This window comes from Delphinus delphis, chromosome 5 (assembly GCF_949987515.2).
Source record: "Delphinus delphis chromosome 5, mDelDel1.2, whole genome shotgun sequence".
In the NCBI taxonomy this organism is placed as follows: Eukaryota; Metazoa; Chordata; class Mammalia; order Artiodactyla; family Delphinidae; genus Delphinus; species Delphinus delphis.
The window spans coordinates 118,617,624-118,873,892 of NC_082687.1; the positions used below are offsets into that span (position 1 = coordinate 118,617,624).

A 256,269-nucleotide genomic window follows, 5' to 3' on the forward strand; every position below is an offset into this window, starting at 1 on the left:
GGCTGGCTTCCCCCAGAGCTGAGGATCCAAAAGACCAAGGTGGAAGTTACGATGCCCCTTTCACTAGAATCCCTTCTTGGTGAAACATTGGCCTGGGTCCTGTAGTTTCTCAGTTGGTCTCTAGAGTTCTCACAAGCATATTTTGGTCCTTATATTGTTGTTATCTCATTGTCTTGGTCAGGGAACAAGGGCCTGAAACTTCCTAGTTCGTCATCATCTTTCCAGTGTCATTTTTTTTTTTCTTTTTGCCCCTATTTTATTTTTATTCATTTATTTTTTATTGAAGTATAATTGCTTTACAATGTTGTGTTAGTTTCTGCTGTACAATGAAGTGAATCAGCTCTATGTATACACATCCCCTCCCTCCTGGACATCCCTCCCCCACCCCATCCCATCCATCTAGATCATCACAGAGCACTGAGCTGAGCTCCCTGTTCTATATAGCACGTTACCACAAGCTATCTATTTTACACATGGTAGTGTATTTATGTCAGACCTAATCTCCCAATTCATCCCACGGTCCCCTTCCCCCCTCCCCATGTCCACATGTCCATTCTCTACACCTGCGTTTCTATTCTGCCCTGAAAATAGGTTCATCTGTACCAATTTTCTAGATTCCAGATATGTGAGTTAATATACAATATTTGTTTTCCTCTTTCAGACTTATTTCACTCTGTATGACAGACTCTAGGTCCATCCACATCTCTACAAATGACCCAGTTTTGTTCCTTTTTATGGCTGAGTAATATTCCATTATATATGTGCCACATCGTCTTTATCCATTCATGCGCCGATGGATGCTTAGGTTGCTTCCATGTCCTGGCTATTGTAAACAGTACCGCAGTGAACATTGGGATACATGTGTCTTTTTGAATTATGGTTTCCTCAGGGTATATGCCCAGGAGTGGGATTGCTGAGTCGTATGGTAGTTCTATTTTTAGTTTTTTAAGGAACCTCCATACTGTTCTCCACAGTGGCTGTACCAATTTACATTCCTACCAGCAGTGCAAGAGGGTTCCCTTTTCTCTGCACCCTCTCCAGCATTTATTGTTTGTAGATTTTTTGATGATGGCCATTCTGACCAGTGTGAGGTGATACCTCATTGTAGTTTTGATTTGCATTTGTCTAATAATTAGTAATGTTGAGCATCTTTTCATGTGCCTCTTGGCCATCGATATGTCTTCTTTGGAGAAATGTCTATTTAGGTCTCTGCCCATTTTTTGATTGGGTTGTTTGACTTTTTGATATTGAGCTGCATGAGCTGCTTGTATATTTTGGAGATTAATCCTTTCTCTGTTGCTTCATTTGCAAATATTATCTCCCATTCCGTGGGTTTTTTCATCTTGCTTATGGTTTCCTTTGTTGTGCAAAAGTTTTTAAGTTTCATTAGGTCCCATTTGCTTATTTTTGTTTTTATTTCCACTACTCTAGAAGGTGGGTCACAAAAGATCTTGCTGTGATTTATGTCAAAGTGTGTTTTTCCTATGTTTTCCTCTAAGAGTTTTATAGTGTCCAGTCTTACATTTAGGTCTTTAATCCCTTTTGAGTTTATTTTTGTGTATGGTGTTAGGCAGTGTTCTAATTTCTGCAGTGTCAGTTGTAATTTCTCCTTTTTCATTTCTCATTTTATTGATTTGAGTCCTCTCCCTTTTTTTTTGATGAGTTTGGCTAAAGGTTTATCAATTTTGTTTACCCTCTCAAAGAACCAACTTTTCATTTTATTGATCTTTGCTATTATCTTCTTCGTTTCTACTTCATTTATTTCTTCTCTAATCTTTATGGTTTCTTTCCTACTAACTGAGTTTTCTTTGTTCTTATTTTTCTAGTTGCTTTAGGTATAAAGTTAGATTGTTTATTTGAGAATTTTCTTCTTTCTTGAGGTAAGATTGAAGTGCTACAAACTTCTGTCTTAGAACTGCTTTTGCTGCATCCCATAGGGTTTGGATCATCATGTTTTCATTGTCGTTTGTTTCTAGGTATTTTCTGATTTCTTCTTTGATTTCTTCAGTGATTTCATGGTTATTTAGTAGCATATTGCTTAGCCTCCATGTGTTTGTTTGTTTTTTTTTCCTGCAATTGATTTCTCATCTCATAGCATCGTGGTCAGAAAAGATGCTTGACACGATTTCAGTTTTCTTAAATTTTCTGAGGCTTGATTTGTGGCCCAAGGTGTGATCTGTGCTGGAGAACGCTCTGTGTGCACTTGAGAAGAAAGTGTATCCTTCCGCTTTCAGGTGGAATGTCCTATAAATATCAATTAAGTCTATCTGGTCTGTTGTGTCATTTAAAGCTTGTGTTTCCTTATTTATTTTCTGTCTGGATGATCTGTCCATTGGTGTAGTTGGGGTGTTAAAGTCCCCACTATTGTTGTGTTACTGTCGATTTCCCCTTTTATGGCTGTTAGCATTTGCCTTATGTATTGAGGTGTTCCTATGTTGGGTGCATAAGTATAATTTTTAAGTTTTCTTCTTCAATTGATCCCTTGATCATTATGTAGTGTCCTTCCTTATCTCTTTTAACAGTCTTTATTTGTCTCATATGAGTACCACTACTCCAGCTTTCATTTGATTCCCATTTGCATGGAATATCTTTTTCCACCCCCCCCCCCCCACTTTCAGTCTGTATGCATCCCTAGGTCTGAAGTGGGTCTCTTGTAGACAGCATATATACGGGTCTTGTTTTTGTATCCATTCAGCCAGTCTGTGTCTTTTGGTTGGAGCATTTAATCCATTTACATTCAAGGTGATTATCGATATGTATGTTTCTATTACCATTTTCTTAATTGTTTTGGGGGTCTTTTCCTTCTCTTGTGTTTCACGTCTAGAGAAGTTCCTTTAGCATTTCTTGTAAAGCTGGTTTGTTGGTGCTGAATTCTCTTAGCTTTTGCTTGTGTGTAAAGCTTTTGATTTCTCTGTCAAATCTGAATGAGACCCTTGCTGGGTAGAGTAATCTTGGTTGTAGGTTTTTCCCTTTCATCACTTTAAATATATCCTGCCACTCCCTTCTGGCCTGCAGAGTTTCTGCTGAAAGATCAGCTGATCACCTTATGGGGATTCCCTTGCATGTTATTTGTTGCTTTTCCCTTGCTGCTTTTAATATTTTTTCTTTGAATTTAATTTTTGTTAGTTTGATTAATACATGTCTTGGTCTGTTTCTCCTAGGGTTTATCCTATATGGGACTCTCTGCACTTCCTGGACTTGGGTGGCTATTTCCTTTCCCACGTTTGGGAAGTTTTTGACTATAATGTCTTCAAATATTTTCTCAGACCCTTTCTCTTTCTCTTCTTCTTCTGGGACCCCTATAATTTGAATATTGATGTGTTTAGTGTTGTCCCAGAGGTCTCTGAGACTGTCCTCAATTCTTTTCATTCTTTTTTCTTTATTCTGCTCCTCGGCAGTTATTTCCACCATTTTATCTTCCAGCTCACTTACTCTTTGTACCTCAGTTATTCTACTACTGATTCCTTTTAGTGTATTTTTCATTTCAATTATTGTGTTGTTTATCACTGTTTGCTCTTTAGTTCTTCTACGTCTTTGTTAAACATTTCTTGTATTTTCTCCATCCATGCCTCTGTTCTATTTCTGAGGTTTTTTTAATCATCTTTAATATCAGTACTCTGAATTCTTTTTCAGGTAGGTTGCCTATTTCCTCTTCATTTATTTGGTGTTGTAGGTTTTTACCTTGCTCCCTCGTCTGTAACATATTTTTTTGTCATTTCATTTTTTTTTGATGTATGGGGCTCTATTCCTGTTACTGGTTGTTTAGCCTGAGGGGTCCAACACAGGAGTTTTCAGGCAGTTGGGTAGAGCCAGATCTTGGTGCTGAGATGAGGACCTCTGGGAGGCCTCACTCCAGTGACTATTCCCTGGGGTCTGAGGTTCTGTTAGTCCAGCGGATTTGACTCGGAGCTCCCACCACAGGATCTCAGGCCCAATCCCTGGCCTGGGAACCAAGAATCCTGCAAGCCACACGGCACAGCAAAAGAAAAGAAAAAAAAGAGAAAGGAGCAGTACAATAACGAAGAATAAAAACTAAAATTAGAAAGATAAAAAATATATTAGGAAAAATTAAAATATAAGTGAAACAGCTACTAGAAGGCAAAACAGAACCACAACAGAAAAAAGAAAAAAAGGTGGGGGGAACAAGCCAAAAGTAGCAGAACAATAACAAAGTATAAAGAATAAAATAAAATTAGAAAAATAAGAAATTTATTAGAAAAAATAAAAAGATAAATGAATCAACAACAATAAGGTAAAACAGAACCACAACCTAAAAAAAAAAAAAGACTGGAAAAGCCCTCGGCTCTGGGGAGGCAGAGCTTAGGCAGGAGCTGAGCTTAGGCAGGGACAGGGTTTAGGGCGGGGATGGGGTCTAGGCTCAGGACCCATGCAGCAGCCGGGAAAGTCAGTACCGCAGGAGGGGGGCCTCAAGAGTGCGGAGTTAGGAGGTAAGGTCCTGGGTGGGGGTGTTTGGGTGGGGCTTAGGCCCAGCACGGTCAGAGGAGTCTTGCAGTGTTGTGTGTAGAGGTAACGCCCTGGGGAGGGGTGCCTGGGCAGGGCTTAGGCTCAGCGCTGCCTGAGGGACCTCAGCAGGCTCCCCGGGGCCCAAGTGGGCAGGGGAACTGCTGGCCGCATTCCTTTCTGATCCTCCACTTTTCCGAGGGTCTCCCCCGTCCTTGTGGATCCCCTAACCATGGGTGGGCCCCTCCAGGTGTGGGAATCCTTCCCCTCCCCCAGCTGCCCCTCAGGGGCCCCGTCCAGTCAGTCTGGCCTTTACTTTTCTTCCCGCCTCCCTCCTCCCCACTCCCTCAGGACCCACGTGGCTGGAGGGGGCCTAGGTGGGTAGAGGATCAGGCCCCAGACCTCAGCAGGCTCCCCGGGGCCCAGTGGGCAGGGGAAACGCTGGCAGCCATCCCTTCCAATCCTCTGCTCTCCCGAGGGTCTCCCCCTGTGTCCATTGATCCCCTTACCGTGGGTGAGCCCCTCTGGGCGTGGGAATCTCTCCCCTCTCCCAGCCGCCCCTCAGGGCTGCCAATCGTGTCCCACCTCCACTTCTCCCCCTCCCTCCCCCCCACGTCCTACCTTGTGGATGGGGGATTCCTCCAGTCCCCTTAGGTGTCCGTGGTCCCCCACCAGTGCCGGGTTGGTGCCCTAGTTGTGCGGAGCTGCGAGTTCCACATCCTCCTAGTCTGCCATCTTGACTCCACCCCCACAGTGTCACTTTTATAACCTGGCTACAGATATGTTCTTGGTAAGTACTTCCTAAATTGAATTTAATTTCCTTGGAGGCCCTTTCCTTAAAAACATTTGTAAAGAACTATGTAGGAAAAATTCATACTGGAATTAGGATATTGCAGCCAAATAAACTTTATAAAATTCAATATAAAAGAAAATATGAGTGCTGGTGGTCGTGTCAGGGGGTAACCTGCAGTTCTTTATAGACGATTTCAACTTGGTGTTATTACTACTGAACACTTTCTGATGGATCTCACGAATAAGGGTAAGAAACTAGAGATAATGTATGTTTTTACTCAATAAAAATAAAATTACATCAGTACTATCACCTAATTAAGTCTGATTCCACGTTCAAACATCATGTGTAGCCAAAGCAAGCTGTCCCTGCAATGTCATAAATGTAGACAGTGTTCGGCATTCATCTTAAACAGTAAAACTTAAGCCCAAGGGTATTCCTTTATGACTTTGGGCTTTGGAAAGATTCATAGTTCAGCCCGAAGGGGGTACTGTTGATTGATTTATTACTGCAAAGAGATTTTCTTATTTCTCAAATCCACTAATAGAATATTAGAATTAAATGTCTAACTTTTCAAATTATTTCCATAAGTTGTCCTAGGCAAGATTCACGTCCATAGCCAGGTGCGTCAACTTTGTATTACTTAGAATAATGGAATGAATAGACACATGGATAATATAAAACCACAGGCAGTCATCGCTTGTAGTGTCTGTAAGTAAAATATAAATAGGCAGTCTTGGATACTTATCAACTGTGATCCTCGCCCTGAAAGAATTTACAAATAAGAGGAGAAGTGAGAGAGGGAAGAAATCAGGAATGAAGACAGAGAAGGAGGGAGAAAGAGAGTAAAAGAGGGTGTGAAGCTAGGGAGTGATGGAAGAGTGAATGAAAAAGCAAATAAGGAAATAAAGGGGAAGAAAGGAAGACGATGAGGCAAAGTGATGTAGGAATATAAATATTTAAACCACCAAGAAGCGAAATTGGAGGAAGTTCCAGAGAAATGTTTCATATTACGATATGTTATATGTAGCACAGTAGTAGGATATTAACCATTATTCTGGATCCTCATTCATTGATTCATCATTTGAACACTGACTTAGTGCAAGGCATTGAAACATGTATGGCTGTAGAATTTTTAAAAGTACATAGAAAAAATATTTCCCATTTTGATTCAGCTGTACCAGTTTTAGGTGAAGAATGTGTTAATAAATTTGACAACAGACCTTTTGACTATATCTTCAGAGGTGATTATTGAAGAAATATTAATATTGTAAAACAGATGATATCATTCATGTCTTATTTTACTTCATATTTACCTTCATTATTTGACAAAATGAATCAAATATAACATTCAGAATAAAATGATGGAATACATTTTCATGCCACATAACATATGTAGGATATTGTACTCAGTTAATCGGAACCATCTTCCAAATAAGCCTGCATTGACACACTTGAATCACATTTCTCTTATTAATGCATCTTTCGAAAACATGTCCAGTAAGCTGTATCTAAGCATATTTTTCCACTTGGGAATTTAAAATAAAATACAAACAACAGTAATTGTTCAAACAAAGGCATATTTTAAAGAGGAAGGCTGCGTGGGACTATAAAAGAGGAGTTTACAAACTCCACTCACCCAGTGAAGAGCTGGAAGTGGGTCTGTGTTCAGAGAGAAGGGCCTGTGTTGATGAAATAAACCACAGTACTTGACGCTGTTTAGTTTATACTGTAAATGTGGGCAGATAATGTGGGCTAGAGACATTATTTCATCCGTGGGGCATATGGTAATTATATCCACATTAAAGCGTTTTTGCTAATCACACACATACATGCACACATCTTTGCTGCTGATGGGGTACAGCTGACACCAAGGGACACCTCATGGATTTCGGTTCCTCAGCACATTTCTCTCTGTGCATATCTCGTACCTCAGGGGCTACCACAGCTCCTCTCAAATGACTTCTCCTCCCCGCACTCACTACACAGACGATTACAACATAAACACAGCACTATAAGAGAAGTTTATAGTTTCAGGAGAGGAAGTGACTCTGGCAGTTTTTGTCAACTATTGTTTTCCCTGAGCTTAGTCTAAGTTGGGCAATCTGAGTATTTAGTTGGCATGGCCACTGACATAAAAGCCTATAGCTCCACAGAATTAGTGGCCCAAATTCAAACAAAAGGCAGGCTTTGGGTATCGGGCCACCCCATAAGGCTATCTCAAGTATTGGTTATGTGTTATACTCGATACTGTTTTTTTAATCAACATGAATATTTGTAATAATTTCTCCATATTAAAAAAACCCAGTGTCAAATATTCTTAATTATCTCATAAATTTGTTTTTACAGTATTTTTTTGAATCAAGATTCAAACAGCATCCACACATTACATTTTATGTTTCTCAGATCTTTTTTAAACTATAGCTTCTCCTCCCTTTTTGTTTTCCTTACAATTTATTTGTAAAGAAACAGAGTCACTAGTGATGTTCTGTAGTATTTCTCACATTCTGGATTTTGTTGATTGCCAACTCTATGGTAATATTTAACATGTTCTTCTAACACTGTATTTCCCATAAACTGAGTTATATGCAGAATCTTGATTTGACTTAGGGCGATGCTTTGGCAAAAAATACTTCATAGAATGTATCTCATAATTCCAACAGGAGGCACGTAGTGTCCACTTTTCTCTCTTTGTGTGATGTTAATAGCCATTGATTATTTACCTACCTAGATCCATTATTTTACTGGAGGTTTGCAAATGGTGATCTTCTAATTCTTTCTCTGTTGTTAGCTGGGATAATTTTATAAAAATAAACCTCAGGATATTTGGTTATCCTGAGGTTGTATAGGAAAAGCAGGTGGAATACTTGATTCTTTCTCTATTTACCGTTTTCAGAAAAAAATTAGAACTAGTTCTTTAGCATACTTCAAGTTTGTCACTGACTTTTTTTCCCTTGTTTATTGAAGTATAGTTGGTTTAAAACATTATTAATATATTAGTTTTAGGTGTGCAACATACCAATTCAATATTCTTATAGATTATACTCCATTTAAAGTTATTACAAAATAATGGGTATATTTCCCTGTGCTGTACAATATATCTTTGATGATTATCTTTTTTTTTTAATTTCTTTTTATTACTTTTTTTTTTTTTTCTGCCGTACGCGGGCCTCTCACTGTTGCGGCCTCTCCCGTTGTGGAGCACAGGCTCCAGACACGCAGGCTCAGTGGCCATGGCTCACGGGCCTAGCCGCTCTGTGGCATGTGGGATCTTCCTGGACCAGGGCACAAACTCGCGTCCGCTGCATCGGCAGGCGGACTCTCAACCACTGCGCCACCAGGGAAGCCCGATGACTATCTATTTTATACATAGTAGTTTGTACCTCTTAATTCCATAGTCCCTCATGCCTCTTCCTACTAGCAACCACTAGTTTGTTCCTATATCTGTGAGTCTGTTTCTGTTTTGTTATATACATTTGTTTTTATTATACTGAGTGTTTTAAATGTGCTTTTTCTTTAAATCTTCACAACAGTCCTATATGAATAAGTAATTATTCGTACGTATCAGTGAGGAAACTGAAGGATAAGTAACTTGCCTAGAATCAGGATGCAAATCCTAGACAGTTCAGAACTTATGCTCCCTCCACAGGACTCTGGGCCATATTCAGAGGCCATAAGAATTGAAAAAAAACTAAAAAATTATGCCCTGCAGCCCCTAACCACCACCATAATATGTAACTCGAGTAAAAGAGTATTTTAAAAAATATCACAAGAGTACAATGAAAGCCAAAATTGAAAATACTTAATTCTAGATCTCTGTAAATTCGTGGATAAATTCACTGAATGTGGGCTTTTCAACTAAATGTTTCAACTAAATGTTTCCATTTACTTCCCATTTGCTGGTGCCCCGAGGGAGCGCATGGCAGCCTGCTGGGGAGTCTGGCACTGACTTTTCCATGTTGCTGCCTTAGAGGAAGATGTCTTAATATGCCATTTATAAGACAAACACTCCTGAGCCTCGGATGCTCTCACTGCTGTTTTAGCCTAAAGAGTCAGTGGAAGTCACATTTGGTGTGCTTATTTTGATGCTCGCCCAGATCCCTGTGGAGCTTAAAAAGATTAAGCCCTTCTGATACCCAGATTGTTGGTATTTAATGCTCCACTACTCACCATTCTGCGGGGGCTCAGAAGGCAGGCTGACAGCAAGTTATGCAGACACAAGTCCAGTTGTGATGCTCTCCAGTGTCAAGTGTGTCAGAGTGACTCCTGAATAGGAAACGTGCTTTCCAGCAAATGTGATGTGGCAAAGTCCATACATTCGCTTTGTCTTGATGTTATGTTTGGCCATTACTGGATCAAAGGCCAGATGATTTTCAGAAGCACTGTGCCATGTACCCTTTCTCAAACCAAATGCTGGCAGTAAGTATTTCTGGTGGTGTTGGCAGACAATTCTCCATGCGTCTCCTGCATTTCCACATGTCTTATGAACAGAGGCACTGACTCCCTTTGTTCTGGAATATCTCTTCAAGGATATTAGTGTAGCAAACAGCCTTGGAAGAGAGAAATTGTGCTCCCTCCTGAGGAAAGGGCAGGGTTTTGATGACTGTCCAGGACAATAAAAACAATGTTACTGCCTGTTGTGAAAGATTTGGTTCCCCTAAACTCAGGGATCCTCTTTCCTAATACAGCTTAGTGCACATGCAGAAGAAGGTGTCATCTGGCCTTCTTCGCATTGTCCCATATGACTTGGGGGTCAGGAATTGGTGCAAAAATTGTGATACTTTGGTTATCGCTATTACTATGAGTAATAAACTATCTTTTGTTTCTGACCCAGGAGTCTTGGATCTTCTGCCAGCATCCATGAAACTGGTAGGTTAATTTGTTACCTTGCAAGTAGAGTAAAATTTTAGACCCCTCGAAGTTCTTGACAGATAGTTTTTAGTCCTTATGATTTTATAAAGGCATATGTGTTATATGTTTGAATGTGTGTATATATTATGTATTAACCTACCTGTATGTATGTGTAATAAACCTATACTGTTATGTATAAATGTGTATAGAAAAATCTTGTTGTATAATTTTTAATATGACGACTGCATCCTCATAACTTGAAAAAAAGTGCCTACTTTTTTAGAGCTATTTATAAAGGCAGAACACAGAATCACATTCAGTCCTTTAACAAATGTCTTTACCTGCTCTAGGTGCCTTTATTCCTAATTATCATGGCAATAACTAGTTCCTGAGCTTCAAAGAGAAGGAAACAATGAACTTCTTTGTCAAAGCTACATAGCAAATGAATACCCTTTTAAATTGTGAATTAGCCAATCCATTATCATTTTGTCTTAGGCTATTTTTGTATATTGGTGTGAGTGGTTATAATAATAAATATAATAATAAACATAATCCCCCTTAGCTCCAGAAAACTTTGAAGCTTCAAAGAAGGTTTTGTGGGATAAAATTATAGTATCATAGAGTGAGCACAGTGAAAAACAACATCTATTCCTAAGCCCCATCCAACATCTGAATCCCCCTCTAGAAAAATCACTAAATAGAAATTATCCATCACATCCAACTCTAGAAAGAAAAAAGTCATTCTCTGGGAGCACCCCCATTCGAATATTAGACAAAGTTCTTTTGAACTCTGTCATATTGAAGGAATATTTGTTTCCCTGAATTTCACATCTGCTTCTGCTTCTGATGGAACGAAATTTCTAATGATGGATTCCAATATTTTGCTGACATTTATTGGCTTGTGAAATCTATCACTTTAAACATCAGTTTCTTCATCTGTATAATGCACCCAGTAGTGGCCACTTCCTTGTCTAATGTGAGGGTAAAATGAGCTTTAACATTAGAAAGTGCCCAGGAGGTAGAGGTTACAGCTACCACTCACCTTCATTTTATGGCATGCTTGCAGGTGACAGCATTGTTATTTCCCAGTGATGAAGTTAGGGTGATAGTTTGGTCCAGTGGACACCACGTTACAATGTATTTCACTCCATTCCTAGATCACATCCACCCAAGTTCACATTAAAAGGCTTGGTTTTAATATTCTGTTGATTATAGATTTTGGTTTGAAGATAGTATGAAGTTTCTGTGTGGAAAATGGGGTCCTTCCTCTACTCTTAGATAAGTTATTAAGTTAATGTTAAGACCCTCCACTAGTGATTACCTGTGTTCAATCTGACTATCCTTATAAAGTATCTTAGGTTTCCAAGCTTGAAAAAAAGAAAAACCACTTAATTGTAATTAGGTTTAAATTTTTACTAAAAAAAAAATATAACTTTAGAACTATACATCTTGAGTAATTAGAATCTCACCAATTTTTCATACTTGACTACACTTTATTTTGAATATGAAAAAAGTCTATACTGAATGTGCCCTCAATCTCTTAAACTTTTTTTTTTTTTTTTTTTTTGCGGTTCGCGGGCCTCTCACTGTTGTGGCCTCTCCCGTTGTCGAGCACAGGCTCCGGACGCGCAGGCTCAGCGGCCATGGCTCACGGGCCCCGCCGCTCTGCGGCATGTGGGATCTTCCTGGACTGGGGCACGAAACCGTGTCCCCTGCATCGGCAGGTGGACTCTCAACCACTGTGCCACCAGGGAAGCCCCCTCTCTTAAACATTTTTAATATGTATACTCAATACATTTTCATTCATTCACAAAACACATACATATCCTACCATATTAATATATACATTATAAAACATATGAAAATATGAATCTTAAAGAGTTACGTTTGAAATATAGTAAACTTTAATTTATTAACTATAGTTAATGACAGTAGATGTAAATCCTGATTTCAAATAGTCTTCTTGAATATTTCAAATTGCTGTGGCCACTATCTCAGATCTGATTAGATAATCATTGTTCTTATCTTGTTATGTGGTTGACAAAGGTAATAGTAGAAATAGGCATTAGCATTCCTGTTTCCTTGTTGGTTGTTTCTACTTGCATTATTGATATTATTGTTAATCCGTGATTTATTTATAGAACTTTTTTAAGGCACGTGTTTATTTTGTGAAGTACGGTAATCAAAACTAGGTAATCCATTGATCTGTTTAACTACAATGCCTGGCAATATGCTAAAAGCAAAGAATCCAAGGATAATCTCTCCAGGATGTGGAACTCTCACCTTACCTACTTTATGTGATGGGACTTGCCGATATATGAACAGAGTAAGGAGGCTAGTGTCAGCCTCTGTACTGAAAATGAATTAGGCTTTTTCTTTTTTACAGTTAAGATCAGCTGTCAATAGAAATCGTAATATTTTCTTGCAACCCCAGTGAATCATGTTTCTTACATTTGTGCTTGCTCTGGAGATCTTGTACTGCATTACACAGGGATCTCTGCCTTACTGAGGTAAGGAACGTGGAGGTGTACTGTCTATGTACTGTCCCACCTTTTATGGCAAGGAAAATGCCTGACCAATAGTTACATCATCATTCGAGGGGAGGCCACACGTCAAAGAGCAGAGGCTTCCAGTCCTATGGCTGCAGAGCCAGTGAAAGGAATACATACGCCATCAAATTTTTCCAAGACAGGCAACTAGTTTAGACATTTCAACCTAACAAATAAACCTCCTAGAGATCCAATTGATTTATGAAGGCTGTCTACATTGGCAAAATGCACTGCATTGGCACGATCATCTTTTATTTGGGGACCGTGCTTATTACAGTAGGTGATACAACCCTGCATGTGGTGAGAAGCCAGAATAATGGATTTGGGGGATGTCTTATGGTATGGGATTTGTCCTGGAAACTCTGACTGTGAAGTGCCCTTCTGAGTAGCAATTTATAACATACATTAATTCAGTAGTAGCTGGGCAAAAATGAAAAAGATTTCCCAGGGCGCTGAAGTTCCAGATTGTTTCTCTAAGGGTCACATAAATTATTGTCATTTTTTGTCAGCTGTGAACCATGATTAATTAGAGCAATCCAAATTTCTGCATGTCTTATGTTACACACTTCTTTGCTTTCCCGTCTGTTTTGTCCAAAGTGTTGACCGACCAACAAGCCTCACTGGCTGTACCTCATCAAAGCTAGAGTAAACGTCTCACCATGGGCTGGAAAGAAACACTGAAGATGGCAGAAGTATGACATATAAGCAAGTGGCAAAAACAGTGATTTAGTAAAGAGACAAGCTGTGAAGCATGCGAAAGGGAGACCTAATTAAGTTCTGTTCTCTTCAGTAGTATATAAAATGCAAAGATCTACTAGCTCGAACCTATTTACATGTCAATGCTGAATCCTGTACCCACCAGAATCAGAAGAATGTAGATTGCTTTACCTTTAAAAGAAACTGACAACTAATAGACAAAATAAGATAAAAACATCAGTGGAAATTAAAAATTGATGTATGGAGGAAAATAATGGGAGTTTATTCACTGACGGGAAGCCTCTTAGAATGGAACCTTTTTATTTGCATCTTTTTGAAACAAGAAAAGCCCACATTATCCAGCAGATGTTGCATGCAGAATTATTGTCCATCCCAGGCTTTTTGAGGTTTCAAGTCACTTAATACTCTTAACTAACTTCCGTCAAACATTTCCACAGATAAAATCCTTTCTAAGCCACCTAAATTCTTGTTGGAAAATGGAAGGTTTATAAAAAATAGATAAAGATCTTATACTTTGCAGCCCTGTGCAGATGTTTACTGTTGCCAACGTGTGTATCCAGAGCCCTCCAAGACCACCCCATGCCCTAGGCATGGGTGACTTCACGCTATAGGGAACCTTTGTGTTTTGCTAGGTGTTTGTGCTATTTTCAGAATTGGTGGTGCCCCCTTAAGATGCAACAAATGTCCTTCTCAGCAATAAAACTTATTTCTCAGGATTTTTGTGGATTTGGTTTGATTGAATCTGGTTATTGTACTGAAATGACAAAGAAATAGTGAAAATGGTTCTCAAAGATTTTTCAGGATGGAAAATAAGGTAATCAGAATAATTATAGTTGATATTCAAGCTGATACAGTTGCTATTCTAGGGGAAAATTTTATTTGAAACACACTGAAGTTTGTTAATGATTCTGACTTCCTGCAGCAGGCAGCTGGACGAATTGCAACTGACCATGGGCTTGTAGCAGGAAGAGGCTGAGGACAAACTCTCCACAACATGTGAGTAGATGAATTACAATGAAAGCTAGTAAATCAAATTTAATAAGGCTCTACATCTTAGTCGTACGAAGCCTTCCCGTTATTTTGAAATGTGCTGTCTTTAGTGGAAGAGAGAAATACTGTCTCCCTGCAGTTTTCCTGCAGGGAGATTAACCCAGAGCTATGGCTCAGGATCAGCAATAATTTCTCCTACAGCTTATGTTTTAGAGGAGAGGTAAGTTTGGGGAGTCTTGGATATTTAGTTGAATCTCCCAGAGCAAAATATACCCCTGAATAAATGGATGAGATTTGAAGCATTTCACCCTTTCCTTTGAGAAAGTTTAAAATTAAAAATGGAAAGGGTGTGACAAGAGGTTAAAATTCAAAAGCAGCCCTTATTTAGTTCATTCAATAACTCTTTATTGAATGTACACTATGGACCAGACACTATTCTAACTGAGCCTAATTTCATCTCATATATAAATATAAATCGTTTTGCATAGTTTTAATACATACCGAATTTTCCAGGAACACAGCTGCTACCATTTGAGATATGATTGTTTCATTTTGTTCGTTGTTCTGAAGTTTTCGAGGAGTTGCTCACCATTTCTCAAAGTCAGATTGAAGATGGCAGTGCTGTTCATGGCCTTTCAGTCACCAGCACAGCACATCTCTGGCCCGGGCTGCATTTGTGCTCCCACTCAACATGAGTCTATGTGGGTATCCAATTGTTCTAGTGCTATTTGATGAAAAGACAACCCTTTCTTCGCTGAATTTCCTTTTCACAATTATTGGAAAGCAATTGTCCATATATTTGTGCCCTCTCTTTTTTCTGTTGATCTAACACGTCAAAACTGTATTGTCTTAACTACTATAGCTTGAAATTAGAGTAAGTCTTCCATTTTTTAACTCTTTTTTCAAGAATATTGCAACTATTCTTGATCATTTGCATTTCTATATGAATTTTAGAATCACCTTATTGACTTCTAAAAAAAAAACCCTACTGAAACTTTTGTCTGGATTGTGTTGAATCTATAGATCAGTTTAGGAAGAACTGCCATTTTAGCAATGTTGAGCCTTCCAACTCATGAACAAAGCATATTTCTTCATTTATTGGGGTATTTAAGATTTCTCTAGCAGTGTTTCAGTTTTCAGATCTTGCACATCTTTTATTAGGTTTATCCCAGAGTACTTTGTATTTTTGATACAGTTTTAAATGATTTTGTTTAGTTTTATTTCAGTTTCTGGTTATTCGTTCTTAGTGTGTGGAAACAGAATTGATTTTTGTATAATGATCTTGTATCCTACAACCTTGCTAAGCGCACTTATTAGTGAGTTGTTTTTTTGTAGATTCTATCAGATTTTCTATATAGATGACCATACTGTCCGCGAATAACACTGACTAGAACCTCCAATACAGTGTTGACTAGAAGTGTTTAGACATTCTATCTTCTTGCTAACCTCAGGGGAAAGCATTCTGTCTTTCACCATGAAGTATGATGCTAGCTGTTGATTTTTGCTTATGATCTGTAACAGGATGAGGAACTCTCCTTCTCTTTCTAGTTTGCCAAGAATTTTATCAGATATTGATGTTGAATTTTGTCAGATGCTTTGCTGTGTCTACTGAAATGATCATGTCATTTCTTTTTACTTGTTAATATTGTGAATTTCACTGATTTTCGGATGTTAAGCCGAACTTGCATCCCTTGGCACCAGTCCCACCTACTGACTCTGAGGTCTGAGAGACATAAGAGAAAAAGCATCCATCATTTGAGACATGTTTCAGCAAAACTGGAAGGTGAAGTAAACACTCAGAGAAAACTGGATGCTACAGGAGAGCATGCTGAAAACAAAGAGGCAGTGTCAGAAGATATAGGAGAAAGGTTAGGGCAGTACACGGCAGAGCCTAGGGGTGGTTGTTGGTGAGTGACATGGACTGTATTAGGAAAAAGAAAATCGAGAGCACCTTAGGGATGAAAATATCGTAGAGTATTTAGTTGTTTGGAAAACTTGCACCAGGGGCATTGTCTAAAAATGCATGACACGGATGCTCTGAGGGTCCATGACCAAAAGAATCATCCCTCGGAAGGTGTCAGTTGCAGCAACTGCAGTATCTACAACATTTGACAGCTGAATGTTCTGAACAACAGTTCAGACACTGGTCTCCACGTGTGCAAGTTCTTAGGATGTAGCAGGTCCCAGAGACTGTGATATCTGGCATGTCCTAGGCTAGAGATTAGCACAGAGTCTCAAGCCTGATATGATATCTGTTGAATCTAAAGTACTGAACTCCTGTTCTTGTCTCATTTTAGCAGGACATTGTCTACAGGACCTTACCAGTCCTTGCTACCTTAGCTGCTGATAGCCCATCCCTGAACCTTAACTCAGCATCTGGGGATCTGCTCCTTCCATTCCCACCGAAGTTAATTTTGCTGTATCCAATTGCATCCAAAGATAGAAATTTACATTGCAAAATGTAAAGGTCTTTTCTTGGTTGAATTTTTTTTTTAACATCTTTATTGGGGTATAATTGCTTTACAATGGTGTGTTTGTTAGTTTCTGCTTTATAACAAAGTGAATCAGTTATACATATACATATGTTCCCATATCTCTTCCCTCTTGCGTCTCCCTCCCTCCCACCCTCCCTATCCCACCCCTCCAGGCGGTCACAAAGCACCTAGCTGATCTCCCTGTGCTATGCGGCTGCTTCCCACTACCTATCTACCTTACGTTTGGTAGTGTATATATGTCCATGCCTCTCTCTCGCTTTGTCACAGCTCACCCTTCCCCCTCCCCATATCCTCAAGTCCGTTCTCCACTAGGTCTGTGTCTTTATTCCTGTCTTACCCCTAGGTTCTTCATGACATTTTTTTCCCTTAAATTCCATATATATGTGTTAGCATACGGTATTTGTCTTTCTCTTTCTGACTTACTTCACTCTGTATGACAGACTCTAGGTCTATCCACCTCATTACAAATAGCTCAATTTCGTCTCTTTTTATGGCTGAGTAATATTCCATTGTATATATGTGCCACATCTTCTTTATTCATTCATCCGATGATGGGCACTTAGGTTGTTTCCATCTCCGGGCTATTGTGAATAGAGCTGCAATGAACGTTTTGGTACATGACTCTTTTTGAATTATGGTTTCCTCAGGGTATATGCCCAGTAGTGGGATCGCTGGGTCATATGGTAGTTCTATTTGTAGTTTTTTAAGGAACTTCCGTATTGTTCTCCATAGTGGCTGTACCAATTCACATTCCCACTAGCAGTGCAGGAGTGTTCCCTTTTCTCCACACCCTCTCCAGCATTTATTGTTTCTAGATTTTTTGATGATGGCCATTCTGACTGGTGTGAGATGATATCTCATTGTAGTTTTGATTTGCATTTCCCTAATGATTAATGATGTTGAGCCTTCCTTCATGTGTTTGTTGGCAGTCTGTATGTCTTCTTTGGAGAAATGTCTATTTAGGTCTTCTGCCCATTTTTGGATTGGGTTGTTTGTTTTTTTTGTTATTGAGCTGCATGAACTGCTTGTAAATTAATCCTTTGTCAGCTGCTTCATTTGCAAATATTTTCTCCCAATCATCTGAAGGTTGTCTTTTGGTCTTGTTTATGGTTTCCTTTGCTGTGCAAAAGCTTTGAAGTTTCATTAGGTCCCATTTGTTTATTTTTGTTTTTATTTCCGTTTCTCTAGGAGGTGGGTCAAAAAGGATCTTGCTGTGATTTATGTCATAGAGTGTTCTGCCTATGTTTTCCTCTAAGAGTTTGATAGTTTCTGGCCTTACATCTTGGTTAAATTTTTATTGGAGTATAGTTGCTTTACAATGTTGTGTTAGTTTCTACTGTACAGCAAAGTGAATCAGCTATACATATACCTATATCCCTCTTTTTTGGATTTTCTTCCCATTTGGGTCACCACAGAGCACTGAGTAAAGTTCCCTGTGCTATATGGTAGGTTCTCATTAGTTATCTGTTTTATACATAGTATCAATAGTGTATATATGTCTATCCCAATCTCCCAATTCATCCCACCCTGCCTTTCCCCCTTGGTATCCATACGTTTGTTCTCTACATCTGCATCTCTATTTCTGCTTTGTAAATAAGGTCACCTATAACAATTTTTTTCAGATTCCATATATATGTGTTAGCATACGGTATTTGTTCTTTCTCTTTCTTACTTCACTCTGTATGACTCTCTCTAGGTCCACCCACATCTCTACAAATGACCCAATTTTGTTCCTTTTTATGGCTGAGTAATATTCCATTGTATATATGTACCACATCTTCTTTATCCATTCCTCTGTTCATGGACATTTAGATTGTTTCCATGTCCTTGCTATTGTAAATAGTGCTGCAGTGAACATTAGGGTGCATTTATCTTTTTTGAATTATGGTTTTCTCTGGGTATATGCCCAGGAGTGGGATTGCTGGGTCATATGGTAGTTCTATTTTTAGTTTTTTAAGGAACCTCCATGCTGTTCTCTATAGTGGCTGTATCAATCAACATTCCCACCAACAGTGCAAGAGGGTTCCCATTTCTCCACACCCTCTCCAGCATTTATTGTTTGTAGATTTTTGGATGATGGCCATTCTGACCATTGTGAGGTGATATCTCATTATAGTTTTGATTTGCATTTCTCTAATAATTAGTGATGTTGAGCATTTTTTCATGTGGCAAAATGTAAAGGTCTTTTTGAATTTATTATATTTTGGAAATCTCTGCCACTGCTCTCTCCCATTGTTAACACTGCATACCTATATGATAATAACATTATACTCATTCACACGTATATCTAAATAGATATATTTAAGTCACACTTGAGGAATTAAGGTTAGTCCAGAGTAAAATGGAACTAGTTTAACTTCCATTTTGGTCACAACCAGGTCTTTGGCACATAAAGGAAAGTAGAGAAAGAGAAATATAAGCACTAATGAGTATGATCCATTTCAGCATCAAATGCCAAGTCCAGATGGGACACAACTGGAGCACTACACACTATAGCTCTGCACTAGGCAAAACCTCCGCGGCTAACAGACCATTTGGGATTTCTTGACTTCTTCAAACTGCAGGTTATCCCCCAAATTGCCAGTCATACTTGCAAGGATCTCTTAGTCACTAATTAAATAGTTATTGTTTAAAAACTATAAAACTTACAAATGGAATATCACAGAAGTTTGTAATTTGTGTATATTCAGGTTGACAGGTCAGCAGGAAGTCTTGGACAAGTCTGTGCTGAAGATTATCCTGTGGACATGGGGATAAAGCAATTGCTCAACTCACAGGCAAGGTGAGCTGCATGGCGCTAGTTGCTCTAGAACTTAGTATGTCTTCTCTGGAACCTCCATATTAGAAGTCAATGATTCCCTGAAGATCTCTTTCTCTCTACTAATTAATTGGTAAATTAAGTAAAAAAATTTGACTTTAGCATTTGGAATTTTCTTAGTGAGAAACAGTTAAGGGCTTCCTCTTTTAAACATCGCAAGATAAATTTTCCTTACCCAAATTCTCACAAGCTGTAAAATCTACTGTCATATAGCACATGGAAAGGATATTAAAAATAGTTTGAGCCAGCCTCTTTAGGCTGGGTCTCATCAGTTGTTTTAAAAGATACTTTTAAACCTTCAGTTCTCTGAAATAACAGTAAGTGAAATTCATTTTGAGAATATTATGATTTTTCCAGGGATACGAACCTAAGAAAATGGTTATACTTATTTAAAACTCTCTTAGGACATGTCTGTATAAAACTTTCCAAGTGCACACACACATACACATACAGTCACACATATGCACAGCTAGAGGACATACCTCCAGACTGAAGTCCAGCTGTGGAGTCACCTTTGTAAATTTTAAATAAAATAATAAAGAGTTAAACACTCACTGGAGGATAAAAATTTTGGAAAACCCGTAATACGTTTTGTTCTTACTTTATATTTGTGGTTCTTCTCAGTGTTGTCAAGGGGACAGTGTTGGTCATCTATTGCTGCATAACACACCACCCAAAACAGAATATCTTAAAAAAAAGAAACTGTTTATTATTTCTGACAATTTTGTGGTTAGTCTGAGGTGTTTCTGCCGCTGGACTTGTGTGGGCTCAACCATGTGACCACCAGTAGCTGACAGGTTGGCTAGGGGTTGGATTCATTTGAGTCAGGTGGGTCTCTCTACATGTTTTCATTTTTTAATTTTATATTATAGTTGATTTACAATTTTGTGTTAATTTCAGTTGTACAGCAAAGTGATTTAGTTATACATATACACATATCCGTTCTTTTCCCATAGATTATAACAGAATATTGAGTAGAGTTCCCTGTGCTACATGGTAGTCCCTTGTTGATTATCTATTTTATATAAAGTAGTGTGTACATGTTAATACCAAACTCCTAATTTATCCCTCCCTATCACATTTCCCTTTGGTAACCATAAGTTTGTTTTCAATGTCCGTGAGTCTGTTTCTGTTTTGTAAATAAGTTCATTTGTATCATTTTTTTTTCTTGGCCATGCCATGTGGCCTGTGGGATCTTAGTTCCCCAACCAGAGACTGAACCCAGGCCCTCAGCACTGGAAGCGCAGAGTCCTAACCACTAGACAGCCAGGGAATTCCCATTTGTGTCATTTTTCTAGATTCCACGTATAAGAGGTATCACATGAAATTTCCTTTCTCTGTCTGACTTCCACTTAGTATGATAATCTCTAGGTCCATCCATGTTGCTGCAAACGGCATTATTTCATTCTTTTTTATGGCTGAGTAATATTCCATTGTATATATGTACCATATCTTCTTTATTCATTCACCTGTTGATGGCCATTTAGGTTGTATCCATGTCTTCACTATTGTAAATAGTGCTGCAGTGAACATTGGGGTGCATGTATTTTTCCGAATTATGGTTTTTCTCCACAGATATGCCCAGGAATGGGATTGCTGAATCATATGGTAGTTCTGTTTTTAGTTTCTTGAGAAACCTCCATACTGTTTTCCAAAATGGTCGTATCAATTTACATTCCCACCAACAATGTAGTAGGGTTCCCTATTCTACACACCCTCTCCAGAATTTATTGTTTGTAGACTTTTTCATGATGACCATTCTGACCAGTGTGAGGTGATACCTCATTGTGGTTTTGGTTTGCATTTCTCTAATAATTAGCGATCTTGAGCGTCTTTTCATGGGCATTTTGGCCATCTGTATGTCTTCTTTGTAGAAATGTGTATTTAGAACTTCTGCCCATTTTTTGATTGAGTTGTTTTGTTGATATTAAGCTGCATGAACTGTTAGTATATTTTGGAGATTAATCCCTTGGTTGCTTCATTTGCAAATACTTTCTCCCATTCGGTGGGCTGTCTTTTCATTTATTTTATGGTTTCCTTTGCTGTGCGAAAGCTTTTAAATATAATTAGGTCCCATTTGTTTATTTTTGTTTTTATTTCCATTACTCTAGGAGACTGATCAAAAAAGATAATGCTGTGATTTATGTCAAAGAGTGTTCTGCCTATGTTTTCCTCTAAGAGTTTTATAGTACCTCGTCTTAGATTTAGGTCTTTAATCTATTTTGAGTTTATGTTTGTGTATGGTGTTAGGGAGTGTTCTAATGTCATTCTACATGTGGCTGTCTAGTTTTCCTAGCACCACTTATTGAAGAGACTGTCTTCTCCATTGTGTATTCTTGCTTCCTTTGTCATAGATTAATTGACCATAGGTGCTTGGGTTATTTCTGGGCTTTCTATCCTGTTCTATTAATTTATATTTGTTTTTGTGCCACTACCATACTGTTTTGATGACTGTAGTTTGTGGTACAGTCTGAAGTCAGGGAGCCTAATTCCTCCAGCTCCATTGTTCATCCTCAGGATTGCTTTGGCTATTCAGGGTCTTTTGTGTTTCCATACAAATATAACAATTTTTTGTTCTAGTCCTGTGAAAAATGCCCTTGGTAATTTAATAGGGATTGCACTGAATCTGTAGATTGCCTTGGGTAGTGTAGTCATTTTGACAATACTGATTCTTCCAATACAAAAACATGGTATATCTTTCCATCTATTTATGTCATCTTTGATTTTTTTCATCAGCATCTTATAGTTTTCAGAGTACAGGTCTTTTGCCTCCTTAGGTAGGTTTATACCTAGGTATTTTATTCTTTTTGATGTGATGGTAAATGAGATTGTTTCCTAAATTTCTCTTTCTGATCTTTCATTGTTAGTGTATAGAAATGCAAGAGATTTCTGTGTATTTATTTTCTATCCTGCAGCATTACTGAGTTTATTGATGAGCTCTAGTAGTTTTCTGGTGGCAGCTTTAGGATTTTCAATGTATAGGATCATGTCATCTGCAAACAGTGACAGTTTTACTTCTTTTCCAATTTGAATTCCTTTTATTTCTTTTTCTTCTCTGATTGCTGTGGCTAGGACTTCCAAAACTATGTTGAATAATAGTGGCAAGGGTGCACATCCTTGTCTTGTTCCTGGTCTTGGAGGAAATGCTTTCAGGCTTTCACCATTGAGTATGATGTTAGCTGTGGGTTTGTCATGTATGGCCTTTATTATGTTGATGTATGTTCCCGCTATGCCAACTTTCTGGAGAGTTTTTATCATAAATAAATGGTGTTGAATTTTGTCAAAAGCTTTTTCTGTATCTATTGAGATGATCATATGGTTTTAATTCTTCAATTTGTTAATGTGGTATATCACACTGATGGATTTGCAGTTATTGAAAAATCCTTGCATTTCTAGGATAAATCCCACTTGATCATGTTGTATGAGCATTTTAATATATTGTTGGATTCCGTTTGCTAGTATTTTGTTCAGGATTTTTGCAACTATGTTCATCAGTGATACTGGCCTGTAATTTTCTTTTGTGTGATATCTTGTCTAGTTTTGGTATCAGGGTGATGGTGGCCTCACAGAATGAGTTTGGGAGTTTTATTTCCCCTGCAATTTTTTGGAACTGTTTCAGAAGGATAGGCGTTAGCTATTCTCTAAATATTTGATAAAAATTCACCTGTGAAGCCATCTGGTCCTGGACTTTTGTTTATTGGGAGTTTTTAAATCACAGTTTCAATCTCATACTTGTGATTGGTTTGTTCATATTTTCTGTTTCTTTCTGATTCAGTCTTAGGAGATTGTACCTAAGAATTTGTCCGTTTCTTCCAGGTTGTCCATTTTATTGGCATATAGTTGCTTGTAGTAATCTCTTATGATCCTTTGTGTTGTCAATTGTAAGTTCTTTTTTCATTTCTAATTTTATTGATTTGAGTCGTCTCCCTTTTTTTCTTGATTGAGTCTGCCTGAAGGTTTATCAATTTTGCTTATCTTCTCAAAGAACCAGTTTTTAGTTTCGTTGATCTTTTCTATTATTTGTTTCATTTATTTCTGCTCTGATCTTTATGATTTCTTTCCTTCTGCTAAGTTTGGGTTTTGCTTGTACTTCTTTCTCTAGGTGCTTTAGGTGTAGTAAGGTTGTTTGAGATTTTTCTTTCCTGAGGGAAGAAAGACTGTATTGCTGTAAACTTCCCTCTTAGAACTGCTTTTGCTGCATCCTGTAGGTTTGGGATCATCGTGTTTTCGTTTTCATTTGTCTCTAGGTATTTTTTGATTTCCTCTTTGATTTCTTTGGTGATCCATTGGTTGTTTAGTAACGTATTGTTTGTTTATCCTCCACGTGTTTGTGTTTTTTACAGTTATTTTTTCCTTGTAGTTGATTTCCAACCTCATAGGGTTGTGGTCAGAAAAGATGTTTGATTTACTTTAAGAGTAAATTTACTTTACTCTTAAATTTACTGAGGCTCGATTTGTGGCCCAGTGTGTGAGCAATCCTGGAGAATGTTCCATGTGCACTTGAGAAGAATGTGTACTCTGCTGCTTTTGGTCTATAAATATCAGTGAAGTCCATCTGGTCTAAGGTGTCATTTAAGGCCTGTGTTTCCTTATTGATTTTTCTGTTTGGATGATCTGTCCTTTGAGGATAGTGGGGTGTTAAATTCCCCAACCATTATTGTGTTACTGTCAACTTTTCCTTTTAATTTCCACCTGCATGGAATAGCTTTTTCCATCCCCTCACTTTCCATCTGTATCTGTCCCTAGATCTGAAGTGGGTCTCTTGTAGACAGCATATATGCATGGAAATCAAAAGATAGCTGAAGTAACAATACTCATATCAGACAAAATAATAGAGTTTAAAATAAAGACTGTTACAACAAAGAAGGACACTACATAATGATCGAGGGATTAATCCAAAAAGAAGGTACAACTGTAAATACATATGGACCCAACATAGAAGCACCTCAATATATGAGGCAAATACTATAACAGGCTAACAAGGAGAAAGAGACAGTAACGCAATAATAGTTGGGGAATTTAACACCCCACTATCATCAATGGACAGATCGTCCAGACAGAAAAATTGATAAGGAAACACAGGCCTTAAACGACACATTAGACTAGATGGACTTCACTGCTATTTATAGAGCATTCCATCCCAAAGCAGCAGAGTACACATTCTTCTCAAGTGCACATGGAACATTCTACAGAATTGCTCACATGCTGGGCCACAAATCAAGCCTCGGTAATTTAAGAAAACTGAAATCATATGAAGCATCTTTTTTTTTTTTTTTTGGCGGTACACGGGTCTCTCACTGTTGTGGCCTCTACCATTGCGGAGCACAGGCTCTGAACGCGCAGGCTCAGCAGCCATGGCTCACAGGCCCAGCCGCTCCGCGGCATGTGGGATCCTCCCGAACCAGGGCACGAGCCTGTGTCCCCTGCATCGGCAGGCGGACTCTCAACAACTGCGCCACCAGGGAAGCCCTGAAGCATCTTTTTTGACCACAACCCTATGAGGTTAGGAATCAACTGCAAGAAAAAAAAAACTGTAAAAAACACAAACACATGGAGGGTAAACAATATGTTACTAAACTAAACAACCAATGGATCACCAAAGAAATCAAAGAGGCAATCAAAAAATACCTAGAGACAAATGAAAACGAAAACACGAAGATCCTAAACCTATAGGATGCAGCAAAAGCAGTTCTAAGAGGGAAGTATATAACAATACATTTTTAACCTCAGGAAACAAACAAGAATAATCTCAAATAATCAACCTAACCTTACAGCTAAAGCAACTAGAGAAAGAAGAACAAACAAAACCCAAAGTTAATAGAAGGAAAGAAATCATAAGATCAGAGCAGAAATAAATGAAATAGAAATAAAACAATAGAAAAGATCAATGAAACTAAAAGCTGGTTCATTGAAAAGATAAACAAAATTGATAACCCTTTAGCCAGACTCAAAACCTTCTGCACAGCAAAGCAAACCATAAATAAAATGAAAAGACAACCCACAGAATGGGAGAAAATATTTGCAAACAATGTAACCAACAAGGGATTAATCTCCAAAATTAAAAAGAAAAAAACAGCTCATGTGGCTCAATATAAAAAAAAGAAAAAAACCCAATCAAAAAACGGGCAGAAGACCTGTATAGCCATTTTATCCAAAGAAGACATACAGATGGCCAACAGGCACATGAAAAGAGGCTCAACATCACTAACTAACTTTTAGAGAAATGCAACTCAAAACTACACACCAGTCAGATGGCTATCATCAAAAAGTCTACAAACAAACAGTAAATGTTAGAGAGGGTGTGGAGAAAAAGGAAACCTCCTACACTGTTGGTGGTAATGTAAATTGGTATAGTCACTATGGAGTAGTTCGGAGGTTCCTTAAGAAACTAAAAATAAAGCTACCATATGATCCAGCAATCCCACTGTTGGGCATATATACAGAGAAAAAGATAGTTGGAAAGGATACATGCACCCTAATATTCATTGCAGCACTGTTTACAGTAGCCAAGACATGGAAGCAACCTAAATGTCCATCAATGGATGAATGGATAAAGAAGATGTGGTACATATATACAACGGAATATTACTCAGCCATTTTTTAAAAAATGAAATAATGCCATTTGCAGCAACATGGATGGACCTGGAGATTATCATACTAAGTGAAATAAGTCTGACAGAGAAAGATAAATATCATATATTATTTATATGCAGAATCTTAAAAAAATGATACAAATGAACTTATTTATAAAACAGAAAGAGACTCAACAGATACAGAGGATGAACTTTTAGTTACCTGGGGGGAAGGGTGGGGGGAGGGACAGATTTGGAATTTGGGATTGACATGTACACACTGCTATATTTAAAACAGATAACCAACAGGGAACTAGTGTATAGCACAGGGAACTTTGCTCAATACTCTGTTATAACCTAAATGGGAAAGAATTTGAAAAAGAATAGATAAATGTGTATGTATAACTGAATCACTTTAGTGTACACCTGTAAGTTACATATTGTTAATCAACTATACTCCATTATAACATAAAAATAAAAAATACACAGAGTGGCAGATTGCATTAAAAAACAAGAGCATATGATATGCTGCCTACAAGAGACACACTTTAGGGTGAAGGACACAGGTTGAAAGTGACAGGTTGGAAAAAGACAGTTCATGCAAATGGAAATGACAAGAAAGCAGGGCACAATACTCAGACAAAACAGACTTTGAAACAAAGGCCATAACGAAGGACACTACATAATGATAAACGGATCAACACAAGAGGAGGATCTTACAATCATCAACATATATGCACCTAATATTGCAGAGCACAGGCTCCAGACACGCAGGCTCAGCGGCCATGGCTCACAGGCCCAGCCGCTCCGCGGCTTGTGGGATCTTCCTGGACCGGGGCACGAACCGTGTCCCCTGCATCGGCAGGTGGACTCTCAACCACTGCACCACCTGGGAAGCCCCAGATACAGATATTTTGAACAGACCAATCACTAGAAGTGAAACAGAATCTGTAATTTAAAAATTCTCTACAAACAAAACTCCAGGACCAGATGGCTTCACAGATGAATTCTACCAAACATAGAAAGAACTTATACCAATCCTTCTCAGACTCTTCCAAAAAACTGAAGAGGAGGGAACACTCCCAAAGACATTCTATGAAGCCACCATCACCCTGATACCAAAACCAAAGACACCACCAAAAAAATTAGAGGCCAATATCTTTGATGAATATAGATGCAAAAATTCTCAGCAAAATATTAGGAAACCGAATCCAACAACACATAAAAAATATCATACACCATGATCAAGTGGGATTCATCCCACATTCACAAGGATGGTTCAACATCTGCAAATCAGTCAGTGTGATACACCACATAAACAAAAGACAAAAATCACATGTTCATCTCAATAGGTGCAGAAAAGGCATTTGATAGAACTCAACATCTATTCATGATAAAAATTCTTACCAAAGGAAGTATAGAGAGACCATATCTCAACATAATAAAAGCTATTTATGACAAACCCACAGCTAACATCACAGTCAATGGTGAAAAGCTGACAGCCTTCTTACTAAAATCTGGAACAAGACAAGGATGCCCAGTCTCATCACTTCCATTCAACATAGTATTGGAAGTCCTAGCCACAGCAATCAGACAAGAGAAAGAAATAAATGGTATTCAAATTGGAAGGGAAGAGATAAAATTGTCATTTTATACAGATGACATGATACTATAGAGAGAGAACCCTAAAAACTCCACACAAAAACTACTAGAACTGATAAATTCAACAGGGTAGCAGGACACAAGATTAACATGCAGAAATCGGTTGACTTTCTTTACACTAACAATGAGATATCAGAAAGGGAATGTAAAAAACAATACCTTTTAAAATCCCACCCCTGTAAGTAAAATACTTAGGAATAAAGCTGACTAAGGAGGTGAAAGACTTATACACTGAGAACTATAAAACATTAATAAAGGAAATTGAAGATGGCTCAAAGAAATGGAAAGATATCCCATGCTCTTGGACTGGAAGAATATTGTTAAAATGGCCATACTACCGAAAGCAATCTACAGATTTAATGTGATTCTTATCAAATTACTCATGGTATTTTTCACAGAACTAGAACAAATAATCCTAAAATTTATATGGAATCACCCAGTTTTTGTCACTTGATATTATAGCAGAGTTTCATTTTGATGTGCGCTATGGCATTTAAAATATGAACAATATAATAGAGTTGTTCCCCTTTGAACACTTGGGTACTACTACTTTGTTAGTGGAGAGGTAGGTAGCTCAAGTATAAAATCAAAATTATTGATTAGATTGTGCTTTAAGGCAATAGTAAAATGTAGTTTAAGCAGAATAAAAAAAACCCTGATAATCCAGGAATTAACAAAAACCTTATTTTTATGCTTAAGTTAAAAGAACAGGTCACTTCTAAAAGTATGATATTCTAAACTGGCATAGTATTTAAGAATTTTCGAAAACATTCCTAAATGAAATGCTTCTGTCACCATAATTATGTCAGTGATACACAATTTAAAACTTGTCTAATTTGGCTCGTGACAAGTTTGCTTCAAGGTATGAGCTGGAATGTTGGGGAGTAGTGGAAGTTTCTGAATAGCATATATATAAGGGATTTACCTGGAGGAATACTAGGGTAATATTATTTATTTGAACTCCAGTTAGGATGCCAGGCACCCTTTGCAGAAATATATGCATTTTCTGACTGACTTCTCACAACAAAACCAACAAGCAGATACTAATAAAGCCATTTTACTGTTAAGGAAACTGACATAATTCAGCTGATAAATGTTAGTTTATCATCTTTCCAAATTTATGATCCTTCAACCCTTTTTCTTATGTCCATCCTTCCCTTTCAAATGGGAAAACAGTTGTTTTCACCTCTTGATTTTTTTCCTTGTCTAAAATAGGTTTAATCCCTTTCTTTCTATCCTTTCTCCCTTCCCTTCTCCTTTCCTCTTTCCTTCCCTCTTTTTAAGTATGAGAGAATTATGGATTTATATAACTTCGAATTTCAGGTAAAATATATTTTGTAACTAAATTCTCAGTGATTTGTTACACCATACCTTTGTTAAAGTACTTCCTCACTCAAAGCAGGAGTGTATAGGGTATTTTGTGGCTGTAACTTATCTTATTGTCTGATGAAAACATGAAATTTGGTTATGTACTGTTCATTTCAATTTCATATGTGTATTTTAAGTTCCCATGATATGTGTGTGCATTTGCAATAGACCATCCAGGAAACAAGCTAAAAATATTACTGATAAAGAAGGTGAAATATACATGAAATGTGGAAATATGCTATTAATTTAATACTTAAATAAGCTGTGGAAAATTTGTCTCTAATTATTAACTATATGTAACACTCATCTCAAATTCAATGACTTTTGTCCCCCTCCCCAAAATATATTTTCCTTATTTTTCTGACTCAGCTAATTTTGGTCTAACTGAACATTGGTTTTAACTTACTCATTGAATATCAATATAAATATGCACCATCATAGGTATGTACATAAGTTATAAATAACTCCTTTAAAGGAGTACTTAATGTGTCAGGCGTTTAGAAGATCCCATCTTTTTCTACATATGTGTAAAACTCAGACTCAGAGTGGTGTTGTGTAAGTGTGATGTGATTGATCTCCAGTAAGAGAAGAAAGAGAAGGCATGACATGGAGGGTTGATCTAAACTTTATCATATATAAGCCTTAGGAAAGACATTTGAGTTCTTACATTGCAATACTCTTACCTGAAATTTTATTTCGAACCTACCCATTTTTAGAAGGGGATTGTTGTACTCCCGTCTGTAGGACATACATGTGGAATTCCTCTTTTATCCTCATGACTCTCTCTCAGTATCTGTAGTCGAAACAAGACGCATGCCCTTTACAGAGCCGGCACAATTAGGAGTAACATCTGCAACTTAGCAAACTATGGAATAGTGTTTCTCAGTATAAAGCCAATTGGCTCAATTCACATACTTAGTCTAATAATACCTTAATCAACTAAATTCGTCTGCCCCAATTTCATATTTTATAGTCAGGACAGAAAGGATACAACTTAATATCCTAAATATCATAATTTGAGTCTGGGAACAATACCAACTTGTCACTCTCAGGACCCAGCTGACGGTGAAACTGGAGACTACACGAAGTTATGCAGCAGCTGAAACTGCACAAGAAATGGATTCCACGTGAGAAGAGCAGAAAAGGCTGAAAGTGACACTGAAGGGTGTTGCACTGGACACTGCTTTACTTTGTTACATTCTGGAGAAAGTGGTGTATTTACCAGGTAGAACGTGACCTGCGAACAGTTATTATGTGCTAAACCTGACTACTAGAAAGTAACGTCAGAAGATTTCCTACATTTCAATAATAAAACTAGATTTAAGACAGTCAAAAGTAGTGACTGGTTAATTTCCACAAAATTTAATTTTTCAGAATTTCTAATTACTATATGTAATATTCCATAAAAGACTCATCAATTTGCCAATTTAAATAAAAGTTTTAGAATCAATTAAGTGTGATTTTGTTCCCCATGCTTTTATGTTCCTACTTAGCATAGGAAACTGTACGGTTTGCTTCAATTTCATAAAAATTAGTTTCAGACTTTCTTTTGTTCATCAAAGACAGTTTCAGCTCTCCAGGTGCTAATACTTACTTTAGAAAGGAAAAACAAATATCGAGTTGGAGGTCAACGTACTTCCCTTTTGATGGGTAGCTTTATCAAATATTAAAAAATGAACAAAGGATGTATTGTTTCAACAACTAAATCCCAATAATGGTGGTGTATTCATTCAGATTTCAGCAGTTATACTTGCGTCCATGGTATCAAAGCCCCAGGAATACTTTTTCAGGAATCTCTTTTGTTGCAAGTTGTGCATCAGCAGCTACCATGGGTCAGCAAGAACCATACAAAGGAGGGTCTTGAATTATGTCTACAATGTCAGGCTTTTATCAGATTTACACATTGGTGATGATGAATTTCATATGTTAGGTGTAAAGAACAAACTTCTCCCTAAGTACAGACTCCAATACAAGCCCAGTGTGCCATATGAAGGCTAGATGAGACTAGAAAAGGCAGGACAGATTCATCATCACAGAATGAAAAGCACACAGCAATTTCAGAGGATAAAAATGTGAAATCTTACCGTAAGTCCTTTATTAGAAACACATCCAAAATGTACATATACTCTAAGAATAGTCTGTAGTAGAAGAATGGGGGGAAAAGGTATGCCAGTCAAAACATTATGTAAAAGATGTCACATGAAATTAACTTTAAGGAATAGAGCATTATTTGATGTTCTCCAAGAAGACAAAATTTTAAAATGAGGTGTCCACGACAAGCTGGAATTCTTTTCATTTCTATATTATTTTGCAGAGGCAAATGCGTGTTGTGTGTGTGTGCTTACTACGTAATTAATTCCTAGTAAGTCTACAGTGTTTCTTGTCAGAAACAGTGATATTCTATATAAACTCCTTTACGTTAATTTAGATCAAGTTTCAGTGGTCCCATGTCCCTTCTCAATTTTCAGCACAAGAATGGTCAATATTACCTAAAATCTTAGTTTCCTTTTGCTATGGAATATGCCAAGGTGGCATAAAAACTTACTCTAAGTGTCTAAATGTTTGCAGGGTTAGGAAGTTAAATATACCAAGTATTTAGGAAGCCTATTTTGTAACAAATATAAACATTTTTATATATGCTGTTTTACAGTATTGTGTTAAGCATTTTTTTTTAAAAACGTAGAAAGTAAACTTTGACACTGGAACAGCAGCACCATTCTGGGATAAGATCCCCTTTGCATTCTGTACTAGTCCATGGGCCTAGGAAATCTAGAATATTCTCACATGGCCCAGACTGAAGGCTCCAAAGTTAGTTTTTTATTCTGTCATACAACAAATTAACAACCAGCAGTGATAACACAGTTTTGAGCCCAAGATAGTTAAGGCTATGAAAATTCCAAAGAACTAGTACCTCAGCTAGTTAAATGAATTCTGACAGATCGAAGTTAAATGAATGTATCATTTCTAAATCTGCTACTTGGAGAATCACCATGATGATGATGATTTTTTTTGTATCAGGGAAACCTCACAAGATTGAGACAACACCAAAATGATGAAACACCACTTTTAAAAAAAGGAACACCTAAAACATTAGCCATAACTTTAATCATCCTTAAATTATATTTGTGAATATCAGAAATAATATTATAAGTCAAGTTTCTTTTATTAGTAGTAATGTTGCTTTTCACACGGTGTTTACGTTTGACCAAGAATAAGATGAGAATTAAAGACAGTGTTCTCTCTTGTGGCCCTGAAATCAACTCGGCTTAACTGTAGAGATACTTTCCAGATCTAGAAATGCTTAGAAATAAACTATAAAACAGGAGGTCTGGGAGTAATGGAAATTATGTTTTCTTCCTCAGAAACAACTTTAAAATGTTCATTTGGATTTTACGACAGAACTCTGCTAGTTACAGTCCTGTAGTAAAAGACAATGCTAACACCAACTGTGGTAGTGATTATATAGCTTACAGACATAATAAAATAAAAGTGCTATTGAAGTTCTGCTATATTCACAAATACTGCATTTATATATGTACATGCAAATAAACCTCATCATTAATGATAAAATCTTAGGGTTTTAAATAGACACATTTCCTCCTACCCACCCATCTCCATATATTCACAACCCCAAGATGAGTTTCACAAGCAACATTTAGATTTGTGAAGGAAAAAGTGAATATTTCCAGTACCTATCCTCTTTTCCTCCCTCCCTTTCAGCTTTGGGAGAGGCAGCAGCACATAAAATTGAATGCAAAACCTAAGGTTATAAGACCTTCTGTGATCCATATTCACACTTATCCAATGAGTTGGCTGCCAAATAGGTCAGAAGAGTTTTGAACAAAGTAATGTATTTGCATATAAGCATTTCATAAAAGTGGTCCTCTGCATACACACACACACACACAACGGATATAGAAAATGTTTCTTAGAAGTAGCATTTTAACTATCCTGTGTAAACCCAAGAATGAATCACCAATGAATACATTTATGCTGCAACTGTTAATCACGATTAATCAACAAAGTGTTCGGTATAGCCAACAACTACCTCCCCCTACCAAAAAAAAAAAAAAAAAGGGAATGGAAAAAAATATAATAGAAGCCAGTGATTGTAAAGCAAAAAGAAATTCTAGATATACAAATATCTTGAATGTTAATATACAAAGATATAAAAGCATATCTGAACCTACCTGTATTATTGAATACCTTTCAAAATTATTTAGGCCTGACTTCAGGGTAAGAGTTTGGCCTTTTCCCAGGATAGTACAGGAGCCATAACCTTCCACAGCAGAAAAGAAGAGAAAGATACTTCCAAGTGAGTACCTGCACTCCAGCTTGCCTCTAAGTCTTTCCCTCTATGATTGTCTTATTCATGCTCTTAATTTCTCAATTAAACCAAATCACTTCTTATCTGTTATTGCTAAGGGATTTAAAAGTTCCAGGATACAAATACTAATATATCTGAAATGCTTATAAATAATCAATCATCTTTTGGATAAAAGGTGACAGCACGCAAAGAGTCTTTTAAGGACCTGTTTTGGTTTCAGTGCTTTCAAAAGAAAGGATGATGTACCAGTAGGTCTCTCCACACCATTTTCTAAAGTTTCGCTTGACTACAAACCTTCAGCCTGATCAGGTCCAGCACCTCATCGTCATCGGCTCACTCCGCAGCATGGACATGACATGGTTTTGAGGGTAATTTCCTCAGCAGCCCTGTAAATTGTGAGTCACTGAGATTATACAAAATTGGTATTTGGCTTCCTTTCAAGTTTCACATTCATCACATAATCGGGCTATGAAGCATCCCATACAGAGAAGGCGGCACCCAAAGCAATGAGCAGATCGTGTTTAAATAATACACACTACTAAATTTTACAGCTGTCCTTTTATATTCAAATGATATTAAGCACACTGTCATGTTAAATTGAAAACACTTTAGATCTAAAAATATACTACTGAAACAAATGACACAGTGAGAAGAAACAAGACCAAAATCTATTTGTATAAAATACAGTCTATAATTTCAGAACAGATGCTACATATAGCCATACTTATTAGATATCTTCTAAATTATCATCTGGGCATTTATATCTTTTAAAATTGTCTCTGGCGAGTCTCAAATTTAGTATTTTCACAGAGTTTAAAACATCTATAACGAATCTTTATGTTTCTTTTTAAAACTGCAACTGAGCATAAATATAATTCTAAAACAAGATTCCTGACTTCAAAGAACTGTCTTCAGGTAACCTTTCTCCAGAAATCAGTAAAACTAAAAATCTTCCTTAAAATTATACTTCCTCTCTCTTCTGAATGGTCTCCAAATAGGCAAGTTCATGAATTGGGCTTCATTTTAATTTTTTTCTGGTTTTTGGATTCTTCTACACTGCTTTGACAACACTATTACATTTTATCTTCTCTTCTCCCAAAACAAGCTGTTCATTGTATGTTGCTCTCAAGTATTTAATTGAAATATAACCTAAAGGAAGAAATTACGCTTCTTGCTTCAGTTCCCCTTAAGCATCAGTGATAATTTCAATCATAACAATTGCCAGGTTTATGTTTTTTATTCTGGATTCCTAATTATATAGGATTGAGAGTAATTCAGAAGTGTTTCAGAATCATCTACTGCCAAGATTCTGAAAAATGTCTTTTGTGAAACAGAATGTTAATGCTCTGAGGACTCTGTTATGTCTGCACTAATATGTTCTGCGCACTCTGATGAAATGAGAGGGTAAAGGTCCAGGTGTATCATGACTAATATTGTAATACACCTACTGTCCTGTTTACCCTGTCAGTCAACAGATAATGAGGACCTATTTTGTTTCCATTTTTCGTTATATATATTTATATATTGTTAATTTCTAAAGCTCGCTAGTATAAATTCAGGAGGATCAGCCTGATAAATATTTAAGTGTTATGGTCATTTTTTGTGTTGATCTTATCTAGACCATGAATGTCAGCATATGACTGATGAGAGGAAATAATGTTTCCTGAGAATTGTCTAAAATGCGCAACATTTCAGTCAATGTTTCAGTCCTTAAATACCTCTTTATTTTAAACTGATCTGTTATAAGGAGCTATTTATTAACTAAGATCAACTTTTGGCCTGTTTTAGCAAGTTTTATCCCGTTATCATGCTTGAGACTTTGCAAACTCTTGCCCCTTATCCTTTATCTGCAATGAAATATCTTGGAAATCTTAATCTCTTTCTGGCTAAACTAGTAATAACCAGTTGCAATAACCAGCATCACAAATGCACACACACACACACACACACACACACACACAAGGATAACAATAAAATAAAAAATGCCTAATACGGAGCATGTTAATAAACTTCACTATAGAGAGATGGCCAAGCAGAGCCATGGCTCCTTTTTCCACTTTTATAAGACACAACACAAGTAGTATTTTGGGAGGCTACAAAGTTATTTTTTTCCATTTGTACCACTTCTTGACAGAAGTAGGATTTTTTTTTTTTTTTTGCATATGTATCTACAGACTCTAAAGGTAGGCAAATAAGAACTATGAGACCAGTGAATTACTTTAAGTCGCTACTTCTGCTATGCTAATCAGCTGAGAGAAATCTGGGTTTCGTATTAGGAGCGCTTCTGAATGGCTTAATTCCTTTACAGCTACCATTAGCTGTCAGCCTCTCCGTGGATATTGTCCATGTGCACTTTGAGGTAGTCATTCCTTGTAAACTTCTTATGGCAAAACTGGCATTCTGCCAGTGGACGATTAGGATTATGAGTCATCTTGTGTCGGATCAGCATTTTCTTCAGGCTAAAAGCCAAGTCACAAACCTAGAGAAGACCCAAAGATACCAATCACATTATATTGAAAAATCTGAAGATACACCAAGTTATCACTTACACAAAATACAATATGCAATTCCTATTATCAAGTATATACTGACAGGCTTAAGAACAAAAGTGCTCTGGAAATAAATGGAACTTAACATCCAAGGTAAAAGGTAAAGAAAATTAATTATAGTTCCAAGAGTTGTTTGCATTTAATGTGTGTCCTCTGCATCCCAACCACTCTCCCTTCCCGCAGCTACTATATTTTTAAACATCTCTAAAGACACAACTCCCTGGAAACAGTATCTTTCTCCCCATAATTCAGCGTATTAACAATTTCACGTTAAACCTCTTCAACAAAATGCCTGGATCTAGAGGCATCTTTTTAGTATTGGCATAAATAGCACAAGACATGTCTCACCAGTGATCCCTGCAATCTGGACCCATGTACGAAGTAAAAGGTTAACACTGCTTTAAGCATCCTAAGCAGAAGTTCGTTATCCACTAGTCCAGTTCTTTATTTCCAATTAAAAATACTTCACATTTTCTTCATGTAAGCTCTGCGACCTTGCCACCTGACTCAACAGACATTAAACAGCCCAATAATTTAAAATATTAAATTAACCCAGAAGATGTGAGGCATAGTTATTCAAAAGTAAAAATGAAATGGAATTCTTTTATAATACCAAATTTTCATTCAAAGTTTGCTGTTATTCACAAAAATTCCATTTACATGAAATTCTTCAAAAGCACATGCACGATAAAATAAAATACTTAAATAATGTGAAAATTCCCTGAAAAACATAGTGAATATAATGGGAGAGGTAAAGCCTTGTAAAAATACTGGAAAGACAGCTGAAGTTCTGAATGAGGTGAAGCATGTGAAAATACAAAAGCAAATAAAAAATTCACTCTGTCTTTATGAGAGAAGCAGGATTTTACATGCTCAGCAACAAGAAACACAGAAGGGCAAGCCCCCAGTTTGGTGACGAGAGGGAGTAATCCAATAATAATGTATTTTGAATTACACATTAGTAGCATAGTGTGACATAAAATAAGTTTTAGAGTTTGCTACGGACTGAATGTTTGTGTCCTTTGCTATGGACTGAATGTTTGTGTCCCCTCAAAATTCATGAGTTAAAGCCCTAATCCTTAATGTGATGGTGTTTGAGGTGCAGCCACTGTGAGATAATTAGGGTTAGATGAGCTCATGAGGATGGAGTGATGGGATTAATGCCCTTATAAAAACGGGAAGAGACACAGATTCTCTCTCTCTCTCTGCATGCACACACCAAGGAAGGCCATGTGAGGCATAACCAGGAAGAAGGCCCTCACTAAAGACCCAACTACTCTGGCACCCTGACCTCAGATCCATGAAGGCAGAGAATCTTCATATATTTTATTCACTCATATATCCTAAGGGATAAGACAGTGCCTATAGAGTAGCACTAAATAAGTATTTGTTGAATTAACTAACCAAGTTTCAACCTGATTCTATCACCTCCTAAGGAAGTTTAAATGAACAAACCATGCCTTTTAACTTCAGTTCCCTCACCTATAAGATGATCACAATGATCATTATCTCACAGAATTAATACTAAGATTAAATGAGGTAATCTATGCAAATGGATGTTGTACTGAAGACGCTCAATAAATGTTAGTGCCTAGTTTTTCTCTTTCATCTTCTCTAGCAAAAAGAATCATCAGCAGGTTGGAAAGAAGAGACTACAACAGCTACCACATGTGGGGTCCGAGAGAGAACACAGCTACTATAAAGAGTAGCAGCTCCCTGCAATATACAAATGATTTTAAAGCAAACAATAATTTTCCATGACAAACATAATGCTTCCAATCAATCTGAGGAAAGGACGTTCTTCTTATGAAATACCTTTGTAAACGTAAGTTTTACAACCACAATTTAAAACAGACTATATACCTTTAAAGTCACTGAAAAACAAAGCCAGGTAAGTTCATGTCATGCAGTAAAAATCGGGATAAAAAGGAAAGACCCAGGAACATGAAAGAGCATAAAATACAATGACAGACTATATAATACATGAGTTATGATAAGTGATATAAAATACTGAGTACCCTTAAAGGCTCTGAAATTAGGGTAAAATGGAAAATGCAAACACATGCTATTTTCAAGAAATGTACTTAAAACAACACACACACCCAAACATAATTTTACAAGGGGGATTGGAATGTGCCTAAGTGTAGAAAATGGTGCTGATGACAGTGCAACCGTACTGAGTAGCCCTTCCTCAAAAGCACCTTGGACGGACAGAGATTATTAGTATTTTCACAAGCCTTAAAAGAGCCAGGAGTACTACCAGTATGATAGCTCCTAGTCAAAGATGTATATATAAGATGTTCATCCCAGAATTATTTATAAAAGTGGAGTATTACAAATAACTTATTTGCCCAAAGTTAATGAGTATATTCATTTTGATATAACGAGAAGAAGAGATACTTCTCAGCTGTTAAAAAAAAGATCATACTTCAAAAAATATGTAAAAAAAAGGCAAGGAAAAATGTAAAGGGAAGAAAACAGAATAAAATTAATGCATAATTTACAATACTGAAATAAAGATGGTAACTGTATCTGTATAAATAAGTATTGGAAGAAAATATCAAGAGATTAATGTTAATATTAGTTGACATCAGTTGAGAAATTTGGAATCATTTCATTTGTCTTTATTCCCTTCTGTATTTCCTAATTTTTCTAGAACAAAAAAGGAAACAAACTTCCAAATGTTACTTTGGAATGCAAAAAATACCACTGGCTGAGTGAAGGTTCTACGTCCTCATCTTCCACGCGTGCCTCAAGCCCACTGCCATCACACTGATACGTCAAGTGCTGTAACTCCCTAAACAGCTTCGATAGGTCACCAACCACCTCCACATGGCTAAATGGAATGGGGACTCCTGAATCCTCATTTAACATGAAGTTTCAGTATCATTTGACATACCTGGCCACTTCCCTCCTGCCTTTCATTTAGTTTCCATTAGGACATGTTCTCCTTGTTTTCCTTCTATTTTTCTGGCCTTTCCCCACCCCACCCCCCATTTTCCTGTACAGGCTCCTCCTCCACCCTGACCTTGAAGTCTGGATCTCAGTACCCGTTCCTTAGCCCACTTCTTCATTCATTAGGTGTTTTCTCCCCTGGTGACCTTAATCATAGTCATGCTCTTTGTTACTGTTTATATGGAGATACTCGCCAATATCTTATCTCTGATCCAAGTCCTCTCTCCTGATCTGCACAGTGGAGGATCTAAATGCCTGCTGGATAGCTCACTGGTGCTGCAAACTCAGTAAGTCTAAAGTTGAACTGGAATTGAAAAAATACAACAAACTAGTGAATATGACGAAAGAGAAGCAGACTCACAGAGAACAAACTACTGGTTACCAGTGGGGAGAGGGAAGGAGAGAGGGTCAATATAGTGGTAAGGGATTAAGAGGTACAAATTATAGGGTATAAATTAAACTACAGGGCTTCCCTGGTGGCGCAGTGGCTGAGAGTCCGCCTGCCGATGCGGGGGACGCGGGTTTGTGCCCCGGTCCGGGAAGATCCCACATGTCGTGGAGCGGCTGGGCCCGTGAGCCATGGCCGCTGAGCCTGCACATCCGGAGCCTGTGCTTCGCAACGGGAGGGGCCACAACAGTGAGAGGGCCGCGTACCGCAAAAAAAAAAAAAAAAAAAAAAGCTACAAAGATATACTATACAACACAGGAAATATCGCAAATATTTTATAATAACTACAAATGGAATATAAGCTTTAAAAATTGTGAATCACTGTATTGTACACCTGTAACTTATATAACATTGTATATCAACTATACTTCAATTAAAAAAAAGACTGTCTCCCAAATCTAATTCTCAAAACAAAAATGTGCCATCCATCTGACACTTGCTGGAAATCTGGCAGTCAGCCTTGATCCAATGTCTCCCTCATCCCCACCTCATTTAGTCAATTACCACTTCTTCCCTGTACACATTTCTAGAGGACATTTAATTGTCGCCATCTGTGCTGCCACAACCCGAGTGAAAACCATTACCTGCCTAGACCAGTGATTCTCCAGCAGTAAGAAAACGTTTCCGCATGCACCTATTATCTGTATTTTTAAATAAAATATACCAAGTGTACTAACGTATTTATAAATTATTATTAGAGACAAACTTTTAAGAGAATTTGAAAAAAGATGAAATAAACGTTTTTGTATCAATAATTATGACTTCATATTTTCATTAGGCAACATCGAAGATATGATATTTAGGGTCAGTCATTTTTAAGAAAAATGTAGACAAAAACATATTTCAAATGTCTTCTGGATAATTTCAGTGTTTTGGTTTACTTTTTTCCAGATATGATGTTTAATCTAAATTTGCTGCTGACTGGTAATATTAACTCTGTTGTTTTCTTTTTGTTGCCTTGTATTATTATTATTGTTATATTATAACAATTGTTATAATATATATAATATTGTTATATTATATATATTATAATAACAATAATATTATTATTATTGTCTGTATTATTAATATTATTTTCAATCTGTAGTTTCTATAAAGGACTCTTTTGTACAAGATTATTTTGTTTAAAAACAGATAACAGAATCCATATCGCCACTTAACTGGGAACACATAAATCGCAATCCTTGCAAGCACGGAAAACAAACAAGCGACAACCTGCATCGCCACGGAATTGCCACTCTTCCCTCAGATCACATTTAGTACTGTACATCGCAAGAAACCAGCTGTTAACAAGGGCACCAAAGTCAAGCCCCGCTATTCAATGATAATAAAGTGTAATTTCTTGTTTTAAGTTCTTTGAAGTTTAAGTTCTTTGTTTTAAAATACACAATAAGCAGGGATCACAACTGTAACCTTTCCTTCCCGTTTCCCAGTGGATGTCTCCTAGGCCTCCTGGGATATGCAGCTCCTCACTCTGGAAACCAAAGCCTAGATTATTGCAATAGCCAGTGTCAGTGGTTCTCAAAGAGGTGGTACAGCTTCCCCTCCCCTCAGGAAATGTTTGGAACTAAAGGAGGTGTGTAACTGTCCTGAAGAATGGGGGTTGCTCCATGCATTTTATATAGGAGAGGAGATGCAAATTCCCTGTAATGTATGGACAATTTTACACTGTCAAAAGGACCCAGGTGATAAATACTATCTGAATCTCTCTGCATCCATCCTTATCCCCTTCTGTCCATGCTCCACCCAGCAGGTGGAGGGATTTTTAAAAACATAAATATCATTTTACTACATAAAACTGTTCCATGGGTCCTTACTGGATCCTTACTTACTTTAAGGGAAACTCCTAAACTCTAGCCCAACTAACCAGCTTTAGTGTAGGCTGTTGAAGACACCACAGCCTTCCTGCCTCAGTACTTTCTCACTTCTCTTTTTCTAGCTGCCTCCTATGCATTCCTCAGGGAGGCCTGTATGATCTTTCTGACAGAAGTCTTCTGTTAAATGCTCTCATAGTAGCCTTTACTTTTCCTTTTTAACACTTACCTCGAGTGTAATTAATTATTTGTGTGCTTTTTAATGTCTCTCCTTACTAGTCCTAAGGAACAGGAAGGCAAGAGTAGTCATTCCATTAATATTTGTTGAACTAAAGAAAGAAAGAAAGGGAAAGGTAGATAGGTGATTGATAGACACAACCCCTGTGAGCAACGTAAGTAACCCAAAGGCTGTGGAATAATTCTGGAGAAACCAAAGAAGGTGTCTTTAGAAATTATTTTCAAGTAAAAGAAACTCTAAATTGTTTTTATAAGTATAAATGAACATTTGTGATCGTACGTAAGACAGAATTAAAACTGATTCCCTATTTTCTATTTCCCTGGCTCCTTCTCTAAACCTCACGTCAAAAGAACAATAGATACCACTCTTCAATGGCTTCCTGTTGAAATCAGATTCAAAATAAATTCCTTAACGTGGCTGAAAGGCTACCAGTTTGCTCTCCAACTTCACCTTGCACCCCCCTCTTCCTCTCTCCCCAGGCTCCAGCTCCCCCTGCCTTTTTACTTCCCCTAACACTGCATGCTCTTTCCCACTTACAAGCCTTGACTTATTCTGTTCCCTGAGCCTAGAATGCTCTTTCCCCCATGGCTACTCTTCATCTTCTAGGTTACTCAGAGTCACTTTCTCAGAGAATTCTTCCCTAACTACTCTTTCACAGCCCACCCCATTTTTTCCTTTCCCAACCTTTTTCATAAAATGCAATGAGACATCTATTCAGGCTTATTTGTTTAAGTCTGTACTCCACAAGAATGTGAGTTCTATGAGGGCAGGGGACATGGCGTCTTGTTCACTGTTTTATTACAGTCATTTATTTCTGGCACAGGGACTAGGTTTAAGGGCTGACATCCGCTTTCACCATGGGCCGGGAATGACCCTTGGCAATTTCTAACCATTAGCTGGTTCAAACTTCACAAACCACTCTTTTAGGTATCATCCCCATTTCACAGAAGGAAACTGACACACACACTTCTGTCTCAAGCAGGTTACCCAAGGTCACAGAATGAGGAAGTGGTTTCCAGCATTTAAACCCAGACAGTCTGGGTTCAGAGTCTATACCACCCCCCAAGGGCCAACTATTAAAAAAGTCTCTCACTTCAAATAGAGATATGTGAGCCCACTGTACTTTCTTCCATTTGCCTGGCTGACCCCATTTTTAAGAAATAAACATCTCTTTGAAAAAATAAAGGAGGTTCTCAGACAGTTCAGCTCACCAGTGTGTTGTGAGGGATACGAAGTTCAAGTCCATTTACATAGTCACCATGGGAAAATTACGGCAGCGGCAAGCTGGAGAAATGGAAAGGAAGTTGGGCAGGATGCCGAAGTCATTGATGACGGCTCAGAATTAAGGAGTTCGAGAAGCTCCAATAGGACACGGGATTGGAACAATCCAACAGACTGCTGAACGAGGGCCAAGGCAGAGGATTAAATGTCAGCAGAGAGTAGCTGATGTCACGCTTGTGAAACTGACTACCTAGACATTAAAAGCTGTGTTCTCATGAACTTAAATGCAGTCATTAAGAGACTTCAAACTGATGCTCTGTATAAATCAGCCAAATGTAAGGTCTTTTATAGTCATTTTAAAAATAGGGAAGAGCAAGGAGTTCCAACAGTGCAACAGAGATGCTTCCTTTTCTTTCTTTCCACATGTGATTCTCATACAACCCTTCAGCCTACTCCAACTTAGTATTAATTCACATTCCCCAAAAATGGGAAAATATTTTATTCCTTCTCTAGGCTAGAGGTAAACTGATTTTGTCTTAAGATAAAGGGAAACAGCATGTTTAATAGAAAGTCCTTGGAGATAATGTTAGAACTGTATACAGACATCTTCAGTTAACAAATATTTATCGCATACAATGTGTCTACCACTTCAGTAAGGAGAACAGTGACAAAGAGCGCTCTGCCCTGCCTCAGTGGAGTCCACAGCACTAGGAGAAATACTTGCAATGCCATGAACATAATGCCAAGAGAGGCACACGGGAGGGTGCGATGACTCTTCCTGGATGCACAGGGGTTATCACGTCCTAAGCTGGGGAGTGACGTTCCAGGGAGAAGGAAGGAGATGTACAAAGGCACAGAGGAGTGAACAGCAAGGCTCAGGTGGGGAACGAAAACTGTTCACTAAGGCTGAAGATGAGACACTGTTAGGGGAACAACTTGAAAAGGAAGTTAGAAGGCTGGAACCAAATCCTAGAGACCCTGATAATCATAAGAAACTGGAAGGATGTATATTCTGCAAGCGGTGGGACTTGAAGAAGAGACTAAAACTGAAGTATAATTTAGTTAGCAAGCTAGAGAGTACACAACTGGAATCAGGGAGGCCAAAACAATGTTCCACACCAAGCCAGAAAGGATTTGGACATAAACTAAGACAGTGGTCATTGATTCATTTGTTCATTCCTTTAAAATATTCTTTGACTGCTTCTCACACGCCAAGCATTGTTCTAGGGCTGGGAATACAGCAATAAACAATAACGAAAAACTCTGTTGTCATGAAGCTTATAATAAATGATAAATAATTAAACAAACAAATACGTAATACTTCAGGTGGATGTAAGTACAGTGAAGGAGAAGGTGACTATGGGGTGAGGGTTAAGAAAGTAATGGAAGTAAGAAAGAAAGAAATTTGAGCCGAGAACTGACAGAAGCACAGGAACAGATCATAAAGACACCTGAGAAGGGCGTTCCAGGCTGGGGAAACGGCAAATACAAAGACCTATTCACAGGAGTGAGCTCAGTGTGTCTGAAAGAACAGCAAAGAAGCCATGTGGCTGGAGTGAGGCAGAGGGTGCGGTGAAGCCAGAGAGGCTGGGGCACAAGGGCGGGGGGTGCAGGTCCCGTGGCCACTTCCAGACTCTGGTACAGCTCTGGTTTTCACTCTAAATGAGATGTACGGTCGTTGAGCGTCTGAGCCAATGAGAGTAATGTAATACGTATGTAATCTACACACACATACGTAAAATCTGACTCGGGTTTTAGAAAGATCACTGTGGGTGGCCAGTTGAGGACAGACTGTAAAGAGCAAAGATGGAAGGAGGGAGATCAATTAAAAAGCGATTGTGTTGTTCCAGGAGACTAGGTTGTTAGTTGTGGAGGTGTAAGAAGTGTTCACATTCTCAACTTACATACAAAGCCAATCAGATTTGCTACTGCACTGGATGCAGGGGGTGACAGAAAGAGAGAAGTGAAGGTGGCAATGGAAACTTAGACAAGGTGATAGGTTTGAGAAATACAGACAAGCAAAGAGGGTCAGGAATTACTGGGGCTGAAAGGAAGCTGCATGGGTTTGATCCCTGGAATCCTGATTTGGCCAGTTATAAGCAGTGAATGATAGGCAAGTCATTCAACCCCAGGGAGCCTCAACTGCTTCCTATAAGTGGAAATAACACCTACGTATTTCTGGACTGTAGTGAAACCAGAGACTATATACAAACCATGGATCACTGTGTCTTTCTAACTACAGAAGCTCAACTAGATGACGCTATTGGTCATGGCTCAGGGAAAGAGAGGTGTCTGGCATGAGGCTCCGACCTTTGGCTTGGGCTATTTGGAGACAGTGGAGTTCTCAGAGAGATGGGTAGTTAAAGGAAACATGTTGAGAGCTTGAGAAGGCTGGGAGATCATGATTTCAGTCTGGAATACAGGGGAGATGTCTCATAGGCACCTCACAATATCTGTCCAGAGTTCAAAGAGAAATCTAGGCAGGGAAAGAAAGATTTGGAAGTCATCTACCATATGTGTAGTAGCTAAAGATATTTAAAGTTGAATAGGTATGGCATGCTGGGGGAGCTGCAGAGCACGGAGCGACTGGGCCTAAGGTGTTAGAGTGGCGTTGATGAGCGAGGTGGCATTTGAGCAAAATTGTAAAGAACTGAAGTGGATACGTATCAGTTTCTTCTTTACAATTTTGCTCAGATGCCACTCAAATGTCATATATATATGGTAGACAGTGGGAACGGGAGCAGAAAAAGACTCTAGGCAGAGGGAACAGTGTATGCAAGGTACCTGGAACAAGAGACAGATATGAAACAGTATCACTGCTTCAGGAAACTCTAAGTGTTAGTGCAAAGAAACTGCAGAATACTGACATAAGATTTTTAAGACATAAAATAGTAAGAATTGAGAAAGACCATAATAATCTTTCAGTCAAGTAGGAAGGCAGATTTTACCTTATAGGTTGTGAGACGCCATCACAGAGAAGCACATGACTGAGTTTACATTAAAAATGTCACATTTTGATATTACTACCAAACCCAAAGAAATAAAAACGATTATAAGAGAATACTATGAACTGTATGCCAACAAATTAGATAACCTAGTTGTCATGGACAAATTCCTAGAAATACACAAATTACCAAAACAGACTCAAGAAGAAACAGAAAAATTCAGAAGACCTATAACAAGTACAGGAATTGAATCAAAAAACCTCCCAACAAAGAAAAGTCCAGAACTCAATGGTTTCATTGATGAATTCTAACAAACATTTAAAGAAGAATTAACACCAATCCTCTCAAACTCTTCCCAAAAATAGAAAAGGAGGGAACACTTCCTAATTCTGTGACGCCAGCACGGCCTTGATACCAAAGCCAGACAAAGATATTACAATGAAAGAAAACTACAGACTAATACCCCTATGAATATATAGGAAAAAATCTTCAAATGAACAAACAAAAAACAACAAGACAAAACAAAACAAAAAACTCTAACAGGGGGTTCCCTGGTGGCGCAGTGATCTAGAGTCCGCCTGCCAATGCAGGGGATATGGGTTCATGTCCCGGTCCGGGAAGATCCCACATGCCGCGGAGTGGCTGGGCCCGTGAGCCATGGCCGCTGAGCCTGCGCATCCGGAGCCTGTGCTCTGCAACGGGAGAGGCCACAACAGTGAGAGGCCTGCGTACCGCAAAAAAAAAACCTCTAACAAGCTGAATCCAAGATCATGTTAAGAGGATTATAAGCCATGAACAAGTGGCTGTATCCCAGGACTGTAACAGTAGTTCAACATAAAAAGAAATCAAACAATGTACCGCACCACATTAACAGGACAAAAGGGAAAAATGATAATTTCAAGTGATTCAGAAAAGCATTTGACAAGATTCAAAACCCTGTCTTGATAAAAATATTCAGAGAACTAGAAGAGAACCTCCTCAACACAATAGAGGACATTCATAAAAATCTCACATCTACCATCATATTCAATGGTAAAAGACTGAAAAAATGCAAAAGAATGGACCTCTAACTCACACCATATACAAAAATTCAACTCAAAAAGGATCAAAGGCCTAAATGTAAGAGCTAAAACTATAAAGCTCTTAGAAAAAAATATAAGGGTAAATCTTTATGACCTCGAATTTGGCAATAGATTCTTAGATATGACACCAAATGCATGAAGAGAAGGAGAAAATGGGTAAATTAAACTTCATCGAGACTGAAAAGTTTTGTGCATCAAAGGACATTATCAAGAAAGCAAAAAGAGAACATATAGAATGAAAGAAAATATTTGCAATCATATCTGATAAGGGTCTAGTATCCAGTATCTCACACTCAACAACAGAGACAATCAACACAATTTTAAAATGGGCAAAGGACTTGAATAGACATTTCTCCAAAGCTGATACACAAACGGCTAACAAACAAGTACATGGAGAGATGTTCAACATCACTAATCCTGTGGGAAATGTAAATCAAAATGACAATGATATACCACTTCACATCCATTAAGATGACTATAATTTAAAAAAAACAGAAAATAATAAGTGTTTACAAGGATGAGGAGAAATTGGAATCCTTGTGCATTCCTGGTGGGAATATAAAATGGTACAGCTACTGTGAAAAGCAGTATGGCAGTTCCTCAAAAAGTCAAACATAGGGCTTCCCTGGTGGCACAGTGGTTGAGAGTCCACCTGTCAATGCAGAGGATACGGGTTCGTGCCCCGGTCCGGGAAGATCCCACATTCCGCGGAGCGGCTAGGCCCGTGAGCCATGGCCGCTGAGCCTGCGCGTCTGGAGCCTGTGCTCTGCCACAGGAGAGGCCACAACAGTGAGAGGCCCGCATACCGCAAAAAAAAAAAAAAAAAAAAGTCAAACATAGAATCACTATATGGGCACAGCAATTCCACTCCTAGGTATATACCCAAAAGAACTGAAAACTGGTACTTAAAACTTGTATACACACGTTTGTCTCAGCACTGTTCACAACAGCCACGAGGTAGAAACAACCCAAATGTTCATCAGCTGATGAACAGATAAACTGTGTTGTATATATAAAATGGAGTATCATTCAGCCATAAAAAGTAATGGTGCACTGATACAAGCTGCAACGTAGATTATCCTTGAAAACACTGTGCTAAGTGAAAGAAGCCAGTCACAAAAGGTCACATATTGTATGATTCATTTATATTAAATATCCAGAATAGGTAAACCTATAGAAATGAAAGCAGACTGGTGCCTGCCAGGGTCTGGGGAGAGTGAGGGGTAACTGTTTAGCAGGTATGGAACTTTATTTGGGGTGACAAAAATGTTCTGGAATCAGAGGTGATGCCTGCACATCACCGTCAATGTACTAAAGGCCACTGAATTGTTCACTTGAAAATGGTTAATTTTATGTTATGTGAATTTCATTTCGATTTTTAAAAAGTCACCTTGGTGGGGGATTATTACATTTATAGGATGTAGTAAGAAATGTAATAAGATAGGATGTAATAAGAAATAGTAAGGTGAGGGTCCAGGCTATGCATCGCTAGTGGGAATGGAAACTGAGAGTAAGGAATGGATCTGAGAACCATTTAGGAAGGAGATAGACTGGAAGTGGGGTGAGAAAGGAGGACTTCTATCTGGAATGGGTAGGTTAAGAGAATAAGATTTTGGAACAGACAGCCAGTTTCCTGACCAGGCTGCATTTCAGGGAAGTTTTGGAGGCATTAAACTTGGATCTCTCCTCAACAGACCAGTCCGGACTGCAGATAAGGCTCAGAGAGATTTGAACATCTGACAGAAGTAAATGGGATAGAAGTAGATAGAAAAAATCATGCTTGTAACATAATTTTTAAAAAATAACATCATGGTCCAGTCTGTGTAAGGAAGCAGTCCACAAAAATATTCAGCATAAATAAAAGTCAGGTAGAGCGTGATAGAAGGAAGATGTCCATACACAGTTAATATTTAATTTCTATTTCCCATCACTTATTTGTGTAGTGCAATTAAATAATCCAAAAAAAGTTTTGCTTTTATGAAAATGCTTCCAATAAAAGCACCAATGGATTGAACGTTCAATCCATTAAATTATGAAACTGGCTGTACCTCCAGTCCAGGATAGAGCTCTCCATGTGTACATTTCTTTCTCTACAAGTAGTTCTCTCCTTAAAGAAGTTCACTGTTGATAAAGGTATTTTTATGAGTAGGTACACTGGGAGTACGTTGTTGCCTTAACCTTACAACCAAAGTTTCATGGAAAGACAAGGAAAACATCTTATGTTTGTGAGTTTCCTTTCATATGGACTGCTTACTCCATCCTTTATCCTTTGGGATATGCCAAGGGGACTGAGTACTCAAGTTTCCCTCAACATTTAAAGAGAACTATGTACTGTGCAATTTCACAGATTACTGTGCAATTTCACAGATTACAACTTTAATGTTTCTTCTTACATTGAGCTACATTAATACTTTTTTTTTCTTTGCTATTTTTGTGTTAGAAATAAGAACAAGAAGTGAGTGCTTTCCCTAACACCTGTGTCAATTTTCTGTCAACTGTCAATCTTACACAGAATGGTGATGCTGTTCATCGATGAACCATTTTTCTCTAGATTAATCATGATCCAATTAATTTTACTGACAATGGTAGTATTTCTGTCCTTTCATTAATAATGTGAACTATGTCGATAATTTCATTTCACTTCAAATGTCATAAGCAGAAAATCTAAACAATTGGCAGTGGCGTTTTTTAAACAAAGGAGTTTATGCATGTTTTAGAAATTGTTTGGCTTTAACAAAATAAATAATATCTATAACCAGTTAAATCTCTGGTTTAACTATCATTAACCTGTCAAAGACTTGGACAGACACATGAAAGCTGTCTTGAATCATCATGTATTTATACCTTGGAAGAACAACTCAATTGCATTAAAACAGGGTACAGGCATCTCTTAAAGAAAATCAGAGTTCATTTGCTGCCAGTAAACTAGGATAAAAAACATTGCTACAACGTGGTTACATGGATTATGCAATCAAAAGGTATAAAGAGCACAAGACATTAACAGACACAGATCAGCACTGTAAAGCGCGCACACACACACACACACTCTCTCTCTCTCTCTCTCTCTCTCTCATACATGCACAAATAGATGCATGGATACACCCACACACACATACATATCTCCTGTTACCGGAGGTTACTGGAGGACACTGGGGAAAGAAAAGGGAAGCCAAACTCACATCACACTGAAAAGGCTTTTCTCCGGTGTGCGTCCTCTTGTGCTCATCCAGGCCTCGCTTCTGGCTGAAGGCCTTGCTGCAGTCTGAGCACTTGTATGGTTTCTCCTGCAGTCAGTGAAAAGAGACCATGAATTTGAGTGAATGCAGAGCCCTCCTTTTGAAGGTGTACGTGGGAGGGTGTTTCATCTAGTTCTGCAAGGTGCTGGCAGCACATTCATAGTGGTGTCATGAATTATTTTAAATTTTCAGGGGAAAACAGGAGTACTCAAAATCTCTTGGGCAGTCTTAAAACTGCCAGGTGGTTCACAGTTCAACACTAGATCGCACAACATTTCTTTCGATGCAGTCCTATCTGTGCAAAGGGAGATTCTGCATGATTGCTGTGATCTAACTACTTACTGAACTGAACTTAACGTTTTCTTTTGGTTTCGGAGTGCATGCCACAAAGGTTTCGTGGAGCAAGACAGTTTGGGACCCCTGGTTTACATGGTGCAAACTGTTCACTGTCTCAAAGGGATTCCTGGGAATGAAAGCTCAGAACCAAATGTTCAACAGGTTTTGGGGGTAAATTTAAGAAGTTAGAGCTCAATTGTGCTTTAAGTATTTTCATTTCCTTTTTTTTTTAACATCTTTATTGGAGTATAATTGCTTTACAATGGTGTGTGAGTTTCTGCTTTATAACAAAGTGAATCAGCTATACATATACATATATCCCTATACCTCCTCCCTCTTGCGTCTCCCTCCCACCCTCCCTATCCCACCCCTCTAGGTGGTCACAAAGCTGATCTCCCTGTGCTATGCGGCTGCTTCCCACTAGCTATCTAATTTACATTTGGTAGTGTATATAAGTCCATGCCACTCTCTCACTTCGTCCCAGCTTGCCCTTCCTCCTCCCCGTGTCCTCAAGTCCATTCTCTACCTCTGCGTCTTTATTCCTGTCCTGCCCCTAGGTTCTTCAGAACCTTTTTTTTTTTTTTTAGATTCCATATATATGTGTTAGCATTTCTATCGTCCAATCTTTTTTCCTAGGTAGGAGATGTTCTTTTATAAAATCGAAATTACTTTTTAAAATGAGGCATTTTTTTACAGCTGGTCATAGACTCTTAAGGAAAAGAAATATATCCATAGACAAAGGAAAAAATGATCCACATTCCTTAGCCATCTTTGATACCAGGAACTTACATCACCATCTTTTTAGCTTGGAATAAATTGCAAAATAAATTAATTAACATTGTTTCATCAAAACAGCAGGCCACTAATTACTAAATAGTGCACGGATAAACAGATTCGTTTAAAGTAAAATTGCAGTGTTTTTTCAAATATAGCTTCAAAAATACTGTTACAGACACTTTTTGAATTGAGGTAGTGTGTATATATGTTTCATATTTCATGTTAACGTAGACAAGTTCTATTTATATTTTCTCCCTGGTATTTAAAAGACATTATGAAAATTTTCAGGCCTACAAAACGGTATGTAAACAATCGCACACACAAATGTGTACCCATCGGCCAGCTTAAGACATGGAACATTCTTGTGAACATGAGCGCCGGTTCATTCATTCTTAGTGAGTACAGTATTACATTCAATGGCTACATTCTCCAGTGATGGACAGTTAAGTTTTTCCCAAGTTTTCACTCTTACAAATAATGTTGTTCTGAATATTCTTGTAAATGTATACTTGAACACAGATGAGCATAATTCCCTACGGCATGTATATCTAGAAGTGGAACTGCACCTTCAACTTTTCTAGGAATGGCCAAGTAGCTCTACAAAGTGAATAAACCATTTTACACTCCAATATCCAGTATATCCTTATAATTTTATCACTGTAGTTTACAAATTTTGACACTCTCATTAGGTACACGGTGAGTATATGTAAGTTTAAAACTATTCTACTCCTGGAAAATAGGACCTTTTATCATTTTGAAATGACCTTCTTCTTCTGTAATCATCCTTTTTACCTTAAAATTAATTTGGTATTAATATAGCTATAAAAGCTTCTTAAAATTAGTATCTGCTGGAGTTTGGGAGACTTGTTGAGATGTTGGTCAAAGGGTACAAATTTGCAGTTAGAAGATGAGTGAGTTCTGGAGATCTAATGCACGGCATTGTGAATATAGTCAACTGCACTGTAGTATGCAGTTGCTAAAAGTTGCTAAAAGCCTAGATCCTAAATGTTCTCACTGCAAAAAAAGAAATAATTACATGACATGATGAAGGTGTTAGCTAACACTATGATGTAATCATACTCTAATATACAAATGTATCAAATCAACAGGTTGCATGCCTTAAACTTATACAATGTTATATGTCAACTATATCTCAGTTTAAAAAAAGAGGCAAAAAATAAAATTAGGATTTGCCTGTTATATTCATCTTTTTACTTTCAAACAGTCTATATATCCTTAGGTATGATAAGCGTCTGTTGTAAACAGCATACGACTCAATTTTTTTAACCCAAACCAACGGCACTTTTCTTAAGATAGTGAACTTTGCTTTTTAATATTTATTATCATTTAAAAATTATATTGTTATAATATAATTTAATTGCCATTATAATAAATAAAATACAATAGTATATTTATCATTATTAATAATATATTTAAATATATTTCTAACATTTTATTTTGTGTACTGCTTTTATCTTGTTTGTTTTCTAAGGTTTTCTCCCCTATATTTTCTTTCATGTTTTGGATTTCCTTTCCCCCCTGCATTATTATAGAACTTACAAACTCTATTTCTATCCTTTTACTGGTTATCCTTAAAATTTTTTTTACCATGTGCATTTAACACAATTAAAGTTATTTATTTTACCTCGTATTAATTAACATGCCCTGTAGAATGCTCTGTCTTACATGTTATATGTAGCAGTATTTCATTTGTATCTTGATTTTTAATGCCCGGTATGGAATCATTATGATTTTATACAATCAGTGTGGTTTAGCCCAACACACTTTAACAATTTCTTTACTTTTCATGCTTTCTGACATATTTGAATTTCCAAGGATCTGTTGATAGTAAATTCTGATTTTGATTGAAAGTGGCTTTGCTTCTCATTTGTCATTGAATGAAAGCCTACAACCCCAATTAGATCTTTCTATTTTTCATGTCTCTTAACCTGCCTTTGCCATTTCCATCTCTTTGTATTGCACTCTATGTAATTTCTTTAGGATCAGTTGATCAATTCAATTCAGGTATGAATAACTTGCTACCTAATAGGATCACTTTGAGTTTTTAATTTCCTATACTGTAGTTTTAATTTCTAGAACTTTTTATTTGGTTCAATTATGCTTAAATTTTTGATACGATCTTACTTTCTATTCATGCTGCTTATGCCTATTTAAAAATATTCCAGGCATTTTTACAACTTTCTTCATCTGATAAATCATTATCTTATGTGCTCTGTGGAAGTCTAGTTCTGCTATTTGTGGTTTCTCCTGTCTCGTGCTCATGGCTCTTGTTTCCTTGGGTGTTTCTGGAATTTGAAATCATGAACTCATGTTTGGTGGTCTTTATCTGTTAAACTCCTGTGACCCCCAGGTTGAGGGTAAGTCCCTCCAGACAGCATTTGTGTTTGCTTCTGCCAGGCACTCCAGGATGCTATCAATCAGAGACCATTTTAGGTTTACTTCTTGCCCGAGGGTTTTCTGGTCAGGGAAGCATTTTAAGGCTGAACTCCAAACACACTTGAGGGAAGGACTGTGGTTACAAACTCTAAGGAGAACTCTTTCTCTAGCCAGCAATTACTTCAAGACAGTTAAACATCCCGAGCATTTCTGTTTGCCAAAAGTAGATTATTTCTAGCCTCTGATTTCATTTTGAGCATAGTCTTTTGGGGTCCCAGAATTATGGGGGGATGTGGTTCCATCTTGCCCTTTAACCTGAACCCAGAGCTTGTCCCTTTTCCATCACCACTAAAAACCAAGTCTTGAGTTCACCGAAACTGCAAACACCCTGCAAGGTGCTGCACCCTCAACTTGACCTCACCACCCTGGAGTTGGGTTTCAGTTTTGTTTGTTGGGTCCTGGAGATCACTTTTACTTTTTTTTTTTTACACAATCAGATATTTGCTGTTTGCTTTATTTTATCCAGCATTTGATAGCATTGTACGGGGTATCTTTTCCAGGAAATGGAGTCTACCATATTGCCAGAAATGGAAGTAACCATATGTATAATTTTCAGGACATGAAAAATGTATTTTAAGTTGACTGTTCACAATCAACAGGAAAAAAGTAATTGCGTTTTACTGGCAGTCTACGAAATACGATGTTTACGGCCTTTCCCTCTAGTCTGAATAAACACAATCTCTTTTCACATGTTGCATTATTCTTAGCCTCTATTATTTCTTCAAATACTGCCTAGTTAAAAAAAAATCTTTAAAAGGAAAATGTAGTTCTAAGTATTTAGATCAGGAATTTTCTGGGAACCCCTGTGACTGTTTATTAGCTTTTATTATATCCAAATGTTTCATGTAACTTAATGTTTTAAAGCATATAAAACATATCAATACAATGTATATGAGAAGGAAAAAAAAGGAAAGCTTTTCTCCCTGCAATTTATCTGTAAAACGAGATCTCGTAAAGAAGTGAGAGGTACATCACTGTGGCAGCTGCCAATGACAGGTAAAGGTCTGGCAGAGAACAACCTAAGACAGGACCAACTAGCTGAATGACATCCTAAGAGAAGTTTCAGGGAAGAGAAGGCAGTGAAAAGCAAGTTCTGAGCATCACTGATTAAGACCATCCCTCCCACTCATTCCTAAATTTCCTCATAGGAGATACTGTCTAGGTAAGCATCCTAGAGGCGGCCCTATGGATACTGAGAGGTTCCCAGCCAGTATATGGAGATTCTGGTGGGTCACAGGGGCTTTGCAGTTATCACCAGAGGTTTGAAGTCTCAAATATGTTATGCATTGGCTTGGATTGAATAAATAATGTCTTATACACACACATACACTCACCCACATAGTGATATTTTCAAATGTTTACAGATCCTATTGGTGATTAACTCAATATATTCATTTACGAATGCCACTGAATCATATCACTTTCACTTAATTATTTTCTCCTATAAGACACTAAAAGTGCAACAGCCATCATGTGTTTCTATGTGTATGTTGGCAGGAAAGTGGGGGGTGAAATTTATAATGTCAGAAAGGTCCCTCCACTTCAGAAAGTTTGAGAATCACCGTTGGAAGAGGGACCCGTTTGATTAAGTAGCTCTGTATTTGCCTGGACTCTCTCTTCTTTACTGAGAACCATTTGTAGCCAGGAATTCCCTGGGGTTTTTGCTCTCAGATAAGCTCACAAAGGACCCCAAAATCACATTTCCCTGTCAGTCTAGAAAGAAGCATTCTCCGAGTGCTTAGGCCATAGCAAAGAAGAAACTATGTTTATCCCTCAAAGGCCTGTCTGTCTCCTTCATCCCTCGTTCTTATTCAAAGAGTCCATACTTTTCCTGAAGATCCTGAAAGGAGGGGTATAATTCGTGACACGTATTGGTCAGACTGCCTTGCAGTGCTCCTTGGGAGGACCTTTCATGCCCACCCTGGAAGGGATTCCGATTTATAGTGAATGTTGCCAAATCAAGTATTAGAGAATTCCTGCTCCAGAAAAAGCTTTTATGCCAGAGGAAGAGCCAGGAGGTCACAGGTCACTCATCTCAAGTTTAAGAATATCAAATGAACTGAAATAGGAGGAAATACATGCATTTTCTTTCTCAGAACAGAAAATCTCATCCCCCTTCCTTACTAATTTCTTCCATTACTCCTAATCAGCCATGTTAAAGAAATAGCACCCTTCACATGGTAAACACAGTCGGGCACAGAGAGTAAGCTGAGTGGTACAGAGCATATTATTACAAAGACACCTGCACCTGTTCCTGTTCCTTTCTCTGAAAATTGTGAAAAAATCTTTGCTGCCTCTAGAACATTCCTGAGTATACTCAGTCATAACTTAGCAATCCAGAAGAATCCATGCTTGTGCACAAGGGTTCACGAGAGCTTCAGTTCTGATCTTCACTGCCTATCCTTGCATTAAGGTTCACTGAAGATGACGGTGGTTAGGTAATTAGTGACTGACACAGCAAGGGACCACGTGACAGAGAAAGCTCCGGAAGCCATATAGGCTTCTTACTGCGGCTGAGCTATCTACTACCTTCCCAAGGACACACTGGAAAACAGCCTGCAGGCCGCTGTGGCTGGACTGCAAGCATGTCTGGATACTGCTGGACTTCCAAAAGCCTCAACACCCCTCCTCCACAAAGAGCACAACAATATCGTCATCTTAACATGAATCGCATCCTAACTTCATTACTTCTCTTCTGCTATCTTTCCCTCCATTATGAAATCTTTAAACTGGGCACAAAATCTGATTCAATGAAGTATCATGGAAATTGTCTGTAACTGTTTCAGAATGGAATGCATAGTATAAATTACACATTTTAACTCATTAGCTGGATTTAACTAGAGACAAAATGATTAGGTTCTTGATGAATTCTGTTTCTGAATGATTATACAGTTTAACTGACAAATAGCTTGTCCTTTGTCATCGTAACTGGGGAGCCATTACGGAATGGAGGCAATCTATTTGTCAGTTAAACTGTGTAATCTACCAAAGGCAGAATTCATCAGCAGTCTAATCAGCCTAGCTTTAATCAAACAGCGCTTGGCAGAATTCATTCAGAAGGTAGGATTTATAGAGCTCTTACGCCCTGCACCTTGTGATGTAGCTAATAACAAGTCATATTTTTGTGCTAGCGCCCATCTATTAAAGGAACAGAAACTTCAAATGTTATATTTCTTGCCAACATAAACTGAATAACTAAATTTCAGAATCATTTCAGAGGGCTCAATAGAGAAAATCACATTGTTTATAAATCTTGGAGGGGTCTAAATGTTGAAATTCTATGAAATAGAAATGTATTGGAGGCTTTCTCGTAGTTTAGTTAAGAATTGCTTGCCAGGAGGTAAAGAAGCACGTCCCCCATTACACAGACTCCCAAAGACAAGGATGGATCATGGGCAGATTATCCACATGCTGCGGATACATGATCCTCAGATGCCCTATGAGGGTTAAAGGACATTGCCCAAAATCCTTTAAAAATATAAAAATATAATGTAGCCCTTTTAGTTACAAGTTACCCATTTCACCTCTGCCAAAGTCTATAGTATGTCCAACAGGAGAAAGTCAACCACTACTGTAGCAGCTGAGAAAATGGGAAACTGAGTGTTTTCGTGCTAGGTCACAATCAAATAGAAAAAGAAAATATCACAAATGAGCATTTTCCCGTGTAGTCAGAGGTCAGTGTAAATGGTGTCAGGAAGTCATGGAATGATGGTTAATAAATGTTCTTTCACGGCAGTGGTAGCCTGACCTCAATACAGTTAAGAAAGGAAAATTAGTAAAGCAATTAAAAGAACACAGGCAGGCTAGTGAGTACGGTAATAAAGACTGTCAGAGCCTGTGGTATTCTGAATATACATAAACACGTTTTGCTTATGAGTGGGTTCAACCTGTGAGTGAAACACTTGGCTATTATAACTTAAATGAACGTTTGTTCACTTGATGGACAAACCTCTTCTCTATTTGTCTTGCTCAAAGCTGTAACGAGACCAAGAGTGTCTGTGCTGTTAATGAAATAATTTCCATGTGAGCAACCTGGGTATCAAGTACAATTTGAGAGAAGAAACTCACTAAAGAGGAAACAGATGTAGACACAAGTGTCTCTGACACTCCCTCTCTCACACACACACAAGTGTGTTAGCATTAAAAGTTATCTTCTGGTACAAATTAATTTCACTTGATTATGTTTTCTAGATTAAGGTTATTTTATAGCTATTAATATTTACCCTATTAGAGTTCAGAAAAACAAAGCCTTTTACTAGATGATCATTTCCTATTTCTAAGTTTAAAAGAAAATCCAAAACACCTCATGAAGCAGAGGTTCATGAATTTCTTAAATACGAGCTGTGAGTTTCTTAAATGCATGAATTTCATTTTGTTAAGTTATACATTTCTTAAATATGAAATAAACAAAAATTTTGTAAGGTTTTAGTTTCCCATTTTCTCAGCTGCTACAGTAGTGGTTGACTTTCTCCTGTTGGACCTACTACAAACTTCGGCAGAGATGAAATGGGCAACTTGTAACTTAAAAGGGCTACATTATATTTTTCCGTTTTTAAAGGATTTGGGGCAATGTCCTTTAACCCTCGGACTTTTCCATCTGCAGAGTGTCTCACTAATTTCCAAAGTGGAATATGGCACGTCAAGTGCAAGGCAAGATCATATACAGACAGTTTTAGCCTCTTTCTAGTCTGCACCTCGGCAAGACTCATTTGCCAAACGTCCCTGAGACAAGGCACAGAGCTCCGCTGTGACCCGGAGCAGGGTTCCTCAGCCTCAGTACTACGATATCTAGGGCCAGATCATTCTTTGTTTGGTTGGGAGGGGGGCTATCCCATGCACCCAGTAGGCATCAATAGCACCTCCACTCAAGCTGTGACTACTCAAAGTATCTTCGCATGTTACTAAATGTATCCTGAGTGGCAAAACGGCAAAAGCACTGTACAGAAGAGTGCTTCTGGAACCATCTGTAGTGCAAGACTGTGTTTTTCTCAATGTGCTGCTGACTGATGCTTTTCTAAAATATATTTAAAATGAATTACTAAAAAAAAAACTGGTCGTGCATTTAGATGTGCAGCAAAGTCAGAATGCTATAAAAGTTCTAAACACTTCCTCACAATTTTCATACTTATTTCATCACAGACCAGAAACAAAGAGTCTGTGGGCTGGTCCTGTTTTTTCAGCCATACTTTGAATAGCACTGGTCTAGAATAAAAATGTCTGATCACAGGATGTCCATGATTCAGTTTCATCATCATCTAGGTGAACACATTCTAAAATATAATTACACCTAAACCTTGAATTAAATATCATTTTAATATTACATATAAAAATTCCAAGTTTTATGGTTGGGAGGTAGGGAGGTTATAAATGGAGGAAGAATGAATACTTGTTTGAACCTGGGTGAGGTACATGGAGATTCATTATCCTATTCTCTCTGCTTCTGTAGGTTTGAAATTTTTTTAATAAAAAGTAAAAAGATTTTTTAAAAATTGCTTTGTTATTATTATTATTTTTTTGCTTTCATGTTATTTTAAAACTTAAAACATCACCATTCTGCTTGAAAGATCCTGTCTTTTTTTTAGAGGGGCCCTTTTTGATATCAGGATGATGGACTTGGTAAAAATTAAGCCATCTCAGATGTCAGAAACACTGTCTCAGAAATGGCTTCTCAGAGGTGACCCAGTGCTCCTGGGACCGGCCCTGCTGTAAGCCCCGAGATGCGGCCTGGCCAGCAGCAGAGTCCCGAAACCCAGCTCCTCTCTCCCAGCCCAGCATGCCCAGCTTGTTCACTCAAATGTGCCTCCAGAGAAGAGGGTGTCTTGTGTAACTGGGTTAGCATCTGACCTCACGTTGGACTCCACATGACAGATCCTCTGAGAAGAAAAGAAAGCTCCAGGCAGCGTCGTGCAGTGGCCCTAACCACTGACCAGGGCTCAGCCTTGACGTGTGCTTCTCAGTGTGGCAGAGACTGTGAAGCCCATGCTGAAATTTCCAGATTTTTCCTAGGAGCCAACTAATTCTCTTGGTAACGTTGGCTTTGTGACCAAAAGATGGCAACCTGTTTCTATAAAGCATCCACTTGGCAACAGAATTACGGGTGGCATTTATAGGAGGGTGGCCCCATGGGCTGCTGTTACACACAGCCCAGCGGACAGATCTACGGCCCACAGGACGGCAGGCCATATATCTGACAGCTCCCCCTAATGGCCCCATTTCTGAAAGTGCACGTGCCACCAGCTGCACACCATCAAAAGGCACTGAGTTTCCCTCTGACAAGCAGCCTCGACTAGAAAACTTCTTTTACAGATGTTTATAGCTTTTGTGGCTTTTTATTCACCGTCTTATTTTTATAGCCGGTGTGATCTTTCAACATATGACAAAACATACCCAAGGCCTAGTAAACAACGCACCTAAAAATTCTAACTCTTAGGGAAGCCTACAGAAAGCTAGGAGAAAATTTACAGCAGGTTTCTACACAAGACGTCCATAAATGGTCTTGCATTGTAGCTAATGGAAAACACACATTGTGTAAACTAGGAAAATGTACTGCACAATTCACATTCAGAAAACTAAAAGTAAGCCCAGTAAATAGAATAGAATTTTTAAATTTAAGGGATGTATACAGACTTTAAATAGAAACAAGGAAGCACTCGGTCACTTGTTAGTTAATCCACTCTTGAGGCCCATAGAATAATGTGTGTAAGTGGCATGGCTGGAAGAAAGTCCTATCACTGAGAGCACAGAGGTGATAGAAGAGCTTGTCTGGCATAAACCAAGCAAAGAATTGCCCAAACTAGCTCAAAAACCTTGTTTTCTTGTGGCCACAGGAGTGACACAAACTGGTCCATTTGGAACAGTCAGATAAACCAACCTAACTAAAATTTTCCTCATACTTTCACTCTCCTAAGCTCTAGCCCAGTGGATTTCATACCTGCCTGCACATTCAAATCACCTGGGAATCTTTTTAAAAATATTGATGATAGGTCCCACCCCACAGAGACTGATTTATCTGGTCTAGGTGTGGCCAGGCATTGGTGTTTCTTAAAAGCTCCCAAGGTGCTTCTTCTAATGTACAACCAGAACAGATCAGTAAGAACTTATGATCTGGTCCACCATCCTCTCAAGTAATAACTGCAATAGTAATAATTACGACAATAGCAGCAATAACTTCTATCTCCCCTTCTCTTACTATTACTTATGCTTTACCACCAGGGCACTCTGGTGCATGTTTACAGACTGCCTACTTCATGGCTGGCAAAGTGCTAGGAACTTTTAAGGATTTTTTTTCCCCATTTAATTGTTAAGCAATGCTGCAAATTGGTATGGTTATTCTCACTTAGCAGACGAAGAAACATTAATTTAAACATATTTCCAAGGTTTATACAATCAGGTAGAGAGGGCAGAACTCAAAATAAGGCACTCGTACTCCAGGGCTGGGGTCTGTGGTGACCTATGGCTTCCTCCCCATGCACACCCCTCCCTTGGTCAAGCACTCTGGAACAGGTGACTCCAGAGCCCAGCCAAGAGAGGGAACCTGGATCAGGCTCAGCCTTGGCCTCCAAACCTGCCTGCCCATGGAATCACCTGGGGAGCTTCAAAAGCTGCTCATGCCGGTGACCCAGCCCCCAGAGGGTGTGACTGCACTGCTCTGGGGCGTGGCCTGGGATTCTCCAGGAGATTCTAATATGCAGATCCATTTAGAAACTGCTAGGCTAAGCCAATGACGGAAACTCCATTTCTTCTGCAGTGGTGGGTTTAGACTGGAGCACATGACACGTCTGTGGTTACTGAAGAGAAAGTAAGTCCACAGGGCATTCGGGAAAAGGCCTCCTCTGCCTGGTGAGGCCGACCACGGACAGAGGTGATGCCCGAGCGGCGGCCGAGGAGCTGACTGAGGACCGCAGGAGAGATGAAAGGACCTGGGCCACGGAAGACCCCGTTGAGCCACTGCATAACCAACCCCAGGCTGGCCCTACCTCTGAAAGTCTTGTTATGGGACTTAATAAATACCACAGTTTAAGCCCTTTTAAGTTAGGCTTTCGGTTATGGAGCGTGAAAGCATTCTGCTTTCTACATCTTCCCGACCATCACGTCATATTCCGGCAGCTCTATTCTAGTGACAGAGAGTACGTCTAGCTCAGACTGAAGCATAACACTACATAACTACATAATAAGGAACAAGAAACTCGAAGTCAGTGGCTGGCTATTAAAAATGATACTGTTCAACACAGTCTAAGAACCCCCAGCTCTAAAAATGGAAGTGAGTGTTCTTTTAGACAGCAGTGTTTTTCTTATGCACATGAAGGGAGCTCAAAAGAAGCTGAAAATATATTTGCTGATAAGAATTCTGAGAACAATATGAGATCTGTGCATTGTAAGAATCTTTAGAAGAAAAGAATGCTGGTTAAGTGAAAGAGTGTTATTGTTTAAATTATCTAAAGGGAAACTCTTTCTCTGCATAATAACTGTTTAGCTTTTTTCCCCTCAAAAATCATGTAAAAGAAGACTAATCGTATGAACAGGAAAATTTTATAATAAGGAAAAACTTATGTTCACCATCTTAAAAATTATGAAGTAAACTTTAAGATTATATGCAAATTATAATGCAAAAATAAAGGAAAGAAATAGAAGAGAAATAAATATGATAAAAAATATAGGGGATATATATACATACATACACACACACAGACAAGTCATAAATACAATGTCCAAGTCAAAAATGCTGAGTTTTAAATAACAATCCAAATGGAAGCCAATTATGAGAAACAAATTGTCAGTTATGAGAGCACAGGCTGGTAATGCAACTGCCTTACTCGTTTGTCACATATTGTCTTCAACATTTTTGTTTGTTTGTATCCCAAAAATTTGCTACTGAAAATCAAAGGAAGTCTTACAAGTCTAAGACAGCCTAATTCTGTTTTTTGCATGTTCCAGGGATCTCTATTTACCAATGTTCCTAAGAAATGTGGAGTCTCAGACACAGTAATCCACCACCAAAGGCAAATTTAGGAAGAAAAATATTCACCACTTCCTCTCAAAAGGTCCTTTCCTACATCTGAACTAGTATTTTAAGCTTACAAACCAATTAATTTAAATGTTTCAAGCTCTATTTACAAGTGAGCTGACAGCAATCAAGACAATTCCCATGATTAGATGATGATGTAATTGAGGGTGAATTTATCAGCAAAAGTCCCCATGCATATTGAGCAAGACATTGTGTTAGGAACTGTGGGAAACACAACAAGGTTTAAAATGCGGTCTTTATCCTCAAGAAGATTCCAACAGGTCGGCAAAGCAAAGACAGGGCAGATGGAGTAGATGGAGTTGAGGTGTACTTGTCCATCAACCTGAGCTTTTGTGGCTACACAACTTGAAATATGGTATTCAGCACATACCAAATATCCCTGTCGATTTAGGGGGCATAACATAGGGGTAAAGAGAATGATGTGAATGAGAACTCAATACAGTCACAGACTACATTTAAGAGGCAGATCCAATCAGTCCACAGAGAATTGATTTAATTCAACTTGCCTACTTCCAAAAATAACAAGCATGCTTTCTGATATATGTGATGGTGGCAAGTGTAATCCATCTTGAATAAAAACCATAAAGTTTATTCAGAGGTCTCTAGAAGAAAGGAATTACATAAATGCAGAGCCTTAGAAAAAGGTATCTAATTCTAAAGGAATAACATACTTATCCCATTACACAATTTTGAAAATAATAAGAACACAGCAGAAAGGTGCTATCACACATGCAACTAATTCACCCACTTCAATAGCCAACAGAGCAGTCATTTCAGCCAAGTTCATGTCAACGGGTGAAGCAAACCCAGCAAGGAGTGGGCAGAAGTCAGAGGAAATCATATCATCAATAGAAATTACATCTCTGAATCAACACACTGCACAGATGGCAAGGAGCTAGTAGCATAAACCTGCCCCTTTCAAACCTCAGAGATGCTGGAAAAAACAGCCTGTCTATTTGCACAGGTGAGAATTCCACAGTTGTCCTGGCAGAGATCTTGCTATATCTGAATGTGCTCAAGTCATAAAATGTTTTGACAAAAAGTAGGTCATCCTAAAATGTTAAAAAAGGAAGAAATTCATAAAATTAGCATCTCCACTCTTTACCCTTTTCATCTGATATAGTTTTGTTCAGTGAGTAAATCTGAGCTCAATCTTCTTTTACAAATGGGTGAGGTTTTTTGGGGGAAAACTTTTTGTCATCTCTGGTGCTACTACATAGACTCCAGCAGGCTGATGTATACTTCATAGCTTCTGCAAAATACCATTCCTACCCCTAAAAATAATAACCTACAGTCATCAACAGTAGTGAGTAACAAATCAGATTCTGCTTTTTTTTGGTAGTAATGGTGAACTTTGTAACTAATAGTAGCTTCTGATTGTTTTAGGTTCATATGTTCCTTGTGAAGAGACTTCTCAATAATTGATCTCAAGAACCCTGACTAGTATGACCAACTGTCCCCATTTACCCCTGATTAGCCTGGTTTTAGCCCTAAAAGTCCCACATTCCAGGAAATCTCTCACTGTGGGGCAAAGAGCAAGATAATGCCAAGTTGGTTTCTCTATTAACCAGCACCACCTGCATCTAGGAATAACAGCCCATTGTAATGTCCCACTTAGATACCATCTAGGCAACTATATGCATCGTCCCTGTACATTCGCTCAGCCATCACTTGAGAGAGCAACAGACTAAATAGGAAAGAGACTGCTAACACAAGCCCTGCCTAACTCCCCCTCATCCTCTCTCCTGTTCTCTCATCCCATGTACAAAGAGCCACAGTCTACACTCTCATTGGCAGGATGAACTCAGCTACCAGGAAGAGTACTGATGACCCCCACCAAGAAGAGTGGCTTCCATCCCAGCGGGCATAAGTTAAGGGTACTGGAGGCACAAGGACGAAGAAAAGCAGTACTTCAGGGTGAAGTGCCAAGTTTTTGCTCTGGCCAAACAAAATGCTCTTCCCTCAAGAAGGTGGTTTTTGTTTTATTGTTTTGTTAAAGGAAGAACATTTTGACAGAGATGAGCTGTTACTCAGAAATTGTCCAAATCATTCTCTCCGAATATATTAGGTAAAAGAAAAGACTTAATTGAGGCCATTTCCTTGTTTTTACTAAATTCCAAGACACAAGGAACCTGATGGAATCACAGATCTCAATTCTGAGCCATTCTTTTGCATATTGATCTTGTTTTACCGATTTAATTCTTTACATTTACCTCTTGATTTAGAGATACCAGTCCCTTCAGAATATACTGACATGTAAGAACAGAATTGCCAGTCCAATTTCTTAGAAATCTGTTCTCTCTCTTTTAGTGCGGTGGCAATGGTTTTTCTACAGTAGCCAGATATTGTCTAAGTCAAATCAACATAAATAACACACTTGGCAGAAGAGTCAGTTAACATAATTCTTAGTTTGCACAGAAAGGACCTAGGCCACAATGAGGTCCACATGCTCAGGGAGAGTTCAGTGAGTGCATGTGTTTCTTTCCTATCAAATAAAGTACACAACCAAAGACCTCTTTTCAGAAAGGGATGAAAACATACACTGGTCATCCCAAGACACAAAAATGAGGTTGGGGATGGGTAGTAGAGTAGATCCCTGGGGCTCTAAGCCCCGTATTGCATAAGAAGGAACAGACATCTCAGCTCTTAAAACGACAGATGTTGGAGAACTCACTTATGTCCTGCCAATGGGGAAATATAAACAGAATTTAATATTTAAAAAATTCAAAATTCAGGCATTCAGTCATATATCACTTGGTGATAAACTGTCCCGCATGTTGAAGACTGTAGCATAGATGGAATGTCATTTTTTTGGCAATGACTTGGTACACTGCTTGCATGTCTAAAAACACATGTTAATTTTAGTTCCTTCACTTCTGTTGCCTCTACAAAGCCAAATATACACATATAAGATCCAAAGCAGTCAGGCACATCCATTCTAGCAAAATGTTCATTTTAACTTATCCTGGCACAGTGAACCAAATGTGTTCCTTCACTGCATACAAGGGGTAGCTGCAACAGCAAACTACATGCATAGGAAAGGTATATGTATATGTGTACAGATACATGATATGTATACATATAGACATGATGTATACGGTAATAACAAAAGTTTGAGTTAAGTGGAATTCAAATTAATACACTGTAATGCTTACTGAGACTAGTCCTGGGAAAACCTCTAGAATTTCCCCCACTGATGTGCTGAGTTTTGGGGCTGGGATCCAGCCTGCCTCTGGTATGAATACTCTGGGATATTTGAGACCTGGGTCAAGTCCAGTACCATAGGCTTTAGGGCTCAGCGTCCAGGCACTCAGAGAGCCTCAAGGGTAGTGCTAAAGCTTAAGAAGGTTCTCAAATGTCTTCACTTTTTGCTGAGGCAGAAAGTACTTTATACTCTGAAAGTACCACTGAGGAACCTCAGACCATCGGTTTTCCATCATTCTAAGGATCCGTCCTCGGACGAGTGGTTTATGTCACTCACAACTTGCCCTAGCTCAGCCACTGACCCTGGAGTCAAAGGGTTCAGATCTGATTACCAGTCCCCAAAGCCTCTTGCCCATTCCCCCTGCTTCATGATTTCCAGACACCAAATCTCCAATCAGTAATCTACACTATGTATCTGTTACAATCCAGCATCAGGGCCCCAGGCAATCAGCACCACCATCGTCACTATGAATCAGAGCTCTACAAAAGAAAACTTAGGAACACAATCCATTTGTCTGATCTGTCTTTACAATCTTATACTATAAACATTAACAGATAAACAACATTTAGTGACAAAATTGTACTTGAGAAACTTCTCTCAATTCTGGTTCCTGTTATTTCTATTTACAATCTTGAGCATATAATTATAGAGGAACCTCAATTGAAAAAATATGATTTTTTAGGTATCTTATAGATTTCTAGAATTATAAATACCCTATATTTATTTTTATGCATTTATAAAATTATAAAAATTATGTATAATTTATATTTTTATGGATAAGTTATATATTATACAATTATGTAATTATATATTTATATCACATGTAATGTTAAATATAAATATATATATTCTTTCTGATTCTGTTTCCATACAATAAAGATTTCAGAGAACACTGAGTTACATTTAATAATGTCCAAATATTCAGAAAAATGAAACAGACCAATTGGCTTTTTTCTTTGAGTTAATGCCTGCTTTCATTTTGCAAGGACATGATATCATAGAACTTGGTAGAGTCACTTCTTTTGTACAAGTTCCTCTTTCACTTTCTCACCAAGCAAGGTCCACCACCACATACATACTCTGCTCAGTGTTGCATTATAGGCATGGCATTAACCTTTTAATATTTGTACTTAAATACTTCCTAGAAGAACTGAGGTCACAAGAAAGGGAAGCACCCACATTAGACAGATTTCCCATAACAAGGAGATCAACTAAATAGAAGACAGACACAAGAAATAAGATTTGACTGGAAAATAGCCAAATCTGTGACAAAAAATAATTTACAATTGAGAACAGAACTAAAAATGAGATGGGAATTGAAGGGAAAGAACGGAATTTTACATGTTTAAATTAATGTTAAAATGTTCAATAAACAAATGTTAAAGTAGCACATCCAAAGAGTCCTCAAAAGCAGTGGAGCAAAAGCCCACCTAGAAGCTATGCATCTAGGACCCCACAAGGAGGTGATTTTCTCTCTCATGAACCATGATTTATACAGAGCGTAAGGACTCAGTCTTGGGAAAGTGAAAAAGGAGATAGCCAGAGCCTCAATGTTTCTCAGGATAAGCAGGTTTTCACTTGAACGTAAATATGGTCTGGGTTAGTCAAATTGTAAATGATGTGTTCTTAGAACCACTAACTGCCTCTTTTAGAGGGAAAAACATCAAAGAACAAAGCTTCTTTTGGGGAGAAAAAGGGAACATCCACATGATAATTTAAACTGAATCAAAAACTAAATAGACTTCTATCCTAAATAGTGAAATCAAAGCATTTAAAAAATATTCATAACCTCCTGGAGATGAAAGCAGCATGACTGACCAGCCTGACGGGTCCTCCAAAGCCACAGTTCACATGTCCTGACCGCTGATCTTGTTATCAACTTGCTATGTGACCTTGTGAGTCGTTCTTGGCTGAGATGTATCTTCCTGGAAAAATATTATACCTAAAATAGCCATCTTCAAAGATCTGAAAGGTTCTGACATTGAAAATGCTGTTTTAATTTCCAATGATGCAGAGAAACTGCAACATGAGGGATTTACATAAGACGTGAGGAGTAAATCTCCCTACACTGAAATTTCACTTATTTAAATGGATTACGAGGCACGTGAAATATCTCTCCCTGGTGGCTTTCAAAATATTAACAATACTTTCTTGAAAATAGTTTAAAATGCAAGTGAAGGGAAAACGCCTATAGAGGTCATACTGGTACTGTTGAATAATTTTCTATGAGGGGTGCCTTTGTGACAGTCATCGTGGAGCATTCTCCAGCAAGACAGTATAGCATGAATCCTGGGGACCTTGCAAGGGGGGCTGGGAGGGGAGGAGTCCAGTGGACTTAGAAGCAGCCATGAGTTTTTTCTGAACTGGAGAAGTCAACACCACTATTCTTAGAATTTTTGTAAAAGACTGGTTCATGGAATATGGAACATAATCCTTTAGAACATCTTGGTAGCTATATACGTAGTAATAAAGAATAAGGTCTTTAGCAATAAAGAGATCTGAGTTCCAATCTTCATGCTGCCCACTATTAGTCGTATGACTCTGGACGAGCTGCCTAATCTCTCAAGCCTCACTTCCCACATTTGTAACATGAGATACTATACCTGTTTCACAGGATTTTGCTTATCATAATGCTTAGGAATTCAATGAGGGTATTTTATATATCAACCTGCTTTCTTCTATGTATTATCAAAATATGCTTATGAATAATGTAATTCAAAATTGAAAAAAGCACACAAACCATGACAATATAAATGAGGTGATTTTATAAAGAAAGGAAATTATGTACGAGCCTCAATATGGCATTGTTCTTGAACTCCATTAATGGGACCTTCATATAAATAGACAGTCCTTTATTTCAAGATTCTTATGATACTTTAGTAATTAAAACTCCCTGAATAGAGTGCAAGATGAATATAAAATTCTCTTTCACAGAGAAAACAGTATAGAAATATATTACTTTTCTAAAACTAATGGCCTCATTTCTTTTAAAAATTAATTGTATACTGTCTATCCTAAAAACAAAGAAAAATTTTCTTTACACATTTCTGACAGTATGTACTTTCCTTTAACTCCTGAAGTATGTTATTGAAGTCTAAAGATAATATAGTGGTGGCAAAGCAGCCATCAGCTTAAATGCTAAATATTTAGAGTTTTATTTTAGCTAAATCTGCAAACTGCTCTACATACACCCCTTGTTGATATACCGAGTTCATGAAGGAGTTCAGCAGACATCCCTGAAACAACTGCATTATTATTACAGAGATGAAATTCTCTGACAGCACTCTGCCCCAGCCCAGCCCTCCCAGGCACAGTTCAGGAGGATCCAGGAGCCCTTAGCCAACGTGTCGGGTTTCCACCGTGGGTGCCAGGGGAGAGGAAGAGACAGTTGGACTAAAACGCCACTGACTTAAAGCCCCATGACTTACACTTATGATTAGCTGACACGTAATGATCAGTTCAACAAGTATCTAATGAGTTCCTACTATTTAGAAAGTTTCCCTTTTTACAGAAAAGATATATAAACACCAATAAGGATAAGTAGAAAATTAAAAGACATACAGTTACATTGCTGAATTACTGAATGAATAAATGAACGGAGCGCTAAGGAAAAAAGAAGAAAAGGAAAACTATGACATGAAAGTGAAAAAAACTGATTTAATATAGTATAATTAATGTATCAGTAAAGTACGTCCATGGCAGGGGTGGCAGGGAAGGCTGTGGAGAAACTGATGCCTGATCAGGAGTTTTAAGGAGAGCTAAGATCTCCACCGGAAGGGGGGAGAGGCCAGAGGACAGGATTATTTTATTTGTACCCTCAAGAAATATTGAAGCAGATGCAGAAAAACATGGTGAGCTGAGGGAGAAGGACATGCTCTCAATACTGTGTGTCTATGTACTCAAGGAAAGTGGGGCTGGACAAAGGGCAGGGGGCGCCATGGCCAGGAGGGCACAGGACACCTCAGGCCAGTCTGGGTGCCAGTCTATAGGCAATGAGGAGCCACTGTCAGTTTGTTTTCTTTAGTAACTGAGAAACATCGAAGTTGACCTTTGTAAGTATTACTGTGGCAGCCAATCATGGGATGAATTAGACCAAGATTTCCTAAATAGTATTTTGTAGAACACAACCCTCCGTGAGATGTAACACACACACACACACACACACACACACACACACACACACACACACACACTCACTGACTCTGCTCAAATTATATTGGTAAATGCTAGGTTAAACAAACAATACATGAAATATCTTTATTGCTGGACTTTCCAACCTGTAGTATGCTTATAGGTCATGGAACTCCAAGGGGAAGATGGGACATGTGATTTCTCCCTGAAATGCTAAATCTCTTCCTCTCCTGGAGCTCTGGTGTCACCTCTTTTCCCCTGGTTCTCCTTCAGCCTCTCTGGCTGCTCCTTCTTGGTTTCCTTTCGGAGAATCTTCTATTGCTCTGCCTCTTTTTTTCATTCCATGGAGTCTTCGTGAGTGAGCTTTCTAGTCCTGCAGACTAAACTCTCATCGATGTTTCTCCTGACACCTTTCCTTGCCCGTACCCTTCTTCCCTGGTGAAGCAGGCACTCCTCCTCTGTGTGTTTATAACACCCTTGGAATACTTCTCTTACAGGGCTTCTTATGCTCTAGCTGATCATCTTTTCCCCCAGAATACTTAAGAGCTAACCCTTTTTCTTAACCCTTCCTTGAATATACAGCACATAACTTAAAAGGGCAACTAAGACTAAATGTATGCTCTTCTAAATCTTAAGAGTTACAATATGAAACATACCACATCTGTCAAAGATTTCTTATTTAATTAGAAGTTCTCTATGCAACAACTGTTTGAAGTCATTGTTAAGAAAAGTTAAATAGAAACTGTCATAGAGTGCTCTAAGATAAATTCTTTTGTTTTCAAGTTTTAAGACATTATGTGAGATAATCAAGAAAGGCCATATGTCATCGTAAGTCTTTGCAACTTAAAACGCAGAGATCTGATTTTATTCCTACTGTTCAGGATAACAGCATTATAAATCAGTTAACCAAATATTCCATAAATAATCCCTTCAGGGCTTCCCTGGTGGCTCAGTGGTTAAGAACCCACCTGCCAATGCAGGGGACATGGGTTCGAGCCCTGATCTAGGAAGATCCCACATGCCATGGAGCAACTAAGCCTGTGCACCACAACTACTGAGCCTGTGCTCTAGAGCCCGCGAGCCACAACTACTGAGCCCACGTGCCAGAACTACTGAAGCCCACGTGCCTAGAGCCTGTGCTCTGCCACTGCAAGAGAAGCCACTGCAATGAGAAGCCCGCGCACTGCAACGAAGAGCAGTCCCCGCCCGTGCGCAGCAACAAAGACCCAACACAGCTAAAGATAAAAACAAATAAATAAATTTATATATAAAAAAAATAATCCCTTCAAATGAAATTCTGCCTGAATTTTACATTACCCATAAGCTCAAATGATAATGAACTCAAAGCCTCACCAATACCTCAGTTAAAATATCATGTTGATCCTAGCTGTGTTAATAGTCCCTCAGGGTTGGTTATGTGACAGATGGGGGAAAAAAGGCACTCATGTGATATATGTATTTGTGTTACTTTACCCTACTGGAGCAGAAAAGAGTGGATCACTTAAAATGCTGAGAACAGCTCTCCTGTCAGGTTTGGAGGGGGGGGATGGGTGGTAGAGTCATTTGATTTTAGGCAGATGTTTTACTCCTTACTCTAAAGCAGTGGGAAAAAAGGAAGACCAAACGCAGACTCGAAAAAGGTCACTGGAAAAGGCTTTTACTGTTTCTCCAGGGATGGCTTGCCTGGAAGCACCCCCCTGTCCCTGCCCAAAACTCCCTGGGCAAAGTAGTCAAAAGGGATCAGCAGGCTAAGCAGAGTCCCAGGAACCATGACCATGGAACAGAGACCTCGAACATTTAAGACCAAGGGCACCTGACAGTCAGAGCAGGGCTGGTACTGGCCGGTAATCGGCTATAAACAAAGTACTTAGAAGGGCCTGAAAAAGCCAAAACTCTGAGGCCCTGACCTTTCAGGACTTCTCAACAGCCCTGAGGGTAAATTCTAAATACTTCCATCGAGCATCCAGAGAACTTTCATCATCTGTCCTCTGCTCACGCTGGAAGCCTCTTTTTTTTATGACACCCTCTCTATATACCACGATCCATCACATGAAAGGACCTGAAACTCCTAGGCACCTTGTACTAGACAGTCAACCATGTTATCCCAGGGACCTAGTACAGTCCTGGCACACAGTAGGCTTAATAAAGAGTTGCAGAATAAATGAATTATCCTGTATCCTCGGCTCTAAAAGGGACAATCTTTAGATCAACTGGCACAACCTCAAAGCCTTGGCACAGTGATATACTATAGAGAGCGGTAAAGTGATTTCTCATTAATAGTAAAGTACTACAGTTTACAAGTGATCTACTTCCTTTTCTACAAATGAGATGAATTTTAATGTCATCCCCTAATCATGTGATCATTCGTGTCCATACCAGATGCTGTCTTCAGTGAGCAAATAAGCAGCAGGGGCTCAGGCTGGAGCCTGAAGCACTGTGCGTAGCCCACACTATGGCCTGAGGTGCACAGCCCACCTGAGCTTCCTCTGCTTCCTCAGGTGTGTCAGGGCAGATAAAAAGGGTGGGAACGGCTCCATCACAGGACCACAGACCTCCAGCTTCCCTCTTCGGCAGACAGACCTCTCAGAATAAAGTCTTTAAAGCCAGATGACAAGGACAGTCCAAGAAGGCAGGCAGGGCAAAGTGGGCCCAGTATACACACAAACAAGGTTTGTCAAGCACAGAGCAAAAGGTATACAGGGGTCCATTCCTGCCTAGACAGAGAGAACTGGCTTTTACTCACTGTAATGTGAGCAAACGTGGAGATGCACATGTAACAGAAGAAAACCAACACAATGAAGGAGGACTGCCGTGAGGCAGGAAAGCGCCACACCAAAGATGCCAGGATATCAGCACCAGGCTTAGCGCCTGCTTCCACCCTTGGGACCCAGTATTTCCCTCTCCACCACTTTGCACACTTAATTTTATTAATTCCTTAAAATAAGGTTTTCAGCGTTCATCTTTCCTGATGGACACAGACAGGGCCTGTGACACAGCGGTTTCTGGCACACGATGGGCACATCACAAATATCTGCTGAAGACACTCTTGTCTTCTCGGACCTTCTGAGCATGAGAAGGCATTGCAGATTAAGTAAGAATTACTCTTATTACGATAAACAGACTTCAAGCTCCACTGAGGGTAGGGACAATGTCTAATCTGTTTATTGCTATAGTCTCAGTTTACAGCATGCTGTAGTCACTTAGTAAATATTTGTCGAGTAAATGAATGAATGGGTTCATATATATTATTTACCTATATATTTTCTGAGTTAATTTGGTAAATTTAATATAGTTTACTATTGCTATAATTTAACTGCATTCATTCAAAAAATTCGATAACCAACTAGGTGTCAGGCACACACAGATGCTAAGGAAAACGAGGTGTAAGATTCCTGTCCACATGAAAGTGAAGGTCTAGAAAGGAGAAGCGTATAAACAAGTTATAAATTCAATTTGTTAAACTCAAAAACAGAGGTTTGTGTATTTTAAACAGCTGCAACCAGAAAGTAGCCAAATCAAATAGAAAGTCCTAAACAGGAAATGACGCAAGTAACAGTCTACTCAAGATCATTACCTCTGAACGGAGACCACCCCTAATCGAGTTTGCCAGACCCCAGCCCCAAAGGCAAGAATTACACACCAAAGGCCCCGAAACACGGATCATTCCTGCTTGTAATACGGATAGATAACCTAGTTTTAGACTCTTTGGCTGTCCATTTACCTTTCTAAAAAGTATGGAGGAGAACATGTTATAATGGCAATGGGTCTCATCACTTCAGCCATCCCACTGCCACACCAATTATAAGGCCTATTAACTGAAAAGAAACCTCTGAATTTAGCTCACTTATACATATTTCAGGGTTACATAAGCAAACTTGCCACCAGACTTTGGATCTATGAATTAAATAGCCCATAAGTATCATGAGAGCCTTACAGTTCATGTTTCTAGGTCTCTCAAATCCTTTTTCAGAACAGTGTGTGCCCTTCTGAACAACTGTATCATCTTTTAAACTGAATTTTAAGAATTATATTTTTCCAATTACAAAACATGGCTCCCATTGCTAAATGATGATATTGGGATACAACAGCTAACCTCTGCAAGTGCTCATTTTAACACTTTGTCCAGAAATGTCAATGACCTTAAAATATAGAAGCATACTTCACAATTAAAATTGTACTTATTCAGCGTTATGTAATATTTAGCCCTCGCCCAGTTATCTACTGCTGCATAATAAGCTACCTCAAAACTTAAGTGACCCAAAACAAGCTATTATTTCTTATGGCTTTATGGACTGACGGGGGGTATTTTTTTTGTGGGAGTGACTGGGTTTGTGGATTGACTGTTACACAGGCAAAGTTCTCTCTTAGAATCTTTCTTGAAGTTGCGGTCAGTTGGGTGCAGCTGAAGTCACCTAGGTTTCCAAAATGGCTTACTCACATGGCTGGCAGTTCCTGTCGGCTGTTTGCGGAGCGCCCTTCTGTGGCGTCTCCACGTGACCTCGGGTCCTCACAGCATGGTGGTTGGTTCCAAGAGACGTAGGCAAAAACTGCAAGGTTTCTTACCACCTAGTCTCAGAAGTCCTAGAATATCACCTCTGCTGCATTCTATTAGTCAAGCAAGTCATTGTGGCCAACCCAGATTCAAAGGAAGGGAAGTTAGGCTCTACCTGTCGACGTAAAGAGCAGCACATACATATGGGGAGGGAAGAAACTGAGGATAACCGTCTCAGAGGCTACCTTACCACACCATTATTCCAACTGATGCACATTATGCTTTAGATGGATAGTCCCAGCTTTTTTTTTTCCTTCTAAAAATCAAGTTAGGCACAAAAATACTCAATGAAAATGTAAGCACTATTAAAAAAAACTCTGCAGAAAAATCACACTTGATGCCTAGGTCCAGTTCAATTCCACACATCAGCGGAACTCTACTCTTATAACCCTAAATACAGTGAAACAGGATTTCATTCCACATAAGACTTTTGTCTATTTTCCTATAGGATAATGTACCCATCCAATAAATGTGTCAAGCGTATGAGATCCAACTTATTTTAAGTTTTCACCTCTTACTCTCAAAACCTAGCGAAATTCAGGGAACCACTCCCCAGATCCTAGAATGCCTGGACCCGAAGTCCTACTTTTAGGACCATCATTTGGCATGCCGAAACAGTATTCCTAACCAAGAAGCTGAAAACGTTCTTTGCTGGTGATTTTAAGAGAGCTGACTAGCTCAAGAGCAGAGCTGCACAGAGAGTAAGAAGGGGAGGCACTCTGCCAAGGGAGTTGATGGCCATCAGGAAGAATTTCCACAGAGAAAAAGGGGAAAGAAAGGGCGAAAAGGACGATGTCAGTCCCTGGAAAGAAAGTTATTTTTCAAATGGTCTGATTTTCCCTTTTACAGAGAAAAGGGAGTTTACTGCGATAGAATAAGCATGTTCCATTTCATGCAGGTATGTCTTCTGAGCCAAAGAAAATACAATGGTATCTTAAAGCCATTTATCTTAAACGATTCATTTGCAGGCCATACAAAATCCCCCAAGCCATATGTGGGTTCTAAAACAATAAAAGATTTATTAATTCCAAAACAAAATTAAAGATGTTTTCAAATAATGGCAATGCGCCAGATCCTCTTGTCCCTACATCACAAAAGCTGATAAAGTTTAGAAAAACAAAAATGTAAAAAATTCAGTTTTCTCTAAAATTGTAATAAACTTAAAAATTATTGAATTTTTAAAAATCTCTTCCTCTTACCTAGATATAAAAACAGAAATAGCTGAGCATGTTCTTCACATACTTAGCCTGCCCAAGTGTGAACCGGCAACACCTTCCTCTCCTCCACTTGCTCTCTGTAAATCGACTACCTACCCTTCCTGTCTGTGGGGACTCCCCATCCCCCAAAGCGCCCCTTCTAGGATCTCAGGTTCAGCGCCCTCCCTACTTTTCACCACCTACGTGTACTACACGCCCAGACTTTGTCAAGACTCTTTCAAAGCTGTCTCTCATACAAGTTCCCTACTTTCAAATCCCAAGGCTGCCTGGTGTGGGTGCTCTGTCTCGTTCAGCCGCTTCCGGCATGCCTGCGTCGGGGCCCCCGCCTCCAGTCCTGCCTCAATTCACTCTCAAGGATGACTTCAGAGCAACCTTTCCAAAAGAGAGCCGACGATGTGACCCACCCCTCAAAGTAAGACACACCACTCAAAACAAGATATGTTTCCAGGATTCAGACCAACTCCTTGGTCCTAGCCTGTCTCAGCTGCAGTCAGACTTCAATGTGCATCCTCGGACTTGGTCCCAGGGGACAGGCCACCCTACCTGGGTCTGTACGTACTGCTCTCACTTTGTCCATGTGGTTACATGTGCCAGCATACCCTCCTCCACCATCCTCAGAGCTCAGCTCAAACGCCACCCTCTCTCTCCAGCATTTCTGGAATCAACTCGCCTACCCGCTACCTGATTCAGCAGACTTGCTTCTGCATCTGTCACCTACGTTTTTTAGGCATGCCTCATAATGTGTTCATGAGGATTCCAAGCTGGCTCTCTTCCTTAAAAGACCTCGTTCTGTTCTTAACCAAGGCTACCTTGAGAATTCTATCCCATGCTCCTGGAGCTAGGGAGCTCCTTCTTGCCTCTTCTTCCCCTTGACACCCGCTGCTCAATCCCCCTCCTCCAACATCTTCACCCATAAGAAATTAACGCTCTTCTTTTTCCTTCAACATCAAGCTTACCTTGCTCCCGCATGATTCACCAGCTGGATGCTGTGGTCTGAATTTTTGCAGACTTTACAAGTTGCTACAACGCTGTACCACCCCGAAGCCTCCAGAGAAATCCAGAACTGCCTGATGTCCAAGACACCCACTCCAGTCTGGCCTTGGAGACCCAGGGTCTCACCACAAGGCGTCTAAAGGAAGTGCAATGTGCACACATTTGTAAACCCGGCAAACATCGGAACTGCCTAAGGATCAGGGACAGGAAGCTTCACGAAGGAAAATTAACAAAATATAAAGTGACATAAGAGACTGGCCATTACTTTTGACCACTGGCAATTAATTCCATTTTAATATGCTTAATAACTAATCTGGTTGTTCCTACAAACAAGGCTGGAGACTCAGCTGTCATCCTAGAACCCTGAAACCTGTGTAAGCCAACTGGGTGTTTTCACTGGTGTTCCAAAGGCAAGGTTTCTGGAATAACTTTCTAATTGGTCCAGGTGTTTTCCATGTTGAACATCAAAAGTGATTAAACGAGACATGAAGCTTTCTGTGGTAAAAGGTTACCAAAAACAATTTCTTTGAACTTAATGTTTACAAAACGGATACTTATGAGCACTTATGTTAACTCACTGACAGCCAGTGTTTTGGCTCAATGTGTCTTAACAATATAAACCTGAGGTCCATGATTTTCAGGTGATCTATAGTTCCTAAGTATAATGTACTAAAATGGACTTGAGATATTACACATAAAGAGTTAAGAAATGACATTTATACCTCAGATATAGTTTAGGGTGGTCAAGAAGACCTTTTAGACAAAAGACAACAGAGATGGGGTGGGGGGCGGTGGTCCTGGAACTATGTCTGGAGCATCTCCAAGCCTAAAAGTCCCAGGAAAATTAATATGATCACTGAGGCTGTTTTATAAGTCTTGGTTGAAGCCACAGTGTCCAAACTAAGACAACTGTCCAACCCCAGCCTAAAGAGGCCCTACTCCTTCCCCAAAGCTGTTTCCTTTATCACCCAAGCGAGAAGGTGGATGAGGAGAGAACCTACAGAGAGAGATAAGGAAGTGCTCACAAGGCCAACGCCCTCACTGAAGCTCACCAAGCCCACCCGCTACCCCACTCGGGTCTAGTGCTGAGTAACAAGCACCAGCTGACAGGCAAAGGCAAAGACCACTTCTGTGGCAAAGACATGCAGGGTCTGCTACTGTGGAACTACTGTGGAATCCCCTGGCCCTCCAGGTCTCCCGCTAAGATCATGGAAATGGCAGACAGGGGAGGAGATGAAAGCCTACGGTAACTATAGCAACAACATAACCCAAAGCCAGTGTAACTACTTACTGGATTAGCTCAAACTCTCATATTAAGGGCCTGGCAGAAGAAGAGGTGTGCCCACTTCCAGGCATAAATAGTATTGACCTCAGTCTATACTATTCTTTCACGTGCAATAATAGGCACTCAATCAAACTTCTGTGTGACACACAAAAAGCAAACCCTCCCCCAACCCGTTACCAAGAGACAGAAGAGAGGACACAACGAGACTGGAAGATGGCCCAGATGGTGGAACCACCTGAGAATTTAAATAACTGTAATTAATACTGTCGAAGAATCCAGTGATAAGGTGAACAACGTGCATGAACAAATGGACAACTGCAACACAGACATGGAAGCTATTTTTAAAAAGCCAAATGGAAATATTAGAAATGAAAAACATGATGATATCAAAGATGAAATCCTTCAATGTGCGGACTGAGCACAGTAGAGGAAAGAATCAGTGAAACTGAAAACACTCCAAGAGAAATTAGAAATTAGAAACACAAAGATACAAAGAAACAAACAGAACAGAACTACCAAGAGCTATGGGACAATATCAAACATTCCAACGTATGTAACTGGCACCTTATTAGAAAAAGAGAAATAGAAAGGGACCAAAGAAATATTTGGGGGAAAAAGCTGAGAAGTTTCCCAAATTTAGTAATAATAAACCAGAAATATAAACAGGATGAATGAAGAAGGACATATCTAGTACATCATAGTCTAAGTGCTGGAAACCAAAAAAAAAGAGAATATATTGTAGGAAATGAATAAATTACCTGCCCTTGCCTTGAGTCCTGGCCTCTCCGTGAAAGACTAACGATTGTTTAGCCTTTGAGCAAAATTTAGATTTTAGCAAAAGCATCTCCCACGCTTGGGGCCCTTGCTGGACCCAATAAATAATTCCCAAAGTGAAGGACTTTGTGTTCCTTCCCTAAGGCGTCTGTGCGGTTTCACAGAATGCAAATCGGGGCGGGGGGCTGGCGTGGCGTGCAATTTTTGTGTTGTCTCACCAAAACTTCTCAAAGACTCAACCTGCTGAATGATACAGTTGTTGTAATGGAATTAAAAGCTTTTGATATAAGGACAAAAAAAATGTCTGGAGCTAGAGCTATCTAAATACTAAATGTAAGGTGAATAAAAGATTGAAACTGAAAAGTGTTACAATCCAAACGTAATGTTATCTTTTGAATTGAGTCTTACAAACCCAAATAATATTGGAAAAATATAAGCTTTCAGAGACTTCCTCTACAATGCTTTTTAAAAAGTCTCTTTTGGTTCTGATGTTAACTTGACTGCATTAGCTAATAACCTTAACTAGCTTTGGAAAAGTTGCTGATATGCTAAGAACATCTGTAATGCTTAGGAAATAGGATTTCAAAATGATGCAGTCTGTATAAATAATGAGTGAAAAAGAAAAATTTAAAAAGGGTTTGAAGCAAAACCCCAAAGGCCTCTTTGTCCCTCTTTACCCTCTTCCTTTGCTAGTACTCTCTACTAATTGTATGGGATTCTGTCTAAAATCGTGGGGCTTCTAGTCGAGGCCTTCTCTGGTGTTCCCTTAGTCACAGGCTGGGATTTGTTTTCTTTTTGTGAAGTCAGTGCCTGAGAGCTGCTAAAAAGATACCACCAGCACCTGGACACCCTGAGGCATTCCGGGATCCTGGACTCAAGGCCCAAATATTCAAAGGAACATGAGACTTTTAAATAAATTTTAAATGAACTTCTGGGTTCATTACTGCAGTTTGCTTAGTTTGAAAATATACAGGAAAGTATATCAGAGTCAGTGGAATGAGAAAATATTTAATTGAATAAAAGGCATTGTCGTGTGTGCACAGTAGGTGAGTGGGTGGTCTCTGAAGCCAGACTACCTGGGTTCCAATCTCGACTCTGCTCCTCACTTGCTTGTGCCTCAGTTTCTCATTTTTAAAGAAGAAATCATAATAATACCTACCTCGTAGAGGCTTAAGTGAATTTTTAAATGCATTAATGAATTGTTGTGAGGCTTACATGAATTAATAAATGTGAACTTCTAGAATACAGTACCTGGCATGTGATTAGTGGCCTTTGTATTTAACTATTAGTATTATTCTTATTAATAAACTTTATGTTAAAACAAAGTAAAAGCCAAAATAGGTGAATTGGAAATATCATATCACCCTTTCTTGAGAAAACACAAAAGGTAATTTTTTTCTCTGCAGTAATTTGAACAGCCTCTTCTGAGGTATAATTATAGAGTACCAGATTTTGGTTAACCTCATGAGTTTTGATAAGAGAAACCAGGGCTGCTTTGCCTGTTGGTTGATATCTTCAAAACACATTACTGGCACTACTGTGACAACTGCACACACATAAAACAACCTCCTAAACTCAACTAGCTTAAACCTCTTTAATAGGGCTCGCTGTGAAATAAGTATTTTGAGTATGTACATTCAAGTCATGTTGTGAACAGTAACATTTGTCTAATCCTTCATGGTCTATGAAGGAATTTTATATTTAGCCATTACTCCAGTTCCTAATATCCATATACTATAAATATGACATTTTATGTCATATGAGAAGCTCAATGTGGACTTGCTCTAATGAGCACAGAAGCCTCCTCTCTCCTCTACCACAAAGAGGAGTATTTTCTTAACAGGACCTCAGAGGTTATCTTTTACGGCCTACAGAACTGAAGTGGAAAGCTAGCATATTATTACACTGGAAAGGTATTATTATTATGTGTTTTCGCTCAAGTTTCATTTTACAGCTCAGGTAAAAAGCGAAATCCAGGAGAAGCCTAAATTAGAATTGCTCTTAAGGGGATCAGGCATGTCTCTTAAAATTTGAAAAAAATATGGCATTTACATACAGACCATAAGGACTTTTAAAAGACCAAGCTGAACAGAGCTGTGTGAAAGGTAATGCGGTGAAAAGAGGGGACAGAGCAAAATCAAGAAGAGCTGTTTAAAAACAACATCAAATTTTCAAGTGGAAAGTTCATGTAAAGTATCTAATTGTGTCCTAAACTGAACAGTGAGCTAAGCAATGTAGCTGCATGGAAGGTGAGCCGCTCATTTATTTTTATAGCATGTGAGGCAGATGCTTGAGTCTGAAAAAGCCATAAGTAACAGAACGACAAGAGTCCAGTGAGAGGTGCTGACAGCAGAGGCACAAAGGGCATCCTCGGAAAAAAAGAATGAAAGACAGCACCGGGCACGCCCTGTAGCGCAAGAAGCTGTCCTTCCTTGTTTGCCACCTCCCGTGATAATTCAAATTATTTTCAACGTCTTTCTTGCAAATATACTTGCTCATATGCATTAATTAATGGTCACATGCTGACAGGCGCACCTCTGTTCAAGAAGTGCTGGCATCTGCATTACTGGCAAACACTCTGCAGACAGCACCCTTATATTTTTCAGTATGAAAATGCTACAGTCTATTTACTTGGCAGTGTGTCCTTTATAACTCCTGTTACTCCTAAAAACTGGTTCACAATTCAAAGAATGGGGATGCTTTGGGAGTTTCAATTTCTGTTTCTTTCATTGTTGTGTCTAAAAAAATTATTCCCAAATGTTCATCATAAATATAAACGTATGATTTTGGATATACCACCTTTTCTTTTCTCAGGTAAAGTTAAACCTTTTTAAAATAAGTATGGATTGTATAATACATATTAAGGAGAGAGAATATAATCTTACCCTGGTGTGAGTACGAATGTGCATCTTCAGCCCGTCATTTTTACTGAATCCTTTTTCACAGTAAGGGCATTGATAGGGACGCTCACCTACAAGATAAAGGAAAGCTTCCCGTCAGGAAAATCGAAAGCAGCAAAGCAGGCACATACCGTCACTCCTCCCGCACCAGATCCTGCCCACCACAACCTCTCCTGCACTGCCAAGAAAAGGCTCAGGCACGGCAGGGCCAACACCTGGGGCAGTTCAGGGTGGCAGACGAGGCTTTCCCTCCTGCGGAGAGGCTGCGAGCCCAGAGCAATTCCAGCACTCAGAAACAAGCAACATTCAGGCTCACTGCATTTTCCTTTTAATATTTGAGCCCAAATTAAATCTAATTTTAAGAACCTGTTAAAAAGATTTCCTATCAGTCAATTTGTTCTGTCACTATACTGCACGTTACAGGGATCACTGTTTCACTGATACTTTGTTTTTTAAAAAAGATTTCAGAGGCTAAACGCTCTTTGGTGGGGCTAATGGCAGACTCCCAGAGGGCTCATGCCAAGGAGTATGTCCCAGAACTTCTGCTGCCAGTGTCCTTGTCCCTGCAGTGAGCCACAGCCATCCCCTGCCTCTGCAGGAGGCCTACCAACACTAGCAGATCACCACGGAGCCCCGAGAAGAGTTCCCTGTGCTATACACCATGTGGCCGACAGGGTCTTGGTGCTCCAGCCGGGTGTCAGGCCTGAGCCTCTGAGGTGGAAGAGCCGAGTTCAGGACACTGGTCCACCAGAGACCTCCCAGATCCACGTAATATAAAATGGTGAAAACTCTCCCAGAGATCTCCATCTCCATGCTAACAGCCAGCTCCACTCAACGACCAGCAAGCTACAGTACTGGATACCCTATGCCAAACAACTAGCAAGACAAGAATACAACACCACCCATTAGCAGAGAGGCTGCCTAAAATCATAATAAGGTCACAGACACCCCAAAACACATCGCCGGATGTGGTTCTGCCCACCAGAAAGACAAGATCCAGCCTCATCCTCCAGAACACAGGCATTGGTCCCCTCCACCAGGAAGCCTACACAACCTACTAAACCAACCCTAGCCACTGGGGACAGACATCAAAAACAATGGGAACTACGAACCTGCAGCCTGTGAAAAGGAGACCCCAAACACAGTATGTTAAGCAAAATTAGAAGACAGAGAAACACACAGCAGATGAAGGAGCAAGGTAAAAACCCACCAGACCAAACAAATGAAGAGGAAATAGGAAGTCTACCTGAAAAAGAATTCAGAGTAATGATACTAAAGATGATCCGAAATCTTGGAAACAGAATGGAGAAAATACAAGAAACGTTTAACAAGGACCTAGAAGAACTAAAGAGCAAACAAACAAAGATGAACAACACAATAAATGAAATTAAAAACTCTCTTGAAGGAATCAATAGCAGAATGACTGAGGCAGAAGAATGGATAAGTGACCTGGAAGATAAAATAGTGAAAATAACTATCGCAGAGCAGAATAAAGAAAAAAGAATGAAAATAACTGAGGACAGTCTCAGAGACCTCTGGGACAACATTAAATGCACCAACATTTGAATTATAAGGGTCCCAGAAGAAGAGGAAAAAAAAAAGGAACTGAGAAAATATTTGAAGAAATTATAGTTGAAAACTTCGCTATTATGGGAAATGAAATAGTCAATCAAGTCTAGGAAGCGTAGAGAGTCCCATACAGGATAAATCCAAAGAGAAACACGCCAAGACATACACTAATCAAACGATCAAAAATTAAATACAAAGAAAAAATATTACAAGCAGCAAGGGAAAAGAAACAAATAATATACAAGGGAATCCCCATTAGGTTAGAGCTGATCTTTGAGGAAAAACTCTGCAAGTCAGGAGGAAGTGGTAGGACATATTTAAAGTGATGAAAGGAGAAAACCTGCAACTAACATTACTCTACCCAGCAAGGATCTCATTCAGATCCGATGGAGAAATTAAAACCATTACAGACAAGCAAAAGCAATGAGAATTCAGCACCACCAAACCAGCTTTACACCAAATGCTAAAGGAACTACGCTAAGTGGGAAACACAAGAGAAGGAAAAGACCTACAATAACAAACCCAAAACAATTAAGAAAATGGTAATAGGAACATACATATCGATAACTAACTTAAATGTAAATGGATTAAATGTTCCAATCAAAAGACACAGACTAGCTGAATGGATACAAAAACAAGACCTGTATATATGCTGTCTACAGGAGACCCACTTCAACCTAGGGACACATACAGACAGAAAGTGAGGGGACGAAAAAAGATACTCTATGCAAATGGAACTCAAAAGAAAGCTGGAGCAGCAATTCTCATATTAGACAAAACAGACTTTAAAATAAAGACTATTACAAGAGACAAAGAAGGACACTACATAATGATCAACAGATCAATCCAAGAAGAAGATAGAACAATTGTAAATATTTATGAACCCAACATAGGAGCCCCTCAATACATAAGGCAAATGTTAACAGCCAAAAAAGGGGAAATCGACAGTAACACAATCATAGTAGGGGACTTTATCACCCCACTTTCTCCAATGGACAGATCATGCAAAATGAAAATAAATAAGGAAACACAAGATTTAAATGATACATTAAACAAGATGGACTTAATTGATAGTTATAGGATATTCCACTCAAAAACAACAGAATACACATTTTTCTCAAGTGCTCATGTAACATTCTCCAGGATACATCATATCCTGGGCCACAAATCAAGACTAGGTAAATTTAATAATATTGAAATCATATCAAGTATCTTTTCTGACCACAATGCTATGAGACTAGAGATCAATTACAGGAAAAAATCTGTAAAAAATACAAACACATGGAGGCTAAACAATACACTACTAAATAACCAAGAGATCAGTGAAGAAATCAAACATGAAATCAAAAAAATACCTAGAAAAAACTGACAATGAAAACATGACAACCCAAAATCTATGGGATGCTGCGAAAGAAGTTCTAAGAGGGAAGTTTATAGCAATACAGTCCTACCTCAAGAAACAAGAAACATCTCAAATAAACAACCTAACCTGACAGCTAAAGCAGTTAGAGAAAGAAGAATAAGAAAAAACCCCAAAGTTAGCAGAAGGAAAGAAATCATAAAGATCAGATCAGAATTAAATGAAAAATAAATGAAGGAAAGGATAGCAAAGATCAATAAAACTAAAAGCTGGGTCTTTGAGAAGATAAACAAAATTGATAACCCATTAGCCAGACTCATCAAGAAAAAGGGAGAAGACTCAAATCAATAGAATTAGAAATGAAAAAGGAGAAGTAACAACTGACACTGCAGAAATATAAAGGATCATGAGAGATTACTACAAGCAACTATATGCCAATAAAATGGACAACCTGGACGAAATGGACACATTCTTAGAAAAGCACAACCTTCCGAGACTGAACCAGGAAGAAATAGAAAATATAAACAGACCAATCACAAGCACTGAAATTGAAAATGTGACTAAAAATCTTCCAGCAAACAAAAGCGCAGGACCAGATGGCTTCACAAGCAAATTGTATCAAACATTTAGAGAAGAGTTAACACCTATCCTTCTCAAACTCTTCCAAATATAGCGGAGGGAAGAACACTCCCAAACTCATTCTACGAGGCCACCATCACCTTGATACCAAAACCAGACAAGGATGTCACAAAGAAAGAAAACTACAGGCCAATATCACTGATGAACATAGATGCAAAAGTCCTCAACAAAACACTAGCAAACAGAATCCAACAGCACATTAAAAGGATCATACACCATGATCAAGTGGGGTTTTTCCCACGAATACAAGGATTCTTCAATATATGCAAATGAACCAACGTGATACGCCATATTAACAAACTGAAGGAGACAAACCATATGATAATCTCAATAGATGCAGAAAAACATTTCGACAAAATTCAACACCCATTTATGATAAAAACTCTCCAGAGAGCAGGCATAGAGGGAACCTACCTCAACATAATAAAGGCCATATATGACAAGCCCACAGCCAACATCATTCTCAATCGTGAAAAACTGAAACCATTTCCTCTAATTTCAGGAACAAGACAAGGTTGCCCACTCTCACCACTATTATTAAACATAGTTTTGGAATTTTTAGCGACAGCAGTCAGAGAAGAACAAGAAATAAACAGAATCCAAATTGGAAAAGAAAAAGTAAAACTGTCACTGTTTTCAGATGACATGATACTATACATAGAGAATCTTAAAGATGATACCAGAAAACTACTAGAGCTACTGAATAAATTTGGACACAAAATTAATGTACAGAAATCTCTTGTATTCCTATATACTAATGATGAAAAATATGAATGAGAAATTAGGGAAACACTCCCATTTACCACTGCAACAAAAAGAATAAAATATCTAGGAATAAACCTACCTAAGGAGACAAAAGACCTGTATCCAGAAAACTCTAAGACACTGATGAAAGAAATTAAAGATGATACAAACAGATGGAGAGATATCATGTTCTTGGATTGGAAGAATCAACACTGTGAAAAAGACCAGACTTCCCAAAGCAATCTACAGATTCAGTGCAAACCCTCAAACTACCAATGGCATTTTTCACAGAACTAGAACAAAAAATTTCACACTTTGTATGGAAACACAAAAGACCCTGAAGAGCCAAAGCAATCTTGAGAACGAAAAACGGAGCTGGAGGAATCAGGCTCCCTGTCTTCAGACTATACTACAAAGCTACAGTAATCAAGACAGTATGGTACTGGCACAAAAACAGAAAGATAGATCAATGGAACAGGATAGAAAGCTCAGAGATAAACCCACACACATATGGACACCTTATCTTTGGTAAAGGAGGCAAGAATATACAATGGAGAAAAGACAGCCTCTTCAGTAAGTGGTGCTGGGAGAACTGGACAGTTACATGTAAAAGAATGAAATGAGAACACTCCCTAACACCATACACAAAAATAAACTCAAAATGGATTAAAGACCTAAATGTAAGGCCAGACACTGTAAAACTCTTAGAGGAAAACATAGGCAGAACGCTCTATGACAAAAATCACAGCAAGATCCTTTTTGACCCACCTCTTAGAGGAATGGAAATAAAAACAAATATAAACAAATGGGACCCAATGAAACTTAAAAGCTTTTGCACAGCAAAGGAAACCATGAACAAGACGCAAAGACAACCCTCAGAATGGGAGAAAATATTTGCGAAGAAAGCAACTGACAAAGGATTAACCTCCAAAATTTACAAGCAGCTCATGCAGCTCTATGTTAAAAAAACAAATAACCCAATCCAAAAATGGGCAGAGGACCTAAATAGACATTTCTCCAAAGAAGATATACAGATTGCCAACAAATATATGTAAGGATGCTCAACATCACTAATCATTAGAGAAATGCAAATCAAAACTACAATGAGGTATCACTTCACACCGGTCAGAATGGCCATCATCAAAAAATCTAGAAACAATAAATGCTGGAGAGGGTGTGGAGAAAAGGGAACCCTCTTGCACTGTTGGTGGGAGTGTAAATTGATACAGCCACTATGGAGGACAGTATGGAGGTTCCTTGATATCTAAAAACAGAACTACGATATGACCCAGCAATCCCACTACTGGGCATATACCCTGAGAAAACCATAATTCAAAAAGAGTCATGTACCACATTTTTCATTGTAGCACTAATTACAATAGCCAGGATATGGAAGCAACCTAAGTGTCCATTGACAGATGAATGGATAAAGAAGATGTGGCACATATATACAATGGAATATTACTCAGCCATAAAAAGAAACAAAATGAGTTATCTGTAGTGAGGTGGATGGACCTAGAGCCTGTCACACAGAGTGAAGTAAGTCAGAGAAAAACAAATACCATATGCTAACGCATATATATGGAATCTAAAAAAAAAAAAAAAAAAAAGGTTCTGAAGAACCTCAGGGCAGGACAGGAATAAAGACGCAGATGTAGAGAACGGACTTGAGGACACGGGGAGGGGGAAGGGTAAGCTGGGACGAAGTGAGAGAGTGGCATGGACATACATACACTACCACATGTAAAATAGCTAGCTAGTGGGAAGCAGCAGCATAGCACAGGGAGATCAGCTCGGTTCTTTGTGTCCACCTAGAGGGAGATGCAAGAGGGAGGGGATATATGGATATATGTTTACGTATAGCTGATTCACTTTGTTATACAGTAGAAACTAACACACCATTGTAAAGCAATTATACTCCAATAAAGACGTTAAAAAAAAAAAAAGCCATCATCCTAAGTGAAAGAAGCCAGACTCAAAAGGCCACATATTATATGATTCCATTCATATGGAAGTCCAGAATAGGGACAGAAAGTAGATTAGTGGTTGTCTAGGGCTGGGGGTGGAGATGGGAAACACAGGAGTGGTAGCGAACGGGTAACGTGTTTCTTTTTAGGGAGATGAAAATGTCCTAAAATTGACTGTAGGGATGGCTGCACATATCTATGAATATACTAAAAACTATATTACACACTTTAGGTAGATTGTATGATATGTGAATTATACCTCAATAAAGCTGTTTAAAAAAAAGAGATTTCATAGTCTATCTCAGTTAAGGAGATGAGTTTTAAAAGAACTTCATAAAATTGGTGTATGTTAAACAGAACCATCTTCTGTTATAACTGAGTCGAGGTTGTATCTAGAGATTCTTATTTAGAAAACAGCCAAACCATTTTTTTAAAACAAGCAAGCATACTCACACGCATCACACTTTCTAAAACATTCTACTGTAAGCTGACAAAGATATGACAAAATTTAATCTCCAGGAGGAATCTGAAGCGTCCCACTGGTCAAAGCCTAATTATTCAGAATGGACAGTACCTCAGAGTCACTCACTTCCTGACTTTCATTTATTCATTGTTTCATTTATTGATTCTTTCATTTCCTTCTCCTCAGAGACAGGCCTTTTGACAAGTAGTGTGCCGATCCTCTGCTCTCTCACATCCCATTTGATTCTCATTCTCGTTCAATCACGTATTACTTGAGTTATGCCAGCGAACGCCCCCATCAGGTCAGCAATGAGCTCCTAGTGGCTCAATCCAATGGTCACTTTTCATCATGGCCTTCCCTGACCTCTCCCCAGTTGCTTCACAAAATGTCCAGCCACGTGCCTGGGCCTGGAGGCTGCATGGCACGGGGGGCCTTGCCCTGTTCTCTGAACCCTGTGCTGTTGGCAGTAACATCACATGGAAGCAACTGGGGCAGAGCTCCCAGCTCAGCAGCTTACCCAGCTGCTCCTTGAGGAGCATCCAGGTCACTCCCTTTGAACTCTGTCTGAAGTGGGCACTGTGAGAGAATGACAACCACCCAAGACAGAAAAAACAAAAACCTAAAAATAACAATGGTAACAGTAAGGAGAACAGGACTCTAATGAATTATCCAGACTCGCCAATTTCTTCTGTGAGACAAAATCAACTTTTGCACTAAGTAAATCAACCTGGATTCTTTACCTTATGGTTGTGAACTGGGAAGGTGTGGCTTTTCACACACACGCAAAATAAAGGCTTAGAGTCCAATTTATTTGAAAAACTATGAAAATATTTTATTTTAACCTTAAGTCGATAATATGTGTTTATCTTCATTCCAGATCCCTCTGTTGAACCTCTGCCTTGAGATATCCATACACCCACCAGGTATCTTCATTTGGATATCTCACAAACAACTCAAATTCAGCATTCCTGGGCTTTAGACGCTGATCCTCTGTGTCCTGTACATCCTGTCCTGATTAGTTATACCACGATCATCCAGCTATCAAAAAAGAAACTTAAACAGCCATTCAAGATGCCCTTTTTTTTACTCACTTCTCCCTACATCTAACCTCTGAAGTCATATTAATTTCACTTCTCTTATATTTCTAGAACTTTATTCCTTGAAGGTGATGGCAAGAATGAAAATAATATTCATAGCATCAGCAGCAGGAGTAGTAGCAGGAACGGTTATTAATTGATTTCTTAATCATTAACCTTCAACCATGCACACACAGAGAAAAAGAACTGGAAGAAAACAGCAAGATGCTAATGCTCATGGGGCTAACTCCTGCATCATCGAAGTCCAGATAATGTTTTATTTTCTTCTTCATAAAGTATGAAAAGCAAAGTAATTTTTTAGATTTTCAAAGTAAGTGTTTTACATTAGTGATAAGAAGGCTAAAATGTTTAATTCCTATTTATCTATTAACAATCTAATCAATCTAGATAATAGATAAAGCATGATAAACAGTAAAGTGATGGACAGGAAAAGTCGTTTCACAAATTTTTAGCAATCATAAATTAATTTAATATTCACAGCTATTCTCTTTGTATCACAGAGCTTTATATGTGGTATTACTCTCCAAAGACCAATAGAATAGCCAGCACAAAAAAAAAAATCAAAGATTTACAGTCATCAGATTAGTTATATGTTAATTAAACCTAATGTAGTATATTGAATTATTATTTTCTTTCATGATAGCCAAAATTGATCGAGCAAGGAACGAAATATAGATAATACTAAGGAATTTTAGAGAAGGGAGCATAACAAATTCATTCCCCATTTTACCTGGTGTCGTAATACAGAAATTTCCACTACAGACATGAGCTTTTTCTCCTCTTTTAGAATCTGATTGTTCTGAGTTTGAAAAATGCTCATCCTCTCCTAGGTGTAACTCTGGGGAAGTCATGCAACCTCACTGAACCTCTGAAAAATGGGACCAAACATTCAGGTTTGTTTACAGCAGTCTCTATGCCAGTTACCACACGACAAGTAGCACTCCCTTTCACTTACACGAGTGACCCAACTGGGACAATAAAAACATATGGTCACCTACTATGGATTGAATTGTGTCCCCCAAATTCACATGTTGCAGTCCTAACCCCAGTACCTGAGCATATGACTCTATCTGGAAATAAGGTTGTTGGAAATGTTCCTAGAGTAGTCTGGGTCCCTAATCTTATATGGCTGGTGTCCTTTTAAGAACATGGCCTTGTAGAGACAGACAAACACAGGGAGAATGCCAGGTGAAGAGTGGAGTTATGCTGCCACAGCAAGGAACCACCAGAAGCCGGAAGAAAAGCCTGGAACAGATCCTTCCCTGGAGACTTCAGAGGGAGCACAGTCCTGCTCACACCCAGCCTCCAGAACCGCGGGACAACAAATTTTTGTTGTTTAAGCCACTCTGTGGTCCTTTGTTACAGTCCTAGCACACTCATACAATCACCCTGCTCATAATGGAGGCGATTATTATCTTCACTGATGTCTGTCTGTCTGTCTGCTGTCTGCGAGGCCTGTGTAGACTGCTCAGGAGAGAAACTGGTACTCTAGACGGCCAGTGTTTCCACCCCATCCCCACTCTAACCCTGAGATCCAGCGATACTGAGGTGATAGGTTTGGGAAACTTGGGTTAAGTCCCACTCCACTCATTCATTCCACTACCCCAGGATGTAACTCCAGTTTTAAAGGATGTCACTGGGTAGATGGCTTTAATAAACAGAAGTTATTTGAAAACTAGAGTATGAGGTTTGCAAATCAGCGTAGGCTACATTAAGCTGCTACCCTTTTGGCTGGAGCATGTTTAGGGCAAGCCTGCCTCTCTTAGACTCTGAGGACAAAGCTACCTGCTGTCCCACACAATCTAAAGCTGAAGGTTACGTGTATAAGTCAACATGCTGATAAACAGTAAAGTTATTTGTCTAATTTGCATATTAAAGACAAGCTGATATTCTTAGGGTTTTTTTTTTTCACATTATGCATGTGATATTTTCCCTCATTAGTGCAAGGTATTGTGATGAGTAAGTTTCCAGGAAATATTTTTGTCTACATATAAAATTATCCTGGTATGAACAGGAATTTTCTTGAGTTAACTCTAAGAACACAGATCTTTTTTCTTGCTTGAACACTGCCAGTACATAGGTTCTGATGTACAATATGGTGCAAATCCAAGTAATGATTACTTTTAAATATCTGGTAGATTTAGATACTGACCGTTTACATTTTGCATAGGCTCATAGCAATGTTCAAATTCTGACTAACATGAAAATTAATCTTAAAACTAGCTAAAAAAATTGAGCTTAAAAACCAATGTAAATGGAAATAATATAATAGCTGAAACACACAGAGCCTACTAGTAGGCTCTGTTCTACGGTTCAGAATACTTAAGGTATATTAGTAATTTTGTTTCTTGTAACAACATTATGATCTAGGAATTCATATCTCTAGATTACAAATGAGGAAAGCAGGCACAGAAAAGATAAGTGATTTGCTCAAGATGACATAGCTATTAAATAGTGGAATCAGAATTTTAACCCTTAATCTTTAACTCTTATACCATAATATAAATTAGTAATATGGCTAGTATTTTATATAAATTAGGGTAGACTTCCTAAAGTTACTGACAAAAACTCTGCTTCTTGCAATTACAGCTGACATCAACCAGATCTTTCTGACTGGTATACCGAGGCATTCTTTTAGTTACCAAAGCTCATCAGGAAAAAGTCAGGGGCAGGTTAGGAATGTATGTTATATCTCAAAGCAGATCCCAAGCGGATGCAAATACTGACATAATATTAAACTCTGCCTTGAGAACTACATACAGGTAACCACCTTCAACATTCAGAAGGGAAAAACAGTACTGCCAAATAGCCCATACTACACTATGAGATTTAGCTACCAGTAGTTAGATTCAATAAGCATAGTAACATAAATAATATTGAAGTGTACTTAACAGCAAAATATTTCTCATTTAACTAAGGAAAATAGATGAGTTCTTCGCATCTGCTTCTTTCTTTAAATTATGTTCTGACACTGAATATCATTGAAGTCCGCTTGTGTTTTCTTCAAAAACATCAAGGAACATACAGAAACATGATGACAACTGTAAAAGGTTGATTTTAAGCTGACGTTACAAGGTGCCACAAAGTAGGCAGTCCATGAAGCTAATTTACTCATTCATTAAATAGATATTTTTTGGGCACATACCATCTTCTAGTTACTGTCCTGGGCTTTGGGAATGCAGTTGCGAATAGATTCACAAAATCACAGCCTCTTCAATTTTACTAGTGTAAATGAGAAAGACAAGTAAACATTAAGAAAAAAACATAAGATAATTCCAGATACTGACATTGTAGGAAGAAAATAAAACAAGGAGATAGGTTTAAGAAAGACCTTTGGTGGGAGTGCACACAGGTTTAAGAAAGACCTCTGGTGGGAGTGCACACAGGTTTAAGAAAGACCTCTGGTGGGAGTGCACAGGAAAAGGACTTAGGAAAAGGTCATTAGGAAAGGCAAAAGAATTGAATGAATGTAGTACCTAGATGCCAATTCAAGCACACTTTTTTGTAACCCTTAATCATTGAATTGGAAGCATTTTAGCTTTACTGGACTTGAAATAGGTCCCTCCAAATTCTCACTGCGGGCACACCTGAGACAGAAGAAGCTTAGAAGTATCTGAAATATGCAAGAGGGGCTGTGTGGATATTCAGAAAAGAGCTCCAGAAAATTGCAGATGGCCTTCCAAAGGCAGCTGGTGGTAATGAAAGGGGACATCTGGGTGCCACATGTAAGACTTTACCAGAGTCTAGCCTGGTCCCCAAATAAGTTACCTTGAGTCTTTTACAAAGAAAATGCATTATGACCACAACCATCCACTGGCAAGTATGGGCAAAAACAATAGGAAAAAAATCTGATTCTAGTTTAATATATGCCATTAGTATTATAATTTATTGACTTTACCATTATTTTGTGCAATATAATTAAACACATCAGAAGAATTCCAGGCCTCACTAAAGGATTAACATACTAATATTAAAACAATATCTTAAAATGTGTGAAGGGAATTCAGGTTAGCATGAATCTTCAGGATAAAAGGAAAGATCTTAAAGCCACTAAACCACTGAACATCCATCTATTGCCATGTAACCACCCCAACGTCCATCTTGAACAAATCCTTTCTAAAGATCTATGTTTACACAACATGAAATTACTAAAGAAAATATTGCAAACTTTGATATACCTATGTTAGATATCTTGATATTCTTAAATTTAGACCATGGATTTAATTTTAGATATGAACTTGATCACTCTATTAGAAGCTCAGAAATCAAATATCATTTCATACCACTAAACACACTGAATGCAAAAAACTTAGTAATATTGACTGTAATCAATTTTTAAAAGTTTTTTTGATGTGGTCCATTTTTAAAGTCTTTATTGAATCTGTTACAATATTGCTTCTGTTTTATGTTTTGGTTTTTTGGCCATGAGGCATATGGGATCTCAGCTCCCCGACCAGGGATCGAACCCATACCCCCTGCACTGGAAAGCGAAGTCTTAACCACTGGACCGCCAGGGAAGTCCCTTTACCACAATTTTTAAAAAAGCGTATGGCCAATGAGCCCTATACTTTGAGAGATTTTTAAACAAGTGGAAAAGTTTACTACATAATGTATGTTTTAAGACATTTTGATTAAAATAAAAACAGATTATTTCCAGAAAGCATTTTAATAATTTTAACTTTTATTCTGTTAGTATATTTTTAAAAACCTATATAGATTTCAGGGAACTCCCATAAATCTCTGAAAATATGAAAAAATGTACATACAGAGAAAATGCAATTTAAGATGGAATAAGGTCAAACTCTTATTTTCGATGAATCCAAATTAAATAATGTTTAAATAGTTAAATTACATAATGTTTAAGGATTTTGGAGCCATAGTTTTAATTTTTACTTTGATTTTTCTAAAATTAAGTTTTGGACACGGCCACTTTCAAATGAAAAAGCAAACCTCAGAAGTGTATGTTTCATGAAAAATACTCTAAGATGGTTCCATATAGTTGAACTTCAAAATATATATATTATATGGGAATTGCTTAGAACTTTATATTTGATTTTCACAAATATCATGGGACTGGCTTATTCTGCTATTGTGGACTAAGGAAACTGTTATAAAACATCAAAGTCACTCATTCTAAATGAAAATTAAACCAAAACTATAATTGTGTAAGCACTACCCAATCATTTTTTCCAATTCCACCATTCCAGACCCCTCAACCTATGGAGCATCTAATAAATTAGCAGCGCACCACAGAGAGAAGTGAAATGCTATGCTGGCTAATGGGAGCAGCTCAAGTTCATTCTTGGCAACTTGCTATGAACTCAAATACTTTTCCTCTGCAGCAAAGAGAGTCACAACACCCCACTGACCTCACTGAACCCCACGTTGTTAGTCTTGGAATACTATTCATCAAATCCTGTGGCATTTCACTTGCCATCTTCAAAAAAGAAAGACAACAAAATCTGAACTTTACATTTGATATTCTACTTTTAAAAGTTTAAAGAGTTTACTACTGGAAGGAAGTGGACCATAAAATGTAAAAATCAAAAGATGACCGAGGGGACCTTTGCTTTGGCCACCTGAATCAAAACAAATTGAGTCTTTTTTAAAAAATGCAAGTTTCTATGGAGCTCCAAAACAGTAAAAGATGCATTGTTTTCCTTAAGAGTCTTCAGTTACAGTATCCCACCCTCATCTCTGAAAAGATGCCACATCAAGTGAGGTGAGGTTCCCTGGGAAGAAGAAAAATAGGAGAGCCACGTGCCCACTGACTTTCTAGTCTGAAATAATAAAGAGCCAGACCTACTTATGGGTGGAGGGCAAAACAAAAAACAGTTTTACTGATGCAGACAAAACAGGATATGAGATGCAGAATACGAAAGGACAACAGTTAACTAGGAAGAGAAAGTAAAAGTTTTCCTACTCAGGATGCCCTGGCTTGGGCCAACCAGGTATGTAAATGACACCCATTACATGTCATTTTGTCTGAAGGGAGCAAGACATCTTCCTCAGGTCCTTGATACGGGTGCTGATAGAAGCAAAGTGGATTGTTTAATAGGAGAAACCTCAGCACAATCCAGACACTGAGGAAGTTTCAAAGGTTCTGACCAGAAAGAAAAACTCCTACATGAGTTCTCCACACTGCTATGTGAAGAGACACTTTACAGTAATGTTGGGAAGTAAAATAAGGTAATCACTGATCTGTTTTTGCTGTTAGGGAGTCAGATTTTGGTGGGAAAATCATTAATCTTTTCACCCAGTAGTTTTCCGTTTTTAGGAATTTCTACCAGAAGTTTTATTTAACCCAGTATTTACGAGCACAGTTTGTGAAGAGTGGTCACGCAGTGATGAAGCAGTTAAACCTTAGGTGCCTGCACACAGAGGGGTTTTCCTGCTCACAGGGCCAGCAAGGAAGAATCAGAGTATAAAACCGGGAGCAGCAAGAAACCCAGAAAACTAGTTTCTTATCCAAAACCTAGAAAAGCTATAAAACCTTCCCCAGGCCTGAGGCACAATTCAGAACTACAGAAAAACAACACACAGAGAAGCTGTTCTTGGAGGGAAACATGGTAGCAATGGTAGGAGAAAGCACATATCAGAGGCAATCAAATCTCCTTCGGTTTTCCTAAACTAAAAAAAAAAAAATGCTGTGTTCCAGATTTAACAGAGGCAGCAATTGATAATATTAGCTAATAATTTACCAATAAAGCTGCTGAAATACAGTTTCAATAATGAAAATCATTGCACAGGCCACTTCTGTTTTTGAGGATCCCAGCAGATCAAAAAAAGAAATGATAAAAATAGTTACATAGATGATGATATATTTTAAATGATCCATCTTATCATGGTCCCTGTGACTGTACTATTAATTCACTTGATGACTGTTCATCACACTACATTCCAAGACAATGTCACTCCCTCACTCTTCCTTATGTGCCCCATATCCCAGCCTATGACTAACCTTGACATAAGCATTATAATTTTTATATTAAAAAACTAGGGCCTTTGATATTTTCGAAAAAAGTAAAAAAATAAAAAAAAAAAGATAATCACATTACCAATGAAAGTCAAAATGAATGTCTCTCCCTCTTAAGTTGTTATATATGCTTGTTACTAGCCCAAAATCAACCAGGGAAGAGATAAATACAGAAAAGAGGAAAAAATGGTTTATTCCACTGATGTGGTTGATCAGAAATTATCTGAAGTATCAAAATCACACTGAGAAAATAAGAATCATACATAGAGCTCAAGACTCTACCCACGAGGAAGACTTCTTAGGGAAAATCTGAGCTCTCAGTCTTAATCTCTGAAGTATGATGGGGGGGTAGAGGAAATCTTTTATTTCTATGCAGATTCTATACTCAACTATTCTGTTAACTCTTAGATTACCTGTGGGTAAAAGAATATGTGATTTGACCTAACGTTAGTAATTAACCACTTAGAAAATAAAGATAGCAAAATAAATTCCCTCTCAAAATATAGGGGTTATCTAATTATAAAAATGTGAAAAGACATGTTTAAATTTTCATTTGTGTTTACAATGACTGTTAATTGTTTATTTTTGTTTAGGACTAATTGTAATTGTTGCCTTATAGTTACTTAGCTGCTGTTTTTATTAACTTTGGACAAATATTCTACAAAGAATGAAAAAATTCCTTTAGAAAAACTATTAGAGAAGGAAGAAAAACAGTGGCTAAAATCCAAGTATCATCAAACCATGATATACCAATTCTTTATTTCTAAGATGATCACAGGTAGTTACCAAAAAATTAAATATTTCCTAAGACAGTGATTTATTACTACATTCAAATAACAGTGTGCAAGCAAGCCTGGAACAGAAGGGCCAACACAGCCGGTATCTATTAACACGGAAAGTTGGTTGGAACTGTAGGCAAGTAATTAACCTTCTGGCCCAGAGCTTTAAAACCCCAAAAGCAGTTCCTAGAATTTCTTTCATAATTTATGAACGACTGATGGAATTCATGTCACAGTCCATGGATTCCCTTGTGGAATTAACCCCAGCTCCCACTGACCCTAAGAAGCTATAAACCAACGGGAGAACATGCTCTACTATTTCAGCTGACCCGCAGAGTGCCATCTCTGTCATTCCAACGTAGGAAACTGGATGATAAATTACAGAGCTGCCTGCCAGGCACAGACCTAAACATTCACCTTCACTAATGATGATGGCAACATACAGTCCACGCACCCTCACTCACCCCAGACCAGCCTATTTGACAGCAAACCCTCATCAGTGTTCTAGAGATGATCTATATGCTGCTGCTAAAGGTTATAAAGAAGATGATGGTGACGACACTGGGACTAGAGGGTCAGACCTTATATTAAGGGAGTATGAATACCCGTGATTAAATACAAGTAGGAATAACAAAAACAAAACACACAGCACAGCTGGCAGCAACAGCTCACATTATAGCACGCTTACACCATGCTAGGCACCGTGCAGAGTTCTTTGCCTACACGTTCAGTTGTTCCCTGAAACAAGGCTACGAAGTTGGTGCTTTTATTCCACCTGTTTTTCAGGTGAGGAAACTAAGCCTTGAAGAGGTTAAGCAATTTATGATAGCTCATACAAGGAGGAAATCAATAAGATGGAACTTGAAAACCTGTAATCTGACTCTAGGATCTGACTCTGGATATAAACCAGGTATAAAGTAATATGGTATCATAGACGGTTGATCCTGTGGTACAGAAGTTTCTCCATACCTAGAGTTAAAGACCTCAGTTAGACCATAAGTAACAAACTACATACCCTCAAGCTTCCAAGTCGAGATTATGATCCTCAACTGGTTGTTTATCAACATGATAATATCATCTAACGTTACGCATTATGGAAGGAATTTACAAAATTCTAGGGTGAGTTCGAGAGTAACAGTAAAGGTTAGGAGGCATGGTAAAGAAGAAGAAACAAAAATACCAGCAATGTGATAAAAGTTTAAGCCTTAGTTTAGTTCTAGAAGAACCACATATAAATTATGTAACCTTAGCAAATCATTGTATTTTTCTGGGCACTAGTTCAATTAAAAGGCTTGAACTAGAAAACTTCTGAAGTTCCTTTCTTTTCTAAAAGTGAAGACTATTATATTTTAATAATCTATACAAGCAGATGTCTTGGGCACACTTGCCATGCATGTCCTTATTCTAATCACCTAATTACGAAGAATGAGTGGACTTTAGAAGGTAGATACAAGGTTTGTGACAAATAATATTTTCAATGTTAATGGAAAAACCAGAGTTTTGCCATACTTCACCCTTAGCAGTACGATATGGCAGCAATGAGAATAGAAGACAGAGAGGCAGTAGACAAAGAAGAAAGAGGGTGAACCGAGGATACAACTGGTTGGTTATTTAAAGTAGTAAAGGAAAAAAATCAATCGAAACATGAAAGAATTGGAGAGATTTTAAAAATGTAGTTTTTAAACACTATTAACAAAAAAAGACAACAGAGACATAAATAGGAAGATCCCTCCCAGCACTAAAAAATGGGTAGTAATCCAACAGCTAAGTGATCACGCCTTACAGAATGACCACAGCCATGAGCCAATAAAATAAAGCCTGCTGTAAGAAAGTTAACACGAAGAAAAGAAAAAAGTGCATTTAACACTACACAAAGCAATACTGTCACTATACCAAATAGGACATGATGAGAGATACCAAATGGCAAACTGGAAGAAAGAAACATAAACTGAAATCATATTTCTTCTTCATAAAGCTTAGTGTTATTTGATGTCACAAAAAAGAAAACTGACATCCCCAAATATTGATGTACAGTTTGAATACCATAAAAACAAAGTGAAACTGACTCCTTCAACATAATGGGAAAATGATGAAAAGACTATTTATTACCTCTATAAAAATCTCATCACATTGCAGTGTATTCAAATGTACATTCACCTCACTGAAAGGCTCAACTATCAATTAATAATCATTTCTCAGAAATAAAAGAAGTAATCTGTCCAACCATATGACATTCTGGAAAACAAAAAATTATGCAGAAAGTAAAAAGATCAGTGGTTGCCAGGGGTTGAGAATTGTGAGATGAACACACAAAGCAAAGTGGATTTTTAAAGCAGTGAAAATACTCTGGATGACATAGTAATGGTGGATACATGTCATTACACATTTGTCCAAACCCACAGAATGTGCAACACCAACACTGAACCATAAGGTAAACTATGGACTTTGGGTGATTATAATGTGTCAATGTAGGTTCATCAATTATAGCAAACATACCAGTCTGGTTAGGAATATTGATAGTAGGGGAAATTACACATGCATAGGGGGAGGAAGTAGATGGGGAAAACTCTGTACCTTCCTCTCAATTTTGCCGTGAACCTAAAACTTCCCTAAAAATAAAGTCAATTAAAAAAAAAAAAAGAATCTGGTGAAACTAAACTTAATCATCATTTTCTCTGTATTACTGCCCACTATTAAAATGAGTCAGAAGTAAATGACCAAGTAAATGCTGCTTAAAAAAAAAAAAAATCAAAACACCTTTCATTTGGCTCTAAAGCATAAAATTTTCATACTACAGAAATAATAAAATACTTTCAGAATTTCACTCATCTTTTATACTGGAAAAGTTATAAAATTTTTGTAATTTTTGTGGTACTAATAATAACTGTGTAGCAGCTATGTAACCGTGTAGCAAAATAAAAAAAAAAAAAGAAGAGAACACAAAAATAAAACAGAATTTGAAGTAAAAAGATTTGGATCTTATTACTTTGGATAGGTCATTTGCTTCTCTGAATCTCAGCTTCTTCACCTAGAAAATGAGAATGATATTGGAAACCCATCACACTGACTATGAAAGGATTAACTTAGAAAATATTTGAGAAAGGTTCCCTCCTTCGATTAACGTGATTAAAAACCTGAGCCAGATCTGCCCTGCCCTTCAGCTTAGAATCTAGTGAAGGAACAGATAAAGTAAGTATAATATCATAGCTGAGAAGAGACATTCATAGATACCAGACAATGGGAACCCTCAAAATCTCTAGTAGATGAGAGGCTACATAGCGCAAGAGACTATAATATACCACACAACTGTTTGTAGTCGTTCTAGTTCCTATAGAATTGATTCATCAGACAAAATGGATGGGCAATTTGTCAGGGCTAGTATTCCTCTCTGTTTTTTTCTAATGACAATTTAAAACACTAGGCAATTCCAAGCTAAAAGGAGTCACAAAGAATGGAAAGAAAAGCAAAAGCTTACTACATTGTGAGTAGGCCCAGCTGATAGATTGAGGAGTTTAGCAATTTTATTCTTTGATGCTAACATTTCTCGAAATGAATTCCACAAACTCTTGTGGGTATTATATGAAAAAATGGTTCTATTGTCAATTAAATTTGGATTCAGATCTGGGACTTCTCACTATGAAGCCAGTATCCTTCCCACTATCCTACAGGTACTGCAATCTACTTGTAGATACTTTTACTTATTCAAGAAACATTCACTCAGTTCTTTCTCTATGCCAGGTAGTGCTCTGAATAGGATCAGATATGGGCACAGCTCTAAGGAAGCAAGAATCTACAAACTACTGAAGAAGGGCCAGCATCTGAAGGGTGCTGTGTGGAGAGAGGTACACCATAGAGCATGCCAACCTAGTAAGAGGGGAGTGAAGCGATGGGCGGGTAACACATCAGGGAGAAAGTAACATTTAATTGGAGACTGAAGGGGAGTGAAAGAAGCCCAGTAAAGGAGCCTGGGATGTCAAGTGCGAGGGATGTTCATTTGCACAAGGTAAGGGGAAACCACTGAAAAGTTTTAAGTAGGAAAATAGCTTGACTAGGTGAGCCTCATCAATTCTTTACACCTTCTTTTATAAAATAATACATACGCTTTCCAAAGTATTTCAAAGAAAACTTCGAATAATCCATGAGAATTGCAAATTTCATGGAATTCCTTTTTCAAGATGGCTAAGCATGAAGTAACGATACTCTGCTTCTCCAAAAGAATCTGAGTTCTCTCTCAACAGTATAACTGTAAGCAAAAACCAAAACAACAAAAGTCTGTTTTGTTTAAAGAATATAGTCTTCCCTGCTGAAAGAACTAGGCTCTGAGGGAGATGTACACAAGACGTGAGCTATGAAGCTGGATGTTCAGGAGACAGATCTCAGCTGCACTTGGTTGGCATCTGTGTCCATTCCATTGTTCTTATTGAAATAATACACTCCCACTTTTAATTATGAAAAATTTCAAACATGAAGAAAAATTAGAAAAATAGTGCAATGAACACTATATACCCTCACTTGGGTTTAATATTACCATACTTGCTTTCTTATTCTCATTTCTCTCTCTTCAACATATATTTTTCTACGTACTTCTTCTTGCTGGCCCATCTGACAGTAAGATGCAAAGACATGTCACACCTAAGTAATTTAGCAGGAAGGTTCTGACAGTAACAGTTACCTGCATAATCATAATATAAGATTAATATACTTTAAATATTTTTATTGTACAAGAAAATTATTATAGAAAAATTAGAAAACAGAAAATCATGAAGAAAATTCAAACTGTCCATATTCACAATACACAGAGATAACCAGTTACTAATTTAGTATTTAACCTTTAAGACCTTAATATAACAACGTTTTACCCTTACAAAAATATACTATTTTATTTTGTAACTTATCATTCTCATTTCTTTTCATGTTTATATTTATACAATCATTTTTATTGTCTATACAATATCCCAATTTATAGATACACCATAATTTATATAACCAATCTCCTGAATGTTGGATATGCAGGCTCAATCTCCAATTTTTTGCTATTTATAAACAGTTCTTCAAGAAACAGGACAATATTTTTTAAACAAACCTTACTGCCTTTTTGGACTTAGTAATCAAGCATACTTAGGGTTTATGTCTAATAAAGAAGGTAGTAATAATTTTAAAAGCCAAGGACAAGTTTTCATGTCATATGGTCAATTAATCTGTGAAAGATTATTCTGGAGGTCATTAGGGTTTAATTTCAATAAAGAAAGTAGTGAGGCATACAATAGTTCAGATTTTAAAATACCACCAAAAATAATTTTTCCAACTGAGTTCCCCTTTATTAAATACTTATTAAAAAGAAAGGCTTAGTTAATCAGGAACATACCCCTCTACAGTGCATTTTTCCAAAGGTAATATGCTAAGAAAATTCCATGATTATGCCAGACATCATGATGTTAACTTACTTCCTTATCAACAGTTAATCCAGATTATGTTTATAAACTAAGTTATTAAAGTTCCAGCATATTCAACAATTTAAGATCTTGATAAAGTTGAAAGAAAGAAAAGGAAAGATATTGAACATAAAATTCTCAGTACGATGTCCTGTAAGAAAGCAAAACCAAAGAAAAGGAGGAAGAGATAATATAAGAAACTACATCTTTCAATAAAGCCTTGCCACCCAATGTTAATGAATACAATTCAATGATTCATTTAATTTTGGAAAAGTAGTCTTCAGTGGGAATATTACAGAAGACTTTCAGAGATTATACTTATGACAATTAACTGACCATCTATTAATACTATGAACCAGCAGCACTAAGTATTTTACAGACACGATTCAATTTATTCTCCACAAAGGACTTATGAGGTAAAGTGGATTCAGAGAGGTTAAGTAGTTTGCTCAAAACTGCACAGCTAGTAAGTGGCAGAGGCCAGGATTCGAATTCAAATTAGTTGTTTCTGAAGTGCTGCCCTTTCCATTACCCGAAGCAGACTCCCCTGGCAGAGGAAGGTAGCGTAGGAGACACATTGGGACTCGCTTCTACTGAGCAGGACAACTCTCTAGGTGGGGAAAGTTGTGCAATCTCACTATCACTCAGATTCCTCCAAACCCCAACTAAAGGATTTCACATAGCAGGAAATAGCTTACTGGTAGGATAACCTTTTAGAAAGGTTCTATCTACAGGCAAATTTGAGAGGTAAGGTCTGCAGTATTCCTATAAATATGCCCAAAGTTGGAAAGCTTTAAATGGTTTTCTGTTTACAATCATAAACATATCAACCCAACAGCAAACGGTACCTATAAAAGTGCACCGTTGGCACACCTCCTATTCATCACCTGCCCTTTTAAAATCCAGATTCCAGCAAAGGCAATGACAATGGACATTAACATGTTTCAGTAGCAGTAGCAGTAGAAGCAGCAGCAGCAGCTTAAGAATTTATCTCAAAAGACAGAGTGACAGTTGGAACCAAAACAGTCTGAGCAATCAAATGAGAGAAATGGTGTCAGTTAAATAGGATGGCCTCTGTCAGTTGGATCCTTACCTGCACAGGCAACACATTCTTCTCTGCAACTTCTACCTCACCTGACCCCAAAACACACACACACACACACACACACACACACACACACACACACACACACACACTCCTATTTTCCTAGGCATTTATCATTGGCTAGGTGGTCCTTCTAGAGCATTATTTCCCCAAATATGGTCTGTGCACTCCTGGGGATCCCCAAGATTCTTTCACGAGGTCTTCATGGTCAAAACTACTTTCACAATAATATTATTATGCTATTTTCCTTTTTCACTGTGTTGATTTTGCACTAATGGTACACAAGTAACAGTGGGTAAAACTGCTGGGCCTTGGTGCAGATCAAGACAGTGGCATCTGATGGTACTAGTCATCACTGCATCTTCACAGACACACACTCATAACAGAAATACATGCTGGTTTCATAAACAGAATGTCCTTGATGAAGTAAAAATTATTAATTTTATTAAACCCTAACTCTTGAGTAAGATATTTTAATATTCTTAGTTATAAAATGGGAAATAAGTACTTGTAATGCATATTGATATATTAAAGTTGTCTCAAGGAAAAGCACTTGTGTGACTGAGTCATGAGCTCACCTAACAGCTTTTGCTCATGGAACACCATTTTTACTTGAAACAAAATGATTGACATATAAAATATGGTTATTCAGATTTGGTATCTGGTAAACATTTGTTTTTTGAAAATAAAAGAAGCCTGTCGTTTCAAAAGAAAGAAGGAACGAAGGAAGGGAGGGAGGGAGGGAAGTGTTTCTTACCAAACATAAGCATTAGAGCAGTCAAAGCAAAATTTAGAATTTTGGAAAATCTGTACATGCTACCATGTGCTTGAAGGCTTCCGAATACTTAAGACTTGCCTAATGAGATCGGTGATGACACTAACACATGTGGAGGATCCACGTAACTCAGTGAGCCACTATTTTCCAAGTGATCTGTGCATCATGTTACAGAATCACACATGGGTAAAAGATCATTCAAAGTGCGAGACACACCAATGGATTTTAATGCGACAGAATAAGAGAAGTTCACCGAGATGATTTTAAGTTCCACAACACAAGCCTTAAAAAAAAAAGACCATTTTTTGAGTTTTACTGTAGTAACAATATCTAAAATTATTTACAAAGGCTAGTTAAGAACTCTCCTCTTCTAACTGCACACCTATGTGAGGCCAGATTTTCTTCAAATTCAGCAATCAAAAGAACATGTTGCAGCAGGATGAATGAAGAAACAGACATGAGAAACTGTCTCCCCTTGAACCAGACATTAGAGTTTCAGAAATGTAAAACAATGTCTCCCGTCTCACAGTATTATTTCTGATTAGAAAAATGTAGCTACTTTCTATAAAAATATGTTCTTTATGTTAACATGTAATGGGTTTCTTATTGTTATTTTTAACAAATTAATAAATATTGTTAAAGGTTCTCAGCTTTAATTTCTAATATAGTAAATAGCTATAGACACAACCCACACAAACGAAAGCTTCCCAGGGTCCTCAATTATTTTTGAGATGATATGGAGTGTTGAGGCCAAAACGTGAGCACCAATGATCCAGAGGGCCCTGTTCCTCAGAGGCCGCATCAGCTGTCTGTCCTGACCCTTCCCACCCCACCTTCACTCAGGGTCCTCGCCACTTCACTGTGTGCTCCCTAACAGTATATAACTAAATGTTTCCTACAGAATAGGCTGTGACCCCATACCTGTGTTACCCTATAGCACAGACACAAATCACTAAACCTAGTGTGGGAAAGGGCTGAATTAAACCACGTGATTTAGAGACGGGCGCGAGCCGCGGCTAAAATCGCGGACCCCAGAGACGGGCGGGAGACGCTAAGGCTGCTGCTGCCGCCACCAAGGGGCCTGTGTGGGAGCACAGGTCACTCTCCACACCCCTCTTCCGCGGAGCCTCTGCAGCCCGCCACTGCCAGGGTCCCGGGATCCAGGGACAACTTCCCACTGAGAACACACAGCGCGCCTCAGGCTGGTACAACGTCACGCTGGCCTCTGCTGCCGCAGGCCCGCCCCGCACGCAGTGCCCCTCCCCCTCCCCACTCCGGGCCGGATTGCGCCAGAGCCCCCGAATCAGCGGCTCCTTTAACCCCGTCCTGTCTGAGCCAAGAACGGACGCCCTCCAGCGACCTACACACAGAGGCGGGGCCAAATCCAAAGCTGAGCCCCTGGGAGCTGTGAGACCAAAGAAGAGAAAGGGAAATCTCTCCCAGCGGCCTCAGAAGCAGCGGATTAAAGCTCCACAATCAACTTGATGTACTCTGCATCTGTGGAATACATGAATAGACAACGAGTCATCCCAAATTGAGGAGGTGGGCTTCGAGAGCAAGATCTATGATTTTTTCCCCTTTTCCTCTTTTTGTGAATGTGTATGTGTATGCTTCTGTGTGAGATCTTGTCTGTATAGCTCTGCTTCCACCATTTGTCCTAAGGTTCTATCCGTCCCTTTTTTTTTTCCCCTAAATAATAATTTTTTAATTCAATAACTTTATTATACTTTATTTTACTGTATCTTCTTTTTTTCCTTCCTTCCCTCCTTCCTTCCTTCCTCCCTCCCTCCCTTCTTTCTTTCCTTCTTGCCTTCTTTCCTTCTTTGCTTCTTTCTTTCTTCCTTCCTTCCTTCCCTCCTTTCTTCCTTCCTTCCCTCCTTTCTTTCTTTCTTTCTTTCTTCATACTTCTACTAATTCTCTCTACTTTTTCTCCCTTTTATTCTGAGCCGTGTGGATGAAAGGCTCTTGGTGCTCCAGCCAGGAGTCAGGGCTCTGCCTCTGAGGTGGGAGACCCAACTTCAGGACACTGGTCAACAAGAGACCTCCAAGCTCCACATAATATCAAACGGTGAAAATCTCCCAGAGACCTCCATCTTAACACCAGCACCCAGCTTCACTCAACGACCAGCAAGCTACAGTGCTGGACAACCTATGCCAAACAACTAGCAAAACAGGAACACAACCCCATCCATTAGCAGAGAGGCTGCCTAAAATCATAATAAGGCCAGAGACACCCCAAAACACACCACCAGACATGAACCTGCCCACTAGAGAGACAAGATCCAGCCTCATCCACCACAACACAGGCACTAGTCCCCTCCACCAGGAAGCCTACACAACCCACTGAACCAACCTTAGCCACTGGAGACAGACATCAAAAACAGCGGGAACTACGAACCTGCAGCCTGCAAAAAGAGACACCAAACACAGTAAGAAAAGCAAAATGAGAAGACAGAAAAACACAGCAGATAAAGGAGCAAGATAAAAATGCACCAGACCTGACAAATGAAGAGGAAATAGGCAGTGTACCTGAAAAAGAATTCAGAATAATGATAGTAAGGATGATCCAAAATCTTGGAAATAGAATGGACAAAATGCAAGAAACAGTTAACAAGGACCTAGAAGAAATAAAGATGAAACAAGCAACGATGAACAACACAATAAATGAAATTAAAAGTACTCTAGATGGGATCAATAGCAGAATAACTGAGGCAGAAGAACGGGTAAGTGACCTGGAAGATAAAATAGTGGAAATAACTACTGCAGAGCAGAATAAAGAAAAAAGAATGAAAAGAACTGAGGACAGTCTCAGAGACATCTGGGACAACATTAAACGCACCAACATTCGAATTATAGGGGTTCCAGAAGAAGAAGAGAAAAAGAAAGGGACTGAGAAAATATTTGAAGAGATTATAGTTGAAAACTTCCCTAATATGGGAAAGGAAATAGTTAATCAAGTCCAGGAAGCACAGAGGGTCCCATACAGGATAAATCCAAGAAAAAATATGCCAAGACACATATTAATCAAACTGTCAAAAATTAAATACAAAGAAAGCATATTAAAAGCAGCAAGGGAAAAAATACAAATAACACACAAGGGAATCCCCATAAGGTTAACAGCTGATCTCTCAGCAGAAACCCTACAAGCCAGAAGGGAGTGGCAGGACATACTGAAAGTGATGAAGGAGAAAAACCTGCAACCAAGACTACTGTACCCAGCAAGGATCTCATTCAGATTTGATGGAGAAATTAAAACCTTTACAGACAAGCAAAAGCTGAGGGAGTTCAGCACCACCAAACCAGCTTTACAACAAATGCTAAAGGAACTTCTCTAGACAAGAAACACAAGAGAAGGAAAAGACCTATAATAATGAACCCAAAACAATTTAGAAAATGGGAATAGGAACTTACATATCGATAATTACCTTAAATGTAAATGGACTAAATGCTCCCACCAAAAGACACAGATTGGCTGAATGGATACAAAAACAAGACCCTTATATATGCTGTCTACAAGAGACCCACTTCAGACCTAGAGACACATACAGACTGAAAGTAAGGGGATGGAAAAAGATATTCCATGCAAATGGAAACCAAAAGAAAGCTGGAGTAGCAATTCTCATATCAGACAAAATAGACGTTAAAATAAAGACTATTAGAAGAGACAAAGAAGGACTCGATCCAAGAAGAAGATATAACAATTGTAAATATTTATGCACCCAACATAGGAGCACCTCAATACATAAGGCAAAAACCAACAGCCATAAAAGGGGAAATCAACAGTAACACATTCATAGTAGGGGACTTTAACACCCCACTTTCACCCGTGGACAGATCATCCAAAATGAAAATAAATAAGGAAACACAAGCTTTAAATGATACATTAAACAACGTGGACTTAATTGATATTTATAGGACACTCCATCCAAAAACAACAGAATACACGTTTTTCTCAAGTGCTCATGGAACATTCTCCAGGATAGATCATATCCTGGGTCACAAATCAAGCCTCGGTAAATTTAAGAAAATTGAAATTGTATCAAGTATCTTTTCTGACCACAACGCCATGAGACTAGATATCAATTACAGGAAAAGATCTGTAAAAAATACAAACACATGGAGGCTAAACAATACACTACTTAATAATGAAGTGATCACTGAAGAAATCAAAGAGGAAATTAAAAAATACCTAGAAACAAAGGACAATGGAGACACGACGACCCAAAACCTATGGGATGCAGCAAAAGCAGTTCTAAGGGGGAAGTTTATAGCAATACAAGCCCATATTAAGAAGCAGGAAACATCTTGAATAAACAACCCAACCTTGCACCTCAAGCAATTAGAGAAAGAAGAACAAGAAAACCACAAAGCTAGCAGAAGGAAAGAAATCATAAAAATCAGATCACAAATAAATGAAAAAGAAATGAAGGAAACAATAGCAAAGATCAATAAAACTAAAAGCTAGTTGTTTGAGAAGATAAAGAAAATAGATAAACCACTAGCCAGACTCATCAAGAAAAAAAGGGAGAAGACACAAATCAATAGAATTAGAAATTAAAAAGGAGAAGTAACAACTGACACTGCAGAAATACAAAAGATCATGAGAGATTACTACAAGCAACTCTGCCAATAAAATGGACAACCTGGAAGAAATGGACAAATTCTTAGAAATGCACAACCTGCCAAGACTGAATCAGGAAGAAATAGAAAATATGAACAGACCAATCACAAGCACTGAAATTGAAACTGTGATTAAAAATCTTCTAACAAACAAAAGCCCAGGACCAGATGGCTTCACAGGCGAATTCTATCAAACATTTAGAGAAGAGCTAACACCTATCCTTCTCAAACTCTTCCAAAATATAGCAGCGGGAGGAACACTCACAAACTCCTTCTACGAGGCCACCATCACCTTGATACCAAAACCAGACAAGGATGTCACAAAGAAAGAAAACTACAGGCCAATATCACTGATGAACATAGATGCAAAAATCCTCAACAAAACACTAGCAAACAGAATCCAACAGCACATTAAAAGGATCACACACCATGATCAAGTGGGGTTTATTCCAGGAATGCAAGCATTCTTCAATATACGCGAATCTATCAATGTGATAAACCATATTAACAAACTGAAGGAGAAAAACCACATGATCATCTCAATAGATGCAGAGAAAGCTTGTGACAAAATTCAACACCCATTTATGATAAAAACCCTGCAGAAAGTAGGCATAGAGGGAACTTTCCTCAACATAATAAACGCCATATATGACAAGCCCACAGCAAACATCATCCTCAATGGTGAAAAACTGAAAGCATTTCCACTAAGATCAGGAACAAGACAAGGTTGCCCACTCTCACCACTCTTATTCAACATAGTTTTGGAAGTTTTAGCCACAGCAATCAGAGAAGAAAAGGAAATAAAAGGAATCCAAATTGGAAAAGAAGAAGTAAAGCTGTCACTGTCTGCAGATGACATGATATTATACATAGAGAATCCTAAAGATGCTACCAGAAAACTACTGGAGCTAATCAGTGAATTTGGTAAAGTAGCAGGATACAAAATTAATGCACAGAAATCTCTGGCATTCCTATATACTAATGATGAAAAATCTGAAAGTGAAATCAAGAAAACACTCCCATTTACCACTGCAACAAAAAGAATAAAATATCTAGGAATAAACCTACCTAAGGAGACAAAAGACCTGTATGCAGAAAATTATAAGACACTGATGAAAGAAATTAAAGATGATACAAATAGATGGAGAGATATACCATGTTCTTGGATTGGAAGAATCAACATTGTGAAAATGACTCTACTACCCAAAGCAATCTATACATTCAATGCAATCTGTATCAAACTACCACTGGCCTTTTTCACAGAACTAGAACAAAATTTTTCACATTTTGTATGGAAACACAGAAGACCCCGAACAGCCAAAGCAATCTTGAGAAAGAAAAATGGAGCTGGAGGAATCAGGCTCCCTGACTTCAGACTGTACTACAGAGCTACAGTAATCAAGACAGTATGGTACTGGCACAAAAACAGAAATGCAGATCAATGGAACAGGATAGAAAGCCCAGAGATAAACCCACGCACATATGGACACCTTATCTTTGATAAAGGTGGCAGGAATGTACAGTGGAGAAAGGACAGCCTCTTCAATAAGTGGTGCTGGGAAAACTGGACAGTTACATGTAAAAGTATGAGATTAGATCACTCCCTAACACCATACACAAAAATAAGCTCAAAATGGATTAAAGACCTAAATGTAAGGCCAGAAACTATCAAACTCTTAGAGGAAAACATAGGCAGAACACTCTAGGACATAAATCACAGCAAGATCCTTTCTGACCCACCTCCTAGAGAAATGGAACTAAAAACAAAAATAAACAAATGGGACCTAATGAAACTTCAAAGCTTTTGCACAGCAAAGGAAACCATAAACAAGACCAAAAGACAACCCTCAGAATGGGAGAAAATATTTACGAACAAAGCAACTGACAAAGGATTATCCTCCAAAATTTACAAGCAGCTCATGCAGCTCAATAACAAAAAAACAAAAAACCCAATCCAAAAATGGGCAGGAAACCTAAATAGACATTTCTCCAAATAAGATATACAGACTGCCAACAAACACATGAAAGAATGCTCAATATCATTAATCATTAGAGAAATGCAAATCAAAACTACAATGAGATATCATCTCACACCAGTCAGAATGGCCATCATCAAAAAATCTAGAAACAATAAATGCTGGAGAGGGTGTGGAGAAAAGGGAACACTCTTGCACTGCTGTTGGGAATGTGAATTGGTTCAGCCACTATGGAGAACAGTATGGAGGTTCCTTAAAAAACTAAAAATAGAACTACCATATGACCCAGCAATCCCACTACTGGGCATATACCCTGAGAAAACCAAAATTCAAAAAGAGTCATGTACCAAAATGTTCATTGCAGCTCTATTCACAATAGCCCGGAGATGGAAACAACCTAAGTGCCCATCATCGGATGAATGGATAAAGAAGATGTGGCACATATATACAATGGAATATTACTCAGCCATAAAAAGAAACGAAATTGAGCTATTTGTAATGAGGTGGATAGACCTACAGTCTGTCATACAGAGTGAAGTAAGTCAGAAAGAAAAAGACAAATACCGTATGCTAACACATACATATGGAATCTAAGGAAAAAAAAAATGTCATGAAGAACCTAGGGGTAAGACAGGAATAAAGACACAGACCTAGTGGAGAACGGACTTGAGGATATGGGGAGGGGGAAGGGTGAGCTGTGACAGGGCGAGAGAGAGTCATGGACATATATACACTAACAAATGTAAGGTAGATAGCTAGTGGGAAGCAGCCGCATGGCACAGGGATATCGGCTCTGTACTTTGTGACCGCCTGGAGGGGTGTGATAGGGAGGGTGGGAGGGAGGGAGACGCAAGAGGGAAGAGATATGGGAACATATGTATATGTATAACTGATTCACTTTGTTATAAAGCAGAAACTAACACACCATTGTAAAGCAATTATATCCCAATAAAGATGTTAAAAAAAAAAAGAAAAATGGAACCAGACTGAACATTAAAATATTACAAAGCACAAAAAAAAACTCACGTGATTTCATAAGAAAAAATAATAAAGAGAGAAAAGTGAATGTATAGATCTCAAAATGTGAGCTTTATCATCATAGAAGCAAAATAACTACATAAACCCATCTGGTCACTGAGCCAGGTTCCAGCTTGGAAGGGAAAATGGATGCACGTGATTTGGAGGACAGGACAAAGCGAATAAAAGAGAAGCAGGGCTTCCCTGGTGGCGCAGTGGTTGAGAGTCCACCTGCCGATGCAGGGGACACGGGTTTGTGCCCCGGTCCGGGAAGATCCCACGTGCCACAGAGCGGCTGGGCCCGTGAGCCATGGCCGCTGAGCCTGCGCATCTGGAGCCTGTGCTCCGCAACGGGAGAGGCCACAACAGTGAGAGGCCCACGTACCGCAAAAAAAAAAAAAAAAAAAAAAAAAAATAGAAAAAAAAAAAGAGAGGTAAAAGCAGCATTAGTCCATGCAGGAAAAGAAATCCACGCCAGGACTGTTATGGAAGGCCAGATACTGCCAACCCGCCAGGTCTCCGCAGCCACCTCTGTTGCTTGACACCGACCACTTCAAATACAGCCCCAGCCATGCTGCCAGGCAACTGTCACCAAAAACACAGGTTTCACATCAAAATAACTCAAAGAAGAATTGTAAAATGTGAAAATGAAATGAGTCTGATTTTAAACAGAAAAATCCAGTTATAAGTAAATAATAATTGTAAATAAATAATTATACAACTATCTGTGTGGACATACATAAACACATAGGCCACCTTTATGTTTTTACTTTACTTATTTAAATGTATATGCTGGCTGACTGTGCCTTAGCACTGTTGTCTGAATTTAGGTGGCCAGTTTTCTTGATCAGAAACCAATAAACCAGAACCTGTACAACATTTAAATAACCAAATCATATAAAAAAGATTTGAATTTTTAAAAATATTCTTTAGATTACAGATACTATAGAACATGACAACAAAAAAACCCAGAAATATTTATTAATATTTTTATCACAGAGAATTCTTGGAGCTCAAAAAAATCTTATTATTATTGCAACTTTGTAGCAGATAATAATTAAAATTTTAGAAGATATTACTAGTTTAAGTTTATTCTTCTCCACTGCCCATCCTCTACAAGTAAAATAAAATGTAGGCTCATGGAATTCTCAAGGATGGAATTATTTTGAATAATCAAGTGTTCTATGATTGGATTCATCTTTTCTATGCTGAAATACATGTTTTAATGCATTCTGAACAATAATCACTGCCTTTTAAAAACACACTATATCAACCATAATTCAATTACATGATAATGTCTCAGGGCATTACTCTAAACTTATTACTATGATACACAGAAATAATACACTTTCCCCATCTCCTAGTTGCCCTCCTTCCACATACAAATTATACACACAAGCACACACATACAGACATAAAATCTGCAGAGCAAATTATAAGTTACATTTTCAGGGTGGCACAAAGACGTCTTCTAAGAACTACGGATCCAGAATGGAAGGCTGCTGATTTCACTCTCGCCTTTAACCATGTCTGCCACAATTCCGCATGGCCCCCAAAACACAGAAGAGAGTGGTGCCCACTGACGTCAAAGACTACGCTGTTAGGTTCCGGGGCTGGCCTGGGACTTCAGAGCTCTCTCTCCTCTCTCTTCATCATTTACTTGCCTCTTCTGTACAATCAGGACATGGTGCTAACAGTCTCTGGCACTATTTTAAGTCCACCTGTCCTCAGCATGATTCTCTACTGCCCTTTTCTTTTTGCTTCTCTCTACTTTTCTTTTTGTTGTGTTCTGTTTCTGCTACACATGTTGGACTGTGTCCTGAAAGCCTCACTTTCTGTAGATACTTCTAGTCAAGAAGATCTCCTTTCCTTCTTTAGGGCGCCCATTATTCCACAGCCATCATGTATAATGCTTGATCTGTTCTTGGTTATATGTTTCATTTGAAAGCATTTAAGAGGCTATTCTAAGATGACAACTACTAAGTTGACCTACGCTTTTCAGCTTTAGCCAGAAAATTTCCAAAATAAGAAATTATGCTGCATGGCTGTCCTTTTTTTTCCCCACCTTTGTATAATAATCACAGTATTATTCTTTGACCTGCTTAAACTAACATTTCTTCATTCACAACACAGTTATTGTGCTAAACACTGAGCTAGGAGCTAGGGACACAATGATAAAGAAAGTCAAATACTACGGCTCTTGAATAAAAAGCTTCAGCAATTTAATCCAGTTACACAGTTTACCAAACACAGTCCAGCTACTGAGAACCACTTAAGATTCACACACAATAATCTGGCTATCAAAATTAAGAGTATTCTTTCAAGTCTTTTCAAGAACTTCTCTACATGACAGATAAAACCCAAACAAAGTTCTTTGAAGAATATTTAGCTGTTCATTCACTAGAGCACAGCCCTCCCTCATGGGAGAAATTACACAGGAAGTTGTAAGAAATGAAGAAAACCCTTTAGGAAGCAATCCATGGCATAACAGATATTATGGTCACATCACCCTTGCATCCAATAAAATCTTATAGCATTCAAGCCACATTCCAAGGACTTTTTACATTTTAAAAGGTCACATTTGATGCGAGTTACAGGAGGGATTTTTAAGAGGAGGCCCTTAGGCTTCTGTAAAACTGCTACACCCTATTCCATCTATTAGAATAGTATATAAAGTAAATCACAGTTATTTCACAACCAAACATTAATCAGTTGCCACTTTAGATATTTAACTTAGTTTGGGAAAGTGTACTTATTCAAAATTTTTCTAGAGTAAGAAACTAGATGCTATAAAACTTTACAAGAGAGGAAATAGTCAAGATTAATTCTTAATCTTGGAGTCATTTTGTAAAACTATAAACTCCTTCTCTTGGAAGAATTTGATTTCTCTACGTTGTTTTTATCTACATACCTGTGTGGCTACGGATATGAACTCTCAGTGTACCACTGCTGGCAAACTTCTGGCCACAATATGGGCAGATTTTCTCCTTTTCTCCTGTATGTGTCTAAACGGAAAGGAATAAAAAAGGTTGAGGACAAATATAAAGAATGAGGTTAAAATGATTAAGTGCCTCTGACAACAGTAAATCCTTTTTTTCCCAGGATTATGTTCCTTTAAAATGATTTAATATCACAATGAGATTTTAAACAATTTATCATGGTTATTCCCACTGGTTCAAAAAAACCTCTTAGAATCATGTGTTAGTGTTAATTTGAAAATAACTCTGCAGTTTACATTTTAAGCCTTTATGGAGCCCCCATGTAAAGATGATTAAGTTATACAAAGCCAGTATATGTTAACAAAACCGCATAATCAAAATGGGGCTACAGCTGCCCTTGACTGCTGCCAAGAAACACTTCCTTAGAAGCACTTTTCACATTCTTTGTGTGTATTTAGTGCTTGAGGACAGAATTAATCTCAATAAAGTAATCTGTTACTTGCATTATGTTTGTCAGACTGGATTGATTTTACTGCAAAGCAAAAAGGAGTATAAATCTTATTTGATCTTTAAATTCAGCAGGTGTTAACTGAACAGTCAATTTGAAAGATCACTGCTGCCTTCAGTACCTTTAACCTGGACATAAAACCACCACACAAGAAAAGGTGAATGAGTATCACCAAAGCCAGTTTCAATACAATGTTAAGAGAGGTCAAAGAAAAAAAGAGTGACCTCTCCCAAAAAAGGAGGCAGATGAGGTGTTTTAAACTTGTCTCACAATCTCATCAGGCAAGCAGTGTTTCTACCAACATCAAAATAGGTCATTCCAATAAATGAGGCGACAGAGCTACTTTTCAAGTCCCATTGGTTTTCAAACTTAGGAGGAGGGAAAAGGAGAAGGAAGCCATTACTTCACATTCTCTCAGACCCTTTTTAGAATTGTTAGCTTCAATGATAACCTGAATATGAACAAAAGCATATAGTGGATCATCCGGGTTACCACCACCGTCACAAAACAGAACTTCCAGGGCCTGTTTCTTCTGCCTTTGTTTTTACGCAAATTACTGGCAAATATTATTATTGGAATTGCCATGAGCTAATGTAGAAAGAACAGGAAAGGTTTTTTAAAAAGGTTTTTTAAATAGAGAAATATTTTAAAATATTTTTATGGGATAGAGATGGGATAGAGAAAAAAGGGTGGGGTAATTATGTCAGAACCTGACAACCTCGAGGAACCACTAACTTAGCAAAACATTCTCATCTTCCATATGAAATCAATTGTTAACTTTAATATAATTGGTTTATAACCTTATTGGTTGATATTTAATTTATAAATTTTCATATTTGAATTATAATCTATATTTGGATATACACTATCATATTTGTAATTTTTAAAAGAGTTATAAATGAAATATCTTAGTCAACTTCAGTGTCCTCTAGATGTTTTTCCCTTGAAAAACATTTATATTACATTCAAGTTTGAGGAATACAGTCTAATCAACAGCCACACTAGCCAATGATACTGTCTACAACAAACATCTCCTTGATTCTTCAATTGGCAGCACTTAACTTTCCATTTTCATTACAAGTTCTTATACAAAACAGTTATACATTCTTTACACCTCAGTAAGAGCTGTTACTCCCATGGTCCACATTATGGTTCAATTTAAAGGAAATGGTATAACATTTTAACATATAACAGACCTGTGTTCTTCTCACTCCCTGACAGAAGGGACAAAATATGGCAATTCTTTCCTGATTAATATAACGTTGTTTGGGAATGGTATACATCTATTATTACAACATGGGATTATTCCAAACAGGAAACTACCAAGTTCTTCGTAGTACGTTTATAAAATCCACAGGATTTCTTTTGCTGCTACATAAGTATTTCATTGTTCACCTACTTATATTCAGTTACTTATAGTACTTCAGTAATGTGAGTTTCAAACTAAAGGATACTACGGCAATATTAATTAAAATACTTAAAGTATTCTTTTTGGCTTAATTCAAAAATATATATTATTATTAGGTACAGAAATTTGACTGGTTGGTATTGTAAGATATTGAAAGTATAACACTACAAAATCTTAAATATGGTTGGAAAGCATGGAAACATCACTATGAGAACAATATTGGATAAATGTATGAGACAAAAATGAACAATGCACCACAAAATATATTCTATGATAATCTGTTATTGCAGACAAACAACTATATCTTTCTGGAAAATTCACTATACTTTCCCTCATTGATTAAAACATAATAAAAGTCTATTAAATTCATGAAAAAGTAATCCAATCAAAGAAAGTTGAAAGATTATTCTATTCAGACCTTTGAAAAGAGAAGACAGTATCATTATTAATCAGCATTAAAGATACAAGAAAAGAAAGTTACTCAGTCCAGTTCTTTTGAAACAGCTGTATTAAAGACAGGTACCAAAATAAAAGTCATAATGACACAGAAGCCACTTCACATTCACTAGGCAGGACACGCCGAGCAGCAGAGACTACCACATTTCACAGTCATTTCTGAAGTCAACATTAAAACTTTCAACTGCATTAGTTATAATATGAATTTTGCTATTTAAAAAATATACTTAAAATGTATTTAATCAACAAGTAAAAATAACCTGTTGATTTGCTGGAGGTAATTAGCATAACACAAATAAGATAATCTCCAAATCACCATCAGTATGAACATCATTTTATTCAAGTTGAGCAAATACTTATCAAGTCCCTGTTCTGTACCAGGAATTTCCCTAGGTCCTAGGGATGCAAGATAAAGAAGGACCACTCTAATCCTAGAAGAAGTCAGTCTAATAACTTGTCAATAGACAGCTGAACTAGCTTTGAAAAATAAAACTATTAAAGCTCTACTCAGTATCTTTAAAAAAAGGAACCTATGTTAATCCAAAAATGTATAAAGTCGAAAAGCTCCCGTTCATCGAGTACACTGTAAGACCCACCTATCAGCATCGTTTAGGACTGTGTAGCATCCATACCTGAATCTAGGTTTGCTTTCATATGACAAATATATTCTCTTCTGATAAAATGAAGAAAACAGACATTTGCTAAAGAGCTGCTATCACTCATGGGTTTCGTATTTGTCATTTTGAGTAAATATGTTGATAAATTCATATAAAATTGATTATCACATGATAATTAACATACACGCCTGTATGGTTAAAATACGTAATCCATTCAAACTCACGGAAGGCTTCTACTTACTTTCTTATGACTTCTAAGCACTGAAGGTGTAACAAATGCCTTATTACACAGCTCACATCTGTACTTCTTGTGTCTTTCATGAACCACCTGGACATGAACATTTAAGGTGTCCTTCCTTTTAAAGGTAGCATCACAGTGATGACACTTGAAAGTCCTCTCACCTTAGAAATGAAAAAGCCAAATAAGAGAAACACAGACACAACAGCAGGGTGCTGTTAACTCCCCCTCACATGTACTAGATTTACGGCTGTTTTCTCCAAAAACCCAGCTTTACAGCTCTAACAATTTATCATAACCATAAAAGGTCACTTTTCCAACAACTGTTCAGTTCCATATTTGCTCATTCCCTGTGTGAATCATGTGGGGGGGAGGGAGAGTCCTTTAACCTTCGTAGATTCTCAGTACCTTTAACTGGAAAATGTGGGGACTGAATTCGCTAATTTTCTAAAGGTCCTATGAATTTTCTTTAAAAGTATGTATTTCTAAGGCAGGGGCTTGAGTTTGACAAAAGGTCTCTGTTCTGCAGAGTGAGTTGCCTTTGGGGCCCCTCCTGAACTCCCCTCACCCCACCATTCTCCCTCTGGCCTTCAGGGGCAGAGGCAGAACTGGCTCCCAGGCAGTAAACTGGAGGGAAGCCCCTGAAGGCGGACTGTCAGAGCAGATCCTTCACCCCGGGACAGGAGAGGGCTACAACTCCACTATCTCAGGAACTTGGCCTGGAGGCCCCCTAATGCAGTCCTTGGTCTGCTGTGAAATGGCTAGGGAAGGGCTTCAACTTCCAGGCTCTCAGACTGTTTGGGGGCTGCCTCTCAAAAAGGCAGTTGGGTTGGGGCAGGGGGACCCAGAGTGGCAACTGCCCTTGTCTACCCTAGAGCCCCTCAAAGGGCACCCCAGCTCTAGGGCTGGGGTCTAGGGCTGTACCCTAGAGTCCAGCGGGGGGCCTCCACCACCTGGCCCCTGGCAGTGCCCTCAGGCCCCTTTTCTTTCCTGGGCAGGGGACCCGTGGTGGGACACAGCGTCTTCCGAATGCGTCCTGGAGAGGGTACCTGGGAGGGTTTTCACCTTCCCATCAAAGAGCCTCGGCTTGCAGGAAAGCAACTCCAGAAGCTATGTTTAGGGAGTTTATGGGACTTTTTAAACTTTCATACCATGCTATGTCTAAAGTCCATTTTAAATACATTTTAAGTGATCAATGTACACAATTAGAAGATAGTGAATCTCCCAGAAAGATATAAAACATATGTAGCGTGTATAAAGACAGACTAGTATTGGCATATATTTTCCCTTTTTACAGAACAATTTTAATAGCACAGATTCAAAAAGTATATTCACTATGAGATAAAATATGCAGGTAACTGTCTACATCTAAAGAAGAGATTACCTCAATTTCAACCAAGCTCTTCCACCTGCCCTCCATTTAACTAACATAAATTTAGAAATGTGAAGATCCTATTATTTCGTCACACCAAATTTAAGGAAGGAATGACAAGAAGAACGAAAATAAAAAGGAAAAGGCAAATTACCCTCCCTTTGTCTTTTCAAACAGAAGTATGGCTCTTTAAATTCTCTTAAAGTCTCTAAGGAAGTTGTTGAGTTGCTGAAATTCGATACTTGAAACCAAGTCACACCAAACCATGCATGAACTGTATAGATTCTGAGAGCTGTGTTTATATGCTGCCTTTGTGCTTTTTTGTTGCAGGGTGTTATTGTTGTCACCTAGTTTGTCTTCATATATCTTTCTAGATTTATTTAAAATTTTATTGATATTTGTATAAAATGTATAACCAGTGAGAGTAAAAGGACAAGTGACATAAAATTGTAAATGTTAATAATACCAAATCTATTCAGGCACTGGAAAAAAATACTCCACGATTGCTCCTAACAAAGTATTTCCATTAAATTATTAAGTGAATCAAAGTATTGGTTCCTGTACGAAAATCTTATTCAAGCTATACCAAGGAGGTCCATACCTTTCTTCTTTCATATTTTAATTCCAGATTTTTTGTTTTAAGTTTATCAGAACTTTAAAATTCTGATACGAGGTTTTATCAGATTTCTTTACCTTAAATTTATCAGGATTTTTCCCTATCTTAAAACCAAGAAGCTAGCTAGTAACCTGCCTTTTGGTTTTCAGTGTATTAGGAAATAACAATAATTTCCAAAATAATTATGACATCTTATTTTTCATATTTGGAGCCACAGTGCTGATGTAAGTTTCTAAAACAATCCTCATGTTTTGAAGTTAAATGGGTTTTAACTTTCCTATTGTACAAGACAAGATCTAGTCTTTTGTCCTCTCTATTTTAGCCATTTTCTTTATCAAATGACAGCAAAATGGGATGGAAATTCCTGCTGTTACATGACATATTTTATTTCTTAAATGCAGACCTCTTCTTTATAAGGAAAATGGAAAATGGTGCTAACAGCTTCTCCAGAGCTGTAAGGTGAATACAGAATGACATGAGATCTCAGCACTGTCTTTCCTATAGGAAAAGACGCATTTCATCACAATCATTACCACTCAATAAATATAAAAACTTTAGTATCTTTATTATTTTTCATTTTAGATACTTTGACTTGACCAGAGAAAATTTCTTCCAAGATCTGTACAATCAAATGTCAAGACTGTTTTGCTTTTCTCAGAAATATTAAAAATTTAATAAGCATTAGAAACTTGTTAGAGGATGTTCTACTGATTAAACATGTTAGAGGATGTTAGAGGATGTTCTACTAATGTTAGAGGATGTTCTACTGATTAAACAATGTTAGAGGATGTTCTACTGAGGATGTTCTACTGATTAAACAAGTCAAGTTAAAAGGAAGTTATTACTTATGTTATACCATTTTTATTTAACTTTAGATACAGTAAAGTAGTAAATCTCTGGTGGCTTCAACATCTGAACACAGAACCCACTTTAAAACTCTGTTTAGCAATAACAATTTCTTCTCTGAATAAAGTGACACGGCTAAAAACTGTGGTATTCTAAAATCAGCTCTCAGTGTAACTGCTAGACAGACTTCACGGTACATAGGTGAATAACTTAATTCCCCCCTACCTCCACCAAAAATTCCTTTGCCAAAAGAAGTAAGAAATCAGAGGCAGTGGAGTAGGCAGGAAAAACACAGGACTAACAGGCTTGGATGCTACCCCCAGTGCTGTGCAACCCTTCTCTGAGTCTCAATTTTCTCAATTCCCCTCCAATGAAGAGGTTAAATTAGATGTTTACTCTGATCCTTTCCAATTTTAAAAGCCTGTGAGCTAATAAAATCATGCCAGATATCTGCATGTTTTAAAGAGTCAGGCATGTTTCCTTAATCATTACATTTAAAAGGGAACAAAAACGTCTGTTTCAGAACAAATTTCAAAGACACTTTACTGAACATGTTTTTATACACAGCTTTTAATAGTGGGAAAAATGATATAAAATAAAATGTCTCATAAAATGATTAATCTTACTGTGGGAAAATAAATCAAGGATAAAGGATGAAAAGGGGAAAGGCAGTTATCGGTCCTTTTTAAGTTTAAAAGCAGATTACATAACTACTTATAGGTCCGCTTCTGTGATGCCTACATTCTCAAAGGTTATAAGAACAAAATATGATATAATTCCTTTGGTCCTCAACTGCCTGGATTGTGACTTACTGTTATGTATAAGCAGGTGTCTCTGCAAAGAAAATGGGGTCCGGAACAAAGCTTTACATTCCTCACACTGGAAAGGCCTCTCTTCAGAGTGGGTCTGCAGATGAAAGAAACAGTGAGTCAGGACTCTCTAGAATCAACTAGTCATTACAATAATTGGAGCCTGGATTCACGATGGCGACCAGGAAAGACAGGAAGGTGGACAATATCCTGCTCCTTCTGGTAACATTCTTCCCCCGTAAAATTGGGAACACAAATAGGCTGTGTTCATGGGAAAAAAATGACTGTATTTTTAACTTCTCAAATTAATTAACTGTAAACTTGATAAACAGTAAAGGAAACTGCTCCTATAATCTCAAATGCTAATCTCAATACACACTGGGATTTCTCAGAATCTACTTTGCAGAGTGAAATGATACGTAATTTCTCTAAAGACTAAACCTCCTTTATCAATGGACAGACTTTATGCTGGTACAACATTTTCAACACAGGCAAAGGAAACTGTATAAGGGAGACTGTTTCCACCCTTTTCCTTCAACTTCACTGACTAACTTCAAATAATTTTCAGTCCTAGGTGCTGCTTTTCCCCTAAATTAAACTAGAACATTTACTCATGTTTTAATTAACACCAGGTATCATTAATTAAATATTTATTTTGGATCAAATGCTATGCTAAACACTTCACATGAATTATTTCACTTAATTCTAATAGCAATTTGATAAATAAAATACCACTAGTGTCTCCATTTTATAGATGAGAAAACTAAGGCTCAAAAAGTTTCAGTAACTTGCCCAATGTCAAGCAGCATAGATATAGGAAGCACTATTAATCCGTGACAGACAAAAATATATGTGTAAACAAGAAACAACAGAAATCCACCTGCTAGATCTAAAAATCAAAAACAAAAAACAACAGTAAAAACAGCTTACTCACTTGACCTGTTTTCCATTACACATCAGTATTAACGCATTGGGCACAAATCAGTAAATAAAATTCTATTCTACCAAGGATGGCGAGATAACAATGCTCATAAATGCTAACATGTAAAAAACTGAACTATGTTCTCTTATTAAAATAAAGCAAATCATATAATTGATGGGTTATGTTATGATAACTGTGGTATAAAAATAAAAGGAATTATTTAAAGAAAAGTCACTTTATTCGCAGCATACAGATTTATACATTTTCTTTGTCTAATGGACACTATAATATTAAAGATATAAATATTACCTATTAACATAATGTTAGTGAGAAAGGGATTATCATGACTGTTTTCAACTGTGAAAAATATAGAAAAAGGATGGGAGGAACAAATATATAAAACTCAGGATAAACTACAGATATTCAAATGTGCTATTTAGAGATATTAAAATGATAGGTGGGAATAAACATATCAATAAAATAGAACAAAGAGTAGGTTTCTTTTATTACCAAAGATATATGAACATTTAGTATAGGAAAATATGGCATTTCAAATTGGTATAAGAACAGTGGACTGTTTAGTAAATGGTTGTGAGGCAACTGTATAGATATTCAGGAAAAATTAAGTTGTGTCTATTCCCCACCCATTACAAGAGATAAATCCCATTTCAATTCAGCTATATTTTTTTTAATGTGAAGAATAAGACACTAAATATACAAGAAAATATGAGTAAATATTTAAATAATTTTTGAGTAGGAAAAGGCTTTCTAGGCATGGCAGAAAACCGGGTACTCAGATGAGAGAATTAAATTTAAAACTGCAAGGCAAAAATACTCGGTGACACAGAAAATATTTGCAACATACACCAAAAGTTTAAAATTACTAATATAAAGAGTTATAGCAAATTAATAATATAAAAATTCCCCCAAAAGGGCAAAAGGACTCTCCTCCAAACAGCACTCTTAAAATTTCATTGATTATTTATTTTGCGCCAAGTCTATGATATGCACTTCATGCCGCTACATGCCAGTTCTATTTTATATTCTGGGGATATAGTTGTGGGAAAAAAAAGGCAAATGTCTCTGCTACTGTGGAGCTCTTACTCTAGCAGAGAGAGAGGAACAATCAACAAATGATAAAATATCAGATACATGCTACAGAGAAAAATAAAGCAGGGAAAGAGGACAGCAAATGTTTCAGAGAATGGGGTAGCAATTTTATTTTTTATTTTTTTGCGGTACGCGGGCCTCTCACTGTTGTGGCCTCTCCCATTGCGGAGCACAGGCTCTGGATGCACAGGCTCAGCGGCCATGGCTCACCGGCCCAGCCGCTCCGCGGCATGTGGGATCTTTCCAGACCGGGGCACGAACCCGTGTCCCCTGCATCTGCAGGCGGACTCTCAACCACTGTGCCACCAGGGAAGCCCGGGTAGCAATTTTAAACAGGTGGTCAAGGAAATTCTGGCTGAGAAGGTGACAGTTGAGAGAAGATCTGATTGCACTGGGGCAACAGGGGCAGGTTTCCCTCTGGGTGATCTAGGCAGGAAACTCCACGGAGGCCAGTGTGATAGGAACTAAGTGGAAGAGTGGCACAGAAATGGGAGAAGGTGGAGAAATGGGAGAAGCAAATCATGTAGGGCTTGGTTAGCCACTGCAGGAATTTTGTCTTTTACTGAGAGAAATATAAAATCTCCCTAATGGGTTTTAAGCAGGTAAGAGGCATGATTCACTTGGCATTTAACAGGATGCTAAGGTGGCTGTGTTGAGAACAGGATATAGGGAGACAAGGGAAAGCAGAGAAACTGAGAAGTAATAGCAATAAACCAAGCAAGAGATGATTAAGACCTATACCAGGGTGGGAGCCACTAATGTGAAGGAAAGTCAGAGGCTTCTGGATCTATTATGAAAGTGAACAGGTTTTGCAGAGAGACCTGGATATGAAGCATAAGACACAGAAAGAAGGAAGCAAGCATGCCTCCAAAATTGTGACCTGAGTAACAGTAGGATGGATTAGCCATTAACTAGTATATGAAAGAGCAAGCAAGAAACAAGTCTGGGTAAAAGATAAGGGCTTCAATTTTGGGCAAGTTCAGATGACTATTAAGAGATGTCAACAGGCAGTTGAATATTTCAAGTCTGGATTACTGGCTCTAAAACTTGGGGATGTCAGATTACGTACAGTATTAATACTTCCAGCCATGAATGCAATTAAAGAATGAAAAATTTAAAATAAAATACTATCTATGGTCTATCAGACTGGCAGAAGTGAAGAAAACAGATATCATTCTGTGTTGTCTGAAGGGTAAGAACATGCAAGCTCACATCTGGTAATTGGGAATGTAAATTTTCTGAGGGGCAGTGTGGCTCTATTTACCAAACTGATAACTGTGCATAGACCTCTTGACTAACCAATTCCTTTTATAGAAATATATCGGACAAATTTTTGCACTTTTTTTTTTTGGTAGCGCTTCATGGCATGTGGGATCTTAGTTCCCCGACCAGGGACTGAACCATGCCCTTGGCAGTGAGAGCATGGAGTCCTAACCACTGGACTGCCAGGGAATTCCCTTGCACAATTTTTTTTTAAAAAGTAAAGAATTCTTTTTTAATTCCCATTGACAGTTATAAACCTAGTTAACTAAATTCTAGTGACTATTAAATATATTTTTTCTTTGATATGGAAAAGTCTCCATAACATATTTTGAGTGTCAAGAGCCGAATGCAAAGCGTTATACAGTAGAATACCATTTATGGCACATTCATACTCACACAGAACAGGGTCTAGGAAGATGTTCTACAAAACACTGAGGAGGGTTTTCACAGTAAAGTGGACAGTGGTATTTGACAGAGTTTTTGCTTTGTTCTCTAGAACTTTCTTTGATGTTTTAATTTCCTACAAGTAGTAGATAATATCATTATAAAAAGAAAGAAACTCTTTCATTTTTAGAGCATCCAAATTGGAAAACAGGGTTGCTTTAATCTTCCAAAAATATATTCCACCCTAACCCATTCTTTCTCTTTTTCCAAATCTAGGACAAAACAACTTGTGGATATGATTTAGTGGCTTGATGATTAAAGAACTTGGGACAGCATAATGCCTTAGACCTATGTTAACCAAACCAAAGCCACAACTTCTAGATACTGACCTGAAGTCAGTAGCACGTTTCAAGCAGTAAACTGTTAGTACATAGCCAGGTGAATAAATACTTTGTCAAAAAGGTTCCAACGCCCAACACCACGGAGGTGTGATGGCATGACCTGTGAAAGTCTCAGCATTCAATCTCATTTAAGTAAGGTGGTAGTGAAATACCTGCAAGTTGTGGATAGAGGACTTCTGTCTCCAAGATATATTTTACAAATACCAAATAAAATGAACCCTCTTAAAGGGTTTCTTATCCTTCAATTTTTCATCTCTACAGGGTTCCAAACTTTCCACTGACTTATTCATCACATTATCCTTGAGCTCCAGAACACCCTCCTTTTAAATGCCAGGCACTGAGACACCAATATCTGCTGACGTAACAAATGAGCTAGTCCACGAACTGGCACTATGAAATATATCATTTTATGCACCATGTCTGATTATTGTTGCAGATGTAGAAAATACATAAGAAAACGTGTTGCACTACCTGTAACACCTAGTAAAATGTCTCAAGAATGCTTCAGAAAGTTTACAACATAATTTTTATACAATAGTTAACAAATTATCACATTTCTAGCCAACCAAACCAAATACTAATTTCCTGAGAGCAGATTAGCCTTTTCCTCAGGCCCATTCACAATTAAAAATAACTTTGACTATCAGTAATGTATACAGCTCCACAGTTAGCACTATTACTTGAAATGACATTTCTTCTTTCAGTCATGTGCAAAACAAGAAAACTATGACAAATTCAGGGGAAATAAGTAGAGATTCAATAAAACTGGAAAAAATATTCCAGAGATACATGTGTTAGAACTATTCTTTAAAAAAAAAAATCTCATTATTGAAGTCTGTATAAAAGTATATTGCTATCCCACAGGGTCACATAATAAACCTAAGGTTTTAGAAAATGTGTGTCATCTGGCTGTTTACAAGGTCTGTGGATTAAATTTTTACTGTCAGACTTACAACTGGCTTCCTTAAAAGGACTCACAAAAATGAATAGAAACTGGAGAAATACCGAAGAAATCAGTTTCTTTAAGCTCAGTACAGAAAAAGGTAGCTCATGCTACACAGAGAAGTGAAGATGGAGTACAGCCCTGAGTAGCCAGTCCAACCTTTCCATTGTTTGAAAGCCACAACTCATTAGTACAAAACCATAATCTCAAGGGGCCAACTACTGAAGTCCCTGCAGCCCTAAGGACACTCCTCCTCCATATCTGTGGGAGACTGGTTTCAGGACCTCAGAGGATACCAAAATCCAAGGATGCTCTCAGCTAGTGGGAACATACTACAAAGCACACGAGGCTCAGTTCAGTGCTCTGTAACGACCTAGATGAGTGGGATAGGAGGGGGTGGGAGGGAGGTCCAAGAGGGAGGGGATATAGGTATACGTATAGCTGATTTACTTCATTATACAACAGAAAATAATACACCATTGTAAAGCAATTATACTCCAAAAACAAAAAAATGGCATAGTATTTGCATATAACCTATGCACATCCTCTCGTATATTTTAAATCACCTCTAGATTACTTATAATACCTAATACAATGTAAATGGTTGCCAGTGCACAGCAAATTCAAGTTCTGCTGTTTGGAACTTTCTGGAATTTTTCTTCCAAATACTTTGCATTCGCGGTTGGTTGAGTCTGTGGACGTGGAACCCGCAGACACAAAGGGCCAACTGTAATGCCCTGATCAAGGCAAAGGGAATTTGCTAAGAGAAGAAATAATCATAGGCTTTCAGATGAAGTCTTCCTTGGAAGGCAACTCAGGGGGCTTCCCCTCTTCTATACTGCTGAGAGACGGTATCTCATATTTGTTACCAAGGATACCTGTAGCAAACAGTGTTTTCAACACATGACTCTTCAGGCTAGCTGATTTGACCATTAATTTAAAAGTTCTGCCTCTGCATGGCCACTATTTACTACAGCTAGTCTAGAGCCATACAGAACAAGTTTATTCTCGCTTCCAAATGAAGCTCTTTGAATATCTAGAAACAGCAACCATGTCCCTTCACAAATTGTCCAGATAACAGAAACTTGTAGCTTCACTACTGAAGATAAAGTTTTCAGATGCATCATAATAATGTGAAGCAGAATTTTCTGCATAGAAGTAGGTCTCCTAATTTTTATAAGTCATATGTAACACACCATAGCAGCTATACTAGCTCCTTTAGTGGATAACTTGTTTGCTAGGCAAGATGGCGAAATAAATTGGTAATCTTGCATTGAACTTTATGTGCCATCCAAAGAGAAACAAGCGCAGATTCCTAAACTGCAAACAGACAAACAAACAACAATGGATCAATTCCAGTCCTATCCAAAAATTACTCTAAAAATTAATACCAGTCCTTCAACAGGAAATAGTTTTCTTATAGTATAAATCCCTAGTAATTAACAGATAATAGGAAATAGGATGAGAATAGGATTCCAAATATTTGGAATAGATAGATATAAAGTAAAATGTCTGTGTATGTATGTGTGTGTGTGTGTATTTAAACCACTACCCAATTATCTAAGTGTCAACATGGCCAGAGGATATTTTCTCAATTGAAACTCTTATAAAAACTAATCTATTTTCAACATAATACAGATGCAAACAAAGTCAAAAGATCAGTCTGATTCTAAACTGATTCTAGTTTCTAATTTTAAATATAAAACACTCAATATGGGATATTAGGTTCAAAGCTTATTTTTTACTGAAAATACTGCACGTCAGCATATTTTAATTATAACATACAATTCTCATTTGTACAGTTCTAGTTTTCATTGGTTCAAGTTTGTGGCATTTTCTAGTTTGATACAAATTGTTATAGAAGAGAGAAGAGTGTCTCTTTTTAAAAAAGTAATAGTTTTCCATTTATTTTAACTTAGCTTCCAAATTTATACTACCTATTCACTAAGACTGTCAACATCATTTAAAATTCATTACCCTGTCTATTGCGGGTTCACATAAGTACACTTCCTGCCCTCATGCTAAATCTCCCCCATTTGCCATGCTCTATGAGTCACAGTTTATTTCTAAAGTTTTTTGTCTTCTCTGGGTGAAACAAACCATCACCAAGTCTTCTGGCTACAGCTAACCTGAGTTTTTTTTTTTTTTTTTTTTCCCCAATCCTCTTTCACTTAGTCTTCTTCTAATAGATCCTCTGGGCTGAGAAACGAGTCAACCAAACTTGGTAGAATTTCAGGTAGAATAGAAATGAAAGGGACAAGGGAAGGATCTCCATGTTATACTAAATACTATGTTTTAATACATGAAAAAAATAAGAAATATACTGATAATGGAGAATTTAATGATAATAGAGGAAAATAAACTGTTTTTATTTCCTGCTTTTTCTATCCTGAACGTATCTGAACCAAACCATTCAGAAGAACAAGGGTATATTTGAAGAATTTTTGTGAAGAGGAGCTGTTTTTTAATATATGACACTGATTTCCAGGAAGATAAAAAGGAAGCAGCGGGGCTTCCCTGGTGGCGCAGTGGTTGAGAGTCCGCCTGCCGATGCAGGGTATGCGAGTTTGTGCCCCGGTCCGGGAAGATCCCACATGCCGCGGAGCGGCTGGGCCCGTGAGGCATGGCCGCCGAGCCTGCGTGTCCGGAGCCTGTGCTCCGCAATGAGAGAGGCCACAACAGTGAGAGGCCCGCCTACCGCAAAAAAAGGAAAAAAATAAAAAAAGGAAGCAGTGATAAGACATCTGCTTATTAACATTAATCTTCCCAAAACACCATGTGAAAGAATTTTGAAAAAGGAAAACTACAAAGGAGCCCTTGTCCAACAGATATTAAAAAACATTATAAATCGCAACTATTAAAATAGTCTGATATTGCAAGGGAATACAGATTAAATGGAACAGAATGGAGTCCAAAAATAGATTTATACAAGAGGCGTTCAATAATGTGATAGCAGTGGTATGAATCAATATTTCAATCCATACCTAAAAATAAATTATTGATGGATTAAAATACCAATTAAAAAAGAAATATAACTTTTAAAAGCATTGACGAGTATTTGCATAATCTTGGAATAAGAAAGTTTTCTAAATAAGACTTAAAACTCAGAAGCTATAAATACTCAGAAGCCATAAAACTCATAATCCATGTCATACTTGAAAACATAAAAATGTAAAACTTCTTTACTCAAAAGATGCAAGTTGATAGATGGGGACAAATATTAGAAACAAAAACAGCAAAGTATTGATATTCATAATATCTATAGAGTTCCTAGAAATCAATAAGAAAACAGCCAAATAGGCCAGCAGAAAAAGGACAAAGAGTACCTACAAGCATTTCTCAGAAGAAAAATGGAAAAAAAAAAACATAAAAAGAATTTCACCCACCATTGCTAAAATGCAATGAAACATCACCTTTCACTTCTCAGACTGAAAAAAAAAAAAAAGGCTGATAACATAGATGTTTGTGATGGCACGGAGCACTTTCATCACTACTAAGTGAAAATAAGAGCTTTTTCAGAAGGCAGTTGGGCAGGAGCAATCAAAATTTAAAGTAAACTTAATATCTGACCCATAAATTCCATACCTAAGATCTAGTTGCATAAATACTCTTGGCAAAGTCACAAAGTTTTATGTAAAAGGATGTTCACTGAAGTATCGAAATAGTAATGGTCATAAAAAATGAGTAGCTTTATATGAACCTACCTGAAATGCTCTCCAAGTCATAATGTCAAGGCACAGAAGTAAGTTCCTGAATGACATCTGTGTCATAAAACCATTTACATTTAAATATACTTTTCTCCCAGATGGGTAGCCGAGACCTTGTGTTCTTCTCCAAGCTCCACCCAAAAAGCACATCCTCTTACACACAAACATCAGTGTGGAACGTGGAAGTTCCTGACGATTTACTAGGGTGACGAAGGAGGTGCTCTGTACTTACAGCATTTGAAAGCGCCCCTCCCAACCTAACACTCTGGAGTCTCTTCTTACACTCTCTTCTCCATTCCAATGGTCACCCTTCCCACCTTCTACCCCCCCACCTTCCCAGCTCTTCCCAGAGGTGCTCTGTACTTACAGCATTTGAAAGCGCCCCTCCCAACCTAACACTCTGGAGTCTCTTCTTACACTCTCTTCTCCATTCCAATGGTCACCATTCCCACCTTCTACCCCCCACCTTCCCAGCTCTGCCACCCAACCACCTCCAGGTCGCACCTTCCCATTTCTAATCTTCCCTATTCCAGCCCATTACAGTGACTTAAAGTATGTCAACGGCATTATGCTGAGGATAAAAACTGAATTTTACTCAGTCTACAAAATATCCTCCGGTTACTAGGATCACCTGCCTTTGAATATAGTAGTAGATGTGGTAATAATGAACAAATAATTTGTACAACAACGTGTACAGTTGTTAATATACTTGGGAAAGCCCAGAGGCTATTCACTGGGAAGGGGCCTAGAAACGTGGTAGGCAGAAGGGAGGGTGGCTGGTGCCGGGGATTCTAACCTAAGCTGCATAACTAACTACCCATGCATTCATGTATGATTTTAGGGATTTGTTTTCATAAGATGTCTACTACAAAGGAAAAAAAAGGAAAACAAAATTAATTAAAAAATAAAGAACATTTCCCTTTGCGGTTTTAAGAAGGCTTATGGTGTGCACTTGATCAGGCGGGTCAAGTAAAGTGAGCTCAACCCCTGGGTTGGGCTGGGCTGGTAAAGAGCAAAGAACAAAGGCAGTATTCTGGAGGTGAGAGCCAGTCTGAACCTTTAAGTGCAAGGCAAGAGTCAGAGGCTAGAGACCTGGAAGGCAAGGCCCTGTGCCCACAGGAACCGGGGTGAAGAAAGCTCTGAAGAGCAGCAGCAATGCTGTGGTTCAGGGAAACACCAAGGCACAGTCTTTAGTTGACGGCTCTTCAATCATAATCTGGGGAAGCAGAAGCAAGCTGGGAGGCAGGTTCTTCTATTAAAGTTTCTCAGGGGACAAAGGGCCATCACTGATTTGGGAGTAAGTGAGCTACATGTGAAATATCTAACTCAGAGCCAGGAAAGGGTTCAGAAAACTAGAACTGTGCAGTGTCTTCAAATGAAAGGTTTAAAGAGTTCTTAGCTATCTCGGGCTGATAAACCCAGTGCAGAAGGAACACAACCATGATTTTTCAGTGGATCACTAGATCACTGATATGCTCATAAAGTCAAGAAAGGGAGTGCTCAGAAAGGGAAAAATGCTGCAATACATATTGCAAATAGAGATTTAGAGAAATCACTCCTCGTATCATAACTACCATTTAACTAAGAACACTAAATCATTTATTTGGGATAATTTTTTCATGAATTTTTATTCATTCGGAAAATGTCTGCCACATTCAAAGCACAATGTGGTCAACAGGTGCCGTGAATTAAAGTACAGCATCTATCTTCAAAGCTTACTGTCTAGTACGAGAAATAAGGTGCTTACATTAGAAACTGTACGATGCCGTCCCATCATCCACCAAAGAAAAATAACTGAAACAGGGTAAGCAATTTGCCATTAACTAAATGAGCTTCAGAGGAACATCTGTATCTGTTCCTTTCCTCTGTCAGGTTCAATTCCTACATGCATGCCCCCCTTAGTGTGAGCTTCTAAGAACACAAACACATTCCTTGTGAATGTGCTTCTAGAACACAAAAATAGGCAATTCTGGAGGTACAACACCTTAAATGAACCACCCACTACTTCACCTACAACCCACCTGAAGAAGAGAAATCTGATGCAAAGTTGAAGGAAAAAGTGGTTGTGATGGAATTACTGAGCCACTGTCTTTCAATCTACAACCTGGCACCTTTCTTATAGACTGCCAAAGATTTCTTTTATTACGTAAAATTTATGCCATATATTATGGTCTTAGAACCTAATCCCTGATTTCTTTATAGAGAGACCTGTCCTTTTCTTTAAGGTCTAATAAAATCTCACCTGCACAAAGTCTGACCTGCAGTGTCTTTCAAACTGTCTGATCATGACCGAAAAGATAATTTTTATATCAAAATCTAACACATACACACAGACACACACACACGTGTATTATTTCATTAAATGACCCTTACTCTCATACTTTCTATTGTATTTTTTATTCTATTCTATTCTATTCTGTTCTGTTCTATTCTATTCTATTCATGACCCAGTTAATTACTTCAAGACCCACAAAGTGGTCATGGCCCAGAATTTGGAAATCACTGGATGAGGTGTTAGTAGAGGACACCCAATGGAATTATTTTAGGAGAGGTTATGACCAGAGTTCCTCATCGGCTTCTAATGTTCATCCCTTGAAGGTCATATAAAGGTCAGGAAAACAGGTCTCTCATTTGAAGAGACACAGTTCTTTCCCCCAGGAGCTTGTCTATGACTTAATCAGGACAAAACCTCTCTGTACTCATTCCCATCATCAAGCAAGTAGTGCCAGCTCCAGGATCCAAGATGGCTCAGCCCATCTAGATACCACACCCGTCACAGGAGTAGAAAGCACTATACACATCTCAGTTTGGCTTTGCTTTAAATCTGACAGGGAGCAAAATGGAGGGTGAAGACTAATTAACTAATTTCTGTTTCCTGCGGTTCTGAAATGTCTGTCCAATTGTGATTTAAAGGATCACAGAATATAGGTGGATCCAGACGAACAATCTTTATTTAACTAGATCCTAAAAATACAACTATGAATCAGGTTAAATGACTGTCAGGAAGGATTAGGGAAAAGAAAAACTAATTTTGACCTATTGAGCTTGTATAATTGGCAGGATGACGAAACAAGTAATTAAGTTTAAGAAACAGAAATCACTCCTTCAAAATTTCACGCCCTATTGTCCATCACAATGAAAACATTTCCTTTTCAAGCAAATTTAAATGTTAAAAGAATTGACCCCAAAATAAACCAAATAAGTATAATAGAAATACGCAAGTTACATAATCAAAAACCCCAAAGAATAATTTATTTAAAATAACAACCTTTGGTCATGCTACATGATGAAGATGGGTCTGACTTTTAGTGGGGTTTTTTTCTGCTTTCCTTGCATATCCTTACTTTTTAGGTTTGGAACTGGCCACTAATGAATAACGAAGGAAGAAAAAGTTGATTTGCTTTTTTCACCATAACTCTTGGAAAATATTTTAAACATTTTCATGTAACCATACCAAATACACGCTAGGATCATAACACAGTGAGAAGCACAACTGTCCACAGCAGAAGGATTGAATGTGCTTTCCATTTTGGAAATTACAGGCATCGTTGTTTCTATCCTTCCCAGGGCATCATTATTACTTTCATATGATTTATGATTAAAGGTATGAGAGATGGTGCAAAGATCCTGTGTCAAATTCCCATATGGCATATAACATAAGTCAAACTGTGAAAAACTCGTAAATGTGGGTAGATCAGTTTCATCAAAGAAAGGAGCAAGAGGGTTCCAGAGACTTAGCAGGAAACTAGCCAGATAATTTTTTATAGGCATGTAATTCCAGTGCAGCAGTAATGAATGTGGTCCTGCCTCTGAACATATAATGCCTGAGTTAAACATAAGGGCGGTCAGCAAGAAATTAGGCAGAGATGATTTGGTACACCATCAATCAATCCTGTTTACTCTTTCGTAAATCTGCCTTTTCTTTTCTTTTTAGACTGAAGCTGAAACTGATACCGTAACTTCTTAAATGATTTAAAGAGATGAAATGATGTGTTTGTAAAGTCCCAATAAATACTGAAATAATTATAATTCCAATGGAATATTGCAAATAAAAAGGTAACAAGTTATTTGAAAATGCATTATTTATACGTTGTTTAATAGCATCCTACAATATACCAAAATCAATAAGCAAATATGTATCACATCACAAATTTAAACATACACTTCGAAGACAATGAATATCTTTGCACACATTTTCTGAATTCAATTCAAACATTATTTATTACCTACACAAAGTAGATTAGATAAAACTTTCTTTTTTTTTTTTTTTTTTTTTTTTTTTTGCGGTACGCGGGCCTCTCACTGTTGTGGCCTCTCCCGTTGTGGAGCACAGGCTCTGGACGCCCAGGCCCAGCGGCCATGGCTCACGGGCCCAGCCGCTCTGTGGCATGTGGGATCTTTCCAGACTGGGGCACGAACCCGCGTCCCTGCATCGGCAGGTGGACTCTCAACCACTGCACCACCAGGGAAGCCCAAAACTAACTTTTTGATACAAGAACTTGAGTAAAGTGTAGGAAATGCAAACAAAAATCAATAGACGAAACTAAGAGACTGTAACTTGAAGAGAGTCCTGCTAGAAAGGAGGGACGGGAGAAGTTAGAGAGGTCATGCTGAGTTGTTTTTGATATGTCTCATGCAGAAAATAGGAGGATACAAAGCTGGAAAAGGAAGCTGAGGTCATGGTGTAGAGAACTCCGAGTGACAGGGTAAAGCATCATATGTTAATAGGTGCTGGAAATCTACTTATAACGTTAGAGTACAAGAGCAATAGAGCTGTGCTTTGGGATGATTTATCTAGTCAGCTGAATAAGTGGGAAGTGATAAGTAACAAGAAGCTGATGAGATGAGTATTAAAGTGATGAAGATAAGCCATGATCGGGATGTGGAAATGGTAAAGCAATGGATGATTGTGACGGTGATAAGGCAACGTAGAGGGTACAATCTTTAAGAATTAGCTTCTAATTCTAAAAACGGGCTAATATTACAGAAGAGACAGGGATAATTAGATGCTTTTGTCCTTAACAGAAACTTCCAAAAGTGAAGTTATCTGGAGCGTGCTAAATTCTTTAGGTCAAAAGGTGCCCAGTTATGTATCACACGAGCTGTGGCAAATGTGTGTCTGAGAGCTGGGATTAACAAAATAAATCACTTGGAAATCATCAGTACAGAGTTTGTACCAGAATTCATGGATATAGCGGACGCTGAGAACATAGAAGAGGCCTACAGTCAAAGCAGCCGGGATAACCCCCTGGGGGAGGGTTCAGAGAACAAAGAAGCGCTCAGAGAAACTGGCAGAAGACCTAGCAGAGTCACTAAAATGGCGCGATAGATGAAGAGGATTTCCAAAAGGTAACAAGAGCAAGAGTGTCAAACTTTATAGAAAGAAAGAAGAGAAGACTTTGCAGTTACTGCAATGCTGGAAAACACTGGATGACACTCTGCTTGTGAGGAGAACAGTGTCAGTAGAGAATACAGATAGGAAACAAGGCCACAGGGGTTACGGCCTGAGTGAGTGGTTAGAAAACAGAAGCAAGATCTTCTCCAATTATTTCATATGTACAGCATGACTCGGATATCCAAAAACTTCTTTGAAGGTAAACAATTGGTAATTATATCAGGAAATCAGCAAAAATACATATGTTTATAACAATATTAATAAGCTTTTACCTTCTTGTGATTCTTGTAAACATTTCTGTGGGCAAATCCCTTTCCACAAAGCTTGCATTTGTAAGGTTTATCTTCACTGTGTATTACTTTGTGAGCACCCACTTGATCGAGCCTCTTGAAAGATTTATTACAAATCTCACAATTATAGGGTCGTTTTTCTGTGAAAAATGAGTGGAGACAATCTCATATCTACATAAAGGTAAAGGATAAAAAAGAAAACAGCCTTACCTTGTATTACTTCTTATGGATAAGTCAACTAAAACATGATCCAAACAACTGAAACCATCTATTACCCAATCCATCTGTTAGATAGGTGAGCCTATTCACAAAAGAAACATCAGTTTGTTCTTTTATTGATCTATTTGCAAGCTAAATGTATAAAGTAGCTTAGATATAAAGATGAAGTTTCAATTCAAGGAAGAAATCCTACTTCTAGATAAAAAATCTGCTGATCGGTATGAGTTCAAGCCAGGGTCACAACTCCGAATGCAAAGGGTGAGTGGCCTGACAGTGATGAAGGTAAAGGACAGACCTGCCTCCTGCTGGGCCAGCAGACCCCACACAGGCCGAGCTTCCAATTCTCAGCAGAAACTACACATTTAGGTTGCTGGGTAAAATCCACATTTATACAATATTCATGTAATGCTGACAACTTTTTCAAACAAAGCGTATCTGAAGGCCACCAGATCTTCTATTTTCGATCCACCATTTTTGATCTTCCATTTTCATTTGCCAAAATATCTATATCTGTCTCCAAATGAAGTAGCTATTCAAAAACATTCTGACTTAAATGGTCTCAAAGTACAGACATTCTAAACTCTAGAAAAGAGACTTCATAAAGCTATAAAGTTATTTTCAGAGCTGAATTTTTCTAAGTCTGTGTAACTGACCTGTTACTCAAACTTGCTTAAAATGAAACTATAGCTTTAAAAACTTACATTCTCAAAATGTATTTATAAATTTCTCACTAACATTTATTAGTTCCTTAGTTAGAATGTGAAAACATCTAGAAATGTCAGAACTATAATTGTTGAGTCGCTCCTAAATATGAGACACTCTGCTAGCGTGGTACATAGATGACTTCGTTTAACCTGAACAGCAATTTTGAAAGGTAGGATATCTTTTCACAGATGAAGAATATAGAAACAGAGGCTCAAGGAGGATTAGGTAACAAATTAAATGGTGAGTTTGAAGATCTTCAATTTCATTTAGTCCAACCACATATGCTTCAGAAACAAACTGAGGTCGAGAAGCTAAGTAACTTGTTCAAAATCACATGGCCGGTCAATGGCCAACCTGGAACTAATAACCAGGTCTCCTGATTACCACTCTCAGAGCTCCTGAAAATGATGAGGTGAATCTTTTGTAGAGATTTCAATACAAATGGAAAAATATGTATTTTACCTGAGTGGGTGATCATATGACGTTTTAGCTGATTAGCTGAAATGAATTTCTTCATACATTCTTGACAATCAAATACCTCATGAATCTGCAAAACGTTAAATTGACAGTTAAGTCAACTATCAAAGCCAAAAACTGTACAGAGCTCAAGTAAAAGTATAAACATGTGGACAGTTGCTACTGCAATATCCAAACTATATATTATAATTCAGCCCTAATTTGTTCACACTATCCTACATAAATTGAAAATACAATGAACATGTTACCTAGTAGAAACATATTATTAAAAAAATGTAAGACTGCACGTTATTTAAATATGTAAAACAGCTGACCTATTTTTAAAGTGCATAATAAATTTACACTCTCTGTAAAAAATTACACCTAGTATATATTAAGTCTCTGTTATGCACAAATTTAGACTTGGAAATACGTAACTTGCCAGTAAAAATATCCCCTTTACAGTAGTCAACACTCCTTTAAACTTAAATATATGTAGTACAGAACAACACATTAATTAATGTTAGAGACAAGGAGATACATGATTGTGAAAAGCATTTAGCTCACTGCAAAACTCTCACAGGATAGGATGACCACAATAAAAAACTTTATTAGTTTTATTTTTAAAAAATTATAATAAGGGGGAGGAGCATAACTTTAGCAAACAACTGGCTAAATATTACAGTTTAATATTAAATTTAGTTCTTTCCCTCCCAGAGACTTAATCAGAGAAATTGAATAGGCGGTATGAAAAGCAGAAGCTTAGTTTATTACCAGTAACAATGTACAAAGTTCTAAGAGGAATGTGTTGCAAGAAGCCTTATATTAGAAATGTTGATCACTCCAATGAATAAGAGCATCATACCATTTTGCTGAAGATTCAAAAATGGTTTTGATGAGGTCCTGTTTTTGTTTCAACCTCATTAAAGGTAGTGCTCACAAAACTAAACCCCAGACAAGCAAAGGTCCTTCTGCAGGAAGCCAAGATACTGTGGTGATCCTTGCAGGATATCTAGCGCCACTACAGAGTGAAAGCCAAGGCAGAAGACCCTGAACTGGTACAGCAATGAGTAAAGAGTGGAGGACTGGTAAACGGCTCCCCTGACCTAAGTGACCGCAGAGGAACTCAAGGCAGGAATGGTGAAAAGACGTCACCAGGAAGGAAAACGGAAGCTGGGGCAAGGCTCACAGATCCCTGGTCTGCAGTCTGTGCCTTAAGCCTATGTCCAGCCACATGACAGGTCTGAGGAAGGCAAGTACCACATAGTACAGCAGGAAAACTTTCAGCCTAAGAAATTTTAAAGGCAACATCTTCAATCATCAAAGACCCTCACAGCAATTATATAAGGTGTAATGTTTATTTAAAGATAATAAGAACAGATTTATATTCTTAAACTCTGTTTCTGTAACATATATCTTTTATAATAAGCTACTCTAAAAAATGATGATGTGCCTTCTGAGACATACATAAATGAAAACATATTTATTTTCATTTTTAATGTTAAATTTTAATTAGTATATACAAATTTTAAATTATCCATATGAAAGTGGCAGCTGTTAAATAAATTACTGCAAAATATATTTGTTCACTTAACTCTCATGGCTTCTGAAACATGAAACATTTTTATTTATTTATTTATTTTTTTTGCGGTACGCAGGCCTCTCACTGTTGTGGCCTATCCCGTTGTGGAGCACAGGCTCCGGACGCGCAGGCTCAGCGGCCATGGCTCACGGGCCCAGCTGCTCCGCGGCATGTGGGATCTTCCCCGACCGGGGCACGAAGCCGTGTCCCCTGCATTGGCAGGCGGACTCTCAACCACTGCGCCACCAGGGAAGCCCCATGAAACATTTTTAAAGGTTGAATTGAATTGATATTATCAAAATTATAAAAAAGAATATTTACTGCACATGAAAGCATTTTTGTATTGACTATCTTATAGTGGAAAATTCAATCCAAAGCTATTCTCAAAACTCCTAAAAAAGTTTTAATAGAACAATCAGATTTAAAGTGAAAATGACACTAATTAATGCCTAATGCTAAGTAAAGCACCTTTTGTAAAATGTCCAGCTTATTAAATTGACATAGATGGTAATAACTTATCATTTGAAGTCCCAAATTAAATAATTTTCAGGAGGATCATAATATATCTTATTGTAATATAGGGCAGTACACAGTAATGTAAGACACTGTTCTAGACTATAAAATAAATTTGACCTATTCATACAGCACCGTCTACTGGCAAGGTGAAATACTACAACCAAACTCTATTAGACATTAGACATACCCAACTATACGAACAGTCAAAAATGGAGTCAGTAAAAGCTGCCTGTGGCTTCAGAAAGGCTGAGTCAGAGGAGTTATGCTGTAATGAAGAGCTGCACTGAGCTACTAAGTTATTAACATTTGCAGAAACAGAATGGCTGTATTCCACCACCACCAGGTAGGATTTACATCTACCAAGATATTCCCTGGGGGAAAAGTTCTCATGTTATGAAGAAAATAAATGGAAAAGAGAACACTTTTCAGAAATATGCCCCACTACCAACTTTGTTGAAATAGTCTATTTGGGAAAATCTGAAATTTGGTAAGATATCTTAAATTTCAACTTCTTAAGATCAGAGAAGGAAATCAAAGAATTATAAAAGTATGAGGATTTTTTTTTTAATGTTTATTCAACTGGATTTAATCTTTTTGTCTCAGACTAGGTTCTGCTTCAGAAATCTTAAGGGTGATGAGAAGGGAGGAAGAGAGACGTAAAGCAGCAGCATCTGGACTGGAGTTCTGTGCAAAACTTCCCTTAAAAGGTAGCTTCAGTGCTTGCTTCAGCAGCACGTGCACTAAATTTGGGATGATACAGAGAAGATTAGCACGGTCCCTGAACAGGAATTATATGCAAGTTCTTGAAGTACTCCATATTTTTAAACAATCTGATAAAATAACCACATGGAAACTGAAAAGAAAAAAAAAGTAGTTTCATGGCACTTAAGAGAAGTAATTAAAAGACACTGATCAGTTCAAAAGTCACACTTCATAAATGAGAGAACACAGGCCCAGTGTTACATGGGGGGGTTAGGGACAGAAGAAGGTGACATCCACTGTCTTCACTCCTGTCCAGTGCTGTTGCATTATTTCTCCCTAAGGATCATAATCATTCAACATGTAGGATATAACCTTAGACATCTTAACAATTCAACTGTCTTACATGTTACAGGTTAAATCAACAGCACATGCTTGGAGCTACAGCATTGAATATCATACGAGTTTTAAGGCCTGTCAAGTTATTTTGGAATACAGACACACACAAAGAGACAAAATTCAACTTACAAACCATAACAAAAGTAAAATTTTACTTTCACTAGTATCATCTCCTCTCTTCATTAGTATTAAATGACTAAAAGACAATATTATATGCTCCTAGATATTCTGAAAAAATAATATATGAACTCAGGAAATAATCATTTATATCTTTGTTATTATAATATAACATAAAATATATTTTTGGACTCTGCCATGATATGAACAAAATCTAAATTTTAATTTAATTCTATTCTGTCGAAAATTCTATTACCTAGTGCTAATGTTGTTAGGGTTAATAACTGTCATTTACTTTTCAGGATAACTTTCACATTAAGATAGCAACTTAGTAAGTTTAATGCTTATTGCAAAATGTATTAAATTTATTTTCTCCTAACACAGTTGGCCCTTGAGCAACACGGGGGTTTGGGGGTTGGACCCACTGCACCCCACTCCCACCCCCCAACCTCTCCCTGCAGTGAAAAAATCGTGTAACTTTACAGCGAGCCCTCCGCATCTGCATAGTCAACCAACCCCTGATCGTGTAGTACTGGAGTATGTGTTTACTGGAAAAATCTGCTAAAAGTGGACCAGCACAGTTCAAACCTCTGTTGTTCAAGGGTCAACGGCATAACCGTTTCTGCTAACAACACTCTGACATTCTTCTACATTATTTTTAGCTCTTCAAAATAATAGAGCTCTTTGTCTTCGTTTTGCCACACTTAACTATAATATGCATCCATTTTAAGCTACATGTCACTGCAGAGCATATCATAAATACACAAAAATATATGGTTTCCTCAAATATATAGTATTTCCTGAGCAAACAGCAACTGGGAAAGCTTGAAACCAGTACGAGGTGTCAGTCAGACACAATACCGTGTTGGAGAAATATTTCTAGTAATTCTGAACAACAATAAACAACTCAAAGTATTCTTTTGCGAGAGTTCACTCTTCTGCATATCAGTCTTGCATTTTAGAATATGTTAGTAGTTAAACTAATGACAAAACTCTGTCTTTACCATATAAAAATCAGCTAAAAATTTTCATGGCCGACACTATAAATGACTAAAAGATCTTACACTATGATGAGCATTAGTCTTTATCTTACTGACCTTCCTATGTTCCTGCAGGCTTGATGCTGAAGAACACTTTTTATTGCACACTGAACATATGAGTTTTTTCTTAGGATCCCCTAAACAAAAACAACAAACAAAATAAAATAAAATACCACCATGATTTATATGAGAATATTAAGAGGAGTATTAGATACAGAGTTTCTAGGTGATTTATAATTTCTAAACAGGTATTTCATCTTCTTAACTTACAACTCCAAAATTTTCAGCGTTGCAGATATATCCATTAAACTCAGAAAAAGAAGAGGCTACATTTTAAACGCTTTCAAAATCTGAGAAATATTCAGCTTGGTATACCACTTTCTACATATATAAAATGGGCCTTTCACCTTTCCACGTTCTAATTTAGTATTAAAAGAGAAAAGCACACTTCCGTGAAAAATTAAAATTAATCAAATGTGTACATAAAAGAAAACCTGTATTTATTAACTCATAAGTTGATTTTGCTACTTGCTTTAAATTTTAACAGAATATTTGATTTAATCAGCTGGATTTTTAAAAATGGAATTCAGAGATTATTCTTTTCAGCACTAGACTTGATCAGCCTGCAAGATCTGAGAGTATATGATTTATCATATTAATGTTAAAAACCAGAATAAGGTAAAATCAAGAACAATGAAACATTATATTGGCATTCATATTATTTTACAAATCAAAACAAAGCTCAGCTTTGTCTTCTTATAGAGTGATTATAATTATAGTAGACCATTTCAAATTTCAAATTTCACAGTGGTTATAAAAAACAAAAGACTCAACAAAACAAGATTTTCAAATACGATATAATAGCAATATCATCTGCACGATCATAAGTAACCACAGAATGGTTTTTCAATTTTTATTTGATTGACTACAAATACTCAAAAAGTAAACAAATAATAAAAGGAACCACCATGCAGCCACTGCCTGGCCCCCAAAATGACTAATCCATGGCTATTCCTGCCAAAACCTCAACCTCATCCACGACCTCACTCCTCTATTTTCTTGAAAGAAATCTAAAATCAGTAGAAAACACGATTACAAAATGACTTGATTAAAAGACTGCGTTTACGAGACAGCAACACTTTCAGAAAAAGGAAGAGATTAATTTTTGTCTTATCATTCAAAATACGGATTTCATATAATGCACTATTTTTAGCATGCCAAACAGTACAGCCAAGAAAAATTTTCTTGGTGATTGACAAGTAATATGGCTACTAAAGGAGAAAATTCTCCCGAGGAAAATGAATATCCGACAGCATGCATTTGGTCATCAACTCTCCATCCATATCTATTATACATGAGGGGCCACTGAGAAAGAATATTCCCTCTTTTCCAGCTTGCACCAGCGGGTATGTCCCTCCTTCAACCCACAATCCTTTATTTCCCTAGCTTATCCCTCAACTCAGCTGCTCTCTGAGACTAGACCTTATTCTTTCCCAGAAGGTAGGTCAGGCTTGAGGGAGAGAAGAGAAAGAGAAGTGACATTTCCACAACCACCTGTTTCACCTTATCCCAATACTCCTGCCATGGCTCCTCCAGCTAGAATCACAGGCAATACACCAAACCCCCATCCCTACTCTCCAATCTCTTCTCTCCTCCTATAGCTTCTATTCTTCATCCTAGGACTGGAATCCTAGTTCCTCAGAGAAGAAACATGGGAAAAGTTTATGACTGTTTGCCTGAGAATGTAGATAAATGTTATTTCCCATATATACAAAATCTCTATGTCAGCATCCGCAGAATCGAAATCAAAAGAGAAAGATGGTTAAGGTGAATTAAGGAAGTTAGACCCTTCACTGTTTCCTCTTGAGTAACTGGGAAGGTCACCCTACAAGCTTCCCCAGGTTCAAGGACAAGAGCATCTACAAAGCCACTGCTAGACTTTATACCATTTTAGTTTTACTATATTCAGGTTAAGTCTGACATTTGACTTTCTGATTCAGCTTTCAAAAAGAGTCAGGAACACATTACTTACAAAGGTAGGAGATGCACTGAAAATTAATACAACTGTACTGAATACGCAGTCACTTAAGTACTGCCGAGTTTCAGCACTATGTGGGTTAAGTGTGCTTCTAGGAGCTAGTCTGAGAACCTACCCACCGTATGTTACAGTTTCTATGGAAAAATGTGATCCATATTTAAAAATTCAGCTACTCTCTTCTCAGCATCTTCAATTCATATCATCTAATGAGGAACATTTGTCATCATCGGTGGTAAAAGCTGCAAGATCTTCTCTTTCCTTGAATACCTTTGTCTTTCTACAGTAAAGTGTTCTACGACCATGTGTATGAACACTGCTTTTTTCGCTATTCTGAATATGGAATATTCTTTCCCCCAATGTCTGTGTAGCTGACAGATGCAAGGGAAGAAGCAAGAGAGGGGCTGTGAATGACCGATTGAGCACCAATTCCAGCAAAAAGTATGCATGGTGGCCTCTGGCTGAAATACAGCAAGTTTCGTATTTTATGTGATCCACAACACAGAAAAATAAAAGACTTCCTTTTACGTTATTTCCTACAAAATCACCGTAAGTTTTCAGAACCAGTAATATTTTAATATCCAAGACCAACTACAAGAAGCCTCAAAGAAATTACGCTTCCAGCACAGTCTGAAGACCACATGCCCAATAACAAGAATGCAAGTTTCCAGAGTTTCAGTGTGCATCTGTTTTTTTACTTAGTTCAGCAAAGTTAACTTTAAAAATGACATGAAAGGTTTGTTATAATACATTGCAGACAAAGATGGAGAAAATTAAGAACAGCATTTTAAACATAACAGCTTTAAAAAAACAAAAACTAGGAAGAGACAGGTCTATCAAAAAGTTATGATTGCCTTTTGCAAAGACAGGAAAGGCCCAAGTAGAAAGAATTCAGAAAAATGTCATCTTCTCTATATCCTTCAAAAGGAAAGAAAGAAATCAGAAGACTGTGAAGTCCAAGTGATGTGCACCATTCTGAAGCCACATTTCACAAGCCCATACCTTCAGCCACCCTGAGCTTTCAAATATGGCTTGTACTGAGCGTGCAGCCCAAACTGGTGGTGCGAAGTTGTAACTAGCATTAAAAGAGACACTTTTTGGACAATGAACAAGTATAGGAAACAGAAACCGAGTACCGGTTATTCTTTTCTCCTGAATGTGAGAATAAACAGGATAGGAGAAAAGAAATAACACTTTCCTCATTTGCAGAAAGACATTTCCACCCAGAAGCCAACGGCAAAAGTAAACACATGAGAAAAATGTAAGTATAGAAGGATAAGAGGAGTGCCATGAACCTCAGCCTCCTTTAAGGAAAAGACACTGAAGAAATAAAACATTAACTCTGACAATAATCATCTGTTCTATTTAGTGCAACAGATTCAATCCCTAAAGTCAAAATACATTTACCATGTGCTAAGCAGATGAAATCTAAGTGACAAATTTTCTATTTGTCTTATTGTTTAGCTAGCCATTAGAAGGAATTCAAATAGTATCTACTTTATAAATCCAAATATATTCAATTAGCATGTCAAAATGTAGCCAGTAATTTTCTCCAATATAGAAGAAATATAAGGATTTTTAAAAATGGAATTTTACTGTAAAAATATTAAGGCAGAAGGACATCACTTAACAGTTTTAAAATATATCTACTAAAAGAGAAATTTCACATGCTAAAATATTAAAATTATTATTTAAAACATTAATTCTTAATGCACCTGGCTACCAAGCACAACTAGATTCTAGCTTAGGTTTCCAGTTATGATTAATTCAGAGATAGGAAAAATGACGAATATTGCTGAAATCAAAAAGAAATAGTGCTCAGTAGAAGAAAAAAATTCCATTTCCAGAGCTCTACATCTGTGTGAAATACAATGGAAAAGCAAGCTCTCTCCTCAAGAGTGAGAATTAAAAACAGATCGCTGTGGCCTGGGGAGAGGAAGCCCCTTTAAAAACAACCCTCTGATGAGTTCTCACCGGCGTGGATGTTTTCCTGGTGTCTTCTCAGGGCATCCTTGCTCTTCAGTCTCTTTCCACAGCTGTCAGCCTTACACACAAACCTGGCATCTCCCCGGCAAGTCTCCTGGTGCTGCTCAAAACTACAAGACAACCAGGAATGGGAAACAGGGAGAAGAAATGGTGAAGACACCTACAAACTTCTAACATCCAGGCTGGCTTCTGTAATGCATGCTCCCCAGTAGAGCTTCAGGGTCATTACAAGTGTTACCTAGGCAGGTAGGAAGGAAAGCACTGAAATTCTGCAGCCATATGATACTAAATCACTAAGAAGCATGAAAGCATGCATGCCTACGATGACCCGCAACTATATAACAGCCATCTGATAACTCAGATACAAAACCTTGACGCTGAACTGAAGGAAGAATTGCAAACAGAGCACTGAAAACTTCGTGAAGAATCCTTCAGACTGCTTTTCGCTGAGCACTGAAGAACACTGAGGGGAAATGGACAAAAAACAAAAACTGGAAGTCTAAGACAAAGACTTATGAAAATATCTCTACTTTGAATGAAGTCACATTCATGATCTCTCCTTTCATTCTGCCTTTTGCCCTTTAAACTGTTAAGTAGCTCCTGCAGTTGAACTATAAGACTCAGCTCAGCAAAAGTATGTTTGGTGTAGAATATGTAATACTAAATTGAATAAAAGCTGACTAGAATGCAGTTTTAAAATCTATTCATTAAAAACTATATAGCCCTTGCTTGGTTTTTTTAAAGAGTGTATAAGAGAATTTCCAAGTTTTAAGTTTAAGTTTTGAACCGAAATTTTTCACCTCAAATTTCATAAGCAAAAGTGGATGCATATATGAAAACTGTCTTAATATGAAATACAGCATGTTTCAGAATTTTACTTTAATGAATTAAAAAATGAAACATTAAACCTATGTTAAAGATTTCTTGCTCATATGCAAGGTGACATTCTGTTAAAAATAAGTTTATAAATATATGTATCCACTTTCTCATTTTTAATAATTCACGATACTGTACAATACTTAAGTAAAAGGATAACTTAATATGCTGTTAATATATTTAAAATAATAAAGGGTGCAGAGCAATGACTGGGACCATTTAATTCATTTCATCATCATATCTTGTACATATTCATCTTTAAATTATTTCTCCAACATCGCTAGGAAATAAACAGTGCTTCCCAAAATGGTCCTGTATTCTTCATACTCTGAACTCTCTCCATTTCTTAAACTATTTTTCTTTTTTTTTTTTTTTTTACAGATTTCAGAGGGAATATCGAATGCAGACCGCTGAAACTTGATCTGCCACCTCAAAGCACTAGCTAAATTATGCATATCAGATTTCAAATTAGTACATCAATGAGCTTAATATTTAATGGCAAGTTATTAAATGGACAAAGATTGATTAGCATAAACAATGTTTACTTGTTAAACTTCATAATCAGAATGTTTCAAAAACCAATGTACTATATATAGTAAGAGAAGTTTATGACAGTGACGATAGAGAATGCTTAATTTCTACACACACACCATCACACACGCACACAGGTTAGAAACTATAAGACAAACGGAATGAAACAGTTAAACAACGTGTCAGCTTATAATTTTAGATATACTCTTGAATGTACGCACTGTCTTTGCAAAGCCTGTTTAACTGGGAATTTCTTCCCACAGCTCTTGCACTTAAATTCTTTCTCCTCTGTGGGTTTCTGGTGCAATGTCTGAAGATGCTCAGCAAGAATTTCCTCACTGGTAAAACTCGATTCACACTGGGGACAGGCATAGTCCTCTTTACAGCCAAAGCGACCTGCGAAGAGCCAAGAACTGCTCAGTTTTGCCCTCATTTTAAAATCAAAATTAATTGTGCTTAATGGTACCAGATTAGTAAATTTTTATTATCTCTAGGAGTATGAATAGGTTGCCCATGAAAAATAATAGGAAGTGTTACTAGAACACATTATTTTTTAAATCATTTAACTTGTGTTTCACCAAATTAATACAAATCAAAATCAATGTTTAATTTACCCTGTAATATTAACTTTTCACATCAAAGAGTTATAACAAATGTTGAACTGCAACGGCAAAGTCTTCCCTGAAACGGGTTATCCTGAGTTCACTTTTAGCTGCAAAAAGAGAAAAACTCAACCAAGGGGAACTATGTTGAATTACCAAGGGGAATCTCACATATATAAGAAAAAAGGCCAAGGTCATAAAAACAGCATTCATTACAGTAGGCGGAGTGAGGCTCCACTGTCTCTCTGGCTGTCAGTCCTATATGGACTCTCATGGCTCTACCCAAATTTTTCAAAGTGTGCTTCTTAAATTACATATGTTTTCTGGTTATCAAATAAGATTAATTTTTTTAAGGTTTTTTTGGATGTGGACCATTTCTAAAGTCTTTATTGAATTTGTTACCATATTGCTTCTGTTTCACGTTTTAGTTTTTTGGCTGCGAAGCAGATGGGATCTTAGCTCCCCAACCAGGGATCGAACCCGCACCCCCTGTGCTGCAAGGAGAAGTCTTAACCACTGGACCACCAGGGAAGTCCCAAGGTTAGATTTAGATAAAATGCAGAAAATATGAAGAGAATAAAAATCACCAATAACCCCACCATGAAGAGACAACTGCTGTAATCTATTTCCATGCCTGAGTTGTCTTTTGTGCATTCATATTTCATGTGCAGTCTAAGAACCTTTATGATCATACTTTTTATGCAATTTCATGTATTGCTCTTTTTTCCATTTAATATTTTCTCAAGTCAAATTTTTTTTAAACTTAAGGTACCATAATTTACTTATTTAACCAAACTCTCCATTGTTTGACATTTGAGTGGATTCTTTGTTTCTTTTGATCACTGTTTGGTTGGTTTTGCTTCTGTTTTGGGAGGTTTTTGTTTGTTTGTTTTTTGGGTTTTATATTTTGCTTTGATAAACAAAACTGAATTCTAAACTGAAAATATCAACAATATAAGCACGTGATTCATATGTTCTAAGAATCTGTGTAAGTTTCTGTTGATTCTTCTTACAAAAGTAATAGAAATTGATATTTTGTTAACTAAATAAAGAAAAATCAGGGTAGTAATAAGTAGGAGACTTATTTTTAAGGTAAAATAGTGGACACAGTAATACCGTACCCTGGGGGCAACGCTGAAAATAAATACAAAAATAAAGAAAACATAGAATAGTACAGAAATAATTCCCATCACCCCAAATCTGACATTCCAAACAGCATAATGCATATTTGGAAAGACAAAACAGATAGCCTGTCCTCATCTTCCTTTTAAATACTCCAACTAAAATAAAGAAACAGAAGCATAATCTGGCAATACTGAGAATACTCATACTTTTTCAGCCAATGACATACAGTTAGAATAGAAAATTCATATAAAAGACATTAATACCACAGTAACTAAAGAAACCAGTGTCACTTCTGAAGTGGCTTTGTTAAGCAAAATGGAAAAATTCTCTATAGTAAGTATCAACCCTTTACAAAATGTGAACACCCTTAACACCATTCAAATTTCCCTCAAAGCCCATCAGGAGTAAAACACAACAAAACAGAAACAAGCCCTAATAACAACTGATTATTCCCTGGCAGATGACAAACAAGTGACATCTATCTCCTAGATTGCAGGGCTGATTTAAGCAAGTCTACCTATGGTCATCATACATTTTTGGTTACCCTACTAGAACAACCCAGCAATGCTGTAGGCCTCTATGATCAGAACAAAGAAAGATTTCCAGATGCTCCAGATCCTCAAAGGATCTTAAGAGTGAAGCCCAGGAATAATCCCACAGGGCCCAGCAGGACCCCTGCACTCACCTTTCCCCATGTGCAGATGAGAAAGTAAAGTCTCAGAGTTAGTGACTTGCCTGGTTATAACAGGCATGAATGGCAGACTCGGGGCTGGAGTACAAAAATCCTCATTACTGGCTACCCACCAGTGAGAGCAGTGAAAGCTGGGAGCTGCCGCTGACCTTGGCAGTCCTACAGGGCACGTCCATCACCCACCCCAGCCCATCATTCCCTTCCTGCTGGAAGAGAGGCACACAACTGAATATCCTCCGAGAGTTCTGACAAAAACTAACTTTATTTTGAGAACACCCTATTATATTGCAATTATAATCAAGCACAGTTCAAACTTTATTTCTCCTACAATTTTCATTCTCTCGGACCATCAATTAGAGGTAATACCTTTTCTGCCAGCTGTTGATTGTCCTTTAGAATTTTTACCTTCCTCTTCTTTGATCATTGTCATAATTTGCTGTTCTTCTTCATCGGCCTCCATGTCACTATCCAGGTAGCCAATCAGAAGCTCTGTATCTGTTTCTATATCTTCAATTGCCAAATAGAAAATGTTTTCTCCTTCCTGAGACAAAATTAAAAACATGTGCTGTTATATGACCAATATATCTCAATAATAAAAAAAGCTAAATCATTCATTTTTGATAGTAACTAAGAAATCATTTTTAAGATACACTGAGTATCATGGGCTCATGAAAAGTTACTGCTCCGTTTTTTCTATCTCCACTTGATCTGAACACTGAAAAAGGAAACTGACAATATTTAGTCACCTGGCAAATAAACTACAAATATATATTAAAGATAGTGATATTTATACCTACCAAATGAAATAAGGATAATTATTTAAATTTCTAAAAGTTAAATTTTGCATCATTAATTGGCTTTATGCAGTAACACCTTGTGGAGGTCCATAAATGCAGGAGAAAATAAATTTGTTAAGTAATGGTGTCATTTCTGAACCCAAACAGAGAGCAATGAGATATCAATGACTTAATTATGATTAATATAAAATGCAAAACTGAAAGAAGAAAACTTTCAAGTTATAACACAAACCAGAGGAACTGCAAATGAACCCTGAAAGAATTTCCAAAAAGCTGGACCGGCAATAGAAAAAACACTTAGATACCTGGGAGGTTCAAAACATTGACTGGGTCATCACATGTACCTAAATCCCACTAAAATGACAGAAGAAGAAGAAAGCAAGTTCCACCCTTAACATACCACCATTTTTTAGAAAATTCTAGAAGAAGAAATTAGCCAGGGTTGCTAACGCAGAAGAAATCTCAACCCATAACAGACTGAGAAGAGGAATGCAGCAAAGAATAACCCAAGGAAACCCCAGAGAAACTTCATACTTGGAACCAACGATACAAAAAGCCCCTCTGGGGCTTCCCTGGTGGCGCAGTGATTGAGAGTCCGCCTGCCGATGCAGGGGACGCGGGTTTGTGCCCCGGTCCGGGAAGATCCCACATGCCGCGGAGCGGCTGGGCCCGTGAGCCATGGCCGCTGAGCCTGTGCGTCCGGAGCCTGTGCTCCGCAACGGGAGAGGCCACAACAGTGAGAGGCCCGCATACCGAAGAAAAAAAAAAAAGCCCCTCTAGGCCTGGGGCCAATTACCAGGGAAGCCAGAACTGGGGCTGCTTAGCCGGCAGTCCCCAGGAGAAACACACTGAATTGATGTCTTTTACACAGCTGAGGATTTGTTCTGGGAGGGCTCCTAGCTTGGCTGCTGAGGATAAAGAGAAGCAAAGCATAACCCGAATTGCGGTGGGCAAGTGAGGGAAAGAAGAAGGACAAGAAGCTCCACCCAGGAGTGAAATCCAATAAAGCGAAGAACACAGAACAAAGCCTCCTCTCCTCTGGCAATACCATAGCACCTAGGTGAGGGAGGGGGAGACAGAGGAGGAGGAGAAACCTGTAATGAATGTATGCGTGTATATATATGTATGTATACACAAGCAGAACCCCATGAAAAACTGGAAAATATGCATCAAACTGTTATAAAGTTATCATTTTGAGGCTGGGAGAAGTAGGAGTCTATATTGAATACTGTTTTAGTTTCTTCTTACAACAAAGATTACTTTGCAATTTAAAAATGCAATTTTAAAAACAATAAATATTAGAAAATTCCATGGATGAGGCAGAAATTATGATCACATTTATCAAATATTGTGTAAGGGGAGGACTGACTCAGAAGTTCAAAGCAATGAAGCACATTAACCATTAGCTGCAGTTGATTAAATGAAGTTCCTGTAATATATTACAGCATTCTTGGAAGTTCACGAATTTCATACCTCCAGAAACACAGAAAGTTATTTCTAATTAAGAACACAGTTAACTTCTACACAACTGTTACTTTTAATGCAACAAAAACTAATGTGGACACTCAGCAAAAGAAAGATTTCTTTTTCAATTAACTCAGAAGCGCACTTTCCAGGTTTTGGAAACTACTTGCTAAAAGAGTCACCAAAGCAACAAAGGGCTCACCTAATGAAGATTTCAGAAAATAATCATAAACCTTAGTGGTTATCTGATCAATATCCAAGAAAGTTAACTGAAATGTCTTTCCAGCATATTAGTCATTCATTTTATAATGAATGACCTTCATAGCACCAAGAGAAGATAATCATTTTTAATTGTGAAACATGATAGCATTAACTTAAACAGCAATCGTAAGACACAACATGCCTATTTAGGGGTTCTGTAATAAAAGAAAATTTTAACATACCAGTTAAAACTTCAATTTAACAAAAGTAATGGCTGCATTACAAGCTCCAAGGATCAAGTACATGTTCTATCTGTATGCCAAACATGTGATAAGAGGAATGTCATGACAGGTATTGCTCCAATCTATTTATTTAATGCAGATAGATATCTAGATATCTCTCTACATATAATTCCTACCACTACCCAGACCAAGAGCCTCTTCCTTTTCATTTGCCACCACAATAAAAGTATTGTAAGAAGTATCCTGTTAAATTGCTTCCTTACTGATTTAATCACTCAACAACCTTTCATTATATTATTCTCCTTCTTCAAAACCTCTGATTGTTAGAACCTACCAGATTTCTAATCCCTGGAGCGCTCTCAAACTCTCTGGGGTTATTTTCCCCACCTGTAGGTTCATCCCAGGCCCAATCTCCAGCCCTTTGGCAAGAAGGATTTAAACAGCGTTGACCTAACACTACGGGACTGAGCATCAACTCCCAGTGGTCATTAGGCTGGCCATGACCTCCAGCTTTGATAACTGTTTTAATATTCTGATCCTTAAATTTACTTCTCTTTATTTCAGCTATGGTTTCTGGTCATTGGGTTTGTGGCTTATTCCCCTGAACACAGTTCCTCCTAGCAGAGGCACTCCTTGCATTTACATTTTAGGGATTAAGCACCTGCCTGGGACTTTGCCTGGGGGCTGGGGTCCTGCTTATGGTTCCTGTCATGAGCTCTGGGTGACTTCGCTGAAAATTCAACTTTAATTGAAAGAAAGCTGTTCAACATCACGGTGTGTTCAGAAGCAAATATTCCTTAGTCCCTGGTTTTCACCGTATTGGTGATCCAGATACAACAGAGAGAGTGATTTTACAACTGTTATGCATCTCCTGCATTACTGTCCAGCATTATGAATTTTTTGTGTTCTTCAGTCTTGTTTCATTTTGCTTTATTTGTATAACGTCTTCAGCAAATTATGTCTACTATAAGCTGTTTGTAATATCAAAAAGTTACAACAGCCTAAACATCCAACAAAATAAGTTGAAAAAGAATAAATGTCTAACAATTGGCTTTAAAAGATTTATCAAATGTCATTTGTATAGAAAAAAACATATATCAATGTGCCCCCCAAAGAAAAAGATATGAACAAAGGTGTCAACAGACTTTGTTTCTAAACAGAGGAAATTGTATTTTGCATAGTCTCCTGCTAGCCCACATGTTTCAATTTTTCTAGAGTTAACAAGTATTACTTTTGTAGTAAAAGGAAAAAGTAAATAATAAACAAACCGGGTTCCGTGACACCAGGAATTGGTACTAAGTAGTAACTAAGAGCTTTGGGATGGCCACGGTTCAAGTCTCCTTCTATGACTAATGAGCTGTGGAACTGAGCAAACAGCTTCATCTCTCAAACCACCAGTTTCCTCATCTATAAAATGGAGAAAATAATGCTGCCTATCTCATAGGCTCGTTGTGAGGATTAAAGGTGAGAATATTTGTAAAATCTAGCAAGGTGCCTGGCACAAGTTAAGTATTCATTAATGATAAGTACTGCTATCATTATTAGTATTACTATTAAACAAAACTTGAAAGTCAGTGATTATTTATTTTTCCAAATTTGTTTCCATTAGACTGTCACATAAGCTAAGCTGCTATGACGATGCTCAATTTCATTTGGCTGAAATGGTGTCAGCCAACATATAATTCAACTCCACGGCCTGCCTACCAGAGCTCTGAACTGCTCTGGATTTCTGACTGTCATGCTCTGTTCACTTGCTAACGTGCTAATGTTTTACTCTGGTTTGGACCTCAGGTACCAATTGCTCATCTGATCTATACTATACCTTAAGTGACCAACCATCTACTTTCCCTGAGGGGTTTCCATGACATGCGGTTTTCAGTGCTGAAACTGAGAGAGTCCTGGGCAGGCCAGGACAGTGAGTCACTCTAGCTACACCCATCATGCTCTCCAAAGCACACTCTAAGCTCTCCTTAAGATTTCCTGGGGCTTCCCTGGTGGCGCAGTGGTTGGGAATCCGCCTGCCAGTGCAGGGGACATGGGTTCCTGGTCTGGGAGGATCCCACATGCCGCGGAGCAACTGAGCCCGTGCACCACAACTACTGAAGCCTGTGGCGCCTAGAGTCTGTGCTCCGCGGCGGGGGAGGCCACTGCAATGAGAAGCCTGCAACAAAGAGTGGTCCCAACTCACCACAACTAGAAAAAGCCTGTGTGCAGCAACAAAGACCCAACGCAACCAAAACAAACAAACAAATAAATAAAAACAAACAAACAGATTTCCTGGGACTTCTCTGGCGTCCAGTGGTTAAAACTCCGTGCTTCCACTGCAGGGGGCACGGGTTCAAACCCTGGTTGGGGAACTAAGATCCCACAGGGCACGTGGTGCAGCCAAAAAAAAAAAAAAAAGATTTCCTGACAATAATATTTGCTGCTCCCCCCACAGTATCCAACAGCTCAGGATTCTCAATATGTGGTACCAGTCCTGTCCCAAATACGGCTCCAATGGCTTACCAATTGGTAATCTAAACCCATACTTCATCCTCTCATCCCCAACTATCCTTCGAGTTAACCTGCCTTCTGTTCTTCAGTCCAACTGGTACACCTCCTCTCAGAAAACACTGAACTCATTCCTCCTCAGTACAACTGCAAAGATGCCACCTGGCCTCCCGGCTACGACTTCTCAGCAGCGTCTGAGCCACAGCTCACGTTCACCCTCCATGAAACCTTTTTTAATCTACTAAATTCATGTAGGTTCCAGGAGTTCTTCAACTGGACACTTACCTGTAATTTATTTCTGTGGTTTTCATCATTTAATTCATGTGATCAACGACATTCATGTGTTCCTCTTGTCTCCCCAAACAAAGATGGTTTCCTCAAGGTAGTGAACAAGAATTGCCGTGTATCCCCACAGCACAAGCTATACTCATAAGAGTTGCTCAATATGTTACAAATATGCATAGTAAAAGAGAACACTAATATGCTTGTGTCTACAGAAGAAAAGCACTTGCTAGTAAAAAGTTCAGTGATATCTGCCTTCATTTACTTTTGGTGGGAGGCTATTACAGTAGTCCAGTCACGGACAGGGGTGACATGGGAGGATTATGGCAGGGAAACAGTGGCAATGGTGAGAAGTAATCAGATTCTGAGTATGATCTGAGAAGAAGCTGACAGCATTTCCTGACAGACTGTATATGGAGTGTGGGAGGAGGAGAAGGGTCAAGGAGGAGAACAAGGTGATGAAGTTTTCCCTCAAGAGTTCACAGATGTTACTCCGTTTAATAATAATTCTTCCTAAGGATTCAAACTAAAACACCAACGACACATTTTTGCTTTAAACATGTATCTTCTCTGTATGTATAAATGTATTTTCATGTGGTCCTTCACTCAGGGGCCTAAGAATATTAGTCAATTCAGCCGTTTTAAAGCTAATTACTATTCTTTCTTTCTTTCTTTTTTTTCTTTTGTGGCCATACCGCTCAGCCTGCGGGATCCTAGCTCCCAGACCAGGGATCGAACCCAGGCCCTCGGCAGTGAAAGCGCACAGTCCCAACCACTGGACCACCAGGGAATTCCCTAAAGTTAATTTCTATTCTTCAACAAGTCTGCAAAGTAAGAGTCATTCAAAATCCCCAATGGAAAAAAATTTATTTTAGATAATAAACTACTTGCAAAGCTCTTCCTCTGGACAGCCAATGCATTCTGATAACAAAAGCATAGAATTCTGATGTTTCTTAGGAAAGCTGAAAAAAATAGTGGTGGCTTGGATTTTATTAGTCATCACTGTGATAACATCACGTATTATGGAATTCAGATTTACATGCAAATTTACACACACAAAAACGTCTCTGAGAATTCTGAGTGTCAGAGTTTCCGAAACAAACTTATGTAATGAAGACAAACAAATCCAGAAAAAAGCAATAATCTGACTGGGATGATTCAACAGGAAAGTCAGAGGTAGTGCCATGTGGTACGGCCACTACAGAGCATTCTCTTGAGGCAGGGGGCTCCACCGAAGTTTGTATGCACTGAAAGAATCATTTCTGAATTCAGAAATGATAGGAGAATAGCCCTATGAACAGACGTATTCAACTGTCATGAATTTTGAATGTGTTAACTTAGTGTAAATAAAAATACTATCATCAGGGCTTCCCTGGTGGCGCAGTGGTTGAGAGTCCGCCTGCCGATGCAGGGGGTGCGGGTTCATGTCCTGGTCCGGGAAGATCCCACATGCCGCGGAGCGGCTGGGCCTGCGCGTCCGGAGCCTGCGCTCCGCAACAGGAGAGGCCATAACAGTGAGAGGCCCGAGTAAAAAAAAAAAAAAAAAAAATACTATCATCAATACCAATATCTCATACCACACTAGGAACCTATTCTTCGCTTACCAGGGTACCTTAGCACACTGACTGGGAAGTTCCACCACAGGAATCAGTCCGTGGGCAAAGGAATCCCAGACCCCGCTCCAGAGCAAGAACCCAGGCCTAGGGAGGAGGCCGAGGATAGTGGGATCTAGGAACTGATACTATTCTGCCACTCTCCGGCTATGCGGGCATCTCCCTTATCCCTGTGGGCCTCAACTTCCTCAACCATAAAGCAGAAAAAAATAATACCCCGTCAAAAGACAGCTTTGGCCTTCACTCTTGGGCTCTTTCCCCTTAGGCAAGTCTCCTATTATGTCTGGAAAATGACTGAGGTGAACTTTATTCTCTCATTCCTTCCAGAGATGGATTCAAGCACAAGTGAAATAAACTCATCTTCATGAGAACCGAGTTAATGAATATGAAGGGAAAAGTACGCCTACGTGCTGATGTGATCACGGCTTTTCCTCTCGGGCCTCACTCTACCGGAAGGAATGAAATGGAGAGACCCATTTAACTGGGCTGTCAAGGAAAAGCTGGAATATACAACCTTGTGAGGTCAGAGGGCCCCTCCTTGGAAATTACATCAGATAATGTAAGCCATCACTTGGTAAGATTTTGTCAACGTGACTGCTTCTGTACTGTGACCACAGTTAGGACCAAATAAACTAAACATGCCTTCCAGTCTAATCCTTTCTGATTCTACCACTATTTCAAAACATTTACTCCTGGATATCTAGGAGATGTAACTAAATTTCCTATCTCCCTTCGACATCCGACATTATGTATAAACCTCAACTTTCTCTGACAATTTGCCCATTGTCCCTTCTGAAGTACCACGCCTCACTAGGATAGATTTCCTGAACTCATGCATTTGAGGTTCAGTTCTGCTATTTCTAAACAGCAAAAGTAACTGTCTCTTGTTTTGCAAAGAAATACTAATCCTCACTGTGTGCAAATAAACATAACTCCAGAAGAGGCCATGGGTGACTTGGTATTTCAGCTGCATCTGTCTGTAACTTAACTTGGTATTTGCTTATTTTTTGGCAGACTGCTGTCCACATGTGGACTATGTAAGAAAAACCACGATTTTGAAATTGGCAAAGGCCCAATTCACTGTACTGAAAAGGTAGTAAGCTGCGAAAATCCAGATTATCTAGCTAAGACGACTAATGGGTAATCAGCACAAAAGGAAGTCTCTTCAGAACAATGCTTGGTCTTACAAATTCAAACAATCTATACCAGTGTGGGGCGGGGGAAGTTTGGACTTCTACTCAATAATCAATAGAAGTAGGAGACAAGTGACGAAGGTGGAGAAAAGAAAATATAATGAAATAGTGAAAATTCCATATTTAATATCCTGTCACTTAACTCTTCCTTACTAAAATCCTGAATCAGTCTCAACATCAGGTCTAAGAGCTCCATACACAAAACTAAAACAATCAGGAAAAAAAAATCATTTCCGCAGCAAAGTTCACCGACTGTATCTATTAATTTTGAACTAACAATAAACCAAAAATCCTTAAAATGAGACATAACTATGACAGATCATAGCATTCCAGTTTATCCACCACTCCCCTCCCAGTAGGAGGACGGTGGTAAGCAGCCATGTGGCTCAGAGTGCTGCAGGTGGGGGGCATGCTGTATCAGGTTTGACCAGGTGACTTGCACTGACCCATGAGATGTGATTAGAAGCAAAGTGACCCATGTCCAAGGGAAAGCTTTCAGAGCCATCACATGTTTGGGTCACTGCTCTTTCCCCTCTGTCAGGAAAATGCATGTCCCTGATAAGGGCTGTTCCTTCAGACACCAAGTAGAATGGAGCTGTGGACAGAATCGCAGCTTCCATCAGCCCATACTTGTGTGCACAAGAAATAAATCTTCACTGCTATAAACCACTAAGAGTTTAAGGATGTTTGTTAGAGCAGTCTTCTTGGCAAAAGTTGACCAATACCATAATTTAGGCAAAATAACATTTTTAAAAATTATTTTGAGAGTAAGAAGAAAACATCTCGCAATCAAGGAAAACAGTATTTAAAACAGTGAATAGTGCAGGATAAGCTAATTTCATGTTTAAAGTGCATTCAAGTTCCTGTAAGAAAAATGAAGACAAATGCAAATAAAACTGTCTCTTTTCTAATCACAACTCATAATTAGCCACATAGCAAGAAAAAAATTTAATATGATTCCTAGGAACGGGATACCATATGAAACAAAAAATCAAATCTATAAGCAAAGAATATCAATTACAAATCACTAACACATATACGTATCTCTCTTTGAGGAGTTCAAGCAAAGATAGTAATGTCTGAAGCATCATAAGAAACAAATCTGACATCATAGAGAAAAAAGTCAAGAGGAAAAATGAGAAGAATAAAAAGAAAAATTTGCTATATAGAAAAGAAGTGATGTGATCCTAAGAAACTGGCTCTTCACAGAAAAAAAAAAAACTACTATACCTCAGCTACTTTATTTAAAGGTAAGTTATCAATATTGACAGGCCAAAAAATTCTAGAATAAGATAATGCTATGGAGAATAGGGTAGCTATTTTATATACAAGGGATTAGAAGGCATATTGTGTTCCTACAGTACAGTTGCTCTATTTTTTTATATACAATGTTTAAAGGTTGCTTTCCATTTACAGTTATTATAAAATATTGGCTATATTTCCCATGTTGTACAATACATCCTGGAGCCAATCTTATACCCAATAGTTTATACTTCCTACTCCCCCATCCCTCCCCTTCTCTCCCCGCTGGTAACCACTAGGTTTGTCGTTTATCTGTTGAGTCTGCTTCTTTTTTGTTATATTCACTGTTTGTTGTATTTTTTTTCGATTCCACATATAAGTGATAACATGCAGTATTTGTCTTTCTCTGTCTGACTTATTTCACTTAGCATAATGCCATCCAAGTTCACCCATGTTATTGCAAATGGCAACATTTCATTCCCTTTTTTGCTCTATTTTATATTGGAAATGCTTTTTTTTTTTTGCGGTACGCGGGCCTCCCACTGTTGTGGCCTCTCCCGTTGCGGAGCACAGGCTCCGGACGCACAGGCTCAGCGGCCATGGCTCACGGGCCCAGCCGCTCCGCGGCACGTGGGATCTTCCCAGACCGGGGCACGAACCCGTGTTCCCTGCATTAGCAGGTGGACTCTCAACCACTGCGCCACCAGGGAAGCCCTGGAAAGGCTTTTAACTGACATTCAATTAACTGATTCCCAGATTTACCTGACACTCTGCACATCCTAAAATCTGCCGAATGACGGCCAAGGCCACATACTCTCAGTCAGCAGCCTGCTCCCTGGTTTGCCTGCACACTCCTGTCCTCATCACTTGACTTGCTTGCTTGAGTCCCAAGGGTCAGCTGTGTTTGTTCCCACACCGGTTTATGCCACTGGTACAAGTTACTGTAATTATGTAACTTAGCTAAACACTACATAAAGCAAAAATATATGAGTCAGAAAAAATTCAATAGTTTCTAAGAAGATCAACTGAAGGTTTTGGAAAGACTTGCAAAGCAACCTGAGTTTAGAATCCTTCTCTTTTTATGACTTCCTCCCATCTTTTATAATTGCTTTCCTTTGTGTAATTTGACAGCTTTTTTAAAGCCTTACCTTTGTGTCTTTTAGTAAAACTGGATACTATACAGAGTGGTTATGAAAAAAAATACGGTAGCAAACTCTAGTGAGAGAACCTAAACACAGAATCAAAAAGAATTTGGTCACAGATCAAAAACTTGGCAAATAAATGTATATTTCTAAAACAAGTTAAAATGCAATGGTTGAAATATCAATTCTATGATAATTCTTTTTCTATTAATTGACCAAGTACTGGTCCATATCACATCAGAAAACAGGGTCTCACCCAAATTATTATATAAGCAAGCCAGAGCTATAGGTCCCCCAAACGTTCCTCCCTAACCATCTGGCTGGTCCTCTCAAAGTATTTACCCTTGATCTGTATTTATTTAGCTGTAGCCCCAACTGGGCTGTAAAGTGCACGGGGAAGGGTCTATTTACCTGTATTATATATAAATTATCATTCACCAAACAGTCATCATTCTAAACTGCATAAGCCTTAGCTAAGCACACTCCCTTCTCCTGTCTCCTCCCTTCCCCAAAGACTCCCAGCTCCCTGAGGGCAGGCACTCTAGTATATTCCTCTTTGTATGAATCTCAATACTGATGCAACACCTTGCTCACGGAAGGGTGTCAACAAAGGATCTGCTGAATTGAACTAAGTAAGAGGGAAACAAATGCAATTTCCTTTTGAATTAATAAGACAGTGAAAGCAAGATTCAGGGAAGTGAAACTCACTACAAAAAGAGTTCTAGAATCCATTTCCCAACCCTAACAAATTCTTAAGAATTCAAATGTTAGCCAACACTTGGGAATACTTCAACCAACTGGAAATAAGGGAACAAATTAGACAAGCAGATGTGCTCCCTAGAAAGAAGACCAGAGTCAGGCCAAGCACACCCCACTCAACATACCTAGAGTTAATTCAAAAACCTGTTAAAGAAACTGAATATTCATTCAACACATTTATTGTAGCACATAATGTGCACAGTACTGCAGAATACTCACATTCACAAGAATACCCATATTTGTTCCTGTCCTGAAGCACTTGAAATGCTCTCAGTGGAAACAACAAAATGGTTAAATTACAATAAAGTGCAAAAAGGGTCAAGACAGTTGCACAAAGAGTAGCAGCTGTAGAATTTTGGGAGGTAATTTCACAACAGTGTTTGAAATTCACAAGCTGGATGGGTTTTGCACAAGATAAGATCATGAGAAAATGGGTTTATTAAAGTAGGGAGAAGGACATCAGCAAAGTCACAGCATCACAGAGGGTATATTTGCCCTATGAAAAGAACAAACCTAGCTAGAACATTGGGCATTACAGAAAAGTTGCAGAAAACTAGACAGAAAAAGCAGCTTCAACACATGGAAGTACTGAAAAGTTAGGCACAGATTAACCATGCCCTGTGAATTACAGCATTTGAGGAAAATTACAAGGCAACCACAAGAGGCTGACGTGACAGAAAAAAGACTGAAAGCAGAAAACTGTAAGATATTTTTTAATTTGATCAATGTGATGGTATAGTTCATGTGTCAACTTGGCTGTACCACAGGGTTTCCAGATATGTGGTCAAACATTATGCTGGGTATGTCAGTGTGAGTGTTGCTGGATGACCTTAACATGTGAATCAGTAGACTGAGTAAAGCAGACTGCCCTGCACAGCGCGCGTGGGCCTCATCTAATCAGTTGAAGGCTTGAACAGAATAAAGGCTGACCTGTCAGGGAGTAAGAGCGATTTCCTTCTGCCTGACTGCCTTCAAAGTGGGACATTGGCTTTTTCCCGACTTTGGACTCAAGCTGAAACATCGGCTCTTCCTGTGTCTCAAGCCTAAGGGCCTTCAGACTTGAACTACACCACTGATTATCCTGGTTCTCAGACCTTCAGACTTAGACTGGAACTAGGTCTCCAGCTTGCTGACTCATCCTGCAGCTCTTGGGACTTGTCAGCCTCCACAATCACGTAAGCCAGTTCCTTATAAGGAATCTCTTTATATATATATACACACATACACACACATACATCCTATTCATTGTTTCCCTGGAGAACCCTAGCTAATAAAATCAAACTTAAAATTTAAGATGTTTGTTATACTGTCACAATAGAATCTATATGAAAAACTAAAGTACATTTGAAATACCTTCTGGTGAAAGAAAACATATTAACCTAGATATGAGTTTTTATTTTAACTAAAATGAAACTTCTGATAGAGATAAGTAATTCATTTGAAAAAAGAATTTTTTGAGCACTTTACGTACCAAGAACTATGCAAGGACTAAGTATAATGTAGTGAAATAAAACAGATACAGTGCCTACCTTCAAAGAGCTTACAGACTGGGAGTGGAGTCTGCCATGAATCAACCACCAGAGAAATGGAAAATGACTTGATAAGTTTGAGAGCAGAGAGGGACACGGTGCTACTGGAGCATGTAGCGGAGAGAGCTCACCTCCTCCAGCATTAAGGGACGGCTTCCTGGTAATGTGATAACTTAGCTTGGATTCCAAGGACACAAATAAGAAGAACCCAGCAAAGGGAAAATGCATGTGCGAAGCAATGGAAGGGACTCAGACATTTAATAGCTGGCAAAAAGTATAAGGTGCAAAAAAAAAAAGAAAGAAAGAAAGAAAAAGGCTGGCTAGGATGGTAGGTGGATTCGGAGAAGCCAAAGGAAGAGATGTTTCAGGACGGAGGCACTTGTCAGCAACACCTAATGCTGCTGCAAAGATCTAGCAAAAAGCCTTGAGTGGCTTAGTGACCTGGAGAGCAGTGGTGACCTGAGAGAGAACAACTGGAAGGCTTAGGGAGGAAGAAGCCTGGTCAGTGTGGGCACTGGTGGTGAGAAAAACGGAGCATATAGACAATTCAGGGAAGGAGAAAGGGTCCCTGCTGGAAGGGAATATGGAATCAAGAGGGAAAGACTTTGAATAGAAAGAGAAACTTGATGTTTAAAACCAATGAAAAGAATCCTGTTGAGTGTGAGAGGGTAAATATCAAACGGAAAAAAGGGATAACCTACATTGTAAGTGTTCACCAGGAGGAGATACACGGGTGGAAGGCCTGCTCTTAGGAAAGAGAAGGGACCCTTCTCTGTGTGGGAGAAAGGAGAGAGAAGAGGTGCGGCTGTAAGTAGGTGTGCATGTTTGATGTCAGAAGTTGCGGAACCTGTAAGTATTATTTTTATCACTTTTCTTAACATTCACCAAAATAAATGAAAAATGTATCTTCTTAGAACATCTTTTTAATTTTCAAGTATTTACACACATTAAAACAGGTTATTTTCTTTTATAGAAGCATACTCCTGACTACTGAACCCCCAAATCAAGTGTACAAATAACTTTTGCCTGTGATTTCTCCTGTCTCACAGTAACATATTTCACTAATTTTGGCAATAGGTCAATTGTAAACATCTCTGCAATTTCATTTATTAAAAATGTATTTAATGACTAAATGGGTAAAGGTGGTCAAAAGGTATGAACTTCCAGTTATGAAATAAGTCTTAGGGATACAATGTACAGCATGGTGAACAAAAAGAAATACTATTTGAAGTATATATTCGTCACTGCTTTAAAATGTACATGTATTCCTCTGAGTCTTCTAGATAAAAATTGGGCTCAGCATCCCTCTCTCTCTGGGAGAACCTGGATACCAAAATGGCATGTCCGACTAACTGGGTCAGAAAGCTCTGCTCTACCACTTCTAGGCTTTATAAACTTGAGCTCAGCTTTTTCATCTACAGAATGGGTAAAATACTACTACTTTTGGGGGGAACTGTTGGAATTAAATGAAATAATGCTGATGCAAAAATTCTACAAATTTTTATAATGGGCCAAAGTCGCACAGTTTGAAATCTCATTTCATAAGCATGGATAATCTGTTTTCATTTGTTTTGTTTTCACTTACTGATTGACTTTCTAGAGGTAAAAATATCGTGGGGTTTCCTATGGGTTTTAGATGATGTCAAGAGAGTATTAACATATGTGTTACCTGACAGCAAGGTGCCAAGTATTTCAAGGGATTATTATGAATCTCCCTTATGTACAACATGATATTGGTCCTACTGAATTGAAACAAAGCAGTATATATTTATAGAAGTTTAACAGAAGCATATAAATGCTTGATAATAAGCATTTTCAATCTGAAAAAGTAGAAAAATAAAAGCTACATATAAGCACACTACATTCCAAAGTCTAGAAGTGGGCACAGAATTAAGTCACATAGGGAAAGCTCTCAAAAGCCTAGCTGGCTATACATGCTATTGCTTGAAGAAAAGTAGGGTAAATGCTCAGCAAGAATGACCATGTGCCTTTTTGTTCCTGTCTCCTGTCTGAAAAACTAATAGAACAGACAGATGTGTAAACCACCATAAAGTGTACACAACTATATCTCAAAGGACTTACTTAACCACAGGAAAAGAAACCAGGAAATGCTGCTTTAATCTCTGCGCACTGAGGTGAATTTAATAAAAATGCTCATTAAATCCCAACTTAAGAAATCACAGACACATTAGTCAATTGATTACCCATTTAATTAAGTACAGTAGGCCCTCCGTATCCCACATCCATGGGTTCTGCACCTGAGGATACACAGAGCTGACTATACTACACCATTTTATACATAAGGGATTTGAGCACCCACAGATTTCAGTATATATAAGGGTCCTGGAACCAATCTCCCACGGATACTGAAGGATGACCCTGTAATAAAAAGTGTGTATAGTTTTGACATAAATCAGTCATGATAATGATACATTTAATTACTTTCTAGACTCCTGTTAAACAAAGTTCCAAGTGAAAGGAAAGGCCATACTCAAGCTCAGAACTCCTCCTCCACTGGACTCTGTTCCTTCTGGACGCAATGAAGCACCACAGACAGTGGCCTACAACCCAGTAAGCAGTCGTCCTTTCTCCTTTCCCCAACCTGTCTTTTTTGAATCCTGTGAGATTTCCAAAGAGGACTAAGACACAGTTATGGAAGATTAGATTTGGTTCTAAGGTAACATTTCTCCTAAAGCTTTGTGAGCCAGTTTCCTCAAAATCTTGAATTTAACATACTTAGCTGAATACAGTGTAACCTGGTTGTGCAGCTTACATCAATTGAAAGATACATAAATTGTAAGAGAAATTGTACACCTTCTTTTGAATATTTTATCAGTTCAATGATGGAATGTGGAACTTCACAATTTACTTTTTATTGCCTAGTAGTGGCTGAACCTTTATGAGAATCTGTTCGTGAAATGGATAGAGTCGTTTTCTCTAAATAGAAATTTCCATAGAAAACCCAACTGTCACTGATAAATAAATAAATGTGGCTAATTCTAGTGTTTTCTGTTATATGCATTACATTGATTGCACTTTGCAGTTTATTACCTATTTTAATACCAATCATTAAAAACTAAATCTAAAACGCATCATAAAATATATCTCCAATTTTGAAAAACAAAAACAAATCATTTCCTTCTTTACGTTCACACACAAAAAAATCTTGCCTGGCAACAAGTAGTATGTATACTTAATTTCAGGTGTCTAGATTTTAGTTTTAACACTTAAAAATAAATTTCATACATAATATATACGTAATATATATATAATATATATATTTATTAGTTTAATTTCTTCCTCTGATAAATGGGGTATTCATGTTGTTTGCTTCACTGCATCAATAACAACTGTCTCTTCTTTTCACTATATTTTTTAGCAACTAAAAGATTTTAAACTTTCTTCTTTTTAATTTCTACCATACCTCTTCTTAAACTTTGTAATGGCATAGGCTGGTTCCAGTGTATTTAATGCAATGTTGATTAATTCTCAAATACCAATCTTTCATTATTACATTTGTTAAATGTGATTTGAAAGAACCCTACCACTTCACAGCAAAGGCCTCCTGTCCCATTAACCTTTGCTATTTCATTCCTCTATATCCCAGGTTTCTGAGTTAGTCCAGACTGGACTGTCTAGCTATTACTCAACAGAGTATCTGAATTTAAGACTCGGATTGTCTGTGGTTATGTCTGTAAAAGGACTTGACATAATGATGAGGTGCTATTGGCCACACAGTCGTCTGGCTAAGAGATAAAAATGCCTACGCTGTAGACTGAGATGTGTACACATGTACCATACATACTCAGCAGGGACAGAGTGAAAGTGTCCCTGCCTGACCAAATACTCACATGCACGCAAACTGCAGGCCAGAGTTCAAGTGGAAGCATTTGCTCTCGGTCATTTCAAAGGAAATAGACATAAGGGTTTTCCAAGTTGACAAGGCGCATGCAACTAGGTGTACCAGTTCCGGAAAAAGTCAGCAGAGGAGTCACGTGAGCAAGCACCCACTGGGCCCCCCGAGACGCATCCATGCAGGGTGGGCAGTGTGAAAACCAACGAAACCGACACAGACTGTTCTTGAGGAACTCCGACTAGTGACAGAAATTCATAGGTGAATAAATCATTGCTCTAAGTGAGACCATCGATATATTACGTGGTTTGGGTTTCTGCTCTGGTGGTGTGGGGAATATTTTTAATTAAATATTTTTTTAAGTTTTTAATTTTAAGTTTTAAACCCAATATTAAATAGAATTTAATTCTAAATGAATAATCATAATAAATTTAAATTAAATATTAAAAGACTCAGCACCTTTTCCTCCACAAAGAATCATTTCACAGAATTTCTATTATTCAATTCTATTTCATACATTCACTATCTCTAACACCCTGTTACCAAAGGCCCCAAATCAATTAGGAAACACACACTCTTCAGCCCTCTGGCTTCCTTTCGGTTAATGCTTTGCTGGGTTACAAAATGATGAGCCTTTGAAGTGATTTCTAGGGATGCTCCCCACTAGTACCCAGCATTCACTGAAAGACAGCTGAGAGCAGGCAGAATGTAGACATGTTCTTTAGGAAACAACCAACCTGCACAAAACCTGCTTCTTTGAAAAAGCTGAAAAGTGGCTTAGCACAAACATCACAATGATCCCAAACCTATCTCTAAGGTTGCCAAACCACTGCATCTAGTAAAGGTCTCTGCACAGCACAAGACATCTTCTACGTCAGGACATTTCTTGCGTCTATAAAGTCCTAATTATCTTTCCAGAGGGAAGATAGGCCACACAGCCACAGCCAGCAAAGTCACGGTAAACAGTGGTCAAGTGCCCTTAGCAGTCGCGTGTGTCCCTGTGCATCCAACAACCGAGGTGCCCAGGGGCCGGGATCCAGGCGTCTGCAGCCACAGTCAGGGGCGGGCCCCTTATGGTTCCATCATTCCATCCAGCAGGTTGTCCTGTCAGTGGTGAATGTTTACTGAGAAGTCTTCTACATGCTTAGAATTATATTAGCTACCTTGAGAGGAATTTAGAGGAAATAAAACAGATTTCGTTCTGTTTTACGTAGAGACAAAACTATAAAGACAACAACTATGGACATGGCAGGGGTAGTGATAATGCAAATACTTGCTAACATATATTGGCACATACAGGGGTCAGGGGTTTTGCATATGTTATCTCATTTAATATAATCCTCACAAAAATCCAGTGAGGTAGGTATTATTACCACTAATTCACAAAGAGGAACAGAGTTTTAAAGATTATTTTTACTGCTATGAAAACAGGAACTAGATCATCTTTTTAACTATAATATCTCCAATGTTGAGCACAGGCCCTGGCACACAGCAGATGCTTGGGAGCTATCGGTTGACTGAACGAGTTAAATAAATTGCTCAGCCAGTGAGGTTAAGGGTCAGGAACCTACTGCTTGAAATGGCCTTCCTTAACAGTATCCGAAATGGGCTGGGTTCTGCATTCCTTCCGATTCTATATCAAGGCCTCGTTTTGTCACTGATTCTAACCTTACCCCATCCTTCTCTAAAGCGCATTCCCCCCGCTGATCACTGCTGTAGCCAGCCTTGAAGACAGCCTCCGGTGACGACCCACCTCCTGGTATCCACACTCCTGTGAAGTCTCCTCCTGCACTGTGCCATGCTGGTCTGCGTCTGTGTGACTAACAGCACGCTACAGAAATGATGGTATGGTAGGTCATTTCCAAAATTAGGTTATAAAAGACTGCTGCTTTCTCTCTCTCACATCACTCTCAGAGAAGCAAGCTGTTTCTCTCTGTCGTGAGGAGTCCTAGGGAAGGTTTACACCGTGAAGAACTGAAGCCTCCTGCTGATAGCTATGTGAGTGAACTTGGAAGTGGAATCTAATCAAGTCTTCCGAGACCAAACAGCCCCAGCTGACTACCTGACTGCAACCTCGTGACAGTCCTGGAGCCAGAACTCCAGAACCACCCAGCTAAGTTGCTCCTGAATTCCTGACCCTCAGCAAAGGTATGAATGATAAATGTTTGTTGTTTTAAGCTGTTAAAATGTGGGTGAAATTTGTTACACAGCAAATATGTAACTAATGTAACCACAAATACATAGAGATAATATAGGCTAGATAAAAATCGTTCTGAAAAATATCATATGATATCACTTATATGTGGAATCTTAAAAAAAAAGGGTACAAATGAACTTATTTACAAAACAGAAGTAGAGGCATGGATGTAGAAGACAAACTTACGGTTACCAGGGGACAGCGGGCGGGGTGGGGGAGGATAAATTGGGAGTTTGGGACTGACATAGACACATTACTATATATAAAATAGATAACTAATAAGAACCTGCTGTAGAGCACAGGGAATTCCACTCAATACTCTGTAATGGCCTATATGGGAAAAGAATCTAAAAAAAATAAAAGAGTGGATACATGTATATGTCTAACTGATTCACTTTGCTGTACATGTGAAAACTAACACAACATTGTAAATCAACTATACTCCAATAAAAATTTTTAAAATAAGAAATGAAATAAATGTTTGTCAATGCAAAAAAAAAATAGCTCAAAAGTCGAGCTCCAATAAAGCTCTAAAGTGATTCATAGAACCCTTGGATGAGTCAAAAGGCAACAACACATCCTACTTTATTGCTGGGTGACACAAGGACACTGGGAAGCAGGATGGTCTTCAATTGAGGTAGTTGAGAAAACTACCTGTATGGTTTCTGCATTGACAGACAAAGAAAATCCTACCTACTTGAAAATTTCCCCTCTACCTAACCTGACATGCTCTGATTCTGAAATTTTACTTTTTTTAATTTCAAGAGATCTAAAGGTTAACTTTATCTCATTTTTAACACATTAGCTAGCAGCTGAGACAAAAAGAAAGGAACCAAAGGGGAAAAGAGGTCAGGACAGATATTGCCTAGACATCACCTTTATATGAAAAGAAGAAAGTGCAATGCTTTGTAATGAATTATGGGTAGTTGGGGAACTTAAAAAAGATCAAGGAGTATGTGATGTAAATAACTTTAAAATATATTTTTAAAAATTAAATTGTTCTGCAAATTTTCAGCAGTTTCAAAATATGTAAATAGCAAGTTCAGACATATGGAAGTTTTTTTTTTTTTAATTGTTATTGGAGTATAGTTAGTTGATTTACAATGTTGTGTTATAGTTTCAGGTGTACAGCAAAGTGAATCAGTTATACATATACATAGACCTACTCTTTTTTAGATTCTTTTCCCATATAGGTCATTGCAGAGTATTGAGTAGCGTTCCCTGTGCTATGCAGTTGGGCCTTATTAGTTAACTATTTTATATATAGCAGTGTGTACATGTCAATCGCAATCTCCCAATTTATCCCTCCCCCGGAAGGTTTTTAAATCTGACTTTACTCCTTTATAATTTATCTCAACTCTAAGGTATTAGAGCACAGAGGTTCAGAGAGTAGACAGGGGAGATAATTCACCAGGGTTCAAATCCTATCCAGCTACCCCCAGGCTGTGTGGCTCAGACAAGTCACTTAGAGTCTCTGTGTGCTAGTATCCTCATGTGACAAAGGGAAATGATAATTATAGTGTCACAGTAAGTATTAAGGTTTTAATACATATCACCATTTACTGGCGTATAGTAAGCATGCAGAAAGGGTTAGCTGCCAACATCATCATTATTAAGGATTAACTCATCCTTCAAGGTATCACTATGTATCTTAAAGATCTCTCTATACATATTCATTTTTCCTACCAATAAACTACAACCTCATTGAAAATAATAAACTGATAAATAATAAAATTCCCCCACTCCCTGTAGGAACATACGGCAACAGTAGGGTTGGTATTTAAAACCTCATAGGACCAATTACTTGTGATTTTAATTTAGTTTAAATTTTTACCCTAGTGAAAGACAAATATGTACCTTACTGGAAGATAACCCATTAAAAGACAGACCTGCAAGTTATTTAACTGATATTTTATTGAAGGAAATCGCCAGAGAGCTGCACCTTACAATTCTGTAACATACAAAGTCTAGAAAATATTGTAGAAATACCATTTGTATAAATCTGATAGGAAAAAAATAGAAATAGGGAAGAAACAGAATTAGAGGAAACTATGTATAATTTTGGCTATAAGTGATAAATCCTTTTAATATTTCTTTTAGTTGGCTGCTTGGCTGGTACCATTCTGCATCAACACTATTTGATAAGCCTGTTGACCTTGGTGGCTTGATGACAATGGAGAAAGTACTATTTGGGCTCTAAAAACACGCAAGTTGCTGCTCTCCTTGGAGAGCCACATTTGATCTCCCACTTCTTCATACTGAAATGCCATGTGTCACCAGAAAAGACTCTGGGATAAACTGTCTAAGATTGTCCATCCTCTCACAAGGCACAGGTAGGAGAGCAAATAATATGTAATAAAATAGCTTTCCCGGTAATGGGGAAACCAAACTGACATCGGAATCAGGGTGGAGCTGTTTTGATACCACAAGCTCAGCTCAAAGCCCAGTGCCCTCTAGACTTAGTTAGACCACCCCATCCCCTGGCACCCCTCACGGAGTAGTGGACCAAGACCCAAATATTCTTCCATATGCTCCTTTTTTTTTTTTTTTTTTTTTTAGAACAACAAGCCATCTTTCATTATGTTGATAAGATAATATACTGTGAAAAGTCCCAGGAAAGGTATGTCTGGACACATGTCTTAAGAACATGAGATACAATACTCTAGCTCTGAAATGACTTAAGAATTCCAAGCTTTAACTTTAAATGACATAATTCTGTATTTAAACAAATAGCTTTCTACCAAAAGATCAGAAATTTTCAAAAGCCTGCAAAACACTAAGTAGTTCAATTACTTTTCAAATATTACATATTTTTTTCCTTTAGTATAATAAAATTAGCATTTAATAAGAATCACCCGTTCCTTACGGAGCTTAAGAATTCTCTTGGTTCATTTTAAGCCAAATCTTTCATGTTTAGAATTTTCTGGTTTAGTCAGAAATAGTTTTCATGGGTCTGAACATCCAGTTCAACTGATTATTCTGAAATGTGCGCATGTGGGAGGAACTGTTGGCCTATGAGACCCTTCTTCAGTAATTCAGATATTTAAATCATCATTTCCAAAGCAAGTCTTCCAAAATCAAATAAATTGCAAAACTAGAAGTATAACTGAGTCTCCAAAAAAGAGTTCCCATCCTCTGCCAAAACAGACCTTGAATTCTTAATCCCTTGTCCAAAAAAACTGGACCAAGTATTGACGTTTTCCACCAAGCAAGCCACATAGCCACAAATATTTCTCATTTACTTCACTCCTGGGACACACAGCTCAAATAAAAAATTTCCTGAATACCCTGAATTTCAGATGCAACTTGGAAGGCAAGTGATTCATAATGCTTTGCAGGAAACATTATGATCTTCTCTTACCAATTCAGTGTTTCTGGAACGCAGTCCTCAGGAGATAATCCCAACTAATCAGAAGGATGATATCACTGTCAGCCATGTGACCCAAATATTAAGCTCTCTGCCTCTAGCTCAAATGTGATTTTGAACCCTGAGCAATCCACTTCTCCAGCTACTGTTCAAGTAAGAAAGACGTACCTCAAGGGACCTAGCAAAGATGCATACTGTGCTCCATGGCAAGAAACATGGTAGCACCGCACTCAACCCCCCCTTAGGAAAGGCCAAAACCACGTTAAAAGGAATTAAAGGCACTGTCATCACTTCTGCACCCAAAGACTCTCACAGTGGCCTCTGAACAGTCACAGATTCTAATTAAATTCAAGTGTGAAACTTCACATAGCCTCCAGCTAGTTTATGAGTCCTACTCTACTGCCACTCCCACTTCACCCCCTATTAGCAAGTCAAACAATAACATCTTGGAGTACCAAAGTTGCAACAGTCATCTTTTGTAGATTCCTATTTGCTTTCAAGGAAAGAAACACAGTTGAAATAGAGGAAGAAAAGTACTGCACTGAATACAGCGAATTAACATGAAAACTGTGTAAGTCTTAGAAATCCTGGTTACCAAAAAGGAGAGAAGTGTAGGTGGCTACAATATGATGAAATAAACAGGGCATAGAGTAGCAAATCTGGGTAGCGAAAGATGGAGACAAACACTTACTGACAGTAATCCGTTAACTAAAGAACTCAGTATAAGCAAAATGTACAGTTGAAGGGAACTCTTCAACAAGGATAAACCTGATGAGAGATTCTGGGGCAAAACTCAAAGCTGAGCATATTACACCTTGAAGGTTTGGGCAAATGGAGAGAGCTACTGATGCTACAGAAATAACAGCCAATAGGAAGAACTGCCCAAAAAGGAATTTGAGAACAGCTTAAAATCATTATTTAAGCATAAGAAGAAAAGAATCTAGTTTAAACAGAATAATATTCTCTAAAACACAATAATGAAGAACCTACAAAACAATGGGTTTGCCTAAATTAGGTTTCATGGTTCTACAGGCAATTTTGATATTGTTAACATTTACAAAGGAACACTTAAACTGAGTCTGTAAATTAAAATTAGGATATAACTGAAGATCCTGTGAGATAAGTATGCCTCAGAAAACCATAAAAAAATATAAAATACTTGAAAAAAAATAATGTCTACAAATTAAAAAAAAGAGATCAACTTCAATGTGTGATTGGATCAACACATGTCACGAACAATCTAAAAAGTGGCTTGAATACAGCTGGCTGCCAAAACATCCTATTTTGCATCCCCCACGTGGCCCTTTGGTAAGTCATCACTCATTTATCCATACTAAAAGAAACAGTAATCACACTGGTGATCCACTTCTTTTTACTGAAGAAAGCTGGTGAGCTAATAACATCAGGAAATGAAATATTCTAAATGATTGTGTTTTCTGGTTACTTTAAAACCTAATTCTGTGCATTTTTCCCTCTTGCTCCTGTTGGTTTTAGACTTGGAATTGAGTGAAATCAGCATAAGCTCTGAGAGTTTTGAATAAATGACATAATATATATGAAGCTTCTAGAATAGTGCACATGGGTAAATACTCAAAGAACTGTTAGTTCCCTTATTCTTTCCCCTTCCCTCTTGCTTCTGCCAACCATAGCTTTGCTTCCTCTTCTGCAGTTTAGGATTCAGGAGCTGAGTTTTCACATGTGATAAGTTAATTCCCCAACAGAATGTAATGTTTCTTTATTCTCTTAATGATCTGTCCAGTGAGTTTTAATTATAGAGCCCCTCTAAAAACTCCTTGCCTTGACCTTTTCTCTTCTTCCCTTAATTTCCACCGAGGGATCACTGAAGTTCAACTCACAGTTTGTATTAGAGACTAATGTTGTGTGTAGCACTATACTAAGATATAGGGATACAGAATTCAGGAAAACATTGGTCCCACCTGGCAGAGTTAATTTTATGTGCCAGCTTGACTGGGCCACAGGGCACCCAGACAGTCTTTCAAACACTACTCTGGGTTTTTCTGTGAGGGTGCTTTTGAATGAGATTAACGTTTTAATGCATGAATTTGAGTAAAGGAGATTGCCCTCCACAATGTAGGTGGGTCTCGGCCAATCAGCTGAAGTCCTGACAAGAACAAAAGGGTCTCCTTCCCCCAAGTAAAAGAGAATTCTTTTGCCTGATGGCCTTTAAACTGGAATATCCACGCTTCGGGCCTGACAGCCTTTCAAGTGGGACACTAGCTCTTGCTGATTCTACAGCAGCCTTCCAGTCATCAGACTTGAACTAGACCATCCATCAGCTGTTCCTTGTTCTACAGCAGCCTGTTGCCTCTGGACTCAAAGTGGGACATCGGCTCTGCAGATTTTGGACTTGCCAGTCTCCAATTCCTTACAATGAGCCTCTTTCTCAGTCTCTTTCTTTCTCTCTCTGGATGGATGGATGGATGGACTGACAGATAGATAGCTATACATCATAGATATAGATATACAGATATAGATACATAGATCCTATTGGTTCTGTTTCTCTGAAAACCCTGAGTAATACAATACCCTCAAGAAGCTCAGAGTACAGTCATAGGGATATACCCAAATAAACTTTCTCCATGAAGCCTTTCCCAAACAATAACACAGAATATGGTGCTATGAGCCAAATAAACCATCAAACAGAAAAACTATCAATAAACATTCACTGAGTGAATTAAAAGTACTTGAAAGCAGAAGCCGCCAAGGACAATATCAGCCCATGTAATTCATTCCCTCAAGGATTCTCATAAAGTGAGTGATCTGGTGTCAATTTACAGCTAGGCTTGCCCTTTCCTGCACATGCTGCCTAGATAAGATTTCTCTGCTTTTATGAGTTAGTTGCTGTTATTTGAAGCAGGTCATTGGGAAATAAATTTAAAACAGGGAGTACAGTTATAAATTAGTTCATTCCCCTCGCAGTACAGAGTACAAATAAGAAGCAAATAAGCTCACCTGAATGGCAGCCAAGTTCTTCTGCTCCTGAGATGGTGCCTCATGGACAAAGCGAAGCCAGTTGGAGTGCCGTGGGTTGGTAGCATCCAATATGTACAGAACTTCTCCCTTACTCCCACGAACCTGAAACATAAAAGCTCCTGAATTTGTACTTGAAGTTAATACTAACCATACTAAATAGATTACCCATACTAAAAATAACATGATATTTTTTATAAGTATTACCTTTCTTATTAACAGGTGTTGAATAGATGCTGGATTAACATCCGTTCTTCCCTTTAAACATATGTACAAACAGAGCCTACTTTAATTTGGCAGATGTCTAGATGACTCACAATTGCAATCAACTCTCAGAAACATCCGGTGTTGATAGCTCTTTTCTGGTCGAGATTATTTATTTGTAGGTGTATTTCAATATATGTGTCACAAATGCAATTGTTCAGGGGATAACTATAATTGCAAACCATCCCCTTTCTTTCCACCCAAGACGGCAGGGCTGCTTGGTTCCCCAAGTGGGAGGGGTGGAGCTGGATAAATCCTTTCAATTTCTCTCTCCACCTGCCTACGGAATCATTTCCATATGAGGAGAATTTGCTAATCTAACCAGTGGAATCTGACATCCCCTGGGCCACAATTCACATTTTTAACTAGTGGATGAATAAAACAAGTTCAATTTTGTCCTTTCATGGCCTGCTCATGTCTTGCTGAGAACGACGGTGGGCTCTCTGTTTTTTGTTTCTTGCCATAAACCCTCCCGGTCAGATTTACTCAACTCTCAATCAGGAGAGGAGGGTAACTGCCAAAGGAGCAAGTACTCCACTGGGCATTCTTGAATCCAAGTTGCTTCGAATCTAGCTTCTCAAAACCTCTGCATTGTAGGGTACTGGGCACTTGCTCAGTTTAATAAAACATATACCAATCTCTACCCAATGTTCATTGTGTGTTTATATTCAATTGGAATTGAGGAGGGGGGGGGAAGCAATGCGTGATTAGCACTCCACATCTCTAACACCAAGTAACACAAATATAAACACTATACCTTCACTGACTTGGAGTGGGAAAAAACAAATTCCAGACCTCCAAACTTTTATAAAGTAAAGCACAACTAGCCTAATAAGGTACGTATTTTCATGATACATTTGGACAATCATTCATTCACTGAACAAATACTGACTGAGTCCCTACCATGCTGCCAAGTACTGCTAATGCACTGGGAATCTTTCAGTGAACAAGACAGATAGATGAAGCCTGACCTCACAGCACTTAAGAGCAAACAAGCACAGAATATAACTTCAGGTAAAGGTAAGTGCTACGAAGACAACTAAAGGATAAGAGGAGGATGCAGAGTGAGGGGAGAAGGGCTCTTCCAGATGAGCTGGTCAGGCAAAGCCTCTCTGATGAGATGACCTGAAAAGAGTCCTAAATGAAGGGAGGGCACAGCCCAGGGGAGAGCTCAGGAAAGTGTGGTTCCAGGCTAGAGGGAACTGCAAGTAAAGGGCAAACAGAAAGGCCCTGAGTTGGAAACAAATTAAGAACAGCAAGAAGGTCATGAGGCTGGAACAGAAGGAGCACCAAGACAATGGTGGGCGTTGAGATCAGACAGGCTGGCATAGGCCATGGTGGGCGTTGAGATCAGACAGGCTGCCATAGGCCAGATCGTGCGCTGACCTGGAAACCAAGAAGCCACCCCTACAGGTCAAGTTACCCAAAAGCTGCTGTGTAAGAACATCTGCTGCATGCACTGCAAGGACTGATATTCAAGATTCTAATACATATTGTCTGGGAAAAAATACAGTTAGCCTGCCCCTTGTATCTTATATCTGCCATGTTTCTCAAACAATCCCTGTTTTCTTAAGGGCCCAAGGATCCTCAATAATCATTTAAAAATCTCTCTAATAAATGGCAGACCCTCACTGGAAAGCAGGGATTTAATTTTCTATACTGTAATCGCTAAAAGAACGTAAGACTATAAATACATCATATTTACATCTCGTATGTTTAGGTGTGAAGCTATGGGAATTTCTCACTAAATAACGATCTCACGCTGAGATCTGCTTTGGGAGGCCCTTGAAAACTGTCCTGCCTTCCTGCTTACCCGTTAACTCAGAACCCTCACTGCCCACTGGGTGATGCCAAAAATGTCCAGCCACACTGCTGGGAAAAATAGGACACTCTACAACCCCTCTTCAAAGAGGACACCAGTTCACATGTGTTTAAGCAGAGTAAAAAGGTAATTCTAAATATCTGGGTATAAAATCTCCTTTCCAGGCTCCTCCACAGCTACAGTAACAAAACTGTTTACATTGACAAACAACTAAATTAAGCAGAACAGGTAGCATCGCCACTAGATACCTGAAAGATAAATTTTCTCAGAACTGAAATCTAAAACCTACAACTGTTGTTGAAATCCACACAGTCCAACTGATTCTATGTAGGGAAACACCAGCGTGCTCGCCCATGGCAGACCGCATTTGAGAGGAGAAAACTACCTACAGAAACCGGTTAATGGCTCTTCTTAGCTATACATTTGTTACCCAGTATTAAGTACAATATATATCAGATGTGTTTGACATTTGAAATTCTTTCTTCAAAGATGTGAAACACAACAAAGATTTCTCTGTGACTTATTATAATAAGCCCATTTTACCAGGGGCATTGTTTGTTCCTTAGTTTTTCAGCTTTTTCCCAGGCCCTTTGGCTCCAGCTATGTTGAATGACTCAGCAACTCAATTCCAGTCCATCAGATGTATGCACTTTCTGGTTGTCTATTACCTTCTCACATCATATTCTGGCTTAAGAGACATGCACAATTTAATTTTTTATTAAAATGCTTACAAGATTTGTCACATTCAATCATCTAAATTTATATATTATCGCTTATACTCTCATAACGACACTGTAATGATATACTACAGTGGCTTACACATTCATATTTGAGATAACTTGTTTTGTTCATTAACAGAGCCATTGCCCATTTGTTTCACTCTAAACATCCTTACCCAAGTGACTCTTAAGTCCCTGCACAGTCTTTGCAGGCTACCTGTTTTCTCCAGCTTTCGAGTGGCTGGTCCTTTCCTCGTTCCTCCATTCCGGTCCTCAACACGTCACTGCAAGCTGCTGGATTATCTGCTCACATGACTTTTATCTTCCTACCCTAACCCCGGCATTCTCCTCACTGAAATATCTAAGAGACATCCAAGGATAATCTAATCCATCTTTCCTCTTCCCAGAGAAACCAAATCAAAAAAACTCTAGACAGATGGCTATTATTAAAGTCTCCATTTATCTATTTTAATTTGATACTGATCCCTGAGGGAATAAATTGAACATTTTTTTAAAGACTAATGAATAAAGAAGATCCAAAATTCCTCTTAGTACCATGTTCCAGCATCGAACTGACCTTTGCAGCCAATGTGTATTGTTTTTCCTTTCAAAACTAGTCTTCCAAATGCCATCTTATTCTATTTGAATTTTCATGGAAATGAAGTGTATTGGTTACTGTCCTACTGAAGGTCATCTTCTGAATACCTGGGGCCTACAAAGAAGTCAAATTCTCATCTTGCAGTAAAAACCATCTCAATCCCAAACTCTGATCTGCACAGTCTTCCTAAGCCAGTTACACAAAAATAAGTTAGCTAAAGTAGGAAAGGGAAAGAAACCCTCATGTGAAAATGAAAACCTTCCCCCTTTAATCCAGTCATTCATATCTCTAGGACTCTCTCACTGTATATTAAATGAAAATTATCACTGCGCAGGAACTTGGCAGGTTCTCCGCTCTGTCAAATGCTACCGACGTCCTTTTGCAAGGTCCAAGACAATGTGCTACAACGGATCTGTCTTTTTTCCAGATTAAAGATCAGCAGCATTAAATATGTCACAGTTTGTCTTCCCACCCAGCAAAGGACGGAAGAAATCACAGAAAGACTCAGCTCAACAAAAGTAAACCCTAACATGTAAATGAAAGAAATGGAAATACGTAATCAAATAAAATATATAAGAATTTTTCTTTCCTTAAATTTAAATATTTTCCCTGTTAAATTGTGTCAACTATAGACAGAAAAGCTTATTTATTACTTGGATGGTTCATTTTCACAGCAGAAGGGTCGACAACGTTACTCTATTATTTTCCTTCAATTATTCTGAATGCCTGAGGAATCTTTCACTCAACACATACAGGACATCAGGGTTCCCAGAGCAAAGCTAATCAGCCAGATTGGTCCCCAGACAGGTCAAAATGTACCCAATGGAATTTTATTTAACATATGGTAAAATTTAATGGCAGTGAAATATAGTCAGTTCCAAAAATATACAAATAATATCCTTAATTAGAAGTCACAATATGTTATGTTGATTTATTAAAGAAACTATATTTTCCTTTCTGTCTTTCAACAAGACTTTTCAAAGAAGGTAGTTTTAAGAACTAAGATTTAGAGTATGGATGTCTTTAGAGGATAAAATGTCATCATATTTTTGTATTTAAATTACAGGCATTCTTTCGGCAATTGTTTTTAACTGAAGGCCAGATGCCCTGCCTTCAGTATTTAATTACCCAGGCTTCATATCTTTAGGACCACAAAAAACTAAGTGTGCTCAAATAATCAATTCTGACAGCACACTGTTGTCAGATTTAAACTAAAGAGACACACTTTCAGAAATCAGCAAAGATCATCCCTAGGAAATGCTAATGATTTACAGTTTCTAAGCAAAGGGATGGTTTTTTCCTGTTGATTTTTTTTTTTTTTTTTTTTTGCGGTACGCGGGCCTCTCACTCTTGTGGCCTCTTCCATTGCGGAGCACAGGCTCCGGACGCGCAGGTTCAGGGGCCATGGCTCACAGGCCCAGCCGCTTCGCGTCATGTGGGATCCTCCCGGACCGGGGCACGAACCCGTGTCCCCTGCATCGGCAGGCGGACTCTCAACCACTGCGCCACCAGGGATGCCCTTTCCTGTTGATTTTTCAAAGTATTCAGTCTAAAATTCTTCCCAGCTTTGGTGCCTTTAAACACACACACACGTATCACCGTAGCGTTATCTACTTATATCTCCCCCACATAGTGTCCCATGATCCTAATCCCCAGAACCCCCGTCCTCAGACGGCAAAGCACACAGAGAGAAAACACAGCCTTTTACAGATGACTCTTCACTGAATAACATCCATAATATAATACACACAAAATTAAATAACTTAAAAAGACTGATGAGAAAAATAAAGTCTCTTTTTCATTATAAATAATTAGTGCCCTAAATATTTCAAGCTGGAAGGAACCTCAAGAAGGCATTCTAGAGTGGTAAAAAATGGTAAAAATGCTGGACCAGGAATCAAAAGGCCAGATGTCATCCAAGCTCTGACTGTATCGCATAGGGTGAGTCATTTCCTCTAGCTGAGCTGAGCCATGGTCTCCCGACCTCTAAAATGGGGATGACAGTCCCTGCCCTGTGACCTCACAGACACTGCGTGAGCCTCAAAGGAATAAGATGCATGACTTCTTTATACCAATGAATATTTTGCAATCACAAAGTTATCAGTACACTGCGTAAAGTGAGGCTCACAGCAACTAACAGACATTCTCAAAGACGAACACTGCTTTCAACAGTGCAGCTGGGCACGTATGTACCATTTTTCTGCCATGTCAGCTTTTTCAAGGAACAAACATGAAGGATATCCTAAAAACCCCTATTCAAACCCAAATACATACAAGTAGCCTCTGCTTGGACACCTGAAGTAAGAACAGGTGCCATTACTAGGTAGTAGCAAACCCAGGTGTAGTTTCAGCTGAGCTGACACTCTTCCTTACGCCAAATTCAAACATGTTGCTCTGTGACCAACTGCATTCAATCCCAGCTCTGTCCTTTCAGTAGTTTTAATTTCTCTCCTACATACATACAGCCCTTCAAATTTCTGAAGGCTGGAGTCCCTCCTTCTCTACACTTTCTCTTCTACAAGAAAATAACTCTTTCCTTGTCTGATGTGATAAACGTTCCTTCACCATCCTGGTTGTCCCCATATAGATGCACACTAATCTGTCAAAACTCTCAACACGGGACAGAAGTCAGCACACAAAGGACTATTATGATCTGGGCACTGTCTCTACTGACGCAATTTAAAATCACAAAAGCTTTTTTGGTTGCCACGTCTTAGCTGAGGTTGCCTTTTTAATCACGTAAGCTGTATCAAGGAAGTTCTCCTGATACCGTCAAAGGCAAGTTTAACTGAGGAACTCGGTTAGGTTTCTGTAGGTAAGCAAATCCTGTACTTGGGCACCTGTACAGATTGTTTCAGAGATGGAAACCTTTTATTTGGTACTGTCTCAATAAATATTTTATTCACTAAAAGCTCAGCTAATGTGTCTTTTTTTTAACTGTCTTGCCTTTATTTCCTTTAAAAGTTCAAAAATAATTTATAAGAGGTAATGAGAGACTTACTTGAAAAGCACTCCATATCTTGCTTTTCAAAGTACTTTTTAAATTGGGCTAATTTTTTAACAGAAGAAATAACTGACATGACAACGTGAAAGACACAGTGAAAAGCATATCATCTTTTCCATGGTAAATTTATGAGAGCGCCTTAGCAGTGTAGCCACTGTCCCTTTCTACAGTTTTACAAGCATGTTCAGACAGTCAGATTTCAGTGAGATTTTTGGATAGACTAGTTTTTTACTGCATACAGAATAAAGTAAATTTAGCTGGCATTAGCTTATTATACCCACCGCTTTAGGGGTTTTCTGTAAAGAACATGCAAAAGATAGTGTATAGATACTGTGGCATCCATTTGGACTGCTTAGTGGCTTTTTTTTTTTTACATTTGATTTTGTCAATATCATAAGACAGGTAACTTCTCTATAAGTAAAGTATTATTTCACCAAAGAATCAGAAAACCACATTAATAAAGTCAGCATGTCTTTTGACAATTTGGTGTGATCCATCAGATCCATTAGAAATGATTCACAAAACTTTAAATCTGGTTAAAGTTTTATGAGCCTACAGCGTTGCTCAATTTTTAATACAGATTTGAGACTTAGACAAAGCCTTGAAGTCAGCTTTTGGAGAACCCTCCCTACGGTATATTAAAAGGGCACAGAAAATATGGCAAAAATATGAAAATTTTAGTAGCAAAATTCTACTTATCAGACATGAAAGCATTTCAAAGAGTTGGTCATATAAAAAAACAATGATAATCTCCAAGATCCAGAGATCATAGTTTTGATATTGTTTTTAAAAGATGATGCTTTGTATCTGAACGTTTCTGGGCAAGGGTTATAGAAACACTGAATAACAAAGAGCACTGTGCAGTCCACGGGGAGAAAAAATGAAAAGGAAAAGAAAGATCCATTTTTCCTTTGATTCTTATCTCCTAACCCAAATTCCACTGGTGTAGTCACTGTTTTTAGATTTTTCCTAAATATATAGCTTTTCTACAGCTATTAAAATTGAATCTGCCCAGCCCATTTAAATTAACTGTACTCTCTTCATTCACGTCTTCAAAATATACGCAACTTCCTCGATAAAGAAACAAATGAATTATCTTATTATAAGAATACACCTAAGGCAATCAAGTATTTCCCAATCACTAAGGTTCATCCTTTCCCTTCTTATAATCATCCAACAACCACAGTTCTGTGCTGAAGAATTCTAAAAGGTAACATTGGTTATCAGTAAGCAACATTTATTTAACAACATCTACTGCGCAGTTCTTTATCAGTTATTTTAAAACATGCCACGAGAAGCAACAAATGAAATTCTAGAATACAGTTCCTTTATTCAACATCTTCAGTATTAATAAAGAAACAAAACATGATTTAAACAAAAAACCCACAGAGCAATGCCTGGTTATTATAAAGTAGATGTACAAATAAACTTCATTCATTTCAAAAACATTTAGTACATACAGATGTAAAGTAACACACAGTTCCAAGTCCTGAGGATGGACCAAAGTGAAAATAGAATATTAGAAAAGAGTATGTTATGAAAATCTTTCAGTAGACAAGGTTTGCGAAAGGAGTAAACCCAGCAGGCCTCAGAGGCCTGCTTGTAAGATTGGCCTTTGACTGGCAATGGGAACTTGTGTTCTCAGGGTGCCCCCAGTAAATAGTTAATGGGTAAGGGTGGTTCACTGTTCCTGGACAGCGTAAACGCTACGGTTTATGCTGAACACCTGCTTTTCTTCTGGGAATCTGGAATTTGGGTGCATGCTAAGGCAGAAGGTGCCTACAAGCCCCCAGTAAAAATCTTGGGTACTGAATGTCTAATGGGTCTCCCTGTACAGAAACATCACACGTGTGTGGCTGCTTCTTCATGACTGGGAGAAGAGTGAGCTCTGTGTGACCCCTCACGGGAGGGAGAAAGCGTAAGGAAATCTATACATGGGTTCCTCCAGACTCTACCTGAGCCTTCTTCCCTTATGATCCAGCTGTACCGCCTCGCTACATCACTGAAATAAATCTTACCCATGAGTACAACTATATACTGAGTCCCAGGAGTCCTTCTAGTGAATCTCTGAATGTGGGGTAGTCTTGGGAATCCCCAACACACAAGATGAGGCTAGTTCCAGTTGCTGAATGAATGGCATACAAATTTGTCAACAGAAGAGGTAGAAAATCATTTCAAGATCAACAGTTTTATCATACTCATATTTAAATTACACAAATTAAACTACATCCATTCAATGAAAGGAAAAAATAAATAAGAAAAAATCAAAGAAAGAAAATAAATATTACAGTTAGGACCGTTCCTTTTCATGGTCCATAATTTTAATGACATGAGATTGTTGCCATATGAACTGGTTTCAGAACCTAAGCCCTGCATAAGCTGTGATTCCACTGCAGGGAACGTTATCCCAATGAAAGAATGGTAGAGCAGCTGAGGCATTTTGCGCAGAGGAAGCAAGATGAATGACACTGGTTGGGAAGACACAGCTAGTAAAGAACAAGGGGACTCAAATGTGGTGGTTCAGGCAGCAAATTCAGAGAAATAACAAGAAGTAAACGGGAAATGTGTCAATTAGGAAGTTTTGTGCCTCACCTAACAGAAAGTGCAAAGGCTAATCAGGGTGCAGCCCAGCAGGAATCATCTTCTTGGTAATAATGTGCTACTACATGGAGGAAGAGTGGAAAGCAGGAAAGAGGATTCAACTGGGAAGGATGAAGGAGAATGGATGACGGGTAGGCATCCAACAACTCTAATACACAGGATGGACTGCGTGTGGAGGGAAAATTTTATGAAAGGAAAAAGAATTAAATAGGCTATTACCATGAGCTAGATGTGAAATAATAAGGCTCTGGAAAGAGGTACGGGTAGGAAGTTTAGAAGCCTTGAAAGTTGGCACCTAATACCTGAAAAATAGAGTATAGAAGAAGGAAAATCAGACAGACCATTCCCCTAGAAGGTCTGAATCCAAAGCAGACGAAACAAGATAGACAGGCATATTTAAGGTAGCTACAGGAAGGAATACAAACACAGAATGTAAATAATATTTATGTCATATGCAAGCAGAGAAGAAAGTAGAAAATTCTTCCCAAATCCTCCTCCCACACATCTAGCCCTTCAGGTGGGTTGGCCAAGGATTCCCTACTCTCTATAGTGGTCACGATACAGTGGAAAGATGCTGGAATATGACCCTCACATACAATTCATAGAAGGCCCCTGAGTATCACAGGACAGTATCAGTAAGGGTAATTAACAGTATATCCTCCGAATTAAGGAGTGTTCAGAAAAAGAAGTCTTCTTCAAGGAGTGGATCTTCACCTGCTCCTGAAAGATTTAGGTTTCTCGCTCAAAATTTACAAAGAAAGTTCTTACTTCCTATCTTGCAAATGTGAACAGAAGGACAGCCTCAGAAGGGGCCACAACAACCATGTTGTACATAATTCTCTCTTACTATAGCTCATTTTCTAGAATTCTGCCAAAAGGCTCATGCTGCCCGGAAGCAGGGTCACTGAAACAGGAGTGTCTCCCTGCTACAGACCAAGCTGTGTCTGGCATCAATCATGCTCTGGCAACAGAAGGGCTGGCAAGGAATGCCATCCAAACCTGGAACACAAATAGCGCAGCAGAGGATGTGTTCTGATAAAGAAAGCTGGGGCTTTCCCCTTGATCTGATTTCTTTGCAGCTGGCCATATACGCCCAGGCCTAGGAAGTCAACGGAAATGAGGAATCCCCCTGGGAAAGAGCCCTTGAGAAAAAGAATCTTGGAGAATCCAAGGGACTCTTCCAGAGTGTGGTCCCTTCCAAAGACCCGGGGCTTACTGGGCTATCTTGGTGGGCCCTCTGACTCTACCACTCAGGCCACTTAACCCTCACTCTCAAATCCCTGCACCTCTGAGACCAGCTCATGGCCTGCTTGAGAAGAATATGGGCAGACACTGAGATTATTCAGTCCCTGCTATTGCTAAATCAGCCCTGCTATCAATCCTGCTCCAACTCTGGTACTACAAAATCCTAAAACTGCATTCTTGACTTGTTCTCTCATGGGATAATCTGCTCTCTCATTCCCAACCAAGTCCCTAAGTGACTGGGATCCCACCCAGCTCGCTTCACATACAACTACTCACTCTATTCACTGGATTCCTTTCCCTCAAGCCCGACTTCTTTTTAACAGGGCACAGTCATGCGCTGTTGGATTCGTCCAAGGCCAGATGAAGGCCAGCCCAGGTCCCTGCCAGTCAGTGCTCTACATGCCAGCAGTCCCATTCCTCGGGGATGGGTAACCCAGATGGCAGATTATAGTTCCTGGGCATCAGCTCAGATGCTCCTCCAAGACTGATCTCCTAGATTCTTATCTACCCTTGGACTCAAATCCCAAACCTGGACCTGCTTCTGGATCAGATGCTCTGCCTCTTTCTGACCAAGAGCATACACCAGGACTGACCACCCTCACCTCCATCAGAGCATCCTAAACTTTTCTTGTTAAGATGTCAAGGAAAACTACTGGATTTGGGGTATGTTCTGGCAATGATCTACTATCTGAACATAAAGAGCATTCTCCTAATTGAGTATTTTTCCACAGTGACTCAAAATCTATCTTCAAATCCATGCTCCACACTCTCCCCAGAGTTCTCTCTGTAATTCACTCATCTCCCCATGCTAACGCCCATTTAGAAGCTGCCTATTTTCTGCCAGAAGTCCTTGGCATGACATAGGAGGCCCTTCACATGCTGATTTGTCTTGTCTCAGCCCAGGTCACTCTACCCATCTCCCACGGCACTACACACAGGTACACACCTACACACACCTGGCCCAAGCAATGTAAGAACACACATCTTCTGCCTGGAAGAGGGGAAAAGTGCTCACACTTCCACCTGAGGGATGCTCACATGAGTCAGATCCCGTGACAAAAGGCTCTCATTTGGGTATCATGTCACTCTTACCGAAAATACGCCTTTGATTCAGTCAAATTCACTCTATGAAAACCAAAACATAAAAGAAAATGATACTGCTTTAAATAACAAATAATAATAATAGAAACAGCTGTTAGCTGAGTGTTTATTATGTATCTGGCACTTTGCTAAGCACCTTTACAGGTGTTATATACTTTACTCCTTGAAATAACCTATGAGGTAGGTGTTACGTATTAACTACATTTAGCAGATGATGAAACTGAGGCACAAAGAGAATAAATAATTTGTCCAAGCTTTCACAGTTAGTTAAGTACTAGAGCTAGAGTCTGAACCAAGACAATCTAATTCCTGAGCCCACCACATTACACTACCTCAATATACTTACAGCCTTGGTCACCAGCCGCTGACCGATATGCAGAATTCTAAGAATAACTCCTCAGGACCCTCACCCTTGTAGCATGTCCTCCTGTTGGAGTGTGAGTGGAACCTTGAGTACGATGAGATACCACTATGATTATGTTGTACTGCAGATAGAAGACTATCCTTGGGGACAGCCTAATCCAATCACACAAGATGCTTAGAAGCAGAGTTTTCTCTGGCTGATAGCAGAAAAGAAGTCAGAGAGCTAGAAAGCATCAGAGGAATTTGACATGAGGGAGATTCTCCACTCCTCAGATGGGCAAGCCACAAGACAGTCTGACAGCAACCCCAAAGAAACCTAGGGACTGAAAACAAACCCAGCAATAGAACAAAGAACTCAGTCCAACAACCTCAAGGAACTGAATTCAACCAATAACTTCAATGAGCTTGGAAGCAAACTGATTCTCAAAGCCTCCAGATAAGATTACTCAGCCCTGCCAACACCCTGATATGACCTTGTAAGACCCTTAAGCAGAGAAGCCGCCTAGACTTCTCACCAATAAAACTGTATGATTAAAAAAAGGATGTTGTTTTAAGCCACTAAGTTTGTAGTGATTTGTTATAGGCAAAAGCAGAAAACTAACAACCCTCTCCTGGTACCAAAAATCTACATTAGTTTTCTATCACTGCACAACAATTACCACAAACAGCTTGAAATGATACCCATTTCTTATCTCACAGTTCTAGAGGTAAGAAGGCTGGATGAGCTCAATGGGATTATCTGTTTAGGGTTTGTGAAGAAGGCTCTGTGCGGGAATATGCTTCCAAGTTCACTCAGGTTGTTGGACAAATTCCAGGTCCTTGAAGCTGTAGGACCAAGAGACTTGCTTCTTTCACTTTAGATGACATAACAGATGATGATTTATAATCTACAAATAATGTTAATTATGTAAAAAAGAATGTGAATGCCTTTAAATATAACATAAACTTATGTTTAATGTAAGGAATTTAGTCTTATAGCAAATGAAAGAAGAGGAGAGAAAAAATAGGAAAGGGACCTAACATGTATTCTTTTTAAATTTTAATTCTAATTCTTAGGTTACAGAAACAATCAGTTCCTCTTAAAAAAAATAAAAAGTAGATGCTGCTACATTTCCCATTTCATCAGTTCTCTCCAAATCTTAAACTTTAAATTATGGGGTTTTTTACATTTATTATGGAGCTGCCTGAGTACATTTTCACTAGTGTATATAGAGACATCAAACTTGTATCAAGAACTTCACACATAAGGAAACTACTGACCATAAATATTTTTCTATTACTTTCTCACCTCATAAAGACATATTAAACCATTAAAAATACAGATGTAGAACACACTGAAGAGAAGAAGCTGGGGAAATTGAAAATCAAAAGGTATTATATAACACTGGTTTGAGTTTTTAAAAGTGTGCTTACAAATCTAGGGCTTTCCCCAAGGGAGTGTTTTTAATTTTGCAACAAACTACCTTTTAAGATAAGTCATCTAAAATTACAAAGTGACAAAAACACCTTCTTTGCCCAGAGAGATCTCATTTTACTGCCGGCTGTTAGCTCAAAAATGAGAAAAACCTGTCTTATGCACAAACAAAAATCCTAATACTAAACTCTAATGACCAGCTCACTAGACCCAGGACCTTACCTTCCAAAAGTGTTCACAGGGTGAAACGGAAACAACATTGGAAAGTTGCCTGCAATGAACTCTTGCAAGTCAGAACAACTTAGACATGTGGGTATTATTACCATGTTCTGTAACATGAATACAAAGATTTTACTTTTATTAACAGTCCCTTACTGACTCTAAAACTGACTGCTTTACTCATCTATTATTACCCAATTATATTTACCTTTAATAGGTCTCTACTACAGAAATATCTACAGTTCTTAGGCTTTTACCTGAACAAGAATTGGCAATGACCCTAAACAACATCACAATACCATATATATTTTTTTTACATCTTTATTGGACTATCATTGCTTTACAATGTTGTGTTAGTTTCTGCTGTACAACAAAGTGAATCAGCTATATGTATACATATATCCCCATATCTCCTCCCTCTTAAGCCTCCCTCCCAGCCCCTGTCCCACCCCTCTAGGTCATCACAAAGCACCGAGTTGATCTCCCTGTGCTATGCAGTAGCTTCCCACTAGCCATCCATTTTACATTTTAACATATGTTTTTGAAAGCTGATTTTTTTAAAGTTTATTTTAGAAAAGTAATATGGTGCATACATTGTATTTATGTAATGTTTTCTACAGGGTTTGGAACACCATCCCATAGTCAAACATATTCATGTTTCTGCAACTAAAAGTATGAATAGTCTTCTAAGTAGGATAAAAACAAAAGGCTACAAATGGCCTCACATAAGTTCAAGTCAGATTCTGCTGCTAAACATGTTATTAAAAAAGAAAAAAGAAATTTGGTTTTCAGAGCTTTTTAGATTTCCGACTTCCAGGTAAAGGTCTATGGCCCTAGAGGTTAAAATGAGAAATTAACCCGTTAGATTACTTTTTCTCCACAGAGATGACATAAATGTATTAGAATGATAACAGGTGCTCTGGCAATAGTACAGCGCTACAGAATTAAAGAAAAACATGCTAATTTACCTGGGAACAGAGATCCTTATTGTGCTAAATGTGTAAAAGGTTGCATGGACAGTAGGCAGTCTATAAAAGGGCTAAAAAAACAGATTTCTTTGTGGAGAACTACCCCGACGCTGTCTTTGACCTGGAAGTGAAGCCCATAGATTAAAAACTAGGCACAGGGGCTTCCCTGGTGGCGCAGTGATTGAGAGTCCGCCTGCCGATGCAGGGGACACAGGTTCGTGCCCCGGCCCGGGAGGATCCCACATGCCGCGGAGCGGCTGGGCCCATGAGCCATGGCTGCTGAGCCTGCGCGTCCGGAGCCTGTGCTCCGCAACGGGAGAGGCCACAACAGTGAGAGGCCCGCGTACCGCAAAAAAAAAAAAAACCTAGGCACAACATGAAGATCTACAGTCTCTACGTAAGAACGCATGCCTCTTTGATCACCTGTAATCTACTTATTAATATGCAAAGTGGAGACAACATGCAAGGTGCCCTCCTTTGGGCTTTGAAAGGTCTGACATTTGTAAAATACAAAATTACCATCTTCAATACGGACAAAGGACTACGTATGCGTTTCAACTGATCTCTGGGGCCTGACAGAAGAAAAAGTGTTTTAAAAACATGATTCGGGGACTTTCCTGGTGGTGCAGTGGTTAAGAATCCGCCTGTCAATGCAGGGGACACAGGTTCAATCCCTGGTCCGGGAAGATCCCAGATGCCGCGGAGCAACTGCTACAGAGCCTGCACTCTAGAGCCCGTGAGCCACAACTACTGAGCTCGTGCGCTGCAGCTACTGAAGCCCACACACCTAGAGCCCATGCTCTGCAACAAGAGAAGCCACCGCAATGAGAAGCCCATGCACCTCAATGAAGAGTAGCCCCCGCTTGCCGCAACTAGAGAAAGCCCGCGTGCAGCAACGAAGACCCAATGCAGATTTAAAAAAAAGTGATTCGTTAATCAAAAGTTAAAAAATAACAAATATGCACATCAAAATGTTAATTATCTAAGCTGCCCTAAAAATTCTGCTAAGAACAATGTACTTTCAGAGTAGTCATTTATCATACGGTAAGGAAATTACAGGCCACATCATTAACTGGAATGTATTCAAGTCCATGAGCATTAATCTTCCTTATATAAAAAGAAAACACAAAATTTCTCAGGTAGAATTTTGTGCAAACTTTCAGTAGTGTTTGGAGAGGCTCCACTGTGTGCAGAGTAGTTACATACATGTTGGTGTTTCTGACTTACAGAAACACCATACCTATCCTTAGAAAAAATTCATTAAACCCACTTTTTTATATTCAACATAAATTAGAGCTAAAATCTGTTACTAAAACAGACCAAAAACTAAGTAACCTGGTTACACATTTTCTATACTCAGATGCAAATAAATCAAGCTGTTCATAAAGAGAATTCTAGTGACTTCCCTGGTGGTGCAGTGGTTAAAAATCCACCTGTCAACGCAGGGGACATGGGTTCGAGCCCTGGTCCAGGAAGATCCCACATGCTGTGGAGCAACTAAGCCTGTGCGCCACAACTACTGAGCCTGCGCTCTAGAGCCCGTGAGCCACAACTACTGAGCCCACGTGCCACAATCACTGAGCCTGCACTCTTAGAGCCTGTGCTCCACAACAAGAGAAGCCACCGCTTGATGCAACTAAAGAAAGCCCACGCACGGCAATGAAGACCCAACGCAGCCAAAATTAATAAATTAATTTTTTTTAAGTTTAAAAGAAAAAGAGAATTCTAGCCTGCCTGCTGTTCTCACATTTTACTACAATAATAACAGCAAAAGGTCTTGGCAAACATAAAAATGTAAACCGCACTGAATACAAACAGAGCCTGTGTTGCTATAATATTAAAGAATCCACAGACGGTTGGCATCGGGAGACTGGCACAAATACAAAAAATCTAGAAAGACAAGTAAATAAAAAGATAAACGTGTAGAAACTGAACAAAGTATGTGTGAACCTCATTTGCCATATTGGAAATAAAAACACACAGGTGATCTGGAATCTCTCTTATGATCTGTGATCTGAGGTCTTGGGAAAAACTCAGGCTCAGTTAACTGATACATGAACTACAGAGTAAAAAGCCTGCCGAACTGCATGAGAACACTGTGTAAGGAGGCTGCATGGTGTTAAGGCAGGGAGGGGTAGTAGCAGGAAAAGGGAGGAAATGGAGGAAGAAGAGGAAAAGAGGGAGGAAGGAGGGAGGAGGCTGAGGAAGGGGCGGGGAGGGGCAGGAGAAAGGAAAAGGAAGAGGGAGAGAAGCAGGAAAGAAGACGGAAGAGAAGGGCCGGCGAGATGCCCACTCTGAGATTCCGCCTACACGTCCCAACCAGATTAAGGTTTCTAGAACTATATGAAGATGTTATGACCTAAACTGAAAAAACATGTATTCAACTCTTGTATTGTTCCAAAGTGATAAGCAAGTACGGTGTGTCAAGCACTGGACGAGGCACTGGGACACACGGATAATGACTCTGCCCCTTTTCATGTCATTCAATAAACGTGGTTCCTTTGCACTACGAAATCAAAGACCGACAACATTTAATCCCTGTGAGCGAGCTCATGGCCCAGCGAGCAGGGACAGACACCCCAATGTGCAGTAAATGCCAACACAGTGACCTGCCTCACTATTCCGAGAGCAGTGAGGAGAGGCCCCCTCGCCCCCGGTCAGCCTGGCAGGAATAAGAAGGCGCGGCATGGGCAAAAAAGTAAAGGAGGGCTTCCCTGGTGGCGCTGGTTGAGAGCCCGCCTGCCGATGCAGGGGACACGGGTTCGTGCCCCGGTCCGGGAAGAGCCCACGTGCCGCGGAGCGGCTGGGCCCGTGAGCCATGGCCGCCGCTGAGCCTGCGCGTCCGGAGCCTGTGCTCCGCAACGGGAGAGGCCACAACACTGAGAGGCCCGCATACCAAAAAAAAAAAAAAAAAAAGTAAAGGGACTGGCAAAAGCAAAGGCACGTGTGCAGGCGAATGAAACGTAAAACTGAAGAGTTCTGTGTGAAGCGGGAAATATCAAGAACAAGCGCAGAGAGGTCAGCAGTGGGTCAGGGCTCCGGAAAGAGAGTATAACTCTTCACCGCCCCTGAGTGGATGTCCAGCAGTCAGGACACCTAACAGTTCCAGACTCTTCTTAAGGGGAGATTCATTCGCTCAGTCCAGGTAGGATTAACCTCGGGCAGGCAAAACTGGACACCTACTCTGTTTTAGGCTTTTGTGTATGGAACTATTTTTTGTCCAGAGTCTCACACTCTCTTGTGCATGGAAGAAGGCACAGAATCGCTTTTACACAGTCCACTGTGCCAGGTTCCCATGTGGGAGAGGAATATCCTTCCCAGCAGAGCTCCTACTTTCATGCAGCTTGACTCCAACACTTTCCACAACAGGAACTCTCTGTCCTCCTGATGCCAGAAAGGTTTTCCTCATGTTGGTTAGGAACACGTCTGTCTCTACTTCCACATTGTTTTTTTTGTTTTCTTTTGTCAGTTCTGTCCTCGAACGAGAAAGCTAAGCCCGCACAGTCTCCACACAGCAAGGCTTTAAATCGTATGAAGACAGCTATGATTCTGCCCCTCCTCTTCTCCAGGTTAAGAACCCCAGCTCCCTCCTGACTGACTGACAGCTCACAGTTTCCAAACCCTTTTTGTGTATGGCTGCTCTCTGTTGAACGTCCCCTGTTTACCAATTTCCAGATTCATATCTAATACCCAGAACTTGACATGACTCTCCTGATGTGGTCTGACCAGTAGGCAGTATAATGGCACATTTCTCTCCACGGTCACGAGATTCTATTTCTTTATTTGCAGTCTGGGTTTCTGATCTAGCCACCAAGTAATACTGCTAACCAAAATGCCCACATAAACCAAGTAAACCTTAAGACATTTGCATATGAGTCAGTATCAAGTCTGGTATGCCTCATCTTGAACTTGGAAAAGTGACTTTACATTGATCCATGTTTAATTCCGTCATGTAAGTATTTGGTCCATCACTCTACTTACTAACAGTTTTTGAATATTGACTATATATCTTAAAATATTATCTATCCTTCATATCCATTAGGATGGCTACTATGAAATAGTAATGGGGGGGCTATTCAAGATGGCAGCATAGGAAGAACCTGAACTTAGCTCTTCCCAATACAGCTACGTATGGATCAACCCCCTTGGAAAGAACCTGAGAACTAGCTGAACAGCTGCTCCACAGCAAAGGATAAAAAGGATCACATCAAGACAGGTAGGACAGGCCAAGAAGCACTACTGCCAAAATTCCCACCCCCAGCTTGAGGTCACATGATAGGGAGGCATCTCACCAGGTGGGCCTTCTCCTAGAGGACTGAGGGGTTGGTGCCCCACACAGGGCACCCTGCTCCCTGGGATATACACTGGAAGGACAAGCCCCCAAAACATCTCACTTAGAGAACCAAAAGGGTTGACATACAAGGGTCCCAAGGTGCTATAGGAAACTAAGACTCCCCTCTTGAAGGGCTCTCAAGTGGTCTCACTCGGTGGAAACACAGCAAAATAACAGCAGTTTGAAAAATGCCAAGACTCTATGCGATGGAGAGTCATTTCTGAATCTAAAAGCATCAGCTGAATGGATGGGGAATGGTGGAAATGCTCCCCCCAGACGCAGGGAGGCACTAGCAGACACTAATGTGCTCCCTACTCAGGGCGAGTGATTACTGCAGCACTGACCAGCCACTTTGCTGAAGCCAGAGAGCTCAGGCGGCTGCTCTCTGGCTGGGACTGGCAGGGGCGGGCAGTCACGGTATTCTCACACTCGTGGCTTAGGCCGACATTCTCGCACAGACTAGGCAGTCTCTGGCTGCAGTGCTGAAGCCCACAGGCTGGTGTACTCACATCATTTTCCCGCTGCCTTCCAGAAGCAAGAATGCACGCTCCGCTCTTCACTCTCCAGCTGCCTTGCCAAAGCCGGGAAAGGTACAATCCACACAGGGGACACCCCATGATCACCTGGCTCTGCTGGCATTCCTGAGCCCAAAGGACCACAACAATGGAAAACAACAGCTCTTGACAGGCCAACAGTTCTTGACCACCAGGCACACTGCACAGACAGCAGACTACAACACAACCCCCGTCTTCCTATGACAAATGTGTTTATACTTAGCCTGGAGCTTCACCCTGAGCAACAGAATTCAGGTTTCCCACATGTCTAGAGGATAGGCAGAGACCCCCAGGGAATCTAAGTAAGGAAACACCATCCTGCGCATGCCCGTGGCCTCACAACAGCACAATGAGACTCCCCAGAAAGCTACTCAAACACTTGTCAAAAGCCTTGGGGACAACTCTAGTTCTCCTGGTCTGGAGGTCAGCAGGGATTATAACTGTAGCTACACAGGACAGTATATACCTGTGTATTTTAAAAGCTGCTGCCTGGGGGTCTGGCTTCTAATCAGCCTGAAACTAGGCGTTAAATGAGATTGCGCCCTTTGGAACAGACAGGTTTTGAACAGTGGCATATCAAGAATAAATCTGGTGGAGACTCACCTTTGTGACCACCTAGAGGGGTGGGATAGGGAGGGTGGGAGGGAGACGCAAGAGGGAGGGGATGTGGGGATATACAGTATATGTGTAGCTGATTCACTTTCTTATACAGCAGAAACTAACACACCATTGTAAAGCAATTATACTCCAATAAAGATGTGAAAGAAAGAAGGAAAGAAAGAAAGAAAAAAAGAAAGAAAGAATCATAGAACCGTCTTCACTCCTCTCCCCCCCAAAAAAAGAATAAATCAGGTGGTATGTACAACCACAAAGAATCAAAAGACAACCAAGAACTAGGGCAGGATTAACAAGAAGGATGATCACTTACACGAGGACACTCATCCAACACCAAGGAAGGCAGTTTTGCCTAATACATAGAAACAATGACAGAGAGCCAAGCAAAATGAGGAAACAAAAAAATATGTTCCAAATAAATACACAAGACAAAATCTCAGAAAAAGACCTTAGTGATATGAAAATAAGTAATATACCTGATAAAGAATTCAAAGTAGTAGTCATAAAAATGCTCACCAAACTCAGGAGAGTTTGGATGAACACAGTGAGAACTTCAAAAAAGAAACAGAGGGACCTCCCTGGTGGTCCAGTGGTTAAGACTCTGCACTGCCACTGTGGGGGCACGTGTTCAATCCCAGGTCAGGGAACTAAGATCCCGCATGCCGCATGGCATGGCCAAAAAAAAGAGAGAGATAATAGAAAATATGAGAAAGAACCAATCAGGGCTGAAGAATACAATAACTGAAATGAAAAATACACTAAAGGAAATCAACAGTGAATTAGATGATACAAAAGAACAGATCACCAATATGGAAGACACGGGAATGGGAATCACCCAATCAGAACAGCAAAATAGAGAAAAGAATATTTTAAAAGGAGGACAGTTTAAGGGACCTCTAAGGCAACGTCAACCATACTAACATTTGCATTATAGAGGTCCCAGAAGAGGAAGAGAGAGAGAAATGGACAGAAAACCTATTTGAAGAAATAAAAGCTGAAAACTTCCCTAACCTGGGGAAGGAAATAGGCATTCAGGTCCAGGAAGCACAGAGAATCCCAAACAAGATGAACCCAAGGAGATTCTCACCAAGACACATTATAATTAGAATGTCAAAAGTTAAAGATAAAGACAGAATTTAAAAAAAAACAAGAGAGCACCAACTAGTTCCATATAAGGGAACACCCATAAGACTATCAGTGGATTTCTCAGCAGAAACTGTACAAACCAGAAGGGAATGACATGATATGTTCAAAGTGTGGAAAGGAAAACAACTTACAACTAAGAATACATGACAAGGTTATCATTCAGAATTGAAGGACAGAGCAAGAGATTTTTGGACAAGCAAAAACTAAATGAGTACTCACCACTAAAAGGGCCTTACAGGAAATGTTAAACAGAATTCTTTAACTGCAAAATGAAAGGCTATAACTAGAAATAAGAAAACATATGAAAGAAAAAACTCTCACTGGTAAGGGCAAATGTACAGTAAAGGTAGTGAAATCAACCACTTATAAAGCTAGTATGAAGAGTAAAAGACAAAAATAGTAAAATCAACTGTAACAATAAGTAGTTAAGGGATGAACAAAATAAAGAGATATAAAACATGACCTAAAAAACATAAAATGTGGTCTGGGGAGTTAAAATGTAGTGGTTTTAGAATGCAGTTGAACTTAAGCAAATATCAGCTTAAAACTGACTGCTTTATATGTAGATTGTTATATATGAACTTCATTGTAACATAAATCAAAAGCCTATAATGGATACACAAAAAAAAAAAAAAAAAGAGAAAGGAATCCAAACATAACACTAAAGAAAATCATCAAATCACAAGGGAAGAGACCAAGAGAAGAAGGTAACAGAAAAATACCAAAACAACCAGAAAGCAGTTAACAAAAGGGAAGTAAGTGCATACCTACCACTAATTACTTTAAGTGTAAATGGTCCAAATTCTTCAATCAAAAAACACAGGATGGCTGGATGGATTAAAAAAAAAGACCTACCTATATGCTGCCTACAAGAGACTCACCAACACAGAGGCTGAAAATGAAGGAACAGAAACAGATATTCCATGTACATGTAATGAAAAGAAACCTGGGGTAGCAATACTTATATAAAATAAACTTTAAAATAGAGACTATAACAAAAGATATTAAAACTCTTGCTCTGTCCTTCAATTCTGAATGATAAGAGCATTACACAATCATAAAGGGGTCAATCCAACAAGAAAATATAACATTTGTAAATATTTATACACCCAACATAGGAGCAACTAAGTACATAATGCAAGTATTAACAGACATAAAGAAAGAAGTCCTCAGTAATACCATAATAGTAGAGGACTTTAATACCCCACTTACATAAATGGACGGATCATCTAGACAGCCAGTCAACAAGGAAACACTGGCCTTAAATGACACACTAGATCAGATAAACTTGATATATATAAACATTCCATCCAAAATCTGCAGATTACACATTCTTTTCAAGTGCACATATAACATCCTCCAGAATAGATCATATGTTAGGCCACAAAACAAGTCTCAATAAACTTAGAAGACTGAGATCATATCAAGCGTCTTTTTTTTTTTTTTTTTTTTTTGCAGTACGCGGGCCTCCCACTGTTGTGGCCTCTCTCATTGCGGAGCACAGGCTCCAGACATGCAGGCTTAGCAGCCATGACTCACGGCCCTAGCCGCTCCGCGGCATGTGGGATCTTCCCGGACTGGGGCACGAACCCGTGTCCCCTGCAACAGCAGGCAGACTCTCAACCACTGCGCCACCAGGGAAGCCCCTCAAGCGTCTTTATGGATCACAAAAGTATGAAACAAGTAATCAATTATAATAAGAAAACTAGAAAAAAAAATGCAGACACTAAACAGCATGCTACTAAACAACCAAAGGGTCAATGAAGAAATGAGAGAAAATTTTGAAATACTTTGAAACAAACACAACTTTCCCAAATTGAGGGGATGATGCAAAAGCAGTTCTAAGAGGGAAGTTCATAGTGATACAGGCCTACCTCAAAAAAACAAGAAAAATCTCAAATAATCTAACTATATACCTAAAGGAACTAGAAAAAGAAGAACAAATGAATCCTAAAGTTAATACAAGGAGGAAGAAAGGTCAGAGTCAAAATACATAAAACAGAGATTAAAAGAATAGAAAAGATCAATGAAGCTAAGAAACAATTTTTCAAAATGATAAAATTTACAAAACTTTAGCTAGATTCATTAAGTAAAAAAGAAAAAGGGCTCAAATAAATAAAATCAGAAAAGAAAGAGAAGTCAGAACTGATACCAAAAAAATACAGTGGATCATAAGAGACTACTATGAACAGTTATACACCAACAAATTCAACAATCTAGACGAAATGGATAAATTCCTAGGAACATACACTCTCCCAAGACTGAATCATGACCAAACAGAAAATCTGAACAAATTGCTTACAGGTAAGGAGATTAAATCAGTAATCAAAAGCTTCCCAACAGGGACTTCCCTGGTAGTCCAGTGGTTGGGACTCCATGCTTCCAATGGTGGTGGGGGTGGGCAGGGCAGATTCTATCCCTGGTCAGGGAGCTAGGATCCCACATGTCTCATGGCAAAAAAAAAAAAAAAAAAAAAAAAAGCTTCCCAACAAACAACAGCCAGGGATCGGAAGCCTTCACTGATGAATTCTACCAAACATTCGAAAAATACCAATCCTTCTCAAAGTCTTCCAAAAAATTAAAGAGGAAGGAATTCTTCCAAACTCATTTTATGAGGCCAGCATTACACTGATGCCAAAACCAGACAAGGATGCCACAAGAAAAGAAAATTACAGGCCAATATCTCTGATGAATATAAATGCAAAAATCCTCAACAAAATATTAACAAACCAAGCTCAACAACACATTCAAAGGGTCATATACCATGATCAAGTGGAATTTATTCCAGGGATGCAGAGATGATTCAACATCCACAAATCAATCAATGTGATACATAACACTAACAAAATAAAGGATAAAAATCATATAATTACCTCAAAAGATGCAGAAAAAGCATTTGACAAAATTCAACACTCATTTATGATAAAAACTCTCAACAAAGTGGGTATAAACAGAACATACCAAAACATAATACAGGTCACATATGAGAAGTCCACAGCTGACATCATACTTAAAGGAGAAAAGCTGAGAGCTTTTCTTTCAAGAACAAGACAAGCATGCCCATTCTCACCACTTTTATTCAACATAGTATTGCAAGTCCCAGCCACAGCAATTAGGCAGGAAATAAGACATCCGAATTTGAAAGGAAAAAGTAAAACTGTCACTATTTGTGGATGACAGAACTTTATATATAGAAAACCCTAAAGACTCCACAAAAAGTGTTAGAATAAATAAATTCAGTAGACCTGTAGGGTACAAAATCAATATACAATATCTGTTATATTTTCATACATTAACAACAAACTATCAGAAAGAGAAATTAAGAAAAGAATCCCATTTACAATTACATAGAAAAGAATAAAATACTCAAGAATAAATTTAACCAAGGAGGTAAAAGACCTGTACACTGGAAACTATAAGACACTGATGAAATAAATCAAAGACACAAATAAATGGAAAGATATTCCACACTCATGAATTGGAAGAATTAATATTGTTAAAATGTCCATATTCCCCAAAGCAATAAATAGATTCAAGTCAATCCTTTTCAAAATTCCAATGGCATTCCTCACAGAAACAGATAATAAAATCTGTATGGAACCACAAAAGATTCCAAATAGCCAAAGCAATCTTAAGAAGAACAAAACTGGAGGCATCATGCTCCCTGATTTTAAACTATATTACAAAGATATAGTAATCAAAACAGTATGCTATTGGCATAAAAACAAAAACATAAATCAGTGGAACAGAATAGAGAGTCCAGAAGTAAACCCACACATTTGGTCAATTAATACGATAAAGGAGGCAAGAATACACATGGGGAAAGGATAGTCTATTCAATAAGTGGTGTTGGGGAAACTGGACAGCCACATGCACAAGAATGAACCTGGCCTACTCCCTTACACCATACACAGAAAGTAACTCAAAATGGATTAAAGATGTGGATGTAAGACCAGAAACCATAAAACTCCTAGAAAGAAAACACAGGTGTTACCTTGACATTGGTGTTAGAGATATTTTTTGGATCTGACTCCAAAAGCAATGGCAACAAAAGCAAAAATAAACAAATGGAACTATATCAAACTAAAAAGGTTCTGCACAGTGAAGGAAACCAGCAACAAAATAAAAATACAACCTCTGAAAGGGAGAAGGTATTTGCAAATCATATATCTGATAAGGAGTTAATATCCAAAATATAAGGAGTTGTATGAACTCATACAACTCTGTAACAAAAATACAAACAACACAATTTAAAAACGGGCAGAGGATCTGAATAAACAGCTTTCCAAAGAAGACATACACATGGCCAACAGATATGTGAAAAAATGCCCTACACCATTAATCATCAAGAAAATGCAAATCAGAACCACAATGAGATATCACCTCATAGGTGTTAGAATGGACAGCATCAAAAAGACGAGATGACAAATGCTGGCATAGATGTGGAGAAAAAGGAACCCTTGTGCAGTGTTGGTGGGAATGTAAATTGGTGCAGCCACTATGGAAAACAGTATGGAGTCTCCTCAAAAAACTGAAAAATAGAACTACCATAAGATTCAGCAATTCCACTTCTGGGCATTTATCCAAAGAAAACAAAAACACTAAATCAAAATGATATATGCACTCCTATGTTCATTGGAGCGTTATTCACAATAGTCAAGACATGGAGACAACCTAAGTGTCCACTGATTCTCTCTCTCACATGCACACACGCATGTAGACACACACACACACACACACACACACACACACACAATGGAATACTACTCAGCCATTAAAAAGAAAAAATCTTACCATTATGACAATATGGATGGACCTTGAGGGCATAATTCTAAGTTAAATAAGTCAGAAAGACAAACACCATCTGATCTCACTTACGTGTGGAATCTTATAAACAACACTCAAAGATTCAGAGAACAGACTGGTGGTTGCCAGAGGCGGGGTTGGAGGGTGGGCAAATGGGTGAAGAAAGTCAAGAGGTACAAAATTCCAGTCATGAAATAAGTCAGTCATGGGGATGTAATGTACAGCATGATGACCAGAGTCAGTAATGTTGTGTTGCACATTTTGTAACTTTGTATGGTGACTAGGGAAAACTAGACTTACCATGGTGATCACTTCACAGTATATACAAAGACCAAATAATTATTTAGTACACCTGAAGCTAATGTTATATGTCAATTAAACTCAAAAAAGAAAGAAAGAAAATGTCAATTGGTTCCAAAGTGACTAATATATTAGGGAACAATTTGAGCATAACACATTTTGCATTTGCTTGTTCACAATTCTGTCTCCCAGAAACCGTAGGTGAATAAAGAAAGCTGCACCCAGTTGAAATGAGCCACAGAAATACACAAAACACCTCCATCTCAAATATCTACCACCTTCTTCAGTTTACCATATGTGCTATGAGACACACCCATCCACTTCAGGTGTTCCAACCTTCTATCCAATTCCAGAAAACCTTCTTTCCACCACTTCACAAGAACTCAGAAGGTGCAAACCTTCTGATGTACACATCCACAAGCAAACTTCAGGTCTTTTTAAAGGTAAATTGACCTATTTATCCAGTTATTTATGTATTCCTTAGCTATTTAACATGTGTAAAACTATGCTACCATTTTTATTAGATTCCTATCTTTTATTTTGTGTCACTGACAAAGTTTTTGCATATCATGTTCCTGACCCTATTTTTCCCATAAGCCTTATGGTTTTTAATTGAACAATTTTGCATAGCACACTGATTTTTAAGAACATGCATGTCACCTTGTAGCAGAACTAACTGTATAGCCAAACAGCTGAAGAGAAACAAGGTCAAAAACATACAGACCTCACAGAGTGAAAAGAGTTGAAAACACTTAAGACCACAAAATAAATTCCAGGTCTGATATATATTCCAGGATAAGATTAATTTTTGTAAGTGTTATTTACTGGAGATACATTTGATGAAAAAATTCAAGGATTCTATTTACTACAAGTCTAGAATCCCCAGGACATGAAGGAATGCACGCAAAAATTTAGAAAAATAAAAGCCGCCTTCATTCCCTATTGCTATAGTAACTAGGAAGTATTCTGCTTTACGTAACTTAAGTAAAATACTGACAGAAACTTACAATGCCATGTGGGAGCAGTCAAATTCAGAGGAATCCTTAAAAACAAAACAAAACAAACTCTTATAGGACATTCTCTTGCAAAACTCAAAATACTTGTTATCAAGACCTATCCAGAAAAACAATCATCTGAGAAATACCACATACAATTTATTATAAACGGAAAAAAACACTTATTTTCCTGAGAAAAAGAGTAGCCTGCTGAAAATGACTCCAATGTTAACTCTGAGTCAAAGTACGTTCGTAAGAGAACATGAAGCAAGTTCAGCTTTATTTTTTAAGTCACCGAAAAAACAGAAGACTCTGTTCCTGAAACACAAGTGACCTTTACAAGTAGCAAATAGTTTCCTCCTCAATCACCCGTACTTCTGACCATGGTTACTTTCATGTACCACATCTTTCAACTTGGAATTGCCAGTGAAGTAATCAAGGTAACATTTGTTTAACCTAGCAATCATTTACTGGCCAGCTGCTGTGTTAACCGCATTCTGTCTCTGGGATAACTTTCCAATTTACCAATTCAGTTGCTTTTCCACTGCTGGTACCAATTTTTCACTCCAGGCTGTTTAAAGAACAATTTCAATTAAAACAACATTATCTTTAGACCAACTCCATGTTTACTGCCCAGGAAATCATAAAATGTGGTATGCAAAAATTTCTGGCCACATGACAAAGATGAAAGAAAAATAAAATAAGTAACTAGCTTCTGATTATTAAAAAAAAAAAAAAAAAACTAACCACCTTGTTTTCAGATTGGATGTCAATTAAGTCACTCAATTATATTTTAAATCTCTAATAAATAAATATTATGCGTCCATATGGTAACTAACAATTCCAGAGAGAATAATACAATTTTTGAGCAGCTAACTTCTGTAGACTTTCATTTCTGTGCTTTACTATAATTCCCTAAGAAACAAGCTCACTGAAGTCACCGCTTGATTAAAAAGCAATCTGCAAGAACTTTCAATAAAAAAATAAGCTGGTTAACAAAGTAAAAGCAATTTGATGTAGAAAAGACAGTCTGTTCAACAAATGGTGCTGGAAAAACTGGACACCCATGCACAAAAACTAAACCAGATATAGACCTTAAAACTCTCAAAATTAACTTCTCCAAACGCATAATAGACCTAAATGTAAAATGCAAAACTATGAAACTCCTAGAAGATAACATGGAAGAAAACCTAGACAGACCTTAGATTTGATGATGGCTTTTTCAGCTACAATACCAAAAGCACCAATCCATGAAAGGAAAGTTAGATAATTTTGACTTCATTAAAATTTAAAATTCTGCTCAGCAAAAGATACATGAGAAGAATGAAAGACAAGCACACACAGAGGGAGAAAATCTTTGCTGGTATCTAATAGATAAAAAGAACTCTTAAAAGTCCACAATAAGAAAACAAAATGGGCAGAAGGGGAAACTGGAGGAAGGTGGTCAAAAGGTACAATATACGTATCTTCTAGTTATAAGATAAACAAGTACTAGGGATGTAATGTACAATTAAAATCATCTACATATTTCTTCATTTTTAAAAATGTGTAAAGACATTTTTACTAATTTGTTTTATTAAAAGTTTTAACTTCAAAAACAAGCTAAGTTACAAAACTCTGTTCCTTTCCTTGGAGCTCCATTTAGCTAATGCAGTGTAATACTGGTCAGAAAATGTAAATCATATTGAATTTTTTTGTGTCTTTATTGAGCATTTGACAAGCATTCCTCTTTCAGGAAAACCTTGGAGTTAGCAGTACAGTGATCCTTGTAAAACTCTTCCACAACTGAGCCATTGATTATTGGCAAAGATCATTAAATTCGTTGTCTTCTACTACTTTTAATAGTTCAATAAACTGGCAATGATTAAAATCATTCACACATAAATGAATGAACTTAACAACTGAATCCATAATACTTTTCATAGAGTCTACTCAGAGAACTGAATGCAAATATTTTCAATATGTATCATGAAACAGAATTAAGCAATATTAGAGAAAGAGAATTAGGGAAACATTAGTCTCTCTTTTAAAATATTCCATAAATCTTGATTTTTTTACCTTCCATACCATGCAAACTTTTTTTAAAAAATCTACACTAAAAGTTCATTTATTTGGGCCATGTATTGACAGTTCTTTGTAAATCTGTAAGTCCTTTGAAACAAACTATGCAGAAAGTATTAATTCTGTGGTGTCTCGTGTCACATGACTCATCTAAAGCCAAAGAAACAGACTTGCAATGTTTCAAACTTTGGCTCAATTGATCTTTATTATTAGAACAGCCACGTACTCTACAGACAATTATTTGACCTTTCAGTTTATGTTTTTTCCTCATAATTTTCAATAACTAAAATAATTTCTCCTGTAATCTCTCCAACTTAAAAGGTTTTTTTTCCTTGGAGCAAGAACCAAGATGGCCAAAATTACACTCTCAGCTACTGCTGAAATCATATGCAATTCTTTAATAGTACATTTACTTCTGATTTTTGGCAACCAATTTCATACTTCTTTGAATTGTGAAAGGAAACTTATCAAATTTACTCTGTATTTGCTGAAAATCTCTCTTCATACTGTAATCTTTATTACTTTTAATTTAACGTTTTTATTTTAAAAAACAGATTTTGTTTCACTCAGCTGCAGAAAACACAATTGCCATTATTGTGAAATCTGTGGCATACGTTCTTCCATTCTCATTTTATCCTTTATTGTTCTGGTTGTGGTGCTAACTTCTGCAATCCACCCAATTCTGCATCAGTTGTATACTTTATATACTATTTTTCCATACTTTATTTTTATATTAGAAAGCTAATATAATGACATAGTAATTAAAATAACCATGTTATAATATATAAAAATATACATAAAAACACTATATATAAAGACACATATAATACTTCTATTAATTAATCATAAAGGTATCATTGCAACTCATTCTGTCTGAATAAAATATTCAAATACACATTACAATGTTACATAGGTGTACAGAAAAAATCATTTGATTTATCTTCAGAAAAATCATTTGAATCATTCCACTGACACGTGTTAAGTCAGTGGCATGTTTCTATAAAATACTGGAAACAATGCACATGGCTGACACACACCTATAATACAACAATATCTCACATGATGTAATGGAAAAGTAAAATGTTATCCTAGCAAAGAATAAAACCGTATTTAACAGAAAAAACATTTTACACTGCTTTAGCTTTTTTTAGTTAAATTTTAATAAATAAAATTAAATAAAAATTTAAATTCAGTTTCCTCAGTCATACTAGCCAGATTTCAGGTGCTCATAGCCACATGTAGCTAGCTGCTATAATACTACACAGTGGCGGTCTGTACACTTAAGGTTAAGTAAGGTTATTTTAAAGTGCTTTTTTAAATTCAGAAAGAGTCATGTACCACAATGTTCACTGCAGCTCTATTTACAATAGCCAGGATGTGGAAGCAACCTAAGCGTCCATCGACAGATGAATGGATAAAGAATTGTATATATGTGGCACATATATACAATGAAATATTACTCAGCCATAAAAAGAAACGAAATTGAGTTATTTGTAGTGAGGTGGATGGACCTAGAGTCTGTCATACAGAGTGAAGTAAGTCATAAAGAGAAAAATGAATACCGTATGCTAGTGCATATATATGGAATGTAAAAAAAAAAAAAGTGGTTCTGAAAAACCTAGGGGCAGGACAGGAATAAAGACGCAGATGTAGAGAACGGACTTGAGGACACAGGGAGGGGGAAGGGTAAGCTGGGATGAAGTGAGAGAGTGGCGTGGACTGATATATACTACGAAATGTAAAATGGATAGCTAGTGGGAAGCAGCTGCATAGCACAGGGAGATCAGCTCGGTGCTTTGTGACCACCTAGAGGGGTGGGATATGGATGGTGGGAGGGAGATGCAAGAGGGAGGAGATATGGGGATATATGTATAGCTGATTCACTTTGTTATACAGCAGAAACTAACACACCATTATAAAGCAATTATACTCCAATAAAGATGTTAAAAATTTTTTTAATTAAAAAAAGTGCTCTTTTAAAAGAGATATGAAAGATTTGATTGCAAGTAAGTTACTTAGATTTTTCCCCCCCTTGGCCCTCATTGTTTTAAGTTCTCAATGTAAAGAAAATAGAATTATTAATTATTATAGGGCTAGAAGGTAATAAAGACCAGTTACTGTAATCCTCCCAGCACTGCGCTTTAATTTTTTCTTGTTTTGCTAAATGTCTTCTTTTTCTGTTATATAATTAGAAATCTAAAAATATAAGGAAACTGATTCCACTAACTTCATGGAACTCTTTTTTATGCAATAAACACCAAAACTTATACCAATCCCCACTAAAATTTCCTGCACTGCTGGAGTGCATAATGCATACAATCACTGCTCAGAGAACTCTCTAGGGATCTGAAATCTTTTCTCTGAAACTAGTCCTAAAGCATTAACTGAACTTTCAGTGTAAGAACTTAACACCTTCAGAAAACTATTCAGAGAAACATGGCACTTTAAAATTTAATTTTACACGTGATATTGATGGGTACATAAAATATTCAAAAACAATCGCTAATAGGTACAGGGTTTCTTTAGGGGGTGATGAAAATATTCTAACTTAGAGAGTGGTGATAACTTCACATTCTATGAATATACTGAAAACTACTGATACATATTAAATGGTGACTTTTATGGTATGTGAATTGTATCTCAATAGAGCTGCTATAAAAATAGTTCACAAATGCCTCCTACATTTATGCACAAACTATCAGTGAAAAGCCAAGTCTATCTCAGTGACCACATATCAGATATGCGATATTACTGTTTCATATGTTGAAATAGGATATACATAAAAACTCATATAATTCCTGTTGGTCTTAAATATATCATGGAAATGCATACAAAATGATCTGTAAGAGTAGATACACACAAAAAAGATAATGTAAAACTTTAACTTCATGTATTTTGCTCTAATTTTTCCATCATGTTGTCATGTGTTACTTGTGTAATGAAAAATAAATGTTATGAAAACCTAATAACTTGGTTGATATACGTATCTCCCTTCATTTACACTTTCCCTCTACTGGAAATACTTTCCCCAACCTACAGAAGCACTGTTTTCTTTTGTTTTGTTTTTTTTAATAAATTTGTTTATTTATTTATTTTTGGCTGCGTTGGGTCTTCGTTGCTGTGCGCAGGCTTTCTCTAGTTGTGGAGAGCAGGGGCTACCCTTCATTGCAGTGCGCGGGCTTCTCATTGCTGTGGCTTCTCTTGCTGCGGAGCATGAGCTCTAGGCACACAGGCTTCAGTAGTTGCAGCACGCGGGCTCAGCAGTCGTGGCTCGCAGGCTCTAGGGCACAGGCTCAATAGTTGTGGCGCACGGGCTTAGCTGCTCCGTGCAGGTGGGATCTTCCCGGACCAGGGCTCGAACCCTGGTCCCCTGCAACCATCCCTGAAGCCTGCTAGACTATTGAATTTCCTCTTATTTAACATATTGTCCTTTTTATTTAAATGAATTGGAGTTGCTGCTGTTTGTTGCCAAATGCATCTATTTCATAAAATTTCTATGGAGCTGTTGTGATCAGAAGCACAAGGATGATGAAAGTACTCCAACAATACAAATATTGTCTGTTTGACTTTCTTTTTTAACCAAACTACTCAGCCTGGATTCCCAACGTTCTTCTAATCACACCTCTGGTTTGGCTGAATGGCCAGAAGTTGGCTGACATACTCAGGCAGGAGCCATCTTGTGATGAGCAGACAAACCACCACCACAAAACAAATGCAGAACTTCTGGAAGACATGTAACATTGAATCGCTGTGATTTATCCCAAACTAGAGGACTAGTGTCAGGAAGAATGTACCATGACATCTGCTCTAGGATTCCCAGCATTCTACAAGGCTTCTTAGGTGGTATTTTTCCACTAACATCTACACTAAGTGGTTCCATTTGGAATCTAAAACAAAATGTTATCATCCACAAAAGAAAAACATTTGGTAAAGAAACTTTCTTGTTCCAAACACCTAAAAGGACTTCCATAAACAATAAAGAAAAATAACAGATTTTAAACAATTGAAAACATTTCTTCCAAAAACTAAAACACATTGGAAACCTGGTGCTGAATCAAATTCCCAAACAGCAGAACAGCTGTAATCACAAAATAACTGCAGAGAAAGAGAAAAACATCTAAACAAAGTGTCCAGTTTAATATCTAACCAATCAGCTTCTTTAAAAGCTGTATTTCACTCAAATCACCATATTCATGACAAAAGAAAAAAAAAAATGTCTACAAAGTAGGCAAACCCAAGGTAGTAAAATACCAAGGGATCAACAGTTGTTTTTTTAACCCTTAAATTACATATTTTCTAAGAAGGCCAATGGTGAAAATAACTTATACACTTATTCAATATGTTCACTGAATGTGAATGATTAAATACTGACTACAAAACGAATCAAACTTTTAGCTAACTATATTTATGTTCCAGATACTCTGCTAAGACCTGGGGAATAAAGATTAATAAGACAATGCACTGTCTTTGAAAGTTTACAGTGTAGTAGACGACCCCATCCTCCCAGCCCCTTCACTCTCACTCTCCAACTGTCCTACCTCAGAAATGCTGTCCTGTCTCAGAAATGTCACCAACTTCCACCCATATGGCACAAGCCAAATATTTAAAAGTCATTCTGGACTTTTCTCTTTCAACACACAATTCATCAGAGTTAAGCCCTATCGGTGTTAGCTACCCCCAATCTCCAATAACAGACAACCAGAAGCCGACCACTTCTCACCAAATCCACTGCTAAGGCCCAAGTCCAGGTCACCATCAGATCACTCCTCCACTATAGCAACAGACTCCTGCCTGGTGTGTCTGCTCCCTCAAGCCTGTTCTCCACACAGCAGACACACTGCTCTTCTCAAGGCATGAACAGAATCACATCATTCTCCTAACTAAATCTTTTCTGTGACTTCCTACTGCTGCTGTAATAAACCTCATAATCTGACCTATAACTACCTCTCTAATGCCATGCCCTACCACTGGCCCATCATCATTAACCACTAGCTTCCCTGGCTTTGCTTTTGTCCTTTGAAATTCGCTGCCACCTCTGCTACTCCCTGGGCTCTTATCCAGGTCTTCTTCATATGGCTGCACCCTCGTTGTGTAGGTCTCGGTACAACCTGACAGCCCAGCTAGATTGCTAAAGTAGAAACTCATGGCCAAGGCATTTTATCCCACTGTTCTGTTCCATTTTTTTAAGTAAGCTTTTTGTGGAAGTATAATACAACAATAACAACAAAAAAGAGAAACTGTAAGTGCACAGCTCAATGAATTCTCACGAAGTAAACACAACAAACTCACAAACTAGCACACAAAGAAACAGCACCCCAGAAGTCTGCCCAGGTCCCTACTTCCAGTCACTAAGTAACCACAACCCTGATTTATAAATTACCTTTACCTGGTTTTGAACTTTATATAAACAAAATCATACAATACGAATTCATTTGTCTCCAGCTTCTTTCACTCAGTGTTATGTTTCTGAGATTCACCCATGTTGCTAAGCATAGCTGTAATACATTCATTATCATAAAGCTTTATAATCTTCCATTTCATGAATATGCATTTGTACAGTTTGAGACAACTTCTCATGGTGTTGCTATGAAAGTTCTTGTACAAATCTTTTAGTAAATATATGAACGCAATTCTACTAGGAATATGTCTAATGGAATTGCTGTATTGCATCATACGCAGATACTCAGCTCTAGTTTTCCAAAGTGCCTGTACCGATTTAAAAACCCAGCATTCGCATATGAGAGTTTCAGATAATTCTTGTAAATATTTGACATTATCTGTCTTTTCAATTTTAGTCATTCTGGTGACTATATCATGGTTTGCATTTGCAAGATGACTAATGAAGATGACCATCTTTTCGCAGTTACTGACCATTTAGATAACTTCTTGTGTGAAGTGCCCGTTCAAGTGTTTGGCCCATTTTTTTTTTAATCGATTTGTAGTTTTTAATATATTCTGGATACAAATTCTTTTTGAGACAAATACATTACCAATATCTTCTCCCCCTCAGTTATTTGCTTTTTCATTCCCTTTATGGTATTTACTGTTCTCCAATTTATCATTTTGCCCTTCACACAGTGCTTATTATTTCTTATTTAAGAAACCTCCACCTAACCTAAGATTATGGTATTCAACATTTTCCTCTAAAGGTTTACTGTTTTTACCTGACATATTTACATTTATAATCGTATTAAACTGACCTTTTTATATATGATGTGAGTTAGGGATAAAGTACCTTTTTTCCATAAGAAAATTATTTTGAGCTGACACTATTATTGAATATGCCATCCTTTCCCCACCATGTTGTTAATGACATTTTTGTCAAAAGTAATGTCTTTTTGTCTATCCTTGTGCCAGTATAGCAGTATTAAACTATAATTCCTTTATAATATGCCTAAGTCCTCCAGTTCTGTTCTTTCACTTTAAGGCTGCCTTGGTAATTCATGACCCCTCGGATTTTCGCATAAATTTTAGAATCAGTTTCCACCAAAAGATGAAAATAAAAATAAAAACTTGCTAGAATTTTTAATGAGATTGCACCTTTTTGTTTTTTGTGTTTTTTTGCGGTACTCGGGCCTCTCACTGTTGTGGCCTCTCCCGTCGTGGAGCACAAGTTCCGGACACGCAGGCTCAGCGGCCATGGCTCGTGGGCCCAGCCGCTCCGCGGCATGTGGGATCTTCCCCGACCGCGGCACGAACCCGTGTCCCCTGTATCGGCAGGCGGATTCTCAACCACTGCGCCACCAGGGAAGCCCGAGATTGCACCTTTTGAAATCAACTGACTTGTGCTTTATGACTCAGCATATGGTTAATTTTGGTAAGTGTTCCATGTGCATTATTTGATGAACTATCATTGGTTACTATGTTCTATATATGTCAATTAGACCATGTATGTTAATTATATTGATCAGGTTATCTTTCTATCCTTTCCAGTTTTATCTTCCTGCTTACTCCATCAGCAGTTGAGAAAGATGTGCTTAAGTCTTCCATCTGGATTGCTTTCACAGTTGGAACATGTACATCATCTAGTGTATAGACCATCTTTATTTTTAGTAATGCCTTTTCCTTAAAGTCCACTTTGTCAAATACTAGTAAGGTTACACCTGATTTCTTTCCATTTGTACTGGCACAATATATCTTTTTCCATCTTCTATTTTCAGGCTTTCTTTGTCTTTGTATTTTAAAATTGCCTGTTAAGGGACATTGGTTGGTTCGGGGATCCAATCCATTAATAACAGTGTTTTAATGGAAGCACTTAACCCACTTAAATTTTATATAAATATTAATCTAGTTGGATGTATAGATACAATTTTGGTATTTACTTTCTATATGACCCAGTTCTTTTTTCCTCACTTCTTGCCTGGCTTTTTTCACTAATAAAATTATCTTATCAATTATCTCATTTTCCTTTTCTTGTTAGTTACAACAATCTTCTACTATTATTTTAGATAATTTAGTTAGATACATTTACCTGATAATGCTAGAACCTCGAAACGCCTTAATTCCATTTGCTTCCCTCCTGCCTTTCAAATTGTTCTACCATTATGTAAATTGTGTATGTTCTTAAACTCACGAATCATTACTATAATTGTTTAGTACCATCAATATTTATGTTTACTCACCCATATATTTACCCTTTGTTGATCTTTGCCCTGTTCTGAATTTCTGCGTTTCCATCAGGATTCATTTTTCTTCTCCCAGAAGAGCTACCTTTACTTTAGTATTTCTTTTGGTGCAGGTCTGCTGGGTTTCGCTTGTCTGAAAACATCTTTAATTTTTTTTTAACAGTACGACTTATTAAACAAATTTGTAAGGTCTGAAATTTATGTTGTCAAAATACACACTTTAATGCCATTATCTTTTCAAATTTGTTTCTGCCCCATTCTCTCTCTCCTCTCCTACCAACACTCAAATGCCCTAACATCTCAAACTCATCCTCTCCTCACTCAATTCCATTTTATTAGATTTTTTTTAACAAAGTGCATGTACATGGTGATAATGTTAAATGCCCATATTACATAGAGTCACAATGTAATCTCTGAGCACTTTAAAGAAGTAAAAATCAAGAATTTTAAGCACAAGGAAGATGAAGCACTCTCCAGCTTCTGGCAGAACAAAGGGAGAAAATTTTCTTCTTCCCCACAGTGCATGGTGATGTGTTAACTCCACATCCCTACTTTCACATTTTTTGAGACAAGAAGGGATAAAAAGGAACTTGAATCAGAAATGTGCAGAGGGACTTGACTTCCCTGGAGGTCCAGTGGTTAAGACTTCGCCTTCCAATGCAGGGGGTATGGGTTCAACCAGGGATCTGGGAGCTAAGATCCCACATGCCTCGTGGCCAAAAACCAAAACATAAAACAGCAGCAATATTGTAACAAATTCAATAAAGACTTTAAAAACGGTCCTCATCAAAAAAAAAAAATCTTAAAAAAAAAAAGAAATGTGTAGAGATTTTTCCCCATTGTATTTTGCTCAAGACAGTCTCCCACAAAATAAGTGGGCAATCTCTTTATTATATGAGACAAAAAAAAATAAAGAAACCTCATTAGGACAAGAGAACTAAGCATAAGAGGGAAAAAACTGGAAATGGCACCTTGATCAAGAGAATATAAAAAATTTTTAAATAAAAGGAACATTGCAGTCTATTAGTATTCTTTTAGTCATCTTCCTCTTCAACCTTTCTTCTTCTTCCACATCATCACCATCTTCATCTTCTCTTTCACCTTCATCCTCTTCATCATCAACATGTACCAAGTCTCCTTCATCATTATGAACATCAGCTGCTTCTCCTTCTCCTTCTTTATCATCAATAGGTTCAATAGATATGGCCAAATATCATCTTTGATGAACTCTCTTAATTTGCATGCACCTGCACCCATATCCATCAGTGAACAAGGTGAAGAATGTCTGAGATTTTTTTCATGCTACCTCTTCAAGACAGCTTTATTTTGTGTCTGACATAAACATTTCATCAGGTCCTTCCCAGATTCCCATTTGATTTCAGTCAACATTGAAGATGGGTCGCCACTCTTACTGAGATAAAATGAGTTGCAAAGAAGCTTATTTTAAAGCAAGGATTTTTAGCAAAATTAAAACATGTTTGTAATATGATTTAATATCTTCAAATTCTGTCACTTCAGTTGAGAAAATAATTCAGCAACTCTTCATTCTCATCCCCAAGCCAGGGAGTCATCTGCACATGGTCAGCAAACATTGCCCATAAATTTGGGATCTGGGAGATCAATTATGACCTCCTTTGAAGAGTTTGCAGAGTTTGTTAACACTTTTGTTATATTTGAAAATTTCCTCACTGGTTGTTTGTAAAGTCTGTCAATTTCAATTTATACAATATCTGTGTATCTAAATGCTTCCTATTCTTCTTTCCCTCCCTTCAGCGACTCCAGAGTAGCAAATTTTTCTTCTGGCTGGGATCTGGACATAGTCTTTGTTTCCAAATTTGAAGAGTGAGTGAAGACACGGTTGAGGCTAATGCTGTGAAGCAAATCCAAAGCACAGTCACACAGGGAGATGATCACATTTGAAGAGGCCCAGAGAACTATACCTTCATTTTAAAATATTTTTGCTGGGTATAGAATTCTAGATTGGCAACTATTTTCTATTACCTTAAAGATATATTTCAGTTGTTGACTATCTTTACTACCTTTTTTTTTAATCTTTTCTGTTAAAAGGCAGCTATCAGTCTTTTTGTTTCATTTTTGAAGGTACTGTCTCTTTTTTCTGCCTGCTTTAAAGATTGTCTTGGTTTTCCATAGTTGTACTAAGATATACCTGAGTGTGGCTTTCTTTATAGGAGTGCTGCTTGAGGCTCACAGAGCTTCAATTCATCAGGTAATGTTTTTTAACAGTTCTGGAAAATTCTCAGCCATTATTGCATCGAATTTGCTTCTTCCCCATTTCCTCCCTCTTCTCCTTCAAATGCTAAATGATCCTAATGCTACAGATACATTAGATGTATTCACTGTCTCACATATTTATTTTTAGTCTCTGTGCTTCATTTTCAATATTTTCTATTGACTTCTTTTCCTCTTCACTAATCCTGTCTTTTGCTTGTCATATCTAGTATCTAATTCAAACACTGAGCTCTCAATTTCAGTTCATATATTTTTCTCGTCTAGAATCTCCATTTGGCATTTATACCTCCCAATTTTTTAATAAAATTCTCCATCTTTTCATCTGTTTGGTTCATTTTTTTCTTCCATTTGCTAGAACATATCAATCATGTTCATTTTAGAGTCCTCATCAGCTAACTCCAATCAATATCTGAATCCTAGGTCAGTTTCCGTTGCCCAGCTTTTCTCATGGTTTTAGTCACATGGTCCTATCTCAGCATCTAGTCAATTTCTATTAAATGCTGGACGCTGTGTAGTAAAAGAACTTTAGAGGACCCAGATATTATATTTCTCCAGGGTAGGCTCACCCCAACCTGTGCCCGGCAGAGTGGAATCTGTTCACTGCAAGCTAATCAAGCAGTGAGCTGATTCAACGCTGGCTGCAGCTGTGGCAGGCTTCGGCGGGCCTCAGTTGATCCTACTCCTACAGCGCCACCCTACAGTGCTTCCACATGGAAAGTAGGATGTGCACTGAGAGGCCCTCCACAGCAACATGAGCCTGTAGAACACTCTGCCTTTCAGAAGTTTGTGGTTTAACCTTATGGCAGCCTCTCATGCAGCTTCGTAACTCCGCAAATGTCTCGAGCAGGAGACAGCGATGTTTTTGAGTTCCTTTGGGTCTCCAGTATTGTCACTCCAACTTCTCAAGACTGCCAAAAGCTCTACCTGTTTCTCTGTGCTCAAACACTAACCTCTACTTGGGCTGAGGTCAAATGTTCAGCCTCTTGCCCGTATCCAGAATCAGCAAAGCTCTGACCACTTCCTCAAGAAAAAAAAAGGCTATAGATGATTGATTCATCTGTTCAAAGTTTTCTCCTCTCTGGAATCACAGTACTCTAGTACTCTGCTTTAACAGCTCTTTGATGGCCTTACACAAATCACTTTTATGTTTAACCTGTCTTTTGTAGCTGCTCTCAGCAGTAGTATCAACGTGTTCAAGTTCTTATCTGAGATAAGTTTTCTTGCCCTGTTTTATTTTCTTTATACCCATATCACTATCTTTATAGTACTCATTAAAGGTGTTTTATGTCTATCTTTCCCTGCTGAAACACAAACTCCAAGACAGCAAAAGCTTTACTGGATCCTCACGGCGAAATCAGACTAAAGATTGTCCGACCCTGGTATCCTTCCTCTTTCTATCATGTTTCACTTACCCTGCCTATTTCTGTTTTGTAAAGAATTCCAGGGCTTCCCTGGTGGCGCAGTGGTTGAGTCCGCCTGCTGATGCAGGGGACACGGGTTCATGCCCCGGTCCGGGAGGATCCCACATGCCACAGAGCGGCTGCGCCCGTGAGCCATGGCCACTGAGCCTGCGCGTCCGGAGCCTGTGCTCCGCAACGGGAGAGGCCACAACAGTGAGAGGCCCGTGCACCGCAAAAAAAAAAAAAAAAAGAAAAAGAAAAAAAGAATTCCAAAGAGCCTCATCATTTCTCAGTATGAGAAACGAGAAGGGCTAATTCTACACATATATATTCTCAGCAAAGAACTATTACTCCACCTTTCCATGTGTCCTCACTTTTTCCTCCATGAGAGAGAGAAATTAGAGTAAATATACTTTGGGTTTCTCTCCTTCATGGTTCCTTCTCTTTATCTAATTGTTAAGACCCTGACCGTCATTCCTTTCCATGCCCAGCTCCCTGCTGTGCATTAAGCAGACCCGCCATCAGACTCAGGGTGTGCCTTCCACAGCGGACTGCAGACCTGTCTCTCTCTCCCATGCTCTCTGAGATGCTGCAAACTGAACCTGTGAGTCAGGCCACAATTCTCCAATGGCTGATGGACAAATATACTCGGAACTCCTCTGCAGGCCCAACTCCTGCCACAAAGACCAAGATTTAAGAAGCAGAGTATCAAGTACCCACTCTGTACACTTCTGGTACAAAGGGAAAGATTCAAGAAGCGGAGTATAGGCAGCGATCCAGACGTTGGTGTAGTAGGACGTGAAGCTCAACTTCTCCCACAAATACATCAAAGATATGTCTACATGTGGAACAATTCCCACAGAATATCTAACTCAACACTGGCAGAAGACCTCAGACTACTGAAAGGGCAAGAAAATCTCCGTGTAACTGGGCAGGGGAAAAAAAAAAAAAAAAAGAGAGCGAGAAAGGAATCAGGACAGGACCTGCACCCTTGGGAGGGAGCTGTGAAAGAGGAAAGGTTCCTTCACCTTGGGAAGCCCCCTCACTGGCAGATCGGCCGGGACAGAAGGGGAGCATCAGACCCTCGGAGGAGAACTTCAGCAGCCGGTTTGCGGCAGCCAGAGCAGAGGGAGAACTGCACAGACGGTCAGTGCCGCAGTCCTGCACCCCCCAGCCTGACACGTGCTGGCAAGGGCTGGGTGTTGGAACTCGGGCTTCGGAGATCAGAACTGGGGAGAGTACTGGGGATGGCTGTGTGGAAACAGCCACGGGGGTGGGGAATCCAGTGCGACTGCAACGAAGGGTTTATGCAGAGAAAGCCTGGGTCACCTTATCGGCCAGTCGCCATGGTTTGGAGGGTGCAGGAGAGAAGCGGATGAACCCGGATTGCAGCCTTTCTCCCCGTGCACATGCTCGCAGCGGGCAGGACATTGCCGACACGGGCTCCGGGGGCAGTCGCGAGCCACCACTGCTGCCCGCCCAGATGCCAGGAGTGGTTACGAGCCCCCCGCCACCGCCCTCGCAGACTCCAGGAGTGTCGGGGAGCCGCCTCGGCTCCCATCGTGTGCTCCAGGGACACGCCCGAGCCTCCACTGCCACCCCCTGCCCACCTCCCCCCCACCCCGGACTGAAAATCAGCCGCGCGTCTGCACTTCCCCATCAAGGGGGTATCAACCAGCACACACTGAGGAAAGAGGCGACAGGCATTCACACTAAGAACAGCCCTTGGGCCAAATATATTAACCCACACAAGCTACACGGGGACGCCCAGACGTATGAACAGCCCTCCAGGACCACAGGAGACAACTGTTCCTCCTAAACTCACAGAGTAAGAGAAATATGTAAGTAAAACGAAGAAACAGAGGAACCACTCCCAGTTAAAAGACCAAGATAATTCCCCTGAAGGAACAAACAATGAAACAGACCTCTTCAGTCTAATAGACACTGATTTCCAAAAGGAGAGAATGAAAATACTGAAGGAATTAAGAAAGGCCATTCACGGAAATGCAGAGTTCTGGCAAAAGGAACTACAAACTATAAAGAGGAACCAAAAAAAATTAGAAAAGTCACTTGCAGAGACGGAAACTGAGCTAAAGGCAATGAATAGCAGAATGAATAATGCCGAAGAATGAAAAAGCGACCTGGAAGATAGAATAACAGAAAACACCCAATCAGGACAGCAGACAGAAAGCCAAATTAAAAAAAAATGAAAGCAATATAAGAGACTTATGGGATAATATAAAGTATGCCAATCTATGCAAAGTAGGGATCCAGAAGGGGAAAAAAGAGAAAAGGGGATCAAAAATGTATTGGAAGAAATTATGGCTGAAAACTTCCCAAACCTGAAGAAGGAAACAGATATCCAGGTACAGGAAGCACAGAGGGTCCCAAACAAGATAAACCCAAACAGACCTACACCAAGACATATTATAATAAAAATGATGAAGGTTAAAGATAAAGAGAAGACGCTAAAGGCAGCAAGAGAAAAACAAAGAGTTAGTTACAAAGGAACCCCCAGAAGGCTATTAGCTGATTTCTCTACAGAAATGTTGCAGGCCAGAATGGACTGGCAAGATACAGTCAAAGTCCTGAAAGAGAAAAATCTGCAACCTAGGATACTCTACCCAGTAAGATCATCATTTAGAATAGAAGGAGATATAAAGAATTTCTCAGACAAGCAAAAACCAAAAGAATACAGCAGGACTTCCCTGGTGGTCCAGTGGTTAAGACTCCGCGCTCCCAATGCAGGGGGCCTGGGTTTGATCCCTGGTCAGGGAACTAGATCCCACCTGCCGCAATGAAGATCCCGTGTGCCGCAACTAAAGATCCTGCATGCCACAACAAAGATCACACATGAGGCAATGAAGATCCTGCGTGCTGCAACTAAGACCTGGCACAGCCAAATAATAAATATTTCTTTAAACATAAAAAACATAAAGAAAAGAATATAGCGATACTAAACCTATCCTAAAGGAAATGGTGAAAGGTCTTCTCTAAACAGAGAAGAAGAATCTATAGGAAAGAGAAAATCACAATTGCAAAGTAAATCACTTAAATAAGCTAGTACACAGATTATAAAAGAAAAATAGAAATTAAAAAATTTCTGTGAAAGTTATGACAACCACAGTGAACAGCAAAAGGATGAAACTGAAGATGTAAAAAAGGACATCAAAATCATAAATGTGGGGGAGGAGAGTAAGAAAATGTAGACTTTTTTTTTTCCCTAGAATATATTTGAGCCTATATGACCACCAGTCTAAGGCAAATAGAGATAGGAAGGGGTTAAACATACTTGAAAAACAGGGTAACCACAAATCAAAAACATAAAATAGATTCACAAAAACCAAAAAGAAGAGAACATAAGTATAATACAAAAGAAAATCATCAAACCACAAAAGGAAAAACAAAGAGAAAAAGAAAGGGACAAAGAAGAAATATAAAATCAACAGGAAAACAAGGTTTAAAATGACAATAAATACATATCTATCAATAATTACTTTAAATGTCAATGGACTAAATGCTCCAATCAAAAGACACAGAGTGGCAGACTCTGTGTCTTTTGATTGGATAAAAGAACAAGATAAAGTACAAGAGGTATTTGATAGATAGATATACAAAAGTGGATTAAAAAAACAAGAGCTTACACAATATGCTGCCTACAAGAGACCCACTTTAGGGCAAAGGACACACACAGATTGAAAGTGAGGGGAGGGAAAAAGATATTTCATGCTACCGGAAATAACAAGAAAGCAGGGGTAGCAATACTCATATCAGACAAAATAGCCTTTAAAACAAAGGCCATAAAGAAAGATAAAGAAGGACACTACATAATGATAAAGGGATCAATAAAAGGATTTTACACTCAGCACCCAAATACATAAAACAAATACTAACAGACGTACAGGAAGAAATCAACAGGAATACGATAACAGTAGTAGGAGACTATAACACCCCACTCACATAGATGGACACAGCTTCCGGACAAAGAATTAATAAGGCAACAGAGATCCTAAATGATACAACAGAACAGTTAGATCTAATTTTTTCATGACATTACATCCAAAAAGAAACAGAATACATATTCTTTTCAAGTACACATGGAACATTCTCTAGGACTGATGACATACTCGGGCACAAAACAAGCCTCAACAAATTTAAGAGTATAGAAATTATCTCAAGCATCTTTTCTGACCACAACAGCATGAAACTAGAAAGGCCAAGTTCTGAGAACTTACCAGGCCAGTTTCCACACAAAAACCTCTTGCAGACAATGCAAGAGGATGCTCTGGGAAAAGAAGGGAAGAGGCACTGCCAACAGAGCAGAGCCATTTGGAGCGTTCAAGAAAACACTGGATTCATCAACAGCCCCTTTGGAATACTTGAATAATAGGCAGAGCAGGTGGCGATGAAAATGTACAATCTGTGCTGCAATCTACAGGTACCAAAACGTAAAGGTATGTGCTAGAATAAGAGCCAGTGCCTGCAGAGGTGGTATTTGAACTGTGGTTTGAAATACCGAAGAAAATATCATAGAAAGAGAAGATGTTGGAGATTTAAAAACAAAGGGTTGTTGAGAGCTTTAGCAACGTTACAGGAACGGATTTTGGTCTTAGAGCAAGTCTGAGCACGTAGACAGTGCAAGGAAATGTATCTCAAGCTCCAAACCATCCGGGAAAATACGCAAGAAGACTTCTAACTAAGGGAAGAGTAGACTACGATACAAACGACTGGGCACGTTCCATCAAATTATCAATGCGAAGCATTTACAGTGGAGCAGTGGTTTCCAAACTCAAGCTCTATAACTGGCCTGAGGCCTGAGAAATCCAGAATTCTTTTGCTAATGCAGTTTATTTTAAAATAAAAGTAAAAATCTGAAGTATCAAGAAGGCTTAAGGACAGAGGAGACTGAGTCTCTTCAGAGCCCAATCTCAAATCCTGGTGGCCAACACAGAACGAGGCTGAGGTGCTGTTTAATGCTCTGAACCAGTGGGCATCGGTGAGTGCCAAGCTGTACCTCTGGGGGGACGGGGGAGGATGCAACAGACGATGATAGCGCTCCCCAATGAAACCCTCAGGTGCCTCTATACCCCGTCCCAAACTAACAGGGGCTCACACACACCAACAGGTGCAATCCTCTCTGGTACCTCCAAGTTCTTTGGTGTTAAATGGCCACCTAGGGGCCCTTGGCCTTGTCCACCAGGACTACTGGCACCACAAGTGCAAATATAAACTGAGAAAGAGCTATGCCATGTGCTCTCTCACAGGCATCGTTTTCCAAACACTACCCCCAGTACCCGGCTTATGTTCCATAACCATAAACATAGGTAACCACTGGCTTGAGGAGAAGGACCACACATTTGAGAGCTGCCGGTAGTTCGCTCTGGAGCTATGGGGCATATTAGAAATGACTTAACTAGCCGGTCCCAATTTACCCACAGAGGAGGGAAGGCTCGTTATCTCCATTTGAGAAGGCTCAAAAGTTTCCAAGAAGAGAAGACTGTGGTAAGACCAGTCAACCTCCTTTCTCTGTGCACCTTCTGAATCCTGGCACCTCCAAAGTTAAAATAATAAAAAGGGACTTTAAGAATATAATTCAAGGCTGGGAAGCAGCTCTCCCAGTTTAACATAATAAGGAACAGGACTAAAGCCAGCAAGCGGTAAATCTTTGCCATTCGAAAGGTATTGACTGTTTTTCAAGTGCTCCCCCAGGAAGATATACCACTGAGAGTGTCTTCCCCTGCCCTGCCCGGCAGCACAACTGGACAGAGCAGAGACCGGCCGACAATCCACCCTGAAGACCAGACTCAGAGAAGGAAGAACTACAGGAGGGAGGGAAAAGGTGCATGAACTAAGGGGTCAAAGGGATCAAAGGTCTTAGGCGAAAAGAGCAGGCTTATAGGGGACAAGGAGACCTTCATCAAGACCCTTCTGAATTGTGTCAAAAGTACAACTATTACTTATTCAAAACACAAGCATAACATAAGAAGTAAAAGAAAATAAAGAATGGCAATCATTATGTGAATGTAACATTACCTGAACATAAAATGTATAAAATCAATAGCTCTTTGGGTGGTAAAGTGAGAGGACTAGGTATACCGGTATGTAAAAACAAATAATAATGTAAAGACATCAAAGAACCACAGGAATACATAATGCAAAACTGGATGAGCTACGGTAGCACTGTCAGCCTCTTTACGTTTCCTATATGCAAGTCATTTTTCCAAATTAAAAATTATAATCATCATCTGCTTAGCAATGCATCATAAGCAGCTGTGCAAGACATTAACCTGACCACTACACTAAAATTCTCAGGGATAACAAAACAAATATCAAAAGTCATTAACAACCCCTTAAAATTGTTATTTTTATCATTTTCAACTTATTTAGGTTATCTTTTTTGTCACATAAATATTTGGCTTTTGAAAACCTTCACGGTAAAAAAAAAAATAACTGCTGAGAAAATTAAGATCTTACAGAAAAATAGTAAAAGCCGTTAAAAATATTTTCAGGTTTATAAAAATAAACAAAACAGCATACTAAAAGAAGGCAAATCAATAACATTTTCCACTTAAACTGTAGTGAAGACTATATTATGAATTTCCATTTTCCATCACCTGCACTTCAGGAATCTTTCAAGAACCTCAAGCAACCCCACTCCCTACATCAAGCAGTTTCAGCAATATGGTGATGCTTAAAAATGTATTTTGCTTGCAGATAATACATTATGATATGTTTCACGTGTCAATTTGGCTCGATGGTAGTACCCAGCTATTTAATCAAATAGTAATCTAGGTGTTGCTGTGACGGTGTTTTATAGATGTGGGTAACATCTACATTCAGTTGACTTTAAATAAAGGAGATTACTGTCAAAGCTGTGTGTGGCCTTCATCCAAACAAAGGCCTTAACTGCAAAAACTGAGGTTTGCCTGAGCAGTTCTGCCTCAAGACTGAAGCATCATCAATTCCTGTCTGAGTTTCCAGCCTACAGATTCCAACCCGCCACCCACACAATCCTGTGAGCCAATTCCTTGAAAACACACACACACACACATCCACTGGTTCTGTTTCTCTGGAGATCCTAACCGATAAATGCACATTCAGAGAGACATTTTATGTGTAGTTCTCCGTTTCAGTATTCTTTATCTTTCTGTTTTTATGATCCTACTTCCCTTAGGCCCACCTATACCATCTCAGCTCCCACCCTCCTCATGGAACCCACCAAATAAAATTCTTGGGACTGAGTTTCCTTTTCCAAGTTTTTGTTTAACAATATCTACACCTCTGCTTTTCTATTTCCATCCCTCGGGCCCTTCTTTTTCTAAAGATTATGAAAGAACAGTAATGAAAACAACTGGCATAAACTAGGATGAAAATTCTCATAATATATAGATATACATTTGCATATACAAATTCCTGCAGCAAAGAGACTTCAGATTGCAAAAGACTATCTACAGTGTCACAGCTCCTTAACTATATGTTTTTAAAGGTAAGGTACATTTTAAGCTGGGATTTTCATTCCAACACAGAGCTCAGAAATGTTTCTGTGTGGGAGATCAGTTCAGTGCTTTGTGACCACCTAGACGGGTGGGATAGGGAGGGTAAGACGGAGATGCAAGAGGGAGGGGATATGGGGATATATGTATACATACAGCTGATTCACGTTGTACAGCAGCAACTAACACACCATTGTAAAGCAATTATACTCCAATAAAGGTGTTAAAAAAAAAAAAGAAATGTTTCTGGGCAATTAGCACTGCAATTGGGAAATAAAAGTTAAAGTATAATTTCATTTACAGAAATCAAATTCTAAATCCATAAAAAGAATGTGCTATTTTGAAATCCAGACATCCTTGTTCATGGATAACTTCTTTTTTAATGATGAAGTATGTAAACTTCAGACTTACAGAAGAATTGTCTAGTTAGATATTTCAACAGTATTTTAATGCTAAACTTTCAAGGTATTCAGGTTCCTTAAAATTCAAACATTTCAATGCTTTGTCAACTGGAATCAATATCTATTAACTTAGCTTTATACATGCCTTAAATAGTACAAAGAAAAACATATTTTAAATATTTAAAGCAACAATCACACGCTCACCTCCCACATCAACCTGTAATCCATATTTTCGTCCAAGTCTTCGGGCATTCTCTTCTCTCCAGCAAACGGTCCAAACTTTTCACCCTGAGTAGTAATGATTACATTGAAAAAGGATTAGTACGATAATCAATAATCAAGTTACTAAAATAAACTATTATTTCTCTTCTGGAACAATTTTTTTCTCCAAAGCCCTATGCCCAATGATTGAGATGCATTTAAAATATTAATTTACCCAACACAAGATATTTACATATTTAAAATCTAACTTAATCTATTTTAGCCGAAGAGCCTAAATCCACAACACAGGAGCCAACAAGAAAGGGTTAAATCGCTCAACATTTAAATTCGGACAAGGCTTGAACACTATACTTACATGTTCCAAACCTCTGCAGCCACTGGCAAGTGGTCTTAAAATGAGAAGCACTGAGTCTTGCCTGACTTCAGACAAGCCCACCAGGCAGAAAACCACCTGGTTTCCATAAAAATCATAAATTCGTCCCAATCATGAACAAGAAAGAAGTAGACTTGCCATCCTCAGAGGAAGACTGTTCATAAACAAAGTTTAAATTCTCCCGCCAATCTTTCAAACAACCAAGGGGGCACTCTACAAACCAGGGCTTCTCAAAGCGCGTACTTGAATCACCAGCATGAGAGTTACCAGCGTCGCTTATTACAAATTCAGAATCCTGTGCTTATTAAAATCAGAATCTCTGGGAGTGGGATGTGTGGAGCTGCATTTGGACAAGTTCCCAGGTGAGAGCTGCTGGCAGACACCAGGAGTGGCCCCGGCAGGGAGGGACCCGTGAGGCAGGGTGACAGGGTAAGCAAAACTGTTCTCACAACTAAGGCAACCAAAGCAGGACTGGAGAGACAGAGAGGGTGCGATCACGCTTGTCCAGCCAGACGATCCACAGACGTTGTGTGCAGAGAGGGTACGGGGTCACGCGTGCCCTCGTGAGCCTCCTCCAAACCTGCCTGTGACTATGCTACAGAAGAACCCTTCTCTTCGTTGGGAGGCGGACGAACTTTTTTTTTTTAATATTTTTTTTACATCTTTATTAGAGTATAATTGCTTTACAATGGTGTGTTAGTTTCTGCTTTATAACAAAGTGAATCAGTTATACATATACCTATGTTCCCATGTCTACTCCCTCTTGCGTCTCCCTCCCTCCCACCCTACTTATCCCACCCCTCTAGGTGGTCACAAAGCACCGAGCTGATCTCCCTGTGCTATGCGGCTGCTTCCCACTAGCTAGCTATTTTACGTTTGGTAGTGTATATATGTCCATGCCACTCTCTCACTTTATCACAGCTTACTCTTCCCCCTCTCCAAAACCTCAAGTCCATTCTCTAGTAGGTCTGTGTCTTTATTCCTGTCTTACCCCTAGGTTCTTCATGACCTTTTTTTTCTTAGATTCCATATATATGTGTTAGCATACGGTATTTTGATGAACATTGTTAGGGCGAAAAATAACCACCAAAACAATGTTTCAAGGCATATAAATGACTTAATGAACAACAGAAAACCCAACTCCAGACAACAGTCAAATGTTAAAACTTACAGGAATTACAACTAGCCCCTCATGTTACAGAAAAAGAAAAGAGGTTCTGAAAAGCCACAAGTAATGGCAAAGCTTTGAAGACCTATTGTTTAATGTTAACTTGGAGGCAGAAAATGCTACAGAGATCCCTGAAATCAAGACAATAATCCTAAATAAACCAAAAACAAGTACACCAAAGAGACAGGGAGACTGCTTGGCTATTTCAGGCAACCTGGAAGACAGACCAAACATTAAGGTGTGTTTTTGGTAATACATTTGAGGATTTGGTATTAATGCATATATAGTCCAACTTTCACTCCACTTTGTCATGTATTTAGCCTTTACCGAGTACTGCAGAAGGAAATCATCTGAGTACACGCTTTCCAATGCAAGAGATCTACCCATGCCAGTCAGTTCCTCTTTGCAGTACAAATTTGGAGGAAATATAAAATTGTATCAATCGATTCAGCAGCATTCAAAGGACTGAAAAGAAAGGGATGGAAACCCAAGTAAATGCACTGGGCTTGGGGAAAAAAGCCTGCTTGTATGCAGGCCTAGGAAGATTATTAAAGGACTTACAGCTTTGAAAATTCAAAACAAGAATCAGGACTGTGAGTTTAAAGCCTTGCTATTAATAGTGAGCAATCACTCTATCATAAACTCTGACTATAATAAATACGGCTTTCAGTTTTTTTTTTCCTCAGCCAAGAAATCCATTCTGCATCTCAGCCCAGCATCTTCACATCTATGCAGCTGACAACACGGTGTGAACTGTGTGGGTCCACTTAAATGCAGGTATCTTAGTTACACCATCCTGGTCGGCTGAATGCACCAGTGTGGAAGAACCACAGGTGTGGAGGGCCAACTATAAGTTCTGTGTGCATTTACCCCCATGTTGTTCAAAGGTCAAGTGTACACAGAAACACACATAAAACAAACACGTAAATTTTTAAAAATAATACTATCCTTCCTCTGTACAATGTATTCCATACCGTCTACTCTGTTTTACTTCACTTTTGAAAAAATACTAGTTTTGACCAATAAAGTTAATTTCACAACTCACCAATGGGTTGCAATCCAATTTGAAAAACACTGACATAAAAACACAGATGGAAGAGATAAATTTCTAAGTATATCTGGCTTTCTCGATTTGGTAAAATTGCCTTCAAAGTACAACTAGTGAGTATACTGGGATGATGTGGCCAAATAAACTTGAGCTTCTGTGGCTGCAAGATTACAACAATATAAATAGTCAACTCTTAGTTATACATACACTTGTGGTAAGAAACGCTGTAGATAATTAAAACAATTTATATTTGGTTTTTGATGAGGATTTTATAATTACTTGACCCACTCCAGGCCTTCCCCTAAAGATCCCAGCACTACTGCCCACCCCCTTCTCTCTTTGTTCACTGTCATTTCTACTATACAAACAGCACTTTCTTATCATCACAGTTTTAATGTATACACTGCTTTGTTCACTAACCACTTCCTATGATATTTCTAACCTAAGCGTAAGCCTCTGCTCTGCGGCCTCAGTAGGCTTCAAACCTGCTCGAATAACATACCCATGAAAGGAAGATTTAGGGCACTCACCCGTGGGTAATTGTTTTCTTTTAGATGAACCATACGATATTGCCAGTATTTGACCATTTCTGAGCTATAAAAATTAAAATTTTTCATAGGATTCATTATAATATAAGTTACATATACATGTGCATGAGCATATTAAACACCTAAAGTGAGGTTCATAATTAATGGTAGGAAGGAAACTAACGTTTCAAACTATCTTCTTGAAAATTTCAAAAATTTCTAGTTGACTTCCTATCATCATTGGTTTTCTTTTTTGTGATTTAGCTGCTGAAGATCTCATACTAGCAGCAGAAAAACTATCAACGCTACCATTTCCTTGCTGTTAATGTGCGTCCGCATCATTATTATTACCTTCAACCTGTGACTACGTTACAAAACACCTTCCAAGAATTCTTCACTTCTAACAATCTGAAGAGTCACTATCTCAAATGCTTACAAGGTGAGGCAGGAAAGCAGCACAACATTAGACAACAGACATGTGAAGGACGCATTAGGGAGTGGCCAGGAGGCGAGTTGGAGGGGCATGCCCTTTTAAAAAGCTTTTTAACTCCAACTGCCTGTTGCTGTATCACAGGGGGAGCCCAATTTTGCCAGATATCTGCAAATATTTTAGTGAGGCTGACAACTCAAAAATGTGTTTTTGAAATCACTACTATTCTACATTGGCAATGAATTTCAAGTTTTCAAAATTCTGCGCAGATCCAATAAAAGGCGATTGTAAGATAAATTCAACCTGTAGATACCAAATGTCCAAGTCAAACTCACTTCTCAGACTGGCCCAATACTGAGCCTACAGTGGTGCTTCTTTGCTGTTTCTAAAAAATGCAGATAAATATCCATTCAATTTGGGACCCACTGGACTAGACAATAACTTTTAATAAAAAATGTACGATTGCAAACATGTGGGCCATTTTCTCTCATTTTGATTAATATTATTAGCAGGAATTTGAAACCAGGAGTTACTGCAGATCTCTCTCTTAGAATAATGGGAAAAGCACTACCTGAGCACTCCAGGGATCTGGATCCTAATCCTGGCTCTGCCACTAATTATCTGTGACACATTAGGATGTCACAAACTTGTGAGCTTCAGTTTCCTCACCTATAGAACTGAGAAATTTGGATTAGCTGATTTCTAAGATTCCTTCCAGCTCTCAAATCCTATTAGAGAGAGCTTCCACAGACCAAATTTAGAACAATTTGGGGATCAAAGAGAACAAGAGTATAATTGACTGAAACACATTAACAAATTCTTAAGGCCACAATGATTGCTAGAGAGAGGGAAAAAAAGAATTTTTTAAATGTCTCATTTGCTGGCATAACAGCTTACTGAAATTAATAAAGAGAAAGAACTAAGCATCTTGTCCTATCTTTCAACAATTACGCTACTTCGGGATAAGCAGACAGCAGCAAACGATGAAGGACAGCTCTTCTTTACAGAGGAATGCTAACTTATAAATAAAGGAGGAACATTCAAGTGAAATCCCCATTTTGAAATCCCTAATAATGTAAGTGATTCAGGGAAGGATTATCAATGGATGCTAAAACCATCAGGTAAAAGGTTGATAGTAAAATAGGTATTCATACACTATCAGCTCACAGATTACCAGTTAAGCACAAATTATCTTTACAATGGAAAAGTTACGTTAACCCGGTGCTGGTATTACTCAGGGAAAAACCAGATATTATATGCCCTCTGCTAAAACGCAGTATGAAGTAAATCATGCTAGCCCTTCATTCCCCAGTGTCTGCCATAGGGAAGTGACAGGAGTGTTTGCTAAACTCTCCAGGCACCTCCAGAGGCCAAAGGGCGAGCGAACATGCACAGAACTCTTCCCGCTTGTCCTGCCTCTCACCCAGCGCCTGGGGAGATCCTGCTACCTAGAAAGAGCGCACATGGATAAAACACATTGAGAGAGGGAGGGGGAGGCTTCCTATGTTCCCTCCTGTCTCCCACTGCCAAAACTGCACTATCTTCTGCAACATAAAGGGTATCCAGAGGGTAGAGAGAAGCGTTTAATACACAATGTCAGTGTGTTTCAAAAAAAAAAAAAGTAAAATAATCTCTATCTAACTCTTCAGATGACAAGAAATACATAAGATAGAGGAACATTAAATAATGTGCCTTGGAAAACCATCAGATAAATCCAGATTGTGAGATACACCACAGACAATTAGCTTGATCTCTTCAGAAAGTAACTTATTATTTTTAAAATGGTATGGAAACAGGGAAACTGTTAAAGAGAGATTTAATAGACATAACCAAGTATAATAGGTGGTCCTTGAAGATCCTGGTTCGAAAATAAACAGCTATAAAAACATTCTGGGGCTTCCCTGGTGGCGCAGTGGTTGAGAGTCCGCCTGCCGATGCAGGGGACATGGGTTCGTGCCCCGGTCCGGGAAGATCCCACATGCCGTGGAGCGGCTGGGCCCGTGAGCCATGGCCGCTGGGCCTGCGCGTCCGGAGCCTATGCTCCGCGGCGGGGGAGGCCACGGCGGTGGGAGGCCTGCGTACCGCAAAAAAAAAAAAAAAAAAAAAAAACATTCTGGAGGCACGTGGAGTAATTTGAACATGGGCTGGAATTAAAAGACATTAGGAAATCACTATTATTTTTGTTGGATGTTAAAATGACAGTATGGCTACTTAAGAAAATGTCCTTATGCTAAAATATGGAGGAATGAATTGTCATAATATCTATAATTTACTTTGACATGGTTCAGCAAATAAAAAATATATACATATAGATGAAATAAGTTATATTCAAGTGAATCAATCTGCAGTTGAATCATTTATATGTAAAATAATGATGTTTTTCACAGAAGGAGTCTAGAGTCCTCACTTAGAACGTAATTATATTTCAGTGCTAAGGTACTATGCTTGTGTGTGCTCTTGCAATACAAGTAGGCCATCAATAAAGTACATTTCCAAAAAGTTCAATATGAAAAATATCCAATCTTCTTTCCCTACTAAGACTGCCCAGGTAGAGACAAGTTGCTTCCCTATATCCATCCTCCTTAGTACTAGAATGCTGACCTTGTTGCGGGTACTAATGTATCCAGGTAGAAAAACGACATTACCAGTTCCCCATTTAGACAGAGAAGACAGCTAACAACATGGAAGCAGAAATCACTGTATGAACTTACTACAAAAGCTCTTAAATGAGAGCTAAGTCAGGAGGTACACCCTAATGCCTTGGTTACTTCCTCTTTCTCCTCACCGGGAATCAAAGCATGATAGCTGGGGCTAAAGGATCCCTTTTGAGGCCGAGAGAACTGCAAAGACTTCCACCCTGACATTTTGAGCCACTGAACTGATAGCAGCAAATGCCCACCTTGTTACAGAGAGAACATAACCCCCAAGCTTTAGGTTACTACAGTAGCCTCTGTTACTCTGAGCTGATACAGCAAATATCAGGCAAAAGAAATGCACTAGTGCCCAGGATATAGCAGAATTATTCTTTATGAAATTCATCAGTTATAATATGAATATGACATGGGAAATGCAGGAGAGTTGTGAAGGAGAAGTGATTCTGGAATATGGTGACCTGAATGCAGCACCTTTTCCTTTAACCCCAACTCTAAGCCACTTGCTTCTCTTGAGCAAGACGACTCTACTAGCATGTATGGGTAACTGTGTATAAGCGAAGCCTTCGGTTCTGGCACAGAACTGGTGTGAGGCATTCTCTAAAGTGGGCTGAGTAATTAACTGGAAAACAGCAGAAGAGTGCTGAGGACGGGCAACTAGGGGATCCTGAGAAGAACCTGAAAGGCAGAGAAGGCTGGGGCCATAGCCCACAGTCCTTCCCATCCTTGCCGCCCAGGAAAGTGCAAGCAGACCAGAAAGCCAACAGGGAATTGACAGTCTATCTGTCACCGCAGGCCTATGACAATAGAGACCCCTTTGCCTACGGGGAAGGACTGATACCACAGAGTGTTCTTCAATAACCAGTCTTGAGCTTCAATAAAACAACCAAGGCAAATTGCCTGTAAAAGGGGGCCCAGCTGCCTATGAAGGAGACCAAGCAGAAAAATAATATCCATACTCTGTAAAACAGAACATCTGTAGGAGACAGAGTACTTTAATTAAAAGGAATTACGTCGGGAATTCCCTGGCGGTCCATTGGTTAGGACTCCGCGCTCTCACTGCCGAGGGCCCAGGTTCAATCCCTGGTCGGGGAACTAAAATCCCACAAGCCATGCAGTGTGGCCAAAAAAAATAATTAATTTATTAATTAATTGGAATATGTCAATTACATATGAGAATTTAAGGAGATTCAAGTACAGCACTAAAAAAAAAAAACCTTTTAAAAGTGAAAAAAACATAATTTCCTAGTTAAATATTTTTAGAGAATAAATTGAAAGAGAAATACAACAACCTGAGAGTCACTTACCCAGTCAGGAAATCCTTTACAGTCAGATGGGAAGGAGAGCTATTTGATGATATACACAAGATTCAGAGAGAATATTATCCACATGATTTAATGAGAAAAAGAACCATAAAAAGTCTCTAACTAAACAAATTAACCAGAACAAAGGACAAAAATTAGAAGAAAATGAATAGCTGGTGTACATACACACCTGGGTATGCAGAATATACAAGTTAAGTAACAACTCTTGGGGCCTCCCTGGTGGCACAGTGGCTGAGAGTCCGCCTGCCGATGCAGGGGACACAGGTTCGTGCCCGCGTCCGGGAGGATCCCACATGCCGCGGAGTGGCTGGGCCCGTGAGCCATGGCCACTGAGCCTGCGCGTCCAGAGCCTGTGCTCCACAATGGGAGAGGCCACATCAGTGAGAGGCCCGCGTACCGCAAAAAAAAAATAAAATAAAAAAATAACAACTCTTGAAACAAGGGATATATTTTTAAAAGAAATTCTATTAAGTAACACACCATTTCATCAAAACTTAGGAATCTGGGGGGAAGAAAGGCAGGAAGATAAAAGCATCCCCAAAGTTGCAGGGCAGGCAGAGGTTGGGGGGAGCGCTGAGTGGTGGCAGGAAGAAAGGAGAAGAGGGAACTAATAGAGAAATAAACATCTTGTGGAAGAAATCATATTTTTTGTGGAGAAAATGGTTGAGGCTCTAGCTATCAAATAAAAAAATCATGTGCATCTGATTATGAAAGAGGGGAAGAAGAAGTAAATCACTAAAGAAAAAGAAGAGTAGAACTAATAAATTAAGAAGGGGGGGGAAAAATGAACAGTGATTTGAACAGACAGCAAAAATAAGGAAAATTCAAAATAAGTTATAACAATATAAAATAAGTAATGAGTGTAAAGATGACAAAAATAAAAATCAATTATATCAGTCATTACACTACATATGAAAAGGCTAAATTCTCTTATTAAATGAGATTGTAATACTGCATTATGAAATATAACCTAGCTAACATGATTACAAAAAGATAAAACAAAATGATAAACAGTAAATTAAAATGAGTAGACAAAGATATACAGATAAAAGCAAAGAAAAGAAAGGCAATAGTGTACCACACAAGGTTAAATTAACAGCTGAATGCACTAAACAGAATAAAGCATAACGTTATGTAATGATATAAAGCATATTTATGAAGAACATAGAACAGTGAGAAACCAGTAGCACAGAAATCTTAAAAACGCAAGAAGAACTAGAGAGGGAGATTTTAAAATACCTTTCAAAATTGGACAGATAGGTTAAGTAATAAAAAATAATAAATAAAAATATATAGAAAATGCCATTAATCTTAAAACTTTCAAAGTTCAATATCCATCAAAGATTTAGAAAGACTAATAATAGATAATAAGAAGAAGAAAGTCTAATAATAAGAAAGTCTGATAAACTATAAAATCATAACTTTTCTTGAAGAGTGCACTGGCTTACCTATGGTGGATCACAGAAGGAGGAGCTGCCGGCCACCACACAAGCAAGTAAGAAATCAATTAACATTTTAATAGTTTGCTAAGGAATGCATGTGAGACAGCTTGACTGTATAGAACCACCAGAAGCCCCAGACCCAAGGGGAGTTCACACACACTTACAGACTCTTTTCTAAGGGCCTCCCCATATAAGAAAGATTGGGGGACAGAAAGAAGGACAGAGAGACTCCTTCAGTAGTGCAGAAGGAGAATAGCAGCCGCTGCAAGAATGCACAACACCCCATACCTCCTGCCCTTATCTTTCTCTCATATTAGGAGAAGCCTTTAGCTACTACAAGAACGTAGCAAACTCTGTCATCTCCAGGATACAAATAAAGATCAACTGCTGCTGAAGGAAGCAGTACAGGCTCAGGAATTTATACCACAACCTCAAAGGATTCTTACCATTGGGTGAGGGACAGGAAACACTCTCCCACAAAAAAACCAATCACTGATACAAGACACAAGTTTGGCTCCTACGGGAAAGAGAGGTAGGAATGCTATGGAAACTCAACTCCCAGAGCTCAGGCTCATAAACCCCAGATAAGAGTGAAGCTGGACCAAGACAGAGAACAGAGAGAACACAGACCTCAAATAACACAGGGGTCTACTGTGGGGGAAGGACAAGGGCGTGGCAACTTGGTGAGAGAACCCCACTATGATGCAGGCACTCAGGGGCAGGAGAAAGCTGAGAGTAGAACAGAGACACTGAGAAAAACCTGGAGCACCCCGGCCACCACCCTAATCACAAGGCAACTCCAGAAGAATCTGAAGCCTGGGGTGCACTGAAAGTAACAAAAACAACAACATAATGCAAACCCACCTCATCTCCTAACTAGGTTGACCCAAACTCCCACACTAAACAGGATGACAAAATAAAACACGTGCATATTTCCAAACATAAATACTATTTACCACACTCTGATTGTTTCACACCTGACACTGGCATTACAATACTGACATTGTATTACTGGCAATACAAAAATAAAAACATACAAGGAAACAAGGGAAAAAACAGCAAATTCTGAAGAAACAGAGCAATCAGCAGAATCAGATGCAGAAATGACACAGACATTAGAACTATCAGACAAGGACTTTAACAATAACTATGGTTAATTTGTTAAAGAATGTACTAGAAAAGGCAGATAACATGAAAGAACATAGGGGAAATATCAGCTAAGACATGGAACCTATAAGAGAGAATCCAGTGAAAATGCTAGATATAAAATCATGGTTTCAAAATTGAATTCCTTTGACAGACTCACCAGGTAACTTAACACAGCTGAGAAAAGCAGCAGTAAACTTGAAGGCAACAGAAATTACCTAAACAAACACAAAGTGGGAAAAGAAAAAAAAGAGAAAGAAAGCAGAACAAAGAATGTAAGAGCTGTGAGACAATATCACATCAACTGGTCTGACATACATGTAATTGGAGTCCCAGAAGAGAGAAAGCTTATGCCAGAAGTAATATTTGAAGAGAAAATGGCTAAGGATTTTCCAAAAATGATAAAAGACATCAAACCACATATGAAATAAAAAAGCAAGTTTTAAAAAAAATTTTAAAGACATCATATTCAAACTGTTAAAATGCAAAGAAAACGAGAAAAACCTTGAAAGTAGAGGAAAAAAGATTATGCGTGAAGAATGTAACTTACAGCAGACTTCTTGTCAGAAACTTTGTAAACTAAAAAAAACAAGTGATATCTTCAATGTAATGAGAAAAAAAAAAAACCTGTCAACCTAGAGAAGATATCTTTCAAACAATAAAGCAAAATATTTTCTTTAGAAAAACAAAAGCTGAGAAAATTCACTGCCAGCAGACTTGTGATACAAGAACTGCTCAAAGAATATGATAGCAGACAGAAATATAACTCAAAACAGAGAAATGAAGAGCTCCAGAAATGGAAACAAAGGTAAAGAACGCAATTTGCCTTATTTTTTAATTGTTCTAGAAGATAACTGATAGTATAAAGGGCAAAGAGTAAAATGTACTGTAAGGTTTATAACACACAAAATCGATGAAAATGATGGCATAAAGGATGGGAAGGAGGAATTGCCGGTATAACAACTATATCTCACTGCCTTTTTGATATCTGTTGTCTAACAGACCTGTCAAAATCAACATGCCTTAAACCAAACTGCAGATCTTCCCCATTTAGACCTGTTGCACCAAAATTTTCCCCTATCTCAGCCGCTGGCTGACAAACCAATCCTCCCAATTTCTCAGGCTGAAACCCTTGGAATCATCTTCCCTTTCTTCCACTTATCTCATCAGCATATTCTATCTTCAAACTACACTTCCAACACTGCCACTATCTTGGTCTAAGACACCATCACCTCTCACGTGGATTACTGCAAAAGAATCCTAATAAGTCTCCCAGTTTACACATTCACCCTTTGGTCAACTATTCTCCACACAGCAATTAGGGTGATCCTGATAAACTCAAGTCAGATCACGTAACTCCTCTGCTCAAAACCCTGCAGTGGCTCCCCATTTCACTCAAAGTAAAGCCAATGGCTTCACAATGCCCCAAAAGGCCCTAAGAAATGTAGGTCTGGTACCCTTCTCTTCACTATCTCTCTGACCTCCTCCCCTAGTACTCGGCCCCTCGGTTAAGTCCATTCCAGCCTCACCAGCCTCCTTACTCCTGGAACACAACAGGCAAACGCCCATCTTAGGGCCTTTACTCTAACTGCTGCCTAGAATGTTCTTGCCCTAGAAATGTTTGGCTACTTTCCTCCCATCCTTTAAGTCACTGCCCAAATTTCCCGGCTAGTGAGGATTAACTGGACCAACCACCTATGTAGGAAAACATCCTCCCACAAACACACACAGTCTGCCAAGTCAACAACACCCAGCTCTACTTTTTCTTTTCTACAGCACTTATCCCATTTTAACACAGTGTAAGACTTTTCTAATCGTTCCTTGTTAATTTTCTTCTCCTCTCACGAAAATGCAAGCTCTGCAAGAAGCAGAATTTCTATTTTGTTCACTACCGTATTCCAAACAGCTGGTACCAATCTTGGTAATAAACATTTACTTAATAACTGTGTAAAACAAGATCCAAAGAAATGAAAATAATGTCCTATCCTCCGCATAGAATATGTTCAGTTATTAAAAATAACAAATTAGAGCCAAAGCAGATTACCTAGAGGGATTTCTACGAGATACTGCTGAATGATACTCTTTTCTCCTTTTTGTAAAATCACTTTTTAAAAGTGTGTGAATAGGTATGCGTCTGTACTCATGGAAATGAGCATGGATGAAGCATTTTATCAGTATATTGAAAAATAATTTTTGGTTTTCTTTTTTAAGTGAAAGGGATGTACGGAAGCATCTGAGTTCCGATTCTGACTAATCCCCTTGTGATAGAACCTTCTTCACAGTGTCCTCATCTATAAAACAAGGACAACAACGGCCACCTCGCAGACTTGTTGTAGGGCTTAAATACAAACTGTGTAACACATCCAGTAACTATTCTGTCACTAGCAACTAGCCCAGTGCCTAACAACTGCAATTGCTCAATAAATATTTGTTGAAAGAATTAACTGTAGCTGTTATAATCACACACAAAAGCAAAATCTGAATCTGTAATAACACCAGGAAATACAAAGCTGCATTGAGTCACTCTTGTAGAGTGTAAATGTGTGAACACAGAAAAGAGAGAGCACATATGGCAGGCATCGATGGTGACTATTTTCCCTCTGATTATGTTTCCAGATTAGCTATCACCAGCCACCAGGAACCGTAAACAAACATCTACTGGCAGAATTGTAGCCAGAGCATAAAGACCCATTATTTCTCCAGGAAAGTCACCTTCTGAGTGGATCAACAAAACACCTTCTTCCACAAAAGCTAGTCTTCTTGCATTAAAATGTATGCATGGTGATTCTTCCTCCATGCTTTTACTTACTTCTTTTTGGGGGTTTTCTCTTTCCCATATGTTTTTCTAACCCTATACAACTTGCCTCATTTTTTTAGCTTCTTGTATTTTCACGAACTCAGATTCAAACCCTTATTTCAGTTATTTTTCTCTTGGGATTTCACCTCATCAAATGTCTTTGCTACAAATCCCTCAAAGAGAACCAAGGTGCCTGCCTTGGTGTGAAGGAGAGGGAGAGGGAGATGGTGCTGTGGAAGGAAGAGGAGCTTGCAATACAGCTGTGAGCAGCAAGGTTCCCAGCAAAGTTTCTCTGGGCTTCAGTGTCATCATCTGTAAGATGAGAAGGTATAAGATGAGAAGGTGCAAGCTGGATTCCCTCTGAAGTTCTTTTAAACGCCATCATTCCGAACACCATCAGAATCTATTATTTCCTATTCTACTTCTCCTGTACATATTTTCTCTTCCTCTTTATAAGGGAACCACTCACCCAGGCTTTACTGCATGAATGCCAACCTTGTTGATCTCTGCTAGAATCAACACTGAAAACAAGGCAGAAGAGTCATCAACATGGTAGATCTGCAATGCGTACATTTTATTGGGACCAGTATGTGAGGAAGGATGCACTGTAAAATGTTCCACGTAATGTAGACAAGGAAGAATTATACTTTGGAGCTGTGGTAGGATGTATAATGGCCCACGGAAAACGTTTACATCCTAACCCCTAGAATCTGTATGTTACCTTACATGGTAAAAGGGACTCTGCAGATGGGATTACATTAGGGACCTTGAGCTGGGGAGATTACTCTGCGTTATCTGGGTGGACCCAATCTAATCACAAGGGACCTTGTAAGAGGAAGCAGGAGAGTCGGAGTCAGAGAAGGAGATGTGATGACAAAAGCTGAGGTCAGATTGATGCGGGGTCATGAGCCAGGGAACGTGGGCAGCCTCTAGAAAACTATAAGCCAAGAAACTAAACTCTCTTTAGAGCCTCCTGAAGGAACCAGCCCCGCCTGCCCATCTTAGATTAATATTCTCCAGAACCATAAAATAATAAATCTGTATTGTTGTTGTTTTTCGTTTTTCTTGTTTGTTTTTGTTTGTTTTTTTTTTTTTGCGGTACGCGGGCCTCTCACTGCTGTGGCTTCTCCCGTTGCGGAGCACAGGCTCCGGACGCGCAGGCTCAGTGGCCATGGCTCACGGGCCCAGCCGCTCTGCGGCATGTGGGATGTTCCCGGACCGGGGCACGAATCCGTGTCTCCTGCATCGGTAGGCAGACTCTCAACCACTGCACTACCAGGGAAGCCCAAATCTATATTGTTTTAAGCCACTAACTGTGTGATAGTTTGGAATCAGCAATAGGAAACTAATGCCTCCATGCGGCCAATAAGTTGTGTCCTGAAAAGAAGCTGTGGATAAGATCCTAGGGTATTTGGCAAGTTTGAACTAGGAACCTGCATTTGTTCAAGAGAAGAGCAAAGTGTAATGGGAGACTGCCCTAGGGTTCAAGGGCACAGGATGCCACTCAGGAGTCCCTAAGGCAAAAAGGCACAGGGATGAGAGGGAGGGAAGCCAGGAACTGAGCTACCCCAGTGGGGTCAATTCACTTGGCTGGTGTGTATCAAGGGACCTGAGCCTCAACAATGCTCCACCAGGAGGCTCCACACCTCCATTCACTCTCTAATGCATCACCCCGTTTCTTTCTTTCACTTAACACATGCTGCAACTGTCTTGGAAATCTTCCCTTCCTTTACCTGTTTGCTACGTCTCTCCCCACACAAGAACACAAGCTCCATGTGGACAAAGACCTTGTCTGTTTTGCACCCGTCTGTATCCCCAAGGCCTAGCACGGTACTGCCACACCTGAAAGACTAAAAGTCAGAGGGAAAGAAAAACCAACAGCCTACAACAAACCTCAAGGAAACGAAGAGTGGTAGTGGTATATCTGCCACCTTAACCCTTTCCATAAAATCACAGAATCTGAGAGCTCAAAGAAATCTTATGGTTTACCTCTCCACTTTCTGAGTTCAAACACAATGTCAAACACACCACCGCCTCGTTAATCATATAAGCCGGCAATGAAAAATATGGTCATGATATAAAAAAATGTAATGTAGTGAGATGTTTACATAACTTTTCATTGTATGTATACTTCCTATATTAGCTTTGAGTACCTAACATTAATTTTAATCTGCATAGTAACCTAGAATTCCACATCTTTTTTACAACATTAAACTGTGCTCATGAGATAACACATGGCAAGCACTTAGAACAGGGTCTGGCATGCTCAAGTGTTAAATCTACTATTTTGTATTATTTTTTATCTTATCCTTAGCAAATTGCAATGCGTATAAATGTGAATGAGCTCAGGCCTCCTTTTTCTACTCTAGGGCTTTCCAGCAGACTCTCATCCATTCTTTCTCCAAGAATAATGGCTCACACAGAAATATCTACCAGATGACCCTCGCTTCGTGCAATCTCTAAATTTCCATAATGGCAAGAAAAGGAAAAGAAGTCTTTCCCATTTCTTCTTCTTGTCATTTTGTAGATTTTATACAAGGGAAAAAAAAAAAAAAAAAGCAGCGGCGGCACCAGGCCTACAAAAAAGGACAACTGCCAAGGAAACACCGAGTGGGACTAAGGTGGAGCCAGGGAATTAGGTGACTCTGCTGCAGGGACTCCACGCTAGGAGACTCCACACAAAAAGGGGTGGGTCTAGAATGGGATTAGGGATCCCATTGGTAAGGGAATCCCCAATCAATATGGTGAATGTAGCGCGGGTAGAGGGTCTAGCAAAATCCCCCAACCTCAGTACAGCTCTGGATTAGATTCTCTGAACTGAAATCAACAGATGACGTGAATTGCAACTGTTTTTGAAAAACAGAATTGTTAGACAAGCATACGTGTTATAAAAGTGTGATAAAACTTCTGTGATACATTCCAAAATTTGTTTAGAATAGAGAACATAAAAACTTTTAAGTAAGGTCCTTAATAGAGCTGCTGAAATACTTTTTCGCAGACCCTCTGATTAATGGCCAGAGTTAAAGCTAGTACAAGGTAACTTCAAAACTATTTAAGCATAGAGAAACTATATGCAAACTGGTAAGGGATGCACTGATATTCATATTAGCTTTACAGTACAGCTAAAATCTGCTGGAATAGCTAAAATCAGCTTCAGCTTTGTCCTCAGCTTCTGGAAGGCAAAGGAGCTGAAGCCTACTTCAAGGTCAGTTCTGGCATCAATGAACCTGTCAATGATCAATGACCTTATGATTATCTTGTGATCACCACTAACCTATATCACCAATAGTATGTCATTTGGATTTATTGCAAACATCTGCATATTCACTTGAACTATAGGTAAGCATTCTAGATGTGACCTGGATGAAACCATGCGTTTTACGTGTTGAAGTTACACAAACCAGGAAACGATAAGTATCTGTAAGTACTGCAATGATAAAATGCAATAATATATGATTTTGGAAGCTGTTCATTCTACACCCCAAAATAATTTAAAACTTCCAAGTAACTTATTTCATGGAAAAAGAATGTGGAATTAATAAAAATATCAAAAGAACATACATCGGCCAGCTGTTTCTAAAAACCTAAATAATATAAGGCAAAAAATAAGGATAATTTAATAATTCTAATATTTGTACCATTTTTACTATATTACTATTAAGAACATAAAACAAAATAATGTTTAAGAACTGTGTTTAACTTTTAAGTACTTATATTCAGTCCTGAGACCTTCAAGAAAAATCCATTTGGGAATTTTCATAGCTTGTGAGAAAATTAAAAGCAGAATCTCAACTTCTGCTTTGAAAGAACGTTGAATTTAACATTTACCCTTTTGGCAAAAACATCTATTCAGATCAAGTGTTTACACCTGCTTTTCTCCTTTGCGCATTCTCCCAAACTCCCATTTGAAGGAGTAAATACGGGGTTTATTGTTTCCAGTTTTACCCTGGGAGATACTTACAGACCCTGCTGTCACCTGTGCACCTTTCTTCACCTGCTCCTTAGGTGAGGGGGTGGGGAAAGACTCATACTCAGATGAAAGACATCCTGGTGTCTCCGGTGCATCTTGTGAACCTCTTGTTAGCCCACCGTAACTGAACAAGCCTGCTCCTGCCCAAACCTCACCCCTACACAGTGGGGGTGAGGGGTGCTGGGAAGCTGGCAGAAACAGATCTGGGAAGGACATGAGCTTTGGACTAAGAAGCGATGGGTCTGAAGCCTAACTCACTAACTCAGCAGGAAATTTAACCTCCAAGTACTTCTGCTTTCTCCTCTCCTACAAGAGGATTAAGACTGTTCTCACAGGAGTGCTGTGCCAGTGAAGTTACTAACAGAGGTAACGCAGCAAGCATGGGCCCTAGCACCAAGTATCTGCTCAGTAAACGCTGGCTCTCATGACCCTGGGCATTTCACCACTGCCTCCGTGATTTCTGATTTCACACATCCTTTGAAACGGCTATAACACAGGTCTCATCGAATCCAAAGACTTGGTATTGTCCAGTAATCTCTCTTCCTAGGCCTTTGCTTTCAACATCCAACATTCCCAGGCCGTTCCCTTAGGGCCACTGCCATGTGCTGGTCCTACTCACGTGTCTCTAAATCTCTGGAAGGAAAGATCCGAGGAAAATCCAGAAAAGCTGAGAAAAAAGTTCAACGATTCATGCATTATCTAGCTGGCACCTCCCAGGATTCACATTACACATTTTGGAAGGAAGGAAAGAACTGCGGGGTGTCTGAATGACATGCTAAGGCCTGCGTTGAGCTGCGCTCTGGGCAGCTCCCCGCAATCCCCACAGGGAAAGTGAGGCATTCCCTACAGGAAGAAAGGCGGCGATGGAGCTCGTGCGCGCCTGGGAAGACACCCGCCCACGCGTGCCTCTGCCCACTCCCGGAGCCGACGAAGAGGGAGGCTCCATCCCGACTCACTTCCTGCAGGGGAGGAAAGACATCTTGCCGCAGGGCGGCCGGCGGCAGTTCCGCCTCTGGACCGGCCGGCTACAGAGCGCGCCCCGCCGACACCTACGTGGCGCTGCCCGCTCGCGAGGCGCGGCGGGCGAAGGCCACCCCCGCCGCCCTAGCCTCCCCGCGGGGCTCCCGCCCGGCCCGGCGAGGGACGACGCGAGTGAAGCCCGCGGAGCCCCCGGCCCGGCGGAGGGGCGAGCCCGGGAGGCGCAGGGCGCGCGGCGGGAGCAGAGGCGCGCAGGCCGCCGCCGGGTCACCCACCTTTCTTACTCTGCGGGCCGTGTAGAGCCCCATCCCGTCCTGAACCCGGGAGGACTTCAGGGAGAACCTGTCCGGCACGTACATGCCCAGCATTTTCCCAGCCGCTGCCGCCGCCTCGCTTAACACCGGCGGTCTGCGCCCAGGAGACGACACATGGAAATTTGGGGTGCCGGGGTGGAGGGGAGAGGCCGGCGGGGAAGGAGGAAATGGAGTTTTCCTCCCAGAATCCCCACCTCCCCGCCGATTCCAGGATCCCCCGCGGCTCAGCCCCTCCTCGTCCCGGGTCTAGCTCGGCCCGGAGCCGCCGAGGCCGCAGCTGCCATTGCTGGCGCGGGGGCGTGGGGGGCGCGGGCCCGGGCGCTGCGGGCGCCGGGACGCTGCGGGCGCGGGGACGCCGCGCGCTGATTGGCCCGAAGTTAGCGGCTCGGACCCGCTCCCGGGCGTGGAGCCCGGGGCAGGGCTGACCCCGGAGCTTCGAACCCGGAGGCCGGGCAGCCGAAGCGACCCGCCCGCACCGTGCGCCCCGCGCAGCCGCGTGCGGACCCGCCCTTGACCAGCTCTGGGTTTTGAGTCTCTGAGCTTGTACTCCCAGTCGGCGAATTTTGCACTCTTCAGATGCAAAACGAAATGGGCCTTGACCGAGCTGGGGCCATCCTCCAAAACAACTTTAGAAGTTCTAGTCCGAAGGCATACTTACTGCCTAACTACTGAGAGCAGTCCCCGGGGTCTAGGAAATTTTAGTCCTTTTACATCTGAGTTATGCATCTTTGGTTTATTTCATGCTTGTTTCAGAGGTTTGAACACATAGGGGACCAATAAATATGTAGATTAACGTTCAGAGAAAGCGGGTATAAGCAGCCTGCAGCTAATCCATTTCAAGTTAACTCAAAATTTGTCGTGAACAATTGAAGTAATATTTAAATCCAGCAGAACCTAGTTCTGTTCTGGTGTCCTAATCCCTGGGAAATTCTTATACTTCCAAAGATGAGCTATTCCAGAGTTCTCTCTACCTTGAAAATCACCAGACCAATTCCAGATTTTCAGACATAGAGCAGTGGAGATGGGGGAGATAAGAGGGAATGACCGAACGAATAGTGGAATCTGGAATCACGGCCGTGAAATAACACCATAAGTCTTCTTTTAGTGTTTTTGCGGTATACGGGCCTCCCTCTCACTGTTTTGGCCTCTCCCGCTGCGGAGCACAGGCTCCGGACGCGCAGGCTCAGCGGCCATGGCTCACGGGCCCAGCCACTCCGCGGCATATGGGATCCTCCCGGACCAGGGCACGAACCCGTGTCCTCCTGCATCGGCAGGCGGACTCTCAACCACTGCGCCACCAGGGAAGCCCCTTCTTTTAGTGTTTTTAATGAAGTTAGTAGGTATCGATCACAGTGGCGCTCAGAAAGAACTTTAGAAGGATGTTTCATCTTTCAAGAGGAACTGGGTGCTCTCTACTCATTTCTCTTGATATTCTTGATAATTTTCTACTCTGGGTTCTTTTCTCAGGAACTGTTTGATGTTTCCAATAAATATTTGATGTTTCTTATAAACTAATAGTAATAATAATAATTTTGACAAAATTAAAGGCCACACTATTAAAAAAACGCAACTGAATACATTTTAAAGATCTTATTGGCTTTATGCAACAATTCGTGGTTTGGACAACATACAATCTGGCAGATAGGAGCTCTGAGGAGCTATACAAAGTGAAAGGCTTTCACGGGTAGAAGGAAGCAGGAACGAGGAAGTTATACCAGGCAAAAAGTGGATTGGCTATTGCAAGGTACCTTTCTCTTAGGGGATGGTGGAAGTCTGTTAGGCACATTACCTAACTAATGCTGAACAGGCACCTCCCAATTGGCTGGCTTAAGCTTCCATTTCTAAATGAGCCAAAATTGTAATTAAGTCTCAGTTTGGTGATGGAGAGTTTAGCATAAGGGACTCCATTTGGGGCCTGTTGTCTTGTTTTCAGCAACACACATGGAAATGATTCCTTAGTCTTCTGGACTAAGGAAAGCTTTGGAACACAAACAGTTCCTAATCTCCTAAGTAGGAGAATTTTATTAAAGTTTAGAAAAAGGTTTTTGAAAAAGCATTATGAAGAAAATCATGTAATAGCAATATTTGGAGATTTTAAAGAACAGAATAAAAAAATGATCTTCTTTTTTTTTTTAAAACTGAAGGGTAGGTAGCTTTGCCAGGGGTGAGAGGAACAATGCCTTAATCATTCTTTGAGTTTTGATCTCTTTGACCTAGCATTAAAGATATCTAACTTCCTGTAGGTGGATATGAATTAATAAATAAACAAAGTTTGGGGGAAATTTGAAATTAGATGGCCTTGAAACATGTAATAGGGATTCAATAAATATGTCTTGATTAGAAGTCTATTCTGAGGCTAATCTGAGATTTTCAAATTAGTCAACAGTGAGCCTACACTCCAACTGTTGTTCCTCAGAGAACCTGGACCAAGTAGGTTTTCCTGGAATCCTTTAAGCCAGTGCTAAAATAAGGCCAGACCAGGTCCACTGGGCCCAGCTGGAACCAGACCACCATCCAGAGGGTGGCCGTGGCACTTTCCGCAGGGCGCTCAGTCCTTTGTCACACACAGCTTTTCAGCCCTGGCCCTCAAGCCACCCTGGCTCCTCAGTCAAATGCTCTGCCATGTCTCTTTGGGCACAAAAGTTTCCACAGTTTTTGATCACCAGAGAGAAGAAGAAGTGTTTTCTGGACTTGGTCTGACGCAAGCCTCATTCGCTAATGACCCTTGCTTTGGCATAGCTCCCTTTTCATTGCTGCTGTGTGTCTGGGGAACAAAGTTGTCAGCTCGAGAATGCTCATCTCTCTGAATGTAGGCATCTTTACTAATTAGGAAGCAGTAATAAAAATAAATTAGTTTGTGATGATAAATCTGAGATTAATAAAATGAAAAACTTTCTAGATCTTTTATGAATCTCTGTCAGAGATTTTGTTACAACTAATGCAAACAGTGTATTTCATTAAAGCATGCAATGTTCTGTTTATTTGTTGGAGTTTTCTGAAGATCTACCACCTAAAACATAGGGAACAGCAACAAAAAGCTCTTAATAATAATCTCTCTTACAACACAAAAAAGGATATGTGCTTGCCCGATGAAAATGCACCATACTGACCGGAAATTTGATTTTGAAGCCTATAAGACAGTAGTGGTACGATGAGTCATTTCTTAAAACTTTTAAAGCTAGAAAGTGACCTTTCAACATTGTCTTTGAAAAAAGGGAAATTAAAATTCTGCTTTATATCAAGAGTTTAAATCCAGTCTTAAAAAAATAAGAAAATCAAAATATTGACATTAAAGTACTACCATGCACCTGATTTACTTATTATAGAAAATATTGCACTATCTTGAGACAAGAGAAATGACTCCAAATACATTTCTCCTTATTTTCAAATTTGCTTTTGGAGGAAACTTTTTTCATTGATATGCCTAAAGCAAGCTCTAGTTATTGAATTCAAACTTGTGTACTGGTGCAGTCCTTGTTTTTCATTACAGGGGAAGATTTAATTCTATAATTCTGTAATAAATAATTATTTTACCACACATACTGTAAAATCTTTTGATTGTGTCTCAATTATTAATGACTGTTTCCAGCTGTCATGGTGGATTAAAAGCCTGATAGGAAAAAAATACAGAGGTTTATTTATCTTTAGTTTCCTGAGAGTCAGAAGGACTTGTAGTGAATGAATATGAAACCAAATTTCCCGAGCAGAAAAGAATAAAGATATATTGGTTTGGCCAAAAAGTGCCTTCAGTTTTTAAGTAAAATAAAAGACACATTTTTCATTTTCACCAAGAACTTTATTGAACAACATATTCACCGTTTTGTTCCACTACCTTCTGCCATTTTTCAGGCAACTTCATAAATCCATTTTCCCAAAACTTCTTGAGCAAAGAACTGTTCCAGGTGGGTGCCTTTTACAAGTCTTCCAGGGAATTGAAATTTTTTGCATTAAGAGAATTTTGTAAGGACTTAAATAAATGGAAATCCGAAGGTGCAATGTCTGGTGAATATGGTGAATGAATCAGAACTTCCCAGCCAAGCTGTAACAGTTTTTGCCTGGTCATCAAAGAAACATGCGGTCTTGCGTTATCCTGATGGAAGATTATGCGTTTTCTGTTGACTAATTCTGGATGCTTTTCGTCGAGTGCTGCTTTCAGTTGGTCTCATTGGGAGCAGTAGTTGTTGGAATTAATCGTTCGGTTTTCCAGAAGGAGCTCATAATAGAGGACTCCCTTCCAATGCCACCATATACACAACATCACCTTCTTTGGATGAAGACCGGCCTTTAGTGTGGTTGGTGGTTGTTCATTTCACTTGCCCCGCGATCTTTTCCATTCCACATTGTTGTACAGTATCCACTTTTCATTGCCGGTCACAATTTGTTTTAAAAACAGAACGTTTTCATTTCATTTTAGTAGAGAATCGCATGCAGAAATACGGTCAAGAAGGTTTTTTTCGCTTAACTTATGTGGAACCCAAACATCAAAGCAATGAACATAACCAAGCTGGTTCAAATGATTTTCAATGCTTGATTTGGATATTTTGAGTATGTCGGCTATCTCTCGTGTGGTATAACGTTGATTGTTCTCAATTAATGTCTTGATTGATCGCTATCAAGTTTAACTGGTCTATCCAACAGTGGAGCATCGTCCAGCAAGAAATCTCCAGCACGAAACTTCACAAACCACTTTGGACACGTTTGATCAGTCACAGCACCTTCTCCACATACTGCACAAATCTTTTTGTGTGTTTCGGTTGTGTTTTTACCTTTCTTGAAATAATAAGGCATAATATGCTGAAAATGTTGCTTTTATTCTTCCATCTTCAATATTAAAATGGCTACACGAAAATTCATCAATTTTGATGTCTTTTTTTAAATGCACGCTGATAGGACAGCTGTCTCATACAATCTAAGAAAACTGCTTTGAATGAAGTGAAAGACAACTAGGTGCTACTAGAGCCATCTTATGGAAAAAAAAGAATGAATCTTTTGGCCAACCCAATGTTTTCTGTGACTCAAAGAAAAAAGAAAAGAAAAAAATCCTTAAAAATAAAATCTGGAGTGGGGTTGTTGAAGTCTTGCACTGAAACCATCCTCTCCATAGCATTGATTCCACAGTAGCAACAGTGCCATGAAAGATGACACTGAAACCTGAAAAAGTCTGCACATTAAATTTTCCTTAGTCTCTTTGTTTTGAATGACAACACCAAAGACTTGTATGCGGTACCAGAGAAAAATCATAAAATTCTTTAATTAGAAGAAAGCTGGAAGTTGTTGGGACTACAGTGAGTGATGTTACAAAAAGAAAAGCCAAAGAGTGAATGAGTGGTCCTCTCACCCCAAAAGTCAGATGCTGTTCATGGAGCAGTTATGGAAAAGTAACATGAAGCTGAAGTAAAGTGAGAGGAAGAAACCAAGAAGGATAATTATTTCCATGTATTGAGCCTAGTATATGCCAGAAACTGGACTGGATAGGTTCTTCCTATGCATTATCTTAAAGCCCTAACAACCCTACCATAACAGCCCTGCAAAGTAAATGTCACTCACCCCATTTTACACACAAGAGAGAAGTGATTGATCTTAATCAATTTCATGAATCCATGAAGCAGTGGAGGTAAAAAAATTCAGGACTTTGTTTCCGATGTCCTTGATTCTACCTCCAGCTGACTCAGTCAGGCTCACTCTCCAGTTACACTTCCCATTAGGCTTAGCAGCACCTCCAGAACAAGCAGAACTCTCCGTCTTTCTCTCTCCTTCCCCTTCCCCTTCCCCTTCTTCTCTTTCTCCTTCTACTTTTCTTTCATGTCCCCTCCCAATCCACCTCCACCTCCTCTAGAACTGGGCAGAAAATTTGACTGGCCAAGGTCAAGTAAATAGTTATCCCGAGGTCAGATGCTCCAGTGTGATCCAAATGACTGTGGAGTTATATGATTCTCCAAAGATATCCCCTCTGCAGAGAGGGCTGTAAGATAAGACGCTGCTTTTACAGAACGTTTCTCTGAACCTGGCAGATATTTGGAGGCTTTGCCTATTTATAACCACAGCCTAGCTCATCGACAAATTTTTAATCCACAGAAATGATAATATTTAAAAGATTCAGTAATTAACCAAAAAGCAATACCAATGCTCTTGTTTGTCAGAACCACTCAATTTGTTCTACTGGTTTCCCTTTTCCCTCACTAAAATAAAATAGTTACTGAACTATTATTAAAAGGGGGGGAGGGGATCACCTTCTTAATATACCATTCCAAATGAGTAAGGAGGAGCTTAGTTTAAGTGATCATTTTCTATAAACCCTCTGATACTATGCAGAGTAAAAATCATGATAATAATAATAATAATTGTAATGTCTTACTAATTACTTAGCACAGAGGCAAGAACCAACTTTTTCCATAGAAAATGTTATCTCAAATAAACATCACAGTTGAGTGCTGATGTCTTGGTGACCTCTCAGTACAAAGGGAAGCATACACAACCAATGATGTAATTCCCTACTGAATTGGGGTCTCCATAAGGCCTCCTCTCCGCTGACTGTTTCTTTCTTCTTACATTTGGCAGATTGAAGTTTCACATAGTATTTCATCATCAGAAAGGTAAGTTTCTAACTGAGTATTAATGCAATCATAGCAAATTAATACTGTTTGAAGATCATTCATTTTAAAATTTCCTCTGTAGTTTCCAATTGCAACCAAGTACCATATTAACATATGTTTACATATGAATGAAGAACATTATTTTTTACTTAGCCTTTTAGGTGAGTTCAGGAAAATAATGTACATTAACATTGGTTTACCTAGTTTCAAAGTCTTTGTAACTGGCAATGGTATATGGATGTCACTTATTTCTAGCACATCAACAAAATTTTCTGTTGCTGAAATAGGTCTGCAGATCTTAAGCTTTTATATCCAAACCTAACTTGTGAAGTATAGTGTTTAAATAGAATACGTGACTGAAATAAGAAACAATATATTATTCTGAAAGTTACTAATACTGCTTGCCCTGAAGGTAACTTAAATCCTGTGTTATAAGAAACTTGTCAACATATGGAAAACCAAATTGGAAGGCTTCTGGCTGTGTGACAGGTGTATTCTCTGGAGAAAAGATACCCCCCAAATTTTAAATAATCAAATATGGCAAAAATAACAGATTCTCTTATATCCTTGGGTCAAATGTTTCCTCCGTGAATTATAAGCCAGCCAGCCTTTGCACTGCTGTTCTCTTTGCTTGAGGAATTCAGTTATTATGAGTCTCTCTTTATAAAAGGCCACTATGCAGCTGTGAAGAAAAAACTGGCATCACGCTGATTCCTCAAGTCATCATTTCTGAATGTTTCTGCAAAAATTTACCGCAAAGAACCTTAGGCCAGAAGGAAGCAAAAAGACTTTGTAAAAAATCATACATATCGTGCCAGAGTCTCTGCTAAATTATACAGGCTACCCACAAAAATAGCTTCTGGAAACCTCTTCCTCCAGACATAGCTGCCAGAAGAGTGTCCCTCCATTGCTCCTACCATGGGGAACTCCTTTCTATTAGGAGAGCTTCCCAGTCTCTCTGTTGGAGTGGCGAGGAGCCATGGAAACAGCAAGAATTTTGGAATCAGGAAATATGGAGTTCGAATCAAGTATTCAAGAAAAGTATTAACATGAGACCATAGGAAAGGTTAATAACCACTTGAGAACGCTATTTCCTTGTCTGTACAATGAGGATGATAATGCCTATTTTGCAGAGCCCCAGGCACAAAATAGGTTCAAAATAAATGGAAGTTATTATTATTATTACCATGGACCAGATCTAAGTTTCATAGCTACATTGCAGCATTCTTCACCAAGCCATCTGGAGTTTGCTATAATGACACAGAAGTGAATCCATTAACTTGGACTGAGGCACAGGGCAGCCCCCAGTCATCCTTCCAGGGCAAGAATGATGTCTTTAATATCTGTATAATGCGGGCTATAAGACAATGCTACTTCTGCAGAGACAAGCCATACCCTAAAAATTCCCAGTGAGAGTTTGTAGGAAACTCTTTTCTTCCCTGGGCTCATAGATCATTTGTGTCTCTCAAAGGGGAAGAAAAGAAACCTACCAGTAGTTAAATTCTGTTAAATGTATTTTGTTAGTTTGGAGTCCTTGATAATATTCCCAATTTATTTAAAACTTCGTAAGTTCTTCAATTTTTAACTCAAATTATGTGGCATACATTTAAAAAGTATATCCTTAAGACCATTATATATTCCTGCAGCAAGTATTTCTAGAACTCCTAACTATGTGCCAAGCATAAGGAACAAGCAATACAAGTTCTCAGACTTTGCAAACTTAAGAGCACATGAAAATTTCACTGTAACGCACACTACTTCAGGTTGGGATGAGGAAAGAGGGAGCCTCTTTAATGTGCTACAAGGGATGTCCCATGCAGTCCTTGTTGCTGTCCAGTTGGAGACAGAGAATTTGTGGGGAAATAAAGTCTTGCTGACAAGGAGGCTTCAACAGCATTTCTGTCACTATAGCCTTTATTCTACCAATAGAAAGGGAACAGAGAAATGGAGCAGTCACATTAGAGACAGAGCACTGTAGTCTTGCAGGGACACAGCAAGCATCCGGCAGAGTTCACAGGACAGAAGAAAGCCTTTCCTAAGCATCAACTGATAACAACAGCATTAATACCTTGTATTTGCGCAAGTGCCCAAGCAAAGAGGAGACTCGGCTGCAAAATTCCTGAAGGTGAAAGTTGATAGGACATTTTAACTGGAAAGAACAATTATGAGGTACATATTAGACATGATTGACACAGAAGAGGATTCACAAGGGCCGGAACTGATTCTTTACACACTGGGAAATGGGAAGACATGGAACAAATACTAGAACCCAACAGGTACATAGCATATGTAGTAAATTGTACACACGGCACATGATATACTGGTGTGAGGAATAAACTGAAGATTGTTCTCATTGAGAGAATGAGCCCTATCACCTTAAATAGATCTTTCATTAGGTACTAAAAAATTCCTCCAAAATTAATTAACCATCAACACAGAACTGAATGACCTTTACCCATGCTTTGCCATAAAACTATGATGCCCAGAGTAAACAACACATGATCAGCAACACGCCTCGAAAAATTCTGTCTACATAGGACTTAAATTTTTCTGGATATGCTGTTACTTTGAGATTTAGAAAAGATAATTAAAGTCAACACCAAAGAAATGGAACCATTTGGAATCTTTGTAATAGTTTTCACACAATGAGAATGTGGAGATGAAATAATATGAGTTAATCTTAAAACTATTTGGTTCATTTATTTTGAATTCCTGGGTCCAGTTGTTTCACATACATTCCCCTCTTCCACCCTCTATTTCCTTTCGCTTTTCCTGCCAGTCTCCTGGAGCTCCACTGTTATTATATGCTATAAAAAATATTTTACTCATGCAATTGAAATGCTCTTTAACTTTCAAGCTCAGTAGGAGAAAATGTAGAGGTGTTTAATTCTCCAATTTTTTAATTTTTTCATGGGAAATGAAAGTCAAAATCCGAAAAGTAGCAACCTGCAGTAAAACATTATTTTTCTTATTTTCCCAATATGTCAAAATGGCATCAAGTTCAAATGCTTTATTACACTTAATCCTAGCTAATTTAAATGTCCAATTTCTCAATAAAACACGAATCAGGAAAGGTCAGTATCTTTGCAAATGTGATTCCAAATTTTGCCCTCAGATAGTGTAACTAAATTTCCACTCACTTCACTGGGAGTTATAAAAAGTACATCTGAGGGGAGAATTTGGCCCATGAAATTTAAAATGATTGTAGAGTAAGTAAAATATTTCTTATGCTTACGATTATATAGTAGCTGTGGAAATTTCAAAAGGAAAACATTAAAAGCCTATAATATAGTAAAATTCAACTAAAAAGAACTTGTTAATTTATCTAGCTTTGAAGAGTTTTAACTCATTTTAAAGAAAACATCTAATAAAGAATGCTTTATTCATTCATTCAAAAATATTTATTCATACCAACATCAATTTTTCCAAAGGATAAGTATTTCCTAGCCCAATAATATTCCATATGGCAATTAGCTCTAACGTAAAATCTGAAAAAGCTCCAACTATTGCCTATATTAAGAAAGAAAAATTTGGTCCATGTAAGATATTTAGTTACAATCATATGATCCTCACACTTGTTCTAAGAAGACTAGAGATAAATATTGAATAACTAAAATAATTTTAAAATTACCAAAAAACTGGCTTTCATGATTTTTAATCATTTTCTTTACTGGATTCATAAGCCAAAGTTTATTTTAGACCTCTAGTGGTACAATCTCACTCTGTTTAATCACTCCAATTTTCCTACTTTAGAAATAGTCTGCCAGAAGGAAAGAAATCATAAAAATCAGATCAGAAATAAATGAAAAAGAAATGAAGGAAACGATAGTAAAGATCAATAAAACTAAAAGCTGGTTCTTTGAGAACATAAACAAAATTGATAAACCATTAGCCAGACTCATCAAGAAAAAAAGGTAGAAGACTCAAATCAATAGAATTAGAAATGAAAAAGAAGTAACAACTGACACTGTAGAAATACAAAAGATCATGAGAGATTACTACAAGGAACTCTATGCCAATAAAATGGACAACCTGAAGAAATGGACAAATTCTTAGAAATGCACAACCTGCCAAGACTGAATCAGGAAGAAATAGAAAATATGAACAGACCAATCACAAGCACTGAAATTGAAACTGAGATTAAAAATCTTCCAACAAACAAAAACCCAGGACCAGATGGCTTCACAGGCGAATTCTATCAAACATTTAGAGAAGAGCTAACACCTATCCTTCTCAAACTCTTCCAAAATATAGCAGAGGGAGGAACACTCCCAAATTCCTTCTATGAGGCCACCATCACCCTGATACCAAAACCAGACAAGGATGTCACAAAGAAAGAAAACTACAGGCCAATACCACTGATGAACATAGATGCAAAAATCCTCAACAAAATACTAGCAAACAGAATCCAACAGCACATTAAAAGGATCATACACCATGATCAAGTGGGGTTTATTCCAGGAATGCAAGGATTCTTCAATATATGCAAATCAATCAACATGATACACCATATTAACAAACTGAAGGAGAAAAACCATATGATCATCTCAATAGATGCAGAGAAAGCTTTCGACAAAATTCAACACCTATTTATGATAAAAACCCTGCAGAAAGTAGGCATAGAGGGAACTTTCCCCAACATAATAAAGGCCATATATGACAAACCAACAGCCAACATCGTCCTCAATGGTGAAAAACTGAAAGCATTTCCACTAAGATCAGGAACAAGACAAGGTTGCCCACTCTCACCACTCATTCAACATAGTTTTGGAAGTTTTAGGTACAGCAATCAGAGAAGAAAAGGAAATAAAAGGAATCCAAATCGGAAAAGAAGTAAAGCTGTCACTGTTTGCAGACGACATGATACTACACATAGAGAATCCTAAAGATGCTACTAGAAAACTACTAGAGCTAATCAACGAATTTGGTAAAGTAGCAGGATACAAAATTTGTGCACAGAAATCTCTGGCATTCCTATATACTAATGATGAAAAATCTGGAAGTGAAATCAAGAAAACACTCCCATTTACCATTGCAACAAAAAGAATAAAATATCTAGGAGTAAACCTACCTAAGGAGACAAAAGACCTGTATGCAGAAAATTATAAGACACTGATGAAAGAAATTAAAGATGATACAAATAGATGGAGAGATATACCATGTTCTTGGATTGGAAGAATCAACATTGTGAAAATGACTCTACTACCCAAAGCAATCTACAGATTCAATGCAATCCCTATCAAACTACCACTGGCATTTTTCACAGAACTAGAACAAAAAATTTCACAATTTGTATGGAAATACAAAAGACCATGAATAGCCAAAGCAACCTTGAGAAAGAAAAACGGAGCTGGAGGAATAAGGCTCCCTGACTTCAGACTATACTACAAAGCTACAGTAATCAAGACAGTATGTTACTGGCACAAAAAGAGAAAGATAGATCAATGGAACAGGATAGAAAGCCCAGAGATAAACCCCCGCACATATGGTCACCTTATCTTTGATAAAGAAGGCAGGAATGTACAGTGAAGAAAGGGCAGCCTCTTCAATAAATGGTGCTGGGAAAATTGGACAGCTACATGTAAGAGAATGAAATTAGAACACTCCCTTACACCATACACAAAAATAAGCTCAAAATGGATTAAAGACCTAAATGTAAGGCCAGAAACTATCAAACTCTTAGAGGAAAACATAGGCAGAACACTCTAGGACATAAATCACAGCAAGATCATTTTTGACCCACCTCCTAGAGAAATGGAAATAAAAACAAAAATAAACAAATGGGACCTAATGAAACTTCAAAGCTTTTGCACAGCAAAGGAAACCATAAACAAGACCAAAAGACAACCCTCAGATGATTGGGAGAAAATATTTGCAAATGAAGCAACTGACAAAGGATTAATCTCCAAAATTTATAAGCAGCTCATGCAGCTCAATAACAAAAAAACAAACAATCCAATCCAAAAATGGGCAGAAGACCTAAATAGACATTTCTCCAAAGAAGATATACAGACTGCCAACAAACACATGAAAGAATGCTCAACTTCATTAATCATTAGAGAAATGCAAATCAAAACTACAATGAGATATCATCTCACACCAGTCAGAATGACCATCACCAAAAAATCTAGAAACAATAAATGCTGGAGAGGATGTGGAGAAGAGGGAACACTCTTGCACTGCTGGTGGGAATGTGAATTGGTACAGCCACTATGGAGAACAGTATGGAGGTTCCTTAAGAAACTACAAATAGAACTGCCATATGACCCAGCAATCCCACTACTGGGCATATACCCTGAGAAAACCATAATTCTAAAAGAGTCATGTACCAAAATGTTCATTGCAGCTCTATTTACAATAGCGAAGAGATGGAAACAACCTAAGTGTCCATCATCGGATGAATGGATAAAGAAGGTGTGGCACATATATACAATGGAATATTACTCAGCCATAAAAAGAAACGAAATTGAGCTATTTGTAATGAGGTGGATGGACCTAGAGTCTGTCATACAGAGTGAAGTAAGTCAGAAAGAGAAAGACAAATACCATATGCTAACACAAATATATGGAATTTAAGAAAAAAAAATGTCATGAAGAACCTAGGGATAACACAGGAATAAAGACACAGACCTACTAGAGAATGGAGTTGAGGATATGGGGAAGGGGAAGGGTAAGCTGTGACAAAGCGAGAGAGAGGCATGGACATATATACACTACCAAACGTAAGGTAGGTAGCCAGTGGGAAGCAGCCGCATAGCACAGGGAGATCAGCTTGGTGCTTTGTGACCACCTAGAGGGGTGGGATAGGGAGGGTGGGAGGGAGGGAGGCACAAGAGGGAAGAGATATGGGAACATTTGTATATGTATAACTGATTCACTTAGTTATAAAGCAGAAACTAATACACCATTGTAAAGCAATTATACTCCAATAAAGATGTTAAAAAAAAAAAAAAAAGAAAGAAAAAGATGGGCTTCCCTGGTGGCAGAGTGGTTGAGAGTCCGCCTGCCGATGCAGGGGACGCAGGTTCGTGCCCAGTCCGGGAAGATCCCACATGCCGCGGAGCGGCTGGGCCCATGAGCCATGGACCGCTGGGCCTGGGCCTGTGCTCCGCAACGGGAGAGGCCACAACAGTGAGAGGCTCCGCGTACCGCAAAAAAAAAAAAAGAAAAAGAAAAAGAAAAAGAAATAGTCTGCCAGCATCTCGGCTTGAAATACCAACTCCCTGTTTACCAGATATCTTGGATTTATTTATTTATTTTACCTACTTATCTTTTTTTTTTCTTTTTTTTTATTGTTTGGCCATGCCACGCGGCATGCAGGATCTTAGTTCCCTGACCAGGGGGCCGAACCTTTGCCCCCTTCAGGGGAAGCGCAGAGGCTAACCACTGGACAGCTAGGGAATTCCCCAGATGTCTTGGATTTAGATTCACTTTATTCCTATCTTGCCTCTTCCCATGTCACTGGCGCTCTCCATAGTTTAGACCCTCGAAGCTCCACATCTATTATAATATTTATATAACATCCTTACTCTAGCTTTTTTTTTTTGCTTGAATGTACTGT

At 38.6% G+C, this 256,269-nt stretch overlaps 1 protein-coding gene and 1 non-coding gene across 4 annotated transcripts; one reads left to right on the forward strand and one right to left on the reverse strand.

The window, feature by feature from the left end:
- Positions 1-35,436: 35,436 nt before the first annotated feature.
- On the reverse strand, positions 35,437-242,278 carry PRDM5 (PR/SET domain 5). Of its 3 annotated transcripts, XM_069540664.1 has the most exons (16): positions 242,077-242,278; positions 223,929-224,012; positions 175,410-175,532; positions 150,429-150,603; positions 147,866-148,040; positions 146,608-146,700; positions 146,226-146,347; positions 142,274-142,353; positions 137,870-137,954; positions 136,466-136,623; positions 122,072-122,165; positions 118,429-118,589; positions 115,171-115,264; positions 81,726-81,811; positions 50,032-50,136; positions 35,437-36,079 (listed from the first exon to the last, which is right to left on the reverse strand). In XM_069540664.1, the coding sequence occupies exons 1-16, from the start codon at positions 242,167-242,169 to the stop codon at positions 35,915-35,917; spliced, it is 1,893 nt and encodes a 630-aa protein (XP_069396765.1). In that variant the 5' UTR covers positions 242,170-242,278; the 3' UTR covers positions 35,437-35,914. The 3 variants fall into 3 exon arrangements, with proteins under 3 accessions (XP_069396765.1, XP_059867832.1, XP_059867833.1); XM_060011849.1 differs by lacking the exon at positions 146,608-146,700; XM_060011850.1 differs by lacking the exons at positions 50,032-50,136; positions 146,608-146,700.
- LOC132426400 (U6 spliceosomal RNA) lies at positions 140,678-140,784 on the forward strand. The gene has a single exon (XR_009519693.1). It is a non-coding gene; the product is annotated as a U6 spliceosomal RNA (small nuclear RNA).
- Positions 242,279-256,269: the final 13,991 nt, after the last annotated feature.

Bases quoted from the DNA above. Each gene is read 5' to 3' on its own strand.
- PRDM5 (XM_069540664.1), bottom strand. From the start codon at position 242,169: ATGCTGGGCATGTACGTGCCGGACAGGTTCTCCCTGAAGTCCTCCCGG. The intron at 150,604-175,409 runs GTGAGCTTATTT...ATTTTGTCTCAG, and splicing joins AGAACTTGGCTGCCATTCAG to GAAGGAGAAAACATTTTCTA. The intron at 136,624-137,869 runs GTAAAATACATA...CATTTTTCACAG, and splicing joins TCATATGATCACCCACTCAG to AAAAACGACCCTATAATTGT.